The sequence below is a fragment of the Myotis myotis genome, unplaced genomic scaffold, assembly GCF_014108235.1.
Source record: "Myotis myotis isolate mMyoMyo1 unplaced genomic scaffold, mMyoMyo1.p scaffold_m19_p_19, whole genome shotgun sequence".
Lineage (NCBI taxonomy): Eukaryota > Metazoa > Chordata > Mammalia > Chiroptera > Vespertilionidae > Myotis > Myotis myotis.
This window is the reverse complement of record NW_023416323.1, coordinates 27,868,435-28,156,033: the sequence shown is the minus strand read 5'-3', so window position 1 is coordinate 28,156,033 and position 287,599 is coordinate 27,868,435. Positions and strand designations below refer to the sequence as shown.

The 287,599-nt window shown below is 48.3% G+C and overlaps 1 protein-coding gene across 2 annotated transcripts; it reads left to right on the top strand.

Annotated features, from left to right (window-relative positions):
- The first annotated feature begins 90,316 nt into the window (after positions 1–90,316).
- Positions 90,317–248,034, top strand: ZFHX3 (zinc finger homeobox 3). Of its 2 annotated transcripts, XM_036346029.1 has the most exons (10): positions 90,317–93,065; positions 98,089–98,585; positions 151,595–151,826; positions 203,369–203,476; positions 220,354–220,487; positions 220,631–220,831; positions 231,421–231,523; positions 232,678–238,086; positions 242,257–243,913; positions 245,967–248,034. In XM_036346029.1, exons 1-10 carry the CDS (start codon positions 90,359–90,361, stop codon positions 245,974–245,976), a joined length of 11,058 nt encoding a protein of 3,685 aa, XP_036201922.1. In that variant the 5' UTR covers positions 90,317–90,358; the 3' UTR covers positions 245,977–248,034. The 2 variants fall into 2 exon arrangements, with proteins under 2 accessions (XP_036201922.1, XP_036201924.1); XM_036346031.1 differs by having other exon boundaries at positions 242,257–248,034.
- Positions 248,035–287,599: the final 39,565 nt, after the last annotated feature.

Genomic DNA, 287,599 nt, shown 5'->3' with positions numbered 1-287,599 from the left:
GAACTGTTCGATTTGTCTGGGGGTCAGGAGGTGGACTGGAGGTTGGGGGTAGGGAACGGAGGGATGGAGCGCCAAGTGCCGCGCCTGGCTGCCTCTCTCTCCTGTTCCTCCCTCCCTACCTCATCTTCTGCCATTTCCAGAGGCAGCAGAAAGGTGATCTAGGACTTGACCCCTAAATCACAGCTGCTGGTGACTGCACCTCACTCCAGGATGAGCGCAGCCGCTTCCCCGGCTCGGGCAGCTTAACCCTTTCCTCCCCGCGCCCGCGCTCAGAGGCCGGCGGCGCCTCTGACCCCGGCACCGGCAGCAGCTGGCCTCCTCAGGGCGGCACCTTGGATCCCACGAGGGGACCACAAAAGGGCCAGACTGCGGGGCGCTGCGAGCCAGGGGCGCGGGTTGGACAGCCGGGAGCGCCGCCGGGGAGCCCGGGGAAGAGCCGGAGTTAGCGGAACGAAGAGGGATGTTTGGATCGTGTTAACTAGCCAGACAGATGCACTTGGGCATGTCTGCATTTATGGAATCCATACGTTGGCTTGGCAAATGAAAGGGCAGTCACACGTACATACAATAGACCGAGAATAGCAGTGCACATACATTTAAAAAGGCATCCGCACGCTCTCCACCGTGCAGCCCTGCTCTTGGCTCCAGCTTTAGGCTTGTTCCGAGAGGCGTCCTCTCACCCACCCCAGTCTCCACATAGGATTTCCTTTTTTCTCCACCGCCCCCCCCATTTACTTTTGTTTTTGTGTCTCCCAACCCCCAACCCCCAGCAGAAGAAAACCCAGGGCCCAGGGGCTTGGCTCTTTGGAAGGAAGATCTCCTAAGATCCTCTTCACCTCGCTTTCCCCTTAAGACTGCCCAGCGCACCTTGGACCAAATACTAGCTGCTAACATTGCAACCCCAGATTCTGAAAATCGCAGGGGAGCAAGTTCTTACTCAAATTCCCCATCCACATCTTCATCATGAAGCCAACACTTCTACGTTCCCCCGTTCCTTTCGTAAAAAAGTAACTTCAAACAGATTTGGAAACAAAAAACCCCCAGCGAGAGAGCACACAGAGAGAGCACTTGCTGCACCTGCATGTATGTACACCTTGTATATTTGTGTGCACACATATACATATTCACACACACAGATGCACAGACATCTAAAGTCATTCAAATGTATATGTACCCATTTATGCATATATCTTTGTGTTTATATATGTACATACCCACTCCTTTGAACAAGAGGCGGAGAGATAGACATATCAATGCAATATTTAGCCTACATTCCACTTTCTCTCCCAACTGTAAGTATCTTCACAACACATTGGTCTAAAATGTTCTGCCCTCTTCCCAACTAAATGAAGGATTTGGATTCTGAATTTCTTGGTTCCTTTTTTCTTCATTTTGTACATAAAATAATCCATATAGATGCTGGATTATCGACTAAGCATAATTCAATCATACAAGCTTGGTACCTCTCCCCCTTATAACAAATTCACTCAGTAAAATTAGCATAAGTATTTACCAGCTTAAACTGACATTTTTCTATATTGCAACATGAAGTACATTTATATCCAGAATTTCCCCCAAATAGCCTACACCAGGGGAGATACTGACTTCCTCCGCGCCGTTCTGTGTAAGAAACAAGCTACAAGTTCCCTTCTAGTGCTATTTACATTTTAAAAGGAAATTAAATACATAGCATTGAAGTGAGTTTTCAAGATCTACAAGGAGAAATTTAATTCTACTACATCTTAAAAAATAAACTAACAGATTTATGCAGATTCGTGAAGACAGAGAAATAGGAAGCAAATGCACTCTTGGGGATCTAAACAATTTTCCTTACCTGATGTGTTTGGGAAATTTTTCAGAATTTACCAGTCTTCCTTCAGTCAGCTACATTTTACACTGACCTGCACTTTGGACTGAAAGGGAAAAAAAAAAAAAAAAGATTAACTGTTGCCAATGAAAATTTTAAAATAATAATCAGAAACCGGACAAACTGAAGGTAAAAATATACAATGGCTACAATAAAGATAAATATTTATTTAATCAAAGTAGAAGTTGTGTTTGGACTGTAGGAATGTTTCATCCTTCCCTTAAAAAAAAAAATCAAGAAAGAAAAAAGCCAGAGTGCCTGCAGGCTCCTGGAGAGGTCCCATTGTCCAGGGCTATCTAGAGCCCAGAATGGCATTAACCTCACAAAAGACACATTGTGCAGGGGACAAAAAAAAGCCCCTTCTTCTACAATAACTTTTAGCTTTTTTTATTTTTAGAAAATGACAAAGGTTTTACAAGCACTGGCTGGTGAAACCTGTAGCAAGCCAGGCTGGACTTGGCTTTATTGATCAACTGTCCCGCATGGAGAAGCAGCCAGCAAAAGTTTGAATGGCAATCCAGGTTTGGCTTAGAGAGAGGAAACCCCCGATTTTTCTAAATGTATTTTCTCTCCCCCTTCTTAAATAAAACAGCATTATTCCCAGGGTGAATTCAGAAGGATTAGATGAGGTAACCCTGCAAAATCCTAACGCGGTCTTCTCCCCCTAAGTCTTGACTAAGAAGCTGCAATGCTGGAATCTCAAAATGAAGGATTCCTTTCCGATCAAACAGATTTCACAATGAATCCCCAAATTCCTTCTAAAAGAAGTAATCCATGCAGGCTGGGGCAATATTTTTTTTTCTAAGAAAAATAAGTTTTAGTGCACACGCTCTCTCTACCTGATGTTACAGGGTGCACTAATAGTACCTTCAAACACATAAATGTTTTCACGTTTGTTTGTAGATCACTTAAAGTGCAAATTGCATTTTATTTTATTCTAGATATTGTGATTTCAGTGGTACTAGTTCATATTTAGAACTTACATAAATACACACTCTGATTAAAAAATCTATTGCAGTAGCAGTGAAGCTAAAGCTAGGATTTGAAGGGGGAAGGGGGGAGAGAAGAGAGAGAGAGAGAGAGAGAGAGAGAGAGAGAGAGAGAGAGAGAGAGAGAGAGGGGCTCTTGTTCTTCCTGCGTTTGTTTGCTTGCTTTTTGGAGGTACCGTACACCCGCCTAAGTGATGGCTTTGATGTACTGGGAATCGGTACAGTAGCAGGGTCCCTGGCTGCTGTCTTTGATCCCAGGGATCTCCTTTGGGCTCTGGTGGGATGTACTGCTCCAAGTCTTTATCTGAAACCCATCCTCTCATTTCCAGCCCTTTGGCTTCCAGACTGCTCCAAACTCTTGGAGGTAGCTGTACGACTTTTTTTTTTTTTTTTTTTTTTTTTGGCATTAGGGAAGGGGTATGTAATTTCCCCCTTTTCTCCACTCTAGACCTTTCCTCGCTATTCAAATATATTGGCTTTCTTTCTTACGAATTTAGTCTGAAATTATTTTTCACTGCCTTTATTACATCCCTGCTTTTGATGGCAAAATAGCTTCCTGTATTTTGAAAACATCTGCTTTCCAGGTTTTACACGAGAAAATTGATTTTACGTTTCTCTTAAGTCCAGAAAGGTAGAAAGTTGGACTTGTTTCCAAGTGCAACTTTTCCTTTTCTTGTCTTTCCTCAAGTTACCCCCCCTTTCAATTCTGATTCACTTTCCCCCTTTTATTTCTTCTAATCATCACTCTCCTCTCCCCCCTCCTTCTAAAGAACCAGAGAAGATTGATTTCGTCTTATTTCAGAAGACAAAATTAACATATATATTTTTGTCTAGTCTATGGTACGTGTTAAAGTTTTCTCCATATTTTATTTGTTCTCTGATTCGAGGGAGGTAATATTCCTTCTTTTAAAAAAAAATCTCAGATTTGCAATTTAAAGTGGCCTCTATTCTAAGTCTTTGCTGCTTCTCTACTCTTTCACTTACATCTTTAAGCTGTCCCACTCCATTACTGCCCCCCCTTACTCCTCTCTTCTTTGAAGATGCTCTCTTCCTACTTAATTTAAACATTGTTGCATTTGCCCCCCCACCACCACTAAAAAAAAGAAAGAAAAAGAAAGGGAGAAAGAAAAACAAGAAAAGAGAAAGAAAAAAAGAAAAAATCTTAAAAAAAAATCTTAGCCAGGTTCCTATTGTTGCTTCTCTGCATTTCACTTCTCGGTGTGTGTGTGTGTGTGGTGTGTGTGTGTGTGTGTGTGTGTGTGGTGTGTGTGTGTGTGGTGTGTATGTGTTTTTAATACATGCATAAACTTTTGGTGCCTCTCTCCCTCTTCCTGGGTTCTTCTCCCATCCTCTCTTCCTGCTCTCCTCGCCCTGCTCATCACTTTCCCCTGTTTTTTTTTTTTTCCTCCCTTCCTCCCCTCTGCCTCCCTCCACCTCCCCCTTTTCTTTTTTGCTGAATCTTATTGATCCAGAAGGTGGCTAATTAGCCCTTCCCGTCGTGCCTGGGTAATGAAGCACATGCGCACTGAATTAATCACAGCCATTTTTTGCAGGAAACTAATTAGCAGAATAAAGATCCAAAGACTTTTTTTTCTTTTCACTCATCAGCTCCCACTTCCAGCGCGTCCCCTCCGACCGCTGCAGCCGCCGCCGCCGCCGCCTCCTCCTCCTCCTCCTCCCGGCCGCAGCCGCCGCCGCCACCGCCTGCTTTGCATCCCAATTACAGCCTAGAGCCGCTGCCGCCGCCGCCGCCGCTTCTCCTCCGTGGCCCCTGCCCGCTCCGGGGGCTGTAAACTCCCCGCCAACCATGCTGCTCGGCGGCAGCGGCGGCGGCGGCTCCGGCTCCCCGGCTGCGGCCGCCTCCCGCCCCGGGCTCCGCCGAGCGCGCTCCAGCTCCGCCGCCGCCGCCGCCGCCGCCAGCAGCGCGTCCTCCGCCGCCGCCGACCCCCGCCAGCCGCCGCTGCTGCCTTGATGGGCTCCGCGGCCCGAGCGCCTGTTTTCGGGATTAAAAGCGCCGCCAGCTCCCGCCGCCGTCGCTGCCGCCAGCAGCGCCGCTGCAGCCGCCGCCGCCGGAGAAGCAACCGCGTAAGTGGCAACTTTTCCCTCTTTTTTTTTTTTTTTTCCCGCCGCCGCCGCCGCCGCCTGCTCCTCCTCCTCCTCCCGCCGCCACCGCCCGGACGCGGGGCTCCTCGGGGCGCCCGGGCTGCTTTGCATGGGGCTCGTCCTGCCCCCTCCCGGCTCCCGCGCCCGGCCGCCGCCGCCGCCCGCGCTCCCCGCGCCCGCGCCCTGCTCGCTCGCCGCGTCCCGCTCTCCTTCCCCCTGCGCCAAACTTTCTCTTTCTCTTCTTCCTCCTCCTCCCGCCGCCGCCGCCGCGCCCGGGCCGCCCCCTCCTCCCCGGCCCCCGCGCCGCCGCCGCTGGCCGCCAGCGACCCCCGGGAGGGTGGAGGCGCCCGGGGCGAGGCCCGCGCCGCGAGTTTGGAGGCGCCGCGGGGCATGGCCGGCCAGCGCGCGGGCCGAGGGCGAGAGGGCGGCCGGGGTCCGGGCGCCGAGACAAAGGCGGCGGCCGGCGGGGGGGTCCGCGGTGCCGAGCGCCCCCGCCCCCGGCCCCCAACTTTGCCCCACCCCGAGAGGCGCCGGGGCCCCGGGCTGAGCCGCCGCACGGGGCGCGCACCCGGCCGGGAGCAGTAGCCGCCGCCGCGGCTGCTGCCGCTGCCGCCGCCGCCGCCGCCGCCGCCACCACCGCCACCGCTGGCCGGCCGGGCGCCTTCCACGCCAGGGCTAGAGTTGCCGGGGACGTGGGCGCCGGGCCGGAGCCTCGGGGTCCGAGAGGGGGCGAGGGGGCGCGGCGGCCGCCCGACCCTCTACCTGCGCGCTGTCCTCCCTGCCCCACTGGCAGCGCTGCGAGCGCCTGGAGGGGGCTCTGCCCCGGACACTAGGGGCTCCCGGGGGCTCGGGGCTGCGCCGCCGCCAGGACTAGACCTCGCCGGGCCGGCCTCTCTTCGGCCAGCTGAGTTGAGAGATGTAGGAGGATTCCTTTTTTCTTTCTTTCTTTCTTTTTGTTTATTTTTTTTCCTCACGAGAGTCTGGGATTGTTTACGTTCTGTTGCCCACTCTCACCCCTCGTCCTGCCCCTCTCCTCTTTTCCATGTATTTTTTCCATTAGAGGCGAAAACTGTGTTCCTGAATTTCACATTATTCATTGTCACGTACATCTCTGTACATCTTTTTGCATGTCTTTTGGGGACTAGATCTAAGTGTATTTTTTATGCAGGGAACTTAAATTGTGTATGACTCCATACTCGTAGGGTTTTTGTGGAGCTATTAAAATTTAAAAATACATTTTACTTTGCAAATTAATCTGTTGCTTAGAATCTGACTTTGGAAAATGTACAATCCCTTCGACTGTGGCAAATTCTTTGATTACAAGTGCTTTCAAAAATCACCCACTCTTTTACTCCTTGTTGCTTTGAAGCAGGGTAAATATGACAATTTTTATTGGTCTCAATTATTGAAACTTGATCTAAGGACTATATGGAAGAAGGAGGCTGACTGCCCTTTTCTGGCCTCCAGTTCTCCTGACTTTTAAAAGGGGGTTTGTTAAGTACCTTTAAAGAATATGACAGACGGTGATCGCTTGGCTGTAATGCAAATTACAGAACATAAATTCACTTTGGAATTAAAAAAAGACTCAAGTCCTTTCAGTGGGGACACTTGACGATTTATTATGTTTTTTAAAAAATTACTTTTTTCTCCCTACTTTGGGAGAATGGCCAGTTACAGACCAACTTATTTGGAGGTCTTCGGAGAGAGGCTTGGAAACTGGGCGAGGGGAGAAGATTGATCACAATCTGCATAATCAATAGGGCAGCGTGCTGCAATCGTGTACCTACATTTACTGTAAATTCCTACAATATCTGCAGCGTGGGTGCTCCAGTGGCTGGCTCGGCTTCTCAGAGAAGACTTGGAGGCAATATTACTGCCCACCCCTCCAGGACAATATAGGGGAAGTCCGCTCTGAAAGTGGCCTGTTTAAAAACCCCATTTTGCTGTCCAATTTTTTTAAATTTTTTTTGCAAATCTGTTTACATGTGGGGGTTTCAGGTATTGAATCCCCAACGTGCAGGTATCCTGTAGATAGAGGTGGAAAGTCTTGGAGGGTTTAGGGATGGGAATTCGCTTATTAAATTACCACCACTTCCAGGGCTCCCTGCAAATCTTCTAATGTTTGATATCTTCAACTGGTGCAAATAATTTAGAGATAGGAATATGAGAGAGTAACACACCAGATTGAAGCAATGTCAAAAGTAAGGATTGCTGTGTGTGTGTATGAGAGAGAGAGAGAGAGAGAGAGAGAGAGAGAGAGAGAGAGAGAGAGAGAGAGAGAGAGAGAGAGAGAATACAGACACTTATAGTCAGGCTTGAAAGCTTGGTGGTAGGTGAATCCATATTTGGAGATGATTTTGAAATAGTCTAGCAAATGGTGCACGAACAGGATTTTGCAAAAAGTGTACACGAAGTCAGTTTTGAAAGGATTGTGGTTTAGGGAGACGAGGTGTGGGCAGGAAAACCCACTCTTAGGCCAGCAGCCTTCCTCTGTCTGTGTGTCTCCTCCCTTCCCCCTCCCCGAGTTTTAGTTTTTAATTACTTAATGCTGAAACGCACAGGGCTTATGTAAATATTTGCAAATGCTCTTTCCTATTGATTTCTCTGAATAAACTGCCCTGCTCAGGTCCAGAGAGGAGGCAGTGTAGATCTGGGGAGTTTTTAAAGTCTCTGGAGGAGTGTTTGTCTGTGCATGCATGTGTTTATGGGTAGAGTTGTAGACATGAAGATTTGGGGGCCTCCTGCAATGAGAGTTCAGGCTCCGGGTAGTGTGTGCTGAGAAAGCTGGGCTGGAGTTGGCCCCAGGGCCTGGCGTCCTGACGTGTGTGTGTGTGTGTGTGTGTGTACACACGCTGTGTGGGTGTCTACACTGGGGAAGTCTGAATGCATGTGCACTTACACTCCCTCCAACCCCCCATTAAATACGGAGTTTTCCAGGGCTTGGTGACTGCCTTCTCTTGAGGGTCACATTGAGTTCGAATCTGACCCAAGGTGCAGGACTCCTGTGATAGGGAAATAAAAGAATATACGGAATTGGGGTCAGGTCAGCTGCTCAGAGGCCAAAACCCCTACAGCTGCTTTGATTTTATTTTTGTGTGTATATTTTAGGCTCCTCCTGCCACGTTACAAATGATGCCTCCCCCTCTCAGGTGTTTGTTCTATAGTTTAAAGGCACCAGAGCCTCTGCCTGGATAGCTGTCTGCTCCCAGCAAGAACAGAAACCCCACAATACAAATCCAAAACAAAACAAGGGAGGCGAGGAGGAAAAACCCCTATTGAGTTCAGGCAAATAAGGTTGGGTCTCCAGATCCGATTACAAAGCAGCTTTGAATATGCAAGACAGCACACAAGACCAGTTAGTCCAGTTACAACAAACTATTAAAGAGAGAGAGAGAGGGAAGGAGAGAGGGAGAGAGGGAGAGAGAAAAGAAAAGGCATGTTTAGGTCGTAATTTGTTAGTACAAGGAAAAGAATCCCACATAAAGCTGCCTCTCTCCCCCCCCCCCCCCCTTTCCTGGCTTCACATACAATTCACTCACCCTTTTCTGATTCGTTGAACTATATAGATTCTTTTATTAAAATCTTTTGGGTTTAGGAAGATCGCTGCGAGCAACACATTTTCAGTATTTTCCCCCCTTTATCTTAGAGGAGAGTTGGCAAGGGTTCTGTGGTTTGCAGTTACACAATATGTTATCATGTTTTTAATCACTAAATCATTGCAGTGGTTATAGATTTACAGTCTTGGGGCATTACAGAGAGGAGCAACAGCAGCGCTCTCTCTCTCTCTCTCTCTCTCTCTCTCTCTCTCTCTCTCTATATATATATATATATATATATATATGCTTTTAAATTACACCAATGTAAACTGAGTGCAGCAGCTGTGAATATGGCCGGCAGACTTCAATCCCTCCCACCCCCACCCCCACCCCCAGCATCTTAGTTCTTTTTCCCCCTCGGATTCCTTTTTTCCAAATCGTTCTGTTTGCTTAAAACCAGCTATTCTCCCTTCTCCTGCCTTCCTTGTCTCTTCAGCCCCAACACCAAAGAAAATGCTCATTTCAGACCTCTAACCCCAGAGCAGCTAGAATTCAAACTCTGGAAATATAACTTTGGCTTCGAGAGTATCATAACGAAGTGGATTTCCTAAGACATTCTCATGGTTTCCATACTGATCTCCTGTACAGGGATGGAAAGCTGACTGATTGCAGAGCCCGAGGAGGGGGAGGCAGGAGGAGGGGGAAGGCAGGCTTGTGGCGCTTGCCTGCCTGGAACCTCTAGTGTCCTGTCACCGCGAGCCCACTTTCAGCTTCTGTTTTTCATATTATTATGTAACAGAATCCTTGGCAGCATTAAAAATTCAGTATTACAAGCTGATTGTAATGCTGCCTCATTAGACAGCACTGTCTGGCCTTGTATTAAGGGAAACACAGAGCATGGCTTTTAGATTATAAACACCAATAAATATTAAGGATCAGCACAGGGGGCAATAGTCAGCTGGGTGTTTGGCCCCTTCTGGTTTTGTGTCTCCGCCCCCCGCCACCTTCTTTCCTTCGTCCCCCTTCCTCCCCCTTCCCTGCCGTGATGACTGTTATCTGTTTTCTTGGGATGCTGATGTGTTGACCCTGGTGACATTTTAGGAGGGCTTTTTATAGAGTTACCGTGTGTACACAAAAGGTTTGGAAGTTTGTTTTGTTTTGATCTGCAATAAACAGGTCCTTCACTTTGCTGATGTCATTTCCGTTCATATTTGAGTTGTTTATTGTGCTTCTTCGAAGGGCCCTCTCCCCCACCTCGCTTTTCAGCCAGAGCCTGTGGCTGCCTGGGGAATGGGGGGGGGGGGGCGGGGGAGGGGGGGGGCGGGGAGGGCACACTCCTAAGCTGCCAGGTCTGGGTTCAAAGGCTGAGAGTTGCATGTCACTGCCTTGTCGTCCTAGGGTTTGGCCGCTGGGGAAGATGTTTCTGGCTTCGAAGCTGGTTAAACACTCCGACATCCACTTGCCCTGGTATTTTCATGGCACGCAGTGATGCATCTCGGCTTCCTTTCTCTGAAGCCCCCCCCCCCACACACACACACCTTGTCTATGTTGTTAATACATCCTTGTTGTCCTTTTCTCCATTCAGCCCCACCCCCCAAAAAAAACAACCTCCAACCGTGTAAGGATGACTTTGATTCAGTTGCATATCTGAAGCTGGCATTAGCCACTTCATGCTGTGAAAAAAAAAAAGGAAATGTTTCCAGGCCTTGCCCACAGCCGCCCCGCCATCACCTCCCTTCCCTGTTCCTTTTTTTTTTTCTTCTGCTCTCTGCCTTTTTGTGGACATAAAGGCCGTTCTGGTGTTACTAAAAATGACCTCAGTGTCCAGCGTTTCTTATTTCCATGTGATCTACAATGGGAATCCCCCCTCCTCCAAAAATAAAAAGTAGGGTGGGGAGAGGAAGGAGGAAAAAAATGACCATAGGGCCTCAGGGCTTTCCCTCTAATAGGATGATGGGTTTTAGGTTTAAAAAAAATATTATTGTTTTGTTCTTTCAGGTTTAGAAATAATAGGGAGAGAGGGAAAAGCAGTCATTAGGAAGTTCACCGAGCTGCTTTCCAACTAAGACGGGTGAAAAATGAACCTGCATTGACACTTGGCTCCATGTGAAAGCCCCGGTAACCTCTCCCCCCTTCCGTGGCCCTGGCCTTTTGTTCCTGGAGAATGGAGCTAAGGTGCTTTTTCTCCCAGACCAAAGGCAGCAGGCAAGGAGTCCTCTTGTGCGCGCATCGCCTTTAGATGGCCCTCTCATGGTTATTGTCAATGCAGACTCCCCCAAACAATTGCCCCAGGCAGACACAAAAGCAAAAACATTTGTCCTATTTTTTTAACCTCTTTGTTTTAGGTTTTTTTTTTCTCCATCCATTCTTTAAATTTCACAGTTTCTATTTGTCTGCAGAGAGACAAACGGAACAGCATGAAGCACATTTTATCGTAGGCCTCACTGGCGATTGGAACAGCCTCAATAGAAATCCAAATTCTAAAACACTGGCTGGCTGACTTGGAGGATATGTGAGATTTCAGCTCGGAGCTCTTAAATCAGATTAGTGCAGATTTCCAACAAAAATGCAACTAAAATAAAAAGATGAGAAAATGGGATTCCAGGATAATTTGGGGGGGGGGGGAGTGTGAAAAGGGTCATCTTTTGTTTATCTCTTAGAATCCTGTCCCCAAAAGTGGTCACTTGATGGGAAAGAATTGCAAACCCAAATGAAATTCTTCATTAAAAAAAAAAAAATCTGATCTTGGTTATTGTGCTCCTGGTAGATCGTTTAATGGATTGTTTTAATGCATGTGTAGGGGAATTGTTGGCACATACTGTGGGGTTGATGCTGTGTTGAGAATTTAAAAAAAACCCCACACATACAAGATTTATATAAAGAAGCCATGCCCCCTCCCCCCTTTCTTTCCTCTCCAGTTTCCTTTTTCCTTTCTTCTGCCTCCAACCTGCTTCCCCTCCAAGAATTCAGTGGTGTCAGGCCGAGTGCACAGGGATGTGTCAGACAGCAGGGATGGAATCCACGTCTTTTTCCTGGCCCCAAACAAAGCGTCCCTCCTCTCCTGTAATGTATGGACCTTGATTGCGATGCTGTCCTTAAGCATCTGTCTGCCTTTTCATTAAAATTCTCAATTTCAAGGTTTAGAAACACAAATGTAAGAATCCCCCTGGGTATAAAAGTCTTGCATGACAAATTCTCCTTGCCCTTTCAGAAATAATATTTTTTGTTTAAGAAAAAAAAAAAGGAAAGAGCAAGCTTTTTACCTAACGTTTTTAAAGCTAGTTTAAGGCAAGTTATTTATTTCTGCTTTCTTAAACTGGGCTTTGTAACTTAACATTAATTTGGAAAAGCTCTTCCCAATCACAGTTTCTTTAAAAAATGTTTACTCATTTGTGTCTTTCTTATGTGTGTCATTGACAGATTTAGGGTCTGAGCTGGGGAGGGTGGGTTAGTAAGCTAGATAATGTTCCGTTCCACCTACGACTTGGGGGTAAAATTAATCCATGGAATTAGCATTGTAGCGATAGATGGAGGCCTTGAGGTTTTTGTCAGAGAAATGTGAATCAGAACATCTGTGTGTAGGCCTTGGCACAGCAGCCTGAGTGTGGGTTGTTCTCAGGAGAGCCTGCATTCTGTCCCATACCCAGGAGGTCCTGATCACCCAGCAGGTGCCAGGCCCGTAAATATAACTGCCTAGAAATGATGGGGTGATATCTAGGCATTCAGCTCCAAATGTTTCCTTGTTTATTTCAGGGACTATTCACGCCCACCCCCCCTTTTTTTCTTTGTTAAAGCCTCAAGGTTATTTAAGCACTAGTTTTAAAATCAATGTGTATGTATAATTTACTAAAAATAGAAGGATCTGGAAGAATACACAAATCCGCCTAAACCCAGTTGTGCTGTGAAATAGAGCCCAGCTTTAGCGAGAAGTCAGAATGCTGACTTTCACTGTATCTCAGCTCAGAGATCATATTTACCTTTGCTGAAGGGGAAGGAAGGATACATACAGCATTGGAGACCGAGTGTGTATGTGGGGAGAGAGAGCGCGAGAGCGGGAGAAGCCAGTTGGCTCTGTTCAGATCCTTGTAATTTACCAGCCAGCGAAGCCTTAGGGGGGCTGGCCTCTGGTTTGGAGAGCGAGTAAGGGGAGGAGTAGGGAAGGGGTTAGCATCCCCTGATTTAGTTTTAAATATTTATCCTTTTGGCTGTTGCCAGTTACGCTTTCCAGATGAGATGAGCCTAGTTATGGAGAACTGGAAGCAGGAATCCCCTTTCCTGAGAGTGGGTTTATTTGTCAACAGCGTTCAGGACAGGGCAGCGAGAGTGCAGGCAGGGCTGGCCCTGCTGGGCAGGCCGAGGGCTGATCGGCAGGCCGCTGCCCGCAGAAGAGCCAGGGCCTTGCAGAGTCAGTCACAGGACAGCATTTCAGAGAAACTGTGGATTCCATTTGTAAGCGCAAAAGTTGCAAATTCCCTCTGAAGAGGTATTCTTTTCTTTGGTGATGAAAATAAGTGTTAGTAGAGGTACCATCCCAGCTTTTGTGCAGGCCTTTATATTCATAATGGTAGAGGCCACTGATCACTTGCCTGTGGATTACCTGTTCATTTTCTGCCTGTAACAAAGGCAAGCTTGACCAGGCCTCACCCTGTGTGGCTGGTGCCAGATTAAGAGAGCAGAAAGGGATCTTGGTTGCTCTTCCTTCTATTTGTCAGGCCTCTAAGGGGCAGGAGGTCGGTTGCAGGCGGGACACTGGCAGTATCAGGGCAGATCCCCTCAGGGCCTTGTTTCCAGCACCTCCTCATCCTTCCAGAGTATTTTATAGCTGGTTCTTTGGGCTTTCTAGCTTTTATTTTATTGAAGATATTTATGTGTAGGCCCACAGGTTGATGATGTCACCAGATTACTAGGTTGCCCCCTGTTAATAAAAGTTCAAACAAAGCAGCAAAATTAGATTTCCTGGGAGTATAAACATGTTCTCACTCTCTTGAATTTAGCTGAGGGGCCCTGGGTTGCTGCTTCCAGGTAAGGAGTGGGGCCTGGAGCCTTCATTTTTCTCCGAGGAGATTTCCAGGGACCTGTCTGTGGGGCATGTGCCACGTTGCTTGCATTATTGCTAGCATCATCATCTTCATGTATTATTCATAGTCACTTTTTCAATTAAATTATTAATTGGTTTTCTTTAAGGTGTTCTCAACTCACGTGGCTAATATAAATAATAGTGTGTTTTGAAAACACCACCTGTTCTTGGGCCTGAAGTCAGGCGGTCTGAAAACAGCTCCGCGGTGATCAGACTCTGCTTTATGAAATCATCCTCTACTTTCCTTCCTCCCTCTTCACTCCCCCCCCCCCCCCCCCCTTACCCTCTCATGTGTGACAGAATTTGGCTTGTGCTTTCCTTTGTCCCTAATCGGACATGATTCCCTAGAGGCAGTCTTTTCTCCCAGAGACCTGGCTGAAAAAAATTAAAAAAAAAATTTTTTTTGGAGTCTCTTCTGGACTAAAACGGAAAGAGGGGTTGTCTGTCTCCAACAAGTTAGATATTTACATTAATTTGAACCCAAATTATATTGTGAAATATGCCCTGTACATGGTGACATGATAGTTTTCATCAGCCAGGCATCCCTCTGCCTCCTGCATCCATGTGTGCTTAATGCTAATACGATTCCATACATGCAGCTCTTCGCCTCGTGAGCTTATTATATTTCTAACACTTGCATGGTTCATTATTGTGCAGTCGGAAGGGACTCTTCGGGCTGTGGGGCCAGCCTGGGTGGGTGGCTTAGAGAAAGGGGGAAAGCAGGTGCCTTTGCTGTGCCGAGAGAATCCAGAGTAAATTCAGACTGAGCTTGGGGTTCTGGCAGGGGGGACAAGGGACTTCCGGTGAGACTTCGGGGGGTGCTCCCTTGGCACAGCAGAATGGGAAAGGCGAAGCTGGGGAGACAGAACAGTGTCCAGCGATCGCTCTGACCAACTGGGGTGGCCGCGTGAAATCTGACCCCCCAGTAGAATGTCCCCTCTGAAGGGCGTGATCTGTACCGATCGGAACCTGTGTGGCTTTATCAGGAGAGCCTTGTTAAAGAGACTTAATTGCAAACTGAGAAGCCTTTTCACTTCTTTTTCTTCCTCTCTTTTTCTTTCTTCTCATTAAAAACTCTGTCCTTAAACTCTCAATGGGGAGCAGGGGGTGTTTTTGTAAGTTTCTGCAGCTGAGAAACAGAAGTGCTCTGTAAAAACAGTTAATAGGATGGGTGTGTGTGTTTCAAATAAATTCCTGTCCGCGTTGGCTCATGCCCCCAGGCTCGAGGGGCCGGGCCGCGGAGTGGATGGGGCCGGGAGCCCGCTGGCTCCGGGCGGAGACCCCAGGCACCTTCTTGTGGCCCAGGGCGCGTCCCTGTCTCCTCGCCCGCCTCTAGGCCGCCTCCTGACTCTGGACGAGCGAGGGGTCAGCGCCGGGGGAGGTGCCCGCTTTGTCCCCACCTGGCGGGCTGCGGGGGAGGCTCACGCCGGGCCGCTCGGGGCTCCGGTCCCCCGGCGCGCAGCCCGGCCCGCCCGGAAGCCCGTGCCCGGAGCGCGGCCCAGAGGGGCTCGGGCCTGGGCGCCGGCGTGCGGCCCCGCTCCCCGCGGGCGCGGCCACTGCCCCTGCCGCCGCCCGGCACCCGGCCTGCGCCCGGCGCGACTGTAGATGTCAGGCTTTGCCCGGGGAGCAGAGCTGCGGCGGGGCTGTGAGTTTCAAATTAACCTTCCGCTTTGTTGCTGTGTAATGTGGATCCCCGAAGGCCCCCCGCCCCGCCCGCCCCCCTTCCGAGGGCGGTGAGCGCCGCCGCCGCGAGCGGAGCCTCATTTACATAAAGCGCTTCCAGGAGGGCGGCCGAGCCGGTGGGCAGGCCGGGCCGGGGCCGGGGACTCGGCGTCGCGCCCCTGGGGTGAATCTCCGCGGAGCCCGGGGACCCTCCCTCCCGGGGAGGGGCGACCGCCTGCCCCGCCGCCACCATGAGCCCCCCTCCCCCGCCTGCGGCCCCCCTCCACCTGGGCAGAGCCGCCTCGGGGCCCCGGGGGCAGCGGGAGGCAGCGAGAATGCCGCCGGGGGTGGGTAAGTTCGGGGCTCCAGTGCCGCTGGAATTTCCCATTGTCGCGCCTGCCCCGGCCCTCGGACCTGCCGGTGCCTCCTCCCGCCGGAGGTGTGCGGAGCCTTTGTGTGCCAGGTGAGTGGAGCCGCCTCCCCCGCCGGCCGGCCGGCCCGCCCGGTTCACGCAGCCGGTCTGGAGCTGCAGGCAGGTGCTGTGAGTCTTGGCTGAACTTCCCATTCTCTTGGGGCCTGTGGGGGAAGGGCCGGCTGGAGGCCCTGGAACTGCGAGATCCAATTGGAACCTACCCGGGACGAGAGCCTCTGTGTTCTGCTGGGCACAGAGGAAAGCCCTTCCTCCTCTGCGCTCTCCCATCTTCCTCCCCTCCCGCCTGTACTTCCTTGGCTTTTGGATTAGTCCCTGCCTTCTGAATACTTGCGGTGCTGGTGTCATTTCAAAGTTTGGGTCCCCCCCCCCCTCCCGCCTAGACATGCACCCTTTTCAGCCCCAAAGAAGTCACTGGTGCGTTCAAAACTGTGGAAAACGCGCTTGTTGTTGGAGTAGTTGGAGGGAGAGACATAGTTGGGGAGCTGGCAGGCGGAGCCACTGGACCACCCTCTAATTTTAGTTTGTTTGCACTCTGGGGGGGGGGGGGGACCAGAGCAGCGTTCATTTCTGAAGGGATGGGGGTGGTCGAGAGGGAAAGCTGAGATGTTTGTCCTGTTAAAGGAGCCGGAGGAATGTCCAAGTTAGGTCAGTAGCAGAAATAATAATAATAAAAAAAGTCATTGTAGGCTTAGAGGAAAGAGCTTTCTGGGAAATGGTCCTGTCTGCCTTAGACTTACCTGAGCTGTAATGATGGAGGGCAAAGGCCACCACTCACGCCTGGGGTAGTTGAGTGCGTGGCCTGGCGCAAGCACCGTCTATACACTGGCTTAAATGAAGCCCAGGCACAGGTGAATGCAGAAGGGTCAATCTCCCCCCCCCCCCCCCCCGTTTGTGTCGTTTAACTGGCCTGCAGACTCTGAAAGCCACCGACAGGTCACTCAGAGAGGACACACTTGGGCACAGGGAGAAGGCCTCTCCCCGCAGGCACACTGGGCCTGCTGGGCGGAATGCATCAAAGCACAGCAAGGAAAACAAACTTAAACCTTAAAGGTGGATAGAAAGTTACACGTCATCTTCTTTCATCCCTCGCTCTGAGATCTTTGGAGACAAGTCACTCAGTAAATAGAGTATAATTTAAAGCTCACACTAGCTGGGAACTTCGCTTCTTTGCCATCAAGCAGCAGGTGCGAGTTTGTAGAGCTGGCCCCTGGAGTCCCCCTCATTCCTAAATTCAGGAGGTGTCAAACCTTCATGTTCTTTTAATGGCTGTGGTTTCTGGATAGTTTTCAAGGGGAAACCCTAAAAATCACGAGTTCCAGGAGTTGGGCTGGAGAGGGAGGCCTGAGTGCTGGGGCTGAGACTGCCTTTGAGAGGAAAACATACACCTTCCAAGGTAACCTGATCGAGCAAGGCCCCGGCCAGGAGCGTGGGCCTGTTCCTTGTTATCAGAACTGCCACTGGCGGCCTGAGATTCCGAATCCTTCTCCTTACCCAACCCAAACACGAAAAGCAATTAGGGAACAGAGGTGGGGTGTGAGGGAAGTCAGGAGACCGCAATTCTAAATAATTTAAGGGTTTCAAGAATAGGGTCATTGGAGGAGAGGTACATACATACCTGGATGTTTGCACACCTGTATTTGTGTTCATTGTACTTTGCAGAGACCCCAACCCCCCCGCCCCCGCCCCTTTCAGAAGGTGTGTGGCCCTAAAGGCCAAGAGAAACTTTTCCTCCCTCCGTTTTTTAAATTACAGGACTAAGGAGATTGTCTGCATTTCGTTTCCAGCATGTTTTCAGGGAGCGTGTAAGTGCCTCTCAGAATGGGCGAGGGTCACACTTGGCTCTTTTATTTAATTACACAAGTGTTATTTAACAACATGGGGCAGATGCAGAAGCAAGCACTTTTCCGATTTAAAAATAGTCCTTTTAGAATCACAAGGAATTAAGTGGCTTGAAGACCTACTGTCTTTATGACATGGGTCACCTCCCTTTCCCAACTCTCTTTTGAAATGGCTGCACTTTCGGTGGGAAGGAGCTGCTGTTTTCCAGTTCTCCTGAAAACACTTTTGATTGACAGGGAACTATTGAGAAACCCTTGCTTATTCTTCCAAAAAAAAAAAAAAAAAAAATCTGTGCTGCTTCTCCAACCACCTGAAACTTTAATTTTGGTTTCTTCCCTTCCGTCTTTTATTTGCACAAATGAATACTCAGGCTGGGTGGAAAGGACCCAACTAAAACAGTGCTCCCAGCAGGCCTCTGTTTGGCTCCTCCCACCAGGACAGCGAAGTGCCTTCCTTCTTGATGCTTTCAGAACGGATTTGGAACGGGTTTAACTGCCTTGTAAACTTGGTGCCAGTTGGACTGCCCAGTGGCAAGGAGCTAAAATAAGCGAGATTTCAGTTTTCATTATTATTTTAAATGATGATTACTAGACACTTCCAGGACAGGCCTGGCTCACCTTGGATGACCCAGAGGTTGTTAGTTCATTAGAATAAATACTAGCAAAATATTATCTGGGGCTGGTGATGACTTAGCTCCGTCTCTTTACTTCTGGTCACAAGTGGTGTCCAGGGAGCATGTCCTTATTGTCACTGTTACTATTGAGGATTTTTTATTTATTTATTTATTTTTTGCTTCTGAAGTCTTAATGTGAAAATGCAAGGACCCAAAGCAGACCCTCACCTAAGAAGTTCTCTTTTTTTTTTTTTTTAAGAGTAACAACAGTTTTATGTTAAAAAGGAAATATGTAAGTGACCAAGCAGGGCTTTATGAAAGTGTCGGAAATTGGTGGGAATTACTTGAAGGGGAAGAGAGTGACTTGTCTTTACAACCACTTTGGAGAGTAGCTGGCTGGCTTCTTAACCCGAAGGGCTTGGCCTGGTCTTGTAGGGGAGGCAACTGTGATTCTGCCCGAACAACCTTGCAGGCTCCATCTCACACTCGCCAGTATTGCAGGGATAATGCACCTGACGTCCCCCATCAGTAACCTCAAGCAGCGCAGTATGTGCTGTGGTTTATACTTTTGCTTGTTATTAAAATGCTTGCTTGCTCTTAGCCTGGCCTATTTCTGTAGTGCTTGGGCTCCTTGGCCTACTCTGGTCCCCAAGATTGGAGTAATTAACCAGGATGGGGGCAGTACTTTAAAAACACAACAGGAAGGCAGATTCCCTGACGGTGAACTTCCTAGGGGTCTCCATAGGCTCTGGTAGGAGAATTGAATTGCAAGGGTGATTGTTGGAAATCCCAGCTCAGAATCCCAGGCCTCTGCCTGGGTTAGACACTGTGGTCAGGGAGAAAGGGGACCCAGTTTTACTAGCAGCCAGTCAAAGGAATTCCTCTGCAGGAGCTGATCTCAATCAAACACCGAGAGGTGCCTGTTCTGACCAAAGAGCGGTGTCCTGAGTCCTTAGGCTGCTCAGATTGAGAAACAGACACACAGAAGCTAAGATTGAGTCAAACTGCCCCGAGGGAGAGACCCAAGCAACAGTCTTGGCTCCTGGGCAAGGCGCTCTCAAAATCCAGATTGAGGGGGAGAACTACAACATCAACAACTGTCAGGTTTCTTTTCTATATGATTTAAAGTTGGCTGCCAGATTGTGCTCTTTGAACATGTGCGAAGCGACAGTCAGATGGGAGAGGGCTTTTTCTCTGCTAATGTGTAAATGCCTTCTGTGTGGATGGAAACTGGGGCATTGACTACAGCCTGTGCCAAAGCTTCAGAAGCACAGAGACAACGTGAGTGTTTTCTTCTGGTTTTCATTCTGTGGGGCAGGGGATGGGATGGTGAGGACAAGGTTTTGAGTGCTTCAGCCTTGATGGGTGCCTTTCTAGAGAGTTCTTTGCCCAAAGAAGGTGTCTTGACTTCTTATTGGTTACTTTTAAAGGTGATTCTCCCCTCGTCTGCTGTTTCTCCCCTTCTTTCACCCTTAATTCCTGGAGTTTCTTGCTTTTGCAGGAATAAGGGTGTGAATAAAAATGGGGTAAGAGATGTAGAAAGTTTGCTGGGTGGCAAATTTGGCTTCATTTCAGAGCAAGACTACTGTTTTGTGGGTTTTAACCCCAGACAGGGCCCCTTAGCAAAATGCCTGGGCTTAATCTGCCATTTGGGTGAGCCCTTCTCCCATCCCCGGCGGGGGGTTGGGGAGGTGGGAGGGTCGCCATGCAGCCTTGTCAACATGAGGATTAATGCACGGGGGTTTTGATGTGCACCCCTCCAGAGCGGCCTTAGCCAGCAGGCCTCCTGTGTGCTGGAGGAGCAGGGAGAGGGAGGGTCTAGGATGGTTCAGCTGCTCCTTCTTTGAATTTTGTGCCACCTCCAAGATTTTTCCCTCCTCTTCCCTCCCTGCAGTTGGTCTAAGGCGTCCGTGGAAGGATTGGGATGGGCAGTGTGGTCAGTGACTTCTCCTCCCATGCTTGTCCCTTCTGGCTGCTGCTGCTGGTTTGGGACTAACCACCGAACCCCCTGGCAGCCACTCTGCTTGTGAAGATGGGGAAGTACCTGATCCTGCTCCTCTTCCATTCTGCTAATCACATAATGGCCTGAAAGGCTTTCTCAAATGATTATCTCGTCTTTAATTCTAAGTGGGTCTTTTGGAGCAACAGTTGGGAGTGTGTGGAGTGTCTTTAGTCATCCGCAGGGAGACTGAACCAGGAAGACTGGCTCCGTTGGACTCTGTGAAAGGCCGGTGGAATTTTCATCTGCTGCCGATTTCACGCACTGTCCTGAGAGTGATTTCGGCCACAGACCTTTGATCTGGGAGTGAGACCTCCCCTACTCGGTTGCTTCTGGAGACCCGGCATTGATGACTGCTCCCTCCTCCCCTCCTCCTCCCTCTCCCACCTCCTCCTCCCTCCCTGCTCCCCCCTCCTCCCTTCCTCCCTCCCTCCCCCTTCCTCGTGTGTGTGTGTGTGTGTGTGTGTGTGTGTGTGTGTGTGTGTGTGTGTGATGTTACCTAAAGAGAAGGGCTGAGACTAAGGACTTGGGTGGTTAAGCATGATGGGGGCTTGCAGACTTCTTACTGAATTAGAAGCCTGAGTTCCTCGGGGCCCTTGGGGAGTGGGCTAGAGGACAGTCTTGTGTGTTTCTTGGTGGCGGTGCCCAGTTGACCCAGGAATGTGACTGGGGAAGAATTCTCCCGAGTCTGTTGTCTGAGCTAGATTCTGAATGAGGCCTGTGCCTGTGCACATTGCTGTCGAGGGCTCTGCGTTTCAGTCTTAAAATTCCAGCTCACAGGCGGCTGTCTTTTCGCTTGAAGCTCCTCAGTGGAGAGGCTGGAGGCAGATTAGCTGAGTGAAAAGACCAAGGGGCTTAATTTGATATTTCGTTTCAGCCCTGCAGCCCCCCCCCCCACTCTAAAGTCATATAAGTGCCTGTTCAAATATGGAAGTCTCCCTTCTGTGTATAAAAAGCTCTTTTCAAAAGAATTTAAACTCCTGTAAATCTATAAAAAGTACGTATGTGTAGACATGAACTTATTTGCTTCTCACACTTCTGGTCTCCTAGTGGCCTATTTTGAGCAACTCAACTTTTCTTTTCCTGACAACTTTGTCCAGCGAAAATATGCTAAAGACCATGTGTGTGCCTTTTTTCTCCTTCTCAGCAACTCCCCCCCTTTTTTTTAAAAAAAAATAACACACAACAACAACAAACTTTTTTAAAACAATTTTTCTTAACTGCTCAAGAAACAATGCAAGCCTCTTCCACCATTCCAGGCCCTGGTTTTTAAAATGCGCTTGGCGCAGGGCCGTGGTTGGCAATGTCCATTTGGCTCGGAGGGGGAGCGGTTTTTGCCTCGTATTTCTCCGTGGGCCATCTGCATGGTTGCCACTTTTGGACACTTAAGGAAGAGGCCCGTGGGTTCAGTGTGCGTGAGGAGGTTGATTGTCACGGCGACAGCAACTGCTTATCAATGGCCCCTCTATTCTGTCAGGCTCCTGAGTGGTGTCGCTTTTATACTCGGGCATTGAGGACTGTCGGTCTGTGTACCTGACAGTGTGAACACGTGCTGCTTGACTTACTTGTAAAATGCAGTTCCAGGTGAACCATGGCAGAAGTGAAAATAGTGGTCCCCCCACTTTTTCAAAGAGGAGGAAAGAAGCAGGGTTTCCTTCAGTAGGTATGGACCCAGGCAGAGGAGTCTTTGGGGGAAAGGAGAGAACTTCTACGCCAGCGGTTCTCAACCTGTGGGTCGTGACCCCTTTGGCGGTCGAACGACCCTTTCACAGGGGTCGCCTAAGACCATCCTGCATATCAGATATTTACATTACGATTCATAACAGTAGCAACATTACAGTTATGAAGTAGCAACGAAAAGAATTTGATGGTTGGGTCACAACAGGAGGAACTGTATTTAAAGGGCCAGAAGGTAGACCACTGTTCTACGCCTTTTGGGAAAGGACCGTTCATTTATTTTGTCCTTGTTGGGGAATCCATAACAACTGTCCAGACAGTGGAGCCACTGGCTGGGAGAGGAACTCCTGGTGCAGACTCTCCAGTGTCTGATTGGAGGGAGGTGCAATCCTCCTCATTGGCTGAAGGAGTGAGATAATTACAAAAGGTGGGGTCCCCGTCAGGACCAGAGTGGCACTCACGAATCAGCCCGTGAAGTGGGGGCCCCGCGGTTCACACTCAGTTCCTTGGTGGGAGCAGAGATGAATGAAACGGAGCCCGCTCTTTGGGAAGCCGGCTTCAAGCTCCAGCCGTCTGCTGGGGTCAGAGGCTTGAGGCCCAGCTCAACGCCGGCCTAGCTGTGTGGCTGTGCACCAATCATTGAAACTCTGAGCCTCCCTTCCATCATCTGTGAAATGGGCATAATAGACGCCCTGCATTTATAGAGGAAGTTAAATGAAATGGAAAACAGGGCTTTATTGTGCTTATAGCATATTGAGCAGCCTCTCCACAAAGGGTGGTTCCAACCCCATATCCTTTTCCTTTGTGTTTCTTTTGTTGCTGCTGATGCCCCCGCTACCTTTGTCTCCCCACACCCTGGAAGAAAGAAACTGAACGGTCAAGCATTTTTTCGCTCTTCCCTTATGGGCTTAGATGAAAGACAGTTCTTCTTGACATCCTTCATCTGAGTTCAGGAGTGAAAGAGTCTGAAATAGACAATGTCACTGTCCTCCCCAGCCCTCCCCTCCCCTCACATGCCCCCCCACCCGGCCCCCCAGCTGGCAGGCGGCCTTCTAAGTGAGCAGCCCCCTCAATGACCCACCTAGAGAGGCCTTCCCAGGCTGGCTTGTATATGCTAATAGGCCTGACTTGTCCTGGCTTGTTTGTAGTGATTTGTGGAGGCATTTATATGCAAATACTATCAACTTGCTGAGTTAATTATCATGTGCCCTCCCCGCCCCCCCCCCCCCACCTCCTTCCTGCAGTGCCTCCCAGCCTGGCTCTGAGAAGGGGCTGTTCCCATTCATCTCTGTGCTCTTCCTGTCTTTGCCGCCTCCTCCGTTGCCCTGTCCCCTTCCTGCCCCTGCAGGCCCAATCACAGTGTCTCCGCCGCTGCCCTGTCACCGGTCACAGGAACCTGTGTGGTCAGGGGTGGGGCCCTGGGCCGGCCCGTCGCTGCCCAATTGGAATCCTCCACGAGAGGCGGCACTTTGTGTGCAGGGGGCTCTGGCTGGCCCTGCCCTGAGCTTTAAACCCTGCTTCTCCCCTACTAGCTTGAAAAACAGACCAGGCCAGACCTATCAACCCTTGACACTCAGTCTGGTGAGAAACTGAATATAGTTTTAACCTTTTTATTGTTGTTATTTTTTTTTGCCCACATTGTTTATCACACTAAAACCTGTTACCAATGCTGAAATCTGCAGAGAAGCCATTTTGCAAAGCGATGCCCCTTCCAGCCCTGTGCCCCTGGAAGTCTGAGTATTAAAAGTGGGCTTGCTTGGGACTCACATCAAGTCCCTTCCTGGTTGTGTCTGGTTATGTCAGGGCACGGCTGACACGTGGGGCCTGACCATTCTCTGCTCAGGGTGACAGTCGTCTTGTGCACCATAGGATGTTTGTTTTTTTTAAATATATTTTATTGATTTTTTACAGAGAGGAAGGGAGAGAGATAGAGAGCTAGAAACATCGATGAGAGAGAAACATCGATCAGCCGCCCCCTGCACATCTCCCACCGAGGATGTGCCCACAACCCAGGTACATGCCCCTGACCGGAATCGAACCTGGGACCCCTCAGTCCGCAGGCCGATACTCTATCCACTGAGCCAAACTGGTTTTGGCATCATAGGATGTTTAACAGCATCCCATCTACTAGGTCATCTCCACTGGGTGCTGCTAGCACCCCACCTCCCATCATGACAATAAAAACAGTCTCCAGGAATTGCCCACTCTCTGCGGGGGAGGCAGAATTGCCCCAGTTGAGAATCCCTGCGGTAGAGGTTGCATTTGTTCCTCTTTGCTAAAAAGACACGCGCTTCCCCCCCTCTCCCAAGCTAGACATACTCGGTGAGCATGCTCCGAGTTCGTGATCCTGCCTAGCTGACACCAGATACTGCCATTTGCTTCATTTTAGGGCCTTGCCAGCATTTACAGATTAAGCACTTCCTGTTAGGGCATGGCCATGGGCTTGTGTTTGAGGCTGTAACATTTTCATCCTCTGGCGTGCTGGCCCATAGAAATAGAACTGGAGCCTCATGCGTAATTGTATTTTTTTTTTAGTAGTCCCTTTAATAAAATGCAAAGAGGAACAGGTGGAACGAAGTTTAACATATATTTTATGCCGCCCACAATATCGCCATGACATTCTTGTTTCAGCAGTTGGGAATGGCACTGTTGTCAGAGCCCAGGAACCCTGTGTTGCTGGTGGCTCCCCTATTGGACAGCTCAGTGGTACCTGGGATGATTTTGGCCCTTCCAGCCGTTTTCTACAGTTACTGGGCCTGGAAGAAAGTATTTTCCTTCTCTCTTTAAAAAAAAAGTCTTTGTGTTTATTTTCTGAAAAGTAGGGCCTTGGCTGCACAGCTGCAGTGCGGCTCGGAGGAGGCTCGGGGAGCTGGGCCTCTAATCTCTGGGGAAGCTCCCTGGCCTTGAGGGGGAGGCCGCGGGCGGCACCCTGGGCCGGGCCTGGCAGGAGGGTAAATCTCCTGAGGGCTCAGTGTACTCTCTCACCGCAAAGACTAATGGTTCGGGTTAATTTTGTGTACAAGGTCCCTTTTGTTGGAGAAGGGGGTGAAAGTCCACAGCTGCGACCGGAAGCAGGGGAAGGGCCTAGTGGGATGACCTTGTTTTGGGAAATCTAAATGGACCACTAATGGCAGAGATCTAAGGCGGGTGATGTATGTGTGTGTTCTGGCCTGAAGATAAGGGGAAGAGTATTTTAAAAGTTACTTTAGTGCCACCTCCCAGATAACCATAGGCCTGGGGCCAGTTACAATGTATGGCAAGCTGGTAGTCAGGCCTGCGTGCGTGCGTTGGCCCCATTTTATCTTTTGAGTCCAGGCTCCGGTAGTTTAACTGGTGGTGCTCCCTTTGTTTATTTTATCTTTTTTTTTTTTTTTGGAAGGGGGCAGTGAGGGCTGATCAGGTTTTGCAGTGACACATGGTGGCATTTTCTAATGCACAAAGAGCTGTTCATGTTACTGCTCCCGGGTGCTGTCCCTAATAACAGTGTGCCCTGGGGTGTTGCATTGTAGTTTCCAGGAGCCTGGAGTGCAGGCCCACAGCTCGCACAGTGCCACAGCCTGCCTGAGGTGGGAGCCAGGGAGGAGGTGTGCAGGCCTTAATATAGCTAGCTCCGAGCCCCAGGCTGCTTTCATCTCTGAGGTCAGCCTTTTCCTGTTGCCTCTTGAGTTACTGAAACTGCATTCAGCGCACCCAGCACATTCTCCTAGTGAACTGGTGGACAGTTTTGGGTGGCGAAGTCCTAGCTTTCCTTGGACAGCAGATGAGCAGTGATATCTTCCCTCACTCAGGGGATCTCTTCATCCCGACACTGAGCCGACCCCTGAATGCTGCTCGTCTTATAACTGAAAGACATCCCAGAGTTTACAGAGTCACCACGGATTTGATCCGCGCATTTGAACAGTGACTGGATGTGCCCCTTCCTACCTCAGTATTCCCAAGGAAGACCCTCGCACCACAAAATACTCCCAAGCTTTGTTCTTGGAAAAAATATGTTCTTGAGCTTGCGGGGGAGGGGGCGGCGGGGGGCTTCGCTTTTCATGATACATTTTATAATCTGGTGCCTCTTACATCTTGCACTGTTTCTTACTTGCACTTTGACAAGGTATAGTTTAAGGGACTCTTTTGTGTGTGGGGGGGTGGGCAATAAGATAGAACGTTCTTTTGGGCCTTAATTTATAAAATTACTTATTTATTGATAAACTATAGTAGATTTATCTCTTTTTTTTCTTGTGGGTTGAGGATGGGACCTAAGGTTCTTTCAGACTTTTCACTTTGCCTATCCCCTAAACCACTGCCATCTGCTTTAAAAAAATTATTTCATTTTAAATCCTCAAAGACAAAGGGACCTGGAAGCTCAGACCTGTCCTGCCACATTCCTGAGTAATTTGGTTTTGATTAACCCGAGGAGAAAAGTTGGTTTCTCCTAGCGACGACCATGGGGATCAAAGCACCAGGAGGGGCAGTTCCCCTAATTCACGCAGCCCCTCCCCTTCTCTCCCTCCCCTCCCCCCACTGCCCTCCTGGCCCCACTCCCCCTCCCTGGCCTCTTCAACCTCCCCCGCTTCAGAAAGCCCGAGCAGGAGTTATTTCCACTTTCGGACGCTCAGAGCAGTGGTGGTGTATCATAGAGCCTCGGATGGACAGACCAGGGAGAAACCCGCCCCCCCCTTCCTTTCTTCCTAAACTCCCTTTCCCCCCACAAAGCTGCAAAGCACATTCCTGTGCTAATCCTGCCGCGGGAGGAATGCAAATGGCTGTAATTGTGTGCCCCAGGATGGGCCTTCCGCATCTGTGCAGCTTTTCTTCTTCCCGGAGGTAGCTAAAAAGTTCATTTGCATGGAGAAATGAGTCTGGGCTGTGATCCCTAGGGTAGGGTAGGCCACTTTCTAATAGAAAAGGGGCCATTTCTGTGTTCTCTGCCCCTTTCTCTCCCTTCCCTTCCCACCCACCGTACAGTGTGTGCATGTGGGGGTCGGGTACCAGGCTCCTGCTGGTATATTTTATGGAAAGGGCAGTTGAAAGAGAGAACCCTGCTCTTGGTAGTAAGAAATCAAGCTGAACTATTTGACAAGTCGAGGAATAGGTAATCCTTGTATTAAACCACAATAAACAACTTGTTACTACCGTTACTATTTAAAGCAAAGGGTTGGTCTCAGACGTCATTGATAACATTTTGGAAGCGGTGGCACCTCTCCACTGACCCTAACGCCGACACTCATCTGACCTTCCACCTTTCATTTTTCTTAACTTACACATGCCATTTGGCATTAGGCTAGTTGAATACTAGCCTTTCCCAGCATAATTTAAAGTATCCCTTTGAGAGTTGGCACATTGTGGCCCTAGGGGGATGTTCAAGCTAGACAAGAAAATTCTGTCTCGGTCATATTCAAGAACACTTCACTCCTGGCTGAATCTGAAGTTGAAAGACAGGCCAGGGCTCTAGAACAGCACCGTCCAATCAACACAGTGTGAGCCGCACGCACATGTAACTTACAATGCTCTCGTAGCCACACTGAAAAAATTAACAAGAAACTGGTGAGATTAATTTTAAGGAGATATTTTATTTAGCCCAGTATACCCGAATGTTATTTTAATATGCAATCAATATAAAGAAAACTATTGAGACGTTTTAACATTCTTCCAGAATACGTGCTGTGTGTATTCTATACCGACAGCACCTCTCCATTTGGACTAGCCACATTATATCAGCTCAGTGGCCACAAGGGGCAGGTGGCGACCTACTGGACAGGGCAGGGGTGCCCTGGGCTCCTCCGAGACATTTGGTAGATGGAACTGAGTCACCCTTGCTCCTTGAGACCAGTTGCTTCAATTTACTGGGGTTCAGGGGGTACTGGCCTCATCTGGAGTTTGCTGTGTAAAAGCTACATGATTCCTCCGACATCCTCATGGGGTTGTTAGGAGGCAAAAATATGATGCTGGTGTGAAGATGTTTTGTAAACTGTCCCGTGGCACGCAGGTGGGGGAGGTGGAGATAGCTACCTGGCTTTGAAGGCCATTCCCAAGGGACAATACCAGCAGCAGCCCCAAGGTGGGCCAGGCCCCAGCAGAGGGCCCCAGCAGAGGGCCCCCCGTGAATGCAGGACCTTGGACACCTGGATAATCTGGGAACTGCCCTCTCTAGCGTCAAGCAGGCCTCCTGATTGGTTGGCCTGGCCAAAGTGGTGTGTTCCTGGGAGGGAGCTTTCCTTGGGAGGCTCCCGTCCTTGCCCAGATGTGAAGCTCAGGACCTGTGGACCAGACCACCAGTCCTAGCACGAAGCCACTCCTCTTCCCTGAGTGTTTATTAGCCTATCTGATTTCCCACATCATCTAATGGCACACAGTGAAATCGTTCCCTAGTCTAGGGCCTTGGGCATCTTTGGTTGGAGGAGGAAAAAAAGGGAGGGGCAGAGAGTGATAAGGAAAAATCGAAGCCACCTTGCGCCTGAGGATAAGGGATAGGATAGAGGCAAGAAGTTCCAGCCTAGACTTTTCTTTCTTTCTTTATTTTTTTTAAGGCTATTCATATGTTTCTGTGGTTCGCTCCTGACGTGACTTCTCAAAGCTGGGTGATTACGAGTCCCGCTCCCGTGACAGTTTTTATGGGTCCACAGCAAGGAGGCTGGCCCCTGGCTTCTGTTACCAAGAGAGCCCCACAGAGGATGCGCTTCTTTCAGAGCCGGATAAGTACCCGGCTTCTCGCTATTGATCTTCGCATCCTTAGTCGATGTCTGTGATGAGAACAGTTTTCCTTCCTCGGTGCTGGGCCCAGAGCGCCCCACCAGCCTCTGCCCATTCGAGGGCCTCCTCGGGGCGGACGGTGGGATCTGTGCCCCTGGTAAGCCGAGAGGCTGGTGTGGGTTTGGGGGTGTAGGGAGGGAGGTATCTGATTCCTTCAGCAGGCGGCCTCCTATGCCGGCAGGAAAAAAACTCAACGTGTGAGCTGCAGTGGCCCCGGCGCCGGCCTCTGCTGGGGATGGAGCAGCGCAGCTGTCTGACCCCGGGTGAAAAGTTCAAATCTGCATTTAAAAGGAGTGCCAGGACCCCCACCCCCCCTCTCCCCGTCAAGTTGAAACCTCTCACATTTTAGAGGATGTGATCAGGCCATGTGCTGGGACATCAGGCAGCCCTGGCCTGAAGATGCTGGGGGCTTCCTGGCAGCCAGGAAGGGGGTGGGGGTGCTCTTGTAATACTCAGTTCTCCAGCAAGGGAGGAGTTTCTTCCTTCAGCTCCCCCCCTCTTCCTCTGGAAGCTTCCATGGCCTCCAAGGGCCCAATCCAGATGGGCCGTGTGGGGCCCTGAAGGGCCCAGGCTTGGAGGGCAAAGCAGGGCTGGGCTGGGATGGGAGCCTGGCCTCCGTCCTCTGAGCTGGGAAGCCAGCCTCAGCCTTCTTCCTCTCCCCCAGGGGCCCAGCCCGGGCCCCTCCTCTCGGCCTCCGATTTGTTTACTTGAGCATTAGGTGAATGTAAACAGTTCAACCTCTCCGATTTTATACCCCTGAAGGGCCTGAGTGTGAATACAAATGGGTATTAGGCCCCTGTGGTTTCAATGACTCTCCCCACCCCTCCCGTTGCTAACGAGCAGGTCTCTAACCTGCTGGGCGGAGGACACGCCCCCTGCCAGCTCCGGGACTGGCCGCCTCCCTTTCTCTTTCTGGTTCTGAATGCTTTGCCGCAAAAGAGTGACGTTGTGGGGCCCCCATCTGCAGGACCGCATGTTTGAGAGCAGAGATCGAAGCTTCTATTAGGAGAAGCCTAGTTATTTTGATCGCTTGTCTGGGGAGGAAGAGAAGTTTCCTGTTACTCTGTCCGATGTGCACTTAGGGGTCTGGACTGTTCGGTGAGACGAACACTTGACCTGACCAGGTGGCGTCATGTGCCTTCAATGTGTCGTTCTGAGTCTCGTTTCTCATTTAAAGGGTAACTGGGAACTCACGCTTCGGACCCTCATCCCTGTAAGAAGTGTGGTCTCTAGAGAAGTATCTACTTGGTCAGTTTAATACACATACTTTTTTTTTTTTTCCTTCAGGGGAACGCAGGTACTCAGAGTATTGAGGGTCATGCCAGGCCACTCACCCACAAGGTTCCAGAACATGCATTCTGTTCAGGGATCTGGCATTCCCTCTGAAACCCCAGTGCCCTCACTCCCCCACTCCCAACTCCTCCTCCTCTCCCCCTGAGTCCCCAGTGAGGGGGTCCCTTTGCAGCCAGAGGGCCACGGTGTGTCCTCAGCACTGGGAAGCCACCTTGGCCTCCTTCCGCGCCCCCACACCCCCCCCCTCCTGTTTGTGTTCTGGTTTTTGCATTCAAGGCCCAGCCAGTTCTGTTCCCCGTGGTGGCTCCCGGTCCAGTCACGCCATCACAGGGACATTTTAATTAGCAGGGCCTTAGTCATTAGTGAGTTATTGTTTTTGTCTGGAAACACTTAAGTACTGTTTACTTGATGTCTCAACGAAATACAAAACAGCAATTAAGCAGAAATTTGTTGTATGAGGCAGGAACCAAAATGGATTGTCAAAACAGGTCACAGTTTCTCTAAACCAAGTTAAACCGCTCTTGCCTGCAGCCTCCAATACCTGGAGTGCCCAAGCCCTCTGTTTCTCCGTGACCTGCCCCCTAGAGTTACCTGATGGAAATGCCCAGGAACCAGTGTCTTCCTGAGTCCCTCCTTGTTAGGTTGGGTGATGTTTACTCTCTACCCCCTCCCCCATTTTGTTGTATTACCTGGGATAGTTCACACACCTTTCCCAATGAAGATCTCTTGCGAGTCCTGTGTGATGATTTCTGTATTTTCTTTATGCTGCTTGAGACCAGGTGCCACTGTGGCCTTGAGAGGGTTGGGGTGCTGGGACAGATACTCCTTTTACTTAAGGAGGTTGTTTTGTTTTGTTTTGTTTTGTTGTGTGTGTGTGTTTAATGGGTTGGTGGAAAGGAAGCTGAGACCTGGCAGAGGTGGAGCTGGAGAGGCACAAGAATGCAAAAGAGAAAAAAGGGGGTGGTGCCTGGGCCTTCCTGCAGCTTCAGCAGGAATCATTGGACCCACAGGGAGGAGCTGTCCTTGTGAAACAAACAGATAAATAAACAAACAGCTTCTGCTTTGGTGGGATTCCCCCCCACCCCCTCGAAGCCTAGGTTTGTGGAAGGAATCCCACGGGAGGTGGAGGGAGCCTGCCCTTGTGAGGCCGATGAACTCTGCGTTACATTGTACCGGTCTCCTTTCCTGGAGACACTTTGGTGTAAAACTCTGCAGTGAGTTCGTCACGGGGGAACCCCATTCCTCACTGCTCGGGCTCTTGTCTCACTCTCTCAGTCTCTCTTTTTTTTTTTTTCCCTTTTCCCTTCAAACAATATCTTCTGACTTCCAGATTTCTGATAAATTGATAAGAGGCATTGCGTGAGTCAATAGAGCTGTAGACACTTTGCCAATATAACCCCGGCTCTATTGATCTGCCAGTAAATTAAAGTCTTACTTAGAGCCTGCTGATATTTCTAATCTCCTGCCTCACCAATTACGTCCTCCCAGCTACCTGGGGAGGGGACTGGAGCCTCCCAACCTCTCCTTGCTGTTGTGAGCGAGCGAGCAGGCTGCGGGCCTTTGCAGGGCAGTGGGAAAGTCCCTTGCTTCTCTGATAGGAAAAGGAGGATCGCGGAGGGACAGGAACCAGCCTGACTCTGTGCACAGGAGCTGTTTCCATGCAAACTTCTAGGAGACAGCTTCATTCCGTCATGGTGGCCATGTGCGTTTTATAAACAGTCCTCAGGCCACTCTCACTGACCCTTGGGTTCGCCCAAGGTTGGAATAGAGAAAGTTGAGAGTGGCTGCTCTTAGAGGTAGTTACCCTGGCATATCTCATGGATGTGTCTCACTTAAAAAAAAAAAATGTCGACAGTCTTTCTCTTGCTCTGGGAGAGAATGGATGTTCGGATAAAAACTGGGTGATGAGTGCTTATCACTTTTTAAAAATGCCCGAGAGTTTGTAGACAAGAAAGCAGAGGAGGGGGTGCCCCAGGCAGGAATGCATCTTTGCCAGCTGATTTTTTGGATTTTGTCTTGTTGTTGTTTTGAGGTCTCATTAGAGAGGAATGAGGGAAAGAGAATTTGCTTCTTTGTCCATTGTAACTCTTGCCCACGGTATCCCCAGTCACTCCCCTCTCTGCCCTCACTCCCTTGTTTGAAGTTGAATAACAATGGCAACTGCTCGAAGAGGTCTGTGCAGGAACTTAGGGCTCACAGAGTCCCCGCTGGGCTGCCCCTCTCCACGAAGGCTGTCAGCAGATCTTTCCTCCCATAAGCTCCTTTCAAGGCCCGCTGATGTGGTCGGCTTTGGGAAGAAATCTCCAGATAAATGCTGTGTTCTCTCTAATACTCCAGAGTGAAAAATCAATGGGAGAGATAATTCCTTCCTTGTCCAACACACACATCTCATGTGTTTCTACCTTGAGCAGCACTCAAGAAAACCTTTTTTTAAAAAAACGAAAAATGCAGTCCTGGCGTCCCATCTCGTGTCCACATTCTGAGGGAGGAACCGGTAGGAGGTGCCTGTGCCCCCTTAGGACAGCTTAGGCCCTGTGGCCTTCCTCTTCATCCCCCTATGTCCTTCTGGCTCTCCTTGCCTTTCAGGTGGGAAAGGTGGGTGGTGAGCTGCGGTGGTCACATAAGGTGGGAAGCTTGCCAGTGAGGTTCATTGGCTGGCCGAGTTAGGGGGGGCGTGGGAGGTGCATGGGGGCCCAGGCCCAGGGGTGAGGTGTTGAAGGGTCTCCCTTCTTGGCCAAGGCTTTGCAGAACCGCCCCCCCGCCCCCCCCCCGGAGGTGGTGGCAGGGGCCCGCTCAGGCTTGGTGAGGTCTCTGTGCAGCTGGCTGGAGAGAGCTCCTCCACCTTCTCTTGGTTCCCTTGGGCTGAGTGAGTGAGGAAGATGTCAGACAAGGAGAAACCCCAGGAGGTTGGGATTGACTTTCCCTTTGTCTGGATGGCATTGTGTTGTAGGAGGTGTTTAAATCTTGTTCACACCTGTCGAGGCTGAGGCCTGGCTTTGAGAGCAGTTTGTAACAAGACTTCTGTTGTTGTTGCCCAAAAGGTTCCTCGCTCACAACAGAGGAACTTTATTGTAGCAACTTGTTAATGTTCAATTAGGCAAATTCTGGGCGCCTGGGGCAGTGGGAGGGGTGCTGCTTTCCCTGGTTGCCAGGGCCCCTTGCAGGCAGGGATGGGGCAGGGGAAGCAGCCATGCCCGCCGGCTCCTCCAGGGGGCAACCCGTGGGGTCTTGGCTGAGCTTGAGAGTCCCCCCTAGGTGTTTGGTGTTGGTGAGGGTGAAGGGAGCGTGCCTCATGCCAACTCTGCACCTTCTGTTGTAACAGTCTCCCCTGCGAGTTGGCACGGGCGGACCCTTGGGTGTGGCGCAGGCCCTGCGCCTTGCACAGTCTGTCTGTGGTTGGGAGGAGAGAGAGAGGACTGACACCAAGCCCAGTGTGGCGGCTTCCACGCCGCCCCCAGGCCTGGGTCCCTGCTGCCTTCAGGCAGCTGAGTAGACAGGCCGCACCTGGCATGTTCTCTGGCTTCCTCCCCGGCCTGGTTCTTCTGGAATGGCTGTCAGGTACCTCGAAGGGCAGTGTTCTCCACCTCCTGGTGGACCGAGGTCTTGAGACCTTGGGAAGGGGAAAACAGGACACTCCTTTCTCTGATGTGGCGGTGCTTGCCTTCTTCTGCCACATGAACGTGGGCGCTGGCAGTTGTCTTTTCATGGTAGAAAAAGAAAGGAGAACTCAGGGGGACTGGAGCTGAGCCTTAAGTAAAAGGAGAAGCTCAGAGGGGCCGTGCCCCGTCCTGCCCTCCCTGGCCCTCTGTCAAGGTGGCAGCCTGGCAGGAGCTGACGGTGGGTGTCCTCTCCGCAAGTCTCGGGGAGTCTTCTGTGGCCACAAGGCTGGGCTGTAAAATACGGCCCCCTGGCAGCCTCGCCCCGCGGCGGTGAGCGATGGGAGCGCAGGGCACCCGCAGTGTATTAAACACTAGTTGAGCTCAGGAGGGCCAGTATATCACAGGAGAGAGATAAGCAAAGTTCTCTGATGGTGGATCAATAAAGGTTAGTGACATCATATCTCAAAGTGAGGGAACCTGCTTTCTGCACAGCCATTTATCAGATCCTGGCCCTGGAAGGGCATTAACCTCTTTCTGGCCAGATTTCTTTTTACTGAACAGGGACCGAAACTCCTCCTTGCTTGGGGGGGGGGGAGGGGGGGCGGTGGTAAGGAGACCGTCGCCCCCCTACTATTGTGTTTCAGAGTTTGGAAATGCCTCCTGCAGTAGTACTTCCGGCTAGTGGTGGCCTGGGTATTCACCGTGAATTTATAGGAAGTTTCTTAACTTTGAAATTTGTGCAGAAATTCCCATAAAGAGGCAGCGTTTCCACTGAAGTCTTAAGGCTACACTGTCGTGTGATGGGCTGCAGCCGTGTGGCCATCCCACACGGGCTGGGCTGTATGTTAGGTGTTTGAGGGTCGAGCAGTGTGATTGGACGGGTAATTAAAATTAATAAGCCTGAGAACGATCTCGATTTGTCTTTTTTTGGCGCCGTGTGTTCTTAGACATTTACTAGCCTCCCCGTGGTCCCGGTAGGCAGACTACAGCCTGTGGGCCAACGGCTGTTTCTGTGTAAGCTGCGAGCTAAGAGTGGTTTTGACATTTTTATTTATTTATCTTTATTTTATTTTTATTGAGAGAGAGAGAGAGAGAGAGAGAGAGAGAGAGAGAGATTTGTTGTCTCTTGTACAGGCCCTGACTGGGGATGGAACCTGCAGTCTTGGTGTATGGTGTATGGGACAGCGCTCCAACTGAACTACCCAGCCAGGGCCAGCTTTTACATTTTTAAATTGGGGGGGAGGGGATCCAAGGAATAACGGTATTTTGTGACCCATGGAACTGTGTGCACGCCGTACTTGTGTCCATGGGCCTCTGGGCCAGGTGGGCCACGGGTCTCTGGCTGCTTTCCTGCTGCAGCGGCAGAGCTGAGTAGTTGCAGCAGAGATGGTGCGGCCCAGGAAGCCGGGGACGATTACTGGCTCTTAACGGGAAGAGCTTGCCAGCAGCCACTGTAGCCTCTGGTCTCAAATCTATTGCTAAGCAGCTGCATGGCCTTGGCTAAGTCACTTCCCTTCTCTGTTGTATTGGTTTCTGTAACACAGTGTTGTCCCTGGCCTACTCCAGGGTGTTCTGAACGTCAGGTGAACATGGATCAGAAATGGGTTGGGAAAGTGGCTTGTATTTGCACAGCGTTTATTAGCAAATGAGCAGACCCTTGTAAACCCACGTAGGACTGCTGAGCCCTGGGCCTTTTCCTGCCGAGTAGTTCGGGTTTGGCGGGGGTGGTGACTTTGTCTTATCCCTGGGTCTCGTTGGGCGGAGTTGGAGTCCCATCGCCTCCCTGGAAACTTGAAGGCATGCCGCCCCCCAGAGTGACCTCAGCATCCATTTTCTCAGCAACGGCCGAGATTTTTATCCTTGAAGAGTCGGGTCACTTTTCTTCCCTTCCCACCGGTGATTTATAGGCAGAGAGAGCAGCCTCTTCCTGTAGGTCTCCGACTGTTTATCTTTTTGGTCGGGGCCCTGACATTACACTGGCTGAGGTGTTCGCACTGGGCGTTTGGGGGCGAGATGCCAGTTCCGGGGCCCCGGGGGTGAGGGGGGGGGGGAGGCGGAGATTCCGGCCCCAAGCTAATGGGCTGATGTCCAAGTGGAAAGTGTGTTTTCATTGAGGAAGTGTAGGTATTAGTGGAGCCTGGATTACTGTGTGATTGTGCTGTCAATACTGCCGTATTGAGTCTGCGAGAGCCCGCACAATACGGGGAAACACTTAGCTCACTACTGCTGCTTATTGAGAAGCCAATAGCAATTTACTTGCTGACACTTGACATCAAATCCATTCCCGGGGTGGAGCTCCTGCAGCTCCCGGGGAGCCCGCTCCCTGCCCAGGCCCTCTCCTGCCCCGGTGGCGGCCTCCTGGCTGGGGGAGGAAGCCGCCTGGGGTAGCACTGGGGGAGATGTTCCTGCTTAACTTCCCGGGCTGACAAGACGTTTTCTTCTCTTCCTAATCGCTCTCGCACTCGTCTTCTTTCAACAAGTGCTCAATGACCCTCTCCCCGTTCCTCCCTGGGGTGTGGGCTTTCTGCATGTGGGAACTTTCTCCTCCTCTCCATAAAAGGGCCGTCCTCAGAATGGATACATGAGGGAATCACATGTGGGAGAGAGCTGAGGAGAGGGGTGGGAGTCTCCATGTGCTGTGTGGGGAGCAGAGAGCTCCCACGGTAGGGGAGCAGGGCCACCCCAAGCCCACGTTCTGGGGGGGAAGAGGGGTGTGTGACTCCAGGGCCGCGGGGATGGGGCTCAGGCGAACACTCTGTTCCTTCTGTAACTACTCATGTGGAGTCTGTCTGCAACGTGTCTGGCGGCCCGACTTACAGTGTTTTCACGTGGCCAAGTCGCTCAGATGCCTTCAGATCCCAGATTCTCCTCCAGATAATCAGCTGGCACATCAGAGAAACTCACTCTGGGAGGCGGAACCTAACACAGGGCGACTTGGGGGTGACCAGCCCATGGCTCCCACTGGCTCCCCTGTCCTCGCTGAGTGCCAGTGCCATCTGAGTTTCGTCTCTGCGCTTGGGACCCAGGCCAAACGTTCTTCGAGTGAGTCCTACGTGGGTTTCTCTGCAGCCACTGCTTGGAGGTTGGTGAATGGAGAATGCGGTTTGTGTTGTGAAGGTTGGACGGTCTCAAACTCAGTCACCAGGGTTGGTGCCCGTTGCCTGTCGGTGAGGGGAGGGTCTGGGGGGAGGGGGCCTTTGCCTGTGGGATATCATGAGGCTCCATGGAGGCCGGCCATCAGTTCTGTGGAGTCCAGAAGTTCCTCCCCAATGGGGAGCTTGTCCTGCCGCACTCCTTCCTTGCCCCCCACTTCGCCCCATTCACCCAACCTCCTCCTCCTCTTCCAAAGTCCCAGTTATTCGTGTCAAACAAAGCAGAGCTGCTTGGAAGGGAGCTTAGGGGGCTCCGACGGTTTTACCTTTTCCCCAGCGACCTTGATTGGACCCAGAATAGGATGCAGATGTGTGGGCAGCAGCCGGGTCTCTGCTGTTGATGGAGCACCGAGCAGGGGGCGATGCGACTTAATGATGATACTGCACAGGCTGTTTGTAGGATCCCTTTCTCCCGGAAGATGACAACACTCAGAGGAGGCCATTCTACCCAGTTTACAGATAGGAAGCAGAAGCTGGCGTCCCCCCAGCAAATCGGTCTCGAGATGGAGGTGTCACTCGGAACTTTGCCCCTTTCTGTCATGGCCCACAGAGAGGCCACATTGCCGTTGGACAGACACAGTGGAGCGTGTTGTCGGAGTGTCCTTCTCCTGGTTACTCCAGGCTCTGGGATTCATTGGTGCGGGTGGTGGCCAGACGACACGAGGTGTGCCTGGTGGATTTGAGGTTGAGGACCCGAGCCCTGGTTCCAGCAGGCTTCAAAGGCTCACGTTATCCCCTTTCCAGGCCCTGGTTTCCTTTAACACAAAGGGGCCGACTTGAAGGCTTCTGCTTCTGCTTACTCAGGGCGCTGCTGTCCGGAGCATCACGGGAGTGAGTCCAGGAGGCAGCTGGGCCTGCTGGGGGCAGTAGGAAGTGCTGTCCTTCACACGGTGACATTGCCCTGACTCCTCAGGGGGGTCGGCCACCATCTGGCTGTTCCTGGGCTGGTGGTTTGGGTGGGTCGAGTGGCAGGGAAGACCACCTGGGTGGCCAGGCTGGCTCCTGAGCAGCATCGAGATGAGGAGCCTTGGGCTCTGTCCAGGTTGGGTCCGGGCTCAGGGTCACGTAGGCGCAGGTTCTTCCACCTTCTCGAATTAAGGCTGGGACTCGCTGCATTTACTTTGATCTGCAAGAGACTCTCAAAGCCTGTGGCTGTTACTTGCACCCTTGTGGCCTACAGGCATGCGTTTAGCCATTTCGGGGAGCTTTCCCGGAGCACGTACCTTATTTCACCTGAGCTCCTGAGGCGCAGCCCTTTGCTTACACTCAGTCTCTCACAGGCCCCATCCCCTGGTGGCTGAATTGTAAGTTCCTCATGGATCTCCCGTCCCCCTGTCTCTTTCCACCCCCAGGTAGCCTCTATGCCAGAGGTTACAAAGTTGTGTCCTGTAGGCAAACCTGCATGCACACGCTGTGATCAGTATCTACTCTAGCTTTTAAATCGGCATATTTCAGTGTAAAAATCAGGACCGGACCCCTCTCTTAAGGGATTTGGCATTTCTGGGCCTCGAGGGCAGAAGCTGGCTGGCACAGGACAGTCACTGCCCCTCTTAAAGGGGCGTGCACTTCTCGGGTCATCAGGGTGGGTCCCTCCCACTCCCTGCAACCTTGTATGTGCTCAGCTTGCTCACAGCTGTTACCTGCCTGGCTCCTCTAGGCCTGTGCTTCCTGTGGTCACACTGTGTGCACTGTCACTGGATACTCTTTGAGTGCTTCTCAGTGGGGACTGATTGTGCCTTCCCCTCGCAGCACGGCATGTTTGGCCCTGTCTGGAGACGGTTGTGGTTGAGGGTTAGGGGGATGCTACTGACATCTGGTGGGTGGAGGCCAGGGATGCTGCAGGACCTCCTACAGGGCACAGGACAGAGCCCCCACCCCCTAGAACTGTGAGGCCAAATTGTCCCAGTGCCAAGGTCAGGACACCCTGCTGTGTTTTCTTCCTCTCATTCTCCTGGCCAGCGGCTTGCAGTGGCTCCTGGATGCCTAGCGTATCCACCTGCCCGCAAGGACTTGCAAGCCTGGCCTCCATGCGGGCTCCTTCCGCTGGCCCACAGTTGGAAGTGGCTCCCGGGACCTGTGCTCTCCCGCAGGCTGCATTCCCTGCTGCCACTTCCTCTGGGCCTCTGTCCACTCCTTCGCCACCTGTTCGAGAACCTCGGAGCTTCTTGTGTGCCAGGCACTGTTCTGGGCGCTCTAGGGGCTGGTGATGCAGCGATGGGGGGAGAAGGACACATCCTTGTCTTCAGGGTTCTTACCCTTCTGTCCTCCCCCAATATGCATAATTAGAACGTACAGAGCAGTATTTTAAAAGATGTTAAATGCTATGGAGAGAAGGCAAGTAAGGGATCAGGAAGTGCCCTGGAGGGCTGTGGACTGCAGGTTAAGTAGGGGGTGAAGAAGGCCTAGTGAGATGGCAGTGGCGGAGCACAGACTGGGAGAAGTGGTGAAGGAGTTCTGGATGGAGGGAGGCTCCTTCGGAAATCCTGCGTGGAGTGCCTGGTGGGCCTGAGGAGCAGGGGGAGCCCCGCATGGCTGAGTGGGTGTGTGAAGGGGAAGGGGCAGATCTGGGAGGATTGAGTGAGGGGACAGGGGGGGGACTCGTCCCCTGGAGTGACTGATCGGACTTGGGTTGGACAGGTTCCCTCTGGCAGCTGTGCTGGGGGGTGGGGGAGGGGGCCAGGGAGATGATTGCAGCCGGCCGGCAGAAGGTGGCTCCAGCCAGAGCCTCTTGGTGCAGGGGCCAGAGCGGTGTATTCCTTTCCCGGGGCTGCTGTGACAAAGTATTACATAACTGAGTGGCTTAAAATAACAGACATTTGATCTCTTACTGTTCTGGAGGCTAAAAGTCTGAGATCAAGGTGTTGGCAGGACCTTGCTGAAGGCTCTCTGGGCGAGGCTCCTTCCAGCTTGCAGTGGCTGCCAGCAGTCCTCGGCATTTCGTGGCTTGTGGCTGAATCCCTCCAATCTCAGTCTCCCTCTGTGTATGATGGGTGCCTCCTCTTCTCTTCTAAGGGCACCAGTCATTGGATTTAGAGTCCCCCAAACCAGGATGACCTCACAGAGACCCAGTTTCCAAATAAGGGCACATTCTGAGCTTCTGGGAGGACATATTTTGGGGGACACTCCAGCCTTCCCCAAATGGTCACCCTGTGTTTCTACTTTGAAGGTGGGGAGTGGGGTGGGAGGGAAAGAAGAGTCCAGGATGCCATCAGATATTGGAAGGACGGGTCCCTATGAGTTTGGCTGGATGGCCTCCTCAGCAGCCTCTTCTCCCCAGAGCTGCAAGCCCCGCCCCCCCTTCCTGTCTCTTCCCTCACTGCTCTGAGCCCATTGGTTTTTCCTTTTCTTGAGCTACTGCATGTCTACTCAATACCACTGTGTAGGCCTCTGAGTTTGCCATTCAGATGTTTGCGTGTTTAATTCTAAATAGCAGGGAGAGGTGCCATGTCTGTCGGAGGAAAATTGGAAAGGAATTTAAGAAGCTTCGTGTTTTCAAAGCCTCGGAGCCTGTGCCCTTTCAACTAATCCTCACAGTTGTTCTGTAAGGTATGCAGGGTGGACACGAGATTTCTTTTCAGATGAGAAAAGCTCAGAGGCGCCTTAAGAAATGTCTTAGGGGGATCACCTAGCAGTTGGTTCACATCTGAATTTGAACCTCATGGCACGGACTTGGAAGAGTGTTGGGGGGGGGGAGGGGGCAGATTATAGGGAGACATTCTCTACTCACCACCCCTACTGACCCACCACCCCTCTGACCACCACCCCTCTGACCACCACCCCAGACAGAGGGAGGCCACGGGACCACTTTGTGCATGTTGGGGACTCAACTTTTAAGGGCCTGTGGAAAGGAGGGAGTGGGCTACACTCCTCCTGAGATGAGCGTGCTTTTCCATAATAGTTTCAAGAATGTGTAGAGAAGGACAAATGGAGACGCGCTCCTTGGCAGGAGCTGCCGTGGATGCTCATGATTGCTTTGTGAGCTGGTATACGCACTGTCCTACCTAGAAGAATACCTACAGGTGCTTGTTTTCCCAAAGGCTCCGGCGTTAGAAAATCTAGGCACTGGATTCTTGCTCTGATGCTTCTTAGCTGTGTGACCTTGGGAAAGTTACTTGGTATCTCTGGGCTTTGATTTCCTTGTGGGCAAAATGGAATCGATGCTAGTGCCCACTTCACAGATTGTTAGGAGGATGAAACAAGGAGTACAGGTAGAATGTTTGTCATTGTTCCTGGCCCATAACTGAGCAGTTGTTAATTGTACAGTTGCACTTAGTGCTTTGCAGTGTTTTCCCCACTTTAGCTAGATTTGAATACAGTAAGACAGAGAAGGACCGAAGACCATGCCTATAATTTTCTGGCCTTACCCTTAAACTAGTAGATGTGTGAATGGAAAAATGTCAGGAACGTGTGGGGCATTGAAGAATCATTGAGTGGAACTCAGCATTGGCATCTAAACGGATCAGTTCCACTTGATTTCAGTTTCCATAACTTTACTGCAGAGTCGTGGTGGACAAGCCAGAGTCAATGTGGCAGGGCTGGCCTGGGCACCAGTCTCACAGGGTTCGTCCCACACGCCCGTTCTCTGTGTATCTCAGAAGCTCTCCCAGATGGCGAGGCCATTCTTGGCCCCCACAGGCTGTGTGGGGGATGTTTTTGTTTCAGAATTTAAGATGAAGATCTTTTATTTTGATATTTCTTGTAAGAAACCAGAACTGTATCCTTTTTATTATTATTTTAAATTTTTACTCCAGGATATTTCTTCCATTGATTTTTTTTAAAGAGAGTAGAAGGGAAGGGAAGATGGAGAGAGAGAGACACGCACACATTGATTGGTTGCCTCCTGCATGCCACCCCCCCCCCCCCCCCCCCGCCAACTGGGGACTGGGCTGGGGATCAAACCTGCAATCCAGGTACGTGCCCTTGACCAGGAACCATCCCTGCCACCCTTAGGGCTGATGCTCTAATCACCAGCCAGAGCTATAACCTTATTTTTTGATAGAATGCTACCAGTGCTAGCCTGCTCTAAGGTTTCCCTGGGCAATCTCCCTTTAATCTGGTCTGAGATTTGGTCATTATTGCTCAGGAAGTGGTTGGTCCTCCAATGTAAATTTTGTATGTGGTCCATCACATTTATGTTTAAAACTTTGAAATAGAGTGTTCTCTGGTTGGTGCCTCTTGTGCTGGTGACAGTGGCCTTTCCCGTGTTCCTGCTGCATCCTCGCCGTGTCTTACATGCTCCGCTCTCAGACCAGGAATGTGAAGGATCGATGTGGCAGTGTGGAGCGGATTTTGTCTTTCAGCAACGATAAGGAAGAGTGATAGTCAATCCCCATGGGATGTCCGAAGCTCTGTCGGCAGGTTAAAGGACTCAGTATAGGACTCAGGCGTAGTTGGAACACGCACATCTTTAAAAAACGTGTTTATGCCCTGCCAGGAATGGCAGACAGCTCGCTCATTTTGCTTATCTGTGGGGTAAACAAGTAAACAGTCCCAGCGGCGGGTAGATGGAAGAAGCTTGCAAAGGCTGTGGGGAAAGGGGCTGAGTAAGCCCAAGTGTGAGCTAAGTGACAAGGGGAGAGAGACCAGAGAAATCTCTAGGAACTGGCTCACGTTTTGGATGGAGACGTTGCTTCCTGTAGATAGTGATGAGTCACAGTACCCAGGTTCATGCCCTTTAGAACAGGAAGGTCTATACAAGGAAAAAGGCTACGCTGAGGGTGCAGATGCAGGCGGTGTGGAGCAGCTGCCCGGGGCCAGCCCAGGTTTGGACAGGAAAGTGCTGCTCCCGGATGATGTAGGGAGGCTGGGAGGGGCAGGGGCGGGGCCTCTGGTAGAAACCAGGTGAGGAAGTGATGGAAGAGTTCTAGGCCCCTCTGGGGCTCGTGTTGTGCCCAAGCATGTTTTCCTGGGCATGTAAAGATAAGGCCAGGGTGAGCTGTGAGAGAGACATTCTCTGGCTGCTGGCAACTTCGGCCGCATTGGGCCACTTTCTGAGATGAAATGGCCACAGGATCCTTGCCTCCTGGAATAACTTGTAAAGTCACAGCTGCTTTAATGCAGACACTTTGACTGGAGGCAGGATGAGAAGGTGCCAGGTGTATTGCTGTTATAGTTCCATGTCCAATGACGGCCGTTGGGAGTCTCACGTGAAGTGAAGCATCTAAGGAAATGGGATGAGATGATGGAGTGGAGGGCCAGGTCTCCGAGGCCCATGTTCTTAGAAAGCCAGGAGAAAGGCTTCGCCGGACCGCAAACTTTGGCGCCAGCACAAGGGCGTAAGCAAAGCTGGAAAGCGAGTTCTTTTGGGTTGGCTTGAGGAGGAGGCTTAACCTTTACATGAGAAGAATGGCAGCTTTGGGGATAGAGTCATGGAGGACGGGCAGTGGGGAGGTGGTTTGACAACTGAGCTCATCATTTAAGACTTACAGAGACTGGCTTCAGTCTTGAAGGGAAAGTGACACTTCCAAAACCTAAGATGAAGAGAGTATGACAACATGCACAAGATACGGGTCCGTTTATTAGAGGGGCCCTCCAAATGTCAATCAAAGAGAATTCTAGCCATTTATTGCCTAAAGTTAATTTTTTCCGAAGATGAAAACATAAGTCTTCCCTTCCCCCACTCCCTAAAGACCCCAGACATTTTCAGCAAAAATAAGGAAATCCTTCCCCCAAAAGAAGGGATTAAATTCAGGACAAGAGGAGGATCTGAAGTACTGGCAGCAGGGCAGGTGTCAGAGCCTGCAGGGCCTGAGCTCTGCGAAGACAGCGGGAGGTGTCTTGGTCTGTCTGGCTCACTGCTCATTCCTATCCAAGCCCGCAGGACAGCCCTGGGCGATTTTAGCGCTGAGTTTGAATGAGCGGATGGACCATTCCATGATAAGCTGGAAACGCCCTTTGTGTGGGACCTCGTTTTCTAGCACCCAGAGTTGGAGAAGTCAGCCGAGAGGTTGTGCTGCGGATCAGGAAGGCTTAGGTCGGCCGTGTGGAAGGGATGCAGGCAGCCAGTGCCTGGGAGGAGAGCCCACAGAAGTGCCTTAGAGATGGTATTGGCGAGCCTTTGATGGCTTGGCGAGGCGAACCATCAGGATGGGGCTGGAGAAAACTTGGAGCATTTTCAGATATTCCTTTTAAGTATTCTTCCTCCTATGATGGATGGAGTTTCTTGTCTGGGACATCTTCCCATACCCGCCTCCCTGAAGAAAAACAAAAACAAGACTCCCCCATTCCTCTTAATCTGAGTGTATAAGAAAACCCAAAAGATGGCTTGAAATCGTGTGCTGATTGCTGAGCCAGCCATTGGTATTCCTTGTCTATTTTCAAGGTGCTTTAAAGCATACGGAGTGTTCAACTCTCTAGGGATATACAGGCAGACCTGGGTAGGGTTCCAAGTGAATTTACACTGAGCGGAGGGTTGTGCTGGAGAGCCGCCTTGCTCTCACCAGGGTGCGATCCCACATCCGTGGGAGGCGCGGAGAACATTCTTGGTTCACACAGAGGTTACAGAGTGGCCGTAAATGGACGCTCATGTAGAAGAAGAGGAAATGACTGGAGTCAGAGCTCTGTGCAGGGCTTTAAAAGAAGGCCATAAATTAGTCATAAGAGCTAAGGAAGATGGGCTTCTATTTCTAGGGCTGGTTTATTTCAAGGGGGCATTGGAAGAAGCAAGGGGTAAAGAGAAACAGGTCAAGTAACATGAAGATTTTGGATCCTGGGCAAAACTATCTGCTAGTTTTGCCAGAATTCACCTTCTCTTGGACTTGGATTATTCCAGATTATATCTTCTTTAAAAAAAATACGTTTTTATTGATTTCAGAGAGGAAGGTAGAGGGACAGAGAGATAGAAACATCAACGATGAGAGAAAAATCATTGATCAGCTATCTCTTGCACGCCCCCTATTGGGGATTGAGCCCACAACCCGGGCATGTGCCCTTGACTGGAATCGAACCAAGGACCCTTCAGTCAGCAGGCTAATGCTCTATCCACTGAGCCAAACCAGCCAGGGCCCCGATTATATCTTCGTTAAGCAGGAGTCTGAGAATGCTTTGTGGGGGTGATTAATTTTTTTTTAAACGACTTTACCCTGTTTGAAGTAACGCCTCTATGTATGCACTGAAATTGCACGTTGAAACCCTGTAGAGCAGCGGTTCTCAACCTGTGGGTCGCGACCCCTTTGGCGGTCAAACGACCCTTTCACAGGGGTCGCCTGAGACCATCCTGCATATCAGATATTTACATTACGATTCATAACAGTAGCAACATTACAGTTATGAAGAAGTAGCAACGAAAATAATTTTATGGTGGGGTCACAACATGAGGAACTGTATTTAAAGGGCCAGAAGGTTGAGAACCACTGTGTAGAGCAATTCAAGTTACCCAGACCCTAAACATGTAACATAATTCCTCATGTCAGTTGTTAACGTGAAGAAAATGGGCTAGACTGGGAGCGTGTAAACAAGCTGCTGGCTTAGTGGAAATGGGAGAATTCAGGAGTATGCGGGTCTGGGGAACCAAGTGGATGGATGGTCTGATTGGTGACGGGAAGAAGGTGGGGCCGGCTGGAGTAGGAGGAAGACCCTGGTGGCACCTCCTTTGCATGGTAAGCAAGAAGAATATTCTTTGCAAACAGGCAGATGTGAAGCACAGATGCACCTTATTGCTCCGTATCAAGACCTCTTCCTCTGCCCACCTGGCCTGTCTTTGTGTAGGACGTCCTTCCAGGCTCCCTGCCTTGACCTGGTCCACCGTGGCCTGTACCTGTGAGGTGTGTAAAACCCAGTCCTGGAAAGCTGGCTCCGGCGGAGGTGTTGGGCAACTGGGGCCGGCTGTCAGCCAGCGTCTGATGTGGTTGGCTGCCTGGCTTGCACCTCTCAGGTGCTGGCAAGGTGGCCAGATCTATTGGCCCCAGGCTTCCACTGAGGTGGGCAAGACGCCACCACCTTCTAGAGCCTTCCTCCTCCCTTTGTCTTCAGGAGCCCAGCAGGCACGGCCCTGGGTTTCCAGTTCTCCAGGCTGGCAGTTGGCATCGTGCTGAGGCTTCCAGCTGTGGGGTCCACTGGGTGAGGTTGGCTTGGCATAGCTTCCTTGATAAAAGCAACTATGGAGCTGGGATTGTGCCTGTAGATGCTTTTTTCCACCCAAGATCTCCTGTTAGATAAAATCAAGATGTCATACACATATACACTTTGTTTAACTACTCTTTTTCTGTGGTTGACTTGGGATATTTGTGAGGTTCACATGTAGTTGGCTGGTATGGGAGGTTTTTTCTATCTTATGCTAAGATGCTCCACTAAATACTTACTACCTGTTACGACATAGCACTGGTTTATGGCACCAAAGGCCTGTGGTTCTAGTTTTTGGTGATGGAGAGAGGGTTTGGCTGGCTCTGGGAATCCAGAGAAGAGGAGGTTGTGTGAACCCTATGGGTCGACTCAGCCTGGGATGTAGGGCATTCCTGCTTCCGGGTGTTCATTGCTGCAGGCCCCCTTTCTCCAGAAGGGTCGTTTTAGTTCCCTGTTGATGCTGCAGCAAATCATTTGTTTCAGCAAATGACTACAAATTTGATGGCTTAAAACAACGTAAATTGATTGTCTTACTGTTCTGGAGCCCAGAAGTCCAAAATCAGTCACTAGGCCAGAGCCAGGGCGTTGGCAGGGTGGCTCTGGGAGGTTCGGGGGGAATCGGCTTTCCTTGGGTTCTCCGGGTTCTGCAGCCGCCCATGTCCCTTGGCCCATGACCCTTTTCTCAAATCAGACCATCCCTTCCTTCCATGCCACACCCACTTTGACTCTTAACTCTTAATTATATCAGACCTGTGGGGAGCCCATATAGGATTAAACCTCAGACTGACCTGTTGGCAAAGTCACAAACAAGTCCAAGCTTAGAGGGCACAGTCCTCTTAAGCATAATTAGGCTTGACCTTATGATGCTCCCTAGATCTTACCTGGGAAGCTAATGGGCTGAGGGAAGTGCAGCAAGAACAAAAACAAGTGAAACTCATAAGAACAGTGTAAACAAGTGAAACTCACAAGAACAGTGTAACTTTGGTAACCAAAGTTTACCTCTGACTATAAAATAAAGGCTCAGTTTGCCTCGGGATCTTTCTCTGTGGCCTCAGCCAGGCACAGGAAGATCCACGGAGACTAAAGAGAGCTAGAGAGTTCTGAACGCTGCCTCCGTGTAAAACATTCTTCGCCGACTCCGTCCACACCTTTGGGAACCCCTGGACCCCCGGGGCTGGACCTGGGTAATCTTGTCTCAAAACCTTCCCTTGATCCCATCTGCAAAGTCTCCTGGCCATATAAGTTAACACATTCACAGGTTCTAGATAGTAGGATGTGGACGTGTTGGGGGGCTGTTACGCAGCCCACTACAGGGGCCTGTGGAGAAACTGGTGCCGTGGACAGCGAAGGAGAGCCCTGAGCCCCACGGGGACCTGGAGGCCGGTGGCCCGGGAGCGGGGAAGCTAAACCAGACAGCGTCCTCAAAGCTGGTCTGGCAAGGAGGGTTTTCTTGGGAATGAGGGGTGTTGCAAGGTGACATTTGGTAGCTTCTCTCCTTCCAAAATCATGTGATTTGAGTTCTTGGTCAGCAGCGGCTTCATGGTGTAGTTGAGAAGACTGCTTCTTCAGGTGCCTGCAGTTACGAGTGGCTCTCACATAATGCTGGGAATACTCAGCTTGAATGTGCTGTGTGCTTGACGACCTAATAGCGTGCCTGCCTCTAAAGATAGTGTTTCAGTGGTGGGGGAGGACGTGTGCCTCTTTAGGCCTGGATGGCAGCAGTTGGCTTCTCATACTTGATAGAAACTCACCTGGCACCCCAAATTGAATTGAAGGGTATCTGAATTTTCCCTGCATTATCACCACCTCACTTGAGAGGGATTACCTTAAAACTTAAGTCCTTCAGGGGATTTGTGACATTAAAATGTTCCCTGTTGGCCTAGCTGGTGTGGCTCAACGGTTGAGTGATGACCTATGAACCAGGAGGTCACGGTTTGATTCCTGGTCAGGGCACATGCCCTGGTTGCGGGCTCAGTTGCCAGTAGGGGGTGTGCATGAGGCAGCTGATCAGTGATTCTCTCTCATCATTGATGTTTCTATCCCTCTCCTTTCCTCTCTCTGAAATTAATTTAAAATTTTTTTTTTTTTTTTTTTTTTGATGTTCAGCATTAGCCAGACAGTAGGACTTGAGTTGAACGCCGCCTCATTCTGAGTGGAGCCCCTATGCTGATGGCCTGGCCGTGCATGGCGTGGCTTCTGAAGATGGACATGGAGCCTGTCAGCCAGTGGAGGCTGCTGGCTGCCAGCCCAGTCCTTTTATGAGGTGTCCAGAGTCAGCTCCCCAGAGAGGAGGGGGCTGAGATGAGGTAACCTGGTCCTGCAGGTCAGCAGGGGAGGATGTGCCTTGGGGCGATGTGCCCAGCGCTCTGATAATGCAGCTTTTGCTTTAATGCATCTGAAATGTGGATCATGCTATTAATTACTGCTGGACAAAAAGGGACCCGTGCAGCCGGCCTGCTTTCCCTCTGCACTTTTACACTTCCCCTTTGCTAGGCAGTGGCCAAAGGGCAGTGGGTTTTCCTGTCATCTGTCTTTTGTTTCAGCAGCAGTGGCTGCTCAGCCTCCTGTGCTCATCAGGACAGAGGGGAGGGCATGGGGCCGGGTGCAGAGTCCTGAACTCTGTGTGGCATGTGGGTGTGGGACGGAGGTGGGGCGGCTTCCTTCCCCAGAGCTGGGCATTCTTCACCGGCCGCTGAGGCTGTCTGTCTGGATGGCTCCTCTCAGCTACTGAGGGGCCTGTGAAGTGCTCCCTTCCCATGGGGCTGCACCTCTGTGGCTGCTGTAAATGGAAGTCCCAAGATGCCATGTCCGTTTATGAGTTTCTTAAATGGGTGGCTCTGATTTCTGCTGCTGGCCCACTCCAGCCCCGGTGCCAGGGCGGAGAGTTTAGTAGCCAGATGTGAGCTAATACCTTGTCCTTTGAGACATTCTGAATCTCTAAGCTTTGGTACTACCACCTTCCCTTGCATAAAACGGTATAGATCTTAAGCCATAAACGACTACATTTTATGTTTTTCCCATATTCAGGCTAGTATACTCATCCTTCATCCATATGGAATGACATTTTAAGAAATAGATGCGGCATTAAGTAACATCGTACTTGTATTCCCAGGAGTATGTAACTTGGTCGTGTTTGCAACTACACGGTGTGATCTGTGGTGTGTGCAGCTGTCTGTGTCCTGGCACCCTTCATAACAGCACACAGACCTTCCCAGGGGCAGAAGTTAGCAAGTGGGAAACGGGTTTCTCCAGAATGAAGGGTGGGGCAGAAAGAGGTTTGCAGTTAGGAATATGCAAAACACAGTGTTCATTCTCGGATCGTTATTTATTGATTATTGTACTATTTTCCATATGAACAACTGTAACCCCCCACCCCCACCCCCACAAGTTGGAAAACTGATGAATGGAGTTGGTGTTTTCTTTTTTTCTTGATATTGCGAAGTTTGTGGGGAAGATGGAAGTGGACAGTGGCATAACGCTTAAAAATGACAAGTTAATTGACTTAATTTTGGATTGAAATTCATTTTAAGGAATAATGAGGAAGTCAGTCTGCAGCAACCCAGATGCACATTACGGAGCTTTCCGAAGCCAGGAAAGGCTCGGTGCAGAGGTGGGGGAGGCAGAATCCTATCATCTCCTCAGCTGCACATTCATGCCTTTTGGGTTTCAACATGGTGGCCTGATAGGAACCGAACTCAACTTTTTTTACTCCTTCCTTTCCCTTGAAACTTTATTTCTCCTGAGCTTGGCGGTTACAGAATTAGAGTTTACTTTTTCCTCCTCCCTTCTCTAGCCACAGATGTTCATCAGTTTGGAGCCAAGTCTTGCTTAATGAAACCAAACTCAAGAAAGTATGGAAATTTACTCGGTTATATACTTAGACTATCTGGGATGATTTGATTCCATTTATCAAGAGATGGCTTTGCTTTTTAAATTAATTTTTAAAGAGGCAATACATGCCTGTAATGAAATTTTCAGAAGGTGCAGCAGAGACTTCCTCCACCTCTCATCCTGCGCTGCTTGCCCCGCAGCCTCTCCGGCCCCCGGATCGCCTGCCGCTGGGTGCTCCTCTAAGGCACATGCTTGCATAGCACCACAGCATTCTATAAGCAGGTGTCTTTTTACAACTTAAACATGAAGTAGTGTTTTCTGCTTAAGTTTTTTCCCTTCGCCAGAGTTTCTTTATCTTCTTTCTGAGATGTCTTTAATATTAAACATATTAATGAAATCCACTTACTTGAACATTAAAAATATCCTCCTGAATCACTGGAGTCAAAGAGGAAATGAAATTGCTGCTACAGAATCATTGGGAAATAGTGAGAACTCTGCCCATCTCAGTGTATGGGTCACTGCCAAAGTTATGTTCAGGGGCACATTCATAGCTTTTAAATCCTCTTCTTATTAAATAGGAAAAAATGAAAATAAATGAGTTAAGTGTTCAACTCAAAGTTGGAAATTATGAAACAAGCCTTATAAGATACAAGTGACATGAGTTAGAAAACAGACAAAAAATACTGAACTGATAAATGTAAGAGCTACTTACTTATTTTTCTTCTGCATTTTATTTTATTTTTCTATCATTTATCCCCTCTGTGCCCTCCTCCACCTCCATCACCCAACAATCACCACACTGTTTTCCATGTCCATGAGTTTTCTCTTTTTTTCTTTATTGTTTAATTCCTTCACTATCCCCCACCCTCCCCCCTGCCCCCACCCAGAGCTGTCTGCCTGTACTGAGAGCTATTTATTTAGGGGGCGGGGGGAAATCATAGAAATAGACCAGACCACTATCATGGAAAAGAGAAAATCCAACTGCATAAAACTAAAAATGAGTTTATGTGATTAAAAAAGAGTAACAAATTCTAAATTATATTTGAAATAATTGTTTTATAATATAAAAATAAAATATAATAACTTAAAACACCAAACTTTGAAAATCTGTGTGGATAAAGCTGTTTTAGGGAAATGACTCAGAAGTCTGAAACTTTAAATCAGGAACTAGAGATGAAACGGAACATTGAAAAAAATAACATTTCAACAAAGGGATCTGGATACACACAGTTTAATGGATGATTTCTTTTAAACTTTGAGGGATAAAATAATTGCCTGCTAAATAAACTATTTCAGAACTTAGAAAAAGACATAAAGCAATTCAGTTGCTCTTACAAAGCTAGTACCAACTCTGGGATCCAACATCTTGACAAAAGATTACACAAAAAGAAGACGGAAGACTGAGCTCAGGCATGAGTACAGATGCAAAAATGCCAAGTAAAACAGTCGCAGGTTGAATTTAGCATTATTTTTTATTTTTTAAGAGCGAGACAGAGACAGAGATAGACATTGATTTGTTTCTCCACTTGCTTATGCATTTATTGGTTGATTCTTGTATGTGCCCTGACCGGGGATTGAACCTGCAACCTTGGTGTATCGGGATGACACTCCAACCACCTGAGCTACCCGGCCAGGGCCTCAGCAACATTTTAAAAAGAATCATGACCACAGAGGGTTTATCTCAGAAATGTTAAGAAAGGCTTAACATGAGAATGCCTGTTCCTCAAATACTTCACATAAGTAGAACAAAGAAGCAAAACATAATATATAACACATAAGGATGTGGTAATTTTCTCCTCTTATTTCTAGTTTGCTTATAATTTTTGAAAACCAAGCTACAAAGTGATTGCATTACTTTGACAAAGAAACCAGCAGCCTCAACAGCTGGCGACTTAATGATGAACCTTGAGAGACAGAATAATGAACTTGGGAACGAAACAAAGATTGCCAGTGTACTCATTTCTTTTTCCTGTCTTATTGAATTGTCTGGAATGTACAAACCAAAGTCAAATAATGGTTAAAAAGGAACAGCAATAATTATTTGCAGATGTTATTGTCTTCCTAGAAGACCCAAGGCACAGTTAAATTGAATTAAGTACACAGTTCAGTTACAAAGTAAAATTTCAAAAATCATTAGCTTTCTCATATACTAGAACAGCTTGGTTAGAAACTATTATAGAGACCACTCAATGGAATGGAACCAAATAGAAATGTGTCTGGTGAAAGTAGCATTTCAAATAAGTGAGAGGAATTAAAATGATAACAGCTCACATTTTTCGGTCCTTCTAAGTGCCAGGCATTATGCTAAACACTTATATATGAACTTATTTAATCCTCACAAGAACTGTATGAGGTGTACGCTATGAGTAATTCCATGTAGTGATGTTCAGAGAGTTTAAGTATTTGCTCAGAGTCACCCAGACTTGAACACCGATCCAGTTGCCAGCAAAACCAGTGGTCTGTGTCATTGTGCTTTCCTGCCTGTAGTATTATACAACATTGTGTATTATGCAATCATATAGTAAATGGTTGTAGGATAGTTAGATGACTAAGTAGGGAAAAAATGAAGTTAGAGCCATTTCTCATAGTATATATTACCATAAGATGAATTAGAGAGGTAAAACTAAAACTGAAATCACAGAGGAACTAGAACTAGAAGAAGGTATAGGTTAATAATAATGTGACTAGGGAGCAGAAAGATGCCTAATTTTTCTAATGAAGAAATCATAACTGAAAATACTGATTTTACTACATTAAAAAAAATTCAGTATGCTGGGCACTAATAGCAAACTTTAAACACACATGACAAACTTGGAAAATATGTTGCCAACACATGTAATTGACAGAGATTGTCCTAAGTATCCTTAGTATATAAAGAGTTCTTAAAATCAATGATAAACGTAGCAGAAAAATGAGCCAGGAATACAAATGAGCAACTCATATGAAGAATAAATTCAGACTGCCCATTTGAAGAGCCAGGTGATAAATAGCTGTTTGTTGAGCTTCTTTTTTTTTGTTTTTGTTTTCAACGAATGTGCAAGTATGTGTGTGTGTGTGTGTGTGTGTGTGTGTGTATACATACCCTGTTATGGTGAGGAAGTAGAAAAATTGGTGAGCCCTTTCTAGAGAGTAGTTTATCAGTGTGTATCAAAAAGCTTTAAAATAAGGTTTATTTAAATTTGTAGCTTGTCCCACCATAAATTTCATAAATTACTCTGTTCTGCCTTTTCCTTTTTTTACCATAGTCTATGCCACCTAATAAAACACTATAATTTTAAAATTTATTTTCCTTGCTTGTCTCTCATACTAGAATATAAGCTTCGCAAGGGCAGGGATCTTTGTATTTTTCACTAATTTATCCTTAATATCTTCAACAGGACTGGGGATCCAGTATCTTCATTTATAATAAAGATATTATCAATTGTGTATAAGACATGTATGAATATTTTCATTACAGACATTTGTATTAGTGAAAAATGGCAACAGTATAAATATCTCACAGGGGATTGATTTAAACTGTGGTGCATCCATATGGCAGGTTCTTGTGTGGCTTTTCCAAACTCCCATCTCATGGTTATGGATGTGGGGAAGCAGTGATGTTAAATTCAATGAAAGGAGGTTGTGTGTATTATAGGACTGCAGTTTATTTTTAAAAACATGCATTGACCGGCTTGTGTGGCACAATGGTTGAGCACCAGCCTATGAGCCAGGAGGTCATGGTTCAGTCCCCTGTCAAGGCACATGACTGGGTTGTGAGCTTGATCCCTGTTGGGGGGATGAGGGGGGGGAGGGGCTTGTGCAGGAGGCAGCCAATCGATGTTTCTCTCTCGTAATTGATATTTCTATCTATCTCTCCCTTGTCTCTGAAATCAATTAAAAATATTTTAAAAACCATCCGTCCATAAAGTGAGAGAGGCTAAAGGATTCCTATGACAGAATATTATCTGAGTGGTTATTTGCAGGTGGTGGAAGTGCGGGCGACATTAATACTTTGTTTTCTGAACTCTGAGTAGGAAGTAGCTATTTCCATCATAATATAAAGTACAAGTGTCCAACAGTGAGAGTGTAGAGTCACTTGAATAGCACTTGTCTGTGGCTACTTCTGGAAGACTTTTGGAGATTATTCAATCTTGTGAATTAGCGAGAGCCTAATTAAAAAAAAAAAATCAGCAAGAATGCTTCACAGAATGTCCTCAGGCTACTTAGTCTTAATTATTCATGATCTTTACTGTAAGTGTCTAGAGTCTGTGTTTGTAAAAATAATAGAACTCTTAGGGATGTGCAAGCTTGTGGAACCCTCTAGGAGATGCAAGAACACCTCTGCCCACTTAGCTTTCTTGATGGAAATGTATTGTAAACTTAGGTTTCATAGAATCTAAAGTAAACTTAGGTTGGACCTCAACATAAGCCAAGGATGAGGGTTTTCAGCTCTCACGTTAACCAAGGGGCAGAGTATTTACCTGTGGTGCCCCATGGCTGTGAGGAGGGACTTTGGGGGACAGACGTAGGAGAAGCTGCCAACTTAGAGGGGAGATAGATGTCAAGGTGGGGGGTGGCCACCACAGAATATCACAGCAGAGTGCCATGGGGGCAGGTTGGAGTCACTGATGGAATTTTCGCGGCCAGCAAATCAGAAGTAATTTTAACACATTGGGGCTGAACTTCCCCAGATCCCTAAGGAGTCCTGTGTGATGTTGGCTAGCATTTGAGCTCCCTCTCTGCTATTTTGACTGTACCAAGGTAAGTCTCAATTTCTTTTCCTGTAGAAGGAGAAGGGTAAACTAGACCGTCACCATCTCTTCACTCTTCCTTCAGCTCTGACATTCTGAATGAATCCAGTTTCTTTTTGTTGGAAGCCATGTTTTTGAGGTTCTCGTGTGAATCTGTGGTGAGGGACAGGTCCAGTGTGTATTGTCACCACATAGCTCCACGGACCAAAATGTGAGCTGGGTTACTCAAGTCACAAGGGGAGGGGAAGCAGCCATGAAGGACCAGTCTGGCCTGAGAATCCCAGCTCTGCCATTTAATGGCCCAAATCTTGTTTTCGTTTGTAAGATAGAAGGATGCTTTAGTTACCTATTGCTGCATAACAAATTAAACCCTAGACGTAGTGGCTTAAAACAGCAGACCTTTAGTTAGTTTCTGTGGATCAGGAATCTGAGTGTGGCGTGTAACTGTCCTCTGGCCTGGGCTGCGGTCTCATCCAAAGGCTCCACCGGGCAAGGGCAGGAGCCTGAGCTCACCCACGTAATTGCTGGCACGATTCACTTCCTCGAGGGCTGTTGGATCAGGGGCCTCTGTTCCTTGCTGGCTGGCGGCTGTAGTCAGTTGCTTGCCATGGGGGCTTCTCCGTAGAGCAACGCCCGACATGGCTCTTGGCTTCCACTGGGGAGAGTGAGGGTTGTGCAGAAGGCTGAGACTACAGTCTCTTTGTAACCAGTGACCTGTTCTATTTGTGGACTGCTGGTTAGAAGTGAGTCACTGTGCACAGCCCACTCTGAAGGGAGGGGATTGCACAGGGATGGGAGTGCCAGGAGGTGGGATGAGAGGGGACTGCCCACCCGGGGTTCTGAGGACTGAGAGAGGTGGTGGCTTGTTCAAGTTCGGGAACGTCTTAGATGATCAGTGTTAGTCCCTACCCCCAGGCCTACTCCTGGTTTAAAAACTGCTTTTCTTAAGGACACTCTGTGGGTTTGAACCGGTTGGAATGTGGGGGAGGTGGGGTCTCCCTGCACAATTTAATATCCATTGTTTTCTTACACTTATGCCTTGAAGTGTCTGTGGACCAGTCTCTTAGACCCTCGACTCCTCGCGATGCGGGCTGGGTGTGGCACCTCTAGCGTAATTCGAGAGGGAAATGGGTGTTTGGCCGGAGAAAACGTCCAGCGAATGTTTCCATGGGTTAGGCAGCTATTCAAGGAAGCGCCCCGGAGCTCCTAGGAGCCCATGGGCCAACACACGGCAGCCCCTGATGCTGCCCCGTTGTGTTCCTGAATGCCCACCACCTATGAAGTCGCAGAGGCCTGCCTGGCACGGCTCTGGTTGGGGACACTCCAGTGGGCTGAGCTGGGTGCCAGACATTGCCACAGCCCTCGGAAATGAGTAAGAAAAAATTTTAAAGCAAAGCCCTCCCCCTAGAACAAGCTGAGCTTTGTGCAGGACGGGCTCCAAATATGAAAAGACCATTGTTCCCCGATGGCTTTTTAATTAATGCTCACCACTCACACCCATCAGCTCGCCAAGAAGAGCCGCCTCCTTCCTTCCTCTCCCCGAATGCTCTTCAGCCCGCTCCTCTCCCCATCGCCTGGGGACAGGTCAAGGGACCCTCGGATGGGAGGATGCTACGAACAGTGTGGGCAGAGAGTGGCTCCTCTTCCTTGCTCCTGCCTGGCTTAGTGGGGAGCCCTCCACCTGTTGGAGGGCAGCCCTCTGCACTTCCATGTTCAGGAGCCAGGCCTGTCCCCTGGGGGCTCCTGGGACAGATCCCGGCCTCAGCCTGTTCCAGTCCTTTCTCCCAAGCTCTGTGCGCACCTTCTCTTGCCCGGAGCCGGAGCAGTGAGCAAGAAGTGAGCTGTTTTCTGTGTGTTTTGGATTCCCCAGGTTCTGCTGCTCTTAGGGCTGAAGCTCTTTAACTTTCCAGTGTCACTCTCCAGATCAAATCCTCTACGCTTCAGGATAGGGATAGGGCCCCTGTAAATGCAGGGACAGGGGCTGACTTAGGAGGTGCCTCTGGGATGATGAGTCTGGTGGGCTCCGCGGGACCCCGTGCTGTGCTGCCCTGACATTGGCAGGCTTGCTGTCCCAGAGCCGTGCTCACTGTCCTTGCAGAATGGGGTGGGGAGGCATGTGGGGCTCCGTGCTTTGGACAGATGCGTCACCTCTGGGGTATGTATGGTACTTAGAGTGACTTTGTGCCACTCCTGCACAGACCTAGGCTGAGCCTGCAGTTTTCTGGGTAACGGTTGCTGAGAACACGGTCTCAACATTTTGTCTTTCTTGAAAAAAACTTTTTCTGTTCTCAGCAACTCCCAGATCTGTGGATTTGTCCTGCGTCCATTTGTGTGAGACCAGGGCAGAAATACTTCAGGGTGAGTTTTGAGTTTGAAATGGAGTCTGTCCCAGAACACACCAACCCGGAGACACTGGATGTGGCCACCACAGAGTTAACACCGCGTCATTGTGAGTATGAGAATTTTAAGTGACAGGGTTGTGAGGGTTTTAAATTAAGAAACCCTGTGGGTCTAGTTGAATGGTGGGCGAGCCCTGGAAAGAATATCCGATGGACCAGATAAGTTGTCCATGATTGCTTGAATATCTGTTCGCTCCAGGCCCAGCCAGCTTAACTTCTTGACATGTCACCCAAATATAATTGCAAGTGCCGTGGGAAAGAATCTTGAGTAGGGGCGAGTTGTGTGAAGCCCGGGAGTGGGAAAAACAAGCATGAACTGTTACAGCGAGGCCGGGTTAGAGTCGTGTTTTAGGTTCTCATCGGCAGAGGAAGTCAGCCACTCAGATGGCTGGAGTTTGGTAGCCACCAGCCCCACGTGGCTCCTGAACACTGGAGATGCGGCCGGTCTGCATTGAGCTGTGCTGCGAGTGGAAGACACACTGGCTTCCCAAGGCTAAGGAAACTTAAAATTACATACATGGCTCCCCTTAAAGAGGAAGGATGTAGATCCAGGAGCTACACAAGGGGGACCCAAAGATGTGCTGGTTATGGTTCTTGGACAGTGGACTTTGTGGAAAGTCAAACTTGGCTGCAGTAGGGAGTGTGGTGAATAACGCCACGGGGGACAGTCTGTGTTTGCTTTTTGGATTAACCCAGAAATGCGTCCAATGGTGTCCCTCTGGCTGTGCTCTGGCTGTGAAGTGGCCAGGAGAATGAGTGGCCGCACATAGTGGGGGACCCGAGTGCCATGAGATGATGCACAGAGGCCACGGGGCCTCACCCTGGCGAGCCCCCGGGGGAAGGAGGATTTCTCAAGAGCTGGAGCAGCCCTCCAGGGTGAAGTCCTCTTGCTCAATGGCCAGACCTCTTAGGGAAGATGGCTGTTGCTCAAATGGACCTCTGGACCCTCTGAATCCAATCATTCCAGTTACACAGGCCCACGGGCAAGACAGCACTGTTTAATTCTTCAGTGGTATGAAGATTTTACCCCACGGTCATCGGCGGGAACGATAGGGCAGTTCCACACAGAACCTGTTTGGGAAGGCGTGCCTCTACGTAAAGCAGAGTTAGTTTTCTGATTCTGATTTCCTTTCTCAGGTGGGTTTAGGGGGGCGTCTCTTTGTGAGGGACCCAATGTTTCTCCTCCAAGAACACTAGGTCTCCCGCCCAGGGAGAGGCTGGGAGGCAACGTAGAATGCCCGGCCTCACTATTGGCTTGTATCAGCTTAGGGGTCAGGAGCTCACTACACTAGTTGTAAGTAGCACTAAGAGAGCTAGCAAGACAAGATTGATCTTAAGCTGGGTTTAAGTTTGTCTTGTGATTCTACATCCAGAGTACTGGTCAAACCAGTCTGTATCTGGATGATCCTTATCAATAAAATAAACTTAACTCTGCCCAGAAACAGCCTCTAGCATCTGGCAGCTTAGGTTTACCAGGTGAAACTGCCTTGCGACTGTGGTTTGCATCTCACGGAGGGCAGCACCTGTAGATGTGAGACGTCCGGCCATTTCTGCACAGAGAAAGAGCCACAGGCCTTATCTGTAAGGAAGCCATGTCTAGTTGGACTAATAATTGTCCACATTTAGGGGCTTAGCTATAGAACAGCCTATGAAGAAGTATTCACAGTTACGAGGCAGGCAGGGAGAGAGCACAGTGCCTCTTGTACAGAAAATGTAGAAATTTCCGAGCCTAAGGGCTTTGGCTGCCGGAATAATCCCCACGTTTATTTGTGTTTTCAGTTTGCACTGTTCTCATCGGACCCTCTTAACAGTCTCAGAGGTCGCTCGGTCAGACCACGTGGTGCCTGTGTTGATGGTGAGCTGTCAGCCCTGTGAAGTTATGTGATTCACCCCAGGTCATGCAGCCGGCGAGTGCGGGGCTCAGTGTGGGGTTTGGGGGCCGCTGCACACCACGCCACATGTTTCTGCAGAAGCCTGGAGAGCTCTGAAGACTGACTGATAGCCGCAGTGTGTTTCCTATTAGAGGAATTTGGGGGCTGGCCTTGGGGAGAGGACTAGGAAAGCTGTAGTTGTGGATATGATTGGAGGGACAGAGAAGGTGTCCATCAGAGGGGTTTGTGCCAACAGTTTAATTTCCTTTATTTCGGGACTGGAAGTTATTTAAATTACTTTATAGACTTCCTGTTTCCTTGCAAGAGCTCATTAAGCCCAGGCTGAATAGCCGCATGGCCATAATGGAGAGCTGGCCCCGCAGTTCCCATTCCACCCTCTAGGGCACGCCGATTGGAGCCGTCCTTGCTGAGGATGGAGGAGAGTTTGGGGTGCCTGTGGATGGTGACCCTTTTCATGGATGTCCCAGTGTGACTTGGCATTTATGGTCTTCCTCAAGGATAAAGAGTTACCTAGTGCTCTCGATTCTGTAGACTGTGGACTTTCGGGGACTCATTAATTTCACCGTTATGTAATGGGGAAGAGGCAGCCACATTTCATCTGGCCACCAGACCAGGAACCCTGCCTACCTTTTTGGTGATTGGAGTGCAGCCTTGGACTAGCTGTAGCCCGAGAAGCCAACGCCTATCCAGTGATGGCGAACCTTTTGAGCTCGGCGTGTCAGCATTTTGAAAAACCCTAACTTAACTCTGGTGCCGTGTCACATATAGAAATTTTTTGATCTTTGCAACGATAGTAAAACAAAGATTTATATTTTTGATATTTATTTTATATATTTAAATGCCATTTAACAAAGAAAAATCAACCAAAAAAAATGAGTTTGCGTGTCACCTCTGACACGCGTGTCATAGGTTCGCCACCACTGGCCTATGCCATGAAGTCTGAGGGCTTCCCAGGGATTAGGACCCGTGTTGGTGTAACTGTGGATGACCTCAGCGCTCTCTTTTACTGGGTGGGAAGGTTTTGAGACGGGGGTTCCGGAAGTGCACTGCAGCTGTGAACCCCGCCCAAAGGCAGTTCTGAAAGAGGTGTGCATTTGACTAGTTTACCTTTCAACTTGCCAAGAAAGTCGTTTTGGGTGACCAGGAAACACTCCCTTTTGCATCTGTAATTGCTCCATCAGGGGGGTGGCTGCCTGGCAGTCAGGGCTGAGTTTGTTGCAGATGCTGATTAGAAATCAGAGCACCAACAAGCAGGTGCTGGGAGGGAACAGGGATGGTGCCAACGTGGAGAAGCTGTCGCCGGCTCCCTGGGGATTGGGAGACCCACGCAGCTGTGTACCGCCACCTGGGGAGAGGAGAGGCAGGAGAGATTGGATAAGTGAGGCTGCCAGGGCCAGGCCCCCTGGCCTTTTATTCCCTGCTTTGAGGTTCTGGTCCGCACTCTCTTTCCCTTCGTGCTCAGTGCATACTCAGTTCCAGCTGGTCCAGAAGGTCTTGGGGAGCCCCACACCTGGGAGCTGGGGAGCGGCTTCATTCATCACTCTAATAGGCAGACGAGAATCTTTCTAGAGATGGAGGTCATGCAGCAACTTAAACGTAACCTGCGTCAGACTCGCATGTTTTGGTGAACGCTGAGTCTTAAATATTCATTTACAACGTTCAAGTCTGTAATTTCTTCATAAAGAATTCTAAAATAATAAAGATGACCTGGTAGGCGAAATTCACTTGTGTTTTCTAAAAGCTTTTGATAAGGTCCCTCATAAAAGATTGAGAGAACAAAACCGCAGTGTGGCGTAAAGTCCTTGTTGTGGATTAAAAAGTGATTAAGTGATAGGGAGCAGCAGAATTCTGGTGGAGACCCACTGCTTGTCTCAGGGAGAGGTTAATAGAAAGGGGTGTCTGAGGACTCTCTCGTCGGGGCCGGAGTTATTAAGTCTATTAATTGTTTGGAGAAGGAAATGGAGGGTGAATTAGTGCAGTCGGCTGCCACTGCCCTCCTTTTTGCCATGGATTCTCTGCAGCCTTGCAGGTGCGCTGGCGGAGGAAGTGACGTCTGGGGAGGCTGACGGTGCAGCTCAGATCGCCGGAACGTCGACTCCACGTGGGGAAGATACAGTGGCCCCTGAGCTTGCTGCTCTGTTGAGGAAAGAGATTCAGGGGTTACCATGGGCGACTGCAGTTCACTGAAGTGGTCTTTCTGAGGACACAGCAGACAGCAGAAATTGGGGTGGGGCGGAGCGGAAAAATAAAGGGTTCCTTAGGAAGGACGAATGGTGCCTCTGTGCTCTCAGCTGTCCCCCAGACCTGCACAGGAAGGAGGGACAGTTCTTAGTCTTTCTGACCCTGTTCTCTACTTTCACAGTCATGACGAAGGCAGTCTGCTGTACATGTTACAGACGTGTGTGGGCAGCTAGTAAAGGTGGCCTGTCGGACGGATCTGTTTGAATGACCAAAGAGGTCCTTCAGGGTCCACCACATCGCATCTTGAAGTTTCTAAGTTCAAGGTGGGGTGTCTACCCTGTTTGGGGAGAGGAGTGGTTTAAGGTGAGCAGACCAGAGTGGTGTCCTTGTGCGTGTGGCGGAGGGGAGAGTGGGAAGGGAGGGGCAGCAGCAGTGGAGCCCTCACTGCCCACCCTCCTGGTCTGCATTTCTCTTGGCTGCCTCTAATTCTCCTTGCCTTGTGCCTCCAGTGGCTGAAATGCAAGTTTCCTGCGCATGGCCATTCGCCTCAAGGGCCTGTACCTTCCTGAATGGGCTCTGGCCGGCAAGCCACGGATTTCTTTCTTGGCCCCTCTCCTTTATTTACTAATTTCCTTTTGTAGCTGTCTGTCTCCTTACCCGGGTCCCATTTTAATTAAGACCTGGAAAAGTGCTGGCCTCCCTCAGAAATGTTGCTGAGTCCCTCCTTTTGGCCTGGAGCAGATGCCTCTGTGTGGGTTGGGGTCCCCCCCTCCCCCAGGGCCCCCCTGGGGAATTTTTGCAATCTTGGTCCAGCATAGTTAGAAGCGGCAATTACTACTTGGTCGCTAATTACCCGGCCTAACATTAGATCAGTTTACAGAGGGAGCTTGGAGCCTGTCAGCAAAGGTCAGCCTGAGGTCCTCTCACTAAACAGCCCTCTTGTGATAGCTGCACCAGGAAAAAGGCATTAACGGGGGAGGCTGGGGAGCCGGCTCAGCGGCAGGGTCCTTGTGGGGGATGGGAGAGGGAGAAGTGCTGTTGATGACTAAAGGGGTCATGGAAGCTGATAACCCTCCTCACAGCCTTTCTCAGAAAGTCTGGAGGAAGGGGCGGCCCTTCATTGTGAGGCCTTGCTTAGAGAGGGCGAGAGAGACACAGAAAGGAAACCAGGCCCTGTGCGTTGGCGACTTTTAATGGTTGACTGTGTTAGAAAGATCGTTCAGCCACAGGCTCTGAGAGGGGGTGCAGGGTCTAAGGGAGACCCCCCCCCCGAACGTGGGGTGCCCTTTTTGTTGTATCTTTTTTACCACCAGTACTATACTCGCTTAATTTTTTTTTTCTTTTCCTGGGCTTCCGTGTTAAAACCATAAATACCTGCTCTAACATCGCCCCAAGCAGTGTTATCTGAGGAATCTCAGGTTTGGGCTGGTTGTATTGGCTCAAATAAACATTAAATAGGTAAAGATTTGACTTTAAAATGTTCACCTGTCACCTAAATCATCCAGCCTGTGGCCAGTGCTGCTTGCAGGATGTGCTGGAAAATTATGGTGGAAAAGACACTAAACTGGAAGTGTGAGTCCCTGTCTTCAAGTCCAGCCTGGTTCTCTCATGCCAGGTGTGACTGCGGGTGAGTCTCCCGCTTCTCTGAGCCCTAAAACGAGGATGCGATCTTTTGTTAGATATATGCACGAAAAAATGAGCATGTTCTCTCTCTCTCTCTTTCTCTCTCTCTCTCTCACACACACACAATATTAACAGCGGACACTTATTAAGCATCTACTGTGCTAAATACTTCACTATCTTACAAATCCTTACAACCATATGGGGCAAATATAATCGCTTTCTACACCCATTACCTGTCTAGTGAAACCAAAGTAGGTTAGCACAACCTGCAGCTTTTAAATGGCGTCCGTGCTGGGATGCTAGCCCAGGGCTACGCGTGTAGGTTTTCATTACTGACCCACTTCAAGTGTTGGGTTAGTGCCTCTCCGCTCTCTGCCCGTTGGGTGCAGCGCTAGAAAAAATCCTCTGACGTGGGGAGGCCTGGAAAGAAAAGGGTGTCCTGCTCCTCGCGGGTGGGTCTCTGAATTCCCTCAGCAGCCCAGCACGGTCCTCAGTGCTCAGTGCTCAATTCCCGCCGTCCATGGGGCCCCTCACTGGTTGGGACAGGCCTGGACTTCACCATAGCTCTCCCCTCCCACCCTTTCCAATCGGTAAGATCAGTATGCGGTTGATGGGGGCCTGGAAGGCAGGGGTACGATGTGTAACATTGATAAAGTTCCTGCAGCCTGAGCTTCGGAGCAGTTTCAGAACTCCCTGTTCGATCTTCTAACTGATATACCTCGTCTCACTGGCATCTGAAGCTCTGACATTGCAGGACCCAGGAGGACACGGAGTCATCCTGACCCTCCGGAGTGGCCGGGGGACGGCGCTGGGAGGTTTCGTGTGTGCCCCGCCGCCACCTGAAATTGGCACACTCTGGTGGTGGTGGTGGGGCGGGGGGGTTCGCTCCTTGGACTGGCTGAGTCTGACACGGGCCCAGACCTAGCACTTTTGGATTTGTGTAACAAATGTACAGCAAGGAAAACACTGTTATTTTATTTTTTTTAAAATATATTTTATTGATTTTTTTTATAGAGAGGCAGGGAGAGGGATAGAGAGTTAGAAACATTGATGAGAGAGAAACATCCATCAGCTGCCTCCTGCACACCTCCTACTAAGGATGTGCCCACAACCAAGGTACATGCCCTTGATCGGAATCAAACCTGGGACCTTTCAACCTTTCAGTCTGCAGGCCGTGACGCTCTATCCCCTGAGCCAAACCGGCTAGGGCAGTGGTCAGCAAACTCATTAGTCAAAAGAGCCAAATACCAGCAGTACAACGATTGAAATTTCTTTTGAGAGCCAAATTTTTTAAATTTAAACTATATAGGTAGGTACGTACATTGTTATTAATTAGGGTACTCCTAAGGCTTAGGAAGAGCCACACTCAAGGGGCCAAAGAGCCGCATGTGGCTCGAGAGCTGCAGTTTGCCAACCACTGGGTTAGGGCAACACTGTTATTTTATAAGTCAGGGAAGTTTGGCTGAGCAGCCCGGTGAATAGAAGAGGAAGGTTTTTGGCGATAAACTCCCGATTCCTCTTCTGTTCCCCCCTGAGCCAGAGAATCTTGTGCGTGAAACACGCTCTCCAAAACGATTTTACTTAACTTCCACCCCCTGGGTGCTGACTAACACGACTTCCCCTCATATAACTTCACGTTCTTGTAATTAACATATAATTTGATACCTGGAAATCCATGCTGGGTGGAGCTGGAAAGAATTACTCAGCTCCTAGCAATTCAGACTCTTGGGTTATAGAACTCCGTGTGCCGAGTCCTGTTCTCCTGTTACTGCTAACTCGTTTTGCCAGTATCCCCGCTGCTACTTCTTCCTTCTGTCCTGCGAGGATGCGTGAAATCATGACACAGTAGGTTCTTATCACTCAGGCAGCTGAAGGGGTGTTGGCTTCTGCACGTGGACTGCCTGCTTCTCTGGTACTTGCGTTCTTTGCTTTCTTCTCCTATGGCTGGAGGGGTTGGATGGTGTCATAGTTTATTTCACTTCCTGCTTCTTCGTCAAAGCGAGGCCACCAGTATTTTTTTAAAATGCAGTAATTATCAGGGCAGAATAAAAACGAAAAACTAGGGCAATTCTTCCATTGAAATTTGGAGTGTATGCCAGTGGTTATAAGTTTAGTTAAGGAAATTATCCATTGTGTCGGCACATGTATTAAGGTGGGGTGACCATAGTTCTTATCCTATGTGATACCTGCTCATTTAAAGATGTGAAGGCTGGGCGAACTCTGACCCAGAGCTGAGAATCAGCAGAGTTAAAAGCCAATCAGGATATCTTGAAAGTAAATCGGAATGTCCACATGTTTTGAAAGAGGACGTGAAGAGCAGTTCAGATGGAAAACTGTATGTGATGTGAACTCAGAGGAAGGAGAAGAGTGACTGACTCCCTTAAGCAGCGACGGCAGGTGGGTTCTGGCTTGCACACCGACTCTCCGCAGTCACAGCTTCCTGACCCAGTGGACAGAGACGGAGCCCAGTCCCGCCCAGGCCGAGCATGCCGTCCTCAGTGGGCTGCGGAGAAGGTAGGCGTGCGCAAGAGGAGCGCGGACGCTGGGCACGTGTTCCCAGCCATGGCTCGTGCTTGCGCTTTCAGGGTTTGAGAACTTGACTTTGGAAAGCTTCTAAATTTGTTCCTGGCGGGTTGATTTATTTTGTTGAGGTCAGATTAGAGCTAATGGCCCTAATGGTTTACAATGCTCCTAAATGGTTCTTAGCACTTAGGCAGGCTTGCCCGGCCAGTGTGGGCGGGCTTCCAAGTGTGGACCATGTCATTCTGAGGGTATATGTTTGGTTGAAGTTATTGTTGAGAGTACAGCATGTATGTCTAGGTCGGTTAAAAGGTACCAGCAGAATTAGTCACACTTAATATTCAACTCTGTCTTGGTACCAGGTCCAGGGGTGTGTTTGGGAACGTGGACCCTGTGGGCATGCAGCTCGCAGTTTTGCTGCTGGTGATCGTATGTCGCCTGCCACTTCGCCAAGGCGTGTGCTGCTGGTGAGATGCAGCAGCGGGGAAGCCTCAGCTTTCCTCTGGCTGTTCCTGGTTGCCAGGTAGCTCCTGTGAGAGCAGGTACCCAGGTTAAACGAATCTCAGCGCATGCCTTCCAGCCACGCTGTGGTGTCTGGGAGTTCATGGCAAGGTCTTTGGCAAGGGGATCCCACTCCATAAAAAACTGGCTCCAGTCTCCTGATTTCTGAGCGATTGGGAGTAGGCAGAGCAGACAGGTGTCTGCAGAGGAGCTGCGTGTCTCTACCGGTCCACAGAATTAACCCACGTGTACAGGCGGGCTCTGTGGGCAGTGACCTCCAGGGCTGCTGGGTGCAGCTGAAAGGGGGGAGCGGCGGGGGGACAGGAACTCTGCTCCCTAAACTGAGGTGGTGGTGCAAGGGGCATTGGTTAACGATTTCTCCATGCTTTGAGGGGGGCGGAGTGGGGGAGAAGCTGTCTCCAAAGCGTCTTCCTTTGGCCCACCAATTTTCAGAGTAGCACCCCCGAAGTTGCAAATGTGGTTTTGAAGGCCAAGTCCGGTCAAATTCTATTATGGGTAAAATTCTGTTGGTCGCCATGGATTGAGCCAGAGCTATGGAGGGTTGCGTGAGGGATGGGGGCTTTGCCTTCTGATTGCTAATGGAATGGCTACTTGGCTCTCAGAACTTGGGTTCCCTTTTCCCCTCCTTGTATATTCTGAAAACACGCTTTCAGTATGTTTGCATGCTTTGCAGTCCCGAAGCTACTGTACTTATCATTCTCAGACCCAATGGATTTTCCCTTGAGCGGTTTGAAGAACATAACGCTACCTAAGTGATGCCTACCTCTTATTGAGAAAAATCTACATTCATCCGGTTCATCTTGAAAATATCACAGTTGTCGTTAACAGTGCTGTTCATTCAAAGACTTGGGTCTCAAGGCAGATAGATGGCTGTATTGGTGACCAGGAAGGAGTTATTTCCCACTGTTAACAAAATTGAGCTGGTGCATTGGGCATGATAGAACGCAAGACATGAGCCCAGTGTAGCAGCCAAAGTCGCCATGGAGCGGTGTCGGTGGAAATGCTTGACTACGTTCAGTCCATGGCCACCAAGTTCTCCAGAGAAGTTTTAATTACAAACCATGGTGGTGTGGTTTTTCAAATGTGTTACAACAAATGGATGTCAGCCCAAGTAGCCCTCAGCCCCCTCCATCAATAAAACCCCATAATTATCACATGGTGGGCTCCAAGGAGGAAGTCTCAACGCCCTGAGTGTCTAGTCGGCTGCGCTTCCGGCCTCCCTTTCCTGGAGTGGGAGGCAGGGAGAGGGTGTTGAAGGACAGCCCTTTCCTCAGAGGTCCTGGGAGTGATGATGCACCCTGGACGGGCGCTGTTGCTGTCCCAGGGAGGGACATGTCAGTAGCCTGGAGGGTCAGGTCTGCTTTTCGGTGGGGGGCCAGGGGTGGGAGTTTGGGGGTGGGAGGATGGTTGAAATGGAAGACCTTGAAATGGCAAATCTTTATTAGTTTTGTAAACAGCTTTAGGAAGCGCTGGGAGCATCTTGCAGGGACCCTGCAATTATCATAATAAACAGTTTTATCATCTGCTTGGCAATCAATATTGCGGCTTATGCTGCTTTAGTATCTCAGTGGTATTGATTACCTTAACAACTGTGCTGCGGTCAGCTTCCATTAACCCCTGCTCTGCTGCGGGCTCGAGTCTCCCATGGTTGGATGGGAGACTGTTCTGGTCCCAGCCCAGGCAAGCGCTGGGATTTGATGGCTGGCCAGAGAGTCAAGCACAGCTTTTATCTCAAGACACCCAGCAGAAGAAAGGGTTTTAAACAGGGAATCTGGAAGCTAATGCAACTTTTTAAAGGCTTTTTTTTCCCCCCCTTTGTGGAGACAGTGTATAAAACAATTACAGCAGCGGGGTTTCAACTGTGACTCAGGAATTTGAATGTTAAGAGGGAAAATTCTGATTCTTGTCTGGGCTCTGTCCAGTGTTCTTCTCAGCTCCACCTCCACCCTCCCCGGGGGAAACGGACATGTGTGGAGTTGAGTGGTGGATGCCGTGCTGAACGCCCTTATGCAACAGGCATTCCTGGGACTCTTCAAGCATTAGTTTTACGATCCACATTTTACTTTTAGAGAGAAACCACTTATTCAGGGACATCTAGTTCCCGGATTCAGGTTCTTCTGGCCCAGCCAGTGCCTGAAGTGAAATGGCCCATCCTGAGAGGAGGGAATGCTGGAGATAGATGGTGGTGCGCTGTAGATTCTATCACTCTCACTGGCTGCCCTGTCTCTGGTCTGGTTGCTGTTTACATTCCCCTTTTCTCCCGATGAAACAAAGGCAACGAGGGCACTCTGCTCTAGGAAGCACTGATGGACTCCCCAGACCAACCAGTAGTCAGGGATGAGATAGTAGTGACAGTCATTCAGAAACTTGCAGGATGAGATCTTGCCAGCAGTAGGGGTGGTGGTGGTGGTGGTGTGTTGACTTTCCTTTTTTTTTTCCTCTTTTAACTGCCTTCTTTTGTTTTGTTTTAAATGAGAAATATAGGTGTGTATGCACATGAATATGTGAAGTTGGGGGAGGGGTGAGGTTGCACACATATCCAGTGGCTTAAACCCCTGGCGCCCTTTTAGTGAAGACTGTCATGGGGTCTTCAACATTGTACACCCAACAGCACAGATGCTGTTGAACCTGAGTGGCAAGGACCTCTAATGGGAAGCCAGCTACCATGGTCTACAGTTCGTTTTTAACTGTTGATGAGTTTTATGGAGTCACTGGGGAGTGGAGGAAAGGAAAAGGAGGAGGGGGGTGGTGGAAAGGGAGAAGGAGACAGTAGCTGGACTAGAAGGAGAGTGAGTTGTGCTGGCAGCTGCCACTTTCCTATCCTTCTTGCCAGGCTGCAGCCTGTGGCCTCCTGGTCCCTCGTGGCTGCCCCAGAGGAGCCAGGAGCAGAAGTCTATCAGAGAGGGAGGAGGCTGGTAGGTACGTGATGAAGGCAAGTGCCACAGACTGAGCTTGGAGAAGTGCAAGGGGTCGCAGGTGTATGGGATTCCTGGCCATGGGATACGAGCCCCAACAGGGTAAGAGTCTATAGATGAGAGGGTCAAGAAGCCAGGCCATAGAGTCTGGACAGCAAGGTGTAAGGCTGTAGGCTCCATCTGGTGAGGCCTAGGCTAGTAAGAGCAAGACTTGGCCTTGTATTGAGTCACAGGCTTGATGAGCAGGGCTGAGCCTGCAGGTACCAGTGAGTAGACAGACCTGCATGGGTTCGGGGAGGGCCCCAGGGAGTGATGGTGGGTCTCTACTTCCGAAGGGAAAGCCGATGGGAGTGTCCTCTCCTCAGGGTTGGAGAGTCTGCACAGGGCCATGCGTCAGCAAGCCTTCCCTCCTGACTGACCCCATCCTCCTCGGTCACCCTCCCTCCACCTGGGATGTCAAGGGGTCCCCGTCACTGTCTTGTATTCTGGTCCCACCCACTTCTGTCCTCTTTCTCCCTCTGCCCAAACCAGCTTGGTTCCACAGATTGGAAAGTTTTAGACAGAACGTTCTTCCTAAAAACATCACTTAGATAAATTAATTAGACTCAGAGTGTGGGCGGTAGTTCTTAAGTTGACCAAAGTTCCATTGATTTCCATCATGACGGGGACTGGAGCTCACAGGGTTCCACTGTGATGGGAGAGTGTAGACTGGACTGCTCAGACCCATGGAATAAGTAACATTCATAATGGGAGTGAAGCCAGTTCCCCAGTTTTTGGTTTTATTTAGATTGGTGCACGTTGAGTCATGATGCACTAATGCTGTGGCCAAAATCACCCTTCGCTTTACCCCACTGGTCTTAACTTGAGCTCTGTGTTGGTATTAACTCTTCAAAGTGTGACCTCATTCATGTGGAGCTCCTAGACCTTGACAGTGTTTTACTTTCGTCTTTTCGCAAACAGCTTTTGAGCTGTGTTCAAACCAGTGTGAGTGGCAGCATCCTCTGCACAGTAGAGGACACTTCGAGGGCGTTTTACCCTGCCTGCTCATGTCTTACATTGTGTTATGGCCAGAGGGTTTTGCTTTAGCAATAGGTGCCTTACTATGTGCTTTTCCTGCCACACTGTGCTCTATGTAAAACTTTCAGACTTAACTGTCTTCCGTCAAGTTCTTAGTATTTGGTGTTATTTATAACTATGCTTTTAAGTGTGAGCAGTGAAACATATTTTTGGGGTCTTTGGCATACTCAGATTTTTTTCATACGTATTTAGAAGCTGAAGTGTGATTTTGAAGGGTTCGCAAAGGTAGATTGTCTTTAGGAAGAGATGCCTTTGTAGAGAGAAGAACACTGGAGTGGAAGCCCAGAGTCCCCTTCCTGGTCCCTGAGGAGCTGCTAACCAGCTGGCGACGCTGGGAAAGAGTGACTCATAGTAGTCACTCTTATGTTTGATGAATCTTTTTAAACCTGTAAAATCTGAATTATGAGTCCTGTTCTGCCTATTAATACAAGTGTTTGAAACGTGTAAACCACTGTGTACATTGAAGGACCTTCGTTATTTGTTCCTGGGAAGGCGGGCGTTGAGTGGGACCTTTCCTTGGGTCAAACACTGAGGCCACTATGAAAATGTTTATTGCAAAGAGAGTTTTCCAGGAGCCACAGCGTGCTGATGGGCGTGTGTGGGCCCACATGTGGCAAGAAGCCCTCTTACCATTGGGCCGTCCCACTTGCAGATGAGCACAAGAGAACCGGCCCAGTTCCGACTTTTCAAAGCAATCCCCGTCACTTAGGAAACATTCCTACTGAGCTGAACGACAATCAGCTCAAAAACAATGATTGGGAAACACCGCCTTATTTTGTAAAAATCACTAAAAGTGTTTTAAATTATTGTTTGACCCATTAAATCAACAAGTGGAGGATTTTGACTTATCAGTGGGTGTGTTTTTCTTAACCAGGGTTTGGCTCCCAGCTCTGTATCAAGCTGTTATATAATCTTAGGTTGCTACATTGGGCTCATTTTTGCGCAGTAATGGTAGTGATAGTTCCCAGTATAAATGTGCCAAGAGCATGATTCTTCTTGGTGCTGGCAGTGTGGTACTGCTCGGTACCTCCTAAGGGTAGGAGTGAGGGGTGGAGTCAGCAGATGGTGCGTTTTAAAGAGGTAGCTGGAACCTAAAGGCTCGTAGGAAGCCCTTCAGCTCTAGACAAAGGAGAATGTGTAGTTCTATGTAAAAAGGGGTAACTTGTCACAAGTATGTCAACCCAAGGCTGAGAAGTGTGACTCTGACCAGTGCTGGTCTCTTTTCAGAAAATTCTTCTGAACTGGGTAAAGGCAAGGCTTTCATTTTTTTTTTAAAGAAACATTTATTATGTAAAAATAGGATAATATGAGAGACCCCATCACCTAGACGTTAACAATTCACTTTTTGTCAGATTTATTTAATCTTTCTGTTCATTGGCTTTGATTTAAAGCCAATCAAGGACATCATGATACTTCATCATTTTCCTATGTGATAAAATTATCTTTATATAAGAAAATTAACAAATTCTTAACATCACTGAATCCCAAATTGCCATTCAGACTTATCTGATTGTCCCCAGAATGGCTTTTGACGGTTGGTTTGTTAGGTCTGGTATCCAGATGAGGACTACATAGTGCATTTAGTTGTTTGGTCTCTAGGCTCTTAGTCTAGAACAGCCATGGGCAAACTACGGCCCGTGGGCCAGATCCGGCCCGTTTGAAATGAATAAAACTAAAAAAACAAAAGACCATACCGTTTTATGTAATGATGTTTACTTTGAATTTATATTAGTTCACACAAACACTCCATCCATGCTTTTGTTCCGGCCCTCCGGTCCAGTTTAAGAACCCCTTGTGGCCCTCGAGTCAAAAAGTTTGCCCACCCCTGGTCTAGAACAACCCCTTGCCTCCCCATTTCAGCTTCCATGTGTGCTTCCCCCACCCCTCCCGGTCGCCCCCATCCCCCACCTCCGGCCCAACCAGCCCATGGATTATGAAGGCTATTGGGGAGTAGCTACAGGTGGTAGAAAAAGCACTGTTAGTGTGGTGTGAAGATACCCATGTCCTCTTGCTAGCTCTGCCCCTGACCAGCTGTCTGACCTTGGGCAGACCATCAGCATCCTCTGGGGTCATTATTCTTGTCCAGCAAGAGAGGCAGTGAGACTGGAGGGCTTCAAACCCATGCATTCTCACTGTGACCTCCCCAAAGGGGTCAGCGACACCGGGTTGCAGACACCGCTTGCTTTCAGTCCTTATCCCAATTTTTACAATTGAGACTTTACTGGAACGACATAACCCTGAGCCATTGGCTTGTTCTTTTTCTCTTGGACACTGTGAATCGTGTGCTTAAAACGAAGTTATTATTTTTTCCTTCTGGACTCTAAGCTTAGAATCTAATTTATGGCTCAATATATAGGTTATTATTGTATGCATTTTTGGCTCAAGTTTTTCTCTACTCTTTACTTTTCTTTCTTCTTTTGCCCTGGCCTCAATTCATGCTCTGATGTAGTATTTTATTCTTGTAAGGAATATAAATAAATGGCTGTGTGCTGGGTATTCTTAGGTGACCCAGTCTGTAAGCTCATGGAGACCAGGCATCCTCTGCTGTGTTTGCGCCACAGATTAGATGCTCAATAAAAGCTTCCGGGTAGACTTTGGTTTGACATATTTTCCATTCGAGCGGTGAAGAGCTGTGTTTGTGGCACTATTCATTTTGTGCCCGAGGCCTGGTTCTTCCCTGATTTGCCTTTTATGTGGCAAAGCAGCCAGAGGAAGTATGGTGAGCCACCTGCCTGGTGATGTTTTCATTTTTATTTTTGTAGAATTTGTCATTTTGTGTAGCTCCTGGCTGTTTTGTCTCCACCCCACCCCCTCTGCCTAGGCCTTTGGTGAATGAAGCAATATTTGCTGGGCAAACAGTTGTGAAAGGATGGGGTGGGGTGGGGGAACCTTAACTGTTAAACCAATAGCCATTCTACCCATTTCGAAGAGCTCCCCTTTGATTCCAGCCTCGGGCACAAGGAGCGCTGTTGTTGGGCTGTTTAGGATGATGGAGGGTGGATAAATCAGAATCTGTCATTTGCTCTATCTGTAAAAAAGTGGGTGTCTTCATCTTCTCTCACGACTCTGTGAGGGAACAGGTCTCTCCTTGACTTTCACTCAGTCTCCCTTTGCTGTTTCTGAGAGACTTGCTAGTCCTCGGTAAGGCGTGGGTCCCAGCTGGCTCCCTCCCCGCTTCCCAGGACCTCTGCCTCCTCTACTGTGGGGGAGAGGGAGGGGTAGTCATCCTGGCACATTAGGGAGAATCAGAGTTCATGCCTGGCACATAGTAGGCACTCAGAAAACGGTGCCCTAAGGATCCTCTCTAAGAGTGGTTGGAGGCCAGGCTGGTGTGGCTCAGGGGATGAGCATCGACCCATGAACCAGGAGTCATGGGTTCGATTCCCGGTCAGGACACATGCCCAGGTTGCAGCTCGATCCCCGGTGTGGGGTGTGCAGGAAGCAGCCAATCAGCGATTCTCTCTCATCGTTTCTCTTTCCCTCCTCCTGCCTCTCTGAAATCAATAAAATATATTTTAAGAAAAAGAGTGGTTGGGGAACATTTGAGACTATTGCTTATCGGCTTCCTCTTTTCCTGTTTGCTGACACTTGAAAAGGGATCCTTTAAGCATTGGTTTTGAGGGGCTTGGTTTTCAGGCCTCCCATTCTGAGTCCCCGGAAAACCTCTCTGTAATCCATGGAGAAGAGGTGAGGTGCCCTTGTGGGGTGAGGGGCCCTGTTGGAGTTCCTCTCCTGCTTAGATCCCCTCCCGGCCGGCCGGCATTCATCCTCCCATGAGCTTCCCATCCTCTGCGCTCCTTGCAGACTCAGTCCCGAGGAAGGCCAGGCTCCTAGGTGAGGTGGGAGGGTCTGGGTGTGGCAAGGAAGTTGAGGCTCACGGCTGGCAAGTTTTCTTCTAATGGAATTTCCCATCACTTACTGCCCTGCTGATTTCTGATCAATGAAAATGAAATTGCATCACCTCCTCAGAGGCTCCACGTATGCCTGCTGCTTCCAGCTGTGTCAGTTCCGGTAAAATAATCTCATCAGGCGTGCGAGAGGGTAATAGGAAATAAAAATAAAAACCCACAATTAGCAAGAGGCCTTGCAGCTGAGTAACACTTTCCATCCCGGAGACAGAAAGGGCTGGGCAGTGAATGCTTAGGAAAGATTCTCTTAAAAAAAAAAAAAAAGGGCAAGAAAATCTCCAGTCCTTTTCTTCCCCATTTCCCCCCCCCCCCTTCCCCTGAACTCCCACCAGCCCTGTGTGTGGATGGTTTAAAATTGTGCACGGGTTTCTCTCCTGCCCTACTTTTGGGGTCAGTAGAAGTACTGTGTGATAGGCACACGTTGGGTGGCATTTGTTTTTCTTCCAGTCCCTGAAGGTAGACACCAAATGAATGATAGGAATTCCAGCTTCTCCCACTGACCTGTGACAAAGAGCCAGATGGTTGGAGGTAGGAGGGCCGGGGAGGGGGGATCACGCAAAGCCAAGTTAAGTTTGGTGAATAGACTTCTCAGAGCTGGTTTGTTTTAATTCTTAGACTTTATGCTGCAACTATCAGTCCATTAACAACAGGACCGCCCCCCCCCCCCCCCCCGCCCTCCTGCCGCATTATTCCCCGTAACTCCCAGTACCGTGTGTGTCGTAAGTGTGAGGCTCTGAGAAAGGGCATTGTTTGGGCTGAGCCACCTCCCTGTGGAGTGCAGCGAAGGTGGCCACACGCCAACCCCGGCACCTCCTTGGTAAGACTTGGGGAGGTTGGACACTGCTTCCAGAACATTCTGCCGCTATGTGTGTGAGCCTGTCACATCACTGGGTCCAGCCTGAAGAGGACCTGAGTCCCAAGACACCAGGATGGGGAGTACACAGGGCAGGGGAGGCTGTGGGAAAGCTGTTGGACCACCTGAGAGGAGCCAGTGGAAAGCAAATCCGATGGTCTCCCGGCAGCATCGCACCAGGAGACGTGCTGTGTGTAGGCCCGCGCTTCCGTGGCCTGGCAGTTCCTCGTAGGCCATTAGAGGGACAGCCCGCCCCGTGTCCCAGGGGTGAAAATCCTGAGCTGTCGGGAAATGGTCAGTCTCAAACAACCCTAATGTTCCTTTAATTGGTGACTCCCATGTGGATTGAGGCCGAGACTCTGAGAGGGATTAGCACGGCTAGAGGATATGGTAGGATGATCCCAACTGTGGGGGCCACTGTGTCCTCAGTGCTATAGGGTTTCAGGGCAATTGCTCAACCTGCCAGACCATGTGTCGCAATAGCTGAACTGTTTCTAAATGCAGTGGACGTCAGAGGTCATCACTGACCATATCTGGTTGATAGAAGGACAGATTCTGGCAGGAGAGAATAAGACTGGAATGAGGGGAGCAGTAGCCTGGATAATTCAGTGGCCACGTGAAGTGTGGTCTGTTCTACCAGCGCCCTGAGCGTTGCCATCCAGCTCTTATTATGCCTGTCTGGGCTCTGACGAGACCAAGCTAGCAGGAGTCTGTGTTGGTAGAGGGGTACAGTGTAGGCCTTCAATAAATACTGGGGTGAGTGAACATCATTAGAGCAACCAGTGACTTTGGGCTAAGCATGATGCACAGGAGCTTAAAACCAAGTCCAGTGGGGCCAGGACCCCGATAGCCTCTTTATTATTGTGGCCTAAGGAGTTGGCCCCATTGACTGGCCAGGTTGGAGTCCCCCAGTCTTTAGTGTGGCTTAGCGTGGGAACCGCTTGGAGCCGCGGGAACAGTTCCCACCTCGTTCTCTTGCCCAGGCGCTGTCCAGGATTAGGACTGCTGGACGAAAGTTTTAGTGGGGTGCACAGAGCTCGGGGTGGCGGGGGGGAGGGGCAGAAGGAGTGAGAGGGCCCCTTGGGAAGGGAAGCTGAAGTTCTTTAGGTTAACATGCATTTTTCATAGGTTTGTGTGTTTGCACAAGTACGTTTCTCCTCTCTCATCTCAGACACTTAGCACAGGGTCTTGATCTACATTGATCACATTTTATGACTTGAACTGGCAATTCCCCCCCAGGGATCACTCCTAACCAGGGTGTTCAGGAAGCCATTAAGGAAAAATATGTAACCACACTCGTTCCCAAACTCAATTGTTCTGTCTTAGCAGTGCTTGGAGAAGAGACTTGCAGGCGTAATTAATCCGAGTACTATTTAACGTGGCCCTGGTGATTCTCCGCAGTAGCTATTGACCCCAAAGCAGCAAGAAGAGAAAGACCATCTGAGCCGTTTTTGCTGGGTTCCTGGGGGTGTAATTATTGCCCACAGTCACTCGGTTCTCCGGGTGGCTTCCGGAAGGTTAAAGGAGTGCCAAGTCTTGGATCCTTCTACTGGAAGAAGAACATTTCCTCTGTTGTTTTGCCGAATTCCTAGGGCCACTCTTTGAAGTGGCCAGTAGTAAATATGTCTCGATCTGTTTTTCTTGATTAAAAGTAACAGTGCAAGTAATGGGCGCCCTAATTACCATGTGGGATGGAGAAGGGGCTGCGAAGAACAGGACACATGATTAAGTTTTACTTAGCCCACCACCCACCCACCACCCACCCACCACCCAGCTGGGTGTTAGGTTTGGAATTTGAAAGGGGCAGAGCCTGCACCCTCTCCAGTCTGTCTCGAAGGCCTCCAAGGTCCTGATGGCTGTCTTGGCCCACGTTACCGTGAGGAAGGGAGTTGAAGTTTGCAGTAGCTCCTTAGGCCACTAGGATTTGAGGACCGCCCCACATGAAATAGGTTCTCAATCTTCAGCTTTGTCAAATGAAGCTGATGAGGAGGCCGGGTGATGGAATCATCGTCTAGTGTGCCCTCCAAATAGGAAGTTGGGGAGACCCTTGGTAAACCACCTGGAGGGGTCCCTGGGGGCACCCGGCCAGGCATGCCCCTCCTGAGGCACAGGGGAAACCTGTGGGGGTGGTTTGGCCTCTGCAGGGTGATCCCCTCTTCCGGCCCTTGCCAGGGGCTGGGCCTTACAGCTCCGGGTCCTGCTTAGCTTAGTGGTGCCTCTGGCCCGCTGCTGCGTGAAGAGCTGTTGATGCTAACGAGGCGGGGAAGATCTGAGGAACTTGCTGTGAGAGGCCCTGTGTGTGTGTTGCCCCGTTTATGAGCCTTCCAAGGGCAGCCCTTGTTTGTTTTGTCCCGGTGCCAATTCCGGAGCCCTGTGCCAGCACTGCCCATGGCGAGCCCCTGTGTGGCGTTCTTCCTGCTGGGAGGAAAAGACACTCCTTTTTCAAAGAGTCACTTTGGAGGTGCCGGTTGAAGGAGACTTTCCTTCCCCAAGGCCACCTGTCACCTGGCCTGTGAACCGCAGGTGGTGGGGCTGGTTATCGGGGAGCACCGGTTTTTCTCTCTCCGGGAAAGTTAGATGGGGTCCCACATGCTGCCCCAGGACCAGGAGAAAAACAGCTGTAAGAGGTTATTCATTGGTGCTCAGGTGGGTCAGATCTGTGTGCAGGAAAGCTTAAGGCCCACGGCTGCGTCTACCTGCATTTCAGAAACAAGTGCAAATAAATTTAAGTAAAATTTCCCCAGTTCAGTCTCTCTTGGGTGTGTGCAGCCTTGAACGATAACACTTACTCGTACTATTCAAATTTTAAGTTCTGCTAAGAACGGCCTAAAAATAAGAATCCAGGAAGCCTCATAAACTCATTGGCCTATTCAGCCAACGCGTATGGCTTCATAGTCCTTTCCATGAGGCAGAACCCCCGAGGTCCACTTGTATATGGTCTGGGACCTGATTCCCTCTTTCCCCCTCAACAGAATGGTATGTTAGGATTTGCGTGGCTTCCTGGGTTTTTGTGTCATTGACCAGCTATTTAGGATGGCTGAACAGGGGTCAATATTGTAGACTTCAGGCCCTCCGTAATTTTGGAGCAGGGAATAATACAACTAATGCAGTAAACCACAAAATACTGACATACTCTGGAATCATACCCAAGCCTCCAAATTAGGATGGTTGGGTCTTTGGTGATCGATTGTATGTAACGTTGAGATCAGCACACTCCCAGGAACGTGATGGAAGACGTCTGGTAGACAGAGAAAGTGTGCCGTTCGTCGAGTCTTTTATCCATGCTGCACGCTCAGCATGTGCTAGGAGATGAACAGAAATACAAGCTGACTTTTGCCCTCTGGTAGCTTCCAGTCACGTTGTGGAGATAAAAACAAAGGAAGTGAAACAAGGAGAGATTGTTCTAGTGACGGTGAGGTGACCATTCCTGTAGGAGTGCAGAGAGGAGAAAGGTGTGGGGGGCTTGAGTGATAGCAGGGATATTACTGCCTACACCAGGGGTCCTCAAACTTTTTAAACAGGGGGCCAGTTCACTGTCCCTCAGACCTTTGGAGGGCCGGACTATAGTTTAAAAAAAAACTATGAACAAATTCCTATGCATACTGCACGTATCTTATTTTGAAGTAAAAAAACAAAACGGGAACAAATACAGTATTTGTATTTGCATGTGGCCCGCGGGCCGTAGTTTGAGGACCCCTGGCCTATGTGGAACTTGAGCTTGCACTTCTTAAAGGATGTCCAAGGCTTGGATAAATGTCGAGGAAGAGAAAGAAAGGGCCTGGGGCTGCAGGAACCAAGACAGGAGTGTGTAAGAACGTGGAGATGATTTGGGGGGGGGGGGGGGCTCGATCCTCCTGCTTGAGAGAGAAGTGATTGAGGAGTAGTGTGTGCAGGGGGGTAGCTTTTAGTGTCAAACCTTCCGAAGAGTATAGGTTGGACTGTTTCAGCAGTTGGTTCTTGCCTGGGAAAGGCGCCTGCAGAACATGGCGTTGGGAATCTTGACTGACCTTCCCTTTCTGTTTTCTGAAATCAAAGATGGTACCAAGAGTTCCAACTGGAGAGACCAGGCGGTCAGCGAGGGGCAGTTCCATTTGGACGAGCTGAGCCATGCTGAGTGTTGAGAGATGGAGAGCTATAGCCACTTACAGATATCTTGTGGTCTATGGAAAGTATGAGACACATACTCAGGCGATAAGTCAGGAATGGAACATTTTGTGTTGGGAGTCAACTCATAATTTCAGTAATTGAAACCACAGAAGTAGTTAAGGTAGTCGATGGACAGAGATAAGAGCAGAGAGCCGGGGGTTGGGGGCGGGGGGAAGTATGATGATAGGAGAACGGAGAGGAGGAATTTCTGGGGGTTAAAGTAACATGGAATGCTATCAAACAAGTGGGAAAGCGCATCCATAGAGAGCTGTAGGATCAGGGAGAGGGCAGACAGTATAAATTTCAGAGAGATGGAAAGAGAGCCAGGAAGTCAGGTCAGAGCAGTGAAGGGGGAAAGAGATGCCAAGGTGTTAGGGTCAGCAGTTCAGACTGTGGGGACATTGATGAAGATGACAGAGTGGGAAAGCCAGGGGCCGCAATGGGCCTCAGTGACCTCGGAGACGTAGGGCCTTCAGCAGTGTCCAGCCCTTTCCTCTGGCGACCCGATCCTGGAGTCTAGGGCAGAGCCTGGCAACTTCATACCTTGACTAAGCCCCACAGTCGGCTCCACTGCACAGCAAGCATGAGAACTGTTGGTGCAGGATAGCTCTGTAAACAGAGAGGAGGGTAAATTCACCTGGCTTCGGGAGAGAGGTGTGGAGGAAGCGTCCACGTGGTTAAATGAGTGGGATCTGAGGGCAGGACAAGAGATGTGGTCCGAACCAGCAACGTTAGCAGGTCAGACTGTCCTCTCTGAGCTCGTGGGTTTGTGGAGGACGGTAGAGAATCGGGTGAGAGATCACCAGTGAAATCCTGTAAAGCCCTCTTATTAATCCTCAAGGCAAGGACAGCACTCCCCCGCTGTAGAAGTAGCAGGGAATTCACAAAAGAAATATCAGTTGCCAACCACTATTTGCAGATGGATTCTCTCTTACGAGCAAAACATGAGTTAAAATGAGATGTGATTTCTTGCCTGCCAAATAGACACTTTAAAAAACAAAAACAAAATAATACCCACTATTGATGAAGATGCAGGAAAATTGCTGCTCATGTGCCAGTGCGAGCATGAGTTGGAAGGGCTTTCCTAGAGGACTGTTTGGCATATGCTAGAGCCCTTAAGTGTTTCTCGCTTCTGGGCCAGCAATTCTACTGGCTCAAAAGCTAGGAACATCACCGTAAGAGCCTAGGTTTTAGTAGCAAGGCTTACTGGTTGAAAAGGCTGACTTGGCTAGTATGTGACTTGTATAAGATACTTAACCCTTTAAGCCTCAACTTCCTCATCTGTAAAATGGGCTGTTTTGAGGGTCAAATGAAATAATGTATATTTAAAAGTGCTTAGAAGCATGCCTGGCCCGAATAAGTGGGTAGTAATGGAATTGCTACTTACATTTTATTAGTTATTTTGTTAATTATATACTTACAAAGACTTATGAGGGTTTATTGCAGCTTTCACTGCAAAATATTAGGAATCGCCTAAATCCACTAATATAATTTACTGGAGGAATTATGCTGTGTCCATAGGATGCAGTATCTATGCAGCCATTAATTCTAACTTGTAAAGAATATTGAACATCAAGGGAAAACTTTCTTGCTAAATTAAGTTAAAAGGGCAGTCCACATAAGAAGCAGTGTGATCTGAGGTTGGTGAAGAAGATCTGTAACTATAGACAACAGGCAGAGGAAAAAAAATTCTAAATCTACCTACCTATCAGTGGCTTCCTGGCTGGTGGAATTATAGATGATTTTTATTTTAGCTGTTGAATTTTCTGCACATATCCATTTTAAAAAATGAGTTCATAGTACTTTAATTAGGAGAAATTGTTTAAAGTAAATTTAACATCATGAGATGCCAGATTGAAACTGTAAGGGGCCAGATGGCACGTGTTCCCACCATCTAGCGTGGGCTCTGCCACCCAATGGCATGAATGGAGAGATCAGAAGTGAGAGGGATGTCGAGGAAATTGGAGGACATGAGAGCTGTGGGTGCTGGCAAAGGAAGCACTGAAGTAGTCAGTTACAGTTAGTGTGGGCAGGTGTTCAGCCAGGGAAGCACCAAGTGATGAACGCAGGGGGGTTGACTGAGCTATGCACCTGCCAGCCAGGAGGGGCGGGGTTGGTGCAGCAGGGAAGTTAGAGGTACTGTGTTTGGTGAAAGGAGGTGCTGTGTCACATCTGGGAGGGGGACCAGTGCTTTATGGTGATTAAATCCAGCTCAGGAGAGAGCCATTCAGGCCATGGATGGATGAAGGATGCTGGTCTTCTGTCTTCAGCATGAAGGCCTCAGAGTGGATGCTTAAATAAGTACCTAAGTGTTGGGATACAAACACTCGAATAGCTGGTTCAGTTGCCCCAGATCCTTTTTTAGAACAAGGCAGAGTATAAGGAAAAGTGTGTTGTTTTGCTTTTTATTATCGTATCCCTGGCTTTGGTCGTTGTGGAACTGTGGCTGTACCTGCGTAGATAGTAAAACATCCGATTCCCCTAAATACCAGCTCCTCTCCTCCAACACCCACAGCCCGGGTTCCAGGGCCTCTCCTCCTGGCCTCACCTCCCTTCTCTGCCCCTCACAGCTCCACTGCAGCCAGAGCATTGCGGTGCTGGTGGATTCCCGCAGAAGGGACTGAGCTAGCACTTTCCGCTTCCAGGTTGATTTATGGTCACGCTGGAAAGAGCACAGATGCACTTATTAGCAAACACGGAGCCCAGGGCCTGACGATTCTCTGGGCCTTCCGGGCAGCAGGCCTCCTGCAGCACCAGGGGCCCGTTCACGCACGCGTGTGCTCTCCGGCCTTGCCGTCGTTACGGGATGAATCCTCAGGCTCCTGGGAAATTGCTACCAAGGGGGGTGGAATCTCACCTGCTTATGATTTAACACTTATTGACTAGTACGCAGCAGTCAATACACAAATACAGTCATTGTACAGAGCCCAGAACGGAATTGGACATGGTTCTTCAGTGGATTCCAGGCTAACAGATGAGGGCATTCTTTCTCTGCCCCTTGAATTAGGTATCTGCTTATCTGAGAATCTGGGTTGCCCCCCCCCCCTTTTTTTTTTTTGGAGGTAGGCATGGTTTAGTCATTGTTGTGGGTTTTCTCTCAAATGCTTTAGCCCAGAGTGAGCAATGCTCACCCTCTGTGGGCTGTTGGGGTTCCACTTTTCTATGGTGGCTGAACTTGTCCTTACATTTAGAAGTGCTTTCACCAGGTTAGGGAAATCTGAGTCAGATTATGGGTGACTTGGGTGACTGCCTTTCAGTGTTGTGTTACTTGAAATTCTACTCAAATCAGAAAGGCCATCTCGAACTCTGTGTAGAACCTCTTGGCTGGAAGAAGGAAGACCAGTTTTCTGCTCTTGTCTGTGCCTCCCTGGCCAGCCTCCCTCCTTTCATGAAGCTGGGCCAGCCATGGATTTCATGTGAAGACAGGACATGGGAGCCAGATGGGCTGGCTGGTCATATGCCTTTGAAGGCTCAATATGTAGAGTTCTTAACACGGGACAATTTATTTTGCTGTACAGAAAAATTATAAGAGAATAAAGAATTCTCATATACCCTTTGTCAAGACCCCTCCCATGTTAACATATTTTCATATTTTTAGCTGTCTGTTATATGTAACACACACACACACATACACACACACACACAGTTTTTCCCTAAACCAGTTGAAAATAGAGATGTCATGCCCCTTCACCTCTAAATATACCAGTGTGGATTTCTTAAAAACAAGGACTCTTTTTGTATAACCACACTGCAGTTATCAAAATTAGGACATTAACATTCACAGACTACGATTTTCAGACCTAAGGACCTGACTGGGAGTCTGCTGGTTCCTTGGTCGCACCTCTTCAGCCTCCTGCACTCTGAGGCAGCCCTGTTTCCCGACACTCGCCTTCCTGAAGAGCGTAGGGCACTCTGTGGGCTGTCCTCGCTGGGATTTGCGTAATGTTCCCTCGGATCAGATCCAGGGTTTGCATTTCTGGCGGGAATATCGGGGAGGGGATGTCGTGTTCCTCTCCGAAGGCACAGAATGTCTGCCTGTCTCACTCCGGGTGATGAGAACTCGATCATGTGTGTAAGGTGCCAGGTTTCTCTGCTGCACACTTACTGTTGTCCCTTCCGTGATTAGTGCGTGTTTGGTGGAGATGCTTTGAGACTTTGTAAATACCCTCAAACTTTTATCCATCCGTTTTGGTATCCCTCAGTTTTTTCCTAAATGGGTTATAATAGGTGGTTACCAAGTGGTGATTTTCTAACTCCATAATTCCATCTGCATTTGTTACTTGGATTTATCCCCTAAGAGAACTTATAAAAGTATGGAGATACGGGTTTTTATTTTGGGCATTGTGTTGTGATCCTTTACTCTCATTTTATTTTCTTGCTCCAATTGCACCACCTTCCAGCAGTGGGAGCCCCAGTTAACCTGTTCCCGTGTTCTTTCGACACGTTCTGATCGTCCTTAGAGCGCATCCTTGTGTTCTGTCTCAAGAAGACGCTCCAGCCCTGGCCGGGGTGGCTCGGTTGGTTGGGTGTCGTCCTGTGCACCAAAGGGTTGCCAGTTCGATTCCCAATGTGGGCACACGCCTGGGATGTGGGCTCGATCCCTGGTGGGGGACATGCAGGAAACAGCTGGTCAGTGTTTTGCTCTCACATGGATATTTCTCGCTCCCTCTCCCTTCCATTCTCTGAAAAATCAATAAAAACCTTTAAAAGAAAAAAGGAAGGTGCCCCAGGCTCATCTTGCACTCTGTCTGCCCCAACCCAAGAATTGTCCGTTTCTCCAAGGAGCCTGATTCCATTTGGCTCCAGAGGGTCACACCAGGCATTTCTTCAACTAAGAGAAAAAGAAACAGATCGCGTTCGGGGATCCTAATTTTTCTTCTCAACGTGTTACCGCTTCTCCCAGTGCGGTAAGCTCCTTCCGAGTTTCAGGAAGCACCTAGTCCATCTTGGCTGTGGAGGACACAGAGATGACTGAGACATCACGGTCCAGCGGCAGAGACCGGTCAGCGGTAGTCACGGGAGTGTGATAACCCCAGGACGGCAGTGTGTCGCCCGGTGCCACATTACTGTGCGATCGCAGGGGAGGAGGTTAAAGCTGATTGAGTCACCGGACTGATAACCCAGGAATGAGAAGAATCTTCACCTTTTCGAGGACCTGAGAGGCTGCCTGATGGCACTTCCTGGCCACAGCCAAAGCCCCCCGCCCTCCCCCACCCCCGCTTCCCGAAATCCACGAAACCCAGGGATTGCGGTCTTTCACCAGAGGCAGCCTTCCATTGGGGGACTTTGATAATCTTGAGAAAGAGTCTCACTTCCATTGAACTGAATGAACTCTCATTCCTAATAAATTTCCCTCATCACCCCTAGCTAAACCCTGAAGCTAGGTAGAAGACCAGTAACCAGTCCTCCTTGTAGGTGGCAGGCAGGCCTTCATAGGGTCGAGCAGAGTTGTCTTACGGGGCAATGGGACCTCTCTTTCCCACACTCCTGCGCTGTTCATGGTCGGCCGTCCTGACCACACTCAGGTTCGTTTGTCGGGACCCTTCTTACCAGATCCCCCCCGAGTGGATCACCACGTCCTTCGTGCAGACAGAGACAATGACGGGGCTGCGGGCCTGTGGAGTTTCGGCAGGAATAGTGTACTCCCGTGGCCAGAGGTTGCATTTGCCTCTGACTGCCATGTCAGCTTTGGGCGGTCACAGGATTTATAGTAAAGCACGGGTCCTCAAACTTTTTAAACAGGGGGCCAGTTCACTGTCCCTCAGACCGTTGGAGGGCCGGACTATAGTTTAAAAAAAACTATGAACAAATTCCTATGCACACCGCACATATCTTATTTTGAAGTGAAAAAACAAAAAGGGAACAAATACAATATTTGTATTTGCATGTGGCCCGCGGGCCGTAGTTTGAGGACCCGTGTAGTAAAGTGACGCTGCCAGGCCGTTTTAGCACGAATTCCTGTTCATCGAAGCCTTTCCGTCCTCTGTTGGTCTCACTGACTGCCTGAATGTACTACGGGGCTTCCTACCTAGCCTTTCAAAATTTCGTCCTGTTCCTTTGAGCCTTGTCCCAACTTGTTGAGCTCTTTTTTTTGGTTTTTGTTTTTAATCTTAATTCCACCATTTATCATATTAGTTAGTCCTCTTAGCTTTATGGACTTGGCAGATGGGCGGGTTTGCTTGCTCTTGCCCCTCAATTTGTTGATTTACATGAAGGGAACCAAGGACAAGACAGAAGCTTGAGGCCGGTCACTAGCCCACTGACCTCGGGTAATGGCACCCACTAGCTATCACGTTCAGCTAGAGTTTTGTTTTTTTCTGAAAGACATTTTGCTATCCTGGATACAAAGAAATGATAAACTCTGGAATAGCTTATTAAAATCAAACAGTACTCTCTGCTGCATTTCTCAGATCATTGAGTCCGAGCGAAGCTATATTTCAGTTTAATTGCTAATTCCTCAGGACTATCTTCTTTTTTTTCTAGATTCTATTCAGCAACTCTTGAATCTGTTCTCAAACTATGAGGAGCTTGCAATATATAATCTACAACATACCTTTTAGATCTAATATTATTACTTTATCCAAAATGATGTACACACACATCCCTCTTCCCCTTTTTCTTGCTTTATATTATTCTGAGTGTTTTTCAGTACTTAATGTTAGATTTGTTTGTTGACCATCTCTCCCCCACAAGAATGTAGATTGTGACCTGTTTAACTTTGATTCCCTAGCATCGGACACATGGCAGGTGCACCGTAAATATTGAGTGAATGTGTGAATGAATGAATGCTTTTTTGTTTGTTTTGTTAATCCTCACTTGAGGAGATTTTTCCATTGACTTTTAGACAGAGTGGAAGGGAGGGGGAGAGACAGAGAGAGAGAAACATCAACGTGAGAGAGCCACATTGATCGGTTGCCTCCTGCATGCATCCCGACCAGGGCTGGGGATTGAGCCTGGAATCGAGGTGCGTGCCCTTAACGGGAATCGAACCTGGGACCCTTCAATCTCAGGGCCGATGCTCTATCCACTGAGTCAAACAGGCTCGGGCCCAATGCACTTTTTGATTTATGGTGTCTGGAATCTATCCCCCCCCTTTTTTTTTTCTTATAAAAAGTGAGGATAATGGGCCTACCATATAGTTTGTTACAGCAGCTTGACCCTCTCTCTCCTGTGTGAAGATATCCAAGTACAGAAGCCATTTTGAACTCTCCTCCCCTCAGCATTATCAAGCAAGAAGGGTTCTGTATGAGTTGGCAATGTCCTTTTACATAGCCATCCTGCTATCCTGTGCTCTCAGAGCAGTCCCTGGGTCCATAAAGACTGGGTGTGAATGTCAGATGCAAGGACATTCTGGAGTTCTCTTTGAGAAATAGACATTAAAGAAGAACATGGTACAGTGACCAAGAACACAGACTCCACGCAACCAGACTGTGTACGGTTTTGTTATTCAGGCTGCGTAACTTGGGCAACCTCAGTTTTCCCATCTTAAAAATGGGGATAAAAATAGAATTTGTCTCACGGAGTGGTTCTGAGCATCAAGGTGGTGCTGTACCTTCAGGCCCGGCCTTTACATGATCCCTAACTCAAGAAGGGATGGCTTCCCTTATGATGGTTTTGATTTCAAAAATCTTTGGGAAATAAAGACACTAAAGAAGAAATGAAGTCGCCTATTACCTCATCCCCTAGTTTTTGATATAAATCTCATGTATTTCCATATGCAGCCCTATATATGCTTTGTTCACTTAGCATCCCGGGTGATCATTTTCCCACACCGTTAAATAATTTCTTCAAAAAATTATATTATATATATATATATATATATATATGCCTAAGCAACCATTATGACCAGTCAACCAAACAACCGGTTGCTATTGACAAGCACTGACCACCAGGGGGCAGATGCTCTATACAGGAACTGCCCCCTGGTGGTCAGTCAGTGCACTCCCACAGCCAACCTTCTGCAGCCATCCAACCTCCCACGGTCCCCCGCCCCCCTTCCCCGGCCAGCCAGCCCCAATCGATCCCAATCCCGGCCAGGCCGAGGGACCCCACCCGTGCATGAATTTGTGCACCAGGCCTCTAGAATTTATATCATCCTATGGAGCTCTATGCACTGTAATTTAGAGAGTCCCTCATTTCACCAGATTTCTTTTATGTTATAAATGTTGTGATGAATAATCTGTCTCTCTGGTATCTTGGGTTGCTTCCTAGAACGGGGGAGTTGCTGAGTCAAAGGGCATGTGCATTCTTGAGACTTTTGGTATCTCCTGCGAAGTCACCTCCAGGAAGGCAGCCAGCGGAGGCCGCTCCAGCTGAGCTCAGGGAAGTGGCATCCTTGCCCGCTGGCTTCCTTCTCTCTGGCGAAGCTGCTGGGTTATTCACTGAGGCAACAGTTTCTCGCTGTCTCACTTCTCTCTTTTCCTTTTGGTCCCCTTTGTTTCCTTTCTTGGTTTTCTGCCAAACAACCTCTTGTGAAAGGACCGCCTAATTAACCCTGTGCTAATTAACAATTTAAAATTGCACAGTGCGACGTTCATGTTTAATTCTCTGAGAGCAACAGCGGGAGTCCCCTCCCCTTCCTCAACCCCCCCCCCCCCCCCCCCAGCTTCCCTGTAACTGTTGCATCGGCCTCAGCCCTGCCTCCTTAAAGGAATGTGATAAGACTGTCACGCCACATCTTCCCAGTTGAAAGAAGGAGATGGATGACTTTGTTAATGGGGGGCCTCGGGGTGACATGGTGGAGTTTTTAACATTTTAAACAACGTCTTCCAAACAAAGAGTGATATTTGGGAAGACGCAGGGAGCTTTACTGGTAGGTTCCAAGGACACTAATTGTAAGAGGCACAAGTGTCCGGGGGCCTTGCTAAGGGCGTCGAAGCTTTCCTTACAGGGCGACTTCTCAAACGGCAGGTTAGCTCAGCAGAGCGAGTCCAGCACCCTCGACCACACCTCTCGTTCCCCCGAACCCCTGCTGGAGAGATGCGCTCTTCTGAAGAGTAACTGAATTCTTAAAACCACACACACACACCACCCACGTGGAGCACGCTAGGTGGGCATGAGTAGAACACGTCTGTATTTGAGGGGAGTTTGGGGGTGTAGGTGGCTGAAGAGAAGCAGGCTGCAGGAAGGGCTGAGGGTCTGTGATGTGTGAGCTGGCCCTGGAGAGTGAAGGATGAGGAAGGGGGCGCAGAGCCGGGGCAGGGCCTGAACAGAGGCTGCTGCAGGGCTGCCTGTGAGCGCGGGGACCCGCCAGGTTCCCAGGCCGCCCTCTGTAACTGAAGATCATTGATTTTACGGGAAACCGTGTTTACAGACAGAGTGCTGATCGACCTGCCGAGTTGACTTCTGCCTCCTTAAGTAAGAACTACCTTTTTCTTATTGACTGGCTGATAAACAGAGCGAGAGGGACGGGCGGGAGAGTGGTGGACGGCCCGAGGCCCTTGAGCTGAAGGACTGGGGAGCATAAGCGGTTTCTTCATCTCTGCCTTCTGGTCCCCTCTTGTCCACCCGTACCCTCATTCCCAGGGACCGGTGGGGAAGTCCAGGCCTGACCCTGCCTGGCCCGCTGGCCGTACAGGGACAGAGAGGGGAGTTGGCAGTCTGGTGGAGCAGAGGGTGAATCAGACTTGAATGATGTGCACCCTCCAAGGACCATGTGCAACGTGCGGACTCTGGCCTGTGGCAGGGCTGAGACTGTGCTCCTCCCAGTGCCCTGGTGAAGGCGATTCTGTTGTTCCCTGATCCACACTTTGCTCAGTGAAGCTGTGAAAGGTCCTGCCTGCCATGGCCGGCGTGCATGGACAGCAAGCCCAGGGCAGGCAGCTTCGACCTCAGAGTGGGATCCTTCTCTCCCGTGGATGCCTGGCTGGGCTGTCGGTCCCTGCGCATAAGTGGTCTCCCACGTGTCCCTCCAGGGGCCAGTGTCACCACCCAGGGGTTCGTCTGTCTTTCAGGGGTGGCCACAGTGTCATTCTTGACATTTGCTTGGAAATAGAAAACAAAGTTAGGTGAGTTTTCAAAAGTCCCAACCCTGTAAGTGGGTGAGTTGGGGAGGAGGAGAAGGAGGAGGAGGAGGAAGAGAACAGCAAGAAAAGCCCACCAATTAATTGGTAAACGCTGGCAGGTTTCGCTGGCCCAGCCCCGGCTGGAGAGGAGATTGGCTTTGCTGTCGATACACAAGTCCCTGGTGAAGCATCAAAGCTGTTCTCCTTTATCAATCGTGGCCTCCCCTTCCCGCATGTTCCTGTAACTTACCAAGCATTTATGACATCGATTTTACAATCGGGCTGTTAACCCTCCCGCCCCTTCAGGCCTGCCAACCTTTCTGGCCTGAGCTGTCAATCAGGCGCATCTTAAGAAGAGCCACCCGGATTCTCACCTGTGTGCCAGCTAAGCCTGGCGGGGAAGTCCCATCCATCTGCCGTTCGGTTTGGTTCAGTGCAGTTATCTTAGCTTGGAATCAATGTGTCTGTTCTCAGGTGCACAGAGCTTCGTCATCGCGGAGTTTGAGGTTATAAACGGAGAGGTGGGGAATGTGTGTGCATGTGTGCTTTAAACAAAACATGGCACATTCTTCCAAAAAGTTATTTCTCCCAAGGCTTCTGGTAAACCTGCCTTCCCCATCTTTTCCCGAGGGGGAGCTGTTGGCTCACTGTGCAGTCAAGAATCAAGAAATGAAGAGAGAATGGGAAGATGAGGGTTTGGGGGGTGGGGTGGGACCAAACCCAGCCAAAACCTTCATCTGCTGGGTATGAATGAGATGGTGGGTGGAGAAGCAGCCAAGTGTTCTCCAGGCAGGAGGTGCAGGGCGGGGGAGGGGAGGCTTGCCTGGGATTTGCAGACGGGGCTCTGAGTTGCTGTAGGAGCAGCACTGGGTGGAAGCAATGCTCTGTGGTGTCCTTGCCACAGGAGCAGAGCAGCAGCGGGTGATCCGATGCCCCCCTCTCCAGGGACGTGTGGTCTCAGAGGGCAAATTCAGCTCAGTGGCACTTTGGAGTCGGAAACGGAAAAGCCCCAGGGCTGAAGGACAGCTGCTCGGGTAGCAACTAATAACGGAGAGGCAGGTGGGAACGGGGGCTGGCCGAGCCCAGCTGCCGTCTCGGTTTGCTGCTAAGATCCTTGACAGCAGGCAGCACCCAGCCAGTGGTGACGGGGCTCCCTCCAGACGGGGTGACATCCATGCTGCCGGAGGGGGCGTCGGCCCACTGCGCCCGGGAGGCTCTTCCTAGAAACATCACGCGCTTGTTCGCACCTACACGTTCTCCGTCTGGAGCCAGCTGAGTCACAAGCAAGGCTGCTGTAGGGGTGGGGGCGGAGAAGGGAACTCGGGATCCGCCTCTGTCTCACAGTGTCGTGTCTCACAGTGTCGGGCGGCAGGGGCGCGTTTTAAGGATTTGCCCCTTGGTTTTCCTGCTTGTAAAATGGGACAGTGCTCCCCAGACCTCAGGGGCTTGTCTCTGAACTTTGCAAACTAGAACCATGGTCAGTAAAAGCAACAGCAGCAACTTCTCCTCCAAGTCAATGAGCATGTCCTTGCACAGTTGGCCTTTCCTGTTCTGGGGGTGCAAAACCTCCCTCCTCTCGTCTGTCCCTCCCCTGCTCCCCGGCCCACAGGCAGCTGGGACAGCCGGGGGTGGCTTGGTGCTGGCTGACTGTGTGTGGTAGGGCCGCCCTCCTGTGTCCTCGGTGGGGCCCTCCTCCGCTGTGGCCGGCGCTCAGTCCTGGTGCTAACAATGTGCTTGCAAAGAACGGAAATCCAGACTGGTCTCCAGGGTAGAGCAGCCGACAAGCTGAAGACTCAGAGGGATTCTCCTGATGCCCCTGCCTGTGCTCCTGCTCCTGCCACGTCCCCCAGCCGTGACCCCAGCCATGACGCCTGGGGGCCACTGGCCCTCTGCGTGTCGGACAGCACGGGGCCAGTGCTGGGGTCCCGGCCTCCCCCGCGGTCTCCGTTGTGGGTGTGGACAGAAGCTGTTAGAGTGCTCTGTGCGGGACCTTAGCCTCGGCCCTCCTAACCTCTTTCCTTTCTCTCTCTCTTCCCCCTCTCCCTCTTCCCCCCTTGCCTCCGCCCTTCAGGTCCGATCCGTACTGGGTGCAATGAAAGCTCCACGCAGGCCTTACCATGGAAGGCTGTGACTCGCCCGTCGTCTCGGGGAAGGACAATGGGTGCGGGATCCCTCAGCACCAGCAATGGACTGAACTCAACAGCACCCACCTCCCCGACCAACCCAGTAGCATGGAGCAGCCCACAAGCGAGAACCACGGGCCCCTGGACAGCCTGAGGGCCCCCTTCAGTGAGCGCCTGGCGGAGAGCACCTCGGCCGGGCCCCCCGCCGAGCCCGCGGGCAAGGAGGTCAGCTGCAACGCGTGCGCGGCCTCCTTCGCCAGCCTGCAGACCTACATGGAGCACCACTGCCCCAGCGCGCGCCCCCCGCGGCCCCTGAGGGAGGAGAGCGGGAGCGACAGCAGCGAGGAGGGGGACGAGGAGAGCGACGTGGAGAACCTGGCTGGGGAGATCGTCTACCAGCCCGACGGCTCGGCCTACATCGTGGAGAGCCTGAGCCAGCTGACCCAGAGCGGGGGCGCCTGCGGCAGCGGCAGCGGGCCCCTCCCCTCGCTCTTTCTGAACTCCCTCCCCGGGGCGGGGGGCAAGCAGGGGGACCCTTCCTGTGCGGCGCCCGTCTACCCGCAGATCATCAACACTTTCCACATAGCCTCATCCTTCGGGAAGTGGTTCGAGGGCCCAGACCCGGCTTTCCCGAATACCTCAGCCCTGGCGGGGCTCAGCCCCGTCCTGCACAGCTTCCGCGTGTTTGACGTGCGACACAAAAGCAACAAGGATTACCTGAACAGCGACGGCTCTGCCAAAAGCTCCTGCGTATCCAAAGATGTTCCCAACAATGTGGACCTGTCCAAGTTCGATGGCTTCGTGCTCTACGGCAAGCGGAAGCCCATCCTGATGTGTTTCCTGTGCAAGCTCTCCTTCGGCTACGTCCGCTCCTTCGTGACCCACGCGGTGCACGACCATCGAATGACCCTGAGCGAAGACGAGCGGAAGATTCTTAGCAATAAGAACATCTCCGCTATCATCCAAGGGATCGGCAAAGACAAGGAACCCCTTGTAAGTTTCCTGGAACCAAAAAACAAAACCTTTCAGCACCCTTTAGTTTCCACAGCTAACCTCATAGGTCCCGGACACAGTTTTTATGGTAAATTTAGTGGCATTCGGATGGAAGGGGAGGAGGCGCTCCCAGCCGGCTCTGCCGCCGGCCCCGAGCAGCCCCCGGCTGGCATCTTGACCCCCAGCACCCTCTTGAACCTTGGCGGGCTCACCAGCTCGGTCCTGAAGACCCCCATTACCTCAGTCCCCCTGGGGCCTCTGGCCTCCAGTCCGACCAAATCCCCGGAGGGCAAGGACTCCGGGGCGGCAGAAGGAGAGAAGCAGGAAGGGGGCGACCCGGACTGCTTCTCCGAGAAGGCAGGGCCAGCCGAGGAGGAGGTGGAGGAGGAAGAGGAGGAGGAAGAGGCGGAAGAGGAGGAGGACGAGGAAGAGGAGGAAGAGGAGGAGGAGGAAGACGAGGGTTGCAAAGAACTCTTTCCCAGCGAGTTGGACGAGGAACTGGAGGACAGGCCCCATGACGAGTCCGGGGCCGCGGCAGGTAGCAGCAAAAAGGACCTGGCTCTCTCAAACCAAAGCATTTCTAACTCCCCCTTAATGCCTAATGTGCTCCAGACACTGTCGAGGGGCGCAGCTTCTACTAGTTCTAATTCCGCTTCTTCCTTTGTTGTCTTTGATGGTGCGAACAGGAGGAATCGTTTAAGCTTTAACAGTGAGGGCGTCAGGGCCAGTGTGGCAGAGGGCGGCAGGAGGCTGGACTTCGCCGACGAAAGTGCCAATAAAGACAATGCCACAGCACCAGAACCAAATGAAAGCCCCGAGGGGGACGACGGGGGCTTCGTCCCCCATCACCAGCACGCGGGCTCCCTCTGCGAGCTTGGGGTGGGGGAGTGCCCCTCGGGGAGCGGCGTGGAGTGCCCCAAGTGCGACACGGTCCTGGGCTCCTCCCGCTCGCTGGGCGGCCACATGACCATGATGCATTCTCGTAACTCGTGCAAGACCCTCAAGTGCCCCAAGTGCAACTGGCACTACAAGTACCAGCAGACGCTGGAGGCGCACATGAAGGAGAAGCACCCGGAGCCGGGGGGCTCCTGCGTCTACTGCAAAAGCGGGCAGCCCCACCCCCGGTTGGCACGAGGCGAGAGCTACACGTGTGGTTACAAGCCTTTCCGCTGCGAGGTGTGTAACTACTCCACCACGACCAAAGGCAACCTCAGCATTCACATGCAGTCCGACAAGCATCTCAACAACATGCAGAACCTGCAGAACGGCGGGGGCGAGCAGGTCTTCAGCCACTCGGCCGGGGCCGCGGCGGCGGCGGCGGCAGCAGCGGCCGCGGCGGCCAACATCAGCAGCTCCTGCGGGGCCCCCTCGCCCACAAAACCAAAAACCAAACCCACCTGGCGGTGCGAGGTGTGTGACTACGAGACCAACGTGGCCAGGAACCTGCGCATCCACATGACCAGCGAGAAGCACATGCACAACATGATGCTGCTGCAGCAGAACATGACGCAGGTCCAGCACAGCCGCCACCTGGGCCTGGGCAGCCTGCCCTCGCCCGCCGAGGCCGAGCTGTACCAGTACTACCTGGCCCAGAACATGAGCCTGCCCAACCTGAAGATGGACAGCGCCGCCTCGGACGCCCCCTTCATGATGAGCGGGTTCCCGCTGGACCCCTCCGCGCCCATGGCCGCCGTGACGCCGGCTCTAGGTGAGGCTGACTCCGTGTTTGTCTGTTCTGTGCTGTGACTGGAACGGGGGGAGACACTGAGAATAAGTCCAGGTCCCGTGGATTCGGTCGATTATTTTTTTTTCTTTGGTATCAGCTTGAGAGTCTAACAGTCAATGCTTTTTCTCAAGAATCCCTTGAACCCTGTGTGCATAGGGAAAGTCGTATGCACTGAACAGAGACGTGACCCCACTCCAGTTCCGCAGGCCAGGATTAAAATTTAAGTGTTTCCTCTGCTTTTTTGGCTTCTGGTCAACCTTCCTTTCTGTTCCCATTCTCTCTTTCTCTGTCTCCATTTGAAAAATTACCACAATTATCCAAAACTTTTGGATTCCATTAAATATTTATTGAAACTTACAGGAAACTGTAGCTGGAGTTTTAAATAGGAACAGCCATCTCCATAAGAGGAACGCGGGACGGGGGTGTACGTTACTCAGATAACCAGAGGCTGGCTCTGAGCCGAGCGCGAGCCGCCCAGATAGGGCTCCGCCAGTTCCCCCGTGTGTTCCCTCAGGTCTCAGGGAGAGAGGTGTGTTCCTCTCCTTCCTTATTTTGCATGTGTTTTTGGCAGTTAGTATACTTGTGAATTAAATGGCCCCGGGGCACACTAAGGAATGGTGTGATGGATGAAAATGAACGAATTCTGAAACTACATCAAAGAAAGCTAAGTTTTAACGTCAGGGAGATCCTGGTTGATGGAGCCTTTGTTGCCATGAAGAACAACCCAGGTCTTCCTGGCTTCATGGGTTGAGCGTGGGACCCGAGGGTAGTACTTGGTGCCAGAAACCACGACTCGTTACGTACAGAGAAACATGACCGCTTTTGGGGAGAGCTTCTTCCAGCAAGAAAATGTACGAATCAGTTTCATGAGGAGTGGTTGGGCCACTCCTGCCCCTGCCACCGGTGCCCCGGGCAGGCAGGACCTGGTCTCCATCCCCTGACCGCTAACCACTCGGGACCAGTGGCAATGGCCCGAATTAGGCAGCATCCCCTCCCCGGCGCTGGGATAAGTTGTTCTTGGCACCAGAATGTCAGCAAGTACCTTTATCCTGGCATGGTTTAGGTCAGTGCCAGGGGCCAAACCTCACCCCGGAATACCTTTATGTGCATGGTGTTTTCGTGCTAATTGCTGCTGATGAGTTACATTTCATAACAGTTAATTTGTTTTTCCGGCTATGCATTTAAATCTGAGACCTTGCTGCTTTGATCTCGTTTTCTATTTTGGAACATTGACCTGTTGATCCTTTATTACCAAGTGGTTGGAAGAAGTCTCCCTGGCTGGTTCATCGGGGATGCGGAGGGATAAGCTGTCTTATTGGTCCCCAGAGTGAACCACAGGGATGCACATCAAGGGATGGCATCAGCACTCTAAGACTTCTTTTTTTTTTAAGCCTGTGGGAATTGGGGTTTTCTAGTCTGGAGATTTAAAATCTTGAGGAGGCAGATCTTGGAGTAAATCAAATATAATGTAGGTGGAATGAAGACACAGAAAATGGATGGGTTCATACTGAGCCGAAGTGAGATCTTTTTAATTACCTTGAAAACCAGTAATTCTGACATAGGCTTACATGGAGAGGCAGAGAAATGTTTTGCTTTTACACCAAGTGTCTGAGTCCCTGGGGGCATTCATGCATTGTGGGCATATGGCAGATGCCAAAGAAATAGAAGAATGAATCTCTATGCTCTGGACATCCATTGATGATCTGCATTTTATTTCTTAAAGAGAAGAGAGCTCTCCCTTTTAAGGACCTAAGCCCGGCCAGCCAAGAAGGGCCCCCGAATTTCCAGTGGCTCTGCTTGTCAGCTGAGGTGTGTCTCTGCAACCTCCTGCGTCTGCCTTCGGGCCACAGCAGCTGGTCAAGATCAGACAAGAGCCACAGATGCTTTGTGCTAACACCTGAGTGGGTGCAGGTACCACAGGGCATGTCCAGAGGACTTGCAGTTTAAGTTTGGGGACCTCAGTAGACACGGATATATACAAATGAGAAGAGCCCTCTCTTTTGGTTCTCTCTGAAGCTCCACTGACGTTTCTGTAGGCCATTCGAGGGAAGGCCGTAGGTTATTAGATATTCCTGGGCTCTGCAGGGGGCAGTTGTTTTTGGTGAAACCCACTCCGGCTTGCAAAGTTATTCTCATACTTCCTTTGCCAGAACCTTCTCTGTGGTGATTTCAAACATGCTGATCTGGGATGCTTGCTCTCTAGGGGCCTTTAAGGAAAGGGTCGGCACCGTTGGTCTGGGCTGGTGCGATTTGCCACCGTTTGCAGACAAGGTATAGAACTGAGGCCATCTCAATATCCTTCCAAACAGCCCCTTCCATTCTAAAGTTGAGCACAGCACTGGGAAGCCGGGAGCTCGTGGCGGGTCCCTGTGCTCCCCAAGTAGCCAGCCAGCCAGCCACAGGCCGCCTGCATGGGGTTTCCAGGTTCTCTGCTGCTGCCTTTGAGTCTAGACCAGGGGTGGGCAAACTTTTTGACTCGAGGGCCACAATGGGTTCTTAAACTGGACCGGAGGGCCGGAACAAAAGCATGGATGGAGTGTTTGTGTGAACTAATAAAAATTCAAAGTAAGCATCATTACATAAAAGGGTACGGTCTTTTTTTTCAGTAGTTTTATTCATTTCAAACGGGCCAGATCCGGCCCACGGGCTGTAGTTTGCCCACGGCTGGTAGAAGGTATCTTTTCCCACAATGTGCCTCTGATGATGTGCTGATGGGCAGGCTCTTGTGCCTGGATTTAAATTTCCATGTTGAAGTCAGGTGCATGTGGGGAGGGGGCAGCCATTCCTTTCCAAGACCATCTATCCAGCGTGGTTCAAAAGTCAGCGCCTGCTAAGTTCTCCCTTACTGGGGCTCTCCTCCTAATCCCTGTGAATTCGGGCAGGTTCTACTTTTCGGGCCTGAATTAGTTCCTGCCAGTGCTGTGGATGAGTAGGATTCTGAGCCGTGGTTTTGTTTCTCCAAGGTTTGGTGCTCCAGTCAGTCCCCCTCAGCTCATGGCTTCTCTGCTTCTGTCTTGGATTTGCATTTTGTTTTAAGAGCTTGGAGTGGGAATAGGGACTTTCTCCTCCGTGTGTCCGAGGACTTCTCATTTTCACGCAAGCATCCAAGTGACAGTCGAATTCCTCCTTAGAGCGATGTTGATAAGCCGAGGTTACATTTAAAAAGTGGAGAAGGTTTGGTGCTTCGGGTGGTTGGCATCAGAAACAAATATGTGCTTGCTCCTCACCTCCCCCTCCGGCAGTTTCCGCTTCCACTGAACACCGCGTACATTTCATGGATGCTGCTTGGTCACGGTCCCCAGGAGGGGGCAGAGCTTTTAGGCTTTTTTCCTCCTCTTTTTCTCTCTCGTCCTAAAAAGAATGTCTTCATGATGGCTCCTCTCACCAGGGGAGATGGCAAGAGAGGAGACAAGCAGAAAGCTCCCCGTGCAGACTTTGGTGGCTTGCGAGGCTGTCCACGAACTTCAAACGCAGCCGGGCTGCTGCTTATAGCCCGCACTGATCTTCTGCTGGAGGTGCCCCGAGTAGTGTACATTTAAAAAATCATTTAAAAATATATGTAACTTCTTTTCTTGGATTAACCACTAGCTTGGGTTCTAATCGGTCATTAAAAGAAAAATAACCTCAGCCCGACCACATGTAAAAGGTCAAGTTTAAATATCAGTTGGGGAGAGGCAGGGGCGACCATAGCTCAAGTGTGCACGTGTTCAGGGCAGAGGCAGAAAATAGAAGCCCGGTGCCCAGCATCATGCTTGACTGTACACTTCTGAGGAACGGAGGGAAGGCTGCTCTTCGCCAGCCTTTCTCGTGATACGAATAAGAGCGTGCAGCATTAATTTGCTGCTGGTAAGTGAGAGCCGCTCCCTGGTTTATGCAGGGCAGTGAGGGACCAAAACATCACAGGGGTGGGGAGGAAATTGCTGAGCTTTCTCAGGCCCCCCCCCCTTTTTTTTGGAGGCGGAGTGGATGGAGACTGTGAACTGACCTTTGCATTTCACTGCTGATCCCACATCCACTTTCCAGTTCACTTCTCAGACCTTCTCACCCTTGCCTGGCACAGCGGACGTGTGGGCATCTGTGGAGGGACTTGCTGGAGGCTCAGCGAGGAGAAGGCTGGCCCTGCCCTAAAGAGGAAGCCCCCTGTAGGGACACTGGCCAGCATGTGGCTCTGTCCGAGGCTGACTTATGGCCAAGGAGAATGTGCCATTAGACCTCCGTTTCACGCAGCATGGGGCTCAGAAAGGGAAAAGATGGCACTTCCGGGGGGTGTGGGAGGAGCTGGCACCATTGACGGGCAGATGGGACATTGGTCAGTGGGACGTGATAAGGAGATCTTTCCCGAAATCTCAGATTTAGACCTGCACTGACCAATACTAGCCACGTGTGGCCACTTAAATTTAAACGAATTAAGGGTAAATAAAATTTCAGTTTCTTGGTTGCACGTTAGCCATATTTCAAGTGTTCAGTAGCTACCTGTGGTCATGATGGCCATGTTGGAGGATGCAGATACAGACGTTTCCATCTTCGCCCAAAGTTCTCCTGGATGGCGCTGCGTTAGATGAGATCTGATTCGCCATAAAGACTTGGTGTTACAGATTGCAGCTGTAACTCATTTCCAACTTTTCAGGTTCTGAAGTTTCAGATCCTATTATGTCCAGTGAATGATGCTTATATCTATCTTTCCTTGCATCTAAGCGAGGGGCTAAATGGAAATATTCCAGAGATTATGGTTCCTGCCTCTTTCTAGGTGTTCTTCTCCAAAGGAACACAAAAGCACCCATAAAGCCTTTCACAGATTTTAGAAAGATCCGAATGCATGAAGGTGATTTGTGTGTGTGTGTGTGTGTGTGTGGTTTTTCCAGTTAGTAGCACCTTGCAGCACTTGAAATGTGATCTTTTTTCTGCTTGAACCCAGGTGGTGGGGAGCGGAGGGCAGGGAGGTGCCCGGGTATGGCTGCAGCTGTGAGCCTGGCCGCTCATTCTCCTCTCCTCTCCTTCCCCACAGTGGGCGGTGAGATCCCCCTCGACATGCGGCTCGGGGGCGGGCAGCTGGTGTCAGAGGAGCTGATGAACCTGGGCGAGAGCTTCATCCAGACCAACGACCCGTCGCTGAAGCTCTTCCAGTGCGCCGTGTGCAACAAGTTCACCACGGACAACCTGGACCTGCTGGGGCTGCACATGAACGTGGAGCGCAGCCTCCCCGAGGACGAGTGGAAAGCCGTGATGGGGGACTCGTACCAGTGCAAGCTCTGCCGCTACAACACGCAGCTCAAGGCCAACTTCCAGCTGCACTGTAAGACGGACAAGCATGTGCAGAAGTACCAGCTGGTGGCCCACATCAAGGAGGGCGGCAAAGCCAACGAGTGGCGGCTCAAGTGCGTGGCCATCGGCAACCCCGTCCACCTCAAGTGCAACGCCTGCGACTACTACACCAACAGCCTGGAGAAGCTGCGGCTGCACACGGTCAACTCCAGGCACGAGGCCAGCCTGAAGCTGTACAAGGTAAGGCCCGGGCTGTCTCGGGGAGCAGTGGGTCGGGTCGGCTCCCTGGGAGATGGGCGAGGGTGGGTGACCGGTGCGGGAAGGGGCGCTAACATCCGCTTCCTCGCGCAGCTGCAGTGGGTGGCAGGCTTCGGCTGGTACATGAGGGTTCTCTCCGTGGGGTGCCCCGTTTTAGAGGGGTAGGTGTTTTTGGCGGGAGCCCAGTCCTATCACTTTGTTCCCCTTACCCTTCGACTGTCTCTACAGTTGACTTTCCTTCTGTCCTCACAGTTACCGTTTCCCAAGTCCTGCCTTTTGTGCGCCTGGGTTTCCCCCTCCCCCAGGAGCTTTCGCTCCCCTTGTCCATCCCATCTCATCGCTCCCTTTAAAAAAAAAAAAAAAAAATCTCTCCTGGATATTCTTTGGGTGCTGTGTACGTTTGTTCATTCATTTGTTTGTTCACTCAGCATATACACACCTACTGTATACCAGGCACTGTTCTGGGTACGTGCCTGCATCCATGCACAAAACAGACAAAAATCCCTGCCCTCCCCCAGGAAATGTGTGCTACACACCATGGATAAGTTAGACAGGAGGCTAGACGGGGAAATGCTACGGGGGAAGCAGGGGTCAGGCAAGGGGGCTCCTTTGTTCTTTCCCTCGGTCTCCCCCAATCCTCCTTTCTCTTCCATGTATTTTTATTCCCTTTTCCAGGCTTCTCCCATCTTCCTCCTCTTGTTCTGTCCTCTCTCCCCTTCCTTCATTCCTCCTTCCTGCTCCTTTAACCCCTCCCTGACCCCTCCCGGCTCTCTCTCCGCCCATAGACTGTAAGGAGGAGCTGGTGTTCAGATACTGTAAATAGTCCTCTCACTCTCACGGCAGAATTGCTCCAGACACTTCTATTGATTTTCACTGGACTTAAAGCCTCACCTTTTTCTCTAATCATCCCGTAATGGCTTTAGTATGAACAGTCAGGTACAAATCGCCATAAATCTGCCCAGCCTCCCTCCGCATACCATCCACGCCCTCACTGCCTCTTCCCCTTTCCTCCCTGTATTGTCAGTCTCTCCTTGTTCCTTTCACATGGGGTCTCAGGTCTTTGGGCCAAGGAGGGTCGAGTTTCTGCTGATCCTGAGCTGCCGTCATCCCCTTGCGATTTTCAGTAGAGACTCTGATGGGGAAGACTTCCGACCCTCCCCACGTGGTCTCTGGGACGTTGATGCCTGGAACGCGTTTTACAGTTGCTCGTTCTCAGGCTGGCGAGAGGCCTGTGTAGCATTGGATGAGAACCCATTTTAGGGAGAGGAGGAGAAAGCAGGAACGAGGCAGTGGGAATAGAGTGTTCTGGAGTGACAGCTGACTCCGGCATGGAGGGGCTCGACTGGTGCCATGGGGAAGGCCTGGACACCATGTTGCCAGCCCCCTTGTCCTAAGTGATCAAGAACCTTGCTGGGTGGCTTACTGCTGTGCTGCCTTGGAAATAAAAGGCTCTTTGTGGTGAGTTGAAATTGGAGGTCTTAACTGGCCACAGGGTGGTGCCGATGTGGTCAAGAAAACCTGATGGAAAAACCAGTGGAAAAAAGTTTCCAAAGGACCCCACTGAGCAAAATCAGTACAAAGGACTCGGTGTGGCCACGGAAGGTTGTGTGCAACTTTGATGAAGTTCGTTTAGAGGTGGCATGAAGCCAGTCTCCTCCATCCAAGGGAAAAATTGCTCTTCAAATTATAAAATGTGCACAGTGGTGATTAACTCCACGCTCCGTCCTCCAGTAAGAGTATACCAGGCCCTCGGCTTTGCTTCCAGAGGGCCGGGGGCCAGGAGGATTTGCTGAGAATATCCCCTCTTGGGACCCGAACCACTTCCACGAGTCACACCGAGAGTGGGGTTTGAGGCGGTTTGCCGGATGGATGTGAGGGAAACTGTGTGTGTGTCTCCATCCTCCTCCCTGGCCTTATTTTTTCATTAAACATTTTTTTAATATATTTTTATTGATTCCAGAGAGGAAGAGAGAAAGAGAGAAACATCAGTGATCGAGAATCATCATCGATCAGCTGCCTCCTGTACACTTATACTGGGAATCGAGCCTGCAACCTGGGCATGTGCCCTGACTGGGAATCGAACTGTGACCTCCTGGTTCATAGGTCGATGCTCAACCACTGAGCCATGCCAGCTGGGCCATCTTTTTTTTTCTTTTTTTTAAAGGGCGCTCAAAAAGGGCGGTGCAGGTGGAAGGGCCATAGGTTTTGGGATGCAGGATGGCACATGGGAACCAGTGCCTGAAAGAGAGGTGCCCCAACAGTGCGTTTGGCTGGCACACCCTGGGCGCGACCAGCCCCTACACTCGGGGCAGAATTCCCTGTGTCATCAGTCCGGTGTCGTTTGTCCTTGCTTGCAGGGCTCTGCGGAGGGGGTAGGGCGCTCTCTCGCCCACTTGGGGCTGCCACAGGGACAGGCCTGTCATTGCAGCGTCCTCACCTGGCCGTTCCGTCCCCCAGTGAGACGAAGACAAACTTCCCCTGCCCCCGAGGGGCTCCCTCTCCCAGGGTCCCGGGGCTTCGGGGTGGGACTGGAGGTGGTTTGAGAGCGAGTTTTTCTCTCGGCCCTGGTGTGGCCTGTAGTAAATGGAGATTGATTGCATGTTATTTTTCCTCTTGCTAATGTAATCCATTAGCCCAGCACATGCATAATCAGTTTAGTGCACAGTTAACTGGATGTAATCGAGTTCTTTACTGTCTGCTAGAGAAACAGCTCCAGATGCTCCTGACCGGGGAGGGCGCCCCGCTTCTCGCGCAGCCCTCCTGGTTCACCCCTTCCCAGTCCCCACCCCACCCCAGCCCACCCCACTTGCCTGGCAAATTATTCATTATCGGTCAGGGAGACTCCCTGGCTTGCTTTCTGCTGCACCTACTCAAGTGGCCATGATGGATGGGACTTCCTGATAGGCCTCCCACCCTCTCTTTCAACTGAGGCTTTTATTCCCTCCTCTTCCTTTTTCATGTTGGAGGAGAGAGCAGCGGCCTCGGGAGATGCAAGCGGAGGCGTGGCTTTCCGGCTTGTCATTTGACCTCACTCCGGTCCAGAGTCACTTCTCCGGGTGTCATAAACGCCAGAACACAGGTTGCTGTTCTGGGACTGAACTGCCTGAAAATGTGAGAGACTTTCTAATCCAGGCACGAGAGAGAGTTGGACTCATCTGCAAAAACACCAACAAACCAACAAAAAACCCAGAACCGAGTGACATGATCTCTGTTGCCTGGAATTGTCTAGTTTTGATTATTGTGTGAGAGCAGTTTTTAAATGGAGGTTGATGTTCCATGAGTTCTCCCTCCCTGCCTCCTGGGAGTGTAAGGGTGTGGGGCTGGGAGTGTAGGGGCCCAGACAGCGGACAGACAATGTGCCCTTTTCTCTGAACTGCAAGCTCACTTTTGTGGAGAGCTCACGATTGAGTGCCTGGTGTGAGTTTTGTGTGACACTGGCCCAGCCCCTAGTGGTCACCTTTCCGGATCCTCACACCGGAACATGGGACATCGCGATGGATCAGAACAGCAGGCAGGCCATCCAGCTTAGCGGCTGGCTCTTGGTTTCTCTCCACAGCGACTCAGCTGAGCCCGAGTGGAAGGGTGCTATGGAAAAGGTGCTGGTCTCTCAGTAGGGCTGCAGTTCTAGAGCACGAAGCATGCACCTTTCTGCTGCTTCACCCTGTGCGTGTGGGACCTGCACCCTCCCTGCCACGGAGGTGTGGGTGCCCTCACTTATCTGAAATAGGGGAGCGGCAGATATATCAGCCTCCCCATTCCCTCCGTATTCACTGGGATGCTCGTTCCAAGACCCCCAGTGGTTGCCCGAATACACGAAGTTTTTTCCTATACATACATACCTAGAATGCAGTTTAACTTAATAAATTAGGCATAATAAGAGATTAACAACAACTAATACTAAAAGAGAGCAATTAAAACAATATGCTGTGATAGGAGATGGATGTGGCACTAAGTAAGGGTCACTCGAACACAAGCCCTGTGATGCCAAAGCGGCTGATCTGATGGCCAAGCCGAAGTGACTAACGGGTGGGGAGCGTGTACAGCGAGGATGTGCTGGACAGAGGGATGATTCACATCCCAGACCGGCTGGAGGAGATGATGGGGGATTTCATCACCCTACTCAGCACAGCGTGCAATTTAGAACTTATGGATTATTTCTGGAATTGTTCATTTAATAATTTTGGACTATGGTGGGCTGTAGGAAACTGAAACTGCGGACAAGGGGGGACCGCCGTGCTGACAGACACCTGCCCCTTGCGCCATGCTTAGCCGAGACCCCGAGTCCAGTGTGCGGCTCCGGGGCTAGTGTGAGCTCTCCCGTGCTCATCTGGACGGCGCTGCTGCGCGGCGTCCCTGGCGAGCTGTCTGAAACATGCCGTGTTTTCTGCTGGGGGAGGAGGGTGCAGAAAGGGCAGGTGGCGATCAGTGCACACCTGCCAACTATTAGAATCTGGTTTCCACTTTGATGTTTTTCTTCACCTGAGAGTCATTGGAATGGAAATCCATCAACTTGAGCAGATAGATTAAGACCCCACCAGAATCTATTACTCAAACAGTTCCCAGCTGAAGTTCCTTTGATTGGGCCAAGCCCGAAGGTTTCATATTAATCTTAAATTAGACACAAAGACGGTTGTCTACCACCGAGTTGGGTCTGGGCCCCATGTGGGCTGCCTTGGGCCAGCGAGGCGAACAGACAGCGAGATGCCAACTCGACTTGGCTTAAAAGTAGGAGTTCGGCACTGACTGACGGAAAAACACACCCAGACTTTCACTTCTGCCATCCCGTTAGGGTGACGCAAGGCCAGGGAAGGCAGGAAGAGCCCCTTGGTCAGACTCTGCATTACTCTAGAATCTGTCTTCTCCGTTCTTTCCCTGACGGGTAAGAAACTTGTTGGCATTCACACCCCAAGCAGGGCCGTAGACTCACTATAGGCTGCATGGACATATTGCAGAATATAGACGTCAGATATTTGGTTTGCAGTCTGCATCCCTCATGCGCCTGTCTGGGTGCAGGGAGGCTGGGTTGGGGTTTTAGGAAGACAGCTGCGTGGTTCATGCCCAGAGGTTGTGACTGGTGGCCTTTGTTTGGTTTGGAAAGAAAGTGTATAAATCCTCCGGCGAGCCCCCCGCCCTCCTGGTCCTCTCCGCCCTGGCGTGGCCAGTGTTGGAAGCGCTGGTGTGAGTGTCATCTGGTTCATATCGTCATTCTGGAACCAGTTTCCTCAGTCCTTGTTTTCTCATTAGGATGACTTTTTTTTTTTTTTTTAAGTGCATACTTCTGCCTTCTTCTCCTCATACCTTGATGCCTTCAACCAAAAATGAAAGGAAGGGAATGTTTTCGTGTGGTTGATTTAGAAGGTGTGAAAGGCCAGATGTTTGGGTAAATTTCAGCACATTTAGCCTTCATGCCCTCCGTCTCCTGGAGCAGCTGTGGGTCTGAAGTTCATTTCCCCCACTTAATGGCTGGCCTTACGGAGGTGGGGCTCCTGCAGCTGGGCTGGGAGGCTGCACATGGGTCCCCGGGTCATGGCCGGGGAGCCCCGGTTAGCTCAGGCAGGGTTTCTGGCCACAGTTAACGTCAGGGGGACTCTGGGGAGATGAAAAGATATTTTTTTTAGAGAGAGCGCCCCTGTCCTGAACAAGTTCATCCGTTACTGCTATGGTGACGATGGCCATCCTGTCGTCAGTGTGTGCAGTGCAAGGCTGGCTCCACACTGCAGAGATGCCCTGTCCTCACCTCCATCCAGAACCATCCCACCCACCTTCATCTGCATCCCCCCCAATGGGTACTGTTTTTGTCAACACATTCATTCTGCCCATTGGCTTTAAGCACAAGCTTTTGGCTCTACATTTCTGACACCACATAATGGAATTGAAACCTTACTCGATGTGCCTGTTTTTTAAAAGTCCAGTGCTGTATATGCCACCTGTGGAAAAATTAGTTTTACAACCATTAACCATAACACTTTTCTCATTTTTCTAAAAGCTTTTGGTATTTTTGTTTACTCTCTTGTTTTTGTGAATTTCTCTTTTTTGTGGATGGTAAAGGTAAGCCCCTGTGAAAACACTATGTTCTTATTTATCTCTTATGAGACTAGCATAATACGGTACCGCAAATGTAAGCTAATAATAAAATGTGTTTTTCTTATTTTTATGGTAAAAATAATTAGTATGTGTAAATATGTTCACTGGAGAACATTTGAACAATTCAGGAAGAGAAAATAAATATTAGCCTAATCTTAGGATACATATATTTTTTAAAAATATGTTTTTATTAGATTGAGAGAGAGAGAGAGAGAGAGAGAGAGAGAGAGAGAGAAGGAGACAGAAAAACATCGATGTGAGAGAGAAACATGGATTAGCTGCCCCCCCCCACCTGCCCAGACCCAGGGATTGAACCCAGAATCTGGGCATGTGCCCTGATGGGGAATCAAACTGGCAACCTCCTGGTGCATGGGATGACATCCAACCAACTGAGCCACACCAGCCAGAACATACAACATATTTTTATTTCCTTCTTTTCGTATAACTTAGGCATTTTACAAAATTGAACCTGAGCCCTTTCTGATATCTTTAAAAGTATTTTTCAATAATTTTTTAAATGGAATTTTTTTTCTACTCTCCTACTCTATTTTCCAGAAGCAAATCACTGTTCTATTTAAATTGTATCCTTCTTTTTCTGTGTTTATACTGATGTACATGATTATGTACATATACACACTGTTCACTTAAAAACCTTTATAGACACACTAGAGGCCCGGTGCACTTGGGGGGATGGCGTCCCTCAGCCCTGCCTGCACACTCTCACAGTCCAGGAGCCCTCGGGGGATGTCCGACTGACGGCTTAGGAGGCGACTAGTGGGCCGATCAGGCACCGGCAGCGAGCAGCCGCCCCGCTGCTGATGGTCGCCGCCGCCCCCTGGTTGCTGTCCCCTCCTTCTGCCTGCTGGCACCCGCCTTGGCTGGCCTGGTGCCGCCTACTCACTGCCCCACCCCCCACTGACCTGTCGTTCTGCCATTTGGTTGATTTGCATATTAGGCTTTTATTATACAGGATGCTCTTGGCTTGTTCTTTTCATATAACTTTTAATCATGAACATCATTTCAGGTCAGCACGTATAGATCTAGTTCACTTTTTTGTGGTTACATACTATTCCATTTATTAACTGTCCTGAAAACTTAGCAGAAATCTTCATTCCTCTGCTACAGGTTTACCAAACATTGCCAGGTCTCCAGTTTAGAACTTTCTTTAAATGAATAGTATTTTAGAAAAAATGAAGTTGATCCCATTAAAAAACAAGAAGAAACAAACAGTACAAGACAAACTAGCCTTTGATGTGTTTAGGCTGTTTCCAGTGTTTTGCTGTAGGGACCAAGTGTACACATGCATCTCTCCACCTGGGCTGTCCCGAGAAGTGGGCTCACTGGGCTCCAGGTGCAGTAGCAGTAGTTACTCTACTTCTTACTGGCTCTTCAGAAAGAAGGTAACCACCCCTCTCCCACCATCCCCATTAGATAACCCTCGAACCCGCACAGGTGCCCAACACGATGTTATTTTTCTGTTTTCTTCATCCCAGAACAGCTGGTCTAACTTGGGTCTCTAGAGATTAGGTTCGGTGAACATTTTTTCTTGTGTTTATTGGCCATTTGTGTTTCTGTAGCGGCTCTCCTGCTCGTGGCCTTTGCCCTTTATTTTTCTTGGTTTGTCCCTTTGTCCCTTTACTTGGTTGATTTCCGAGGGCTCTTGGTTCCTCGCGGCCACCCATCCCCATTGTGCTGCATCTGTCACTCAGCTTATGGTGCATCTTAATATACAGAAACTTTTCACTTGTGTGACGTCCAATCTGTTATGCTTCTAACTTTTCTCTTTTCTCGGGGAAGCTTTTTTTCTTCTTCTAAATTATAAAATAATAAAAGTGACAGCTAACACCTAGGCAGTGTTTATTACAAGCCAGATACTGTTATCCCGGCTTCCCATGTATTAATTTGATTTCATCTTCTGTTAATATGCCTATATTCAGATGGGGAAACCGAGGCATAAGCTAGTGAGTGTTGTTGGAGTCAGGGCTCAAAACTAGGCGATGGGCATTACTTGATCAATATCTTCCTCAGTATCGCCCACAGCCCCAGCTGTGTCTTTAACCCACGAGGAATGGCCATTGTGGGGGTGCTATAGGGCTCCTGTTTTGAGTATTGTGTGACTTAGAGCTGCATTCTCTTTCAAATTGGATGGTTGATTGTCCAATAATTCCTTCAGAAGCCATCCTCTCTCGCTGATGTGAAAAGCCACGTTTATGGTACCCGGTTCTCTAAATCTAGTGGGGCGCCTCTTGAACAGTCCAGGTACACCGCGGTGTTTGCCGAAAGCACCCAGGAGCAAGAAGAGGGGACAGAGAGACAGTTCTCCTTCCCAGGCGTGTGAAGTCTTGGGGATGACATGTCCTCCTCTCACCTTTCCCTGTTCCTCTCCAGCGTGCTCCCCAGGGCCGGATTTCTAGGATTAATTACCCTCCTCCAATTCACTGGGACGAAGGCGGCTCTAGGAGAGACGGGCTTGGGAAAGGGACCGAGTTTCGAGTTTCTTATTGTCCCTTAATGGAGACTGCGGGTCTCATTCATATTCTCTCTCTCTCTCTCTCTCTCTCTCTCTCTCTCTCTCTCTCAAAGGCCAGGGAACAAATACTAAAAGTCCTAAATGTTCCCTTTTCTGAAGTTCTTACTAGGGTAGCGTGAGATGACTGTGTATTTTCATTGTGAGTGGTTTGCAGGCCCAGGTGGTAGGTCGGCTCCTCTGGATGCCAAAGAAGCTGTTTCGCGGCCCTGACTCAGGCGGAGGAGCAAGGAAGTCTAATCTCAGAAATTCTAAGAACTGCCGCTTTGTCCAAGTCCTTGAAAGCCTCCCCAACCCCAAATCCTCACGCTAAAAGCCCTAGATCTTCTGGTGACAGAAAAATCTCAAACTGTCAGTCGCCTGCAGCCCACCCCCACACAGAGGATAAGCCACACAGTGGAATTCCCTGCACGGATGCCACCTGCTGTCTCAGGGGTGGTCCGCCACCCTCGGCAGAGTTTCACCGCCATCACTCCGACGCCCCCACATTCCAGAGGAACGCCATGTGTCACAGTTGTGCCAGGCAAGCCCGAGCTGGCAGCAAAAGGGTGCCATAGAGCAGGGCCAGGACGGGAACCCCGTGCCCAGCCCTTCGAATGTGCCCAGGACTCAGACTGAAAGGACTTGATAGAAAGGGGTGTATTTGCTGAGATGGAGTCCCAATAGGTGTTTCTGGTGTTCTGTTTTGAAAGGGAAATTGGGAGGGAATAATTAAGCAGAAACCTTGTCAGGAAAAGGCACACTTTTTACATAATTACATAACACACCTGAACCATGCTCTTTATTCTGTTTTCAACAACTTGAAAGTATAAACACTATTGAAAGGTAGGGTGGGAAAAGCTGTTACTATGAAACCATTTTGGTGGTACGAACTGGGCCTTTTATACTTTGACATTTGATAATGTCAGGTTTCTAGCACTTAAAAAAAACAAACAAATAATCAGGATATAGCACAAAAGTTAAAGACAGCCCGGCTGGCATAACACAGTGGTTGAGCATGAACCAGGGGGTCACAGTTTGATTTCCGGTCAGGGCACATGCCCAGGTTGCAGGCTCCTAGTAGGGGGGCTTGCAGGAGGTAGCCGATCAATGATTCTCTCTCATCATTGATGTTTCTATCTCCCTCTTCCTTCCTCTCTGAAATCAATAAAAAATATTTTTAAAAAATCTTTAAGGACAAGAAAACCTACTCCTCACAGACATGCCGGAGGTTATTAACACCAGCCACCCCGGGCAGTGATCCCAAGGGCACTAGAAACACCCAGTGGAGGCCTCTGGGCAGGGTCAGCAAATTCAGCAAATAAAAACATGGAATATCCAATTAAATGTAAATTTCAGATCAACAACAAACTGTTTTTTATTATAAGCATGTCCCTTAAAATATCATTACGGTATCTCCTTGTCTGGAATCCATATTTAACCAGGATCCTGTCATTGTGCCTGGCATGACCCCACCCCTGGACGGGGAAGAAGTCTCTTGCGGTGTCCCGCCAGCAGCCTCCAGAGACAGGTGGCTTCCTAGTTGGTAAAACTTCCTTTTTTTCCCAGTGGTTCCCAACAAAAGAGGAAAATTACAAACGCCTCCAATGATGATTTCCAATTTTTGTTATTTATAGAAAACTGTCGTATCAGATTTTCACATTTTCTACATTAAATAAAGTGCTTTTCCTGTAATGAAATCTGAAATTTTCTCCAGAGCTATTTGCTAAAATTTCTTTTTCAGTAATTTCCCCCGCTATTTCCTTTGGCTGAAGTGCCTTGGAGCCACACGGTTCAGGACGCCCCGTGGAGCCGAGTGCCACTTCGCCAGGTGTGTCCCCGCTCACACGCGGCTCCTGGGCTCCGCCTGTAGCTCCCGCTTACGTGCAGGTGACGGAAATCACAGCACTTGAGCTGGCTGTTGTGCAGGGAAGGCCCCAAGTGTCCACCACCTGCAGGACACTAGTGGGAACGTGGAGGGAAGATTCGAATTGGACTAATCATCAGGAATGATCAGGGAACTTCCTCTAGGACCTGCGTCCTCATCCTGTAAATAGCAAACTAGTGAGAAGGTCGGAAATGTTTATCTACTGCGAGTGTTTGATTTGTAACCTGTTAATTGGCAGGGCAGGCTCCCAGGCCCCGGATGGCGGCCTCCAAAGCATATCCATGCTCTTAGGTCAACAGTTGTAACCACCATTTATCCGCCGGGACGGCCCGTGGATGGGATTTGTGGACGGAGTTTCACATCCACGTGCCGGCCTGTTGCGTCTCTCTCCCTCTCGGCTCTTTCTGGTGACCGGCTGGTTCCTGAGGGTTGTTGGGCCTTTGTAACCACTTTTGGGCTGACGTCTGGATTTCCTGATGGCCTGTTACACTAGGTCGTCCTTGTTTTCCCGTCTCTCGGAACGAGGCAGAGGTATGGCCCCAGGGACCGGCAGGTCTGTGCTGGGCAGCGTCCCTGCACCTGTCCCCTCACCCGCTGTCCTGCTGCTGGTTTGGACCCCAGCATGTAGGAGGTGTTCCCTGGCGTGGTCTCTGGGACACACATTCCTGGGAGAGGAAGGGATTTCTCCCCCTGGGTCGGCACCACTCTCTGGGTGCTGACTCCATGTAGACATGGGCTCATGCGTCCGTAACGTGTCATTTGAATAGCTGGTCTGCGTGGGGAGCCCCTGGCTCGCCTCCAGCGCAGGAGTCGCCGAGCCGAGGTGGATCCAGAGTCATCTCCCCCCTTCGTGGTGCTTCACGTTTCCGTTTTCCCCTCCTGCCACCCCCTCTCTTGTTTTCGAAAATCATTAAAGACGAAGGAGCTTGGGGAGCATTCCTAGCCCTTCCCGTCAGCCAGGCCCAGAGGCGCGGGTCCCGGGGCTGTTCCGTGTCCGAGACGTGAGTCAGCGCGAGGCTCCGCAGCCAGCTGTGGCGTGGAAGCGCCGTGGGAGCGATTTGGCTGGAGGCGTCTGCTTGTGTGTGTTTGTTCGCTTTCTGGTTCTCAGATTAGGATCTGACCATTTTTACTATTTTTCTTTTGCTCAGACTGGGTTCCCATTAGTGGTGGCCACAGCTGCCAGCGTAGAAGAGCAAACAGTTTCTCCAGGGACCAGAATTCTGTGCTTCGTCCAGTCTTTCTGTGTCCAGCATTGAATCCGCCTCTCGTTCTCCATCTCTGTTCTCTCGCGGTAATTCCTGCCTCTGAGCCTTCGGTGCCTGAGTTCATCGGAGGCCCAGACTTGGGCATCTGCCGGTTTGTTCTGAGCCGGCGGGTTCTCCAGTCAAGCTTCTGGGGATGACTTTTCCTTTCCGATGCTCTGGGTCCCAGAGGACCCCCCAAAGTCCTGCTTCTGCATTCTGACCGTCTCCTACAAACACTGCCACAGGCCTCCCTTCTCTGCCTGGCCTGGCCTCTTTTCCTCTTGGAGCGTGGCACTTGGAATAAAGTCTCACCTGGGGAAGTCTCAGACAGCGGCGACAAAGCCCCGCTCCGCCGGGGAGCCTAATTACACAGCTAATTAATCCAACAGATGTCATTGTAAGTGCTCATTTCTCTGTAATTTGGATGCATGCATCCCACATTGCTGAGAGAGGCTTTGGGCCTATTGCATAACGTCTTTTTTGTCGGACTTTAAAGACTAGCATGTTTCCTGGTCAGTCTTCTCATGCTCTAGCGAGACGTGTCTTCCAGTTTTCCAGAAAGATCTCCTGCTCCAGCAGCTGCAGATGGCATCGCTGTCCTGGGTGCTTGTCACACCCCTTGCACCGAGCTGGTCTCTGTGTCGTGCGTTAGTTTGTTGCTCCAACTGGTTTGTGAGCCTCTTCAGAACATGGGCTGCCGTAGCCTCGGAGGGATCGCTCAGGAGTTCAGCGCCAGACAGGTGGACGCCAGCACAGGGTCACCAGCTTTCCCCTTCACCTTCTCTTTTCCTGAAGCAGGTTTGTTTGTGACGAAAGTAGCTGAAGAGTGTCGGAAAGGTGCCATTTTGATATGAGAGGGTAAAAGCATAGAGCCTGTATGGTTTGGTTAGTGAAATGGAACAACTCCTGGGTGGGACAGAGAAGGGTCCTGGGAGGTGGAGGAGGGGTGTCTGGAAGCAGGGGGAGGGGAGGTGGGGTGGGAATGGAGCAGGCAGGAGGGCAGGTGCTGTTGTCTGCAGGTGGGCGATGGGGTATTGCTTGTGGCCCTGGACCTCAGGCCTCTGGCTAGAGCCTGTGCTCAAGGAAGTAGACTGGTTCCTAGTGAGGGGGCACCTGCCCGAGGCCACACTGACTGACTTCTCTCTTGTGCCAGTCATGTGAGTGAACTCAAGATACGTCCTCCTAATTAATCACTGGATCCAGAAATCACACATTTCACCACGGATGTGATGGGACCCCAGTGTCCTCCTTGTCACCAAATCCATCGGCCATGTCCTAACCCCACGTGATCTCTCACAGCCTTTGCCACCTGTCCCCCGCCCCTTCTCTTCCTCCTCCCTTGGCTTCTGTGACACCATCTCCCAGTTCCTCCAGGCCGCCTCTGGCCCTCTTCCTTGGTCTTCTTGCTGGCTTCTCTTCTGTTACTTAATAGTAAATGTTGGACTCCCCAGGGCTTGGCCCAGGCCCCTTCTTTCTGTTTATAACTTTCCCTAAGTGCCTAATTCACTCCAGTGGTTTTAAACATCTGCCTTCTGCTGACACTCAAATCTGTATCTCCAGCCGTTACTGGACATTTTCATTCAAATGTGTGGTGATGGATTCCTCAGACTTAATGTGGTCTGGAGAGAAGTCTTGGTGACTTCCCTACCCCCTCTCTCCTCTGGGCTCCTGCCTCTTGGTCAGGGCCACCACTGGTCTACCATTTGCCAAAAGACAGGGAGTTGTTTGTGAGCCGCTCTTTCTCTCACTCACCTATTCCCAAGCTCGCAATAAGCCCCACAATATGTCCCCAGCACCCAACCATTGTCTGTAACTGTGCAAACTCTCTCCATGCTTCTGTTCTCGTCCCGTACAATGCACTCTCCATACGGTGATTCTGTGACAAGGTACGTCAGGCCCTATCATTTGCTGCCAAGAGCCAACCACGACTTTCCGTCCCATGTAATATAAAAGCTGAGTTCTGTCCTATGGCTGGCAAACCTCCTTGTGGTCTGGACTGCACCCACCCTGCCAGCCTCATCGTGTAACATCCTCCCCGTTGCCCTCTGCACCTCACCTCACTGCCCTTCTTCCTGTTCCTTCAGCATGCCAGGCGCGCACCTGCCTCAGGGCGTCTGCACTTGCCGTCCCACTGCCGGGAACGCACTTCCCTGGCTTTGACCATCATCTGTCTCTCATGAGATGTCTGGTCCTCAGAGGGGCTCTCCCTGACCGCCTACCCTCAAGTAGCAACAGCGTCATTTCACCCAAGTTCACTGCTCTGTGTTGACAGTTATCTCTTTTTCTTGTTTGTTGTTTGTTGTTTGTTGTTTGTTGTTTGTTGTTATTTATTTGTCTCACAAAAGATCAAGGGCCTTGGTTGTCTTCTTAATGGCTGTACCCCTGGTGTTTAGAACAGTGTCTGACACCAGCCCCGTAAATATTTACTGAATGACAAGCGTACTAGCAGAATGTGCCCGTGATTTTCCTCCTGCCATCGAATCTGGTGCAGTGGCTCTGCCTGAACCTTTTCATGAGTTAGAGTCCAAATTCATATGTTCAAGTAAAATGAACGTCCCGCGAGGACCAGAGCATCCCAGAGCTGCTCACAGCCGTGTCACTTACCATCAGCTTTGCACAGAGCTTATTTCTGCATCGACCCGCGGAGAAAAAGTCCTGGTACAATGGTGAGCTTGTGCCCAAGTACTTTGAAAAGTCCCCCGTGCAGCTGGCCTGGGCTCTGTATCCCAACATTCTGCTGACCCCAATCACAACACTTTGTATTCAACAGTCCTAGAGACTGATGATGTTGGAGACAAATTAATGGCGCTTTCCCCCTTTTACTTAGCATTGAAATGCGTCTTATGGTGGCCCTTCTCCTCTACTCCGTTATAAGATCCTTCATAGCAGTATCTGCTTCTTCTCATCCAGCTATGCGTCCTTCCCAGGGCCTTGCAGACACTTGAGTGCCAGTAGGATTTGATATCCAAGCATGGATCTTAAATATGGAAATATAAATATTGGGCTCAGCCCTGAAAAGCCTACTCCTTCTGTTCACTCTCCAACTCCCTGTCCGTGTCTAAATGATGCTAATTAGTCCCAGATCTGGTTGTTCCCAGGAGAACCATGTTCCTGATGGCAGAACACAGCCTCAGTAAGAGAGGAACTCCAGTGTCCTCCTCTCCTCCTGCCCATGTTCAAGCCACACCTCTTCCAGCACCTGCCATGTGCAGGGCAATGTACTAACATAAGGGCTGTGGCCCTTAACTTCATAAACTTTGTTGACTGTGACCCAAAAAAGAGATACATTTTACATCAGTGAGTCAGCACATATAAATAGGTATTCTGCATGTGTAAGTTTTATTAAATAATTTTATCCTTACTGCGTGGCTACATTCTGATGCTTTCTGTTTTATCCTTTCTGTTGTCTTACACAAATGCTGGTGGTGGTGATCAAGGCATTGACTTCATATTCCACTAATGGCCGGACCCCACCCATGTACGAATTTGTGCACCAGGCCTCTAGTAAAAGTACTAAAAACCCCATAAACATAGTTAATACTATATATACATGCTGAAATATTTGTGGGGGACAGTGCACTGGTGTCTGAAACATTTTCTGAAATGCATCAGAAACATTGGCTACATTGATAGGTGTATCAGTGGATGGATAGGCATACAGCCAAGTATTAGTTTAGCAGCTAGGATCAGGGGTGGGCAAACTTTTTGACTTGAGGGCCACAATGGGTTCATAAACTGGACCGGAGGGCCGGAACAAAAGCATGGATGGAGTGTTTGTGTGAACTAATATAAATTCAAAGTAAACATCATTACATAAAAGGGTACGGTCTTTTTTTTCAGTAGTTTTATTCATTTCAAACGGGCCGGATCCGGCCCACTGGCCGTAGTTTGCCCACGGCTGGGCTAGATGGTAGGTATATAGGTGTCTACTATATGATTACCGCCCCCCCAGCTCTTCTCTGTGATTGAGAACTTCCATAATGCAATGAGGGGGTGCAGTACTAAAAGCCAGTGGTTAGATGTACTTGCCACCCTGACCTCCACCGCACAGAGAGAGGCTGTGTGTTTGACGTGAGGGCTCTTCTCCCCTCTCCTCTGCCTTCCCACGACATGGAGAGAGCGGTATTGATGTGCTGCTGTGTCTGTGAAGACAGGGCTCAGGTGAGTTCTGCTTTTTACCGACGGGCATATGTTTCACTAGCAGCAGAAACATCGCCCAGTCAAGAGCTCTCAGACCCTGCAGGAGGGGCTGGGGAGTCCAGTAGGCTCTTGGTCGTTCCAGAAGTCTTGTTTCACTTACTCATGCATCCATTGGTTGATTCTTGAATGTGCCCTGACTGGGGATTGAACTCGCAACCTTGGCATTTCAGGACAACGCTCTAACCAACTGAGCTACCCGGCCAGGGCCTCATTCCAGGTGTTGTGAATGCCAACTATATGCCAGGCCCTAGAAAACTTCGACGTAGGGCACCTAAGTGTCTTAGGGGACAGACACCTAGGTAGCTCTTCAGATTTTAAAGGAGGAGAGGCTCCCCGATGTCAGGCTGCCTGGGCGCGAATCCCAGCTCCTGTCCTTTGCGGCTGCATGGTGTTGGCCACGTAACTTAATCCCTCTCTATTCGTCAGCTGTAAAATGGGCCACGGAATGACCTGCCTCATGGGACTGTGAGCGAGTTGAATGAGGTAACAACATGGGGTGTGCCCACCATGCAGTCAGCATAATGCACAAAGCAACGCGTGGCTCTGTGAGAATACCACGTGTTTGCGTCAGTTTTTCCATTAATGAAGACCACGTGATTGAATTTGGTTTTCATTAGCTTTGGGCTTGTCACACTTTTGGTTTGGGGGACAGAAAGGATGGTGTTTCTTGGTTTGTTTGGTGTGGAGGAGGGAGAAAGAATTTTCCTTAAGAGAAATTTGACTAATGTGTAGTGAATTGACTTTGGGCAAATAATTTAACCTTGGCCAGCCAGTCCCAGTTCTATCTGAAAAACGGGGGTGGGGGAGATGGCCAGCCAGTCAGAGTCCTGTCTGAAAAATGGGGGGCTTGATGAGATCCCCAAATTCCCCCCAGGCACTAAGAGTGTGTGCTCACAGGACTGTATTTTTTAAGGCACATGTCTGTCTCCTCCCAATAATGGAGCAAGAAGGGACCTAGTGAGGGTCTTCTGAAAATTAAGAAAGGACTCCAGCTTTATTTTTGCTACAAATTGTTGGACCCCTTCTCTGAGAAGTGGCTAAGGTCCTCAGTTGTCAGAGGAGTGAGCAGTGAGGTTACTTTTATTAACATCCTTTTATAATTTTGTTCTGCATAACCTGGAGGATCTCAGTATTTGATTACTTTTTTAAAGGACAAAACCCCCACAGGACTTCCCACGCACGCCAGCACGCCGACATTTCCCTTCTGTGACCAGAAGTAGGTGTCAGTAAGAATTGTCTTAGAAACCGATTTAGCGTACACAGCATGCTCAGAACTGGATGCTCCTCCTTTTTTCCATTCCCATGTATATTGTGATTAAAGCTAATGCATATTTGCTCTAAAGAAACAAAAACAAAATTAGAATCCAGAAATGTGCAGTGTGTGTTTGGGGTGGGGGCAGAGAGAGATTGTGAAGTGGAAGCTGCATTCCTGTTACACTAGAATGCATTTGGCTTTGGTGTCTCTTTATGTTTCATATTTGTACTGTTTATGTTCCGTAACCTTGGCAATACCACAGAATATCATAAAGGGGAACGGCCTCTGAGCAGAGAGGGAGTTACTGGCTGGCGCTGCAGAGCCGCCATGTCCACCTTGCCGAAGCGTCCATTTATAAGGAAAACCGCAGGGCTGGGGGCGTGGATGACTTCACCTTGCCGGAGGAGTCTTCCTCCAGGGTTTACATTTCTGTCCCTGACTGTGGCTGTCCCATCCCAGTCTCCATTCACTGGAGGGAACACCTGCGGGTCAAGTGTGTAAAACCGTTTCCATGGCAACTCTTTGTTATCCATTAATTTAAAAGATTTCCAACATTTTTCTTCAGGGGAAACTTTTTTTTTTTTTAAAGACGCGCATTCCTCCTCTTCCCTTATTTGTACATTGGAAGTTAGTCTCCCTGGCCTCTCAAGTTATGGATGTTTCTTCCCTACCCCACCTCTTTTGAAAGATGACTGTTTTTGCTGTTTAATGAAATTAAGGCTACACCTGGCATTTCTGGTAACAGCTCTAAGTCAGTGTGGTGGAGATGCCTCTCTCCTGCTCCTGGATTTGAAAGAACAATGCTGTAATAATCTTGAACGTCAAACAATGTGCAAAGTGCGGGCCATGGCGAAAAGCTCACAAGCTCATCGCCTCGACGATTGGGTCAGTGTGAGCAGATCTGGAAGGTGTACTTGAGCAACAGGGCTGCTCTTGCCCTTCAGAGGGTGCTGTGAGGCAGCCTCGGTTTCACGCTGGTGTCAAGAAGTGTGTTTGGAAACACCCATGACATGAAATGCAAATCGATGGCAACAACACGATAAGGCTGCAAATGTGAACACAAATGAGGAAATGCAAAGGGAAGGTTTGCATCGCAACACTCATTTCACATGTGGCAATAATTATTACTATCAAATATGACACATTCTAACGTCCAGGATGTGGGACCTTGTTATGTCCCTTGATGATGGCTCCTTGGGTGAAGTTTTACATTTATAACTGTCGTATGCGCATCTTTCGCATTCCTCCCGCACGTGGGTATAGGTAATGACTCTGCCGTCTGTCGTCAGGATAACCCCAATCTTCCTTATGTTAGAAATGTACAGACATTGTCTTTTGTTGTCTTCCCCCCCGGGTTTAATGGGTATTTCTAAACCTATTGATTCTGAAGTGGTATTCATGTTGGGCCGTGGCAGGCGAAGGCAAATGCTATTTTTGTTTTGCTCCTGTAGAGCTTGAATTACTGTTGTCTTGTTCAATATTTAATTTTTGAAACGCTCTGGTCATGCCACCCGCAGTTGTGTCTGGTCATTTTGAGGGTTAGGACTTAGGACTTTTGTTGGCCTCAGAGACTGTGAACTTTGAAAACTGTCTACAAGAGAAGCTGGCACAGAATTAATATTCTCTCCCCCACCACCATGTTTAAATAAGTGTACTTTCATTTTCCTATTAGCCTCTAATTCCAGTTTGGCAAAGACTTTTATGTGCGGAAGCATCTTCAAAGAGTGTGTTTCATCAGAGGCCACTCCTTCCCTGGGGGTGGAATAGAAAATGGGCGGGCAGCTCTGCGTGTTTGGCGAGCATGTGTGAAGTGTGTTATATGCACGTGTTTATCAAAGTAAAGGTTCCTTTTCCTCTTTGCTCCCTTCTCCTGCCAGGGACCCGGGAGCCCGGGAGCCCAGGAGCCCAGCGCATCCCCATGACTGCCGTTGGCTCAGCATAATTGATGCGGTCTCATTTCCCACAGCTGATGAGGATTATATCAGCTTGGTTTAACAGTCCCATTTTCTGCTCCCAGTGCACACTTGTTTTAATGTGTTTCAGTTAATGAGGTAGAAGAGAGAACGAGGTGTTACTGTTTATACACAGACAGTGAGCTTGTGCAGCGAGCCCTGCCCCAGCCCATGTGGCCCTGGGTGTCCTTGGGGGGCACGTCCCACCGAGCGCAGCCACCTTTTTGGAACACGGCTAATGCAGAGAATGATTATTATCCATGAGCTTCACCAAACAGCCTTATTAATACCATTTCTCTTTTCACGATGTCTTTTACATGTCACGCTACAAAGATTATAACTTGGCTCTGAGCTTGGGGTGCAGCCCAGGGCCTTCCCCGAACCTGCCACTCAAAGCTTTCTCAAACTCTGTGTTCCATTCACCAGGCCTGTACCCCTACAGGGTCCTCTCCCCCAGTAAGGGTCAGTGCATTTGAAGGAACACAAGTAAAACCAATTTCAGAAGCCCCAGGGGAACCAGACCCGTGTGGGGAATGCTTCGAGTCCTAGCCAGGCGTAAGAATTTGGACTTGTGGTGCCGTGGGGTCAGAAAGCGCTGCGGGCAGGGTTGGCAGAGGAGGTGGGAGGAACTGCCAGGGGTCATTTTATGTGGGTGGAGGTCTGGGTTGGATCATGAGTTTGCTCTTCCTTCTTTGGAGAGTTGGGGCCCTCAAGGTGAGAGGCTGTTCATTTGGGTGCAAATAACGCTGCCCCCTTCTTTGAGCTCCTTGGGGAGCAGGCTGCTGCCCCAGGGCAGGCAGGAAACCAAGTCCGGGCGGCCCTTTTGCATGTATTCAAATCTCCAGCTCTGGACGCATGGAAAAGAAAGGGTGTGGCAGGGGCGCAACAAAGGAGACCATTTTGTCAGCCACACGCACACTGGTGGAAGGACCCACTCTTGTACCTGCCACCCCTCTCCTTCCATTTTCCACGAAAGCCCTCTCCGTTTCTCCTCCTCTCTGTCAGCGGAGCACCCTAAATGGTTAAACCTGTTGCCTGGCCTTGGCGTGGTGCCAGCCCCGTGGGGCGCTGAGCAGGCTGGAGGCCCCCAGCTCATCCAGCTTCCCGAAGGCGCAGCGGCCCAGGGGTTTCAGCAGGAATTAAACAATTACCGAGTCTCCGTCCTCCCCACCTTACGTGGATTGACTCTATAAATTGTCAGCCTGTTGACATTTTAATGCGAATTATGTCATGTGGTATCCCCTTTGATTTCGACATGCCTCAGTTTGTAAATACATGAGCCACTCAAAGGCTTGTGGTTAGTGTACACTCCGGAGGCCTCGGGGTTTTTGGTGGGGGAGAGAGCGCTGGAGAGCGCACAGCGCTGGGAGTGTGCCTGGCGCGGCAGGCCTTTCACAGTTCCAGGGCGGCTCCCTCCCAGGGGCCTGCTGCCAGCCCAGCGCCCTGCCCTCCGCCCCCCGCCCCGCAGCCCCTCCAGGGCATGGGGAAGGCCACACCTTTGGGACCAAGTCACAGGATATTTTTATTGGATGTGTCCGTGGCCCAGCATTTCCCCAGTCACTGTGCAGCTCTGTCTCCTGTTGTCAAGTGAGCACCTTCCCCGGCACCAGCACCAGGAAGAAGGGACTTCCTCTAGATCCCATGGCAGACCCGTGGGCCAAGGGAGTCCTTCCTGGAGCAGGTGTTTCACTCCGAAGGGCTGGACCGTCCCACGTCCCAGGGGGAAGCTGCTTCTGGAAGGATTTTTAAGGAAATGATGGATGGAGGTTGAGATGTTGAGGAAGAAAGAAGAAAGGTAAATAGTAAGGATTGTGAGATGGATAGAGGAAAAAGGAAGAATCATCATTTGTGTGGGAGACGAAGAAAGAGTGGAACCTTGAAGATTCTGTATGTTCAGACTCTAAAACTCATGGGGGGGAATTTTGAAATAGATTTAGAGACACAATCTTCCAGTGAGAAACCCCCGTGCTTGGACTTGGCTCCATATCTACTGCCCTAACACCCCATTTTTTAGCTTCAGATCCCCCTCGTTGAGACTTTCCATTAAAATTAACCCTGGAGGAGCTGGCTTCCTGGCCATCCTTTGTGTGAGGAATGTCCATGCTCAGCCAAGTTGGAAGTAGCCGTCTCGAGATTGGATGTGTTGTTCCGGAGGAGGTTGGCCAGGATGACATCATCGATGGGCCCTCAGCGTGGACCAGGAGTGGGGAAGTCGGTTTCTGCTTTGCATGAGGCATGTCGGGACCTTCCCTCCGAAGACAGCAACCGCCGGGCCTGCTGTCTGTGTGGTTGGAACGTGGCCGACTCAGAAATGTCATGGGATCCTTCGTGGCCATGGGTGGTCGGGACCGATTTCCCACGTGCTGAGTAATTCCAGCTTCATGTGTGAATAAGGGCCATCTTAAAACAATTAGAGCTACGCACAGTCTGGAAACAAAGAGGGGACCCCGTTCCTGTCTATCAGAGACACTTCCAGCTCACTGACTCCTCTGCTAACTTCCACGAGCGCTCAGAAAAGTTATTTGAGGGATTCTCAGTCTTAATTCATTTTTTATAAGTTGTAGTAAAAGCAGATTGACAGATAGGTAGGAGGAGAGGAGAAAGGAATGCGTTCTTCAGGAGCGCTGTTTACTTGGTTACCATGAGAAATCATCCTCGGTCCCTCTCCACCATCGAAAGTTTAGCTGTAAAAGTGTCTGTGAAATAAAGCGGCAGGATATGGTAATAATCATCGCCCAGGAGAATGTTAGCCTTTGCTAATTAAACCAAATTCCAGTTGATGTTTTTCCAAATTAAAACAAAGAGTGACTTCCAAGGTATAAAATGAGCCCCGTGCTCAGTTAAAAGATCATAAAGTGTGGTTTGCAACATGTACCTTGGTCTCTCCGTTACCTACTTCCTCTTTGTTATGGTGAACGTAAGTTAGCTATTGGAAACACGCTTTCAGAGACAAACCCAGGGTCTTTTCAATAAATTGGTTTGTTTGCTGTAACTTGCTAAGGAGAGGGGCATGGCAGCCCGGGCCTCCTACACAGGTGTGAAACCTGTGCTCACCGGCCGCCCTGGGCTGGCGCCCACTCCAGCCCCCTGGACATTGGCCCGTCAGTGAAGGGAGGAGGCTGCAAGCTGACGCTTGGCTTCTTAGGCCTGTGAAGTAAAAGGGGTTCTGGATGGTTGTAGGGGCCGAGGTGAGGGGAAAGAGGAATTTGCTTACACTACTTTCTTCCTTTGTCTTCATCATATTTCTGCAAAAAAAAAAAAAAATGCGGGGGGAGGGGGGACAACTGAGGGTGTAATGGCGGGTAATGGAAAGACACAGGAATGTGGTAAGTGGATACGGGTCTCGGCTGGGCTTTAGCTCAGCATGTCCAGAATCCCCGTTCCTGACCAGTGGCCTGTGAGCTCGACAGCGGTGCTGTGGTTGGGAGCTGCTAATCTGACTGCAGCGTGCGTAGCCCCCGACACTCGGGGACACTAGCATTATCTTGTCCTCCATAGAGGTATGGGCCTCGAGTTTCTTTTTATTGACTTCATTTGTGTGTGTGTGTGTGTGTGTGTGTGTGTGTGTGTGTGTGTGTAATAATCGACAGGTTAAAAGTGCACAGGACTCACGATGACCGAGCTGAACCTGGAGCTGCGCTCATGTGGCTGAGGCTTATTCCGAGGGAAGCAGCCGGCCAGCCCCTGGGCAGCAGGGCAGGTGGGCAGCAGCGGACCCGTTCCTAGAGCACAGCCCTGGCTGTGTTAGCCCCGCATTCCAGCGCGCTCCGCCCACAGCTATTTGCATGGCACACAAACAGCGGATTGTACAATGCATCCAGGTATCCCAGGGCCGGTGGAGATGAATGGGACCTGTGTGTCCCTGTTGTCAGACCTTCCCAAACCAGCCCCACTGCTGCCTGGGCAGAGCTCAGACTTGCCCGTGGAGAGGGGGGTGCCTGACCTATCCACATTCTCGCTTCCAGGGTCTGAGAATGCATTTGTCTGAAGGGGAGGAAGAAATGGGATTAAAAACCCATAGGAAAGAAGTGCCCTGAGGAAGGAAGCCCGGGAGGTTAGTTTAATAAGAGAAAAACAAGGGGAAGTTAGAGGGAGGCGGGTGGGGGAATGAGAGAGCGAGCAAGAAGGGTTTCTGACAATTAACTAATTCTCCTTGCTCTAACCCGTGACAGAATTAATCACACATTAACACACTGACAGCAAAATTAATGTCATATGCAAATTAATAGGCAGGCTTGGCATTCAACAGCCTGTTGGCTTTTTAAGGCGGGTGTTGTAGTTACACCCCCAGCCCCAGCCCATAGGCTGCTGTGTCGCACCCACATTCTGCCCGCGAACTCCCACGCAGCGTCAGCTTCGGAACTAAAGCGACATCCCCCTGACTGGCACCCGTGAGTGGTGCCGCTGTTTTGTTTTCATCGCGGGAGCGGGCTCAGGAGTCGGACAGGTGTTGCTTAGGAGCCCTTTGGCGCTGCTCCTTCATACCCTCCGCCATGGTTTCGCCATCCGTGACGATCTGGGTAGGAAAGCAGGGTTTTCCTCTTGAAACCTTCCGAGGAAGCTACTGCAGCGTTGCCCTCCCCCCTCCCCCCCGCCATCATCAGGAAACACGCTGGTTTGGACAGAAGGCGTGTTAAGAGTACAGTCGCCCCCTCACCTGGAGTTTCGCTTTCCACAGTTACAGTTGCGCACAGTCAACCATAGTTCAAAAACATTAAATGGAAAATTCCAGACATTTTGAGAGAGACCACATTCATATAACTTTTGAATAGCGTATTGTTATAATTGTTCTATTTTATTATTAGTTACTGTTACTCTCTTACTGTGCCTAATTTATAAATTAAGTTTTATCATAGGTATGTGTGTATAGCAAATAACATAGTATATATAGTTGAGCTTTGAATAACACAGGGGTTAGGGGCACCAATCCCCTACACCAGTGATGGCGAACCTTTTGAGCTCGGCGTGTCAGCATTTTGAAAAACCCTAACTTAACTCTGGTGCCATGTCACATACAGAAATTTTTTGATATTTTCAACCATAGTAAAACAAAGACTTATGTTTTTGATATTTACTTTATATATTTAAATGCCATTTAACAAAGAAAAATCAACCAAAAAAAATGAGTTCACGTGTCACCTCTGACACGCGTGTCATAGGTGCACCATCACTGCCCTACACAGTTGAAAATCTGTGTATGACTTTTGACTACCCCCAAATTAACTACTAGTAGCCTACTATTGACCCAAAGCCTTATTGATAATGACAAACAGAAGTTGATTAACGTATTTTATATGTTACACGTATTGTGTATTCTTAAAATATTCTAGAGAAAGGAAAATGGTAAGAAAATCATAGAGAGGAGAAAATACATTTAAGGTTATTTATTGGAAAAAACGTGTGTCTGTGTGGACCCAAGCAGTTCAAACCCGTGTTGGTCAAGGGCCCAGTGCACTGTGCAGCTCGGCACCCGCTGGGGGTCTTGGAACGCAGTGCCTGCGGACAAGAGGGGCTACTGTTTGTAACACAAACCTAAAGTCATTCTAGTGATCGGGCTGAACTACAAAGTGCAAATTGTCTTATGTGGTTTCCAGGAGGCTTAACCTATTGAAACCAACTCCAAGAAAGAAAATGTGCGCCTCTCCTTGATGTTGAAAAATAAATAACCCAAAGAAAGAACAGTCTGTCTCAGAACATTCTGAGGGCTGAACTTCAGCGCCTGGGGCCAGCGCGAGCCAGCCGGTTACGGCGATGACTAACCCACTGTGAATGTGCCATCTGGGATCATGATGATTGTGACACTTAGTGAGTAATAGCACGGCGAAGCGGGCGTTACACAGAGCGAGGAAGACGGATCCTGCCCGGGAGGCCATTCACAGCGGGCCAGGAACCGTCGGCTGTTGATGTTGGTTTGGAATGAGTATTGGCATGTTCTTCATGGTACGGATGTCCTCGCTTTCCCATCAGCCCCCGCGTCATCTATGACCAGGGAGGAGACTTGATGGATGAGTCAGGGCAGAGGTCTGGGAGCCACAGTACTGGTGGTGGAAGAGTTTAGTCCCTGGTGCTCCTTTCCATTGTGTGTGAAACAGCCCTGAGGACTCACTGCCTCGACTATGTGGGGCCATAGAAATTGGGACCCTGGAAAGTCATTCATGCAGACTTTGGTTTTTTCAATAAAGTGAGGGGTTTGAGTGTATCAAGGATATAAGTTATGTGTGTAGGTGTGTGTGTGTGTGTATGTGTATATGTCCTTCCTTGTATCTGGATGGATGGTTGGATTTATGATGGATGCAGCTCAGGTATATGTATGTAACATCTATAATAATAAAAGCATAATATGCAAATCGACCAAACGGCCAAACAGCAGAATGACTGGAGGACCACGCTATGACACCCACTGGCGCCAGGCCAGCCAAGGCGGGTGCGATGCGATTGGTTGGGGACCCGACCATCGCCCCCTGATCACCCAGCAGAGGGAGGCCCAGGCCACTGGCTGGCAGGATGATCAATCAGGGGGGTCTGCGATCGCCCCAAAGAGGGAGGCCCAGGCCACCCTCTGTGGGGCAATTGATTGGCGGGGGGGGGGGGGGGGGCTCTGTGGAACTGGGGAACCAGGGGAGGGTGGCGGCAGATGCAGGCAGCACCAGGCCAAGGTGGGTGCATTGGGGGGGGGGGGGGGGTCCACGCCGCAAGGCAGCCAGGGCCACGAAGGCCTACCCTTGCATGAATTTTGTGCGTCGGGCCTCTAGTATACATATAAATATACATTTGCTATAGTATTTACCTGCGATACTGCTAATTCCATCAGTCTGCTCAGTGACTTTACACTCTGTCTAGGAACCTTGTGTGGATAGATCAGGAAGCTGGATTGGGGTTTGGGGTTGTGTTCTGTTGCTGGCTCTGACATGCTCGCGCCCCTAACATCATCTGTAAAGTGGCACTGATGCCTCCCAGAGTCAGGAGGATTGGATATCCTGAGAGACGTGAAGGAGTTCTACAGACTGTACAGCACGTCATCTGAGGAAGATTCCTTACGATTGATATCCGGTCACACAAGACAACTTCAGAGGCAAAACCAGGCAATGCAGTGGGATTGGCCATTCCTGGGGGGGTCCACTCTCACTTGCACTCCAGCTCCTGTTGAAGGTGGCAGCCAGATGGCTCTCCCGGCCGTGACTCCCGGCTGGCCAAGATGTAGGCCCTTTACTGCAGGTGCTGTCGGGTATGCAGAGGTCCTCATCTCCATCGTCCCACCTCCCACTTGGCATTTGCTGTCAGAGTGGCTTGAATAGAACGTGAACAGGTGACAGTGGCCAAAGGGCGGGGCAATTGTCTGGAACAGGTGGGCCTGAACTGGTGACACGGGCCGGGCCTCACAGTCCTTGTAGAGTGGCTGGGAGATGATGGGGAGCTAAAGCCCGTTCACAGAGGGTGACACCAAACCGAAGGGGGCTCGTCGAGGTAACTGAGAGGGAGGAACTTGGGTGCCATGGCCTGAGAGTCAAGTTCTCAGAAGGACAGTCAGGTGTGCGCTTTCTGGTTCTGGCACCATGGAATGCGGAAATGGATCTGCCATTTCTGGTAGTTGGTGGATGTTCGCAGGTGTGGCTGTGGTCTGCGAATGCGGGGGACTGAGGGGACGACGTGAGAGTGCCTCCAGTAGTGCCCAAAGACGCTTTGCAGGGGAGCTTACACCTGGAGCTGGCAGAGGCTCCTGCAAACCTGCGTGCCCAACTGGGAGCTGGACCTGCTCTAGTTTTGCATCTGTGCCTGTGGCTGTTTAATTTTTCCCTGGATGGCCTTGCCTAGGATTCTGCCTGCTGCATGCAAGGGTTGCTAGGAAACCGGCAAAGGCCTGTCTCCTCCTGCTCAGGACAAGGCCCAGGCCGGCTTCCCGGGGCCTGAAACCAGCAAGCATCACAGGAACGCTGGCACTGAGCCAAAGGCACTCGTCACCTTCTTCTCGCCCCGACGGGCCCCGTCCCCCCAGGCACCTGGACTTCCTGCACTCTCAGTGGCCATTTGCCACATAGAACCATCCGGGCGAGGCCGGACGTGCCTCGTCCGCTGTCACGTTGGTGTTCAGATGCCTTTATCAGGGGATGAGGAGAGCCCCAAATCCAGGTGACGGTGAGCTTCCTGTAATTCGTTTTCCAGGGCCTTTCTCGGGTCACCCTACCTGAGCCGGCCAGATCCCCAGCAGTTCCCGTCCCTCTGCTGCCTGCATGGTCCCCTGGCGCAGCCCGCCTCTCCCCTGCGTCCCCAGCGTGCCTCGCGCCTTTCCAAGACGAGGAGAGCCGTGAAGTCACGGCAGGAAGTAGCCACAGTGTCCTTTCTGTGAGGAACTGCACGAGTTCGTAGAAACTGCATGTCCTGAAAGCTTTGTTGATCTGTCGCCCTGGTACCTGCCTGCTTTCTGAGCACAGCGGAGCGGGAAGGAGGGAGCAGGATCTAAAATCGGAATTGGGCTCTGGAGAGCTAAGAGGCAAATGAATGCGTGCTCATTCTTTTTTGGGGGGTGGATTTATTGGCAATATCACCAAATTATTTTTTTATTTTATTTCATTTTCAGCATTTTTTGTATTAATTTCAGGTGTACAGCATAGTGGGTAGACAATCATATACTTTACAAAGTGTCCCCCTCTCCCCCGTTTCCACAATGTTCCCAGTACCCACCTGGCTCCGTGCCTAGTTATCACAATATCATTGACTATATTTTCTGTGTTGTACTTCACACCCTCGGACTATTCTCTAATGACTGCTTTCCCCTCGTTTCAATTTTGTTTGTTGGTTTATTTTTTTATTTAGATTCCACGGATAAGGGAAATCATGGTACTTTGTCTTTCTCTGAGTGACTTATTTCACTTAGCATAATACCCTCTAGGTCTGTCCACACAGTCACAAATGGCAAGATTTTGTTCTTTTTTTTATGGCCCCGTAATATTCCATCGTATACTAGTGTATGTACCACAAGTTTTTTTATCCACTTGTCTATTGATGAGTAGATACAAATGTGGATGTATAGCTTGGCTATTAGAAATAGCACTGCAGTGGACATAGGATGCATACTGTATATTCTTTCGAATTGGTGTTTTGGGTTTCCTTGGATATATACCCAGAAGTGGAATCTCTGGGTCATAAGGCAGTTTCACTTTTAATTTTTTGAGCACCCTCCATCCTGTTCTTCACAGTGAAGAATGCTCGGTCCTCAGGATATTCCTTCTGACTGTTGTTGGGTTTGCTTCCAAACCTAAGGAAGTTGTCTTCTCCCACTTGGAGAAACCGCAAGTTGGTTATATTCCTGATCATGAGAGAACCCTGGGGCTGGTGTGTCCTGTTGGTGAGCATGTGGGTTAGTATGATTTTTGTGATATCTGTCCCGACGTAAAGTGGGCTTATTCCTTCACGGGGTGCCCTGCCTTCTGTGCATTGTATCTGAAGTGCTTCTCACCACGGTATTGTTTATTTCAGTTCTTTTTTAGTTGGTAAACTGGTCACTTGGACTTAAAATCATTATATCGTGTCTTTGCTGTGAATTACTATGCAGCTGTTAAAAATGACGGTGCATATGTATTTTGTAGTTATGAAGATGGCCTCAACATTGTATAAAAATGTTACGTAGGCCCTCCTAGCCGGTTTGGCTCAGTGGATAGAACATCAGCCTGCGGACTGAAGGATCCAGGGTTTGATTCCGGCCAAGGGCACATGCCCAGGTTGTGGGCTCAATCCCCAGTAGGGGGCATGCAGGAGGCAGCCAATCAGTGATTCTCTCATCATTGATGTTTCTATCTCTCTCTCCCTCCCTGATATCAATTATACACACACACACACACACACACACACACACACACACACACATATATATGTTTTTTAAAAAATGTTACGTAGAATATTTTATGTATATAAAATTGCAATATATTGTATGTGTCGATTAGAGATGTCAAGATGGATACTGGCCAGAAATGTTCATAGGTGATAGAATGAGGTGATGTATACTCTTTTTGTTACTTTCTATATTACCTTTAAAAAATATAACCAGAGCCAGGCTGGTATGGCTCAGTGATTGTCAACCCATGAACCTGGAGGTCATGGCTCGATTCCTAGTCAGGGCACATGCCCAGGTTGTGGGCTCGATCCCCAGTGGGGGGCATGATCAGTAATTCTCTCTCATCATTGATGTTTCTGTCTCTCTCTTCTTCTCCATTCCTCTCTCTGAATCAAACTTTTTATATTAATAAAAAATAACCAGATATCAGTTCTTAAATTTTATTAAAGATGTCACCTTTCTAGGGGTTCCCGAACCTGACTGTACATAGGAATCACCTGATGAGCCCGTTCAAGTCCAGATTCACGGGTTCTGCCCTTGAGTTTGATTCTGTGAATGGGGGCTCCTGATGCCCTTGTCCTTGTAGGGCACTTGGGAAGTACTGACCCTGACAAAGGAATTTCCTGTGGATACAGTATCTTGGAAAATGTCCTTGAGTTGCTCTGACGTTCCCTCTTTCTTTACATGTATGAGTCTAGGGGCACCTCTAATGGGTGGAACGCTTTCTGCTGCCTTACTGCCTACTTCATTGCCTGCAAGCATAGACACGAGGGGAGAAGAAGTTCTTTCCTGTTCCCCTCCCATAGCACAGTCTTCCTTGTGATATTATTTTGTGGAACTTAAGTGCTACTGTGCATATTCTGAAACTGGCTTTTTAGAACTTTGCCATGCGTACTTTTTTAATGTGACTGAATATTTCTCCACCACATGGTTTTTAACAGCTGCACAGGGCTCCCTGGGATGAAGGTGTCATCGCTTATTGAGCTAAGCGGGCCCTCCTGCCTCTGTCATTTGGTCCTGTGCATGCACTTCCTGCACTCAGCTGAGTACACATGTCTGTCGTTTTAAACTCGTTCTCCGTGTTGTAGTGGTTTCGAAGCTCCCTCCCATCCTGTCACCTGCCTCATGTGTGTGCGTGTTGCTGTTCCTCTGGTGACGATGTGCTTTATGGCATGTGGTGCTCTTGGTGAGACCTCACTGGTTGATCACAGGGAGTCTCTCTCCTTCCCCGATGTAGGCACCACATCAGTAACTGTCTGTTCTCTGATTAAGCAGCCACATGAACCCTTGGCTCCTGTGAAACTTGTGGTTCCCCTGAAAGGGTCAGGGGTGTGTTGCTACCTTCATGGGACAGACAATCCTACCAGGTCTCCCTGTCCCTAAACCTGAGGACAGGGCGCGACCTTCATTGCTGTTCTCCTTCATCCTGTTGCTTCCGCTGCTTCAGCATGGTAGCTGGCTGCCCTCTCAAATGCACGGCAGCTGGGACAAGGACAGTAAAATGGCCATCTTTACTTTTCATTTTTGAACTCAAAAGCATTTCTTGCCTCTTTAAAAAACAACAACACACAAAACTTTGGAAGTGCAGAGAAACACGGAAAAGAAAACCATTCCTAAAATCACCACCCCAGGGTGGCTTGGATTTTAAACATTTTGGCATATATGACTTTAGCCTTTTCTGTAAAGATAGGACATTATTATTCTGTAGAATTTATCTTGTTTTATTTTTTAAATTTATTGGGGTGACATTGGTCAAGTAATATCACAGGTGTCGGAGAGGTTGTGGACAAAAAGGAACCCTTATTCTGTAGCATTTCAATAATGCTGGGTGTATTTTATAACTGGCTTTTTAAAACTTTCCAATGTTTCATTCTTTTGATGCCACAAAATGTTTTCCCACCACCCCAATTTTATAATAGCTACACAGTGCACCACCGTGTGCAGGTGCCACAGTTCCCGTAGCTACCCTTCCATGTGCCATTCAGATTGTTGCCAGTTTTTCACTATCATAAAAAATTTTTGAATGAATACATAATATCGTTAAACAAATTAAAAAGGGCTCTTTCAGTACCCGCAATACTGTATTTGCTTGCTGTTAGCTTCAGCCCCTTCCCAATTCGTCACCATCTTTCACTGTTCAAGATGTTTGGAGATTCCAAAGTTTAACATTTTTATACAGCGAGGCCTTTTTAGTCTCATGTTCTTTCCCTTGGTTAAGCTTAAGAGCCCTTTCCTCAGCCAGGATCACGCTCAGTTAGATCCCCTCTCAGTTCTTTTATGGCTTCATGTTTTGACACTGAACTTCGTGATCCATCTGATGTTTATTTTGGTGTAAGTTGTGAGGCAAGGTCTCCCGGTTTTTGTTTTTGTCCTCAGTTAGCTGTCCGTCCCGGCCCCATTCACTGAGCAACCCACTCCTCCTCCCGCAGGCCGAGCAGTGCCTCGGGCAGTGCCACCAACCCACACGCTGAACTGCTGTTCGGATCTGGTCCTAGACTTTTTCTTATTTCACTAATTTGCCTTGACTTGTTCCTATACAGAACTGTTTAAATTATTCTAGACGTGTATTGCGTTTTTTTACATAAATACTGCTCAACAGTCATCTTCTTAAAATGATTTCAGTTTTATCTGTTTATTTCTCTCTAGATTTTTTTTTTTTTTTTTTTTGCATCGTTGGGAATGAATCCTATCTCTATTAAAATCTTACTAGGAATGTTGGGCAGGAGAGATGCAATTAGATATTCATGATCTTCTATAGACAGTTCTCTACAGCAGTGGTTCTCAACCTTCTGGCCCTTTAAATACAGTTCCTCATGTTGTGACCCAACCATAAAATTATTTTCGTTGCTACTTCATAACTGTAATGTTGCTACTGTTATGAATCATAATGTAAATATCTGATATGCAGGATGGTCTTAGGCGACCCCTGTGAAAGGGTCCTTCGACTGCCAAAGGGGTCGCGACCCACAGGTTGAGAACCGCTGGTCCTCAGGGTGACTTTGATCATGATCAGTGTTCTTTGGGCCCAATTCTTCAGCAGGAAGACCCCTCACTGAACGAGAATCAGCTCCTCCTCTTCGAAGTTTGCTCTTGAGGATGCCACTCATAGGAGACAAAGTCAAATGTCACTTAGTCCCTCGAAGAGTCCCCTGATCTGCCCCTGATCTGCCAGTTCAATATTATTGGTAATAACAGCAGTCGAAACATCGTTGGGGCGGCGGGGAGGGGAATGAGAGGAGAATTAAGGAAAGAAAGAAGTTAGGCTCTTGATCTTACTTGTGAACTTATGTTTATTTCTGGCGATTCATCTGCTTAAAGGATTTTAGATTTTTGCCACATATAATGCCTCAGTCCACAGTTTTCAAGTTCTGGAGCCATTCAAAATTGGGAAATATCCCCCTGTGAATGCTGTTTTACTTTTCCTGACTGAAGTAAGACATGGAAAGGCACGGGAAAGAATACATTGAAATGTGAAGCTGCTATTTGGTGCTGTATCTGTTTTGTTTTAGAAACAGCCCTTGATGGAACTGTGCCTGGCACGTTGTAAGCTCTCACTTACAACACTCCCCTCCACTTCATAAAACAAGTGTATGCTGTGTCTGTTATTAAAATTCACACCGAGATTCTGTCTTGAGAGGAGGCACTTCTGTTTTCCCCTTAAAGATGGATGAAAATGGGGTAGGGTGAATGCCAAATGCTTGGAGAAGACAGTGTGGGGTGGGCTCCAGGAAGTAGCATTCGCTGCTTCCTGCTCACCTTTTCTCTATGGCAAAGGATAACCGTGAAAGGTCAGGGTGGGGATTAAATAATGAGGGTGACTTGGGGGAACTTCTTATCCAAACTTTCCTGGTTCCTTTCTTGGTTTTCTAGAAACATCTCATTTCCTTGTGTGTGTATGGATTTTTTTAATCGTCAAAATATCCACAATGTAATGCCCATTAGGATTATTACCGGCGCACATTTAGATTTCTGCAGGTGGTTGTCACGGGCCAGCGTGGCCCCCTTCGTCTGGGCTGTTGGTCCCTTTCGGTCTTGGCATTCCCCTTCCCCACCGCCAGAGACTTGCTCTAGCCCTGGTCTCTGCTTCATGACTCTCTGGCACTGGGAGCTCTCAGAATGGTAGGAAAAGTAAAGGTTATTGGGGTTGGGGGGGGGGGCACAATTCCAGGCTGTGAGCTCTGGGACAGATGGGAGCTGGGATATCAGTGAGCATCCTGAATTTTCCAAAATCCATGGGACAGGATGCTCACTGATATCCTGGTCAAAGGACCTCTCCACCTGTTGATAGAGGTCCTTTGACCAGCTCAGGGGGCCTGTTTCCTTGCCACACTGCACTGTAAGGTAAGCAAGGCCTGTCTTCCCTTGGGTTGGGAGTCCTTGGACCTGCACCATTGACCACAGACAAGTGCCACAGTGGGTCCGCTCCTCTCCAGAGAAGCCTCCGTCCCGTGGTGTCTCATGACATCCTGCTCCAAGTCACTCTGCTTTCTGAATTACATGTTGCTGCTCCACGTGGCTGTCTTGAACTTTCGGAGTCATTTTCAAGACTCAAGGTAACAGCTCTCCAGCAGCGTGGCCTCTCAAGCCAGGCAGCCTGAGTCTGAATCCTGCCCGACACCTATTGACTCTGTTGCCTGGAGCAAGTGACGTCCCCTCTTTGTGCCGCGTTTTCCCCGTATGTAATTTTGAGTTGATTGTTGTAACGTTGGGGGCATCGCCTTCCTCAGGCTGCTGTGAGGACTGAGTGAGTTATAAGCAAGCGTGCAGGACCCTACTTTAACAAAGAGGACATCTCTCTGACTTCCCATGTAGACATTTTCTTTTTTTAAAAATATTTTTAATTGATTTCAGAGAGGAAGGCGGGGGGGAGAGAGAGAGAGAGAGAGAGAGAGAGAGGCAGGCATCAATGATGAGAGAGAATCATTGATCGGCTGCGTCACGCCCCCTACCGGCATCTGAGCCTGCAACCTGGGCATGACCAGGAACCGACCCGTGACCTCCTGGTTCATAGGTCAACGCTAAACCACTGAGCCATGCCAGCCGGGCCCCCATATAGACATTTCATTAGATACTTCTCTTTGCATGAAGAGAAGCTTATCTCTTTTACAAGATGTTTTATTTAATGACATAATAAGCAGAAAGTGGAGCTTTATCCCCCACCCCTTGCCTGTGGGCTGAACTTAATGACTCACTCCTAATGACAAAGTGTGGACAGGGCAGAGGGAACTCGCCAGTGTGGACAGAGCCTGGCGGCACCACCTTCCGGAAGTGACCACGATAATGTGACCACTGAAAGCCGTGTCTATGTCATGTACCCCTGATTTGACACAGTGGGAGGGGGGGCTTTCCGAGACTCCATAGCCTCAGTCTAGTTGTGAGAAAACATCAGGTAAACTCAGATTGAGGGGTACTCTCCAGATAGCTGACCCGCAGTCTTCCTTCCTACGTGTCAAGGTCACGCAGGATGAGAAAACTCAGAGGAACTGTCTCCCGTTAGGAGACGGAACAATTCAGTCCTGCCCGGGAGCCTGGTTTGGGTCCTGGGACAGAAGAAGGATGTGAGTGGGAAAAGGGATGCAATGGGAACACAGTCTGTTCATCAGGAATAGCCCTGGACCAGGGCCACTTTCTTGGTTGTGACAAGTGTCCCAGATGTTAAGACCTAAGATGTTAATATTCAGAGGAACTGAGCGAAGGGCATATGGACACTCCGTGTACTGTCTTTGCTGCTCTCCCGTCCATATATTTCAAACCAAACAAAAACATCCCCCACAATACGTACTTGTTCAGAATAAAGGTTTTGTCTCTTTAGAAGATGATGAAGTAAAAAGTGGAGGCCCGCCTGCCTCCTGTTTTCTGTGATTATACCCCTCAAGGGCCGTGACCTTTCATGTTTGGTGTTCCTTCCGGCCCTTTTTCTAAACGCACGTAAACATTTTCATTCAAAACCTTTAAAAGGTTTGTTTTTGGTTTTGTTTTTTTACTCCCATTCTGATTATAGGCCTTAGACACTGCAAATCTTTTCACTTTAGCACAACTGTTTTCCAAACAGATTCCTTTTCGGTTGTACTTTGGCTCTTCTGTGAGACCTCTTTAAAGTGGTGTTTGTTTAGCCGGCGCTTAATTTTATTTTCCACTCATACTTCTAACCCATCCAGGTCCCGTTTATATTGCCTCTGCCCTGGCCAGTCTTTCTAAAGCCCCCAAATTAGCATCATCTGAGAATTTAATTAACTTGCTGTTTACCAAGCCTCTCCTTTCAAGATAATTAATGAGGATGTGAAGTGACACGGGGCTGACACAGCTCCCAGTGGCACCTGAGCAGGCACCTACCCGCCTGGCCCTCCTGGCTCGTGGCTCCCATTAGTCCCACGCCCCAGGCGGCGTGGCCACACTAAGCGCAGGTACCTGTGGCACATGTTTGCATAAAATCAGGCTCTTCTGCCTCACTTTTTATCCACTCGTTCTCTACTTTATTAATTAAAAAGCCTCATTTTACTTAGGATGGAATGGTTATTTTCTGTTATTCCCTAGACAGTCTCCATTACCGGGCCTGAAATTAAACATGCCGGGAGAGTCGGGTGTTACAGTTAATTCCCTTTGTTTCTGCACAAGTGGCAGCATCGCATCTCCTGCATTTCCCACCCCCCTCCCGCCCCCCACCCCCCCCGGCTCTCCCAGCGTTCCACTAAATCCAGGAACCCGGAGGTGGTCATTGACCGAGGATTTGGTGCCGTCCACTGAACCTCCTGCCATGAGGCGAAGGTTCTGGACCTGCCTGGCCAGCATGGCCGCTCCCGGCCACAGGGGCTCCTGATCCCCCAAGGCGTGGCTGTGTGACTGAGAAACTGAACTTTTATGTAAGTGTTTTAAATAGTCACACGGGGCACAGGGCTGTCATGCTGACGGGACTTAGCCATCCTCTGTCTGCTGGGGGTTACCTGGGGCAGGTCTGGAACCTCCAGCAGCGCCCCTGCACTCCGATGGCCCGCACAGTCGGCAAGCAGTAATCGGGAAGTAAGTTTTCCGAAGGAAAAAGATGTTACTTTCTAAATCCAGATGTAAATGACTTGGATTATCCGTGTCACTGAGCGCTTCATTCATGCAGATAATTGAGAATTGACAGTGTCCTCTTCCCTCAATTACGTCCTGATGGTTCCTGTGTGTGACAATGGGAGAAACAGGACGCTGTTTTTAAATAGCTGTGTTAATGTCCTCATTAATTTTACCTTTTCCTACCAATTAACAAATATTAACTCCTGTGGCAGAATTGAGTTGGCCTCCCTACGAAGCCACATCCGTCCAGAGCTCTCCCGAGCCCGGGGAGCCCAGCGTTTCCCTCCTGTTCCATGGCGTGCTGCTCAAATGGAGGTGCTGGTTTTTTTGTTGTTGTTTTTTGTTTGTTTGTTTGTTCTGGGTTTTTGGGGGGGTGTGTCTTTGTACTGGGTTATTCACAGTGCAGCCAGAGTGTCATGAGGAATCCTGACTCAGAACGAGAAGATCTGGGGTTGACCTCCAGGGCCCCCACTCACATGCCACGTCCTCTCCCACATGACACTGCGCAGGGGTGACAAACCCGAGTGTCCACAGGCTGTGGGGTATCACACACAGTGCTGGTGCTGGGCTGGGGGGCACCTGCCCCATCTCCCCTGCATTTATTTTGACATGAGGGAATGTGCAGCCAGGACAGCCAAATAGCCTCCTTAAAAAGAACACGTTAGAAAATCTCAGTTGCATGAAAACTTTACAGATTTTAGTGTTAATTACTAATTAAGAATTTTTAAAACTCCGAGAGTTACACAGCTCGTACGCTCAGGCTGGTCAGTTGCTGCCAGTTGACACTGTCCTCTGTCCATGAGACTCTGGTCCACTGGGATCTGTCCACCAGTGTCCACAGGGCTAGATCCACGCCGATGGTGTTACGGAGGGAATGTTTAAATACCTTATTTTCTGAATACACACGTCCTGACCATTCACTGCTGGGTGTCAAGATCATTTCCAGCCAGCATGCTCCTTCTAAGTGACGCTGAGGACGTAGGAGCGTGGTGTGTGGGCAGGTCCACAGGGCGATAGCCACACCTAGCTTTTCGCCTTTTGTTTTACTCCCTCGCTATTTAAACCTGGGTTACTTCCAGCTGCTAGAGGGGATGGAAGAAGCCTACCTTTCCTTGTTGGAAATTCCACTATCAGGTCAGGTAAAACTTGGATCACTTACAGGTCTAGTTTACTTCTGAATAAATATATAACCTCAATTCTCCCTCGTGCGGTGTTCCTCCCTGTGGGATGGAAAACACAGAACCCAAGTTCCTATGTTCAAAGGCCTGAAAACAGGGGGTGGAGCCTAATTGTTTTGGGGTCATGTCATCAGTCAAAGTTAAATGGCACTTGAATGACTGTTGATCTTCAGTTTGAAGCAATTTTTATATCAGGTTTGCAAGCCCGCTCTGACTGAGTTTATTTATTAATTTTATTGATTTCAGAGAGGAAGGGAGAGGGAGACAGAAACATCAATGATGAGAGAGAATCACTGATCGGCTGCCTCCTGCACGCCCCACACTGGGGATCGAGCCCACAACCCAGGCATGTGCCCTTGACTGGAATTGAACCCGGGACCTTTCAGGTCTCGGGCTGATGCTCTATCCACTGAGCCAAATGGCTAGGGCCTGACTGAGTTTGACAAGTTGGAAAAACTTTATTTTAACAAAGTAGGGGTGGGTGTGTGTGTGTGTGTTTGATATTCTGAATAGGCAAATTATTTTTCAGTTTTTTTTTAAATGGGTTAGCGCATCACTGCCAAAGCAGAGGATCCATCCAGTCACTTGTTTTTATAAATAAAATTTTATTTATAAATAAACATGCTCTTTTATGTATTGTCCCTCACTGCTTTGTGCTATGACGGCAGGATCGAGCAGTTGGGGCAGAGACCGTCGTGGATGTGTTCAGCCTTCGGTTTAGCTAAAATCGGAATGCTTCCTCAACCCCCAACAGTGAGTGTTATTCTCAGTGCTGAGTAACGTAGTTATGGGGAGGGGCCACAATATTAGTAACAAAGAAACAGAATTTCCGGAGGAGGAGGCCCAGAAATCAGGATTTTAAAGATTCCCAGGTGCTTCTAATGTGCAGCCAAGGCTGAGAACCACTGACTTTGAGTCTTCAAGTGCCCCTTCCAACTGATTCTCATACCTGACAACTTTTTTTTTTAAATTTTGCTTGACGGTTTATGAAGTGTGTTCACACCGACTGACCTGCAGGAGCCTCCTGGCCCCCGGTTGTGTGCTGGTCTTACTCCGTTTTATAATTGAGCCTCCTCTGCAGGCTCCTGACCCCACACACATGTCCTTGCTGGGGAACGACCTGACTGCTGTGTGTCCAGTGGGAGAGCCCGGGGTTCCTGCCTTCTGGAACCTTCCAGTCTCCTTGGGAAATAGTCCACATCCATGAAGCGGTAACCAGCGCTCAGGGCATCGATGGGAAGAGGTGCTGAGAGATTGGGCTCTGAGTGCAGAGCAGAACTAGAGTGGAGATGGGACACTCAGAGGCGGAGCAGAATCTGGCTGACCTGGACTGGAAGTAGTCAAGGGAGGACATGGCACAACCCCCCGCCACACACACACCCCACCCACTGAGGTGCCCAGAGTCAGTACACAAGGTTCAGACAAGGTCGGTGCAGGGGAAGTAGTGGGTGCTGAGATGGCCTAGTGGACGACCTTCCCCTTGTACAGACAATGATGGAAGTGATATTTAGTTAGAAGATTAATCAGCCCTTCATTGGTCGTATGAGGAAGCAAGAAGCAGGACAGACAGGCGGGAGTGAGTGAATCTAAAGCCGGAAGGAAGACCTCTATAAAAAAGTGGTGTTACCTCAAGAGGGGACTAGTATGTCATTGCTCCCTCCAGCCTTATGTTATTGTAGAATAATCTGGAAAGGTCATTGAGAGTTTTGTATTTTAAGATGTAAAGCCTTTAAAACACCTGGTAAAAATGTATCTAGAGTCTATATTCATACAGAGCAGGCTCCTGGACTTGAGATTCCAGAAAAGATTTAAAAAAGACGTCACCTGCCGATCGGTGTGGGGTGAGCGATTGGCTGCATCCAGCACTGTAGCCGCAGCGCGCGAGTCCACGTGACCACGCACCAGTGACATTGTAGCACTGATACCACAGTTCCTGTGGGCACCCCAGGGCCCTGGATGGCAGGACCTGAGTCATCTCTGTCTAGCCAACCCCGATCTTTCCCCAGACGCCTCTCAACCCGCCCTTTTGCTCAGAGACACTTTCCTAGTGGGCGTTTTTAGGGGCAGTTTTCCAGAACTCAGATTTCACCGAAAAAGTGCCACATGGTTCTCGGCACCAGGGGGAACCCCCAGCAGATCTGCTGAGGATGCTTCCCACCCCGTCGCCGCCCGGGCCTGCTGGAGCAGAGGGGTCTTGTTGGACACAAGGAGAGGATGCCTTGGTCGATGTGAACTAGCTGATGAGAAACCTCCCAGGAATTTACCATTTAAAAATAGGTTTTAGAAAAAAGTCTCCCTGACTGGCCTTGCAGCCACATTCCACGGGGAGTCCCTGGGGAGGGGCTGGCCCTCCAGTCACAGGGCTGGAGTTTGGGCATAAACTGGAAAGGGTGACACCGCTAAGCATCTGTCTTCTGAGCCCATTCGGGGAATGGCCCCTTCCTCGCAGATCCCAGAATTTGAAAATTGATGAAAGAGATAGAACCAGTTCCGTAGACGCAGCGGTTCTCAGCAGCATCGGTCTTACAGGCCGACAGGAAGTGTGGGAAGAAAATACAGAGAGAGAGTGTGTGTGTGTGTGTGTGTGTGTGTGAGAGAGAGAGAGAGAGAGAGAGAGACACCTCATCCTCACTGAGACACCTGGGAGAGTCCAGCTGCTGGCCCTGTGTTCCGTGAGCGCTGTTTAGCCACCGCCTTTCCCCTTGTGAGCACCGTCACACCACTCCATGACTCTGGTAGACATTTTACGTTTAGAACTGAAATACGGGCTAAATCGTTGTTTCCTGTAAAGAGGGGTGGAGTTCTGACAGCAGGAGCTACTCCACCCGAGAGGCACCTGTGGCATTGATTTTCTGTCCCAGTCTTTTGTGATCTTCTGTTCTAGGCCAGGGATGGGGAACCTTTTTCCTGCCAAGGGCCCTTTGGATATTTATAACATCGTTCTCCAGCCATATAAGAAGATTAGCTTAGAAGTTAGCCTGCTGTATTTGGTCAAACATTTAATCAACTTACCCCTAATGCCTTGGCAGGGCCAGACCAAATGATTTTACGGGCCTTATATGGCCCGTGGGCTGGACGTCCCCCACCCTGTTCTAGATGTTCTCAGCAGACCTGAGTCTTGCAGTTTAAATTTGTCAGTTTAATAGTAAAAGAGCATAGCGACATTAAACCTACATAAATACGTCTAGGATATGGTCGAAATGGGAAGGCGGAATGACAGTGACCGGCTGAGCTCCCCTCTGCCTGGGGGCATATTTTGGCGGATTCAGAGGGGAAGGGGCAAGTCCTTTGGGGACCCGGAGACTAAAAAAGTTAAGTCACTAAGTACACTCACTTATGGTAATTATATCCTGCCATAAAGTTTCACTTAAACAAGCATACATATTAGCAAACAGTTTTATTTTCTCAGTCCCAAACTCCTCTCTCCGTCGTCAAGGCATGCAGAGCCCCGTGTGGGAGTCACGTGCTGCATGTGCTCAGAAGAATGGCTTGTGGTGGGCACGGGGGATCCCCTGGCGCCGTGGACCCCAGAGGCGAGGAGACAGAGTCCTGGCTCAGGCATGATGGGGAAAGGTCATTGAGGTGTGGCGGTGCCATTAGTCTGCCCTGAGATTGTGCAGCAAGCATGGCAGCAGGTGGAGAGAGTGCCCGTGAGGGTTTCCACGCAGGACAGACACCTAGACTAAGGCGGTTGGTGGGTAAGGCGGGCAATGCCAGGAGTCTGACTCTGTGTGGCCCGTGGACTGGACTGGAGGGCTGGAACCTCAGCCAGAGGAAGGGGAGTTAGACCAGATGGGTCTCGCACAGCAAGTTAAAGACCAGGAGTGACAATGGAGCACCACAGGGTTTTCATCGTTTATCCAGACTTTGGCCAGTGATGTTGAGGCACCTGTTATTGAGCAGGAGGGAGAGACAGCGCGGCCGCCCGCCTGTGAGATGCTGCTCACGGTGTGGCTTGTGACTCAGTGAGAAGAGCAGTAAGGAAGCCACCGGGCGGGCGGGCGGGCTCTGGGCCCACAGGAGCGAATTGTGGGGAAGGAGTGGCCGAGGGCTGGGCTTGTGCACAGAGGAGAACCCTGATCCCTCTGGCTGTGTGTTTATCTTCTGCTCATCGTGGAATCTCTAAAAAAGACCCGGCTCTTCTCGTATTACTTCATTCACAATGTTTAAAATTCAGTCGTGTGACCCACTCCCTGAGCTTTGGCAACGAGTGACATGCAGTTTCCACACAGGCCTCCGCCTCCGGTTCACTGTTCCCAGAGGCCTCGCGTTCTGGAGCAGGTGGTGGCAGGCTTTGATCCAAACCTCAGCAACTATCGAGGTTTCTAGATATTTCTCGGGCACTGAACTGTTTCTGACCCAGAAAGGACCAGCTGGCCAACTTGCCGCCTGAGACAGTGGCCGTCACAGGAGCTCGCACCAGAATTGCTGGCGAACTTGTTAAAACCCTAGCATTTCTGTAGGGCCGGGTGGGTGTGAAGGGGACCCTCGGAGTGCTGATGCCGTCGGCCCAGGAGGGGCCACACTTTGAGCACCCCTGCTCTGAGCCATGCACCCTGGGAAAAGGAACTGCTGTGCTTGTGGGACGTTCCTTTGGCGTGGCCCTCTCTCAAAGGCTTCCACAGTGGGTGCCCATGCCCACTTTCACAGCAGGAACAGATGTGAAGCTGCGCAGCGGCCTCTGAGCAAGGGGACCGGGCTCCCCAGAGGCCCCGTGGAGCCAGCCCTCAGGTGGCTCTTGTGAGCACTCACACTCCTGCAGTGCCCTGCGGCCTGCGAAGGTGGATTCCAGACCCTTCCCTTTCCATCCCCTCATCTGGGAGGGAGCCTTCTTCCCGAGGCCACGACTGACCTCAAACAGCCTCGCCCCTGGGGAGTGGCCTGTTCGGTCCTTGGCCCCCGGCGTGGCTGTGGACGTCTAGATTGAGCCTGGTCTCCATCCTCTCCTGCTGGCTGGTGCTGGGACCCTTCGGATCCTCCCCTCGTGATCTGGAAATGGTGTTGAGATGAGGGTGCTCATATTAAGTGACAACCCTAGGGAGGCCAGCAGACGCCCAGAGACCCTCAGCCCAACCCTGCTCCCTCCGGTCTTGGAGCGCCTGCCCGCCGGAATGATTAATTGATGTTCTCCACTCTGCTGGACAATTAAGGGAAGCAGGAGAAGGAGGGGACAGTCTTCAGTGCGACCTAAATTGGCACCACATTGTTTTCTGTTAATCTATTTTGTTTTCTGTCCGTCTGTCCCCAGGGACGGGTGCCTTGCTGCTTGCTGAAGCATGCATAACTAATGTCCTCATTAAGGGCTGATCTGTTTATCAGGGCCCTGCGAGGAGGCCGGCCTGCCAACCCCAGGCGCGAGCTGGGGGCTGCGCCCTCCCTCCGGGCCGGAGCCCCACCTCATTAAGCCGGTCCGGGCTATTGATTGGGAGCCTGTGTTTGGAAGAGTCTTACTTACTCCATGCATTACCTTGACAGATTGATCAGATCTGATTGAGAACCTCTTAAAGGAACGAACAGCTGTAATGGGAAAGTTGGACTCTGTCATCTGTTAGGATGATTCTGGGAGCAAGAAGAACACGGCTGACATCTTGGAGCAATTGTATTTACAATTAACATGGCTGAAAACGATTGCCGCTATTGATCCCCCCTTCCTGCAATTACAGCCCCATTGTTTACATTCCAGCACTTCAGTTATAAAAAGGAAATTCAATAATTATTGCATTATTTAAAGTTAAAGTGCCACAGAGTTTGCTGGCTACGCTTGCTGGTTGATTTAACGTTCAGTAAAATCCATGCTGAGCTCTCCATCTTGAGGCCGAACAATATCGGCTTTTAATGAGACTTAAAAAGGGGGGCGGGGGGCGGGGGTTGGAAGGAGAGCAAAACCCAGAGCCCAGGGTGTTTGGGTTATTTATGGGGGAGCCCGAAAGCCGTGTCATCCTTCCCAAAACTGCACGCCCTGTCGCCACGTGGCTGTCCGCTCTGGAGCCGGCCACCTCCTGGCCTGGACTCAGGCTCAGCTGTCTGTCCTCAAAGAGGCGTTTTTCTCTGTTCACTCTCCTGGTCCCTGGTCCGAGTCCCACCGGGATCGCTCTCTCCTTCAACTTTCAACAAAACCCATGAATGTAAGAAGCGGTCCAGCGTCTTAGTGGCCAGGACGCGCGCACGGTCAGAGGCGTTTGTTCCAGGGAATTTTCCTCTCCTGCCTCGTCACTGCCCCATTTCCTCTCTTACGGGAAAAGTGAAATCAAAATGAAGCCCCTCTTCTCGGGAAGGAGTCAGCCTGTGTGCTCGCTGCTCCCCACCGTCTCAGGCCTGTGACTCCTACGGCAGGTGGCAAGGGCATTGCTCAGCAGACCGTGGGAGCCAGGAAAGCCTCCGGGTTTGAGCACCACAGTCATGCTCTCGGCAGCCGCAGCCCGGACGTCCCGTTCGGGGCGTGGGAGGAATTGTAAAGACCATTTCTATTTTTCTCATATTTGGTTTACATTCTGCCACGGGCCTGGGTCCAGCAAGACATCTGGACAGGTGCACTCAGCAGGATGCGAGCTCACAGGAGAAAGGGGTGCCTCATGCCCCAGTACTGAGAGTCGCACCTTCAGCGACAGCCCGGGGAATTCTGGACCGCAGGTGTGAGGGGGCGGGAAGGTGAATAGAGCCAGCCTGACTTTTAGGATGTATCTGGTGCAGCCAGGAGCAGGCAGCTGCTTCCGTGCAGCGTTTTCGTTAAGCAGGTGAATTTGTGTGCGCAGGCGCCGCATGACTTCTCTGGTGCCGTTTGGGATCGAGTCTGAAATGCTCTGTGGGAAAAGGTGGGTGCAGAGGTGGCAGGCCCTGAAAGAGTCCTCCTTATCGGGGACTGTCTCCGTGTGTTCTGAGTCGGGTCTGTTCTGTGGAGTTGCTGTCCCAGCCAGAGCAGCGTTTCTCAGAGTGTGGCCCCCACCACAGCATTAGCGTCACCTGAAGGGTGTGAGGAATGCATGTTGCGGGCCCCACCGCCAGCCCGACAGGAGGCAGAAACCCTGGGGGTGGGCCCGACGCCTGTGGCCCAGCAAACCCGCCAGGGGCCCTGATGCATCACCGGCCAAGCCTGTGGTGCCGCACCTGCCGAGCAGAGGTCAGCAGGCAAAGCCTGGGCTCACGGCAGGAAGCCGCTGCCTGCGCAGGCATTTGGGCAATTCTTCAATCTTCCCAAGTTCTTCGCACGTTTTCTCACGCGGTGTTTGACACCTCCTCTGAGGGAGACGGGGCAAGGACAAACATCTCCATCTGGCAGATGAAGTCGCGCCCTGTTCTGACCACCAGGCACGTATTTTCTCTGCTGGGGTGACTGTCATGGGATTAGAGATACAAATAAGCAAGATTCGGGGGATCAGGTGTCTGCCACCCACCCAGCTGAGTTTCCTTTTCTTCCTGGTCCTCACCCAGGATGCTGGCAGACATGACGAAGAACACGGGCCTAGATTTTCATTGCATGGCGCCCTGATGGGCAAAGAGAAAGCAGATACGGTTTTGTGGGAAGGACACGGGCTTGTGGTGTGGATCCAGGCTCTGCTTGCACCAGTGGTGTGACCTTAGGCAAGTGACTTAAAATTGAAGCAGGAAAGAAGTCGGCCGCGTGGGTGCTCAGTATCCTAACCATGTCACAGTTTCTATAGATCACAGTTCCTGTCAACCGGGAACTAACGCCTCTTGGGGCTGGGGGTGGGAGAGCAGTTATCAAGGAAGGAAGTGGGTAAGTTCAGTAGATATTCCTTTCCATCCCTCATCCCAGAGCTTAACTGATTTGGACAATAATGATAGTAATACTCACCTTATTCGTTATAAAGACTCACAGTGCACCCGGCACCAGAATAAGCACTTGATGGGAATGACCTTGTTGAATCTTCCCAGTGGTGCCACGGGGAGGCTCTGCTGTTGCCCAGGATTGCAGACAAGGAAACGGAGGCCCGGCAGTGTAGTAACTTGTCGGGGTGGCACAGTGAGTGAGCGCCAGAGGGGAGGGCTTCCACCGGCTCTCGGAATCCCGGCTGCGCCTAAACCACCGTTGTTGGCAGCGGTTGGACACGGAGTTGAACGAGGACGAGCTAGAGTAGCACGTGTGCATACGTGGCCTTCACTTCTCTACGGGCCTTAAATCTGGGGGAGCTGGGAAGTGCTGGGGAAGGAGTGTGTCGTGTCTTCACGGGTGAAGAGAGTGGCGTCCTAGCGCAGGGGAGCTTTCAGGTCCTGGGAGCTTGAGGTCTTTTCTGGAGGCCAGTCAGGGCGGTGCTAGCTGGTGGGACCCACTTGGTTGTCTTATGCACCCACATCCCTCCCTCGGCCTCCGAGCCCCACATCTAGATGCTTAACTTACCGTCATGGGAATCAGCTGTTGTTTGGCCTGTGACCCCAGGCTCCGATGGGCCTTCCTGAGGGAGGACGTCTGCTCACCCGCTGGACGCCCGCTGCCTCTGGAGTTTCCCTGCTTAGGGAGATGGAATCTGTGAAGTGAAGGCATCAGCATTCTGCAAGGGTCCACACTCCGAGTGTTCAGACACGCCCTGTGGGCAGGTACAGATGTATGCCCTCACTTCTCCTTCTAGAACTTACACCCCTTCTCGCAAGGGAGGATCATATTGAGACTTTGGAATCAGGAAATGTCATCCACAGGAGGGAAGAGACCAGGGCTGGGCCGTCTCGACTTCGGCCCTGGAGCTCGGGTACCAAGAGCTAGCATGATGCCCTGATCCGGGGACAAGGAGCCTGGCCTAGAAACCGGAAAATAGGTCAGAAAATGGACTGATCTAAGGGAACGTTTTTATTTCCTTTCACTTTCTCTTGTAAATTGGGGTTGGGGCTTACATCTTTTGGCATCGGCAGGGCTCCTGCGGTGAAGTAGGACTAAATTAGCATGTGCCAAGGATGAGGGCATGTGTGGGTGAAAAGCCAGCATTAAACAGAAAATACACATATATATTTAGGTTGACCTTCCGGAAGCCTTCCTAAGAAATGTGATTTTAAATTTAGAACTGTAACACAACCTCTGATTAAAAAATTAAAAAAGAACTGTAACCCAGCCGCTGATTACAAAAGCCACCGCCCCATGCCTGGTTGAGCCACACCTGAAACCGTCCCTTTCTTGTGCATTCAAGGTGAACAGCTGGATCTGGGGAGTCCTGTGCTCCCGACACCCCTGCGGCCAGTGCAGCACAGCTGGACAGCTGTGGACTTGGCCTCAAGCCCCAAGTCCCAATCCTGAGGCCTTGGGGGAGTCATGTGACCTCTGTGAGCTTTGGGTTCCTCCAAGGACAGGAGCTGACAGGCACTCACCTTGTGGGGCCATAATGAGAAGATTAGGGGTGAGAAGTGAACGCTGTGCTTGGAAACACTGTCCATTAAACTTCCTTCCTTCCTTCATCGTATGCTGTGGGGAATTAGCCAACTTGCTCTGCACCCGCGCCTTCCCGTTCCTCCTCACTGAGTGCCAGCGGGGTTTTCACCGTCCTTGGCCTGAGGGGAGGACCTGAGTCCCTGGCATGCCAGGGGTGGCGGGTTTGCCTCCTGAGGCATCCTGATCTGGGACCTTCCTTTTATGGGTTGAGAGGCCCTTCCATCTGCCCTTGCCTGGGTTCCAGTCAGAGCCCAACAGGTATCTCCCGGAGCCTTGCTGGCTGCCCATGGGGCGGGAGCGGGTGCTTCTCTGCTCTGAAAGAGATGTCCGGCATCCTTTGGGGTAGCCCACTGGCTCAGAGAGATGCGTGGGAGCAGCGTTACCCCATCAGAGAGCTTCCTCCTTCCATTTGCTCTTGGGATAGACGTTCGCTGTGTGCACAGAAGAGTGTGGGTGTGCGGTGTTCCTGTGAACAGGTGCTATTCCCCAAGAAGTTCCATTTGTCAGTCTTGTGAGTGTCAGAATGTACTTTGGCCATTTCTGCTTTCAAAGGAGGCTTTGACAAACCCTGATCGATACTTTACATTCCATGCATGAAGAGCCAGATGTTAGAAGTTTCCTGTTGGGGAGAGGGAGGGAGCTGGCCCCTCCAGATTTATAGAAATCAATGTCCTCTGACAGAAGTTGGTTAGTTTTCCTGGGAAACAAGTAGCAGGAACACATTTTTTTGATTTTCACGATGAATTATTTTTCTAACAAGAGCCCTCTTCTCGTCCCTTTGACTTTCAGGCACTGGCCAGGGTGAACGAGGGTAACATATTAATGGGGTGTCGAGTCCCACAAAGTAACATGGCTGCCTTTTTTTCTTTCCTTTCTTTCTTAATCATTCATTTGCTTTTTGTTGCCGCCTTTACGTGCCAGGCTAATTATTGGTGGTGCCTGTTACTGCAGAAAGGGCGTTTCTCTCCTGAGTTCTTGGATGCAGGCCCAGAGGGAAGGTGCGAGGTGTCCAGGTCAGGAGCACAGGGGTGTCACCTTCAGCTAAACCGAGACGGGACCAGCATTTTCCAAAATAAAGAGCTCCTCAGGGTCAGAGGGGGGCAGGAAAAGGCCCCGGCCACTGCCAGCGCAGGGCCGCCCTCCTGTGTGTGTCACACTCCTCGCTGCTGCCGCGAGGACCCAGGATCGGCTGCTCTCAGCTGGATGGGAGCAACTTGGAGAAGCTGAGATTCCTGGCTCTCTCCTGCTTCCATTTCTGAGCCAGACGGGATGCTTGCTTCTCATTGGCCGTTGCACTCCTTAGATTTCCGAACATAGATCCTGTTGCCACGTGTAGATGTTTCTTTCAGTAGAAAGGACTGTCCTTTGCAGTTGGCAAACAGCGCTTGGCAGGCACCTTTTAAACCAGCCAGTGAGACCGGGGGTGGGGGGGTGGGGGGTTGTCACAGAGACCTCAGGCGATGGGAGGCTGGGGACTGTGTGAGCCCGGGTGGGCCTCGCTGCCACTCCCCTTCACCCAGGTGGCTCTTCCCGTCTCCATTGACTAGTTGTCCCAGCTTCCTGATGACTTTGCGGGTAGATGCTAACCTTTAAAAACATTATTGCATTTATTAGGGTGACATTGGTTAATACAATTATATAGGCTACAGGTGTATAATTCTGTAACACATCATCGGTATATTGGATTGTGTGTTCACCACCCCTAGTCCCGTCCCCTCCATCACCACTGATCCCCCTTTACCTCATCTACCTTCCCCCTTCCCCCTTTCCCTCTGGTCATCACCATACTGTTGTTGGTGCCTGTGGATTTTTTTATTCCTGCGTTTAATCTCTTCACCCTTTCACCCAGCCCCCCCCAAACCCCCTCCGCTCTGACAGCTCTGTACCTATGAGTCTGTTTCTACATTATTTGTTAGTTTATTTTGTTCATTAGTTTCCACATATAAGTGAAATCACATGTTCCTGTCTTCTCGGAGAAGAGTGGCTTATTTCACTTACACAGTACTGTCCAGGTCCATCGTGTGGCTGCAAAGGGAAGAGTTCCTTCTTTTTTTCATGGCCGAGTAGTATTGCATGGTGTACGTGTACCACAGCCTTTCTGTGGCCTTCTTGATGTAATGCCCCTTCTGAGTGAGCCAGTGATTCTCCCTGGCCCAGCGGGTGGTACAGTCTCACATTGGCATTCCAGCCGAAGAAGTGCCCCCTCATGTCCCTGAGAATGAGAATGGCCTCCCAGTCCCCGCTGCCACTGCTTTCATCATCGGCAGGTTAAGCACCTGGGGTGGGACAGTTCTCTCTCGCGCGCTCTCTCTCTCTCTCTCTCTCTCTCGCTCTCGCTCTCGCTCTCCCTCTATAGTATCTAATATGCTGTAGACACTTAGAATCAACCAAAAACCAGACCCTGCCCAATGGGCTCAGCAGCCGTTTTCTTTGGGTCTAAAGCAGCACCATACCGTATAGCACACAGACCACAGTTGATGTCCTTGTGTTGTTTTTTTTTTTAAACTATACACCCGCCCTGACAGAGGTGAGTAGATGGGAATCTTGAGCACAGAGTAAAAGAAATGGAGAAAGCTCAGCAAAACCTGGGTCCCCCGCCCAGGATGGAGGGGCTCTGTGATCGGGGGCGAGAGGACGGGGCGGGGGGTGGAGGGTGTGCATGGGGGAACCATTCCCATCGTAGTGAGGAGAGCAGGAACTCCAAAAGCAGGCAGTGCCTTCATGGATGCTCCACTGGGGTTTGGGCCGTGGTGGATTCTTCATATATTACAGTGACTTTAATTAAATACATTGTGATCCCAACTGAGGGTATTCTAATTAGCTGGGTCAGGAACAAATTATTCTCCCTCCTCCTCCAAATGAAAACATCTACTCGCTTCTGCAGGCAGAGCATGTCCTTGGCTGACTAGCTTGCCCAGTGGAGTCCTCCTGGGCCTCTCCAGCCCCACCCCCTCCTGCTGCTTCTTATTAAGCTGCTTCCAAAGGTGGGATTCTGGGGATGGGGCCAGGGCTGCCCGGGAGGGGGAGGGCATCTGGCCAACAGGGCCAGGCGGTGACCCCCTCACGGCCTGGGAAATGACCAGACGGTGTGGAGAAGGTTACAGAGGTCAGGCCCCGGCTGCGAGCTTTGGGTCCCTGTTTGCACCAGGCTGGACAGCCTTTGAAATAGCGAGTGAGAACTTACAGAATGTGGTGAGAACAGGATCTGTCACATGCAGGTCAGCATCAGGAGACTCGGGTGGTGAGTGCAAGTTTGGGTTGGGATGTCACCTTGAAAAGCAGGTGTTTCCTGACAACTAAGCAGTAGTTTGTTCTGTGTGTGTGTGTGTGTGTGTGTGTGTGTGTGTCTTGGAGAATGAACTTGAAGTGCAAACACAAGCTTAGAATTTTGAACGAGGCTTTTGTGCAAGTGAGAGAGGACCCTAGAGGCTCCCCAGACCAGGATCCGTGGGAGAGGCCATGGCCGTCTACCCTCCTTCCTTCTGTTCCTCCCCATTGCAGGGATGCCCGTTTCCCTTCCCAAGGGGCTCTCGGTGGCAGAACAGAGCCCGGGGCCGCACAGAGAGCGCCGATTGCCACCATGAGCTGGAGTGTAGACTGGCTCTGGAACATCTTCCTCCTACCAGTTGTTAAAGCAGAGTCCACCGTACGATGTTGATTTCATTAGGATTTACAAGTGCTGTCCCCCAGGAGCCCGGGAGCATCCGGACAAAAGACATTTGATATCTTGACTTCCACCCAGTTCTCTTTGACCCTGGTATCCTTTCTTCTGCTCTGAGGTCAGAAACCCCAGCCATTTCTAAAGGAACCCTCGTGTCCATATTAAACGTGATGTTTACGAATCAGTGCCTTACTGGGAGGAAGTCCTGTTTCTTGGGAAGGTGATGGGACATGGGGGTCAGGCTTTACTGATTCCTGCTGTGATTGCAGACTATATGGTGTTACCACAGTCCCTGGATTCAATGGAACTTGGTGCTTTGGATTCCGTGGTTATTTCTCCAGTTGTCTTGCATTCAGGCAGTTTTTGTTGAGGCTTTAATAAGTGTTCTTCTTGGTGACCAGGACCGCAGTCCCTGGCGCCTGCACCTCAGTCCCACACTCATCGCGTTCCTTATGTCCTCCACCAGGCCCTCTCCTGGGAGACAGGGCGGTAGCCTTGGGAACACGATGCTTCGGTGCGGCTCATCCCCCTGAAGTTCTCGGTGAGGAGCCTTGTCCCAGAGGAGGCAAATGGAAGATAAACCGTGAAAAGATAAAACAGCTCAAATTTAATGTTTTTTATTTCTTTTTACTTTTATTGATTTCAGAGCGGAAGGGGGAGAGAGAGAGAAACATCAATGATGAGAGAGAATCATGGATTGGCTGCCCCCTGCACACCCCATACTAGGGATGGAGCCTGCTACCCGGGCATGTGCCTTGACCAAGAATCGAATTGTGAACTCCTGGTTCACAGTCGACACTCAACCCCTGAGCCCCGCTGGCCTGGCAAAACAGCTCAAATCTATTTCAAGAAAAGTAGCTTTTTATTTTAAGTTGTTGCAATTTCTTGAAGAGTTAACATTGAGCTCACTCCTTCTTTAAACTCCTGGTTGGGCCATGGCACTTGAGTAGCTGTTACTGTGGAGACATTAGCAAGTTCCAGGGCTCTGCACTCAATGTGTTCACTCACCCACTCTGTGGGGAAGGGGATACTGGTACCTGGAGAGCCCTCCACGTTCCTCCCTGCGGACTAGCTGCGCCAGTTCACGTGATTGAGGGCCTTGGCCTCCCCCGTTCCCCCCTCCCCTCCAGTGAGTTTTCTGTAATACGTACTTGGTGTATTCATGGTGCCTCTTCCGATAAGGCGCAAGCATGCTCTGGAACTTGCACACTCTTTTGCTGAATGTTGGACATGTGCCTGTGCGTAGATGAGCCTCAGAGCCACGCCATTCGATAGGAAGTGCTGGTGGGGCCTGGGGTCAGTATTGGGCCCCGTGCCGGGCATTTCAGCTGCTCTGCGTTCTCGGGGCCTCATTATCACCTGGACCAGCCACAGTTGTCAGGGTGTGGGCATCGAAAGGGACGGGCGCGGCAGACGGGGGAGCAGCAAGTTGACTTGCGAGGCACCTGCTGTGTGCTCTGTGCAGCCACTGGGACCGGCTCCCGGGACGGGGGGTGGGGCTGTGCGCGAGGAGGGAGAGGGACAGGTGGTGACATGAACACAGACGCTTCCGTCATCTGAACTTCCTCCCCCACAGGGATGCGAGAGTCGGGGTCTGGTTCTGTCCTTTGCACGACGAGCTGGCTAGCCTGGGTCAGGCACTTACGCTTTTCGGAATTGCTTCCCGTGCTCTCGGTGGACCAGCAGGAGGACTCCTGTCTCCCCTCCCGCGGGTCATGGGGAATGAAGGGATGGCCTTTCTGTGTACCCAGAGCCAGCGTGTCCATTCCCTCACTGTTCCCAGAAAGGGCCCGTAGCTTTTTTCATTCTCAAAGAGGCATGAAAATGTGGTCAGTGTCGTCCTTGGAAAATCTTTGTCTCCTCTGAGGCACGGACGTCGTCAGGGCATCAGCAACTTCAACCCTGTGTGAGCCCGCCTCCCGCCGGCGCGTGGGCTCCCAGGTCCTGGGTCAGTGCTGTGCCCACACAGACCCCACACAGAGTGCAGTTTTGACCGTCTATGCATGAAGCCAGGTGACCTTGAGATGTTGGCGGGGAACTCGCCGGAGAAATTTATTTTTCTGTCTTTTTTAATCCAGGAGAAAACCTAATTTTGAGTTCTCCCAATAGACTGTGGTTCTTAACACAAACGCTTGAGCCTTCTTTCTTGGCCCGTGTTACTGAACTAGGCGGGCATCTGTACAGGCCCGGGGACCTTACGGACTGCCACTTAGACCAGCTTTTGCTGCAAAGGGCCAGGTAGCTGGATTTTAGGCTTTGCAGGACCTCCAGTCTCTGTTGCAGCAGTTCAGCTGTGGTGTTTTGAAAGCAGCCTTGGATGATTCGTGTCACATCGGGGGCTGTGTTCCCTTAAAACTTTATTTACAAAAGTAGTCAGCAGGTAGGATTGGCCTGCGGGCTGCAGTTGGCTGACCCCTGACCTCCATAATGCAGGCCGCTTTGGAGAATGGAAGGGGAACCTTTCATTACTGAGCCAGGAACACCGATAGGATGAGAAAGGTCCAATCCATCTGCATTTTCAGCCCGTGAAAAGCCACGGGAGAGGACGCTGGGGACACAGGAATGCGAGTCAGCTTGCTGCTTGTCCTCGGGGAACTGCTGGAGAAGGCACAGTGGAGCGGGGAGAGACGGGCACAGAACAAACCCTCTAAGGAATCATATCGGGCTGCAGCCAGGACGGCGGTGGGCACACGGTGGCGGGCTCAGGGCGGCGATGGGCTCTGAGTGGCTAACCCCAGGCTTGTCCGTGTTCTTTGCCCCGGCAGCACCTGCAGCAGCACGAGAGCAGCGTGGAGGGCGAGAGCTGCTACTACCACTGCGTCCTGTGCAGCTACTCCACCAAGGCCAAGCTGAACCTCATCCAGCACGTGCGCTCCATGAAGCACCAGCGCAGCGAGAGCCTGCGCAAGCTGCAGCGGCTGCAGAAGGGCCTTCCCGAGGAGGACGAGGACCTGGGGCAGATCTTCACCATCCGCAGGTGCCCCTCCACCGACCCAGGTGAGTGGTCTGCAGGCCCGGAGGCCTGGGTGGGCCGGAGGCCGACTGTGTGCGGCCTCCGTCGGTGGGTGCAGCTGTCCCTCGCATCCACGGCTGACCGCACAGGCGGCCCTTGTATTCTGGAAGGAACATGCATGGATTGTTGCATTTTTTAAAAAGGGTCTTAGGGCCACTTTGATTCTGCTATCACAAGCCACTGCCCCGGAAGCCGGCCAGCAGTTGTCCTGTCCCCAGCCCCTAACGGTCTAGTACACTGTGGATGCAGCATGTTGCTTCACATTGTACATAACCAAGTGCCAAGTTGTGTCGTGTTCGATATTAAGGACAGTCCGTTGGTGGCCTCACGTCTGGTCTGTGAGGAGTAGCTTCAGGTAGGGTCAAAGCAAAGACTGGTTGCAAACATCGTTACTGTATTTGAAAGCGACCCCAGTTGCCCCGTGACTCAGTGCCGCCTGTTACTTCACGGAGCCAAGACCTCCACCCCCTGTCCTATCAGCTCGCCCGCAGTCACCTTCCCCGCACCCCAGCCTCCCCTTTGTGACGCACGCCCCCTGCGGCCTCGCTCGCTGGAATCGCCCCTCTGCTGTTTCCAGGCTTCCCATCCCTTTCTCTCCACGTGGAAGCACAGGACAGCGTGGCTCTGGAGAAACAGTAAAACAAAGGCCCTCCCTTAGCCCCCGTCCCTCCCAGGAGCTGCAGGACTCTTGAGGGACTGTCCTCGCGGCTTCTCTCCAGCTGCGCCTCATGCCGCCTCTGCCTGTGTCCTCCTGTTATCACACCGCCCTGGAGAGGGCCCTGGGCCTTGGGCTGACCCCCCCAGTGGCGCCCTGCTGGCCCGACCCCCCCCCTTTCTGTGGTCTTGGAAGTTGTTGCCCGGCCCCTTCTCGAAGCGAAGCTCCCTCTGTTCTCAGGCGCTCAGGTGTGTTCCTTCCTCGTCCTCTGGCTCCCCGTGGCCGACCTCCGGCTGCCCCACGTGCCGGCGTCCCCGGGGTTAGGCCCCGGCCCTTGGCTCCGGCCTCAGGAAGCTTTAAGCAGCTCCTGGGGTTCCCACTGGTGCCACCTTGCAGGCTGAGCTCACGCTGTCCTGTCCACACTTTCCTCCCAATGGCTCGCTGCTGAACGACCTGGTCCAGGTGGGGACTCGGGGCTGCCCTTCTCCCTCCACCACCTGCGGCTCCCTCTCCGCCTGGAGCCATCGGGGCTGAGTGGGTTTCCAATCTTAACGTTATCAAATTGCACATTTGTAGAGCTTTTAAAGGCAAAAGTTACGTAGCCCTTATGAAAAATGGCGTGACCCTCCCTCATCCCGTTCCCCTGAGCAATGGCTTTCAAGTTTTAGTTGGATTTTTGTTACTTATTTCCGTGTTGATGGACATGCTTCTATTACTATTTTTGATCTCCCCCCTCCCCCCCCCCACCCCGCAAGTTTAAGGCATCTCTTGGCTTTTTACTCTGGAAGATGGCGATTTCACTAGCATGCCGTTCTATAAATCCACTCACTTGTACCCGCTCACCCACTCCCCATCTGCAAACCCACACACACACACACACACACACACACACCCCCATGCTCCGCATACACTCACACACGCACACTCTGCACCTACACTTCCCTGCTCCCCGCCCCCCGCACTAGTCTCCCCCCCCCACTCCCCAGCCCCCTACACGCTCAGTCCCCTCCTCCCTCTGTCTTCCAGTGTGATTAAATAATAATTTGGGGTTTTATTAATATTCAGTGTTTTCATTATTCTAACTCTATAAATATTAATCACAGCTGAGCCGTGTAGAGTTTTATAATTTCATTTACCTACTTGTACCACTTTTTGTTTTCCCTGGTTTTCTAGGTACCTATGATTAATTCATGGCTCAGCCTCCCCAGAATGACAGTTCCCAATCTCTGGAGGCCCTGCTGTTATCAGTTGTGCTGGGGGCCGTGTTTCCTCCTTGAGGCACCCCTACTCCTGGCCCCGGCACCCCGCTCTCCACATAAGGGGGACTGGATTTCCCGCGTGATAGGCTGTACCCGCCTTTGAGGGTGTGTCCCCACCCCCTCACTGGAGTGGCTCAGGTTTCCTATCACAGTGGAAAGGCCAGTCGCCCTGAGTCAGGGTGAGTCATTGTGTCAGGAAAGGGCTGTTGGGCACCAGGATAATCTGTCATCTCCAGGTCCCTGCGAGACTGTCTCCTCCCTCGTGTTTTTCAAATTCCTGTTTTGGTTGAAGTCCCGCTGCCTTAACCCACGGGGTCAACTTCGCTTCTTGTCTGACCCCATCGCTCTGTGGAGCAAGGGATGGGGTCCGGTACCCAAGGACACGTCTGTGCCCGAAGACTGAGACCATTGTGCCATCTGGCTGTGGGGTCCCCAGTCCCCACTGGGGCATCTGCCTCTGTCTGCCCCTGCCACCCCCCATTATTCCACTGCCCAGTCACTTCCTGGGAGTCTTCCTCCACCTCTTTATTTCAGGGCTGGGGTTTTCTTTTTCATGTCCTTTTGCCAGCTCTGCCTACGTCATTGTTTTAACCTTCTGTTAAAAGCTGGTCCCTCCCCCCTCAATTCTTTCTTTCACTCTGCTCAGAATTCCCTTTTTATTAATGAGGTGCCCCAAACTAAATAGTGTACAGCTGCCATTTCACCCGGGGTCTGTGGGCTGGAACAAACAGTGCCCTGTTTCATAATGTAATCCTCCTGTTTATGCAGGCCGAGCCGGAATGGCTTTCTTACACCATTGCCTTCTGGGTTGCTCTCGTGTAATGCGTATTAGGGTTTCTTTTCCCCCTGAAGTGTATGAGCAACGTTAGTCTAGATGATAGACTTCCTCTCTGTATTTCAAAATCCTTTTGTATTGCCTTTGGCCTGCAGCATGTTTTTGATCTCTACCCACCCTGCACCCCCTTTTAACCTCCCTCCCCCCAGCTAAATTCATCCTCCTTACCAATGACAAAGAGGCAGATTATTAGGTGATGTTCCTGTTGACATTAACAGTAACCGATGCTGTTTTGGAAACTCCGTTAAGAAAACTCACCTTAAAATATATCATCTCCATCTCTCCTCCCAAGGGATTGTCTCTTCACAACTTCTTGAAAAAATGTCTTCAGTGCCCTGGCCGGTGTGGCTCTATTGGCTGAGCGTGTCCAGTGCCCTTCAGGTTTGCTGATTTGATTCCTGGTCAGGGCACACGCCCGCCCGGGTTGCAGGCTCATTCCCCAGGGGGCGTGCAGGAGGCAGCCCATCAGTGTTTTGCTCTCATGTCGATGTTTCTTTCTCTCCCTTTCTCTCTCTCTAAAAATCAAAATGTTAAAAAAAACGTCTTGAAGAAAAAGGAAGTTGTGACATGGAATTAAGGAGAAGGTCATCAACTTCAGATTTTGTCCATAGACTTTATAAAACATCCCGTTTTCTCCTCAAACATAAAAATGAGAACCTTACTCTTCAGCTAGAGAAGTCACTCCTGTAGCGTGAGGGAGCCTTGCGAGCCCTGCCTGCTCTGGCTCTAAGCTGCATGTGTGTTCAAGGTTGCCTGTCTAGACCAGGGGTCCTCAAACTTTTTAAACGGGGCCAGTTCACTGTCCCTCAGACCGCTGGAGGGCCGGACTATAGTTTAAAAAAAAAAAAAAAACTGAACAAATTCCTATGCACACTGCACATATCTTATTTTGAAGTAAAAAAACAAAACGGGAACAAATACAATATTTGTATTTGCATGTGGCCCTCGGGCCGCAGTTTGAGGACCCCTGGTCTAGAGCAGCCGTGGGCAAACTACGGCCCGCGGGCCGGATCCGGCCCGTTTGAAATGAATAAAACTAAAAAAAAAAAAAAAAGACCGTACCCTTTTATGTAATGATGTTTACTTTGAATTTATATTAGTTCACACAAACACTCCATCCATGCTTCTGTTCCGGCCCTCCGGTCCAGTTTAAGAACCCACTGTGGCCCTCGAGTCAAAAAGTTTGCCCACCCCTGGTCTAGAGTGTTCGATTCTGCTGTTCCGATGCTACCTAATTAAATGAGAGTGTTCTCTCTCCCTTCCTTCCCCTGTTGTCCACGTACCAGGAAGGAACTCCCTTTCCTTTTCTGAGCTCAGGACCTTACGCCCGGGCTCCTGGCGCCGTCCGTGGAGCGAACTCTCGGATAGGTCCTTCCCCGTGATGACAAAAGTGTCGTCTTCTCACATTTTACTTGTTAACATAAGCCAACACGTTTTCCAGTCAGGCAAGTTCACCATCTAGCCTGTCAGGCGCCATGGACATGTCAATGTGAAGGAGGAGGAATTGCGACGATCTCCTGCGCCCTTCACCGCTGGTCCTGGCCGGGATTTCCGCCTGCCGCTGTCCATCGCCCCCAGACATGCAGCATCTCGTCCTGGCCTGCACCACAGGGCCCAGCATCGGCTGCCAGCAGGGTGCTCACCAGTAGGCCATCCTCCCCTATGTGGCCCTGCCTGTGGGCGAGCTTCACCCTTCCCTCCGTGGGCAGGCCGGCCGCACTGTGTTGTCTTTACCTAGTGTGACGGTGTTTGTGGTTGTGCTTCACATGCACACGCACACGCACACACGTACACGCACGCACGTACACACACACACACACACGCACGTACACACACGCACGTACACACACACGCACATATGCATGTACACACACACACAGCATGGCCTTCTCATTGTAGACATCACTTGGAAGTACTCATCTCAGAGAACAGAGTAACCTAACCCGATGAGATTTCCTCACCCCAACGTTATTATTATTGTTTTGCATCCCGATCTTTAGATTATTGGCTTGCATGTATTTTTTCCAAGACCAAGTCGTGACCCTGTACTGTGTTAGGAGTTGGTCTTGTCACTCCATTTGCACACACAGGTGAAGGCAGAGGAAGCCCGTGTTGAAAGACGAAAAGCTCTCATAGGTGGGTGCTGGGGAGGATCAGCTTCCCTGTGTGCCTGTTAAAGAGGTGTTTCTGCCGGGGGGGTGGGGGGGTTAGTTAATTTCATCCTATCATTGCCCCAGGCACAAGAGGCCCTTTGTCTTTCTGTCCTCAGCCTTCCTTCTCCCCCCTCCTCCTGTTTTCTCGCTCACCCTTGCCTTCACATCTTTCTTTCATGTAGACATAAATTTCAAAACTTTGCACAGATGTAATTAGTGATTCTTGACTGAGCACCTACTGTGTACAAGACTCTTGAGTTCTTGGCGTGGATACAGTGGTTAAGGCACCAGCTCGGGCATTCGCAGCCAATGGCGGTGACTCGGTTTACGGAAGGTGCGCTCGTTCAGAGTGCAGGAGACGCTTGCTTGGCGCAGAAGACGGAACCCCCTTTCTGGCACAGCTGTGGTGCTCCAGGTAGTGAACTCCTGGGTCAGGGAGGCAGGGGCAGCTTGCCAGGTGCCGACGTGGTTTTGGTGACAACTTGTCCTGAAACAGTCACTGGCGTTGCTCCATGGATCACTTCTTTGAACCAACTTTCAGGGAGTTCTGTTTAGCTTGGAAGCTTAAGGGGATAAGAACATGTACTGTTTTTAAATTTCTCATTTGACTTTGTTTTTATTTTTCCAAATGGGCCTAAGACTGCCCTCTAAACATGAACTACGTTACATTTTTTTTTTGGTACATAGCTAAATTATAAGCAATTTCAGTGTGATTTTTCTCATAGCACTAAAATATGTTGTGGGCAGTTCTGTAATTCTGAAGCATTGTTTTTATAAAACCAAAGCTATGCTCTTTTTTTTTTCCTTCCCTTTTTACTGAACATCTTGTTCATGGGGCTTAGGGAAGGCATGGGGGTGATGGATTTCTAACCAGAGAAGTTACATGTAAAAGCGCATCCGAGTAGATTGGGGTGCCTGGGATTTTAAGCCCTTATGGGGGAATGAAGGAAATACGGCGTTATCTGTAATAAATACGTTCCCCACTGAAGGGCTGTCTGGCCAAGGGTTGCAAGCATCAGTGTGTTTTTTAGAAAGGTGCTTTACAATGCAAGAATAAAGAGAGACCATTGTGCATCAGATGAAAGAGAATATATTGTTAAATGAAAAGGGGAATTTGCAGAATAATGTAGAGGTTGATTCCATTTTTTAAAAGTATTTTCTTAAAGCTTTAAAAATAACCATTCTAAGCAAAGTCAGTAATTGGCATATCTGGCTGGTTCGTGGGTGGCATCGGTTCACGTGTATGGAGCCTCATAGAGCTCAAGCGCTGGCGAACCTTACAGGTAGAGACCTCGGCAAAGTCGCTGCTGATACACAGGGAGTGCACCTGTTTTCTTTTGTTCATGGAGGTAGTTTTCTGCCCGTCAGTGCCCGGCACACATAGTTTGATTGCTGTCTGATTCGCTTGCGTTTTGCATCTCCATGAAGAGGACAGAGTGGTTCTCCGGGTGTACACTGTCTTGTTTTTCTGTTGGATAGAGTCCCTGATTTGCCTTAATTAGTCCTCTAACAGTCTACAAAGGTCAGTGCCAATTGCCTGTTCATTTGCATTTGTAATTGCGATGTCTTCTGATTACATATTCCTTGGCTTAGTCCTTCCTCTAAGTATGTGCTAGTGTGTCCTCTTCTCCTCCGCCTCCCACACCCCACACCCCTCACCCACCCGTGTACCAGCCTGTGTGGGAGCCGGGGCCTGACTCTTCATATAAGAAACCTCTGTAGGGATGGCCCAGCCTTCCTTGGCACCTTGCAGAAGCTGTTGCCTCCAAGTCAGGGACATAATGAAGTCAGAGTCGGGGAAATGACGTGGATGCCAGGCAAGAAATCTGAGAGCCATTATCTAGCAGCCTTCTTGAACTGGGTAATTAAGGGCAATTAAACTTTACTGCCGACTCTCTGCAGAATATGCTAATGACCTGGCCTGTGGGAAGGTGGACATGTGCAGGGTGCCGTTCCCCTGTGGTCCTGTGCTCCTGGGCTGAGGGTCCCCCAGAGCACCTGTGACATCACCAGGCTGGTGACTTGGCGATGGGACCCGAGTCCACACCTGATCTCCTTCCTCTCCATCTCCTCAAGGGGACACGAGCATCGGCACGGAGACTTGCACCTTCTAGAGATTGTCCGAGATGCGGCTGCCGCAGCTCGAGTCGCAGTGGTTCTCACCCACCCACCCTGTCGTGTTCTAGCTCCGCCCTTCACTAGTTGCTTTATTGTTATGGATGATCAGAGCCACCTGGGTTTCCTGTTTTATTTCAGTGGGTGAAACTGGAGGGTACGCTGCCCCATGTGTTGGGCATGTGTATGGGATACAGTGCCGGGCCAGTTAGCCTTTTTCTTGGTGGAGGCTTTAGATCATCTCCCACACCCACCCCTCAGGTAGCGACTACTGTGTGCCCTCACGGCCACCCAGCGCTGCCCACTCCCTTCTAGCGAGGGTGATACCAAGTGACACAACAAAAAAGAAAAGAAAGGCACCTGCTGGCAGCTACTGGAATTAGAGAGACTGCGTGTGTGTGGGGGGGGAATGGTGAGCCTTGGGGGTCCCCTGTTTAGGGTATGAGCATGCCAAAGAGCCCAGAAACACAGGGGTCCTCAAGGGAGACATAGAATGTCAAGTCACACCGAGTGCTGTTTTAGTGACACCTTTATGCCAAGTCCCCTTGGGAAGGGGTCTCCAGGGAACCTGAAAGTCTGAAACTTGACTCTCACGTGAGCGTGAATTACTGGCCAGTGAGTGGGTGTGTTTCCTGGGTTGGAGTTTGGGGTTCTGTGCCTGGATTTCACCCAAGGGGAGGGGCCTGGTGGTGATGACAATGGCAGTGAGACACAGTGGCCATCACCTGCTGTCCTCGGCCCTGTGTGCAGGCCCCTCCTCCCCCCTCTGCGCTTAACCCCCCCTTGGTTGTCCGGATGTATCTCTTAAGAGAAACAGTGACTTTTGGACTGTGCACAGCATCCACTTCTCGGGCTGCGTGCATCCTCTACCGAACCTGTTCCTGACCTTGGTGAGGGCAGGGCGGGGAATAGAACGTGCATCTCTTTGCTACAGAAATAGCTCAAAGGCTGCTGCTCAGCCTCACAGATGGGAAGGAGCCCCCTTCAGACTGTGACCCAATTACGACACTCACAGCCCTGCATGGTTTTTCCAAGCGTTGACGAGTGGTGGAGAGTGTGTGGCCTCGCCGGTCTGTGGGAGCACGCCCGCGGGTCCCCGGTGCCTGGGTTCCCAGGTCCCCAGAGCAGCAGGGAAGTTTCTGCCGGTTCCCCACCTGCTAGGCAGCCAGAGCTGCACGTGGCTATTTAGGTTTAATCAAAACACACAACACCCAGTGTCTCTGTCACAGGAGCCACATTTCAAGTAGTTGATCGTGACCTGTGGCTGTGGCTCCTCGGTGGGCAGTGCAGGCTTATGGAACCGCCAGCACGTTCCACTGCGCACACCCGTTCCCCACAGGCCCGATTTCCAGCCCGCCACCCGGTGTGGGCGGCCTCCCCAGAGGGGCCTCAGCTTCCATTGTAAAGGCGGTGGTGCCTGCCGGCCGCCTGCTCTCTGCCAGCCCACACCAGGGGTTGCCTTCCTGTCTTCCTTTCCCTCTACGTCCTTTTCTCGGGATGGATTCATTTTGGCTTTGCCACCCCGGCCTGTCCCATGAGTGGTGGTGAGCGCGTTGGAAAGGACTCTGTAAAGCTGTTTCTTGCAGAGTGGATGCTAAAGGGCTTTTTATAGTTTTATACCTCAAGACCATCTTGAGACCTTTTGTGTATATGTTAATAAAAGGAGCTCTTTATTGCTTTTAAAAGATCCTGACCTCTGCTTTAATTAGAATATTAAAAATTGGACAGTAAGTGATTTTTCTTGGAACAGGCCTGTCGTTTTAACTCGAAATTTCTTCCGAAATTATCATCTTCTCACAAAGAACCCCTGCGCGTTGCTCTCACCGTTTTCACTGGTGTAAAGTTCTGCACTTAGGGCAGATTCTCTCTCCTCGCGGACTGCCCTCATTTGCTGGGGCTGCCATCACGGAAGACCACAGACCGGGCGGCTGGAACCACAGGAGCTGATTCGCTCACAGTCCGGAGGCTGGGAGCTCGGAGCCATGGGCCAGGCAGGGCTCGGCTCCTCCTGGGGCCGCTCCCCTCGGCTCGCCCGGGGCCACCCTCGCTGGTTCTCAGCGGCTTCTCCCGTGTGACCCTCTGCACGTCAAACTCTCCTCTTCCCGTGAGGACACCAGGCAGATGGAGTCAGGGCCTCGTTTCCACTTAATCGCAGCCTCAAAGGCCGTCTCTCCAAGCCCAGTCACATCTGAGGTGTGGGTGTTAGAACTTCAACACGTGGATTTGGGGAACCCATTTCCTCCACCGCCTGCACTCTGACACCTGAGGCCAGCACCTGTGAAGGAGGCTGGGATGGCTGTGTTGGTGGACACAGAGGAGAAGGGAGGCGGGAGGGACGGGTGAAGCCTCTGGCTGCGGGGTTAGTGCCCGCCAGTCCCCGCTGGGCTTTGGTGAGGGTCTTGGCCAGTGAAGAATCAGAGCGAAACTCACTGGATTTGTGGGTGGGGATTGACAGCCCCCCGTTTGTTTCTTTCTGTGTTTGGGGTACAAGCTCTCCAGAGCTGAGCGCTGACACAGCCTGCACTGGCTCTGGGACAGAATTCTATAGGAGGAAGTGGGGGGGCTCCTTCCAGAGGATCTGCTTGCTGAGGGTTTGTTTCTCGGTTTACCTTACTCTGCCGGCTGCTGCAGGCTTGCCGTTATTTAAAGGTCCTCGTAGGTACGTTTCCCCCACAGCGTTCACGGAGGACCCCTGCTTCCCCCGTGTCCGCACGCCCAGCCCTGATCTTTCCCTCGGCCGTTCTCCGGAAGGGCTTTCCTTGACCGCAAGAGCAGAAAGTGAAGGCGCTGTCACCCCTCACAGGTCCTGGTCACTGGGTCCCACTGTTCCGGACCGTTGTGCTCGCGCCACCGGCGGGCAGTGGCCACCGTATTGGGCAGGGCAGGCGGAGGCCACTTCCTTCCCTGCGGGAGGTGCGCACGGCTGCGACTCGGGGCAGAGCTGGGCCTGGTGCAGAGGTGCCCTGCCTCCCTGCTGGGGTGATGGGCTAATCCTGGACTGCAGCGCTTTGCCCGGGACAGAGTCTTCATGTCCAGAAAGGAAGGCGACCCATTGCTGATCCTCTCCGGACAGAGATGAAGAGCTCCATAGGCCGGGGAGGGTGACTCCTTGTCCTGCACACATGGACATGTCCTAGGATGGCCGGGCACCTCACACAGACGTGTCCTAGGATGGCTGGGCACCTCACACGGACATGTCCTAGGATGGCCGGCACTTCACACAGACGTGTCCTAGGATGGCTGGGCACCTCACACGGACATGTCCTAGGATGGCCGGCACTTCACACAGACGTGTCCTAGGATGGCCGGGCACCTCACACAGACGTGTCCTAGGATGGCCGGGCACCTCACACAGACGTGTCCTAGGATGGCCGGGCACCTCACACAGACGTGTCCTAGGATGGCCGGGCACCTCACACAGACGTGTCCTAGGATGGCTGGGCACCTCACACGGACATGTCCTAGGATGGCCGGCACTTCACACAGACGTGTTCTAGGATGGCTGGGCACCTCACATGGACGTGTCCTAGGATGGCCGGGCACCTCACCTGGACATGTCCTAGGATGGCCGGGCACCTCACCTGGACGTGTCCTAGGATGGCCGGGCACCTCACCTGGACGTGTCCTAGGATGGCCGGGCACCTCACTGGCTCTGAGAAACCTGCCAGCAGGGAGAAGACAGTCTGGGCTTTTCCCTCCTTTAGCGGGCACAGATACCCAGTAAGCAGTGCAGAGTTAGGTGTGCAAGGCGCGATAAAAATAGACCAGGTGGGGCAGGTGAGCTGGGCGCTGCTTTTTATAAGGTGCTCCTCCGAGAAAGTCTCTCTCCGGAGGTGACATTGGACCCGAGAGGGTGACGGTGAGCGGGAGCATCCAGACAGAGGACCAGCACGTGCAGCCCGTGTAGCCCCGTGGCTGGTTGGAAGCGCAGGAAGGCGGACAGAGGCCTGGAGAGGAGGCGCGTGCTGGGAGGTGTGGTCTGAGCGGGGCATGGGGATTAGGATTTGCCCCCATCAGGAAGGGAACGGTGTGAGCAGGGGAGGTGGCAGTGTGAACTCCACTATTCAGGTTCCTGTGGAAACTTGACTTGCATGTCCACCGTGGTTCAGGAGTGAGTTATCTCGCTCTCCCTCACCCCATCATCCCCCCAGTAAAGCCCCCACCCACCCAGGCAGGAGGAGAGGGGGTGCCGCAGCCTCCCTAGGAACCTTGGGAGCAGCAACCACTGCAAGTAGAAGGGGCCCTGTTGACCCTGAACTGGGTAGGAGCCGCACCCTGGGATCCCCATAGCTTGGGACCTCTCTGCTTCAACCCAGGGTCAGCAGCTTTCACCCCCCTTCCCCGCAAAAAAACAAACAAACCCAAATCCTTTCCTGATGATCATTGCCTAAGTGAGAAGCACAGGGGAGACTGTTGTCCTTTTGACTTGAGGATGACTTGTCTATACTACAGTGCCAACCCCAAACTCAAGAATGAGGAGCTGGCTCTGGCCGGGGTATGTGTTAGGATGACGAAAGCAAAGTCAGACCCCTCATCGCCCCCTGCCCTGCGCCTTCCGAGGGGCACCCACATTCCCCGGAACATCTACAAGATGGCCATGTGTGGTTCCAGGACAAGCACTGCATTTCTCTGCTTCTGTTGTAATCCCAAAGGAGCCCAGTGCCCTGACAGCTTTGTTCCCTGGGTGTCCCCAGGGCTGCGTGTCCAGAGGTCATTGTCCCACTGGGGAAGGCCTCATGACCCAGCTCTGACTTGCGTGTCTAGCCAGCTTTCAACAGACAGGCCTGGTGGAGCTCTGCAGCCATTTATTCTCCGTGGACCTGTGTCCAGGCCCCGGGTGCATCTGAAGACTCCCTCAGAACACTTAGACCATGGAGATGTGTCCACACGGTTCTGTTTTCTCTGGGCTTCCCTTTCATGAGGAATGTAGATGCGTGTGTGTGTGTGTGTGTGTAGATGGTTTGCAGGCACAGGGCTTCCGGTCCCTCCTGCAAGGCAGTATTGCACAGCTAATTGGGAAATAGTGGTTCCTTTTCAAGAACTATTTTGACACCACTCCTCTCCCCCTTCAGCGCCCTGTCCCCTCGGGATTGTCAGGCTCATGTTGAAAGATCCCTGGAGGGAAAGAGGTTGGTATATATCATGGGTATTTGGAAAGAATGTTTTAGCCACACCTGGCTGCTGTGTGTGAGGACAGATTTAATTTATTTTAAAAATCTGGCCACAGGCAGTCTCTTCTGTTTGTTTCCTTCGGGGAGCAAAATGGAAGAGCAGCAGCAAGCTGTGGTTTGCATTTGTTTCCTTCCAGATAGACCAGCCAGCAGAAGAGAGATTATCTCTAAAGGATATGAAAGGTTTAATCATTTTAATTTTGTTTTTATTAAAGTTTGTCATAACTTTTTTCCCCCATCGTGCCCTCGTAGAACAGAAGGGAGAGAAGAGGAGGTAATATAAATACACAAACCCCAAGCGTTTGGTTAATAAAACTCCCTAAGGGGCGGTGCCAGGGCAGGAAGAGGTGGGAGGGTTGGGGACAGCAGGCCGACCAGGGCAGCACTGAGACATGGCCAGCATCTCGCAAGCTTCCTGTCCACCCGCGCACGCGTGCCGTGGGGGCTCCGGGCTTCCCTTAAACGGAGACAGAGGAGCCCCAGCTGCTGGCGCATCCTGTCACGGTTCTCTAGTGGCCTGCGTCCCCACGCCGTTTCCAGCCCAAAACATCCAAGTTCACGGAGAACAAAAGAATGGACATCCATTAGATCCTCTTACCCTTGATCATAACAGTGAAATATTTGGACCCAGATATTCTGAAGACTTGTTGCAGACCAAAACCTCTAAGGTTGTATGTATGTGTTGTATGAAACAGCCAAGTTGGGGTGAAATTAGTCTTTGGTTTTTTAATAGAAACACTGTCCTATAATTTATGGCGAATCAGTAGATAGGACCCTAGATTATTAGGCCTTTGGCTCATTTTCCTTTTGGGGCAGTAAAGAAGCTCGTCTCCGAGTGAATTCAGGTGTCCCCAGTCTCCTGGGTGTGGGCTGCGTCCCCCGGGCGCGGCCGGCCTCCCCTCCGACGTGGCTGTGCGGCCTGGGAAGCGCGACTGGAACCCCAGCTGCAGGCCAGACAGGAGCTTGCGTCACCTGAGGATGACGAAACTGTGCGCCCCCTTCTGTCGTCAGGAAGGCTGGAAATGTGGCCTGTGCCCTTTAGCCATGTTTAAAGCAGTAGGATTAGAGCGCTGTCAGGTGGTCACCCAGGTGGTTCACATATTGCTAGCACTGACCTGTGCCAGTCTTGAAGTTTGGGGCTCCATGAGGGCTTCGTGGTACGTTGTCCACTGTTTCTGTGGGGAGTGGGGTACTCATCAGTGGAGAAGCTGTTCATTGAATCAAGCAGAATCCGCATATGGAGGCGCCCCCAGCTGCTTTTGTGCAGTGACCTGTCCCCTGCAAGCTGTGTGGGCAGCCCTGTAACCTGCAAAGCTCTCTTGGGCTCTGGGGCCTCCCTGGGATGCTGGGCTGTGCCTGGAAGAGCCAGCGGCTTCCATGACGAGGGTGTTGGCTGGAAGGCTTCCCTGCAGGGCTGGGTTCAAACCAAACCAGGCCTTCCTCCTGAGAAAGACCCCAGAGGCTAACCCAAGCTTGCAGGGGGCAGCCCAGCAGCCTGTGACTTGGGAATTCTTATGTGAGAGGTACTTGCACCAGGGAGGGGAGCTTTCCCGGTCACCCTCAGCTGGAGCTGTGTGCACAGCAGTAACGAGCCAACGCAGGCCCGTCTCTTTCCCTGCAGGCTGCTACCCCCAGGGGAGGCCACCCTCAGGGAGAGGCGAGACCAGCGACTGCCCTATGCCAGTCTCTCAGGTTGGACTGATGGCCTCAGACAGTCTGCTTTGTATATGAGGTCTTGGTCCCATATTTTGAAGCTGTAGAGGCAAGAAGATAGTAGAAGGTGGGGAAACAACAAAACCATTCTTTTCTCTCACAGCACTCAGCTGGGAGGTACAGGCAGCCGGGAGTGGGTGAAGGGATTGGGGTGTCATTCTTTCTCTCCTAAGCAGACGTGGGAGGAGGGCTGCCAAGTACAGAATGAAGGCCCCACGGGGCCAGCAGGGACCCAGCTTCTCCCCACCCGGCCACCTTGTGGTTTCAAGCAGGCGGCCCCACTGTGCTCCAGGCGGGAGGTGGGGGGGCCCGAAGCATGGGGACACCTCTCTAAAGAGATTTCCCCCAAACCTCACCCCATTATTATTTCTTGTATCTCATTGGCTGGAGCTCAGTCATATGACTCTCCCTGGATACACAGAGACTGGGAGATGCAGTTCTAACGGGGGTGTTGCGGCCCCGAAGAGAGTGAGTGTTCTCACCAGGAAGCACGGTTGTTAGGAAGGCCATTCGGTATCTCTGCCACACATCTTCCACAAGATAAGGAGGGATCGAGTCACCTGGCTGTGGTTCTGTGGTAGAAACCTGGGCAGCCATTAGGAATTATGTTCCTGATTAATATTTAAGGATATGGAAGAAAGGTCAGTAGACAGGGGAGCAAGACACAAAATCATATGTAACTGTCCTAGTTTCTTTTACATGTAAATAAATATACTGAGATGTCAGCACTGACAATGGGTGACTTATTTCATTCATACTTTTTTGTGTTTTCAAGACTTTCAGCAACAGGCACTTACTGCTTTTATGATGAGGAAACAAAGGGCAGACTTTACGTGTAAGGAGTAGAGAACTTGGTGATCGCTACCTCGTATATGACATATACTTGATGGAAAAAACACACTGAGTAACAAAGGGGGAAACTATAAGCATCAGTGACAATGGAATGGCGACGAGGAGCCTACCGTAGTGCCCTGGATTCATCACGAACAAGTCCCATGGAGTGTGGGTTCCCACTGCAAAGGGTCGTTGTGCTGTACAAATGCGAACTTATGCTCACTGTTCTTTCCAGCCATTGTTTCAAGGTTGCTTGGTGGCAGTCCTTGCATTGGGAACACGGCATGTTAAGGTTTGCAGCTTTTTGTTAAGGATTTATTAGTATAAATGCTAGTTTCCGTGAGAGTATAGAAAAGAGTAGAAGAAATGACCCCTGTCTGTCATATTTTGCGCTCTCTCTCTCTCTCTCTCTCTCTCTCTCTCTCTCACACACACACACACACACACACACACACACACACGATTAAAAGGATCTAAGATGATTGCCAGTTATTACTAGGTAGTGGAGCAGGACAGTACACATCCTGGACCTTCTGAGGTGTGAGGAATTCCTGGGTTGGATGGCTGGGAAAGCTCCAAGAGTGGGCTAACCTGTTCCCAGAAGATGATGGGTAGAAGCAGGTGCAGTAAGATCCCAGGGGTGTTGGGAAGTTCAGGAGTGGGGTAAGGGGCCAGTGAACGGCCATTCCAGCTAGGGAAAGGATGGTGGGCAAGGACCACATTCTGATCCCATTTTCTTCCATCTTTTGTATCTCTCTCCTCCCCTGTCCCCCCACCACACCCATCTGCCCTTTTGAAAGCAAATAGGATTGCAAGTGTGAACATCATAGATGTATTAAAAACAAATACCTAAAAGCTCCTATCTTTCCTATAATGTCCCAATCAAATTCAGCGCCTAAAGAGAAATTTTTACATATTGGACCCTGACTAAAAGAAAGACTAATAAATAGAAACAATATATTGATTTCTGGACTATTTGTGTTGAGGGGAACTGCAAGGGCTGGTGAGAGTTCTGTTTCTATTTAACATTTTCATTAATAGCTTCAAAACAGTAAACAGCAAATGAAATGTGCATACAATCTAAAATATTTATGCAGGAATATGTATAATTGCATATATTTAAGAATAGAAAATACATAATTGGACTACAGATGTTAGAATCGTACTGTATTTTATGTATTTCTTTGAAAATTGTTTAATTTCAATACAATTTTAGACTTACAGAAAAGTAAAGAGTTAAAAGAATTCTTTAGCCAGATTCCTGAAATGTTAACCTTTTACCGCATGTTTTATCAACCTCTCTCTCTTTTCTTTCTCTCTCTCACACACTTTCACTCTCTATACGTGCATGTGTAGAACACACACACACACACACACACATTTACATTGTGTTTTCTGAATCATTTCCTAGTAAATATCAGACATGGTGCCATTTGATCTCTAAGCTGGTGAATGTGTCCTTCCTAAGAACAAGGGCATTATCTTTCATAGCCACAGAAAAGTTATCAAAACCAGAAAATTAACATTGACACAAATCTACTAGGTAATCTGCAGATATTGTTTAAGTTTTCCCCATAATGCCATTTATATGAAAAGAAAACTGCAGGTCACAAGTTGTATTCAGAGCTCCATCTCTTTAAGTCCTTCAACCTAGAACAGTTCCCCAGTCTTTCCTATGTCTACAGTGTCAACATATTTGATGAGTGCAAGTTAGTTATTTTGTGTCCTTCAATATGGGGTTGCCTGACGTTTCCTTATAATGAGAGCCAGGCAATGCATTTTGACAGAAATTATAGATGTTCTTCTTATGCATTGTATCAGGAGTGACATGATATTAATTTATCTGTTTATTGATAAGGTCAGCTTTGAGCACGTAGTGATGGTGACAGTGATTACTTATGTGATGAGTTAGTAATCACGATGACTAGTACGTTATCTATTGTAAAGTTACTATTTTCCACTTTGTAATTAATGATATCTAGTGGAGAGATAACATTGTGTCTGTTTAGTAAGGAATTGATCTTTACATGGGATTATTTGGGAAAATATATGCTAATAAAATCAATAGGTAGAGCTATTTGGCAAAAAGGGGGTAATATGGTTACTGAAGGTGAGTTTTCAAGCTTATATATGATTTAACAGTTTCTAGATGATTAGGCAATTCAGCAGAACAGAATACTAAAAGAAAGGAGAGAATTTTCAAAATGCCCTTGGCCGCTGATAGCGGAAATGAGTGAAGAGTAGTGAACTTTGAAAACAGCCAAAGAAATGATTACAGAATAAGAAGGAAGAAAAAGCATTAGCTTGGCCAGAGCCTGAGTAGCAGCGTCTTAGGGATGTGGACGTTGGGACGTGCTGAGTCTGACTTCATCCCTGATTCCCTTAGTGAAGGAACAGGAGCGCCTCTGGTTGCCCTCGGTGCGCTTTGTGTGAAGTGGGCCCCTGGCCCGCCCGGCCTGGAGGGCTTGGCCTGTGTGGAGGGGTTGGTGTCTGGGCGCTGGGCACAGAGGGAAAGGTGAGAGTTTGGAGTGCTGCTTGCTGTTCTGTGTTTTTAGTTCCTGCCAGACTCGCAGTATTTTTTAATGTAAGAGCATTTGATTAGCTTTTCATTTTTCTCTGCTAAAGCCAGGACAAAGTCTGGGTCCTTGTTCCCTTCCTTTCCACCTGCTCCCCCTCCTCCAAGAGCACAGATGAGAAGGCCGATCTTTGTCCTGGGCTGGCTCAGAAGGCACCGCCTCTTCATCTTCCACTCTTTTCTCTGACTTGCTTTGGTGGAAATGCAGTCTTCTGATTTTTCTTCTTGCATCAAATCATTGTCAGCTTTCTCTCCTGTCCATTCTTAGAATTCCTGCCAAGCCCCATTCTTACCTTTCTTCCTTTCTGGAGGTAATTATTCCTGCTTTCATCTTCAAGGCCGCACATACAATAGGGCCTATCTCCTGCCTCCTTAGGTGAACAGAGGTCTTTTGTGCCCGGAGGCGGGACATGCTCTGTGCCCTGGGGAGCTGGCTGTCTAGCAGGAGAGGATTCCTAAAGAGACCACTGGCAGGGCTGGGAACGCCGGGATGTGCTGATGTGCTCGTGCGTGAAGGGCGCAGTGCAGAGTGTGAGCAGGTGGGGGACAGACGTGAGGTCCGAGGGAGAGGAGATGGAGCACGTTCTCCGTGGGAAGGGGAGCCCGGACCTTCCTCTTGGGAACAGGGAACCGCCAGACGCTTGTACGGGCACGGGGTGTGACCTCACCCTGTTTCAGGCAGGCAGGGCTGGCTCTCCGTGGAAGAGGGGGGATTTGAGGGTGGGCGAGTGGCATGAGAGTGGCGGTAAGAGTGAGGCCCTTAGTGCTGTTTCGGGGCTCCCTCTGGGAAAAACGGGGGGAAGCAGCTAAGCTGATGGTGAGGCATCGGCGGGGCCCCTCGGTGGGTGCGGATGCTGAGTGGAGAGAGCAAGGCAAGGAGCAGGATGGGCCAGAAAGGAGCACGAAAACCATGTTATCGTTGAACCCACACATCCCTCCCTCATCCCCTCTTTTCCAAATGATATAACGCTTAATGCGTACCACAGTCATCCACATGATTGTGTACTGTTATCTCGGATTGTTCCAGAAAGATGCGATATTTAGTTCTGCTTACTGTGCATTGCTAACGTTGTACCTCTGCGGAGCAGGGGCCGTGTCCCAGCTCCTGTGTGGCCCTGGTCCCGGGTCTGCCCGGCAGTGCCGTGCTCCCGTGGGCGCCGTCTGCGGGTTCCTGCGGGTCCCTCAGTGGGCCTGGGTCCCGTCCCACACACTGATTCTCCTGTGCCCCCCACCCCTGCTGTTGCCTTCTTCCTGTCCCTGTAGACATCACCCCCTTTTTGAGGATTAACGAGAACTGAACAGGTCAGTGAGTGTGGGCCAGGAGTACAGGAAGTCCTCTCTCCGCGCCATCGGTGGGTTTGGGGACTAAGCAAAACAACATATAATGAAACCAGTTTTACCTAAGCCACTGGATACACGCAGGAGTCGAGTTCCGATGATGACGACGGCATCTTGTCAACGTTCTAACAGAACTGTCCATCGAGGACCTGCTGTTTCATCAGAGGAAAACGGCACCGTGAGAAAAAAGTGCCTGGTCGCATCCGGTGCCACTTCTCCTTTGTTTCTGCAAAAGCTCACACTCTCCCCGGATTCCCTACTGCTCACTTTGGCCAGAAATCTGACAGGAAATGACTACATGAGCAGAAACAGATGACTCAACTAAAATAAACGAGGATCACAGGTGTGAACTGGCGTCATCCATCAGTGGAGGAAGAGCTGAGCTGCACGGGGAGGGCAGGGACCGCAGGATCCGGCGTTGCTCCTGTGGCCTTCGATGGGGGCATGTCTGGTCCCTGAACGGCGTGTGTGTGTCCTCGGGGGAAGGGGACACGCTGAGAAACAGTGCCGTCCTCCTGGGGATGACACCGAGTGCCCCTCCAGGGCCCAGGGGCCTGTGCCCTGTCACCGAGCGATGCCGTCTGGACTTCCCCGCCTGCTTCCAAAGTGCTGGCTTTTCTAACGTTCGTGCCACCTCCCCCTCCGGGTTCTCACACCATCTGCTCCCTGCCAGCCTTCACTTTGTGGAGTGGAATGAAGGGTGTGCTTCTCTTGGCCGGTCACAGATGACAGGTTTCTGGGGCACTGGGGCTGGGGCTAAAGGTGCCGATGGGACAGTCTCTTGCTGGGCTAGTGAGACTGGAAGCTGGACCCTCGGCCTGTACCTGGGAAGCATTCATGTCAGCGAAATGCATTCTAAGTGCATAAGCAGCTCCCCTTCCAAAATAAGAAAAGCAATACCTACCTGTTTAAGAATTGCGAAGTGTGTGTGAGGGGTTGGGAAATCCCACAGCCCATGAGGATGAGGCTTTCCCCTCCCAAAGAGAATGCCTCTTCATATTTAGCAGAACTTTCTTCCAGAAGCACTGTAATCTGGGGAATCTGCATGTTCACAGCTGGTCCTGTCATTCCCGGGTCACTTCTAAGTTCAGGTGAAGCGGGACTGCAGGTTGGTGGGTTCCTGCCCATGTCAGTGATGGAGAGAGGGAGTGGGGTGGGGTTCTGTGCAGAGAGGTCACTCGTGGAATTGCTTTGCAGAGCCCCTGGGATGGAGTGAAAGGTCCCGTGAATGTCCTCAGACATTCTGCTGGGACCCAGCGCCCTATCACTTCCTCCTGCACCTCTTTAACTCTGAGGACCCCTCTGCCATTCCCTGCCTTTCTCACACATCGGGACTTCCAGTCAGGCCTGCTTGCAAGGGCTTTTGAAAGTCACATGGGAGTTTGGGTCCCAGATTTCTGAGCTGGCTGACTTTGGTCATATTACATAATTCAGGGATTTTTTTCCCCCTTTTCAGGTAATGTGATGAATGAAATGATTCCTCCAGAAAAATGCATGTATACAACAAATGTTGCACATTTGATTCAGGGGTCCCCAGCTGCACACCTCTAAGGTGTCCATTCTTTTATCTGTAAAAGGGGACACGTGTACATTTTGAAGGTTTGTTTCATTGATTCTCATGACAGATAAATAAGAGAGGAAGGGAAAGGGAGAGAGAGAAACATCAATAGTGAATGAGAGAATCATTGATCAGCCACCTCCTGCACGCCCCTTATCGGGAATCGAGCCTGCAACCTGGGCATGTGCCCTGACCAGGAATCAAACTGTGACCTCTTAGTTCATAGGTCAACGCTCAATCACTGAGCCACACTGGCCGGGCATCCCCTCTCTCTTCCAAACACCTGTGCCTTGGCCTACGGCACATTTGCCCAGGGAGAAAAGTTAGTCTCGTTTCATTTTTGGATCAGCGTTAGGCTAGATCCCTGCCGGATTTCCATTTTATCCGTCCACAATGACCTCTTTGTTCCTTCGTTTCTCCCTCCGCTTTGGGCATCTCTCGGCCGGAAGCATCACGGTATCTTTCTGGTCTGCAGCTTTCTGTGGAGTGGGCGGGACGGGTACTGGTTGAGCTCAGAGAGGCCAGGTCTTTCTCTCCCAGCATGGCTGTCTGGCGTCGTGCAGCATCTTCAAGGTGGCGTTTCCTCTGCTCTCAAGGCCAAGGGAAGCCCTGCTCCAGAGTCCATGCTCCAAACAGACACCAGTGGCAGAACCATGTCCTAGGCCCTCAGGACACATGGCTTCACTGGGACGGAGACATCGGGCAGATACCAGGGCCTTGGTCAGAGGTGGGGCTGGGAAGAGCCAGCCCTGAGGGTGGAAACACTCATTTGTTACGGGTTGAGGTGCCCTGACCACAGGGTGGCCTGTCTCCTTGGCCAGTGATGGGTCACAGGAGGCCCCTTCATCTCAGCAGCCAGTGCCTGGCCTCTCTTCCTGTTTCCCGTTCCTGTTCCGCCAGCTGGGCCTTGCCTCCTGCCCTTGTGTTGGCACATTGGGTGGGGACGGCGTTCACTAGCGAGCAAGCCGCGCACTGTGCTCACAGGAGGCTGTCATGGCCCAGGTGTCAGGCGTGGACAAGCACAGAGCCACCTGCGAGAGGGGAGGCTTATCGGAGGCTCGGACAGCCTCACTCAGGGCTGAGGGCTTGTTTGTAAAGTGAGAACTCACCCGGATTCCGGGATGGGACCTCGAATGCCACAGACGCCTTCTCCATGGGCCCCTTCCCCTCCCAGCCTGCCTGGTCCCCGTCTTGTCATTTGATCGCAGCTCTGCCTGCACACCTGGCAGTCTCCCATGGAGGCCTCGTGGTGGGACTCCTTCAGGTCCCGGGTCCATTTCAAAAAGGTAAAGCTCTCGTAGGTTCTAACGCTCACGTCCCAGCTTCCATTCAAAATAGCTGATGAAGGTTCAGCTGGTCGTCCCTCTCCGGAGGGTAGGAAGGAACAGGCTGGACTCTTTAAGGCAGCCCAGTGGATAGGCCAGTGTCTGCCTCACCTGCGCCTGCTCGGGCCGTCCCGGCGTAAACGCACTCATCCCGTCTCCATCCACAGCTCCAGGGGTCTGGGGGAGCCTGCCACTGCTCAGGCAGCATCATCGCAACTTACAAACCAAACCCCACTTCCACTGGATTGCCCCAGGACCCGTCTCCAAACGGCAACATCTGCATGTTTCCAAGCTGCTTGCCCATGGGTGACAGATGGCTGTCACTCTTGGCTCGGATCCTGCTTATGCCACAGTGGTTGTGACTGGAGTTGGCAGTCCTACTCTGCGCCACCAACCTGACTCAGTAACATGGGTGGCCACGCGGGGAGGCCCAGGGGAACACGGGCCATTTGAGAGGTCAGCTCCCTGTCGGCCAACATCATGTGGCGCTTCATTCCCAGGTTTAGAGAAATGTTTCTACGTTCTATGTATGTCCTGATGCATGACAATCTGTTGCTGAGATCTAACGCTTGAAGTACTGGAGTGGCGCAGGAGGACTTCTCATCCTCTCAGGACGTGGGGAACACCCCTCCCAACTACAAGCAAGTGCGTGGAGCACAGCACTTTGAGCTGCCACGTGATTGAGGCAGCCGTGTTGGCACATGTGCCTTTGTGTATTTAATGAAGCTTCCTCTGTGTCAGGCATCTGTGAAGCCCTGGGGACATGTTGGTGGGCACGGGTGGCAGGCTGAGGGCCCAGCTGTGCAAAGGAGCTGGGACAGAGGTGAGGCCCTGCAGTGCAGACGGTGTGTCCTGGGGAGGGAGAGGCAGGTGGCATGGATCACCAGGCTCCCCTTGTAACAGGCCCTGAGTCTGGGGTTTGAATGCTGTGGGGAGGCGTTCCCCAGGGCCTGTTGTGGCTGGACCTGCATGTAGGTCACAGTGTCCCATTTGCCACACATCCCGGTCCTCACAGAGCCGACCGTCTCCGTGGGGGAGGACACAGGATACAGTCACGTCTGTTCTTGTGTGAAATTGTAAAACCAGATGGACTTTCACTTTCACATTCTTTGATCTTCTGCATCTCGGAGGTCTCCTTTTCCAGGTATAACTGTCTGTGATGGCGCCCAGTCCTGGACTGGGTTTGCAGGGGAGCACTTGGGGCTTCCTTCAAGGGTGTCTGCCTCGGCGTTGTCGTCTGTCCTCGTCCTGGGGGTTAGGTTCCCTTTGCACTGTGACAAATGTCAGGGTTTCCACCAAGTGTGTAGAGGAAAGATCTAACGCCCTTTCGCCGTGGCTGACGGTCTTCACGTAGAGATTTGACTGTGAGGACGGGGACTTGCCGTGTGACAGACAGCCTGCCTGCAGCAGCACAGCCCTGTGGCCGTGGGGAACGTTAGGTGCCACGGCGCTTTCAGAAGAGAGGCGTGGGCACAGCACAGAGGACCCGGGTGTCTGCCAGCCGCCGGGCACTGAGCCACTCGTCCAAATGGGAAAGGAAGGTGCAGGAGAAAGGCACAGCCTGGCAGGTTGCTGTTGACCAGGTAAGAGAGGAGATGAGCAAAGTGGTCAAAGTGCTGTCTGTGACAGGGAAACCCTGAGGCGCTGTGAAGCCGACCTTGTGCTCTGATGCAGAGATGTCCGTTTTTTGTTGTTAGGGTGAAGCTTTGAGAGACGTCAGAGGAACAGCCAAGCTTGGGCCGAGATCTGGTGGGGAGGGCAGTTGAGGATTCGGCCACATCTGCCTGCTTGTGGGGGCGTCACAGGGCGGCTGCTCCCGGTGACTCAGAGGCTGTACATATTGAAGGAGGTGGAGAGGGACACCTTTGGTGTTTGTGAAATGATGACAGGAAAGGGGGAAAGGGAACCTGGGGAGGTTTTTTATTGTTGAAATAGGTGGCTTTGCACCCTCCCGTGGGAACTTGGGAACGAAACCTGCAGGCCATCCAGGAATGACAGCTGGAAACAGGAAGGGGAGGGCCCTCCCAGACCCGCCCCTGTCAACCAGCCTGAACTCTCCATGCCCCTTCCGCTCTGCACAGAAAGTTGTCTTTCTGGCTGGGAATCTGAATCTGTTAAAGATAATCGGCGACGAGACTTATTTACGTGGGGAATGTGGAGAGGGAGGCCGGGGGGAGAGCAGGGCATGAAGTGCAGCAGCTGCTGGAGAATGTGGCCCTCCCAGGCCACGGGAGGAGTCACAGCGTCCTCAAGGCGGAGAGGCGTGGAGAGGAGAACGCCCACCCCTTCAGAGACACCCTGTCTCCTTTAAAACAAGCTGCTCTCCTTGGGTTTAGTTAGTTACCACCTGTGTCTGTCAACCGGCCTCTGAGGGCCTGGCTTCAGTCAGGAACACTGCGGGAGCTGGCCTCTCCCTAAGTAAACTGTGTGACTTCAGGAATAGGAACCACCAGCAGCCAGACAGCTGGTTCATGTGTCCAGAACCAGAAGTGGCCACAGCCAACTGTTCCGTGTTCTCTAACCGGCGTCCTGACACGTCCTCGCACAGCCGGGCGGCCCCATGTGGACGGAAAACTGGTGCAGGTGAAACGTGTTCCTGCCCTGGAAGGCCTGAGTCGAGTGAGGACAGCGAGCTGGAGCCTGTGTTCTCCTGTTGAACCTCACATGAAGCTAAGGCTACATTTAAACGCCCTCTCTGTCTGCATTTCCCTCCACGGGAGACAGAAGAAAGTGGGGGTTTGTAAATGGACCAACAGATTTCCAGAAAAATTTTTTTTGCCACCACCGTAAAAGGGAAGTTGGGAAGAGAAAGCCCATTTCCTCTTTTGCCCCCATGTGGTCTCCCTGAGGTGATCATGGTTGTCATGGAGATCCACGCCCACGGACAGCCCTCTGCTCCACTTCCACCCACAGAGGATGGAATCCAGACAACTGCCTGCTTCTGAGTGTGCGGAGCATGGCTGAGCTGGGGACAGGGAAACATGAGGAGTATCGGCCCAAGGGTCGCTAATCTGAACAGAGTATTTCTGAGGAAAGGAAGTCACCGTCATGTTTTTGGTAGAAATGCCTTTCTGTGGCTTGCTTAAAAAAAGAAAAATCACTGACAGCTGAGAGCTCGGTTCTCATTTTGGAAACGTGAGTCATGCTGCCTCGTTGGAGGGTCCGTCAAGGTGGGGAGGGCTTTCCGAGCACAGAGAGAGCCAGCAGGAGAGGATGCGAGGTCGCTGGGCCTCGCCCCTGCAGTGCCAGCCCAGCCCTGTCTGCCAGCTCGGGGGACTCAGGAGCTGCGTGGGGGGTGCAGGCCTCGGCTGACGTAGACCTCGCTTGCTTTTCTAGGTTAGCTCCCGAATCGGCCCCGTGTGGATGGGCCTGAAGCTGGCCAGGAGGCGCGGCTAGCTTTCGGGAGGGAACCGGCCCTGGTAGTCGGGCAGAAGCATGGCCGCCAGTGGCTATGCCCTCTCCCTCGCCCGGGCTGCGGCAGCTCGTGCATAAATGGGGCAGCGTGTCCACATCTCTCCTTCCCTCTGCACAAATTGGAAACGACTAACCTTGCCATATTTAGTGCAGCGCTAACGGCCACTCGCCTCTGAGGGGTAATCATGCAGGCATAAATTCGGAAAGTTGCTAAGCTATGAGCAGTCTTATGAGCATTAAAAGTGTCCTCTTTGCCAGAAAGGTCATTCATAACTTGGCTACCCTGCTGATGTACAGCCAGCGATATTGATTGATTAATGTATAAAAGCACCAGGTCCATTTGCTTCTGTGAAAGAGAATAAAGTGCAGTCGACTCTCTCTTTATTTTCACCTCATCCTTTTGTCTGAAGGACATTTTCCCCCCTTCTTTTTGTTTTGCCGGCTAGGTTTAAGGGGGTTACAAAAAGCCAGTTTCTGCCAAGTAATGTGTTCACAAAGGGAACATTGATTCACATCAGTGTCGCTTGAATTACCCTTAAAGGTTTGCCAAGGAGTTGCTCTTATTTAACCTTCCGTTCGCGAAGGAAGAAATAAATAAATAAATCATAAAGTCAGACTCGTGGCTTTGCATTCAGTTTTGGACTGGATCTAAAAATCATTTCTTCCGTGGCCGACGGTGGTGAGAGGTATTGTGCAGAAAGTCCCTCGTAGGTTTTGGGGGTGCTGGGCGGGGGCACCAAGGGAAGTGAGCCTACCCCCTGCCGCCCGCCGGAGCCGCCTGGGTACCAGACCCTGGAACGGCCTGGATTTACTTCCAGTGCAGAGATTAGTTCTGATTGGCCGCCTCGCATTCAGGCTGAGGCACTCTGGTCCTCTCTCCCTAGGCAGTTCCAGTAGGCAGTTCGCACAGTCAGGTGGTGCGAACAGCAAGAGGAAAACCTTCCTTTGTCTGGAAGATGACAGATTCTGGTGGGGAAGGCAGCTTTGCCTTTTAGCTCCGATGGAATGAATTAGTTATACAGTGTTCAGAGCCATCCTCAGATTTCCCAGTTCTTTACAGACCTAGCAGGGCAGTTGCCGGTGCGGGGGTGGGGTGGGGGGGGGGGGTAACTCCTCTCTCTCTTTTTTGTTACTAAAATCCAGTTTGTTTAGTTCTTGTTTTAATTTTTCCATTATCCAGGCAATCTAAGGAATTTCCTAATCTTGAAAAACCCAAATGGTGTTGGTGATCTGTAAACCTAAAGCGTATTGATTGCCTTGTGACTTGGTGAGCCTCGGCTAGTAGGTGGATAGAGCATTTTGCCAGCTAATGAGCTTTGTTACTAAGCTTTCTTTCGGTGTCTTGATTAGAAATGCCCAGGAAGGTAGCTCTGTGCTGGGCAGGTATGAGCTGTCCGTCGCCATTACCTGACTGGCCATCTTGGCTTCTTCAGCATTTGACATGGCCATTTCCAGAGTTGGAAGCTCTTTAACACAGTGTTTCAAGGAGGCTGAGAAGCCCAGAAACGTGGCATTAATGGAACATGAGGCTGCAGGGAGCTCCTGGGGCGGTGCATTCTGAAGCTTCGCCTGCAGGTGTCAGTGTGGAGTTCTCCGTATTGGTGCCCGAGATGGAATGGACTAGGAAGCCTCGGGGTGGAATCTGGTCAGTCTGTTCCTGTAAGAAAGGCCCCATTCACTTGGCGAAATCTGCTTTACCAGGCCCAGCAGAAGGTGGCCCCTCCTTTCTCTCCAGGCCAATGCAGATGCTGGAAGAACCAGTTTCACAGCCGTTTGCAGCTCTCGGACATGGTGAGTGGTGATGGCTGAGAGCCACAGAGGCGTTTTCTCTGTGCTTGGGAAGCATCAACACCTCAGTCTTCCCTAGAAATCTGAGCCCTTGGACCCATGTCCACTTTCTGTCTGCCCTGGGCAGCCACCACCCAGGTAGTATTAAAAAAAAGTGATAAAGTCGATTGCCTTTTTCCCCTCCCAGCAGTGGTTTGGGAGTTTGAAGGTATCCAGCTCCCGTGAATCCTCCTTGTTAAAAGGGGCTCAGTGAGCCAACTGCGCCTGTCCTGTGGTTGCTAGAGAAGCAGTTCTTCACCCCCGGCCGTCGGAAGCGCCACACCACCCCCCCAAAATCATCCCCATTTTCACCGGTTTGACATGACATGTGGCATAATCTCCTCTATTTAGCCTCGAGTACAGTGTTACCAATGCCTCATGGTCTGACCACAGTGCAAGTGTGCATGTCAGTCTCGCTGGCTTCTCCTTCATTCTGGACCGGGGCCAGGGAACCACAGACAGGTCGTGTCTGGCTTTATATTTCCATGGATTCTGTGTCGTCAGCTTCTTTCCCTTTGTAACAGCCGGAGCTCTAAATGCTCACGGCCACACTAACCCCAGGTTAGTGAAGTGGTGGCCCATATGGGGAGCCAAACTAACTTCATGTACTTGTTTAATTAGAACCTGGGTTTTCTAATTGCAATCTAAACACAAGCGCCTTTTGTTCATGAAAGGCCACCACTGTGCCTGTGTGCTTGTGCACCCTGTTTCTTTTCTATTTTTCCCAACCCGGAAATCGACGTTTAAGTTCCCACCGTGGGGAAGGTGGCGGTGGCGTTTCTTGCCATTGGGAGAGATGCTCCATAATCCCCATTGTCAGTCCTCGTCAGCATCTTCTCGGGGCTGCTGTCACCCTTCTGATTTCATATTGCACGCCTCCATTCATAGCCCTTTGCCTGCTGGGGCAATCAGAAGGCTAGAGAAAAACCCCCAAGTTTCTCGGGGGTCAGCATTATTTTCCTATTCCTGGTGCAGGAGTTGACATATATTTTAATGTTTGCTTTTTAAAGGTGAGACCTTCCCTCGATTTCCAGACGAATCTTGGCACCTTTCCCCCTCCTCTGTCTGCCGAGGTGATGGGAGCTGGCTCAGAGGATACCCTGAGAATAAATCCATTTTCTCCCCCTCTCTCTGCAGAATACATTAGACTTTGCCTGACTTAATAAAATGGCTCCATCTCCCTGGTTCCCATCTCCAGAGCGTTCCTCCCGTAGGGGCCTGCCCTTCCATAATGGGGCTCAGCGCCGTATCTCCTTGTCACAGGCCGGTGGTTTCACATGTAACGCGCTCACTCACGCTCTCACGCACACGCTGTTTCACACATGTGCATGCATGCTAGCTTTGGGGGTTCCTGATGGCTGAAGGTGTAGAAATTTGTCACCAGATCTCATTCTCCCCATTGTCAGGCGGGATGGTTATAATTAATGTAGAGGTCGGTGCAATTTGCCGGCCGTCTGCCATTAACCCAGGCTCCTGGGGTTGATGTGACCACAATGTAGAATATATTTTTGGGGGAAGGGGGAGAGGTTGAAGACAGGGAATTGCAGCATAAATCTTCTCACTCTGCCCCAGCCCTTTCTCTATTTAATTGGAACAGATTTGTCTCTGGGTCTGGTGGTCTAGTTTGCTCTCTCCCCATTGCTCTCAGATGGACTGATGGGTGCTTGCTGTTTGAATTTGGAATGGTTTTTCCATTTGAACCCCCCCCCCTTAAATTTGTGTTTTAATTTCTATTTCCTAGGTTGATTTTTTTCTCCCCTTCCCATCCTGACACTAATTATGCCAGGCGCATTGGGAGCCCTCACTGCTGGGAGGTACCCAGCTAAGTGTTAAGAAGGGTTTTAAAAACAGGCTGAACTCTTTCTTAATGAGGCTCAATCGGGCTCTCCTCCGGGTGGTTTTGTTTTGCTGATCTGTCAGTTTTTCAAGGATTTAATTGCACTTTTTTCGTATTAGTCTTTGAAATTGGCCTATACAATCCTGCTATAAAATAACATTTAAAAAATACAGCAAAAAGTTAGTAGCTTTTGTACCCCCACCCCCCTTTATTGTTTGTGGATTTTATTTCTCACGTGTATCTCTCCAGAGCCATCTTCTGCCAGTCACTCTTGGAGCTGGCGATAGTGAAAACCCAGAACGGGGGTGACAGGAGGGGCCATGGAGAGCCGGGACCTCCAGGCCTCACAGGCAGTTCCCCATTCCTTCAGCCTCTGGGGCTTCAGGAACGCAGCTCACTCGTGCCTCCTACCCGGGCTTGCTGTGGGCCAGGGGCAAGGAGAGGCTCTCACAGACAACCGTGTCTCTTCAGGCGTGGCCGTGGCCAATTCCATCACGTGGCACCAGGCCAGCTACCCGGCCTCTTGAGCCCTCACCCATGTGGAGGTGAAGAGAAGAAAGAGTCCACGAGACGGGAGGTAGACGTGGCCAGGCAGGGGCGGGGGAGGAAGGCCACATCCTTCATGCTATTATCTTTATGGCATAGAGAAGCATGCTTGAAGCAATCAGCATGAAATTCTTAATTGCTTCTCTTCCTTCTGCCCTCCTCATGGGACGGACTGCGCAGATGCGGGCTGCCAGGACCCTCGTGTTAGCACACTGTCCCTGCTGCACACACTATTTTTAACTAGTGCTTTGTTTTGCAAAGATGCACAAAGCTTTTTCTTTCTTTTTTTTCTTTTCTTTTCTTCCCGAGGATGCTAATAAACAGCAGAGGCAATAAGGAGCTGCGCTCACCGCCCTGACAGCAGCTACACGTTAGTCGGCTGTGTGCCCAGCTCTCCCCAGCCACCCGCCACCCTGCCTCTTGCTTCCTCGCTTTGGGTTTCTTCATTTCTTCCCCTTCCCCACGAGTTTTGACTTAAAAAGTTTGTGTGTGTGTGTGTGTGTGTGTCTTTTTCTTTTGTTACTTTTGCCTCTGAATTTCCCTGTGAACAAACCCCCTTCCCTTCCCCCTTTCCCCTCTTCTGGGTCTGAGTTACGCCCTCCAGGCCTCTCTGTTCTGATGCTTAGCTTCCTCTTTGAGATTCCCAGTCCCCCCCACAAGGATGTAAAATCCAAGAACCAGATCTCGGAGATTTCAAAATAAAATAAAAGTAAACTCTGCTTAAAAAACACTTTAGCAGGAAAGCCAGGCTAATTGTAAATCAATGGGTCTTAAAATGCAGCATCGATCTCCAGTTAGAAGTTTGAAGGGGAAAGCAGTAATTACTGCACCAGAAGGTAGTTTTTCCTCTTAGTAAGTTCTGGGCAGAAAGAAGGCTCATTAGGGCAGCACTTCGGAATCTGAGTAATTAGTTTAAAAAGTACTTTTGTGGTGTTATTCCCTTAGCTAGAAATTATTGGAGTCTTCACGGATTTATAGCTCAATTCTGATAAGATGGGATTTATTGTTATGTTTGGGGTAGAAGAACCTTGATACATAATCGCCCAGGTGAAGAGGCAGAGAAGCATGGACCAGTCTTGGGGATAAAGAGTCCGTCTGGAGTGGGTGGGGCTTGGTTCTTACATGATTCCTACTGTTCGCTGACAGTGTTGGACGTGGCCAACTTAGAACCTGGTGGGCAGCCCTGTTAGACCACCCAAGTCCAGCCTTGTCATCCCTCAGCTGAACAGGCATACACCTGGAGCTAAAGAGGTGATTTTCTTGGCCGAGTGCATGCCGACATGACAGGGTTGGCTGTAACACCGTCATCTTATGTCACCTAGGTGGGTCTGCTGAGGGTGAGTTCCGTGAGGGCAGGAATGTGTCCCTCTTGTCTGGGACCTGGCAGATTCACAGGTTTTGGTTTCATGACTTGGCAAATAAATAAATGAGCACATAGGCAGCTCCTCTTTCCTGCCTTAGGGAGAGAGCTCTAAGCTCTTGTCTCAGCAAAGAAAACCGCCCCGGAAGCTCTCTGTCCGGTTAGATGACTGGAGCAAGGACAGCTGCCATTCTGCGCATTCGCCATTGCAGACGAAGCCAGAAGCACCGTCCTAAAGGGACTGGTTTTTGCTTCCATAGGAAGCAAAACGAGGCCATTCTCCTTCATTTTTCACTGTGAAGAAAATACACAATGTAAAACAACACTTCTAAGTCAACCATAATCTTCCTGCCGTGGCACAGTTCTCTCTGTCCTGGCACATGACCGTCCATGCCAGGGTAGTGCTCATGGCAGCCAGGTGTGTGCAGGAATGCTCTGTTAGCAGAGCTGGGGTTCTGATCCTCACTGGAAACCCAAGGTTATCCGTGCTCTTGTCAAGAGAGGCTCTTTGGGGCGCGCAGGCCACGTTAATCTAGAGCCAGACATCGGGCAGAGCAGTGGTTTGTAGCCTTTTATCAGTGGGGCCCTGATTTCTGAAAAATGAAAGGGAACTTACACCTAATATACAAACGATTTTTTTAAAGATATTTATAACTGTAGTTATTTTTTAAAAACGAGAATATGACAGAGTTGACCAGCATTTTGGTCAGGGTTGCGTCATGGAAGGTAGTGCAGTGGTACAGACTGAGCCTTTGTAAGTTTAGGTTTGGTTCTGTTTACACAAATCATCACTCACATGGAAGCAGTCCTGAATGGCAAGGGTGTTTAGCAGGAGGCCTTGAACTCCCAGAAGAATCTTCAATGAAGCAGAAATGGCCAAAGTTGTTTTACTCAGGGGTCCACACAAAAACTAGTGAACTTGGCCATTCACGTTAATGCCGTGGCCTCCGGGGTGTTAACTTTGGGCATGCATCACATTTGAGTTTGCTTTATTAGTGTAGCATTTAATAATAACCAGCCACCTAATAACCAATTTAAAATGAAATTGGAATTAAAAATCTGTGGCACCCCCGCAGCATTACGGGGCTCCCTGGAGAGCAGGCAGACCCGTGGCTGCACAGGAAGGCTGCCCGCGAAGTGCACTGGGACCCTGGCCATTGGCTGCTCTTGTGGGAAACATCACCGTGGTGTCGAGTGGCTGAAGGGCCCCTTGTCTGGGTATCTCCTTGTCACCCACGTCGGGTGACCACTGCGTAGAATGGGCAGCCCTTTTTGTTCCATGTGCATAGTGACTGTAAGTTGGGAAGGTCTTGGCCTCCCCTCGGAACCTCTTGCCTTCCCTCTGCTGTCTGTCCGTCACCTGCCTTGGTTTCTTCAGGACTTGCCTCTGTCCTGTGAATATGGAAGCTCTAAAGGTCCATGTGGGAAAAAATGTCACTTTCTATTTATAAATGAGAGGAAATATTTCTACTGTTTATCCTAGGAGCCCGGAGCGGTGCTTTTGAGCAGGGAGAATGCTGTCCCTGGGCCATGGCCTCCCCAGCTCCAGGGCCCTGTCACTGCTCTCCCCAGAGCCGCTACGTCCCCACCCTCCATCTGCCTTTCACCAACTCCCCTTGCCTGTTCCCTCTCTCCTTCAGTTAGATGTTCACACTTGCAAAGTCTGTTACTAGCACTAGCACCGCTGAGGGGAGTAGTGATTTTCTTCCCTTTTTAAATTTAATTTATTTTTGGCTTTTAGAAACAAATCTGGAATAATATTTCAAGTTGCTTCCTTTCGGGGCAAATTCCAGTGAATGCTTCTAAGCATGTCTTGGGGGTCAGGCATGCCCTCCGGACCCTCACGAAGCCATCAGCGTGCCCCCTCTTTGTAAGGTGACGGGCCTGGTGCTCACTCCTCATTGGTGGGGCGCAGCTCTGAATTCACGGCTCGTGGCTCCCCCACAGCCTGTCGCTGAACCTTTTCTGAAACAACCTGCCTGGAGACACGTTGCTGCCCAGAGCAACATTTTCCCTACTTGGACTTGACAGTGATCGAAATGCTCTTGAAACGACTTATTGTAGGCATTTCAACAAATGTCCGAGGGCCACACGTGTGCGTCAGGGAGCCGGTGGTGACAGTGGGGTAGGGACTACTTTTCCGTGCTGGAGCGGGGGGTTTCAGATGGGCAGGCAGGTTTCCACACAGGCCCGTTGGCTGCAGGTGGTGAGCGAGGTGTGATCAGAAGTGCAGGCGGGACTGTGGATCGGGAGGCGCGGGGTTCTGGGGAGGACCCCAGGCAGGCAGAAGGCTCCCGACTGTGGTTTGTGTTTTCTGGAGTACAGTCCGGAGTCGAGGCTGGACACCATATCATTCTTGTCCATCCCGAATCTAGTGGCTCTGTCTCCTACCCCTGAACACCCAGGGAAGCGAATGGCAGCCGCTGGCCAGGAATTGATTGCATTAATTGATATGCCAATAAGAGAGCTTGTTACATCCGCCATTGGTTAGGAGGCCAGCTAACAAGTTCGCTGATCAATGGCACCAATAAAGATTTCATCCATTAATGAGCAACATGGTAATTAATGTTATCCACGAGCCAATTAGCCTGGTTGGCTAGTGCCCGGTTCGCAGTGCCGAAAGTGGGCAGCAGCCGCCCTGCCGGTGTGGAGGCGGCTCCTCAGCAGCATCCTGGGATGCGAGAGAGCCTGAGACTCCGCAGGGCCATTCCAGGTGGAGAAAGGGAAGAGGACGCGGGACATTCCAGGCCCTGGCACAGAGTTAGGCGTGGTCCCGCCGGGCCCCACGCTGGAGGGCAGCCGTGCCCTGCGTGTCCCCACATCTGCTTGGAGCAGAGCGGGACACATTTCCTGTTCCTTTGCCTGCACAGCTTTCCCACACGGGTCTCCCAGGGGCTGTTAGGGCCGTAATGGAATGACTGAGTTCCCGGGTCACTCCGTCCCAGCTGGGCACACTGTCCCCAGAGACAGCCCCGTCCGTGGCTCACACGCATTGCCCTGAGCTCCTGGAGGGCGGGCCTCGGCCTCTTCTGGGAACCATGAACGAGTGGTAAAGTAATTAACATCCCCCCCAGCCCCCCACCCTTGTATTTCATTAGGAAGTCAAAGCTTGCTAGGATGGAGAAGGAGAAACAGATGATTTGAAGCTCTGCCTGCCCCCCCCCCCCCAGGTTTTTTTGCAATGACATCAGTGGGTTGTTTGCCAAGCATAACCTGGCAGCCGGCGGCTCTGCCTGACGCCTGAGATTTCTGGGGACCGTGCAGCTCGCCAGCTCCAGCCGTGGCAGCGTGCCAAGGTGACGTTCTGTGACTAAGCAGAAACGAGGGAGAGAGAGAGAGGGAGGAAGAAGGTATGTGTGGCTGGGGAGCTGGGGGAAAGAGTGGTCCCGGGTCTGGGTGTGGCATGGGGAGACACGGAGGCGTGGCCTAGGGCACTGCTCTAGAGGGTGGGGGTCAGTGGAACGCACCCGCAGGCCAGGAGGGCTCCTGTGGCACTGGGTTGGGGTGGGTGGAGGGGGAGTCCCATGGCCACAGCCATAGATGCAGCCTGCGAGGTGGCTGCAGGGTCTGACTTCAGAGGGACCCGCATGAGCCAAAGTGAAGGTGACAGCCCCGAGGGCCTGAACTACGGAGAAGGAGGCTTTATCAGCATCTGGCCCACACTCCTTAGCCGGGCTTCCTTTGCATTGTTAGGTATTGACCCTCAGAGACCCCTTGTGGATTCCCTAATTGAAAATTAATACTAGATCAATGCCATGGGCAATTTGCATATTGATCATAAACAACTCTGAAGGCACCGAGTGTGCTGCAGATCAATAGGGCTCCTGAGCAGGCTGCAGAGGGAGCACCTCCCAGTACAATGCGCCGGGAGAAAGGTTAATGATTTGGGAAGTTTCTGACTGCTCAGTGCAGGCCCGCCCGCCCCGCATAGCGTCCACAGGAGCCGTCAACAGGGCTGGGCAGCCTCCCGCCCCCGTGCAGGGAGGATGGCTGTGCTGGTGTGAGGGAGGGGCTGGCCACGAGTGTTTTCACAGTTGCCTTTTTTGGTGATGGATGAAGTCTTGGGGCAGTTTATTCTGGGACGTGTACTGTGAAAGGCAGCAGCCAAGTTCTGGCTCCAATACTGGTTCTGGCCCCTTCCCCCAAACACAGTTTTGATGAATGGATGGGAAGGAAGTGGGGAGGGAGACACAGCCCCTGCCCACCGCCTCCTCAGGCTTCCCACTGCTGTGGACACAGCAACGGCAGCGTCACTTGAAGCAGCGATGGGCTTGGCCCGTTTTGCATCCTGTTCCATTCAGCTCTGAATTTCTGGCTTTTGTCTCCTTGCCCATCACCTAAGCTTCTCTGCTGCGCGCCTTCTTGTTTCAGCTCTGGCTTTTGTCCTTGCCTTTCTGGGCTAGTGCCGGGTGCCCCCTTGGATCCCCTGCAAGCCTGGAAGGGTGCCTCTAGGTGCCCCTCACCTGCTCCCCTTCACTGCCTTCCCTTTCTGCCTTCAGGCCCAGTTCTTGTCCACAGGCCATAGATACAGTGTATGGACCAGCTGCCTGTGGGCGCTCTGGTTTTAACACAAAACCCCGCACACTCACACTCGAGGGCTCTCTCGGAGCTCCCAGGTGCTGGGACAGCTGGTCTGAGGATGGGGCCACAGGCAGCATGAAGAGAGCCGCAATGCCTGTCCCCTGGCACCTCGGTACCTGCTCCAGCCCCGGGACGAGGAGGCATGCGTGTCACTGGTGGGGAGACACCTCAGCCCGTTTAAGAGAAATAAAGCCCCACCTCCAAATCCACTCTCACAGTAGGAAGAGGTAGCATCAAATAGCAGCCCTGTGAGGCCACGTGACTGTACATGGTAAGTCAGCGAAACGCGATGAAGTCATTGAGGTGGAAGGCAGTGCAGTTTCGGGGCAGGGACATGCACTGTTCGGTCACAGACTCCTCTGTTGGAGCTGCAGCCCCCGGAGCCCCACACCCTCCCCCCGAGCCGGGTGCTGTCTCCAGCGTCTCAGGAGGTGCTTTGGGCCCCTGGGCAGGGGGCACTTGGGTTCAGGCTGTCAGAAGGCCTCTCGAGCAGCCACAGGCTGTGGCAGAGGGTGGTCAGGGCCCCCCACCTTCCTCAGGGCCAGCCCTCGCCCAGGAGAGGCAGAGCTCAGGGAGGTTTGCTGTGTCTGCATGTGCATGTCAGACAGCAGCCTTTCCCGGGAAGCCCTCCAGGGCCGCCGTGGAGAGCGGGGCGGCTGCTCCTCACACACGCACCGCTCTGCTAAGGGGCGGGAGGACCACAGTCCACCCCAGATCCCATTCCCAAGGAGGGTGGGGATCCCGGAGGAAGGGGTGCTGAAGAGGACGCCTCATTCGACTTTCCATGGGGCTCCCTTCTGTGTTGGCATTGCCTCTGGCCTGACAGTGGCCTGTAAGGCCTATAGGACGTGCTCCCCAAGACCTGTCCGTGCTGTCTCTGAGCCCTTCCCTTCCCTCTCCGCTCGCTGTTCCTCCAGCCCCCCTCCTCCCACCTGGGCCTGCGCGCTTGCTGTTCCTCTGCCCGGCAGCCTCAGTGGCTCCCACCTCGCCCTGCAGGTCTGTTCCCGTGTCACTCTCCCGAGCTCCCCACATGAAGTACCCCCTGGGCTTCCTTTTGTCCCCTGCCCTGCTTACCCCTCCCTCTCCACAGCTGGCTTAAGTCGGTTCACTTGTCTGCCTTACACTCACACCCTCCTTCCTATCCCCGTCACATCCCTGGGAAGCAGGGACTCTTCTTGTTCACAGCTGTGTCACCAGTGCTTAGAAGGGAGCTGCATGAGTACATGATGGGTGGGTGGGTGAGTGGGTGGGTAGATGGGTGGGTGAGTGGATGAGTGGATGGGTGGGTGAGTAGATGGGTGGATGGATCGGTGGGTGGGTGATGAGTGGGTGGGTGGGTGGATGGATGGATACGGTAGCCATTAAAAGCATGGGCCTGACAACAGTTGTTACTTGAGAGCCAGGGGACCTTTGCCAGTCATTGAACCTCCCTGAGGCTCAGTGTCCTCATCTGTGAAATGGGAGTTCTAATAGTATCCTCTTCAGTTGAGTGGCAGGTGCATACTACCATGGCTATATTATTACTACTATTTATTATCATTAGATACTAATGTCTCAGGCAAATGGAGGCTTTCTTGGTGCATGACACTGGTTTTCCAGGCCAGGGTCTTTGCCAGGAAGGATCACCCCGGCAGGAGGAAAGGAGAGTGGCCAGCATTTGGTACTGATCAGTCCCACTGTGCTAGTCCCTTTCTATGCCTTTTTGCAATCAGGGCATTTGAGATGGAGTCGGAGAAAATGACGCCCAGGCTGTAGGCTCCTGGGGCAGGAGGGGTGACCTGGCATGGAGCATGGGGAGGGAGGTTTGGAAAGCGCATGTCAGCTTGAGCGGGGCGGGTGTGGCCGCAGCCTGGCAGCCCCTCGGACAGTGCTGGGCATCCCCGTGCATGGGATCGCATCATTACAGAGCCTTTCATTGACTTGGCTGCACTGTGCTGATGAACTGAGGTTGGGACAAGAGCACATAATTGAGGGAAATAAATTCCCATCACAGGCCTGGCTGCTGCCAGGAGGAAGCGCCCACCTCCTCTCGGGATGGGTGGTGCGGTGACTATTTGTAGTTCTCTTTCCCCTCCAGAACCTCAGGCACTGGCTGCAGGCCAGTGAGTGGCACCTCTCCAGACCTGCCTCTGTACCCCTCCCCGCACTCCCTACCCCCACCCCCCACCCCCCCACCCCCCGCTCTTCCGGAAGCAGGCCTCTTGCATTGGCACCTTGCCCTCTTCCTCCCCCTGAGGGCTAGGAACCCGCGGGGCCTCCTGCACACACCTGTCCTTCTCATTCAGCCGCTCCCTTTGCCCATCTGCTTGTTCACCTTCAGTCCTGCCCGCGCTCTCCACATAGATCTCCGTGAAGACGGAGAAGGGCAAGCACTGGTGCTGCCTTTCTTAATTGAAACTGCATTTCATTCATCTGGGAAATGAGGTAGGGAGGCTGGGGCAGACTTTTCCCAGCAGCCCACGATTCCACCCCAGGCCGGGCTCCACGGCCCAGCGCCATGAATGCATAGCAGCATCTTAGTGGGGAGGAGGGGCCGATGGGGGAAAAGAGGACCTGTCATACTTTCAATAAAGTGTTGTTGTGTCTGTAATACAACAATAAAGATAAATCTAAAAAATATCTTAAGGAAAGAATTTAGGAACCAAAGTTGTTTGCATACAACCACTCAACCAGCGACATGGTTTAACCACCATACAACAAATAAAAATAAAGATGTCCTGCTGCAATGCATTTTCTCAAAACAAGGAAATTCGTGGCTCAGGTCACCAGAGCATCTGAAGCTCATCCTTACTCATCAGTTGTTTATAGCAAAGAGATATTTTTTTTTCTCCCCCAGTGTTTTCTGGGCCTTAAAAGCCGTTTCCTGGAATCCCGACAGGTCGGCGTGCAGCGCGGACTGGCCGGGCTGGGAGGCAGGCTGCCTCGGTTACAAAGAAGCCTGGCGGCCTGAAGCAGAGTAGAAAAGAAATGGAGAGCCCTCACTTGACACCCTCTGACCCCAGCCGGGGGGCTGAATGCTGGAGAGCCAGGGCTGAAATTGCAGTCGCTTTAGATTATTTGGAGCGAAGAGAGGCAGGGAAAAAGGGTCTGTTGACTACAGGAAGCTGAATTCTTCCTCTGCGGAAAAGCTTGTTAGTGGAAGGGGAAAAGCAATTACTTGCTTTTGCTGTTCTCTGCGGCGGGGACTCGGGGCTGCCACAGCCCCTTGGCCCTCACCCTGGATCCAGACTGTCTGACAGGCAACGCCCCAGCCACTGGGAGCAGCACTCCTGGGGTCTCCCCTTCCAGAAAGCACAGGAGGAGGAGGAGGAGGAGGAAAAGGAGGGAGAGGAGGAGGGTGTAGAATGAGAAGGGGGTAGGAGCGAGCCAGCTGTGGCTTTTCCTTGTCTTTAAATGTGTCAAGATTTTGGGTGCCATGTTGGCACTGGGCAGGAAGTCAACAGTACTCTTCGCCTGGGAGCATGGCTGTCGGGGTTCTTGGGGGCTGGTGTGTGACTTGGTTGGTTTTGGTGAGCCCCTTTTTATCCCTGTTACGCCTTTTGTCTCAGAATAAAGGAAAAGTAAATATTGCTTTGAACAACCATGGTGCCACTGTTAGAATCCATTTGCCTCGATATCCCAGCTCTAAAGGAGGAAGATTCTAGAGGAGCTAGCTTCTGGGGGGCAGGGCGCCAGGCTTCACCCTTCAGACTGCCCATGGCTTCTTTCTTTGCTTGTCTGATTGCGGAAGCCCCACGACAGCCTCTCCTTCCCTCCACAGCAGCAGTTCTCAACCTGTGGGTCGCCACCCCTTTGGCGGTCGAAGGACCCTTTCACAGGGGTCGCCTAAGACCATCCTGCATATCAGATATTTACATTATGACTCATAACAGTAGCAGCATTACAGTTATGAAGTAGCAACGAAAATAATTTTATGGTTGGGTCACAACATGAGGAACTGTATTTAAAGGGCCAGCAGGTTGAGAACCACTGCTCCACGGCCAGTGCCGCTCGCCGCCCTCCTCTGGGTCACCTCGCTGTCGGCTGAGAGCCCTGCCCTTCTCCAGGCCTCTCTTAGTCTGTAACACTGAGGACTAGTGGTCAGCTCCCCAACCCCTCAAACAGAGGCCGGTCCCCTGGTGACCAGGTTTCGGCAGCCGTCCCTACTCCTTCCTAAGTCCATCTTGCTCAGGGTGATGCTCTCATGCCATATTCTTGCTTGGACTCTGCTGCCTACTTTATAGTTTTTATATTATGTATATCCTTTTTATTTCTCTAAAACACAGGAATGTCTGATTTTGCTACCGTAATTGTATTAAGCTAAACGTTACACAGCTAGATTTTCAGCACGTTGACCCATTCATCTTTCCTTGCATATGTCTCCATTCTCAAATTATTTCTCTTTAAGGCTCGGTTTCTGTCACTTACTTTTTCTTGGAACATTTCCTGTTCTCCCCAACCTTTCACCAAAGCTTTGAGTAGTTGGGTCAGTTCACAGACGCCTTCAGACAGAAATTGATCTGTTGTTTTTTTCCCTGCCAAATATATATTTAATTTTAAGATACACTCTGTTTTACAGTTTCCTGTTGGTTATTGTCTAAATCAGGGGTCCTCAAACTTTTTAAACAGGGGGCCAGTTCACTGTCCCTCAGACCGTTGGGGGGCCGGACTGTAGTTTTAAAAAAAACTATGAACAAATTCCTACGCACACTGCACATATCTTATTTTGAAGTAAAAAAAACGGGAACAAATAGAATATTTGTATTTGCATGTGGCCCGCGGGCTGTAGTTTGAGGACCCCTGGTCTAAATCCTCCCTCCACCCCTGCCCCCTTCATAGATAAAGATGTTGCTTGGTAAGTGAGGAATCATTCTTTTTTTATTTTTCTCCGTAATCATTGGGGGAGCTCATCTTTCAGGTCGCACTTTCTAGCTACTTCTCATTCACACCTTTGGCTTGTTTTACTCGCTTCCTCAAAGTGAAGCAAAATGGCTACTTGGTGCAGGTTCCTCTCCTTATTCTCTCTGCTCAGAGTCCATATTCACTTAGAAAGAGTGTTCCCTTTTGGAAGTCTGTGGAGGATTCTGACTTACGAGCTCCCTGTCGGGGGTTTCCAGTATTTTCTTCAGTTGCAATATGCACACAGAAGCATTTAAACATCCAGAATTACTTTTTAATATAACCGTGTGCTACAGATTTCAAAGGATCTCTATTCCTACTGTCCTGAGTGCCAATTCCACGTCACTGAATTGCACTTTCTGTCCAGACAGATCCTTGATGACTTTCTCATCTTGTGGCAACATTCTCTTTCTCCTTGGTTCATGGATCCGTTTTTTCAAATGTTCCCACCATAAAAGAGTATGGGTATGAGTCTAGAATTTAAGTTATTTTATTGTGTCGTTTGCCTTGATGACCATGACTGTGCGTGTTGTACTGTGAGATGTAATACAGTATAAGTTTGGGGGTTGGGGGGTGTAATGGGATATATTGCTTTTAAAGGGATACCGGCCTGTTCTTAGGTCTAAGAAACCTCTTACAGGAAAAAGAGCTGAATAGATACCCACAGAGGCCTAAAGATGAGTCTGAAATACAGTTAGCAGTCGCGGGGGGTTGGAGGAGGGGCCACTGCAGCTAAAATCGCTGAGGAGGAGCAGGCGTGGTGGTGGCGGCGTTTTGTTAAACCCTAGAGAAGAACATTTCATAGTGCAGAATCCAGCTTTTACAAATACAGATGCATTGTAGTCAACGACTGGCATAACTTGGGAAGTTTCTGAAAAGGAGGAAGGACATCCAAGAAATGTCTTTCTCTCTTTGGGTGCAGAACAGCGGTCCAAGGTGCATGACAATGACAGCAGCTCAGCGAGTCCACCTGCTCTGCCTCCCATTCCTGCAGGAGAGCGTGAACATAAACCTTGGATTTCTCTGTGCCTCAGCTTCCTGCTCCACTTTCTTTGCAATTTCCTAGGAAACGTCAACTAAAACATGCTGCTTCTGCTGCCTGGTTGTTTCAGACCGAAGTGCTTTTGAGGACTTGATGGTTTTGGAGAGGGGCCCAGTTTTTGACATTCCACACGTAGACACATCCTTACCCGCCTCAGGTGTGACCGTGAATGCTCTTGGCAGCCGCATGCTCTTCACCAGGCAGTGAATTCACAGTGGGCACCTCATGGCTCCCAGCATGCTTGCAGGTGGCATGTTCTAGGCCACCTCCAAAACAGAGTGCGTTACTATTGTTTCTAAATATGTTTCTATTGATTTTTAGAGAGAGAGGGAGAAGGATAGAAATGTTGATGAGAGAGAAACATCATCCATCGGCTGCCTCCTGCACGCCCCCTACTGGGGATCAAGCCCTCAACCCAGGACATGTGCCCTGACTGGGAATCGAACTGGTGACCTCTTGGTTCATAGGTCGCTGCTCAACCACAACCACTGAGCCACACCAGCCGGGCCGGAGTGCATTTCTGTCCTCGCGGTCCGGAATGTGCAACACCATTACTTGCACAGTGATCCTTGTGCACGCCTGTGTCTGCCCAGCGAGCACAGCTGAACCGGTGCTTTTCTGCACGCAGTGTGGCCTGCAGTTGGCCCAATGTCTGTTTCCCAGATTTGGTTTGGAAAGTGTAAGCCTTTGTTTGTGCTTTGTTTTTATGAATCAGCTTGTTTTGCCAGCTGTGCATGTAAGTGGCTTATGATCATAGAAAATGAAGCTCATTGACAGTCAGCGCCTCACTCTGCGTCCACTGGTGGGAGTAGACTAACATTTCCGCATGCGTTCTGTGCTTCCCGGGGGCCAAGCTGTTTTCTTAGCAGGCTAGAGACCCTTCAGGCTCTGGGGGTACAAGAGTGAGGCCACAAACCGGCTGGGAATTCAAGTCTCTCGTTGGTGTGGCCATGTGACTCAGGCCTCTGGAGTCATGGCTTATTTTTCTCTGTTGTGTGCTGTTTGTTTTGATGGCAAGAAACAAAATGTTCACCTTTTTCTCTCTCCGTTTGCTTTTTGGCATATACTCACCCCAAATATTCCATCATTGCCTTTGACATTGTCAAAGCGTGTCATGCCGGGTCTGCTCGGCCGCCCCCCACCTCTCCTCCCCTCACTATCATTCCCGTATAGATTGCATCCATCAACCTTGACGTTCCCGTTACAAGAACCATCCCACAAGGTTTCACTTATACCCATTAGGTTCTAATCACCATAATCTAATATCATTTCTGATACATCCTGTTCATTTCCCATACACCTTCATTTGTAGACAGATGCTTAAGTACACTTACAGTCCTGCCTGCACTTTTTTCATCCATATGTTTCCAATGCTTTCCAATTAAAAAAAAATAAATTAGGAAACAGCATAGATTTTTTTTTTCTTTAAGCATAAGATTTCTCTCTGACAAACCAAGTCGGTTTTGACTCCGAAGGAGATACCAGTCTTCTTTAATGGAAACTGTTAATTTGTTTTCTTACAGCCTTTCTATCACTCACGGGTGTTCATCTGTCTTGTCTTCTCCCCCCGCCGCGGAAGCCGGGCAGTGTTTATTTCAAGCAGGGTCTTATTGAAAGACAGATGTTTGTAGGGATTGCTCAGGCCTCACACCTGGAATGCTAAAAAGCTTTCAAGCAGATCTGTTCGATTGAAAAATGTCCTTTTCTCTAATGGAGGGGGGCTAGGAGGGAAGTGGTACCCTATCGGAGAGCCTTCCCGTCTTCACTGCCCACCTGGTCATGAACCCTCAAGTCTGACAGCACATCCAGACTCCTTAGATGATGCTGCCGACTCCACAGAACGGTCTGCTCTGATGAGCGGGCATGCAGGCCCTCCATTGGAGACCCTCCTCCTCAGCCTGCTCTTTTCCCCTTTGCCTCTCAGATGTTCTGTGGCTACAGGCATGGCCGTTTACTGTTCCCTCCTCCCCTCTCTCAGTAGCATACTGAGTTATAGGCATTATTGTCCCCCACTACTTTGTTTTTAATGGGGGGGGGGTGAGGGGGAACCACCCTTCTTGGTTTCAAGGTCCTTCTATTTTGCATGCCTCTTCTTTCCAGAATGTTCCAGTTTGGTGTGAGGTTAGGCTGTGCAAAATACAGCTTGAAAGAAAGGAGAAAAAGAGAAAGGGGCTTGTCAAAATGCATTTGTTAGATCACGTTTTAAATGAAGTACAATTGAAGGTAGTTTTTGTCCAAAGAAAGGAAAAACCCCTGCAAATCCGCTGAGCTCCCCGAGAGCGCGCCTCCTTTGTCGTCGCCCTGACATTGAAGTGTAATTTTTCATGGTTATTTGGACTGGAAAATGGGGGCGGGGGGAGGGGAGAGATGGGCCTGCGATTATTTCCCATAAATGACAACACAATCACATCACGCTCCGCTACAAACATGCTCGGGGAATTTGCCTTTTTCACATTTCATGTGTGAAAGTAACAGCAACCATCCTGGCTCGGTGCAAACGCAAGGGGCCTAATCCCTCTGAATTCTGTTTCCTTCAGCGCTGGGACCAAGCTGCGCTCCTTGTTCAGTGTGGATTGCGACAGCGTGGCAAGGTCCAGTCTGTATTTTACAAACTGGAACGCACATCTTTCAGTTCCTGAAAAAAAATCCTGTGAACAGCCACCAGGCGAGTCAGCGACGTCTCCGCTCCCTTGTGCTTTGTTGCCTCACGTTTGCTTTTATCCTTTCTGCGGTTCTGCAGGGGGCAGCCCAGGTGCTTTGCTAAGAACACAGATAAATGGAACTTGTTGCAACGCTGGCTCGAGGCATCTCCGCCCTTTTTCTCCTCTCTTGACCCCCACCCACCCCCTTAATTCTAGCTCCATTTTGACAAACTGTTCAAATGACCAAGTGGCCTTGCCCGGAAGAGGAAAAATGGCAGGACCGGTCCCTCGCCACACAAGGGCAGCACTTTTCACTCCGGGCTCCCTGCTCCGGCCGCTGTGCTGCGCGCACCGAGCACTCACGGCCCAAGGAGACTTCTCTCCCGGAGGCCTACCCAGGCCGCTGTGGAGCCAGAAAACACTCTCTCTGCTGTCAGTGCTCAAGTTAGAGGTGAAGTCCCGCCAAAAGCAAACGGAGAGGCTCTCCCGGGAGTGTGTTCCTGTCCAGCCTCCGGGCTTTGCAGCAGGGGCTGGGCGCGCGGCTGCAGCCTTCCCAGGCTCCCCTTGCCACACAATCCCCATTTTTCTTGTTTCTATAAACAGTGGCAAGATCTTCAAATATACAAAAGCATAAATGGTCTCTATTCTCCAATTAGTCATTTTAATAATACCCGGAGTTGCCTTCAGAATGTTGATTCTTTTAGCCTGGTGCCAATGCCAGGGCTGGGGGACGGAAAGAAGGTGGGGGTGGGGGTGAGGGTGGGGGTGGGGGTGGGGGGCGGCCAGGAGGCCAGTTCCTTCAGTGTCGGGTTTTCCTGCAGCCTTGCTCGGCAGCCCCGTGGGAAGCTGGCAGGCCGCCACCGCCCTTCCGGCCGGGTCCAGAGGCTCCAGGCGCCGCTGCCCAGGTGTAGTTGGTAAAGGAACACCTAGTGGTGAAAGGAATTCTTGTGGTAAGACGATCACTTAAAGAATCCACGTGAAAAAAACTCACCATTGGAGGAAGGGAGTGTCTGATCGCCTACTGTCCTCCTCTTCCTCTCCTGCTCTCGACCTCTGACCTCTCAGAGGACTGACAACCATTTTTTATAAATGCCATCTTAAAACAAGCGGGGAGCAGTTTGGCCATATTTATTATTATTTTTTACAGAAGACCGCCCGGATGGGAGCATTCCCTGCAGAGCCCCCAGCAGAGCCTGACCTCGCGCCAGCTGGTGGAGAGGGTCCTACAGGACGGCCAGCCTGGCAGTGCGCGCAGATGGCCGAGAAAATGGAAAATGCCCAAGACAAGGGGGACATGGAAGGGCGACCCCCTCTGCCCTGCCCTGGTCTCTGTCCCTTAGACCCAGAGCCAGGGGTCCCACTGGAGAGGGATTAGAGCGAGGCCTGGGCAAGCGGGTGCAGGAGGCCAGTGTGCCGGCATCCACGGGAGGGCGTGCTTTTCCTGGAATGCCTTGGGCTCTGCTGGTGCAACGCACTCCAAGGCCCGCGCGGGGGGAGGTGGGAATAAATGAGTGCGCCTGCTCCTCCTCCCCCCGACCCCTACCCTCATCCTTCACCCCTTTAAGGTTTCCTGCCTAGACTATAATAAGTTGTATCACAGAATGTCCACTCACCAGTGTGGATTTGGATCTGGGCTCTTTGTCTTGGGATTTGTCATTAATCTATACCTTATTAAGATGTAGAAAACAGAGTTTGCCAGCAACTAAAAATAATATTCAGATGATTACCCACAGAGAAGTTCCAGATAGATCTGTAAGTTCCTAATGCCACATACATGCACGAAAACATGTAGGCCCCTTTTAGCATGCTAAGCGTAAGGTGTGTGAAGAGAATAATTTACATCTGAAGTAAGCAAAACCGCCTTGATTTTTTTAAGTGAGAATTTCTGGGGCTGGATGTTGTCCATCCAGAAAACTGAATCTCTTCAAGCCACCTCTCAGGCAGCTGCCGGCCACACTATCGGCTGGAAAGACACCCACCCTCACCAACCCCCCGCCGCCAGTTGAAAAAACCATGGAGTGAACATTTGTGAAAGTGTGCAGAGGAGGTCATTGCACCCTCGCCTGGCTGTCACTGTGCAGTTGGGACGTAGCCCAAGGCAGAGGGAGAGCACCTGTGGGTACAGCCACAGCATCGCCACCCTTCACCCCTTCCTCCCGGGCCGGAGAGTGCAGACAAGACTAGGGCCGAGGAGTGGGAGCAGCAGGGCTGCTGTTCATCGTGTCCTGTTACAAGTTTCTATTGGAGCAGAATTTTAACGCCCTGGACCTTAAACTAAGTGCATTTAGCAGCCATCTTTCATAACGTGGGTTTGATTTGACCTGTATTTACAAAATAGAGCATGTGGATTCTGTAGCATATTCTAAGCATCAGAGGTCTCCTAAGGGTAACAAAGTCCGCGAGGGTTGGGCATGCTGGAGTTCTGGCCCCATTTTCCAGTTGTGCCAGCCAATGCCTCAGGACAACCGATTGGCCAAGGGGTGCCCTTCCCGGAGGCTGTAGCCACAGAGCCCAGCGCCTGCACAGGAGTTACGGAAACAAGGGGCAAGACACTCGCGGAGTTCGTCCTGCTGCCCACCGCAGAGACCCTGAGCAGAGCGGCCGCTGCCCTCCGTGTCGCCCCTGCTGGTCACAGTGTGCCCGGCCTTTCCCGCCTGCTTGGGGGGTTGTCCTTAGTTAATTAGGTTGGAAATGGAGAAAGGAAAAGCTTTAACCCTATCTTAAAAGTAAGCCGGTTGGTTATTTTTTTTTTCAAAGAAGAGGTCCTATATACAATTAAAACTTGTTTCTGGTAAACCTCATTCCAGGAAAGATGAGCTTTTAACAAAAGGCTTTTGACAGCTGCAGGCTATTTCTTTTTTTTTAATGCCGAATGAAAAATCAATACATTTTTCTGGGTTATACATATTCAGAACAGGCCTGATATTTCCATTATAATGGAAAGTGGGTGTCTGTGCACATCTCGCCTGTCAGAGCTGCGCCACGCATTTTCCAAGCCACTGCTAAATATTTCAAACCTGATTTGATTGTGGTTCATGACAGCTAATGTTTCTCAGCTCTTGAGCCTGCCGACAGGCAAACGCACTTTATTTCAACCCCACCCCCAACCTCGCTCCCCCCCCAAAGAAAAAGGAAAGAACAATTTCATTCTTCAGGGATCCAGACTGGTGTATTATTTAAGAAATGCGATCGCCTGAGAGCTTTGGGTACAGACACCCTGATAGAAGAATTTCCAAATTTCTTTCACATCGAGGCATTAAGGGGCTTTGTCAGGTTTGGGGGAAGGTTTGAATTAATCTACATTATCCTGTTAAGAGTTCGGAACAGAGGGACTAGTCTTAGTCATTGATTGACTCCCCCTCCTTCAAGTCTGTAAGCGATTTGTAAATACACCCAGAGGACATGGCACTCGGCCCCACTATTGGATGAATGGTATCATTTTCTTAGCAACTGGCGAGTTTTCTTGGGTAACACATTCAGGGAGCGTGCGCAGTGGGGCGTGCTGGCTTTCTGGCTTCCTGATGATGCCACCGCTATTTTTGCTTCTGCCTGGTGCTCCTTCCCCAAACCGCTTTCCAGGTTGTTCAAGAAATGCTTGCACATCTCTATGGGGTCGCAGTCGGCACACCCACCTCCTTTGGGAGCAGAGAGAATTCACCACCAATCGGAAATCACGCACTCATCTTCAACGGCATGCCAGGGTTGTTAAGAGAACAGTTCGCATTTGTGGTCAGCAAAACCTTGAGTGAAGGGAAATTTTCTGGACCTGTGGTATCATCACCCCAACACCTTTGCTGCCCTAGCAACCCTCCCCTTTTAGAATGTATTTTACCTGCTGAGATTCATACACCTGAGGGCTCTGCCTTAACCGGGGGACATGAGTGACATGAGTAGGTTGGGTTTGGCTCGAGTGCTGTCTGGGAGAAGCAGTTGTAAAAAGGAGGTGGTGATGGAAATAGATTTTTTAAAGGCCTTCAGCCAGTTTTGCATGTAAGTTGAAGGGACACCAGGAAGACCTCTCAGTTATTCAAGATTTGTTTCTATTTCCCCAGCCCTTCAGCATAAAAATACATCCAAGTAGGGGGGTGGAGGGGGCTAGTTTGAGGGCTACTGTCGGGTGTAGCCATCCAAGCAGCTTCTGTGGGGGTCTTAAAGGAACCTCCTCTGTCTGGAATGCACTGCCTGCTGCCTCCTGCCAAGAGCAGGCCGGGCAGAGGGAGCCGAGATGACCGTCTCACCCTGGGCCTGGCTGACCCCTCGGAGAGCATTCCTGCTGCCTTCTGCTTGGGTTCTGAATATTATTAAACTCTTCAGGAGAAGATGGTTTTGACTTGTCTATTTCAGTGTAAAAATGGCTTGGTGACTGTTGTATGGGTTGGTGAAGAAACAACTTTGTCTTCTGAAGGAACGACAGGATTTTCCAGATAAAACCAGATTGTCGGTCCATCAGGTCTTTACTTGTTCCCACCATCTGTCAGTAGCTGATATTATAGAAACAGTATTGACTTCTGTCATGACCCTGGCCATTTGCCACTGACTTCATGGGGGGAAAATGCAATCTTGATCTGTGGGGAGAAACCTCCTCTGGGCTTGGCTGTGCCAGCATGGGTATCAGATACGCATTCCTGAAAGGAACAGGCCAGATAAGCAGCCTGGGAGCTCTGAGTGTGGCCACAGCTCTCTGTGTCAGAGCCAGATGCCATCACATTTCTGGTTCCCACATGTTTCCAGAGCAGGGAGACCAGGCCCCTCCCAGGGTGCCCGAGGCCTGGGTCTTAGTGAGGTTGCCTTAGGCTTTTGAGGGCAATAAAACATACCCTGTCTGCAAAGCATTGTGAGCCCAAGCTGTCCAGACAAATTCATAGTTTGCATCACTGTTTTTTAATCATTTCTCTACCTTTATTGGTATTCAGAGCTCTCAGTTTTCTGGTTACTGACAGCCTGGGCTTTCATCCATTTTAAAGAGCTATTTTTCCTCTTGCTGTTGATGATGATGGTATAAAGACAGATGGTGTAACTGCTTATGAATGTCCTATTTTATTTCCCCAGGACCAGACAGTTCACTCGTATATTACTTCCACATGCTCAGGTTAGGCGGCCCAGACAGTAGTGTCTGCCTCCTGCAGCTAGCTGCCCTTCTAGGCCTGGCCATGCAGAGGGCGACACCTGTAGGGCACAGGTGGAACTGCAAGGAGCTCCTGCCTGGCTGACTGGGACCTGGTTTTTTGGCTGGAGCTGAGGACACTGCTCCCTTGTAAGGGCAGATGGCTTGTCCAGGAGTCCCTTAGGCATTTCTTCTTCCACCAAGCATATAATAGTCTTTTAGTGAATGACACACAGATGATATTAAATCTAGGAACTCGAAAAGAAGACTTGATCTTTAAATCTTAAAAAGGAGGGGGAAGAAAGAGAAGCAAATCAGCACCTGGATTAGCCTCATTGAGACTCAGCTGCCGTCACATTTCTGCTTGGAGTAGGGCGGGGAGGGAAGAAAACAAAAGCCCAAGTAGCTCAGAGAGCAGGGACTCCAGGAATAGTCACAGAGCACCGTGTGGTTCCCTGCTCACTGCATCAGTGATGTGCTTGTTCTTCAGTCTGTCTTTTGAATAGATATGGTCACTCTGGCACTGACCCCAGTTCTTTGGGCCTTTCTAAACATGAGTTCTTAACTCTGCTCAGTGGCCCAGGAGAGAGGTGCTGGCCTTGGACATGGCACCCCTGTGGGCAGATTCCTTTTCTCTTCCGCAAAGCAGCACCTTCAAACACTGTTCACACCACATCAGGGCGCTCTCCACTTCGGTGGTGTCAGACTGTCCCCATCTAAGGTGATTGTGTGTGTGTCTAGAGAGCAGAGGCCATCGAGCCATCTCTTTGCATAATCTAATTAATCAAATGTACCAGTACCACAGATATTTTGTGTCACCGGATGTAAGGGCAAATGAGTAGATTTTAAGAGACCTAGTGCGTTGGGTAGACCCAGCTTAGTAATATCAATGGGCTAAATGCTAGCATCACCATTCAGAGATGGATTTTACCATTATAGTGCCGAACAATTTTATCAAATGCCTAAAAATATGCATTGAACAGCTGCCTGAAGATAATTAAGATGGTAAATATATTATAGCATGTAACCTGCTTGTTTTTGCTCTACTAGCACGTGTGTGTGTGTGTGTGTGTGTGTGAGAGAGAGAGAGAGAGAGAGAGAGAGAGAGAGAGAGAGTTTCTCTACTTAATGAAGCATAGTGTTAACGTGGCTCTGTATATCTGATTGACTTCAAACCATGCTTGCTTGATTTTTCTCTATTTGAACTAAGTGTAGGTATGGGGAGAAGATGTTAACTTTATGATACAGTAAGGAAAAAGGACATGTAGAAATTATACATGGAGTCCTCTTAGTTGGAGATGAAAACCATCAGTATCTTATTTCATCCGCGTTCCCTGTGACTGCCTCATAAATCCACTATTGGAAGTAATGAAGAAAGAATGTTCCTTGACCCTAGTTCAGTTTCCAGTCCTTAGACTTCCGTTGTCTCTTCAGGAAGAATTAGGAAAATCTGACTCCAAATAGATACTTCTTCCCTCAAGTGTTTGATAAACTCTCTGAGGTCAGTTTACTCTGAACGCCTTTGACTTCCATCGTGAGATAAAATTTAGAAGCTATTTTCTGGAGGGTTGGAGAGTATGACACCTTGCAATATTGAAAAGTGGAGTTGCAGTTGGAGGGATGGACCTAGGGTGACACTGGACAGAGCCCCAAATCCACGATCCTAGATTGGACCCTAATACCATGTCCCTGTGGGTGTGGTCTGGTACCGAGCTCAGGTGATGGACATGGGCAGCCAGGAGCTTACGGGCTGGTACCCAGGCAGTTGTGCTCTTCAAAGTGCCCTACGTGTCAGCATTACCCGCCGTGGTTTGCCAGCCTCATTCGTTCACTAGCCCATTCCCAGTGAGTATGTTGGATAACAATCCAAAGGGCCAGGAGAATGAGAGGGACATATCTCTCCCCTCCCCCCACCCCCCACCCCCAGCACCTGGACTGTCTTATCCTCTTCCCCACATGGGCAAGTGGCATTTTACTTTGATTAACCTGCTATTGGAAATGACCATTCCTCTACCTTCACTAAAGCATTATGTGTTGAGCTGAAGAAAATTCCCTTGGTTAGTTTTAAACCAGCAGTGGGTAATGAATGGAATAACTTCAAAAGGAAAGTATATGATTCTATTAGTTTTTTCTCCTCCTTGCCACTGACACCTGATGTGCCCACAGATGTCATTTTCTAGAACTCTTCACATTGATGAAATCATATGACTGATATTTTATGACTCTTCAGAGTATGAATGACTATTTTTTAAAAAAACAACCTCCTGCTACGATCTGGCACGTGTGCAGGTACCTTGAGGCCTATGAGGGGCCAATGCTTGAGTCGAGTCGCATGCAGTGCCAGGACGCACTGGGGTTGGAGCCAGGCAAGAAGCTCCTCTTTTGCACCTTCAAGTGTAAAATTTTGCATTTTCAAGTGTAAAAGACTTGCATGCAACTTCAGGAATTTGGATGGAGTTATTTCTTCAACAGGATTGGCTTTTCAATAAGAAACACTTAAACGAGGCATTCAGAACCCTCTGGAAAAACCTGTCCATATGTCCAGGGTGAGTCCCACTCGCATGCCAGGTGGCAGGAAGGACAGCCCCACTGCTTGCCCAGGCCTCAGCGTAGCCATTGCAGCCGGCCTCGGCCCACGGGGAGGCGAGCAGGCACATCATCGTGTCTGTGTCTTGTAGTTGGTAATTCTTTGGAGTAGGAGCCAGGAGTCCTTCATCTTCTGTCGAGTTTTAATCGTTGACATATTTTTTTCCTTCTGTTTCAGAAGAAGCCATTGAAGATGTTGAAGGGCCCAGCGAAGCAGCTGCTGACCCAGAGGAGGTTGCCAAAGACCCGGAGAGTGGAGGCGAGAAGGACCAGGGCAAGTGGACAGGTAGTGTGCACGGCTGGAGCCCCGTGCTCCTCCCGGGATGGGGGAGGCTGCCTGGCAGGGAGCAGATGCATCCTTCAATCCCCCCGGAAACCTTGGCTCCGCGCACGTTGGAGAATTCTGTTTTTGCTTTTTTGCGTGGTCACCTTCCTTCTCCTTCTATTCTGTTCTATTAAGGAACTTGTAAAGGTTTTATAATTGGCCCCCAAACCATCTCGTTTACTAGCATCCAGGGGCCTGGCTGTGTTGGGGGCTTCCGTGTTTGTGAAGTCACATTTTTCAGCAGCCCCTCCCTGTTGTTGGCGCTGGATGTGGTTCTTTCTCTGGTTAAGATCGAGGCCCCTACCCCACCTGCTCCATGCCCAGCAGAGGGATTTGCCATGTGGAACTTGATCAGGGTCACCCCAGTCTCGTAAGGAGTCTGTGGTGAAGGGTGGGCTTCGCCCTGCATTTGGGGCCTGGGTAGGATTCATGTACCCTTCCCCGTTCCCCAGCGTGAGCACCCACACCTGGAAATGCACCCAGAGGGGAGACAGGCAGTGCAGCCAGGCAAAAGGCCATCTTACCAAGAGCAAAAGAAATGGAAGAAGTCAGGAAAGGAAGTGCTATTTCTGGAAAAGCTGGCGTTGAGAAAAGGGAACTGGCCATCTCTCATGATGACCGGATTCCTGTACTAAGAGCAGAGACTAAGAAGAAAAGCTTAGGGTTTCTGAGGAGCAAAATCATTGCTGAGAAGACTTATCGGGACAGATAAGTCTCCCAGAAACCACCACAATAATTAGAGGAAATGATATGACAAGCGGCAGAAATTATTGTGCTAAGTCTTACTGCCCCCCATTATTAATACTGTAATATTCAGGATTTTTTTTTTTTTTTTTAGAAAATATTTACCTTCTGGAGTCTGTATTGGTTGGGCCTTTGTTACTTTTCCAGGCATGACTGTTCTTAAATCATGTTCAGTGTTGGCCTCCACTCTTTAAACAAGATACAGAATCCTGGAGAGAGGCCAGAGGACAGCAATGAAAATGACTGAAGGCTGAGAAATACTGCCTCTGGGAAGAGGCTGAAGAAATCAGGGCTATTCCGCCTGGAAGAGAGAAACTCGAGAGGGAGATAACAGCTTCCAAAGACAGGGAGGGATGCTGAGAGCGTGGACGGTGCACTAGGTGGACTTTACGTCCACGCTGCTTGTTGTCCCCTTGGAACTGGGCTCTGGGGTGTCCAGGGCCGGAGCTCAAGATAGCGCTGAGGGCCAAGCATCAGCACCTTGGGGAGGTTTGCAAGAACAGGAAGTAGGGTATGGACGTCTGTGCTCAGAGGCCCTGAGTGTCGGGGAAGGATCATCCTGTGTGGCTTCGCATGGACCCAGACCCCAGTTTTTGCTGTACTATTAAAGCATGATCTAGACCAGCGGTTCTCAACCTGTGGGTCGCAACCCCTTTGGCGGTCGAACGACCCTTTCACAGGGGTCCCTAAGACCATCCTGCATATCAGATATTTACATTACGATTCATAACAGTAGCAACATTACAGTAGCAACAAAAATAATTTTATGGTTGGGTCACAACATGAGGAACTGTATTTAAAGGGCCAGAAGGTTGAGAACCACTGATCTAGAGACAGACTTTGCAAACAGATAGCAGTTAAACATATCTGCCCGGGGAAGAGGATTTTACAAACTCAGTTTGAAGACTGAGTAACCTTTCAGATGATCTGTCCTTTGTTTTTATGACTTGGGCGCCTGGTTTCAGATCCTGGCTCTGCCACTTACTAGCTCTGTGGCTTTGCTCCAGGTCCCTTACCCTTTCCAGGCCTCAGTTTCCTCATGTGAGATGGTGATTAAAAGCGGGACTCATTTCCACAGGAAGGCTGTGTAGATTATTTGAATATGGGAGTCTCAGAGCAGTGCCTCACATATAGTAAGCTCTATAATAGGAAGGTTTTTGGTGTTGTTTTTAAGTTCAATTAAATAAGACTGGGAGAACTAGTCGCAGTTTCTCTTCCAGGTCTCCCATAGGAACGTGAAAGGCGCCAGGCAGCATGTGGCTTCTGGGGATGTTGAGAAGCTGGGAACAGTATATAAGGATGTAGTGAGATCATGCAAATGATCTTTGGTGAATAGTTTCCTGCATTCTGTATGCTAAGGACACTAAGAAAACAACAAGAAGTAATTGCCACTTACAAAGCACCTACTGTGTGCCAGACCCTTTGCAGAGTTCTTTGTATATGTTTCTCTAATCCAGGGGTGGGGAACCTTTTTTCTGCCAAGGGCCATTTGGATATTTATAACATCATTCAAGGGCCATACAAAATTATCAACTTAAAAATTAGCCCGCTATAATTGATCAAACATTTAATTAACTCTTCCCTAATGCCTTGGCAGGGTGAGACCAAATGATTTTACAGGCCTTATACGACCCACAGGCTGGACATTCCCCCCCTGCTTACACCAGTTCAGGGCAAGCTTGATTGAGGGTGGTTCATTTGAACCACGTTCAGGGTGTTTGTGATGCAGTGGAAGTGTGCCTTCACAGTGTTATGGACACGCTAGGGAGCCCAGAGCCTCCTAGAAGACTCAAAACGAGCACCGTAAAAATGAACGTCTTTAATAAGACTCCATTTTCTTGTTCGTTCATTCATTCTTACAACAGGCCACCCTTTACCTCCAAAAGATGGAGACGATCCAGGCAAACAGAATGAATGAGTAACTCAGAGGTGCTCCTTGTCAGTTGCACAGCAGTAAAGAGAGAAGGGAAAATTTTGTCCCAACTCCCCCCAAAAATGATCCTCTTTTGACCTGGAGCATAATTTTGTCTCTGTTGTCCGAGTGTGTAATGACAGGCTTTATTAAAGGACTTGGTCGAGCTGATCTTGGGATCGATGTGGGGGCCAGCCACCTCTTCTGAGCTTGCTTTGGGATCTTCAGCATTTTATGAAAAATGTCTGCGTTTGTTCCATTTACTCCCTAAATTGAGCTGTTCCTATCTGATTAACTGTGATGGGGAGTGCTTCCTCCTGGCAAATAAATAAATAGTGATTTCACAATCTGTACTGCTGATTAGTGGCTGCTCATGATGCAGATTAATAATATTTCAAATGGGCCTGGCTAATTGGCATTTTCTCAGCTACTGATTATGTAGTTTGGGGGGTTTGTGCAGGAATTGGTAATCTTTACTAACATTTTTTAGTTGGCTAGTTTCACATTGCAATGGGACTCCTCGTTTCCTTTTTGGTGTCTCTTAGTGGCCCTCTCTGGGCTCCTTGTATTTAGCAGGCAGGTCTTTTTTCTTGAGTGGCAGGAAGACAAGCAAGGTAGTGGTTTGAATCGCGGCAGCGTCAGTCCCCCATGGTCAGTGGCTGGGTCTCTCCCCACATGCCGGACACTGGGTAGAGTTCCACTGATCCACATTCTGTGAGGTTAGAGGCCTCGCCTCCAGGACTGGAACACTCCAGGGGGATTTTGGGACCACCCACCGCCATGAGAATGCTCTTACTGAGACCAGTGCTGCCCATGGAACTTTCTGTGCTGGCAGGAATGCCCTGCGTCTACACTGGACAGTACAGTAGCCACTAGCCACGGATGGCTGCTGAGCACTTGGAAGGTGGCTAGTACCCATGAGAAACTGAATTTTAAAATTTTATTTAAATTTAATGAAATTAAATGTAAATAGCCGTGTGCGGCTGGTGGTAAGTCCAGCTATAGATGACAACCCCGAAAGAGTGCAGGCAGGTGTGACTTTCGGGTTATCATGAGGCTACATTAGCTCTAACCCTGCCAGGCACCGCTGGAGTGTTCACACCTGTCGTTCCCCACAGGCCTGCCCTGAATGGCTCACAAGGACACAGGTGTGCTGTCCCCACAGCCCTTGGTTGGCCGGGTGGGGCGGGGGCTGCTGGGGCTGCATCAGTTGCAACTTTATCTGTTTTGCCACCCTTTTCTGTGTGTGCCATGACGTGAGAAAGAGTTGGGAAGCATTACTTGATATAGATTCTATACATTATGTCATTGATTCTCACCCCCCACTCCATGAGGCAGATACAGTAAGTAACCAGCCCCCTCTACCCACCATTTCGCAGATGAGTAAACTGAGTCCTGGAGCTCAAACAAGTGGCCCAAGGGCATGCGGACAGGCCCAGATCTGCACACTGGCTCTGCCCCTTACTCTGCCTTGGGTGCAGCCCACCCCCTCCCCGCTGTGCGCAGCACCTCCGAGAATGGCACAGCTGATCATTTGGTCTAGTCTTCACTTCCTCCGAAGCATGAGGAAGGAGCAGCTCTCTCCTCAGTTGTACAGAGGCAGCAGGGTCCCCACAGCCCCTGCGCATTCCAGTTGAGTGAGCCTCGTATAAATCAGAGCTGTGCTCATTCTGAGAGCACAGGCCAAGGGGCGGAACTCTCTAGATTTGGAGCCATGAGGAGAACAACCTTGGTCAAGGGGCTTGGCCTCCTGGAGCCTTGGGTGCCTCACCTGTAAAATGTGGACGAGAGGCACCCACCAGCACCAGCCTGGCTTCCATGGTGGCGAGTGCTGGCACATGGACACGCCCTTGTGAACACTCAGGGTCACATCTCCTCAGGGCTTGTGGGCCGGCAGAGGGTGGGCACAGGAAGGTCCCGAGAAACAAAGCCTCTCCCCTAATGCACAGTCGTTTCCACCGTCCAACTCTGTGGTTTTGTTGTGAAATGTGAGAGTGGTCCCTTGTTCTCTTTAGCATGTGGATTTGAATGTGTCTTCTAGATTGAAGAGCCCCCAGTGTCAGCCACTGAACAATAATTAATGCAGTGACTGTTCAGTCAATCATTAATTGCTATAAATTAAGTGATATACAATTAATGTGATGCTTTATCACCAATAATTAGGGGAAAAATTGAACTCTTGGCAAAGAATCACAGCAAGATGGTTATTTAAATCCTGAGCCGCTATGGTTTCCGGCAACAGAGCACTAAGTCGGGTCTAGTTAAGCTAATTTGAGACAAAATGAGTAGGGGTGTTGGCGCTTTAAAACCAAACAAAATGGGGGGAACAGCCCAACTTACACTAACACCGCGATAATGCTTCAGAAACCCCTAAATGATGCCCCGGCTTATATTTTTGTAGCATTTTGAGTTAGAATTGTGGTTGGAGTGCTGTTTTTCTAGGAGAATGCCTCGAAGGGTTTTTAAACCCATGATGCTCACCTAACACAGAGCAATTAGTGCAGCGGAGCGTCCCTGATTGGAATCTGTGGAAGGTTGCTATTAAAGGAGGTATTAATGGGCTGGCAAGGTCTGGGCGACTGTTGGGAGAAGTGTGTTTATGGAAGATGGTGCTGGCAGGCATGATTTCAATTGGATTTGACATGTTTAACATAAATGTATAGTGTACCGCTCTCACTGTATCTGAGTAATTCCTGCAGACCCAATGCCTTTCTAATTACTGAAGTTGAAAAAAAGCAGGTCAGGCACATCCTGATGCAAATCTGTTCCCAGCCCTGCCCCTGTTCTCCCTGTGTTCGCAGCTTTGTGTAAAAGGGATGCCATTGTATGGGGAACAGTGCCTGAAAGGTAATCTGTGACAGAATGGAAAGGGACTAAAAAATATACTTAAGAAATTGAATCCATACGGACAAAAGAAGGTATGTACTGAGAGGAAGTGTTATGTGTTAGCAAAACCGCTGGACTACAAGTCAAAAGCCCAGGGCTCGGGCTCTACCACGAAGATTTGCTGCATGACCTTAGATCTCTGGCCTCAGTTTCCAAATCTGGAAAATGTAGGTTGGGCTAAATCAGCCGTGGGCAAACTACGGCCCGCGGGTGGCGGAAATGAATAAAACTAAAAAAAAAAAAAAAAAGACCGTACCCTTTTATGTAATGATGTTTACTTTGAATTTATATTAGTTCACACAAACACTCCATCCATGCTTTTGTTCCAGCCCTCCGGTCCAGTTTAAGAACCCATTGTGGCCCTCGAGTCAAAAAGTTTGCCCACCCCTGGGCTAAATGGTTTCTTGCCGTTCTGGAGCTCCTTAAAAGTATAATTAGAGGAGAGACGGTGAACAGTAGTGTGGAATCTTAGAGAATATTAATGTGTAAAGTCAGGGTGCTGGTAGCTTGGAAGGATTTCCCTACCTGGCTGGTTGAGAGCTTGTGGCTCAGGAGGCTGGGGAGAGTCCAGACCGGCCCCTGAGGCTCTTTCCATGGAGGCCAGATAGTTCCACGCCGCCCTTCTTGGTGGACCTCAGAGCTCCACATTCTGTCACCTGGCCTGCATTACTGGGACCCATCAGGCTGTTTTCAGAGCTGAGTGTGATGAGAATGTCACTGGAGACATCCTTGGAGACGCATGTCGGGGCCTTTGAGTGGCTTCCATATCCCAGCCCAGTGTTTGCTGGAAACCAGGCCGTTTACCACCATCAGCCTCCACAGAAGTCCTTCTGGCCTCACTGCATCCTTGGGACACTTGGTCCCGTTTCTCCGCCTCACCCGGAAGTAAACGTGCCTCCGCAGGAGCGTGCGTGCGAGGGAATGCTGGGGGCCTGCCTGCATGGCCCCTTGGCGGTTCATGCTCTTGCCAACGGAAACTGTTTTTGGTTTTACATTTTTGCACACAGACTGGAATTGTGCGGCTATGTCAGCTTTTCCAGAGTCCACTTGTCCCCTCCCCGCCCTCTTTTTTATTTTCCAGGCCACTTTCAGTATAACTTGGATGCTTAAAGTCACTGTAGGCAGAATTCTCTCACAATTGAAAACAAACCATTTGAACTATTTTTATGTTGGGAAGCAAAAATAGACCTAGGGTGTGGTGCATATCTGGACTCGCCTGAATTCCAGTAATTCAGAGGTCCTGGCTCGGAGGATTTATGTGCTAAGTCACGAGAGATAAGGGACTCCATCTACTGCACAGATGTTATTGTGCAGATATCTAAGGCAGATACAGGGTGTACCAAAGTAAGGAACGCACTTTCTAGAAGGGGCATCGTATGTAATTACATAGCTATGCTGCAGTGTCGAGAATTAGCATCATGGTATAAATAAAAGGCTGTGAAACTGTAGATTAGGGAGCAAATAATTTTTCATCACTATAGAAAATACCTTACAGATTTGCATATTGTTCTTGCAAAGGGGCCATGTTAATCTCTCTCACTTTGTTTCAGTTTGAGCTTTGGTGCTGATGGGGGAGGCGCCTCTATTATTAGAATCATGGTCATGATTTTTTAAAAAATACCATGGTGCCTTTCTCACGGAATATCAGCGCACCTGTGTGAGACCTGCACATTCTTCCTGGTCCAACAGGACCTTTCTCTTGAGGCTGGAGAACCAAGGCTCAGATATGGGAACTCCTGGGTGTCGGATTTGTGATCAAATCCCCATTTACCTTCTGGGTCAGCCATATATTCCCCAGTTATAAAGCGAAAGAACACATAACATAGTCGTTTTCTCTTATTGTAGGAAGATTGGAGAACACATGGAAGTCCTGTTTCTCTAGTTGTCAGACAGAATTGTAGCTCTTAAGATAGGGGCTATGTGGCATTAATCTTTTTTAAAAAAAAATAAGACTTTAATTTTTTTAGAGCAGTTTTAGGTTTACAACGAAATTAAGGGAGGTGGAGATATCCCGTTACCCTTTCTTCCCCCACACATGCACAGCCTCCCCCATTATCACCTTCACCCACCAGATGGTGCATTTTTATAAATGGTGACCCTACAGTGACACATCGTAATCCCCCTAAGTCCATAGTTTACCTCAGAGCTCACTCTTGGGGGGTACACATGTGGGTTGGGACACATGTATGATGTCATTATAGCATCTTACAGTGTATTTTCACTGCTCTGCCTGTTCACCTCTACCCAGCCCTGCATTTGTTCATTTTTGTTCTCTCCAGCACCTAGAAAGTGCTTCGTACTGTTTGAATGTTTCATTAACATTCGGTGGGTAAACACTTTCAAGTCCAAGTTATTCTACTTTTTGCTTTCTAGACTTCAAACCCATGGGATAGTAGGATTATTCCATGTTGATATACAGAAAAGGCAAACCTAGGTGTCTGCTTTCTTTTAAAACCAGGCCTCTCCCCTCGTTCTATCGTTATATGGCCACATGTGGACCCATATTACTTCCCATAAATACTTCTAAGAGTGAAACCATAGCAACCAGCGTGTGAGCTCTCCCCACGTGCTAGACTCTGTGGTAGGCTTCGTGTGCCTGATCTCTCCAGCTAGTCTCACAGAAACCCTGTGAGTAGACACTGACATCCCATTGACAGAGGAGGAAAGTGAGAGCTTAGTGTAGTCAAGTGAAATGCTCGAGGTCACACAGCCGGGGTCTGATGAGGTTGTGGCCAGCACTGCAAACCCCTGTGCGTTGTAACTGAGCCAGGGGACTGATGCCTCTGTGTGCAGAGAACGTGACCATGGGAGAACAGCACATGAACGCGTCCATTCTTGAGGAGTCCCTGCAGGTACACCTGTGCCCGAATAGTCTCACTCCTGTCGAACCTGGACTAGCAAGAAGTCCTTGGCGGATCATGGGGAAGTTGGTTTGTTAGGGACACTGAAAACTTAAGGTCAGAGCTCTTTGTGTCTCATCACCACGCTGGACCCAGATTTTATGTGTTTATGTTCACAAGTTCAGTTTCACTCTTAATATTTAGTAAGTTAGGAAGATAGGTTTACAGAATGGAGAAAAAACTGAAGAGTATTATTACATTCCAGTCTCTGGAAATCTGCCCTGTGTTAGGGCTCAGAGACCCCAGTGAACTTAATTAGTGTTTGATTCGATGGCGACTGGGTGAGCTTCTGTAATTAACTTTGGCCTGGCCCCAGAATGGCCCACACTGCCCCTTGTTTTGACCTACATCTTGTACCTCTGGACTTCTTCTTCTGTCCGTTCACGTGCCTCTTGGAGAAAAGTCCACGGTCGTCACAAACCTGTAATTAAGCCCGAGGGCAGTGTGATCCTGCAGACCCTGTCCGCCACGCTCACAGGACACGACCACAGCCGCCAGTGGCATCTGTGCACAGCCCACGAGGCCCTGCCAGGGGAGGACAGGCTGCTTGGGGGGAGCTGACAAGAGGCCAAAGGCAAGCAGGCTGATACCTCAGAGTGAGACATCAGATCTTGCCCCTTTGGTCCCCAGCTCCTGGCACAAGCCGGGCTCATGGTGGCAGCCCAATGTAGACCTTATTAAATAGACCATCAGCCGATGTTGGTCTCAATGAGGTGGTGGCTGGTGGCTCTGTTTTGCCTGGTGGTTCATTCAGAAACCTGACACAGAGGGAGCAAGGTATCTTGAAATTGAATTGTGGGATGGCCTTTTGGGAGTTCAAATCAGTGTAGTTAAGCAGCTTTATGCATATTTCAACAAGGAATTAGTGCAACAGATTGATGCCTCTGATGTAAGGCTTAGCACTATTTTCTCCCCAAAGATGCAGAGCAGGCAGCTGGAGCCACCAGTCAGCCTGGGCCCGCCACTCCACCTGGGGCCGCTGACTGGGGCCACAGTGGGCCCCCAGCCTGGCACGATCCCCCACGCCCAGCCTGCTGACTGTGGGCACAGGGCCTGGTGTGGCTCCCTGCATCTTCCCCAGGGCGGAAGCACAGGCTGGTGTGGCCTGCAGGTACCAAGACCTGGGAAGCCCAGTGGGATGTGCCCTCTTTTCACAGATTCCCGTGGACACATGGAAAAACCAAGACTTCCCTAAGCCAGGCAGTTGGTCATTGCTCTGGATCACACTGCAGACGGGCCCGTGGAGGTTATTCCTTCTGGATTTCTTTGAAAGTGTCTGTGTGTTTTAGAGTGGGCAGGTTCGTGGGGGACAGCCATCTTTAATCTTCCACCACTGGCCCGAGGGAAGACGGACTCGATGCCTCGCTGGGAAGGGAGAAGCCCAGCCTCGTGTTGGTCAGGGCGTGAAGGTCACCCTACTGGGCGGGCAGTGCGTGCCTCTCTGTTTCCCACAAGTTCCCCGAGTCCTCTCGGAAACATCGCTAAGTGCTTGGTTGGAGGCAGAATGAGACCCTGCATGTTTAAGGCCAAGTTGGCAGCAGCTTGTTCTCTGTGTTCGGGGAGGAAGAGAATTTAGCCAGCACGCTGGCCGCTTATCAAGTGCAGTAGCTCCGCGGGAGATGCAAAGAGGAAATCCTGGCCTCTCCTCTGGGGAGGGCCTTGTGCGCGAATGCCAAGAGCAGCTCCACTTTCAAGGACAGTATGAAGACCACGAAGTCCAACAGCACAGACGGCCTTAGGAAAAGCAGGCATTTCTGCTATGTAGGTTAGTCCGAGGCTCCGAGGAGCTGAGGGGGGCGGCTGTGGAAGGCGCACTCAGCACCTTTCATTTCCTGTTATGAGCTAAAGGACCATTTTCAGATCTAGCGAGGCTTCCGTGTCTCATGTGCTGGGGTAGTTGTCCCAACACAAACACTGAGGATGGAGCTGTAGGAGTTTTTTCCTCTTTGGTCAATGGTGATAGATCAAAGATTGCTGTAAATTTCTGGGGCAGGTGGCAAGCTGGTTTACGGAACACAAGGCGATGAGAACCTCTGGCTTACGGAAAGTAGCATGAATTAATAATCATTTAATTGGCTCCTCCATTATGTTGCTGGTTTGGGAGATGGAAGTTTAGATGGAGGGGCTGTCAGTGGTACTTTAGCTAAGAGTCTGATGGTTGAGAAGTGGGGGTGGTGGCTGCCCTTGGCCTCTCTACAAGGATGAAATGTCAGGCAGTATCCCGGGCCCTCAGTGGGCTCACCTCAGGGCCCCCAAAAGGCAGAGGGCCAGCACTTTGGTGAATACCAGCTCCAAGTACCACATCACCATGAAGACAGGAAATGCAGAAGGCATTTCCCAGCAGCTTGGATAGCTCCCTGCGTCCCAGGGTCTCCCCAAGGGAGGTCTCTGGCCAAAGGGAGGCTGGCCTGCAGCGGAGAACGCCCACCATGCCAGCAGCCTGTGGTGTGTTTCGTAATGAGATCTGCTCATGAAATAGAAATGAATTCTACGAGTACTTGTGGTTTTCTTGGAGGGCAAGTCAGTGTCTTGGCTAATGATTAGAAAAAGCTAAAAACTGGGTACCTTAAGGTCCCATTTCTACTTTGTTTCAGTTTTTCTTCAGGTTTCTTTTTCATGAGGCAGCAGCCCCACGCCTTACCTGGCTTCAGAGTTACACAGACGAGGCGAGTGTTGGCATGCAGTCACTAGCTGGCTGTGGTATTGTGCGTCTAACTCTGAAGTTTTCTGTTGCCAAAATTTCAGTGACTCAGATGTCAATTTGTTAGTGAAGATTTGAATTGGATGAGAAGTCATTCTAGGAAGAGTGGTTTTATCAGGTGAAGTTACAGTGGCTGTGTTTCTACCACCCTTGGCACTTTATAAGACCTCTGAATTATACTATTCTTACCTATTCTTTAGAGTAAGTCAGGCTTTGCTAAGCTTGTTTTAATTATGCTAGGTGCTTAGAGCACAATAAAGCCCTATCTTGAAAATTGCAAACAAAACCTGCATGAATTTGGATTGACTCTCTTCCCTTCCCTACTCCCTCTAATTAGTATGTGAGGAGGAGTAGCTTTTGAAAATAAATATTTTAGAGGTTAAATACTTCCCAAACAAATGTGTTAAAAACAAAGGATATCTGGAACTTGATGTTTCTGTGCATACATGACTTTCCCTCAGGAGGCCATGCATTGATTACTGTTTCCCTTTGAAATGAAATTCTTTGGCCTAGAATATAGAGGAGTCTAAGAGAATAAAATGGAGAGCCAGGACTCAGGTCTGCCTCCCAGTATTTGTCAGGTGTAGTGGCTGACCCATCACAGTTTAAGGGAAAGTGGTTGGTGGCTCTCGGCCTAAAAAGCCAACTTTGAATTTTCTGCCCTCCGTAACAAGGACATGCCAGTCTCTTTTGTGCCTCACCAGCCAGTTGGGTAAGGCAGCCATGACTCCTAACAAGCTAAGCAAGTGTTTTTTCACTCCTTGTAAAGTTTGCCTGGTGGAACCCACAGCTCACATCCTATCAGGTTTCAGCCGGGGTTTGACCCAGCATTCCGTTGTCACAAATACCCCGTTTGCCTGGCTTTATTGAGTATGTGATCTATGGTGCATGCACTCACATGGGTCCTCACCACATTTTTATCCCCTTTGAAGTGCCAGGAACCCAGCATGTTGTCTGTGGAAGGTTCATTGGGATTTAACAACATACTTTCGTATGACATAGCTGCCAAAATGGAAAAATTGCTTCAACCAGCAAAGTGAAAAAATACCACCTGATGTTTTTCACAGTATGGATCCAAGTATCAACTTTTGCATGGACAGTTGAACAAAAATGGTAAAATATGTAATTATAATATTTTAGAATAGAACTACATGACAAACTTAGGAAATAGGAAAGTAGTCCATCATGCCATTACCCAAATGCTACATTTTCTTCTCTTATTTTTTAATGTAGCTATATCATGGAATAATGCAAATTTTACCTTATTTTTTTCCCAATGAACATTCTCAGGGACACTTCCATATTGCTTCATAGCTGTCACTTTTAATATCTTCTGTTACCCACTAGAGTGGATATAGCATTATTTACTTAATCACATTAAAAAATCTGCATTGTTCCTGGTTTATTTTGTCATTATTGGGAAACCAGCACAGGTCATCATCCTTCAGGTCGTTTGCATTTTTGTTGCCAGTAGAAACCCAAGTTTCCAGGTACTGTTTAAACCATGGCTGCCTCAGGGGCATCTGTTTCCATTTCGCTAATGTGATGTCATAGTGGCCTTAAAGTGACCAGTCATTGATTTTTTTAAATAATGTTTTTGAGACCGTGACATCTCTCCTAGAATTTAAGTCAAAGTTTAGAAAAGTCTCCAGAGCAGAAAACCACACCACCTCATTTACTTATGCCTACAGTGTGCACTGGTGACAGAACTGAAGGAGACATTGATTTTGAGAGACTGGCCCTTTTGAAGTTGCTCAGAGAGAAGCAGCTTGAGGAAACCATAGATTGCCCGTGGCCTCGAGCAAACCCTCACCCAGCACGCTCAGGGAGAACTTGTACAATAGTTTGCCTGTCTACAGAACTATATAAAGACTTAGGTGCCACATCATTTTTTAAAAATATATTTTTATTGTTTTCAGAGAGGAGGGGAGAGGGATAGAGAGGTAGAAACATCAATGATGTGGGAGAATCATTGATCGGCTGCCATCCTGTATGTCCCACACTGTGGGTGGAGCTTGCATCTCGGGCATGTGCCCTGATGAGTCAAACCATGTCCTACTGTTTCATAGGTCGACGCTCAACCACTGAGCCATGCTGGCTGGGCAGTGCCACGTCTGGATGGGGACTGATATTTTAATGTCTGAGGTCAAGCTACAAGGGGGGCTGTCAGCCTAGTTAGGTCTTAGGAGCAGTCCCCACATCACCCAGGGAAATACAATGGGATTGTAAGTGGGTGTAAATAGAATCTGTTGTAAGAATGGCATGACTTTCTCTTTAAAGAAGGAACTAGTGAGCTGCAGGTGGCTAATGTCCACTTCTAGACAGATCTGATCTAAGATGAATTCAGGTTGTCTGGGGCAGAAATTTTTATACCAGTAGATGCAGCATTTCGTATTGTGGCAGGGCTGTTTTGTTACTGGTGAGGAAGAGAAATGAGTGAGCGGTTTCATTTCTTAAAACACTTCACAAGAACTCCTTAGCTTGAGCTCACAAAGGAAGCTTTAGAATTCCAGAGCAGTGTGAGAGTTTGGAAAAAAAAAAAAAGTAATGAAAGTTCCCCTCTCCATGCCGGGGGAAAGAATAGTGGATTTTGAAACCAGAATTGTCACCTCTGCAACCTCCTCACAATTCATCTCGCGCTCAGCACTGAAAGAGGAGGATGGACTCTTTGGTCCTATGAGGAAGGGAAAGCTGCACTGGGTTACACTGGGTTTGCCTTTCAGCTCCGAGCGAGGAGATGAGTTGGGTGGTGTCAGCCTCGGTGCCCATTCATTCACTCTGCCAAGCAACTGCACAACTGACAGTCGTTCTAAAGGGAGGGAGGGTGCAGGCAGGTTGAGGGCATTTATAAGGTAGTGTCATGGTCCCGTAAAAGCAAGTGTTGTTTCAGGTCAGGCAGACTAACAAAAAGGCGGGTGGGTATTTGGAAGAGTATCTGTATCTCAATTTGCTTCTATTAGAAAAGCAGTAGGTAGTGGCTCTTTCCTCACTACGTGCTCTGGCCCTGACCCAATGCCTACAGGTCAGGGATAGAAACAGGGAAGATGAGCAGATGACTAACAAGCATCTAAAGTGCCACGTACCGAATGCCTCCACCTGCCCCATCTTTAGGGTGCACTTGAAGAGCTAATACATAGAGGGATAACCAGTAAGCGAGAATGAGAAAACGATGGAGAATAAGGAACCTTCTGGGGGTAGGGAACTTCAGTCCCCGAAATGTTAAAGATTCCGATTGTGGGAGTGTTGAGGCAGGGGCCCCATACACTGTGAGGTCTAAACCCTGAGACAAGGCTCCGCAGAATCAGGTCTGCGGGGGGCAGGAGATGGGAAGTGGGCCATGGGGGACCCTGTCTAGAATGTTACAGCACCTAGTTAATCGGCAGCCAGTCCATCACATTAAATATCCAGTCGTCATGTATTACCTTTCAAGTGAAAATGAATAACTCCCATTAAGAGCAAAATGGGTTTGAAGTCGATTCGAGACAGATTAAAGTACTGTTATGAATGTGTGTGTGGGGAGGAGGAAAGGTCTGTGTGTAATATGCTTGTCCTTGTACTTTTTAAATAATAGATGTCCTACAAACTTACGTAGACCAGGTTACCAAGATACTGGGGTTAAAGGTCACAAGATGTGCATTCAGGGAAGAGTATCAACTTCCTGGAATATTTCCTGCATTTAGCAATTTTTTTTTTTCAAAATTATCTTGTGGCCTTATGATTTTAATGAATAAAATTGATTTATAAAATTGTTTATTAAAGCACATGTCTGTAATGACAGCATCTTGGTATCCATGTCCAAAAAGAATCTCAAAGCTGAGCAGTGTTTCCACGTGCCGGGTCCCTAGGCTGGGGGAGACAGAGGCCATCAATTAGGCTTTCCAAACCAGTGACTTCAGTGCTGAGTCAAATTATTTTCCAATGGAGGGCAGTGGGGATGCATTTTCTCACTACCATCTTCAGGATATTTTTTCCTTGTTGCTTTTAGCAAAATTATAAAAAATGGAGTTCCACATCCAAAACTAGTGAGAGAGCCAACCCCAGCTCCAGGCCAGGTTTCATAACGACAGATCCAGCCGCATCTTGTGACCACACTCAGGGAGCCCTGCTTTCTCCTGGTTAAACTCTGAGCCACCTGTCTTCTCACTGAGTCTTCCCGACCCCTTTCCACACCTCAGAGAACTCGTTCCGTCAACACTTCATTCCCGCTGTTTGCTGCGGAAGCCTCACGGGACTCTCCTTGTTAATTAGTGTTGTGGTCTTTGGGTGGAGTGGGGTTCGCAGGACATGGTCTGGACAAACTGATAGGTAACGTCCCACCTTACCACTCACTCTGAATTACTTTTGTGTCTGGAGCACTGGCTAGATTGGAAGTTAGATTCACCCCTTGCCTCATTCCACTCTTCAGTTACTTCTTCCCCGGAAGCAAGTTGCTAAATTCAGACTAGATTTCCCATCCCCCAGCACCCCACATACAGGGCAGGGCAAAAGTAGGTTTACAGTTGTGAGTATGCATAACACAGAGCTTATTCTTGCATTATTATTCATTAACTAGAGGCGGTAGGGTCCCTCAGCATGACCTGCGGGGATCGAGCCAAAACTGGCACTCCGACATCCCCCGAGGGGTCCGGCCGGGAGTGCGAGAGGGCACAGGCCAGGCCGAGGGACCCCACTGGTGCACAAATCCATGCACCGGGCCTCTAGTATGCATATAAGATCTTTGGTTCATCTCTTCCTTCCCTCCTCCCTTCCCTCTGAGATTCATTAGTTTGTTCCATGTTTCCATGCCTGTGGTTTCTGCTCCTGCGTTGAGAGCCTGCCCCCTGGTGGTCAGTGCATGTCATAGCTACCAGCCGGTCTGCTGGTCACTTAGGCTTTTGTATAGAGAGATTATGTATTACTTCCCATACAGACACCTGTAAGCCTACTTTTGCCTGCCCTGCACTTGTGTGCAGACGTCCATGTGAATGTTCCTCAGGTCACACTGATCGTGTCCTTCGTGATTCCAGGAGCTGGGACAGTAAAGTTTGGGGCATGAGTTTATTACCTTTGTGAAACAGTGTCTGGTACTCAGGTTGATGAGTGGTTCTGGTGAAGCAGTTGGTGAGATTCTTGCACCCACCCTGTGCCCACAAGCCAGCAGATTGTGTCCTTTTAAAAATATATATATTTTATTGATTTTTTACAGAGAGGAAGGGAGAGGGATAGAGAGTTAGAAACATCGATGAGAAGGAAACATCCATTAGCTGCCTCCTGCACGCCCCCCACTGGGGATGTGCCCGCAACCAAGGCACATGCCCTTGACCAGAATCAAACCTTGGGACCCTTGCGTCCGCAGGCCGACGCTCTATCCACTGAGCCAAACGTCAGGGCGGCAGATTGTGTCTTGATTGGAGGAGGTCAGAATAGACTGAATGAACTGAGCTTTATCCAACTCAGCTTGTCATCCGTTCCTTTACCATTTTTCCTTAGTGTTCAGCTGTTAAAGAAGTAACAGAAAATTCATGGGGCGGGGGAAGAAACGCTTGCTTCTTTTCCAGCGTGCTTGATAAGTCAGTCTGGATGCTCATCCTGCTTGGATTTTGGTGTTTCAAGAAAATCCTGTGCTATAAATGAATGTTGATTTTCACCCAACACAAAGCCTCCAGGAGCTGGCCTGGTCTGGCTGCTGTATTGCATCTTCTGCTTTTTCTTCCAGCATCGTCCAGCCAAGCAGAAAAGGAGCTGACAGACTCTCCTGTAACCTCCAAGCGCATCTCCTTCCCAGGTAGCTCGGAGTCTCCTCTCTCTTCGAAGCGACCAAAAACATCGGAGGAGACCAAAGCGGAGCAGGTGAGGCGGGAAGGGGCTCTGCTGGTGGGGGTAGTGTTTCAGACACAGGTGGAAAGGAACTCTTGGGTGGGAGGGCTTGGGGCTGACTTGGTTGCCGGTGGGAACTGAAGACTCAGCCAGAGGAATGGGTGTGTTCCCCACAGATATACCAGTGTCCCTACTGCAAGTACAGCAACGCAGACGTCAACCGGCTCCGGGTGCATGCCATGACGCAGCACTCAGTGCAGCCCATGCTTCGCTGCCCCCTGTGCCAGGACATGCTCAACAATAAGATCCACCTCCAGCTGCACCTCACCCACCTCCACAGCGTGGCTCCCGACTGCGTGGAGAAGCTCATTATGACGGTAAGACAGCCAGGAGCAGGATCCTGTGGCTCTCCTTTTCCCAGGGGTCAAAGGTGATGTAATAGCATGGACAAGATACTGTGTTGATGGATGAGAAAGTCAGTGTAGAGTTGGAAATGTCAAAAATGATCCTAGCCCTGGCCAGTTTTGTTAAGTGGTTAGAGCAACAGCCAGTGGACCGAAGAGTTACAAGTTCGATTCCTGGTCAAGAGCATGTACCTCAGTTGCAGGTTCCCCAGCCCTGGTAGGGGCGGGTGTGAGAGGCAACCAATTGATGTGTGTCTCTCTCATGTCGATGTTTCTTTTTCTCTCTCTACCCCTTCCACTCTCTCTAGAAATCAATGGGAAAAATATCCTCTAGTGAAGAAAAAATAATTTTTTTTAATGGTCTATTTCTGTGCTACACTGTCTGCCTTAGATTTGGCATGACCGTGGCCCAAAGAGCTGAATACACATGTGTTTCTCAACCTTTCCTTTTCATCATCCTCTCCCTGAGGGATGCAGAGGCCTAGAGCAGTTAGTCATTTATGTGAAGAAATTGTTATTCAGATTCTCCAAACCTTTATTGAGCAGGTCATGGTCTATGTTGCTCTTATATTCATTACTAGAGGCCCGGTGTGGGGTCCCTTGGCCTAGCCTGCGGGGATTGGGCCAAAACCAGCTCTCCAACATCCCCAAGGGGTCCTGGATTTCGAGAGGGTGGTTCTCAGGTGACACACCCTGGAATCGGGCTCCCTGCGCTTTCTGGTTCCAGGTGCATCACCTGAGAACCGCAGCTGCCAAGTCACAGCCGCTCCTGCGGTTGAGCGTCTGCCCTCTGGTGGTCAGGAAAGGGCTTTCCTGACGATGGTCAGTGAGCATCATAGCTACCTGTCGGAGCATCTGCCCCCCTGGTGGTCACTGCGCGTCAAAGCGAATGGTCGCTTAGGCTTTTATATATATGGATGCTCATTGCATCTTCACAAAAGAGTCTGACACATTTGCTTTAACAGCTGAGGAAACGGAGGCTCAGAGGAGTTAACTGACTTGATGTCCCTTGTAAGTGGCAGAGTTGCGAGGTGAACTCGCATTTTCCGACTCTAGGAGGGTAGCCCCTGAAACATGGGCATTTCTCAAGTGGACACTTTTATTCTCAAAGCAGGAAAACGGTCAGCTGAATAGCACATGTTGATTCATGCATGAGGGCTTGGCATTTTGAACATGATGTTGCTACGCCTGCAGATTTTGAAAACATGGCTTTAAGTTGCCTCTATAAACACAGCCCAAAAAGGTTAGTATAAAGATTTAAATCTAATTCTGATGTGAAGACTTTTCAAAGTACAACAGGTGACATGAATGTCTTACTTTCTATCTGTGTTGGGACTGCTGAGAAAGCCCTTTCCTGATCACTAGAGGAAAAACCACGGAGGAGAATCAGTCCCACCTCTAACTATTTCAGCCGTGGAGTAATGGGAAATTAGTTTGCCTTTTCGTATGAAGAATCCCAGAGAGGTAGTCTGTTCAGAATTCCATCATGTAAAGTGCAAGTCCCAGACATGTAACCTCTAGGCCTTTCCCATTCCATTTGGTTATGCAAGATTAACGAATAATGTTGAAAGTGATGTAACGCTCATTGGTGATGCATCAGAGGACGTTAGCAGCCAATGGGAAACTCAAAGGTGACCTAGCATGTATTTCATTTCAGAGTTCTTTCAAGTAGAAATTCACTCGCCATGGGTATTATCAAATAGAACAGTGAACGTTGTCGAAAGTTTCTCTGTAAGTGAAAACCTCTCTGTGGATGGTGGGTTTCTGTAGATGTAACAGGTTTCCTTGGCATTCTTACCAGCCTTGCAAATAACTCCCCAAGGGGGATTTTCTCAGGCCTCATTACATTTGCCACCGATGGCCCGGAACCGTGAGAGCCCAAAGGAACAGAGATATATGGGGAGGAAAGCATTTTTTAAAAAAATATTTTTATTGATTTCAAAAAGGAAGGGAGAGGGAGAGAGGGATAGAAACATCAATGAGAATCACTGATCGGCTGCTTCCTCCACGCCCCACACTGGGGACCAAGCCCACAACCTGGGCATGTGCCCTGACTGAGAGTCAAACTATGACCTCCGGGTTCATAGGTCGACACTTAACCACTGAGCCATGCTGGGCAGGTGAGAGGGAAGCATTTTCAATACTTAAATTTTCCTTTTGCTCAGGCGGTTATTTTTTCTGTTTAATATAAATCTGGTCTAAGGTTTGCGGGTCGATAGTAATCTGTATGACAGTAAGTTTCTTTTATATGCAGTTAAGGAATAGAATGTACATTATTTTTCAAACATCCATTTTTTTGTCATATTTTTATAATAGCAATAATAAGGTACACTTCAGGTAGCAAGTCTGGTGGTCATTATGAATCTTCTTAATTTACCAACAGTCTTCAAGGGCAGGATGTTACTGTTGTGTTTGCTTGGGTACCAATCCCTAAGATATTTCTGGGTATTATCCACTAGCTGGCACCTTCTCAAGCAGTGATTCTCAATCTTTCCGGAGACTGGTGAAAACAATTCAGTAGCCTTACTTGGTTACTCTATGCATACTAAAGTTTGACAACCACTATTAAAACCTCCATCAAGTATTATGCTTATACACAATTGTCTGTACAATGTCAGGAAGCATAGGGATGCCCTAAAACTCATCCATGGAACCAAGTTAATAAATACTGTTCTGGAAGAATCTCTGACAACATAATTATGTAGGAGAAACATGGTCCCTAGAGGGGCTGCACTTGGCACCTTGCACAGAAATCCCTGTGCACCTACCTCATCTTCCCACAGCAGGTGATGGAGATGTTTTCTAGACATTTCTGAAAAGTGTGCATATTGTGGGAAATGGGCTGATTATAGGATGTTAATTTGCTGGGAACAAGAAAAAGTGAATGGATTCAGAAGTAAAGTTGAAAGTTGTGGGAAAGGTAATCATACAAGGGTTTTCCTCTGTGCTTGGAGGTATAAGGATGGCTTAAAGGTTCTCTTTGCATGAGAAGATGGAGTCATTGCATGGCTGTCAGTACTGAATTGGTTTTTCAAGTTACGAGGCTGGTTTTATATGAAGTGTTTCCACCTTGATCCTTTAGCTCAGTAGGAAAAGATGAGCAGCCAGGGCTGGAGGGGAATTTGTGGCTGGACCTCACTGGGAACTCAGACTCCAGCTTGAGGACTGGATCTTGGTCTCTGCCCTGATGAATCAAAGCAGATACCACTCTCCTTCCTCTGGAAAGTTTGGTGTTAAAACGTAATTTGCATTTGTTAAAACTAAATGATTATAATGAACTTGTGGTTAAAATCCTGCCCCTGGAGGGTATTTTACTGTAATTTCATGAGAAAACTGGCCATGGGGAAGTATTGGTGAGGCTTTCTGACCGTATGTCTCTATGTTCCTGGCCAAGTGGAGGAGGGAGTCTGAAAACAGCATGATGAGGAATGCCCCTCAAATCAGAGCTCCATTTTTTTTAACCATATTATCAAGGAATGGCCAATGCACAGCCATTCATCCTCCAAGGGGAGAAAGTCGTGTCTGCTTTGTCCCTGAGTGGTTGCGATGAATGGCAGGAAGAGGAGTGAATCTTCCTTCTTGCCAAGTGGCTTGACTAAGGTAGCCGCCTTTGGCTGCTGAATAGGAAAAGCTGGCAAAATTCACTAAATAGACAGTTCCTGGCAGACATGGGGTGTGTCCAGGGTATCGAAAGCTATAAATTCTGGTAAATATTTTTTGCTGTCTGGGTCCAAGGTCTCAGGATATGGTTTGAATTGGGTTGTAGTCCCTCTAACAGTAAATTCCACCCTGATAAATGGAAATAGATTACTTTCTACACAATGTCTTTCCGTTCAGTTGTAAATGGAGAGTGTTTTGAGGAGGCTTCATTTAATAATACCTTATCAGACAGCTTTCAGGAACCTGCAGTGTCTAATATGTCTGTTGCTATGGTAACAGCTGCTTGCTTATGCTCTGCATCTCATATCTGTGTCTTCCATGGGTCCCCTTCCTTTTACTGATGAAGGGGCTTGAAAAATATTCTCCATTGGGAACAACTGCAGCTCTGGCCCTGCGCTATGGAAACTACACACCCACGGCACTCCATTCTGCTCGGCCCATTGGAAACCGAGCTCCAAAGGGTGTCATTAGACATGTCACATGAAAGAAAAATCTATAAAGCTTAAAAGGCAATGAGACAAGTGCCCCTCCAGACCTGACTGAGCAGCCTGCCCCCAAACTCCGTTCCACAGACCTGGCACCCACTTACAGAAAACTCGGATTTCAAACCCATGTGGGGACTTGGAGCTACTGGACTGTGTTCTTACTTCCTCACTGACTTGGGAAAGGAGTATTGAGGACGTGGGGGGGGAGGGGGGCATGTTTTTGGCTGGAAAAGAGAATGGGAAAGACCACCTACCATGCATTTCAATACTCTTAAATTATTCTAATTGATCACTATCGCTGTAAGTGACAGGCCACACCACTGGTATCCTGGAACATTAATGTCAGGAAATTGTCTTTGTTCCTTGATCACTTAACAAAATACAGCCTCGCGGTGGACATGGGGGTTGGCCCCTGAGCATCCCAGGAACACCTTTTTCACTAACCCTTCATCTTCTCTCTCTTTGCTGATTTTTAATTCACTATTTTTTGTACATGCATAGGTTTCCCTTCACTGCCTGCAGCTCTCTCTCTCTCTCTTGTGGGAGCAATAGTTTTTCTCCTGTGATTTTTTTTCCAGTCAGTATCTATGTTTCTCTGGGCTTGTTGTATGCCTGTGCTTTTGTGAATCTCTGGGATAGGCTGGTCTACCCCACCTCCCACCCCCCCACTGGGGCTATTGGGTGGCCACTGCCCTGGGGCTGTCGCATCCGCCTGGGTACCAGCTTTCTTACTTTGTCTCCATCTCAGAGGAAAGTAATGAAAATAATCGGGCTTCATTAATTCCAAGCCCTGTGAGATGATAGCCATTTGGAGCCTGTTTGCCAATTAGATGGTCTAAATTAGAAGTGACCTTGGTGTACTGCCACTGCTTGCCTCTCTCAGTCTAATGAAGCTCTTCTCCAATTCATTCTCCTTCTCGGCTCTCTTTTCTGTCTGTGTTTCCTCTCTCTCTCTCCTCCCATTCACCTCCATTTTCAGTCTTTGTCATTCTTAGTTTTTAAGTTCTGGTTCATGGCCATGTTTGAGTCTGTCCCACATGAAAACTAACGTGGCCCTGCAGTTTTTCCTCATGGGTTTTATGTTTTTTAAAAAGGGAAAGACAACCACATACAAGACATTTTAGAAAGGAAACAAGTCCGAGAGAGAAACCCCTCTGGACTCCATGGTCAGTGCCAGCCTGGAACATTGGGAAGGTAGTGAGGGAAGGAAAAAACCTCTGAAGTTGTGCTGCCAAGAGGTGCCCTGGTTTGCTGGCTGCATTAGTGCAGAGACCAGCTGGCAGGCCCCATAGGCCCTCAAGGTGCAGGAAAGGAGTGAGCAACAGGCCTCTCCCTGGAGCAGTCGGCTTGAGCTGCACCACTAGCTGGAATGCTCAGCTTTGGAAGCAGGTGGGTTTTAACTTCATGCGTGAATGTTTCTAATAGAATCAGTACCTCATTCATAGAGACTGGCCAGGTCTGTGCCAGGAAGGCCTGGGTCCAAGGCGCGCCCCCCCCCCCCCCCCCCCCCCCCCCGTCTGAGGTTCTTCTATTGATTTTCACTGACAAGTGAAGGATCTGAGGCTTCTTCGGGAGTCTAGGTTTTGGCAAGTCTATAGTTTCACTTGGAAAAGTGAGCCTTTCAGAAAGAAGCCCCATTTAGGCGAGCAGTGCTAAGGCAGTAGGGATGGGTGTCTCAGAGAAACCAGGTTCAAGACTTTCTCTAAGAAAATAGATCTGCTTTCCAACTGTGGAACTTGTTGGTTGCACTGATCTAACCTCACACAATGGCTTTGAGAGGTGAATTTGCATGAACAGTTCTATAAGAACTTAGCAAAGTAGACCGCATGGCTGCTCAGGGTGTTGTATTTGGCTGCTCCACATCCGTGACCTGGAGAAAGCAAGGAGGGTGGAGGGCTCCTTATAATTCCCAGCTGCTTCTATCAAGAATGAAGAAACACTGGTGACCTCTTCCTAATGTCATAGTGGGGACCAGACCCACATCTAACCCTCTGGGTTTTATAAGGGTGTCCTTGGGGCTTTAGGGTCCACTGAGCTCATAGAAATTTGAAAGGCATTAAATCATAATAATGGTGAAATGAACAGAACTAGGTATTTATGAACCCATGACACCTCTCCTTGTATTTAAGAGCAGTTAACTTGAGTTCATGGATTTCCCTCTAAGGAGCCTGAGATTTCCTGAAATTATCTGCACTAGTCTGTGTGTGAAAGTGTTTTTCTAGGAGTCTACAAGTTTCATCAAATTCTCTAAAAGGTTAATTATTCTGGATTGTGAGCTATTTGGGCACAGGGACCCTGTGCAGTGTTTAGTGAACGATGGTCAGATTGAAAAGATGAGCAGAGTCACATGAGGCCCTTCCTTTTCAACAACTAAGCTGCTTTGGCATTGCTTAAGCTTGGAGACTTTCAGTGTGGAACTCTTCTGTTGCTGTTGTTAGATATGAGAATTGCTTAAGCTTGAAGAATTTCAGCATCAGAGCAAACTCCACATTTCTGGTTATACATGAGACCTGTTTACTGGTCAGGAAGATTAGAGCCGCTGTTTGTTTTTGAACTTTCAGCACCTGAGCTCAGCTTTTATACTACATTCCCATCAACTCTACATACTCTGGAAGGAATGTAGTGGACTTGGCTCAAAAGAGTGGGAGGAACACATGTGGTATCTGGGCCTTCAAACCTGTAAGTCTTGCCCCATGTGTGTTTAGGTAACTACTTTTATCTACCTGTATCTTTAGGGGTATTAGAATAATTTCAGTTCACCTCTTCTAATAGGTTAATAAGATCACCATGGAACTGCCTTTAGATGGCCAAGGCCAATCTTGAGTGACCCAAATTCTGAGGAAATAATGTGTCCAATTAATTGAATTTTCATACCAGAAAAACTTTGTTTTACTTTTGGTTAAAAGTCTGTTTTAATAGTCTCGGGTACCCTCTATACATTAATGGGTAGAATATGGGGACATACTTGAACACGTTTATTAGTATACAGATTATTAGAAAAATCAATCTATGTGGATGGTAGTGTCACTGTAAAAAGTGTAGGTGTTTGGACTTATTGGTACTGGTATCTGGCCAAACCTAAAACGTTTTGTTTGGCTTTGAGTCTGGAGTAGGAGAGAGGGCAGAGGGAGACAGGGAAGAGGGAGAGAGTGTGTGTGCATGTGTGCATGCATGTGCAGTGGAGCTGGTGGTGGGATTCAGTTAGTGGAAGGCGAGGTTTGGGCACCTTTGGGATGGCTTTGGTTATATTGTAGCCAGGTTTTGTTGTCTCAGAAACCTACACTCCGCAATGCTCCTCTAAAGGGAAGGTCTTTACAGAAGAACTGTGCTCAGCAGTTAAATGATTGTCTTTCCAACTGACTTTCAGCTCTCCATCGGATACTGTGGCTCGGATAGTCTGAACCTTGCACACAGTTCAAAAAACGGGGGCGGGGTGTGCCAAGGCAAGTTTTGAAGGAACTGTGCCTTTGGCCAACTCTCCTTTCCTTAGAACTCCTCAGAAAGCTGTTGGCAGGACTAAATTTATGGCTTTATGCAGAAGCATGCAAACTTTTGAGTGGAAAGCTCTGGGAGCTGGTAGGAGAGGGAGGAATGGACACAAGCATGGGAGGGGTCATTAGTGTCTGAGAGCTGACACGGGGCCCTCCATCACCTGTGTAGCAAGGAGGCTTCTCTTCTCAACCTCTCTGTTCAGACACAGGCGCAGAGAGGCCTTACCAGAACTTCTAAATCCGTAGGATTCCCTTTAGGGCTACTCCTTTTTGCCTCCTGAGAATTTCTTGCTCGTTAAAATTTTATGTACCCAGGCTTTTTTTCTTCTGAGGGATATGCTATAGATGAGAAGATGCAGGTAGATAAAAGTAATTACTTAAACACATATGGGGCAAGACTTACAGGTTTGGAGGCCCAGATTAAGATGCAGAGGAGCATGTGAGGTTGATGATTATATTTCGGGGAGAGTTAATTGATGGAAGGTGAAGGCAGACAAAGAACCGCTGCTTACTGCCTTCTTGAATCCCAATCAGGAATTATGATTAAAGTCGCAGCGAGACAACAGAGGGCTGATGAATTGGTGTCTTTTTTTTTCTTTTTTGCCGTCATTCACACTTGATTGACTTCAACCTTTCAAGTGCAAAAGTCTCTCTTTTCCATTATTATTCATAGCCATCTGAGTTTTTCTAATTAAAGTGTATGAAAACAATTACTGATCCGTCGTACTGAGTCTGTTAGAGGGGATGTCTGCCTTACTGTAATGCGTATAAAAAGCCCCCAGTTTTCTATAATGATGTGCAGCTGAGGTGTTAGATAATTTTATTCTTTTTTACTCTGTAGGGCTTTTTTTTATTTCTCATGATTCATTTTTCATAATTCCAAAAGATCCCAGGAAAGGACTGATCCTGCCGCTACAACTGAGAAAGGAGGTGGGGGGGTCTTTTTTCCTTTCCCTTTCTCCGCCCTCTAGCCCCCAACCTTGTGCTCCCCCTCAGCTGAGGACTATAAATCAATCGGTGACCTTTCACTTCTTGGTCTCCTGCTGGACTCCCTAACCACACTGGTCAGAAATGCTTTCTATTAAAAAAAGAAAATAGATGGAATGAGTTTGGCAATCTCTGCTCCACTCCTAACGATTCATCAACAGCTAGCCTTATCCAGCTGCCACCAGTTTTGTGTGGAGGTGGAGGTGCAGGTGTCTGTGAGAGCAGGGATTCTGTCACAAGTGCACCTGCTATGCACCTGGTCTTATAAACATGGTTTCTCAGAACCCCTCTCCATAGTGCCTGTTGCTTAATCTTGCACCTGTTAGCATCTGGGGTTGCTGAAATTATTCTAACACCCATAAATGTGTTGGGGAGTTACCTTTCTGGTGTTAGACAGTTGAGCCCATCACTGATGATTCTAGTAACATGTCAGGAGCTATTTTGAGCAAGGCCAAGATCTTCAAATGATTAGAAATAGGAATTTACTTAAGATATTTCATTTTGAACAGTAATCTAGTGGTTCCAATCATTGCAACAGCAAGTGAAGATATTATCATGGTATTTGTGTTGTTGATGGGAAAATAGTGCTTCCAAATGGGCTAGGTGCCGTGTAGAAAGGTTAGTGGTGACTGTAGTTTCTGTAACCTTGAGGTTAGATCATTTCTTTGGCTGTCATCAAACAGGAAACAATTTCTGATTCATTTGGGAATATCTTCACCAACTATCTTCCCACCCTATAGCAGGCAAAGGGACATTGTTTCTTTTTAAACAAAGAACCTTTTATCCTTACTTTGGATATTGAGGGCTGTTTATCACATTAATGTGGGGCAAATGATAAGTTGTTTGGACAGGCTTCTGGCCAGATGGCAGGGAAGCCTAGAGAAATGTCTGAAAATCTGACCTAAAATTGCAGCTCTTTTAATCCAGGCTAATTCTGGAATTGCTCTATTGCAGTGGTTCTCAACCTTCTGGCCCTTTAAATACAGTTCCTCATGTTGTGACCCAACCATAAAATTATTTTCGTTGCTACTTCGTAACTGTAATGTTGCTGCTGTTATGAATAGTAATGTAAATATCTGATATGCAGGATGGTCTTAGGCGACCCCTGTGAAAGGGTCGTTCAACCGCCAAAGGGGTCGCGACTCACAGGTTGAGAACCACTGCTCTATTGGGAAACGGTGGCCAAAGTGGGGCCACCCTGCTGAAGGATGCTTTGTGGGGCACCCTGTGTAGCTGGGACACTGGCCAGAGGTTCCCCTCTGATGCTGTGTACCTGGAGCAGAAACTCCACAAGAAATCCTGGCTTAAGTGAGTCAAAAGAAATGCTTATTTGCACTTGATCTGAGCTTGTAAAGGGTTACAAAATGTTGTTTCCTGGAAAAACCGCCAATGTGCCTGCGTAGCCTCAGCCTTCCTTTGTTCTCTTCTCTTCTTCTTACCCTTTCCTTTGCTCTTATTCCCCTCCTCTTCTTGCCTGAATACATTTTGAAAACAGTACTACAATGCTCCCTGCTTCAAGATTACAGTGTACTTTACTAGGTATGATTTAATTAGGGCCCTTATTATGGTTTCAGCAGCTTAAGGTGGGCCTTTCAACTTATCTACCTAATTGGTTGCACAAGAAGTTTCACAGCCCATGACAAAACATTGTCAGTGATCAAAGTCAAAATTCTGCATAAAGGAAAAATATTAATAATAAGATTATTCTTCAAGTGTGCACTGCTAATTATGTCCAGAATGTAACCGTAGAAACACTTTTGACTGATGTGAGCTTTGTCTAATAAACATGAATCTTCAGTGAGCTATGAAAAGTGACACCTCCAGCTTTACACTGGTGAAGGCTAATTTTGCTTATTAAATAATTGTTACACATTTCCCTATTCTGTGTCTCTTCCCTCTCCATTTGACTCTCTGTGTTTCTCTGCCTCTTGTTCCTCAGGTGACCACCCCTGAGATGGTGATGCCCAGCAGCATGTTTCTCCCAGCGGCTGTTCCAGATCGAGACGGGAACCCCAATGTTGAGGAGGCAGGCAAGCAGCCTGGTTAGTGTCACTATCCTTGACCCCTGCAAATGGGAACAGAATGAAATGTCGGGTCGGGATTTTTCCCAGGGCAAGGGTGCCGAGTCCTTTACGGTACTCCTAAGCTGACTGCTAAGCTGACTGTAACTGATCAGAAGATGGGGGGCACTGTTGGCAGCTACTTTGTACTCTGGTTCGTGGCATATTTTTATGTACTACGCATATGGTTTAAAGTGATAAAATCAGGTGAGAACAAGTAGGATTTTGGTGGGCACATCCCCTTCAGGAGTGAATAACCTGAGACTCAATGAACAGACCCATAACTCACCATCCTAAGCTGTTAAACACTCCATCTCTGAGAACTTTATTAGGAACTTATAGAGCACATGGGGGATTTCAGGGCTCTGGGTTAGTTATCTTTCTCGGAGCTGCCTCCACTCCAAGTTCTGAGTCTTCTAGGATTGCCTCAGGATACAGTATAGGAGTACCTTGTCGTAGACAGGGATGATGGTGGTGCCCCACGATGGTTTGTACCTCGATAGATCAGACCTCCATTTATGAGGCTCCTCTACATCGTTCACCTCCTGTCAGCATATCAGGCCATGGACAGCTGATCTGGGTCAGAATATTTACGGGTACGCTCATTATAGGGAAAAATGTACTGTATTTTAATAATTGGCCACTTGAAGTTTCATTGCTTATTGAATAGAGATAACAGTCAAAATGCCTAAAAATATATTCTAAAATTTCTTAAATTACAATGGACCACAGTTCTCAAATACGCCCCATAACTCAGGACAGCATTAATTCACATATTCTATAATACTGATCCATGTAAAAGGTGAACCCACTTAAAACCAGTAACCTTCAAACCAGTTCTGGAGAAATTGAGGATTCTGAGCCAAGCAATTTTAAATATTGTTTAAAAGATAGATATGTGATAGGATACAGGCTTATTAGGAGGCAACACTTTTTGTATTTCCTTTCAGTCCTCTCCGTTCATGTGGACCTGCTCCTAATATGTGTGCTCTATTAGAGGGAAGGAAAGCAGGAGGCTGTGTGTTTCCCTCATAGTCAGATTCTGTGTTTCTGAGGCCTTGCTAGGTAGACAGCTCTTGGTGCCATCCTTGAAACAAAGCCCTCTTTATCATTGGGCTTGATGTGTTTTTTTACAGAAACCTCAGAGGATCCTGGAAAGAACATCTTGCCCTCCGTGAGCACAGAGCACAGTGGGGATCTGAAACCCTCTTCTGCTGACCCAGGCTCTATGAGAGAAGACTCGGGCTTCCTGTGCTGGAAGAAAGGGTGCAACCAGGTTTTCAAAACTTCTGCGGCTCTTCAGACTCACTTCAATGAGGTTCACACCAAGAGGCCTCAGCTGCCTGTGTCAGATCGCCACGTGTACAAGTACCGCTGTAATCAGTGCAGCCTGGCTTTCAAGACCATTGAAAAGCTGCAGCTGCATTCTCAGTACCATGTGATCAGAGCCGCCACCATGTGCTGTCTTTGTCAGCGCAGTTTCCGAACTTTCCAGGCTCTGAAAAAACATCTTGAGACGAGCCACCTGGAGTTGAGTGAGGCCGACATCCAGCAGCTTTATGGCGGCCTTCTGGCCAATGGGGACCTTCTGGCAATGGGAGACCCCACCCTGGCCGAGGACCACACCATAATTGTTGAGGAAGATAAGGAGGAAGAGAGTGACTTGGAAGAGAAGCAGAGCCCCACAGGCAGTGACTCTGGGTCAGTACAAGAAGACTCAGGCTCAGAGCCGAAGAGAGCTCTGCCTTTCAGAAAAGGCCCCAACTTCACCATGGAGAAATTTCTAGACCCTTCTCGCCCTTACAAGTGTACCGTCTGCAAGGAATCTTTCACGCAAAAGAACATCCTGCTGGTGCACTATAACTCTGTCTCCCACCTGCATAAGTTAAAGAGAGCCCTTCAAGAATCGGCAACTGGTCAGCCAGAGCCCACCAGCAGCCCAGACAACAAGCCTTTTAAGTGTAACACTTGTAACGTGGCCTACAGCCAGAGCTCCACTTTGGAGATCCACATGAGGTCTGTGTTACATCAAACCAAGGCCCGGGCAGCCAAGCTGGAGGCCGCAGGTGGCAGCAGCAATGGGAACAGCAGCAGTGTCTCCCTGAGCTCCTCTACCCCAAGTCCTGTGAGCACCACTGGCAGTAACACCTTTACCACCACCAACCCAAGCAGTGCTGGCATTGCTCCAAGCTCCAGCTTACTGAGCCAAGTGCCCACTGAAAGTGTAGGAATGCCGCCCCTGGGGAATCCCATCAGTGCCAACATCACTTCCCCTTCAGAGCCCAAGGAGGCCAATCGGAAGAAACTGGCAGATATGATTGCATCGAGGCAGCAGCAGCAACAGCAGCAGCAGCAACAAGCACAGACACTGGCCCAGGCCCAAGCTCAAGTTCAAGCTCACTTGCAACAGGAGCTGCAGCAGCAGGCTGCCCTGATCCAGTCTCAGCTGTTTAACCCCACCCTCCTTCCTCACTTTCCCATGACCACTGAGACCCTGCTACAGCTGCAGCAACAGCAGCACCTCCTCTTCCCCTTCTACATCCCCAGCGCTGAGTTCCAGCTCAACCCTGAGGTGAGCTTGCCAGTGACCAGTGGGGCGCTGACGCTGACTGGGACGGGCCCAGGCCTGCTGGAAGATCTGAAGGCTCAGGTTCAGATCCCACAGCAGAGCCACCAGCAGATCCTGCAGCAAAGCCAGCTTTCTCTATCCCAGAGTCACTCTACCCTCCTACAGCCAAGCCAGCACCCTGAAAAGAAAAACAAATTGGTCATCAAAGAAAAGGAAAAAGAAAGCCAGAGAGAGAGGGATGGTGCTGAAGGGGGAGAAGGCAACGCAGGACCAAAGGAGTCTCTGCCAGATGCCTTGAAGGCCAAAGAGAAGAAAGAGCTGGCACCAGGGGGTAGTTCTGAGCCTTCCATGCTTCCTCCACGCATCGCCTCAGATGCCAGAGGGAACGCTACCAAGGCCTTGCTGGAGAACTTTGGCTTTGAGCTGGTCATTCAGTACAACGAGAATAAGCAGAAGGTGCAGAAAAAGAATGGGAAGACCGAGCACGGAGAGAATCTGGAAAAGCTCGAGTGCGACTCCTGTGGCAAGTTATTTTCCAACATCCTGATTTTAAAGAGTCATCAAGAGCATGTTCACCAAAATTACTTTCCCTTTAAACAGCTGGAGAGGTTTGCCAAACAGTACAGAGAGCACTACGATAAACTGTACCCCCTGAGGCCCCAGACCCCAGAGCCGCCGCCACCTCCTCCTCCGCCCCCTCCACCTCCGCTTCCTGCAGCACCACCTCAGCCTGCTTCCACGCCCGCCATCCCTGTGTCCGCACCACCCATCACGTCACCTACAATTGCACCGGCCCAGCCATCCGTTCCGCTCACTCAGCTCTCCATGCCCATGGAGCTGCCCATCTTCTCACCACTGATGATGCAGACGATGCCACTTCAGACCTTGCCAGCCCAGCTGCCTCCTCAGCTTGGACCTGTGGAGCCTCTGCCTGCAGACCTGGCCCAGCTGTACCAGCATCAGCTCAATCCAAGTCTGCTCCAGCAGCAGAACAAGAGGCCTCGCACCAGGATCACGGATGACCAGCTCCGAGTCCTGCGGCAATATTTTGATATTAACAACTCCCCCAGTGAAGAGCAGATCAAAGAGATGGCCGACAAGTCTGGGTTGCCCCAGAAAGTGATCAAGCACTGGTTCAGAAACACTCTCTTCAAAGAGCGGCAGCGTAATAAGGACTCCCCTTACAACTTCAGCAACCCTCCTATCACCAGCCTGGAGGAGCTGAAGATTGACTCCCGGCCCCCTTCGCCGGAACCTCAGAAGCAAGAGTACTGGGGAAGCAAGAGGTCTTCAAGAACACGGTTTACTGACTACCAGCTGAGGGTGCTACAGGACTTCTTTGATGCCAACGCCTACCCAAAGGATGATGAATTTGAGCAACTCTCTAATTTACTGAACCTTCCAACCCGAGTCATAGTGGTGTGGTTTCAAAATGCCCGACAGAAGGCCAGGAAAAATTATGAGAATCAGGGAGAAGGCAAAGATGGAGAGCGGCGTGAGCTTACGAATGATAGGTATATTCGAACAAGCAACCTGAACTACCAGTGCAAAAAGTGTAGCCTGGTGTTTCAGCGCATCTTTGATCTCATCAAGCACCAGAAGAAGCTGTGTTACAAAGATGAGGATGAGGAGGGGCAGGATGACAGCCAAAATGAGGATTCCATGGATGCCATGGAAATCCTGACACCCACCAGCTCCTCCTGCAGTACCCCAATGCCCTCACAGGCTTACAGCACCCCAGCACCATCAGCCAATACAGCTTCCTCCGCTTTCTTGCAGCTTACAGCAGAAGCTGACGAACTGGCCACCTTCGGTTCAAAAACAGAGGCGAGTGATGAGAAACCAAAGCAGGCTGAACCTCCCAGTGCACAGCCAAACCAAACCCAAGAAAAGCAAGTACAACCAAAGGCAGAGCTGCAGCAAGACCAGCCTGAGCAGAAGACAAACGCAGCCCAGCCAAAGCTTCCACAGCTGACTGCCCCCACTTCATTACCACAGCCTCCTCCACAAGCACCGCCGCCTCAGTGCCCCTTACCCCAGTCGAGCCCCAGTCCTTCTCAGCTGTCCCACCTGCCCCTCAAGCCCCTCCACACATCAACTCCTCAACAGTTGGCAAACCTACCTCCTCAGCTAATTCCCTACCAGTGTGACCAGTGTAAGCTGGCGTTTCCATCGTTTGAACATTGGCAGGAGCATCAGCAGCTTCACTTCCTGAGTGCGCAGAATCAGTTCATCCACCCCCAGTTTTTAGATAGGTCACTGGATATGCCTTTCATGCTGTTTGACCCTAGTAACCCTCTCCTGGCAAGCCAGCTGCTCTCTGGGGCCATACCTCAGATTCCAGCAAGCTCGGCCACTTCTCCTTCAACTCCAACCTCCACTATGAACACTCTGAAGAGGAAGCTGGAGGAAAAGGCCAGCGCAAGCCCTGGCGAAAATGACAGTGGGACAGGAGAAGAACCTCAGAGAGACAAACGCTTGAGGACAACTATTACACCAGAACAGCTAGAAATTCTCTACCAAAAGTACCTATTGGACTCCAATCCAACTCGAAAGATGTTGGATCACATTGCGCATGAGGTAGGCTTGAAGAAACGTGTGGTACAAGTCTGGTTTCAGAACACACGTGCCAGGGAAAGGAAAGGACAATTCCGGGCTGTGGGCCCAGCCCAGGCCCACAGGAGATGCCCTTTTTGCAGAGCCCTCTTCAAGGCCAAGACTGCTCTCGAGGCTCATATCCGGTCCCGTCATTGGCATGAAGCCAAGAGAGCTGGCTACAACCTAACTCTGTCTGCAATGCTCTTAGACTGCGATGGGGGACTCCAGATGAAAGGAGATATTTTTGATGGAACTAGCTTTTCCCACCTACCCCCAAGCAGTAGTGATGGCCAAGGTGTTCCCCTCTCACCTGTGAGTAAAACCATGGAGTTATCTCCAAGAACTCTTCTTAGCCCTTCTTCCATCAAGGTGGAAGGGATTGAAGACTTTGAAAGCCCCTCCATGTCTGCAGTTAATCTAAACTTTGACCAGACTAAGCTGGACAATGATGACTGTTCCTCTGTCAACACAGCAATCACAGATACCACTACTGGAGATGAGGGCAACGCAGATAACGACAGTGCGACGGGAATAGCAACTGAAACCAAATCCTCATCTGCGCCCAATGACGGGTTGACCAAAGCGGCCATGATGGCAATGTCCGAGTATGAAGACAGGTTGTCATCAGGTCTGGTCAGCCCAGCCCCGAGCTTTTACAGCAAAGAATATGACAATGAAGGTACAGTGGACTACAGTGAAACCTCAAGTCTTGCAGACCCCTGCTCCCCAAGTCCTGGTGCAAGTGGGTCAGCAGGCAAATCTGGAGACAATGGGGACCGGCCTGGGCAGAAACGCTTTCGCACTCAAATGACTAATTTGCAGCTGAAGGTCCTCAAGTCATGCTTTAATGACTACAGGACACCCACCATGCTGGAGTGTGAGGTCCTAGGCAATGACATTGGACTGCCAAAGAGAGTTGTTCAGGTCTGGTTCCAGAATGCCCGGGCAAAAGAAAAGAAGTCTAAGTTAAGCATGGCCAAGCATTTTGGTATAAACCAAACAAGTTACGAGGGACCCAAAACAGAGTGCACTTTGTGTGGCATCAAGTACAGCGCTCGGCTGTCTGTACGTGACCATATCTTTTCCCAACAGCATATCTCCAAAGTTAAAGACACCATTGGAAGCCAGTTGGACAAGGAGAAAGAATACTTTGACCCAGCCACTGTACGTCAGCTGATGGCTCAACAAGAGTTGGACCGGATTAAAAAAGCCAATGAGGTCCTCGGACTGGCAGCTCAGCAGCAAGGGATGTTTGATAATGCCCCTCTACAGGCTCTTAACCTTCCTACAGCATATCCGTCACTCCAGGGCATTCCTCCTGTGTTGCTCCCTGGCCTCAACAGCCCCTCCTTGCCGGGCTTTACTCCATCTAACACAGGTGGGTTCTGCTCTAGGTGATTCCATTAGCATTCAGTAGCTGCCCATTTAGCCCTTTGTTCTGTGACTACCATCCATACCCTCTGAGTGCTGGGCAGATAGGAAGCTTCAACAAAACTTCAGGTGCCTTCCATTGAGTCTCCCTGGAGCTGTGCTCATGTTGTACATCTTTCTTTGACTTCCCAGTTCAGGGACGGCATCTCCTGGTTGGATTGGTCTCCTCTGAAACCATTCTTGTGCCCCGTGTTCAACAGCACAATCGGGGCGAGTGGGAGAGGTGTTATTTTCAAGAAAGGAGCTTCTATTGGAGACCCTTCCATTTGGTGCTTCTGGAAATCCTGATCCCTTCTAGATATTTGTTGAAAATATAAGACCCTTTAATATCTAGCTAGTTCTGGATCATGCCCTATGGAAACTTGTTCAAGAGAATTTAAACCAATCTTTGCCCTTACCTGTGTGGTCCCTGCACCCTTCTTTAGAGAGCTACTCTGGCATAATTGCTGTCAGGTGTCCTCTTACTACTAAGATTCTCTTCTAGCCAGAATAACAGTGGCTGTGTCAGTTTGTGCTCGAATGCACTGACTAGGAATCTTGTATTGGGCAATGTGGTTTTGAATTTTGACATGTTTGTGTTAGTACTCCAGACAGACAAATAATGTTAATGGTCAATTTTTAGGGGTATTCAATCTGCATCGTTTCCTTTTGCCCATCTCCCCTTTTGCTTCTCTCCCCTATTCAGAATCATATACTTGGTACTCTCATTTTTCCATTTAATGGGGAGTCTCACAGTTCTTCCTGTGTACCTCTCTTGTTTGTCCTTACCCATCTTCCCTGGATCCACCTGTCTTTCCTAAATTGGACTTCTACAATCCTCTAAGTCTTAGACACAAATCATCAAGCTGCCTTCATGGCCTGCATTGGCCAGTGCACATTCACCAAAGGAGAGCCCCTCAAAGGGCCTCCTTGCCTTCAAAACATGTCCTTGTTCCCAGGAGATGAAGAGGGTCTTCTACTTCACAGAGCAGTCCTGGTTGAGTGAAATCCAAGTTTTACAATTTTGGCAGGGATTTACAGACCATAAGGCTACCTCATTCCTGGTCCCAGTTTCTTAGCCAAAGAGAGGAACAAGAAAAGGAAGCATTAAGATATAAAAGTCCTTGCTTATGTGTGTTGGCAAGTTAGTGTCACAGAATGATGCTCAAGCCAGCTAGACATAAGCCAAGAAACAAGCTATGGAAAGTGGCCAGACACTGAATTATCCTTGCAGCCCAGGACTTTGGCAGAGGGGCTTGGGAAGGCCCAACATTTCATAATAATGTGAAAAAAATTAGAATCAGAATGTCTGATCTATTCCCCTTGTTTTACAGATGAGAAAACTGAGGCCCAGAGAGGTCGAGACCCTTCAGCAAGCTAGGGTAGGAGCCAGAGCTCCCACCCAGGCCTCCGGGCTCCCAGTGCTATGTGCTCCTTCCACAACACCCAATATGAGCCAGTCAGTCAACAGGTATATGTTTAGTGCTACTCAGGTTCTGACCACTTAAAGTGGACTTAAGATGGAAAGATATGCTCTTAATTATTCAAGGCAGCCAGCCAGATGTGCCCCCCGTAACCACCTCCTGACTGCACCAAAGCTCACAGGAGCACTGGATCTGGAATGGGAGGGAAGAAACCTATGTTTAATATGTCAGGCCCAATGGTAACCTTTACCGTGTAAATCCCCACAACAATTTACTGTGGAAAACTAAGCAGTCAGCGAACGGGTCCAAGATCACACATGGCAAATGTGTGTCAATCATAATCCATATCCTATCAGTCTGACTCCAGAGGTGCATGCCTAGGTCTCGGGGATGAAGTGCCTTGCTTGGTTCTGATCTTACAGATGAGAAAAACCAAGGGCACAGAATTATTGAGAATATATTGAGCTACTGTATCAAATGTGGCTAGTGCAGAGCTTGTAACTAGCACAGATTCAGTAACCATTTCTTAAAATTTTGAATCTTTTATGTAGACTGTCAGTTCAAGATATAGAAAGTCAGTCTAAAGCCTTCTGACGTGGCTCTTTCTCCTGAAAACCTGATGTCATAGAGATGGGGAAATATCTAGACGTTCCTTCCTTACCCTTCCTTTTGGCTCTGGTTACAACCTAAAACTTGGAGTAGGCCTGTTGTCTAGAGGGAGGCGGAAAGAGCCATGTCGCAAATTTAGAATTCATAATCCATTCTGTTTCAGCCTCGTTTGTGCCAGTTTGTCCAATGAGCCTTTACTGAGTTTTTCTTAGTCGGATTTATCTTCTCCTCTGGTTTCAGCCCCTTATGAGCGTTGAGGAAATTGGATGTGTTAATTTCAGAAGAGTACATAAATGATGCTATGTGGTGCTGAGGGAAGCATCCTCCTTGTCTATCCAAACATTAACGGATGTTTTTCTGCGATTGGCAACTTGAGACAACTTTGTTCTCTTATCTGAAATTTGAGTGTTTTCAAATGCAGTGTGATAGCCCAGTAAACACTGAAGTCAACATTGTCTTCACCCACGTCTGGGCTTCAGAGTTTTTTACTTTTTCTCATGAGGACAGTGTCACATTATGGAACCCACTACCACAGCTTTCTGGCTGTGATCCAGATAAGTGGTGAGGGGCCATAGGGTTTGCTTTTAAATTCTGGTGCTCACAGAAGTGAAGGGGCTATACACTGTCTAGTTTCTTGGGTGTAGCAAATGTAAAGATAATCTGAAGGCTGCTGCCTATGAACTCTTCTCAATTCTTGTCTTTTTTCAGCATCTCATCACCCAGCACATCCTTTCTCCCCACCACCTTACTAGTATTTATAAACCTATAGTTTGGTGTACCCAATTTTCTCACTATCTGAAAGTAGAGTGTTCCTATGAAACCTTTCCTAAGTCAAAATGGCATGAAGTGAAGAAGCAGTCATCTTAGGACACATCTTGCTACCAAATGCACACATAGATCAAGATAAAGCACAGACACTCATAGAAACAGCTCAAAGCTATGATGCTGAGTGTAGTTCCTGGGGAAGGAGCTTGGCAGTCCCACTCTCCCTGTTCAGGGTGCGCGATGCCTCTACTACAGCTCACTGCAAAGCAAACACTGAATGCTATTTTCACTTTTTGTATTTCTTTGTTAGCAAAAATAGGTATTAATGTAGGTTTTTCCTAAAAGCAAAGTGGCACAAAGTGAACTTTTGAAGAGCAGGGATATCTACCAGCAGCAACAATATCATTTCCATGACTCCGGAACAAAAGCCTCAAACCAGAAGATAGGTCTGAGGGTACGTTAGGCTCTGGGCTGGATGGAAGCTTTACAAGTAGTGGTAGGTTAGGTCTGCGTGTGATTGAGGATGGGGCTGTACTCCATGTGCGTCTAGTGAGTGACATGGTCAAAGACCTCTGCCACCCATAAGCAATGCTACCTGATGTAGGACGCAATCTTAGGAATTGATGGTGGCAGCACTTTGGGCAGTTCCATTTCTGACATGTTTTTCTCCTCTTCCTATGGCTAGTTTTTCCACCGTCTACAGCCCTAGCCCTGCTGTATGTCATTCAAACAGGGGCAAGAGTAGAAAGTGTTCCCTGAATAGACTGTTTTGATTTCTTCCTATTCCTCCTCCTGTGTCTTTCCTCTTAACGGATCCATTCAGCTGCAGAGGTGCATGTATATAGCCTATTTGTTCACATTGTCTTGAGGCTTGGCTAGGTTTCTTGCTTTCCTTCCCTCTCCTTTCCTGTCACCTGTCTCCTCCAGACAACTTCTGGTGAGACCTCTTGGCTGTAGTATTTTTGTGACACTTTGATGAAGGCTCTTGGTCCCAGCTGGTTTAGGGGCCTCCAGACTAATTGCCTTGGGTAGAATGAATGGTAGCAAGGAGCTTGGCAAGAAAATATGAACTAGTGGGGTGAGCATGACACATTGGCCAGAAGGTGCTTGGCTGGAAAGGGAAGTATGGGAGCGGAGCTGATCCAGAACTCGGGCTTGATTAGAATACAAGGCTCTCCAACCCTAAGCCTGGCTGACACCTCTGTTGAAAATGTCGGTGTAAACCTTCAAGTATAAACCTTGAGACCTCAAACTCTGTGCCAGTGACACAGGTCAAAACATCTTGAACTTCAGCCTCACCACCCAGACTGACGTGATTTCTCTGTGTCCGTTCTTTTCAGCTTTAACGTCTCCAAAACCGAACTTGATGGGTCTGCCCAGCACAACAGTTCCTTCCCCTGGTCTCCCCACATCTGGATTACCAAATAAACCGTCCTCAGCGACACTGAACTCCCCAACCCCAGCACAAGCCACCATGGCGATGGCCCCTCAGCAACACCCCCAACCCCAGCAGCAGCAGCCACAGGTGCAGCCACCGCCAGCAACCCAGCCTCCACCTGTGCCACAGCTCCCGCCACAACAGCAGCAACAGCAACGCAAGGACAAAGACAGTGAGAAGGTAAAGGAGAAGGAAAAGGCACACAAAGGGAAAGGGGAGCCCCTGCCTGTCCCCAAGAAGGAGAAAGGAGAAGCCCCCACGGCAGCCGCAGCCACCATCTCAGCCCCACTGCCCACCATGGAGTATGCAGTGGACCCTGCACAGTTGCAGGCCCTGCAGGCAGCCTTGACTTCAGACCCCACAGCGTTGCTCACGAGCCAGTTCCTTCCTTACTTTGTACCAGGCTTCTCTCCTTATTATGCCCCCCAGATCCCTGGCGCCCTGCAGAGCGGGTACCTGCAGCCAATGTATGGCATGGAAGGCCTGTTCCCCTACAGCCCTGCGCTGTCGCAGGCCCTGATGGGGCTGTCCCCGGGCTCCCTACTGCAGCAGTACCAGCAATACCAGCAGAGTCTGCAGGAGGCGATCCAGCAGCAGCAGCGGCAAATACAGCAGCAGCAGCAGCAAAAAGTGCAGCAGCAGCCCAAAGCAAGCCAAACCCCAGTCCCCCCTGGGGCTGCTTCCCCAGACAAAGACCCTGCCAAAGAATCCCCCAAACCAGAAGAGCAGAAAAACGCACCCCGTGAGGTGTCCCCCCTCCTGCTGAAACCCCCCGAAGAGCCAGAAGCAGAAAGCAAAAGTGCGGACTCCCTCTATGACCCCTTCATTGTTCCAAAGGTGCAGTACAAGTTGGTCTGCCGCAAGTGCCAGGCGGGCTTCGGTGACGAGGAGGCGGCGAGGAGCCACCTGAAGTCCCTCTGCTTCTTCGGCCAGTCTGTGGTGAACCTGCAAGAGATGGTGCTTCACGTCCCCACGGGCGGCGGTGGCGGTGGCGGTGGCAGCGGCGGTGGCAGCAGTGGCGGCGGCTCGTACCACTGCCTGGCGTGCGAGAGCACGCTCTGTGGGGAGGAAGCTCTGAGTCAACATCTCGAGTCGGCCTTGCACAAACACAGAACAATCACGAGAGCAGCAAGAAACGCCAAAGAGCACCCTAGTTTATTACCTCACTCTGCCTGCTTCCCCGATCCTAGCACCGCATCTACCTCGCAGTCTGCCGCTCACTCAAACGACAGCCCCCCTCCCCAGTCGGCCGCCGCCCCCTCCTCGTCCTCCGCTTCCCCCCACGCCTCCAGGAAGTCTTGGCCGCAAGTGGTCTCCCGGGCTTCGGCCCCGAAGCCTCCTTCTTTTCCTCCTCTCTCCTCATCTTCAACGGTTACCTCAAGTTCATGCAGCACCTCAGGGGTTCAGCCCTCGATGCCAACAGACGACTATTCGGAGGAGTCTGACACGGATCTCAGCCAAAAGTCCGACGGACCGGCGAGCCCGGTGGAGGGTCCCAAAGACCCCAGCTGCCCCAAGGACAGTGGTCTGACCAGTGTAGGAACGGACACCTTCAGATTGTAAGCTTTGAAGATGAACAATACAAACAAATGAATTTAAATAAAAAATTAATAACAAACCAATTTCAAAAATAGACTAACTGCAATTCCAAAGCTTCTAACCAAAAAAAGAAAAAAGAAAAAAAAAGGAAAAAAAAGAAAAAGCGTGGGTTGTTTTCCCATATACCTATCTATGCCGGTGATTTTACATTCTTGTGTTTTCTTTTTTCTAATATATATATAAAACACACCCCTTAACCCTGTTACATTGTGTCCTTTTGAAGGTACTATTGGTCTGGGAAACAGAAGTCCACAGGGCCTCCCTAATGTCTTTGGAGCTTAAACCCCTTGTATATTTGCCCCTTTTCAATACACGCCCCCACGCTGATAGCACAGAGGAGCCCGGCATGCACTGTATGGGAAAGCAGTCCACCTTGTTCCAGTTTTAAATTTCTTGCTATCTTAGCATTCAGATACCAATGGCTTGCTAAAAGAAAAAGAGAAATGTAATGTCTTTTTATTCTCAGGTCAATCGCTCACACTTTGTTCTGTTTTCAGAATCATTGTTTTATATATATATATATTTTTTTTTTCCAGTTTCCTTTTTTCGTTTTTGTTCCAGAAAAATTTTTTGTTTCTTAATTTAAAAACGGGCAGAAAGTATTTGAGAAAAAAACAATGTGAACTGCTTTAGCTTTCTGGGGATTTTAAGGATAGCTTTTCTGCTGAAGCCAATTTTAAGGTGAAAAGTTAAGCACTCCCACTTTCAGAAGAAAAAAAAAAATAAACCCACACACAAAGAGTGTTGAGGACTCGTAGCTTAAAAAAATAAGTTTTAAAAACTGACTTTCTGTATTTATGATAGATATGACCATTTTGGTGTTGAGTAGATTGTTGCATTGGAAATGAACTGAAGCAGTATGGTAGATTTAAAAGGAAAATAAAAAGAAAAACCTTTTGTGTACATTTAGCTTTTTGTATGGTCCAGCTGACAGCTCCTCATTTGATGTTGTCTTGTTCATTCCTAGCAGATAGATTGCAATCCGTTGATTCACCTAAGCTTTTCTCCCCTTTGTCCCTTAATTCCACTTTCTCTTTCCTCCTCCCACCTCCCATCCTATAACCTCCCACGTAATGTAGCTGCCTTCATTTCTTAGAGGGTAGCTGCAGAATTATTTTATAAAACTAAAGAAAGAATTTCAAAGGGTCCTAGGGGTCATTAGGATCCTCACAGATTATTTTTGGTTGGGGAGTTGAAACTTTTTAAAGGCATATAATTCTAGTTACCTATGTCTGTTAGCCTTGTGCATTTATTTTTTATTTATCCTTCCTTTGGCTTTTCACCCTTTTTTTCCCCACTCCTTGTTTAGTAGATGCTTCAAATATTCTTTTCCTAAGCTAAAGCATTTGTTTCCATTTGTGTAATTGGATTGTGTGCTTTTCTTTTCTAAAAAAGTTTTGGTTAGGCGTTTGGTTTTTGTTTTGTTTTCTTTTCTCTCAGAAAAAGAAATTTCATGCTTTAAATAAAATCCAAAGACACACCCTTTCACTGCTGGTGCAGAAAAAAGGGAAAGGGTTCTTGTTACTTGAGAATTTGTTTCTAATTTAAACAAGACTTAGTTTAATAAAAGAAAGAATAAAACAAAAGATTCCCAGGTGGTTATTTGCTTCTTCTGCAAGCAGAGAGGCAATTGTTAATTCCATATACCAAAAGACACATTTTTTTACTTCAAAGTTTTGTCCTTGTGTTAGGCAGTCTGAGCGGCGAGTGATCCAGAGTGCAGCCAACAAAGAAGCAGATAGCAATGAACTAAGAGAAAGAATGAGACACTTGTGTTTACGTTAATATCCATATTCCTGTGACACACAACACAACACACCATACCCCCTTTCTCATCTAAAAAAAAAGGTCTGAACTTTGAAAGGAAAACTTTGTGCTGCTATAATGTAGACTTTGGAGACAAATAGATGCTTTGCTGTTTCACTTTCATAGCTAAACAACAGAAACAATCTCCCATGGCCCCTAACGTGTGAAATCCTTCTCCCCTTCATTCTCTTCCTTATGTTTCAAAAGGGAACTTTGAAGACTGTGAATGCAGGTTCCATTGGTCACCTTCCGGGCTTCTTTCCCCAGTGCTGAAGCCACTCATCAACTTTGCAAAAGACTGGAGCATTCCAACATCTAAAAGTGGATTTCTTTTTTTCTTTTTTCTCTTTTCTTTTTTAGCCGGGACTATTTTATTTTTATGAATTTATTTTCAGTTTAATGAAAGAGTAGATCCTGAACTGTTGTACATATTTCTAACTAGGCTGATGCACAGTGCAAATTCCTTTTATAATTTTTTAAAGTAGAAATGCTAAAGAATACCATCTAACTATTCATACCAGTATCCAGTTGTAGCATAAGGTGTCAAAAACAAGTACGCAAAAACACTTGCTGTTTTAACAAGCTATTTTCTTTTAACAAGAATTCTTGTATTTCTCCCTGTGTTTGAGATGAACATTTTTAAATTTTAAAGTTGTACAGTTTTTTGTTTTCCATTATTTTATCTTGTTTGTAACTCTATAAAAAATATATTTTTGCCATTTAACTGTTGTATGTTACTCTGTGTCTGTATCATATAGAAAAAATTGTTTGTTTTTTGGTTCTCTATGTGATGATACCAATTAACAATTTAACACTAGCTTTACCTGTCAAATTCTGCTAGGTCTTTTCTGTAAACTTTGTTTTTAAAAATGATATTGCTTGGTAATAGTGCAATTTCTATCCCTTTCCCACCCCCCTCAACTTTAGGTTCATTTCCTAATAATTTTGCCACCTCCTCCCCAATGGTTCTTTTCCATTTTCTCCCTCTCCCCACCCCTCTCTTTTAGCTACTATGCCATCCTCCCTCTGTGCAGCAGAGTGACTGTCAGTGTTTTGTTATGTCATGCCTTGACCTGTGGGTGTATTTGGCGACTGCAAGATGGTTGGTGGAGTAGACTGGCTAAGTAAGCATGCATCCACCGACCAGTGTTCCTCAGAGGGGTTATGTGATTGTTTCAACCTGGAGTGGGTTGCACACTAATGTTTTCCTCCACAAACTCTACTGCCCACATATATGTTCCTTCAAAAAAGAAAACAATTCTCAGCATTAACCCAGAAGTATCAAAGCAGTCAGTGATAGTGAAAATTAGGGGTCAAACATAGCTTAAAATGTTTGTGGGCTAACCATCCGCCCTGGCTGGGACCGGTATCGTTTATAAAGCATGAATTTACTACAATGCCCAACTGTTTAGGCTGGTCTCCCTCGGAGAATTTACTCCTGTCTGTTGCATAGTAGATAAATGAATAGGATCTCTCTACTCACTTTTTAAATTAATTCTTCACATTCATTCACACTTCATATTTTGGTTGGTTGGTTGTTTTTTCCCCAAATACTCCACAGTGTGGGCTGGTGCTAGACATTCAGTCTCATAGCACCACTGACCCACAGGATGGGAGTTACCATCCATCCAAAAAGAAACGTAAGAAGGAAACACACACACGGAAAAGTGTAAATCTAGAAAGGTTTTTTTTTTTTTTTTTTTAATTTAAAAGCGATTTAAAGAGATGAATGTGGCCAAAGTTTTGAAAACAAAGTAAAACAGACGGCATGTGTTTAACCCTGAGTTTATCAGTCATGGGCAGGAAGTTGCAGGAGAGAGAGGCAGTGACCCAAGCCAGTGCACTTGATGTTCATGGACATATATTTTTTTTAAATAATAAATTAAAACATTTTAAATAGAAGCATAAATTGAGTTGGTTGGTTGTTGGCGCTGAGATACTGCCCACTGTGAAACAAAGCTTTGACTAGTTTTTTGTTTGTTTACTTTCTCTGGGGGGAGGGGGGCAAGTTTGGGTAGGAAAGAAAGCATAAATGAACGTGACCCTGAGGTGAAGAGGTATATGAACAGCCTTTGCAATGTACAAAAAAAAACAAAAAACAAAAAACAAAAAAAAAATAGAGCAAGTGAAACCAAAAATGATGTTCTTGGTGTTTTTCTATAATGTAGTCTTGTTAGCTTTTTTGTTACTGTAATAATGCTGATCTCGAACTGTACCAAAATACATGGAGACTAACAAACAGAACCACATGGAACTTTCAAACTGAAAAAAAAAATTTGTCACAAAAACTTTGTTGTCATAGTTAAGTTGATTGTAGATGGTAATTGAATATACTCCTTTGAAAATATTTCATCAAGTATGTTTCCTGCTCATTGTGATACATTAAAAAAAATATGAGCAAAAGTTCTTGTCTCTGTAGGCAGATTTTGTGTGTATGTGTGCATGTGTGAGAAAGAAAAAGGTTGATTGAAGAAGTGTAAATTTGAACAGTATCTTGAGGTTGGGTGTGCAGGAATAATTGCATTATTCCAAGGTACACAAGCTCTTGGGAAATGGGGCCTTGTATTTCCCATCTTCTGGCACTCATTAAAGCAGCAGTCGCCAACTGGTGGTCCGTGGACCACTGGTGGTCCGTGAAGTCCGAAAGGTTGGTTACTGCTGCATTGAAGTACCAGAGGTTTTGGCCATGACACTGACTAGCTTATTTCATTGAGAAGAGTAAGCATGACAGCTTAGACAATATTTGGCCCTAGAGAACCCTAATAGCACGTAAACATTTTAAATTCAAATATTTACGTAAGAATGTTAGACACTTGACACAACCATGAGCAAAAGTTTTTTCTGATGGCTAGGAGAGAGGTAAGTTCAACTTCTCTGAATTGGGAATTGGACCCAGTGTTTATGACAGGAAGATATGAAATATAAGTTGAATTAAGTGGGTTATTGACTAAATTTACCTTTCCTAGGAAAGGATTTTTCCAAACTCCCTGTTAGAGCAGAATTTGAGATAAGAACAGTCTGCAAAATCTTAGTAGCATTAGTAATTCCTACATACAAGAGAATACTCAGTCCTCTTACGCCTGAAAATCATTAATAAGGAGTACGTCCAAGATCAGGCCTAAAGGCCTCCCTTCATCTCTAATTTATAGCCACAGCTGATAAATAATTTACAAAACTTTTGCAGCTGGGCTTGGATGGCATTGAAGGCTGTCCTTGCAAGGTCTGCAGCATCTACCCTTGGCCAACAGGGTTCTTCCTACCCAAGATGAACTATGGAACACTTCTGTTGGCTCTGACAGCCACTGTACACCAAGTCCTTTTTCTTAGTTCCTGCAGCAGACATTTCAAGAAGCAGTGACCCTATTAATTCAAAATCTCAAAGAAAGCTACAGTTCACACAGGCATCACTAAATGCTCAGAAATAAATAGTTGGTTCCCTTGCCAGTGCTGGAATCTCTATGCCAAAAAAGTAGTGTCACTGTCCTTAATGAAACCATGATCTTTCCCCAGGCATTGCACCTTTCTTTTGGGTGTTCCTGCAGAACCAGATGGCTCCAATCTCGGTATGTTTTCTTGGCACACAGTTAATCACTGATCTTTCTTCCAATCCCACAAAAAGGTACAGAATGATAAAAATTGTTCAAACCCAAAGCCACATCTGCCTTTCTAAGCTATAATTATTTTAGGGTCTGGCAGATTCACACTGAAACATTTTAAACGGAACTAGTTTTGCAGAGAGGTTTCGCCACCTCAGCTCTTTGGAGGAAGGTGACAACAACTCAAATTTTTCTAACAAGAAAATAAGACAAAACCTTCGTAATGGTTGAGCCTTTGGTATCAGAAAATCTCTAAGCACCTAAATTACACTGAGAAAGGTTTAGTAAGGGATACTTTCTGTTCCTGCAAAAGCTTTTTTCTTAAGGGACAAGAAGTCTTCCAATCTGGCTTCAATATCATGCTCATGTGGATATTAATCACCTCAGAATTAATAGTATTTCCCCCTTGGAAAATGTGAAATGGTAACATCTTAAAATGGCTGATGTGTGTTAGGTAGCTGTTTCTAATTTTGCTTTAAATAAATGTCTGCAGAGCCCAGCTCCTGTTATAGACTAATGACCTTCAAAATCTCACTTTTAACAAGTTTAGATTTTAAGTTACAAGAGCACAAGCAGTTTAAGAGTCAAGTTGAAGGATGAGAAGTTTGCACCTGCTGCTCTGCAGCCTTAATTACATGAGGACAGATGTGCACACTCAGTCTCTACATTACTGCTGGGGGTGGACCAGCCAAGGCCATGGCAAAACTTGCAAAGAAATTAGTGCTCTCAGGGCCATTAAAGTAGAAGCAGCTTTCCATTCCTTTTTTACTTCATAGCAAAGTGTGTATTTCCCTCCCTCCCTCATTCTTTTTTAAACTAGAGGCATATGTTTTAACAACGTCTTAGCCAATTAGTATTGACTCCTCTCTACTCCAGTTTTTTTAATTACAGGTGCAAAAATAAATGTGTTTTTTATCCTTTATGACTTTCACTTCTTATCCTATGTGGGACTAAAAGACTATTTAATGCAACTTATGAATCTTCTATTTATATGGAAATGAAAACTTTTAGATGAATTGTTTTACTCTTGGGCCAAGATCCCTTGCTTGAGAAGTGAGTGCTAAGAAACAACTAAGACTAGCAAGAGAGAAAGGCATCAGTAGATACTCTGAAATACCAAAGCTTCTTTTGGACACTAGCTATTCCTTGCCTTGCTACTCTCAATACACTCCTCTTCCCAAGGCCCCTTTATGCATTGTTCCAGTCTTTTAGACTGTCGAATGCCTTATATCTGCATAACATTTGAAAAATATTTTATAGAATTACCGTATTTTTCCGTGTATAAGACACTGTTGTTTTTTCTAAAATTGTTAGACTGAAAATCGAGGGGTATCTTATACACCGAAGTCAGCCGAGGAGTGCATAGCTGCCCATACCTGTCAAACAGGCTTCCTCCAATCATAAGCCTTATTGTTACTGCCGTCAGCTGATGCCGTAATTAGAGGTGGAGGTGGAGAGTGCACAGATGCAACAGGGGCCGGAGTGTTCTGAGCCCATAAAGATGTCAAAAAATAAAAAGATAAATACTGGTAAGCAATTATCTTACTCTGCAAAATTCAAACTGAATGTAATCAGCTCTGTAAAAGAGCATGGAAATAGAGCTACAGAGAGACAATTTGGACCTCCTCCCACTAAGTGTGTGATCAGACAGTGGAGAAAACAGGAAGAACAACTCCTTAAGATGCCAAAAAAGAGAAAGGCCTTAAGAGAAAAACCAGAAAAGTGTTTAAAATATTGATTTCTTAACTTGGGTTTGGAAAACGGGGGGGCGTCTTATACACGGAAAAATACGGTACTTCTTGCTTGTTTCTCAAAATCATCTAGAAGGTAAGCAAAGTGGTTGACATCTATCCCAGGTGTTCAGGGTAGTGAGGTAATGAGTGAGAGGAAAAGGCACTAACCATGTGTTTAGCCTCTGTCCAGTGTGCCTTCTTCCAGTACACTATGTCCTGAGAGACACTGAAGAAAAGTGGTTGAGAGTATGGGCTCAGGAGTCAGACTCACAGGCTCCAAATTCTGCCTCCACCACTGTGACTATACTTGCATAACTTATTCTCACTGTAAAATGAGGATAATGGTACCTGCATCATAGGGTTGTTGGGACTGACTTATAAAATTGCACTCTCCAAACCCTCTGTAAAATCATTAGAAAGCTACAATCACAGCGAACCTACGAGGAGAAGAGGAGAGTTAATACCATAATAGTAACAACAGATATTTAAGCACTGAGTAGGTGCAATGGAAACATTTTGCATATTACTTATTTAATCTTCACATCAAGCCATTGCCATACATTTATATCGGATGCTTCTCTGTCTGTACATATCTCAGAGGGCCCAACGATCCTTCAGGGAGCTTCTGCTCAGGACTTGTATAGAAGTCTGCATTTCAGTCATTCAATGCCCAATTTCTAGTTATTAATTTGGTCAGAGGAAAGGATGACTTATAGCTTGCTTTTGTTTGCAAGTCTAGACATACTCCTGCTTCATCATGCCTTGATGGGTGTGGGGCTTATGTCTGAGGTTACAGAATAGATAAAATGGAGCAGGTTATGACAATTTGCCCACTGCCAGTTTTGAAGTGGTTCAGATACTCAGGTCAAGAGTTGTGCCATCTAAACTGAGACTGTGAGAGTGAATGAATTGTACGTGACACAAAACTGAAAGAGGACTACACACAAAGGATTGCTGCAACAGGATCTCTATCACTAGTTTTATCACATTGTGTTTTGATTATGATGTGCCTTGGAGTAGTTGTATTTGTGTGTGTGTGTGTGTGTGTTGAGCTTCTTGGATTTGTGGGGTATTACTTTTCATCATAATTGAAAACTCTTCAGCCATATTTCTTCAAAAATATTTTTTCTGTGTCTCCAATGCTTTTCAACCTCCTGCCTCAGGGACACCAATTATATATGTACTAGAGGCCCAGTGCACAAAAATTTGTGCACTCGGGGGGGTCCCTCAGCCCAGTCTATGCCCTCTTGCAGTCTGGGACCCCTTGGAGGATGTCCACCTGCTGGCTTAGGCCTGCTCCCTGGGGGATTGGGCCCAAGCTGGCAGTCAGACATCCCTCTGGCAGCCCAGCAGCCCTCGGGGGATGTCCACTTGCCAGCGGGGAGCAGACCTAAGCTGCAGTCTGACATCCTTAGTGCTGCTGAGGAGGCGGGAGAGGCTCCCACCACCACTGCCAGTACTACTGTACTGGCAGCCATCAGCCTGGCTTGTGGCTGAGCAGAGCTCCCCCTGTGGGAGCGCACTGACCACCAGGGGGCAGCTCCTGCATTGAGCGTCTGCCCCCTGGTGGTCAGTGTGTGTCATAGTGACCAGTCATTCCCAGTCTTTCTGCTGTTAGGGTCAGTTTGCATATTACCCTTTTATTATATAGGATAGAGGCCTGGTTTACGGGTGGGGGCTGGCTGGTTTGCCCTGAAGGGTGTCCTGGATCAGGGTGGGGGTCCCCACTGGGGTGCCTGGCCAGCCTGGGCGAGGGGCTGATGGGTGTTTGCAGGCTGGTCAAGCCCCCCCCCCCCCAGTGGGGACCTTCACCCCATGGAGGTTTGGCCAGACTGGATGAGGGGCTGATGGCTGTTTTCAGGCTGGCCACACCTCCTTTAGAGGGGGGTCCCCACTGGGGTGCCTGGCCAGTCTGGGTGAGGGGCTGAGGGCCATTTTCAGGCTGGCCAAGCCTCCCCCCCTCCCCCCCCCCCAGTGAGGGAAGCTCCCAGCCTCTCATTTTTTTTCTTCTTTTTTTTATTCTGGGATTTATTTACCTTCTATAATTGAAACTTTGTAGCCTTGAGAGGATCTCAGAGCCGGGCCAGGGCAGGCGGGAGAGAAGCTTGGCTTCCTCCATCGCCAGGGGCAACCCACTCCTGCTCGCTCTAGCTCCATGGCCACGCCGGCTGAAAGCAGGTATCTGGGGCTTATTTACCTTCTATAATTGAAACATTGTTGCTTTGAGTGGAGCTCAGAGCCGGCCATGGCAGGCAGGCAGGAAGCTTGGCTTCCTCCATCATTGGGGCAACCAAGCCTCCTGCTTTCTCCAGCTCCATGGCTGCCAGCCGCCATCTTGGTTGGATTAATTTGCATGTCATCGCTCTGATTGGCTGGTGGGCATGGCTTAAGGTGTGGCGAAGGTACGGTCAATTTGCATGTTTGTATTTTATTAGTGTAGATTAGGCCATTTGAAGTTAACCTGTAGCTTACTGATGCTCTGGTTTTGTGTGTGTGGTGTATTACTCTTCTCTGTGTGCTTCAGTTTTAATAGTTCCCAATGCTTTGTCTTCAAGTCCACTAATCTTTTCTTATTTTTTTAAAAATATATTTTATTGATTTTTTACAGAGAGGAAGGGAGAGGGATAGAAACATCAATGGGAGAGAAACATCAATCAGCTGCCTTCTTCACACTCCCTACTGGGGTTGTGCCTGCAACCAAGGTACAAGCCCTTAACCAGAATTGAACCTGGGACCCTTCAGTCCTCAGGCTGACACTCTATCCACTGAGCCAAACCAGTTAGGGCATAATCTTTTCTTCTTATATGCCATTAATCCAAACCAGTACATTTTTCATCTCAGAATTATAGTTTATATATCCAAAAGTTTGATTTGGTCTTTCTTTACCTTTTGCATCTCTACTTAGCTTTTGAACATACAAAATACAGTTATAATGACTGCTTGATTATCATCATCTGCTAACGTCTACATGAATTCTGAGTTGGTTTTAGTTGATTATTCTCCTCAATTATGAGTTATGCTTTCCTGCATCTTTGCATGTTTGGTAATCTTTTATTAGGTTCCAATCATTGATGGGTGGTGGATATTTTTGCACTCCTATAAACTTCCAGTTTGTTCTGGGATGCACTAAAACTACTTTAAACAGCTTGATTTCTTCAGGTCTTGTTTTTAAGTTTTTTGGGGCAGGACCAGAACACTGTTTAGTCGAGAGCTAATTACCCCCCTCTAGGCCCTGCTCTGAGCCTGACCAGGGGCTGCACCTAGGGATTGGGCCTGCCCTCTGCTACCCGGGAGCAGGCCTAAGCCAGCAGGTCATTATCTCCCAAGGGGTCCCAGACTGCCTGCGAGAGGGCACAGGCCGGGCTGAGGGACCCCCCCCCCCCCAAGTGCACAAATTTTTGTGCACCAGGCCTCTAGTGTGTGTGTGTGTGTGTGTGTGTGTGTGTGTGTGTGTGTGTGTGTATATATATATATATATATATATATATATATATATATATATATATATAATTTATATATGCGTGACCGTTTGACCATTAGCTATGACATACACTGACCACCAGGGGGCAGACGCTCAACACACAGGCATGGAAATATGGAACAGACTGATGAATCTCAGAGCGAACTGGGGAGGAGGGAGAGCAGGAAGAGATTAATCAAAGATCTTATATGCATACTAGAGGCCTGGTACATGGATTTGTGCGCCAGTGGGGTCCCTCCCCCTGGCTTGCGGGGATCAGGCTGAAACCGGCCCAGTGCACAGATTCATGCATTGGTGGGGTTCCTTAGCCTGGCCTGCGGGGATCAGGCCAAAACTGGTAGTCCGACATCCCTTGAGGGGTCCCGGATGCAAGAGGGCGCAGGCCAGGCTGAAGGACCCCACTGGTGCACGAATCTGTGCACCGGGCCTCTAGTAATCACATAAAAAAGAATAAAATGCCTAATAATAAATTTTACCAAGGAGATGAAATACCTATACACTAAAAACTATAAGACATTGATAAAAAAAAAAACAAAACTGAAGATATATGTGGAAGGATATACCATGCTTATGGGTTGGAAAAAGTAATACCATTAAAATGTCTATCCTACCAAAAGCAAACTATATTCCTATCAAAATTCCAATGGTATTTTTCATAGAAATAGAATAAATAATCCTAACATTTGTATAGAACAACACACACACACACACACACACACACACAAATACAAATAGGCAAAGCAATCTTGAGGAAAAAAAGGAAAGCTAGAGGCAACATGCTTCCTAATTTTAAACTATATTACAAAAATCTATATATATAAAAAAGGCTAATATGCTAAGTGTCTGACAGTCCGACTGGTTGCTCTGATGCGCACTGACCACCAGGGGGAAGACACTCAATGCAGGAGCTGCCATGACGCACACAGAGTAACGGCACCGTGGACCTGGCGCCCACAAAGCAACACTTGGTTTCCCACAAGTGGGACACAGGTCCCACCACCACCAGAAACAGTGGCTATGGGCGCCAGGTAATGATGTCACATAGCAAAGCCTGGCTTCCTCTCCCTAGCGACAGGCCATTTAACAATAAATGGCACGTTGGACCTGGCATCCACAAAGCAACACTCAGCTTCCCCCAAGTGGGACACAAGCCCCGCCTCCACCCTGGAGCAACACCCCACCAAATTGCAGCTGACACTGAGACCCCATGGCGCAAAATGCAGCCCACAGCCCAGTCAGGAAACGGTGGCTATGGGCGCCAGGTAATGACATCACATAGCAATGCCCAGCTTCCTCTCCCTAGCGACTAGCTCCTTCTTCAGCCAAGGAACACGACTTGCTATATTGCCAGGTGCATTCATTTCACACTTTAACCAAATGTCTGCAAAGCATTTTCCCTGTGCCTCATCTCATTTGATCCTCACAGAAGTCCTGGAGTAGGTAGATAGGAGACTTGGTGGAATCCTATTTTTTTTTTACAGCCAGAAAACAGAGATTTAGAAAGCTTAGAAACTTGACCCAACTGAAAAGAAGTAAGAAATGGTGGACCTTGAAAATGACTTCAGGCCGAAACCGGTTTGGCTCAGTGGATAGAGCGTCGGCCTGCAGACTGAAAGGTCCCAGGTTCGATTCCGGTCAAGGGCATGTACCTGGGTTGCGGGCATATCCCCAGTAGGAGATGTGCAGGAGGCAGCTGATCGATGATTCTCTCTCATCAATGTTTCTAACTCTCTAACTCTCTATCTCTCTCCCTTCCTCTCTGTAAAAAATCAATAAAATATATTTAAAAAAAAAAAAAGAAAAAGAAAAAGAAAATGACTTCAGGTCTTCTCACTACACAGAACATAGTCAAACACTGCTGCAGTTAAATATTTTACCCTTTGTTCTCCCTATGTGATCTACAATAATAATCTGTTTCATGTTGATATTTACTGCTGTGTTGCTGACAATTACCTGAAAGAGAAGTTGGGGTGCTTCACTGGGCTGGAAAAAGTTTAGGTACATCAGAAAGCAGGTCTAGCCGAAACCGGTTTGGCTCAGTGGATAGAGCGTCGGCCTGCGGACTGAGGGGTCCTGGGTTCGATTCCGGTCAGGGGCATGTACCTGGGTTGCGGGCATATCCCCTGTGGGAGATGTGCAGGAGGCAGCTGATCGATGTTTCTCTCTCATCGATGTTTCTAACTCTCTATCTCTCTCCCTTCCTCTCTGTAAAAAATCAATAAAATATATTAAAAAAAAAAAGAAAAAAAAGAAAGAAAGCAGGTCTAATTAAGCAAGTTTATTCTACATATATAAAAGGCTAAGCTGACTCGCGCATGCTCCATACATATAAAGCTCTCTTTGGCACCAAATCGCATGTGTATGTTTCGATCTGTCATTGTCGATTGTGTCAATTTGGTTGACACTGCTATTATAGAGAAAGGGCAAATAGCAATATTAAAATATGTCTTCTAATTAATTTCCTTTCAATGTGCACAAATTTGTGCACCAGGCCACTAGTACAATAATAAAAACATTATGATATTGGCATAACAATAGACAAATTAAACAATGGTACCAAAATAAACCCATATATTAGTCAATTAATATAAAAAAAGAAACCAATGGGAAAGAATAGTTTCTTCAATAAATTGTGTTGTGAAAACTGAACAGCCACATACAAAAGGATGAAACTGGACCATTATCTAATATCATACTAAGAATAAACTGAAAATGGATTCAAGACTTGAATGTAAGACATGGAAACATGAGTCTCCTATAAGAAAAAATAGGAAATAAAATCTCTCTTTGACATCAGTCTTGGTAATGATTTTTTGGATTCAACATGAAAAGCAAAGGCAACAAAAGCAAAAATAAACTAGTGGGACTGCATCAAACTAAAAAGTTTTTGTATAGCAAATGAAACCATCAACAAAATGAATAGGTAATCTACAAATGGGAGAAAATATTTGTAAATTATATATCTGACAACAGTTAGTATGATATCTATCTATCTATAGCAAGGTCATTCAGAAGTAAGGTCAAGATGGCACAGAAAGTAGATGCTGAACTCACCTCCTCCAATGAACATATCAAAATGGAACAACTACTACTGAGAACCACCTGAAGAGGAGCTGAACAGAAATCTTATAACTAAGAATATAAAGAAGCCAAGTTGAGATAGGTAGGAAGGGTGGAGATGTGGTCTGGTCAAGTCCCACAATCGGTGCGGCGATTCACAAATGGGAGGGATATCACAGGTACATAGAAACAAATACAGAGTGTCACCTCAAATTAGAAGACAGAGTTTTTCATGTTCCAAATGAAAAAGCAGAAAAAAAAAAACACAGAAAAATAACTAAATGAAAAAAGATAAGCAATCTATAAGATAAAGAGTTCAAAACAATGATTATAAAGATTCTCTATAAACTCAAGAGAAAAATAAACGAACTCAGTGTGAATTTCAACAGAAACAGAAAATATTAAAAAGAACCAATCAGAACTGAAGAATACAGTAACTGAAATGAAAATACACTAGAGGGTATCAACAGCAGATTAGATGATACAAAAGGAAGAATCAGTGATGTGGAAAATACGGTAGTGGGAATCACTCAAAGGGAATAGAAAAATAATAGTAATAACTGAAGTGAGGATAATTTAAGGAACCTTGGGGACAACAGCAAGTATACCAATATCAGAATCATAGGGGTCCAAAAGGATGAAATTTTGCTATTTGTGACAACATGAATGGATCTTGAAAGTATATGCTAAGTGAAATAAGTTGGATGGCAAAGGACAAAACCATATCATTTTATTCAGATGTGGAATATAAAACAAAAAGTAACAAATGAACTAACAAAATAACAAAAACAAATTCATAGACACAGACAACAGCATGGTGGTTACCAGAGGGGAAGAGGAAAATGTGAGTAAAGGAGATCAAATGTGTGGTAACAAAAGGAAACTAGATTTGGGTGGTGAGCACATGAGCATGAAATGGAGTCAACAGGTATCTAACTATAGCTGAAATTTATATAATGTTATTAACCAATTTACCTCAATAAATTTTTTAAAAAGTAAGGTGACAATCATATTCAATCTCTCATTGACTGGTCCTCTATTTGGACAACTGCGTAACATCTAGAATTTTAATATCCTGTCTGGACACAATTTTGTCAGCTGTGCAGAAACCACGTTATCCAGAATTACAGTGAAGTAAACTATAAAACATTTCTGTTTATTAGGCAAAGCAAAATGATACTGCTTCCTTTAAATCTGATTTGTTTCCCATTTTTCTTTCCTACCCAGCTCTTCACCTAATTCTCCAACCTGAGGCTGGAACTGATTGGGACTATATTATTGCTTGTTCTTTTTGCTAAAAAAAAACAACAAAAAAAACAAGCACAATGGTTTACCCCCTTTTGAGGCAGTGGCCCTGTATAATGAGTCAATGCTTCTGTTAACTCTAAGAACCCTTAATTATTTCTACCATTTTCTCCATGTGTTTCCTTCACTGACTGTGAGTCAGAGGCAGGCTGCTGTCTGTCAGAGACTGGAAAACTCACTGGCCTTCCTTGTTGGCAAGGAACTGAATTCTGCAGCATCTGCATTCATGGACAGAGTATCCTATCTCATAGTTTGTGCAGCACCTTCTGGTTTTAGTTTACTGGTGAGCGGGGCACATCACAAGAGCTTGGACTGCAGCTAAAGCCAAATCAGACTTGACAGAAAATTATTAGCAGGGTACAGAAGGAAAAAAGATCCTCCTTCCTTTCTGTAATCAGGTTAATATGTGCATGGAATGTTTCACTTAAAAAGGTAGTGTGTTTTGGCAAAGCTGGATTCTTAAGTAGAATTTCAGTTCCCATTATGTGAGGCTATCCATTGCTGCTCTGGCAGGGCCTTTGATCAGTGAACTCAGTAGGGGAGAAGGGCATAGGCATATTAATAACTTCAACATGTGGCCCTTCGGCCCAGCTGTACCCTTGCCTTGGAAAAAGGCCAACTGCAAAGGGTTTTCTTAACACGACCTATGTATGCATATTTTGGAAAGGGTTAAAGAGAAGATAGGGGTTCAAAGAGGGGGGAAATCTGATTTTATGGTAGTTCTTTCTCTTGTCCCTGTTCCCTATTTGGAGCATTCTGCTACTATATATTTGGATCCTATGGATTCTGGCTCCTGCCTCAACTTTTACTATCTTTGTGCCTTCTACTGTGATGCTATAAAGATTAAAGTTGCTGGTTTAATTTACATACCAGCTCAGAACAAGGTTAGGAAAAGGCAAGAGGCTCTCTAAGAATCTATAGGGATGATAGATTAATGGGAACCAGGTGCCCAAAATAGGAGTCCAGGATCCATTTTGCCAGGACTGTATCTTTTGCCCTTTCCCTCCTGCATTGGTATTTTTGACTGTTTTATATAGTTTTAAAATATATTTTTATTTCAGAGAGGAAGAGAGAGGGAGGGAGAGAGAGATAGAAACGTCAATGATGAGAGAGAATCATTGATTGGCTGCTTCCTGCATGCCCCCTACTGGGGATCGAGCCCGCAACCCCGGCATGTGCCCTTGACCAGAATCGAACCTGGGACCCTTCAGTCCGCAGGCCAACACTCTATCCACTGAGCCAAACCATCTAGGGCAACTGTTTTATTTTAAGAATCATGGTTCTTTGGCCATGACTATTAAATTACTGCCACAGACTAGAGCCCAGACTGTTCTTTTAGTGTATATTTTCTTGTGTTATTTCATACAATTCTTTCATTTCTTCTTCTGGATGTCCATTTGCCATGTATCCCTCTCTGGTCCTGAAAAGGTTCCTGAGTGACTCTGGAGAGCAGACTTAGTTCATCACAAGTGGCTTCTCAACAATGGCCTCAGCTAACATCCATTCATCTCTCATTTCTTCTCTCTCCTTCCTACTTCCTCTTCCTCCTTCAATTTCATGATATTATCATTTCCTTGACCCAAACCTTCTATCCTTCTAATTCCCTAACTGACTGATGCTGACTTGTCACAAAGGAATGATCCCACCGGGTGGGATATGATACCTAAGAACTCTATATTAGTTAGAAAACAGATTTTACTTCTGTAACAGAGGCCAAAAAATAATGTCTTAAACAAGATGGCAGCTGACGTTTGTGTCATGTAACAGAACAAGCACGCGCAGTGTGGGGCCAAAAAGGTGGCTCCATCGTCTCAGGTACCCTCACTCCTTCTATCCTGTTTGCTTTCTGATTCTCAATACACAGCTTCCACCTTAGAGTCTAGGATTGCTTCTCCACCTCCTGTCCCCAGATTCCCATTCCTGCCAGCAGCAAAAGGGAAAAGTGAGAGGACGGTATGCTCCTTCCAGCTTAAAGGTGTTAAGTTATACTTATTACTTCTCATATTCCATAAACCAATCCTTAGTCCAGAAACGAATCACCTTTCCACGCTGAGCTGCCAGGGAAACTGGGACACGACTTCTTTAGCTACTGATCTTCTTTGCCACAGAAACCTGCTTAGCATTTTGGTTTTTTTTACCACTATGTGCACTGTGAAATTTTGAGAGCTATAAACTGAACTAGCACAGTTATGTTGTCTTCTTGGAAAAGGTGAGAATTAGAAGAAAAGTACAGGTAACAGTGTGATGGTCATATTGTTTTGTTTGTTTAAATACTGTTCTTTGATCACCTTGCTCATTTACTCATTCAACAAAGTAAGAATTCCAGGTACTATAGAAGGCTTTGGACCTACAGAAGCATCTCCAACATGGGCCCTGACTTTATGCATCTTCCCATAGGTATGTGAAGGAATCAGCGAGCAATGGTGATATGCATGAACATGGGACTTCAGTTGAACTCTCTCATAAGGAGTTTGTTCAGCAGATGAGAGGAAAAGAGCTAAGTCAGAATGAGATAATAAAAAGCCTTATATGTCAGCATAAGAAGATTCAAATTTATCTTTTAAAAAATGGTAGTGAGATACCAAAGATAATTTAGCAAGAAATAACATGAATAATTTTTAAAGGTATGATTCCTCTACAAAAAAAGATAATTGATCAATTTAACTACATGAAAAATTTTAAATTTACCTGGCTCAAACATCATGAACAAAATCAAAAGATAAATAACAAATTCAGAAAATTATTAGCCACATGTATGACAGAAAAGGGGTTAATTTCCTCATATATTTTAAAAATTCTAAAGACCAGTAATATAAGAGAAAAGAAATACATGGACAGTTTCTTCACAGAAAAGATCAATTACTAGTGACTTTAAAATATAGAAAATGTGCTCAACCACTCTTTAAAAAATTAAAATAAAAACCTGACATATTGCCCTAACCGGTTTGGCTCAGTGGATAGAGCGTCGGCCTGTGGACTCAAGGGTCCCAGGTTCGATTCCGGTCAAGGGCATGTACCTTGGTTGCGGGCACATCCCCAGTGGGGGTGTGCAGGAGGCAGCTGGTCGATGTTTCTCTCTCATCGATGTTTCTAACTCTCTTTCCCTCTCCCTTCCTCTCTGTAAAAAATCAATAAAATATATATATTTTTAAAAACCTGACATATTATGTCTAAAGTTTGCTAAAACACTGTATGGGTGGAGATGGTGGGAAAAGGGCACTTGGGGCCAAAAGGATTCGCCCAAAGTAAAAGGAATACTCTATAATGAAAACAGTATAACCCCCTATAACAAACATCCTCTAAAATAGCTCCCAATGATCCCTACTTCCTGGCATTGATGCCCTTGTGTAATCTCCCCTCAAGTGTGGACTGGACCTAGTAACTCTCTTCTAACCAAATAATATGGCACAAATGATGAGACATCATTTCCAACATTGAGTTACAAAAGGACTCTGGCTTCCATTTTGCTCTCTCATGCTCTCTACCTCACACTGAGGGATACCAACTACCACATTCTAAGCTGCTCTTTGCAGAGGCCCATTTGGCAAGAAGCTGATATCTCTGGCCATTAGCCAGTAAGGACCTGAGGCCTGCCAACAACAAGTGAATCTGCTTGGAGCAAATGAGCCTTACGACAACTGCAGTCCGAGCCAGCATTAGATTGCAGCCCTATGAGGGTCTCTGAGCCTGAAAACGTACCTCAGCCACACCTGATTCCTAACCCACAGAAAGTATGAAATAATAAATGTTTGTTTTTTGAAGCCACTAAGTTTTCGGACATTCTGTTACACAGCAACAGGTAACATACAGATTTTCATACCTAGAAGTGAGGGGCTGCCCTACTTTGGAACCAGGCTGTGGAAGGATTTTGAATAGCATGTTAGAGAAAATTTAACACATTAAGCGCCCAGCCTGTTTTGTCTTCCGGACAGAAAGTATAGTGTCAATCACCGGTGACTGGGCGCTTAATGTGTTAAATTGCTTTGAACAGACTGTTAGTAGAAATTTGGACTTTGAGGATGCTACCATTAAGAGCACAAAAGAGGTGAAGAATATATTATTAGAAAATGGAGGAAGAGGAATCCTTGTCATGTACCTGGTAGTGGCAGAAAACTTAGCAATACCTGCCTTCGATAACATGGAAAGCAGGATTATGTGTTGAATGAAATGGGTGATCCAGTTGAGATTCCAAAACTGTTAAAGCTGCTACTGAATCTTTTCTTTCTGTTGAGAGACAGAGACAGAGACAGAGAGACAGAGAGAGAGAGAGAGAGAGAGAGAGAGAGAGAGAGAGAGAGAGAGAGCGAGCGAGCTAAACTGAAGGGAAAATGGCTAAACAGGAATCAGAACTGAAGAATTATGGTAAAATGGCAGAGTAGGAAGGAAGAACCAGGAATTCATCTCCCTAATTAGACATTTGTCCTGGCAGAATCTGTCTGATAAAACTGTTCTGGAACTCTGGAGTCTATTCAAAGGCTTGCAACTTCCAGGGAAGACATGGACAATAAATTAATTTAGGTCAATTCCAGTTCTTAGTTCAGTACCTATTGGCCACCCCACAGACCAGTGACAGGCAGCCATGTACATTCCTGGAATAGTTTGCATGCAACTTGCAGAGCCAGGGTAGACAATAAGGACCCTGTCTTACAAACATCAGGGATCTATGCTCTGATCACTGATTGCTGCTTCTGATTGCAGAAGTATAAAGGCAAAGATAGGCAGCCATTGGTGCAAACCTCTCTGCCACTGCTGCAAGCCCATCCTCTCCAGTTGAAGTGATTTCTAGGAGATTTAAAATGGGGGTATATTTCCCCCCCTATCATTTTTCTCTTTTCCCGTTGTGTGAGCTAGATATTAAGTCACTGCACAGACCCACGGCAGATGCAGGCTCTGCAAAAACGTGAGAAGTGTACACCTCAGTCTAATTGCTGGCACAGAGAGAGTCTATAACTGGGGGGAGGGAGAACCAAACCCTGGGAAAACCTGTTTAATTCAGATTTAATAGAACTATCCATTAAATCAACAGAAACTATTTCTGACAAAGATCAAATAGCACACTAACCAAAGATTTTAAAACATTTGTCTTAAGATGCCCAACAATCTATAGGAAGATGTTGAGAAAAATAAGAAAACAATATACAAACAAAGTGGAAATATAAATAAAAAGTTAGAAGCAAAGAAGAAAGAAAGAAAGGAAGGAAGGAAGAAAGGAAGAAAGAAAGAGTCTGGGCTGAAAAGTACAACTGAAATGACAATATCCAGCAGAGAGATTTGAAGGATTTGAACAGGCAGAACAAAGAATCAGCAAACCTGGAGACAGGACAATTGAAATGATCAAGCTGGAGGAACAGAAAGCGTATAAGAAAATCAAACAGGACATAAAGGACATGTGAAACACCACTAAGTGGAGAAACTTATGCATCATGGAGAAGGAGAAAAGGCAGAGAAAACGACAGAGACATTATTTTAAAAAACTATAGTTGAAAACATGCCAAATTTGATAAAATACAAGAATATAAACATTGAAAAAGCTCAACTCCAAGTAGGATGAACTGAAGAGACCCACACCAAGACACATTGTAATCACACTGCCAAAATCCAAAGACAAAAAGAAAATCTTGAAAGCAGCAAGAGAGAAGCAACTCATCACACATAGGGATCCTCAATCTATAATAATAAAAGCATAATATGCTAATTAGACCAAACATCCTTTCGGACGTCCTTCCATCCTTCCAGATGAAGCCAGGTCTGCGAGGGAAGCCTGGGTCCCAGCCGGTGGCCAGAGGGAAGCCGGTGCCAGCAGCAGGGAAGAAGGAAGACCTACTATTGCACAAATTTCATGCATCGGGCCTCTAGTAAGATTATAAACAGATTTCTCATCAGAAACTTTGAAAACCAGAGGACTGATATATTCGAAGTGCTGAATCCTATTTCCAGCAATACTGTTCTTCAAAACCAAGGATCCTATTCCCAGTAAAACTGTTCTTCAAAGGTGAGAGAGAAATTAAGACATTCTCAGATAAACAAAAGGCAGTCATTACTAGTAGATCTGCTCTTCAAGAAATGTTAAAGGGAGTCTTTCAGGTTGAAATGAAAGGACACTAAACAGAAATATGAAACAGTACGAAGATCACTATAAAGATGAATATGTGGGCAATTATAAAAGCTAGTATTATTTTATCTTTGGTTTAGAATTCCACTTTTTGTTTTCTACATAATTTAAGAGACTAATACATTTTTAAAAGACAGTTCTTGTCTAAAAGTTAGTATTATTATAATTTCAGGTTGTAACTCCACTTTTTGTTTGCTACATGACCTAAGAAACTAATGAATAAAAAGAATAATTATTAGGCCATGTTTTCGGCAGACTGTATAAAGACATACTGTGACATCAGTAACTAAAAAGGGGTGGGGAGAAAGCTCTAGGAGCAGTTTCTGTATGGTATTGAAGTTAAGTTGGCATAAATTCAAATCAGAGTGTTATAATGTTAGAAAGTTAAATAGCATTCCCATGGTAACCACAAAGAAAATAGCTATAGAATATACACAAAAAGAAATGAGAAGTGAATTTAAACATTTCACTACAAAAAACAAATACCAAACAGCAATTAACTAAACGAGGGACAACAGAGCTATAAAACATATTGATAACAAAATGACTTTACTGAAATGGATTAAATATTCCAACCAAAATACATATTAGCAGAGTGGGGGAAAAAAAGGATCCAACTACATACTAAAACATACTCACTTTAGATCCAAAGACAAATGTATGTTGAAAGTGAAAAGATGGAAAAGATATCCCATGCCTACAGTAATCAAAATAGACCAGAGAACAATGCTAATATCAGACAAAATAGATTTTAGATAAAAAAGTTTAGAAAGGACATTATATATTAACAAAGGTTCTAAAGAGTGAGAAAATATAACAAATATTTATGCAGCAAATAACAGACCATCAAAATATATTAAGCAAAATTGAAGTGAGTAATAGTCAGTACTACAATAGCTGGAAATTATTACACTGCTCTCAACAGTAGATAAAACAACCAGACAGAAGATAAGAAAATAGAGGACTTGAACAACACAATAAATCAACCACATCTAGTAGACATACACAGAAGATTTTACCTAATAATAGAGTACACATTCTTCTCAAGTGCATATGGGACATTCCTGGGGACAAACTATATGTTAGGCCACAAATTAAGTATCAATAGATTTTAAAAGCCAGATATCATACAAAGTATCTTCACCAGCACAACGAGATGATGTTAGAAATCAATAAAAGGAAGACAACCGGAAAATTCACAAATTTCTAGAAATTAAACAACATACTCTTAACCAATGGATCAAAGAAGGAAGTACAAGGGAAATTAGAAAATACTTAAAGATAAATGGAAACACAAACAAAACATACTGAAATTTATGTTGCACAGCAAAAAGAAAAAAAAAGGCAATACCCAGTGTGAGAAATGCTCACCTGTCCAAATTCAAATAATGGACTCGGAGATAGAAGTATGGTGAAAACAAGACTTTTAATATGCTCTTGAGAGCGGGTATTCATCTCCTTGTACGGGCACACTTAGGGCAGCAAACACAGCCCATTTATTCACCCCTTCCTCCAGTTCCTCATTGGCTGAGTACTATGGGGTCACTTGTTTCCTCATACGTTGTCTAGGTCTTGCTGTTTCCCATTGGGCCATTTAAAAAAATTGGGCTGAGACCTTCTCTAATTGCCTCCACCTCTCCCTGTTTAGCTGAAGCAGGTGCCTCAGGAGTTTCCACCAAGATGCTGGCCTATGTGCACAGTTCTTTGTTCTTACATCCTCTTCCTTCTCCCTACATTCTGTTTGCCCTGGGGAAATTCAGCAAATCCCATCAAAAGCCAACCATGCTGGAGATGGATCACAGAGGTCCATTTCCTACACCTGGGCAATGACTAAGCAAAGCAGTGGTAGTTGAAGGCATATTCTTCTCAGGGTAGACCCAGCAATGACTGAATTAGGTGATAGTACCAAGGGCCATCTAATACCAGAAAAATGCAGGACTTCTCCAATAAGAAATCTTGGCTCTGGAGTTCCTCATTGGGCTGACAGAGATTAGGCCAGGCAAGTATCCTATATAATAAAAGGCTACTATGCAAATTGTCCACTCGACCAGGAGTTTGACCAGGGGGTGGGGCCGGTTGGCCAACTGTCTGCGGCCCCTCCCCCCAGCCAGCCCCCCAACCCCAATCGGGGGTGGGGTTGGCCAGCCAACCACCCATGTATGAATTTGTCCATAGGGCCTCTAGCTGTAGACTAATTCCTTTCCCTGTCTAATTGAGCTTCTTTCTTTTCCTTTCAAAAGTATTATTCATACTCCTAACTCCATCTCAGCAACTACTTCTCAGAGAACTCAAACCATGTCACTTATATTTTTTCTCCTTATTAGTGACTTAATCTTTTTGCCTGACTACCTGAAGAATTATTATTTTGGGGGGAATCTAGTAACTTTGCTAGTATAAATTTTGTTTTGACTATTTGGGGTCAATTTTGTTCAACATACATACAGCATATGTATGTGGCCCTTTCAATATGTAATAGATGCATAACTTTCATTTTGGGAATGGTTCTTGAATTATGTATCTTAATATTTTTTCTGCTCTCTTCTTCTGAGACTACAGTTATGCATATGTTAGATCTCCTTTGTCTTATAATCTTTTTCTCCCTCAAACTCTTTTAAACTAATTTTCATTTTTATTTAATGTTGTCCAATTTTATCATTTCTAGTCTGTTTGCTTTTATGAATGTTAACTCGCTCTGCATTCAATGTTATATTCATCCATTTTTTTCAACTTCTTCCTAGAGTAATTATAGCCAATGTTTTATTTCCTGCTGCAATTTCACCATCACTTCAAAGTATTTGCAAACTAAGCCTTGTGTTCTTCATTGTAGACGTGATTTATTCATCCTTCATGTTTTTTGTTTGTTTTCATTGAAATTATTTTTTATTTATTTCCTTGAGTAAACACATTTACTTTAAAATTCCACAACATCAATTTATCTGGAGTGAATTCATATTCTGATTGTTAATTTGGTTGGCTTCTTTCAGGTGAGTAAACTTGTTTTTCTGTTCTGAAACTTTGACGTATTTTGAGGCTTTTTTCACCTCCCTCTTCCAGTGTTCAACCCAATCCCTAGTCAGGTAGTTTTATGTTTACTTGAAGCCAAATCCTGTTTCCCCAAACCAAAATAAGATTTTATTATAGCATATTAGGATTCCTGTCCCAAGATGATATTGGGTATATACCCGATCCTGTCACAAAACTCATAGGCAGCTTGGTTCTATTCTGGTTGGGAGGATGTATTATTTTCCTTCAGATGGAGTTTTCTGAAAGTCACAGACCAATATAGTAACTAAAAACTCCCCCCCGCCCCCTACCCAGGCTTCTTTCATGAGAAAATCATCCCTTACCCCAACCTCTGGATTCATGAGGTAAACAGGATTCAAACGCTTGGCTCATATGGAGCATTTTAAATACTCCTTATCACACAGGAACTAAACTTCTGGCAATACTGGGCCCCCATTCCCCATTTTTAAAAAACCCACAACACAAAAGGACATTGATCGGCTCTACTCATTGTTTTGCTTTTCTGTTCTATATTAAGGCCACAGAGACATTTTTCTGAGTTTACCTGTGATTTTGGTGTTTTAATACTTTGGGACATTGCTAGGTATTAGTTTCATATCATAAACTTATGGAGTCACTGTGATTGGAAATTCCCTAAAGGCGGCATTTAAAATGTGATTTAAGAAATGTTTTTGGACTACTACAAGAGCATTTGGAAAAAATATAAAATTGGATCCCTGCTTCATATCTCTTACTAAAATAAATCACTGATGGATTAAAGATCTAAACTTTAAAATGGAGCCACTAAGCTATTAGAATACACCTTTGGATAGACAAAGATTTCTTAAACAACACAGAAAGTGCTAAAGAAAAAATTAATAAATTTGACTACATTAAAATTAAGAAATTTTGCTCATCAAGGACATCATCAAGAGAGTGAAATGGCAAGTCACAAAGTGGGAGAAGATACGTGCAATACATAGTATATTCAACAAATGACTGATATCCAGAACATACTTTTTAAAACTACAGGTCAATAAGAAAAAGGCAACAACAACAACAACAACCAAAAAACTCTTTAAAAAATGGGCAAGAGCCCTGACCAGGTGTTTCAATTGGTTGGAGCATCATCCCATATACCAAAACGTTGCGGGTTCGATTCCCAGTCAGGGCATATAACTAGGCTGCAGGTTCCATCCTCAGTCAGGGTATGTACGGTAGGCAACTAACTGATGTTTCTTTCTCTTTCTCTCCCCCCGCCCCTTTTCTCTCTCTCTAAAATCAATAAGCACATATCCTTGGGTGAGCATTTTAAAAAAATGAGTAAAAATAATTAAATAAATAAATAAATAAATAAATAGGCAAGAGATTAGAGCAAGCACTTCACAAAATAGGATATCCAAGAGTTATCTAATAAACTTACAAAAAAAAGTGCTGGTAAATATCGTCATTAGAGAAATGCAAACAAAAACCTTACACTCACCAAATTGTTGGTGAGAATAGGAAGAAACTGAACTCTAAAACACTGCTGATGGGGGTGTAAATTAGAAAACTGGCAATATCTAGGAAGGCTAACTGTAGGCCTATCAAAGGTCATATAAGTTAAATCAAAGGCCCACCTAAAATCACACAGAAAGGAAGTGAAGGAAATAATGTCAATCTGATGGCAGAGCCTTTTTTCTTTATTGCTACCCTGCTCTTCTATCATAAGCCAGGTCTTCTACAAGCACATTAATACCTTAAATTGAGTTTATTTCTTTTTCTGGTTCAATATTATTTGGATTTGTTTAAAATGGAAACCCTTAACATAGCCTGGCCCTTGGTTGACTGTAGAGGTTTACAAAGCATATTAATAGACATATAGAACTGAAGTACTGGATCAGAATCAGGAGAAGCAATACATATAATATTAGAGGGTATTATTTTTCTGATTTCAACAAAACACCTTCTAATATATATTAGAATTATTTTTTAAACTGCTTTGCCCAACTACTGTTTCTCTTGGCTGAAATCTTCTGGGTTCAGAATCCTCAGTCCTCACTTCTTGCCCATTCTCAAAATTCAAGGCCATGGTCTTCCCTAGTATTTACTTTGTTTCTGACGTCATCTGCCTATTATCTTAAGAGTCTATACAGCCTCATGTTTATGGGTCTACTAAACCTGCTGGTATTTTATTACCTAGGAATCTCATCTAAAATCAGTTTCCTGAAATTCATCACAGGCTTCTTCGTTTAAAAAACGTTTTTCATTCCTGTTGCTTACCAGAATCTAGTCAATCTGCATCAGACTAAAATTTGCAATCCATGTGGTCAAGACTTTTGAAAGCTTTTCCAAGTCTGTGTCTTTTGGACAATGTTAAACTGCTGCTTTCATTGTCAGTCTTTGGGTGTCCAATCATACAGAAAAACCAAACCTGGACATCTAGGTATTCTTGTGATAATATTTGCCATATTCTTCTGTTAACATGTCTTACTAATACTGTATTAGAGCCTGGAAGGCATGCATAAAATGTAGCAGCTTAGCAACTATAGAAATTTAGTTTGTGTTATTTAATAATTGTAATATCCACCTTGGAGATCCTTCAACTAATTAGGAAACCTTTTAAAAACATTTTAGGAATCGTTTTTTAAAACACTGAAAATGTTTGGACAGTACCTAAAAGAGAGAAAGAAGACTCTCAAATTTCAGTAAAAAGCCTGATTTCAAACGGTTTGTTGGAACAAAGTGAAACAAAAAAAATCTCCCAGATGTCAACCTTTCCCCTAGAGATCAAGAGACTTGGACATGGACAGGAGCAAGGAGGAGTGTACTTCTGAGCTCTGAATCTGCAGGAGAGCTTTTTCTTGATTGGTTAAAGAAGAAAAAGAGGCTAAGAATTAAAGCAATCTGATCAAATGAGAGAACAGGTTCATAATGACTTTTTCCTCTTCTTTAAGACATTTCATGATGATTCTGCACATGTGGGAATGTATAAGCTTCTTTAGCACAATTTTCATTTCTGACTAGGAAACTGTGAAAAGTTCTTCCATATGAACAAAGAGCAATGAAGACTAAGCATTTTAAACAGAAGTTAATGTTGTATTAAATGTCACAAACAATTTCAAATATTTAATAATAAATATATATATATATATAATGACAGACTGCTTTTAATCAAAGTTTGGTTTATATTGTGCTATATACCCTACTGCTCATATTTATTCTAAAAACCTATGGCCCACTTTCCCTTATTCCTCTTTATAGTTGTCTTAGTTTCCACATTGCTATAACAAAATACCATGGGTGGCTTATAAACATCCAATATTTATTTCTCAAAATTCTGGAGACTGACAAATCCAAGAACACTGTTGGATTCAGTGTCCTGTGAGACCCTGCTTCCTAACTCACAGACAGACATATTTTCTTTCTCTTTCTTTCTCTCTCTCTCTCTCTCTCTCTCTCTCTCTCTCTCTCTCTCTCTCTCTCTCTCCTTTCTTTCTTGTTGCTGCTGCTGCTGCTGTTTTCACAGAGTAGGGACAAGGAATCTCTCATGACCACAGGCCTCAGCTCCAAATACTACTATCACACTGGGGGTTAGGTTTCAACATATGAATTTTGGAGGAAACAAACCTTTAGTCTGTGGCAGTTTTGTTTTGTTTTGTTTTGAATTCTCCTGAGGCTCAAATTTCTTGCATTTCTCTATGTTTCTGAGACTTCTCTGCCTCACCTGAGGGTTCTACTTCTGTTTCTAAACCTGGGTGTTAAAGGGTTCTCAACAACAACAAAAAATTAGAACAATATAAAAATTGTGAATCAGGAGCTGTAGGATAGAAGCAGCCAGAAGAGTTTGAGTGAGGGCAGTGGTACCAGATTGTGAGTTAGGATGGCAGTAGCCAGAGATATTCCAGAACTCAGCTGCTTCTCTATCTTTGGTCACTTTGAAGAAGAAACTTCCAGCTGGACCATTACTGATTTCTGTCCTCATTCGTTCTTACAGAATAACAGACATTAGATCTATTTTATTCTACAAATGGAAGAAAGAAGTGTTTGAATATTATTCCTATTTTTTCTTGATCCTCATCACAGTCATAACTCACTTCCAGGCTTCCATAACCGACCAACTTCCTGCTGAACCTTCTCATACCTCCCTGGAATTCTATTTGCCCCAAAAGGTGATTTGGACACCTCTTTTTATAAACAACTACTATAGTGAATGCCAAATATTCATAAGAACCACTAGGATAATTATTAAAAGTATAAAATACCAGTTTCCAACTCTAACCTACTGAATTAGATTCCATGGGTAGGACACAGGAATCTTTACTTTTAGTAAGAACCCTAAGTGATATTTTCATTAGGTAACTTTAGGATACACTGCAGAAAATCATAGTACTTATGGCTATATAAGGACACTTTTGAAAGTAAAAGCATGGCTATTAATAATTCATTAGCCCAAATAGCAAAAACTGGGACAACTGTGGGCAAATATGGATATATATATACATATATATATATATAGCTTTAGTCATCCTAGTAATGTGTTATCATCTTCATTTCCACCTAAGCATTTTATTTATTTTTGTAACAGTTGTATGGAGATATAATTCAGATATTATGCAGTTTATACATTTAAAATATCCAATTCAAAGTTTTAATATATTCAGAAAGTTTTGCCACCATCACCACAATCAATTATACATTTTCATCATCCCCAAAGAAATCCTGTACCCTTTAGCAGTCACCTCAGTTCTCCATACCCCTTCCTAAGTCCTAAGCAATGACTCATCTATTTTCTGCCTCTGTTGATATGCTTATTGAAATCATACAATATGTGACCTTTTATGACTCACTTCTTTAACTTAGCATAATGTTTTCAAGGTTTATCTATGTTGTAACATGTGTCAGTAAATTCACTTTTTATTGCCAAATAATGTTCTATTGAATAGATATACCACATTATATTTATCCTTTTATCAGTTATGGATATTTATTTCCACCTTTTAACTATTATAAATAATGCTGCTATGAACATTTGTATATAAGTTTTTGTGTGGACATATGTTTTCTTTCCTCTTGGATTATACCTATGCTACCCCACTTTTTTTACCCCTACCTTAGGAGACTCTAATAAAGAATTTTCACAAGTCTTGTGGGAAAGCAAGAAATCAATGAAAAGAACTGAAAGGCAGAAAATTACGTTACTTAGATTAGGTGAAACAGCTATTTTGTTTTTAAAATACATTTATGCCCTTTCAAGCAATAACCCAAATACTTCTTAAAAAATTAGAGTGGCTGAGAAAGAGACACTGGTAAGGTAGAAACCAACCATAAGTATCAGCAAAAATCTCTGCTGGGCTACCAAGGGTCCTTCTTTCAGAGTTTAGTCACCTAAGAGCAGATTAACTAATAAATACATCAAAACTCCTGGGTCTTTGTTTTCTGGCCAAATATTTAAATCCTGTATCTTGAATCAAAACTTTTAATTTCTAGGGTTTATGGTTTTCTCATTGATGACTTTTTAATTTGGTCTTTTTCTTTAAAATACATGACACAGGTAGGCTAAGTTTTCAGGAAATATGTTTAACCTTATAAAGATCTATACATAGGTTTTTGTGAGACACAGTAAAGTTAGTTGTGTTAAAGTAAAATCAATATATACAGAAGAGAAATTAGAAAAGAAACTGATTTTCTTTCCCTCTTTCTTTTCTTTTTTTCCTGTCACTAGTTTGCACAAGTTTGGAACTCTAGGAATCATTAAATTATAAAAGTCTCCAGGTTTCCAGTCTAATAGGTTCCAGGTTTTCTTGCTATGGGGATGAAACTAGCAGATTTTAGTAAATTCTTATTTATTTGTCCCAAAGGCCAGGCAGTCTTCTTTCTTCTCTGGTGCTGGTTTATATTCATTTACTGCCTCTTCTCAGGTTCTTCTGCTGCCCATCATTAATCTTTCAAGCTACAGCTGGGTGGGTTCAGAACAAAACCATCAGAGAAACTGAGAAATGAAATATTTACCTGTACCAATAGGGAAAAAGAGGCCAATCAACCTTGTCCTTTCAAAGCAATCTCATTTTTAATTTTATTTTATTTACTTTCTAGATAGGAGACAAGATACATATATATACTCACATATATATTTTTCTCTGTTAATATAATATTATAGTTTTTTACTATCTATCCTCATTTGTAATGAGGTGTAATATATAAAGCTCAGTTAGTTACCATGGAGACACTGGTCCTCTGTTTCTTATCACAGAGCCACACTATCTTCTGGTGTCAGCCAAGAAGGGATGACAAAGGCCTTCCCAAGAGCCTGGCTCTGCAATTACTGAGCAATCAAGCGCCTCTTTTAATAGAGCACATTCAGGTATACATGGCTCCTCACTCAGCACGGTCTTCTTCCTTTTTAAACTTGCATAGGAGGATGCAGATACCAAGTATAGATATCTTACTCCATTATAGGGCCTGTCTATTCAGGATTTCAATAATATTTTTTGGGTTATATAACAGAGCTCACTAGCTCCCTTCCTCTTTATTATCTCCCGTATTTTTTTTTAACTTCAATAGTGTTATTTTCTTCTGAGGATAGATAGTGATCTTTCCTTTATGCATTAATCAGTTTCTATGGGTTGTCATTAACAAACAAACTAAAGGAGTGGATGAATGAAAATCACAGTTTCTAAATTTCCCCTTAGTCGACTTTCCCCTAATGTCTCTAACCAAATTTCTAAAGCTATCAACAAAAAAACTTTAAACTTGAATGACTGCCATTCATTAATTCTTTTTCTTCTGGTGGTAATATAAAATGAAAAGCTATATAAATCAAAGGGATATGAGAAACAAAAAGCTTCATTTTTCCAGAAATTCTTACCTTACTTGATATAACTCAGATTTGACTTAGATACTCAGACTCAGATGTTCTAAACTCACTTGGAAATTTGGGGTGAAATAGGGTATGTCCTGAGACATTCAAACTGGTCTGGATCTATTATTATAGACTAGAGGCCTGGTGCATGAAATTTGTGCATGGGGTGGGGGTCCTCTTTGCCCAGCCTGTACCCTCTCCAATCTGGAACCCCTCGGGGATGTCCAACATCCCTCTCACAATCCAGGACCACTGGTCCCTAAATGCTCACCTGCCTGCCTGCCTGATTGTCCCTAACTGGCCCCCCTGCCAGCCTGATCATCCCTAACCGCCTCTGCCTGCCGATCTGATTGCCCCCAACTGCCCCCCTGCCAGCCTGGTCGCCCCCAACTGCACCCCCGCTGGCCTAGTCAGCCCCAACTGCCCCCCTGCCAGCCTGGTCACCCATAACTGCCCCCCTTCCAACCTTGTCACCCCCAACTGCCCCCCCCCCCGGCCAGCCTGGTCACCTCTCACTGCCACCCTGCCAGCCTGGTCACCCCCAACTGCCCCCCCCCTGCTGACCTGGTTGCCCCACACAGCCTGCTGCTCAGTCATTTGGTTGTCCCTCACTAACCCACCTTCCGGCCTGGTTGCCCCACGCAGCCTGGTGTTCAGTCATTTGGTCGTCCCTCACTAACCCTCCAGCTGGCCTGGTCACCCCATGCAGTCTGTTCAGTCGTCCGTTCAGTTGTTTCGGATGCAATGGCCCCTGGCTCTTTATATATATATAGATAAGCATTTTATAATAATAGCTAAGTTTTCCCTGGATAGTGTCTATAATGTTATAAAATATACAGTTGTCTTTGATTTAGATAAAAAGTTCTAGAACTTTGCTAACATGCCCTTTTCCCAAAGAAGGAGTAATGATCATGGTTGAAGTAGGGAGAGATGGAAATAGTGAGGAACCAAAAATGTATATGACATGATCACTGCTTTGAAAAAAAAAAACACCAAAATCTAATTGGGAAAACAAGCCTTTAAACATATGTATAAGGCTCAATAATATGAATTAAACAGCAAAAAGCTACAACAACATAGTGGGGGGGGGGGTAAATTAAGTCCAGAGTTAGTAAGATTTACTGGAAGAGGTAAGATTTAAGATTGGTCTTAAAGGATAGAAGAGAGAAAAAAAAACTTGGGGTAAGAAAAATAGCAGATGCTAAAATGTGGCCATGGGAATGGTCATAGTCTTGTTAGAAGACGCATGATTATGTTAGCATTACTGAAGCAAACCATTCTTGAGTTTCAAGAAAACTTTAGAATCAATCAGTTCAGGTGATGATGTTAGTTTCCCCCTATTATAACCCTCCTTCCCAAGGTGTTTCCTTCCTCCCTTCATGAGAAATAAAAGGATGAGAAGGAGGCAAGAAGGGAGGCTAGAAGAAAGAATAAAGGAAGGAGGGAGGGAGAGAGGAGGAAAGGGGAAAGGGATTTGGGGGAGAAAATAGGTGGGAAAGGGGGGAAAAAGGACAGGAAGAGCAGGAGGGAAGGGAGAGGGAGGGTGAACAATTGCATTCAAAATGACACAATAAATAAATGAGAAACAGAGGTTGTCCTTTTATTTTTTTGCAGGTGGAGAACAAAGTGGGTTTTTGCAGGCAGAGTATGAACACATTCTATGTTATATGATCCCCACATGCCAGGAATGTCATTAATGAGATAGAAATGAATGACTGGAGACTTGCCAAATGTAGCTCAGGAGATCAAGGGCTATATACTCACACGGTTTCACCTATGCTCTGGAATTTTTGGTATAGCTACACAGTATGCATAGGCTTTGTCAGAAGCCTGACAGGAGCCTGAATTAATACTGGGTTTTTAATATAACACTGGTTCCTGGCATTTTTGTTACCAGAGGACGGTCTCTAAATATACAGGTATGTGGTTTTTTTTTCAGTTGGACACTGGAGAAAAAGATATTTGATCAGTGGCATAAGCTGAGGGAAAAGCTAACATACAAGTTATTGTGGCTACTCAAAAAAGATTGCACAAAAGGTTTACTGGGAGGTGATGAGAAGCAATGAAGGTTTTCATGATAACAGTAAATGCACCTTAAACATTATCTATTCTATGTGCCAAGCACTGTTAAACACTTCATGTGCATGATCTCATGTAATCCTCACAATCCTGTTAAATAAATAGCAGTCACTTCCACATATAATAGATGAGGAAACTGAGAGGTTCAAGAAAGGTTAAACAACCTACCCTAAGTCACAGTAAGTGGCATGGACCTGATGAAACACAATAACTGGAATCTATTAGAACAAAGACAGAATTTGCTTCAAAAAGCATAATTACTGTAATGCACATTTCTTCAGCATTTTCCTCTTTTCCATTTTCTTTGATAAGGTTATGATGAAAAAGCATAAAAGAAAAAGCTGTGTTTCCTTTGGAAATTTTGTCAAAAAGGAAATAATAATTGGAAAGGATGTTTCTGATTAGTCAAAGAAGAGAAACGGAGACATGGTATTCAAAGGTAAAGACTTCTTAGGAAACAAGGGAAAAGTAGTAAAAACAGTGAAGATAATATTGTTCTTTAAAATGGTTCATCTTGCCCTTTTAGCTACGAAGGGACTTGTATAAAAAAATGTACAAATACAGAGATTTTAGCGTTCTTCCTTCATTCACTTGCCAATGTAAGGCTATAAGATTACAAGACCAAATGAGCTTTACTTACTTCATGACCTTGCTTTCCTGTCATTCCTTGAATAAGCCAAGTTTGTTCCTATCACAGGGTCATTGCAATGGCTGACTTTTTTCTGCACATCTATGGCTCTGTTCAGCCGTCAGATCCTCAGATTGACTTTCCTGACTAACCTACAATTTTCTCCTTCCCTCCCCACAACCACTCACTTTCTCATAATCTGTCTCAATAGCCTGCTTTTTTCTCTTCACAGCACTTACCACTATCTGAAATTCTTTATTTGTTTGCTTTATGTTTTTTATTTATTTATATGTTTAATTCATGTATAAAATGTTATGTTTTATTAACATTTTTCATATACTTTGAAGAATAGTTGGCACATAGTATGCACTTGATAAATATTTGCTGAATGAATGAATGACCACTTAACTAGCCAATGGAAAGAGGATAATCCTAAAAGAGATACATTTAGTAATGCTTCATAATTTAGAAGTGCTTACATATACTACAATAGTCAATATCCCCCTGGAGGTTAATCTACATATCAACTAGTTATATCAAAACACAAATAAAGAAATACTATTTGTTATCAGGAGTCTTATTTGCATGAAGGCTCATTTTAAATTCTTAGATAGCTGCATGCTCAGTTATTGTTAAAACTCCTACTAAAGTATTGGTAAAAAGGACATTCAGTAGAACGCAGAATAATAACAAAAAGTATGTTATTTCAATGAGTTTTGAAGTTTTTTTTGCCATTTCCACTAGACAATAAAGTTCTTGCTTTCATTGGCCAGAAATGTCCCTGTAAACACTGGGTTTTTATTTCTGTTTTTCTGACTAGTACAAGTTTTACTGCTTTGAACAGCTAATAGATAACATCATGTGCTATAGACTGAATATCTGTGTCACCTCAAAATTCATATGTTGAAACCTATTCCTCCAATGTGGTGGTATTTGAAGGTGGAACCTTTGGGATGTGATTAGGTTATAAGGTTGGATCCCTCGCGAATGGGATGACTGTCTTTATAAAAGAAACTCCAGAGAGATCCCTCACCCCTCCTGCCATGTAAAGACAGAAAAGATAGCCATCTATGATCCAGGAAGCAGGCTATTACCAGACACAGAATTTGTCAGTACCTTGGTCTTGGACTTTCCAGCCTTCAGGTCTTGGACTTTTGAGCCTTCAGAATTGCGAGAAATAAATTTGTTGTTTATAAGCTAACTAGTAGCCTGAACAAATTAAGACATCATAGTAATAAATGAAAAACAGTCGGAACAGATGACTATTAGCTTATAAACCAGAGATAGTTTGAAATGTACTAGATATTTGAGGCGAGAATAGCACCCAGGGCTGAGAATTCAATCCCACACTCTTGAATGTTCATACATTTTCTTTGCTGATTTATCTAGGAATTAGGAACATCCCCTTCATGGGTTCCATCCCATCCCAGCTTCACTGACCTGATGTTATACCAAAGAACTAGTAACCTGGATCTATCTCCCGCTCCTAAATATCCCAAACAGAGCTTGGCAAGAATCAACATATTTGGATTTGGTAGAAGATACCGGTAGCAAACAGTTAATCCTAAAACTGAGAAGCAATTACAAAAACACCCGAATTATTGGCATTCTCAGTGCCAAATTATTTTTGTGTGCTTTCAAAATAAGGCTTGGGTAACAAATATAATAGAAAATCCTATGTTGAAATTGACAAAGGGACCCCAGTTCCTTCCTATATCTCCAATAGGAGTCCACTTTTTTTTTTTTTTTTTTTTGCTAAACTGATGCCTGAAACTGAAGGTTTTGCCTACTGAATCTTTTCAACAAGAAGCAGAAACTGCAGGTCACAATGACTTCCATCCATGTTTCTGCTCTTAATTCATCAAGGAGTTCTGTTTCATTTTTAGAATATCACACATTGTTTCAAACCTTCTTTCACTATAGGAAGTGAAAACAGATGTCTAGTTCCTTGAATATATCTGGTGGAAATGAACCCTACTCCTGGTGTAGTCTCAAGTCACAAGAGCCCTTCCTAACTGACTGAAAATTACTAACCATTCTCTTCTTGTGGTGTTACTATTGTGCAAATGTATATTCCATTATGTATTCATTAATTGATCATTTTTAAAGATTTATATCTATAAGTAGTATGTTTTTCTTAGAAACATTGCCGGTAATTTTACCTTAAAAGTTTGCATTGTGCATTTGCCTGAAAAGAATGTTTTAAGTAAAACACAATGTTTAATGCATCATATGAAATTCTTTTCATTTACTATCACCACCAAAGAAGGTACAAGGTGATAAGAGAAAACTGACTGGATCAACTATAGAGAAATATTTAGTGAACTAACATAGGTAAATAATATGTTAAGGAAACCCTTAATATATCCAATAATGATATCAGGATTACAACAGAATATAGAAAATGATAGTGCAAGAAGGCATTTTTGAATACTATGCAAAGCCTTTCAGGTTACCAAATGTAATAGAAGTCCCCTTCCTAGCTTTATTAGTATGTAAAATTAACAAATACTGGCTTTTCCAAACTCCCTTCCTTTTTAATCTTAATAAGCTCATTTTTAAAATAGAATATAGAAATGAATAGTAACAGAAAGAAAGAAAATCAATAAGATGTGGCAGCTAGGAGGTACATATATCAATTAGCAGTAATTGGTAAGGAAAATGAATGAAAGGCCAAATCCTGGTCCTTATCCTTCAAATATTTTGTATCCCCTGTTTATAAGAATGTATTCAAGAAATTATAGTTATAAATTATAATATTTTAAAACTTTATTACTTTTTCATTAAAAAGGTAGTATATGCCCTATTACTGATGATTAAATAAGCATTCTAACGTTCATAAAATCGAATGAATATTTTCCTTTATAGTGATAACCTGGGGAAATTGTATATCTATTCCACTGATAGATGTACTATATATTTTTTGTTTACTAGCAAGTCTCTTTTGGAATGGTCTTTAGTATCAGTTTAAAAAGCCATAGAACAAAATCCATCTCATTACTTTTAAATCCATCTCTTTTTTTCTGTTTGTTTGGTTTTTAAACCAAAAGTGTCCTACCTTGGTCACAAAACTTATTTCCAAATGACTTTTGATTGTTTCAAAAACAAAGATACTCTCCATTTGAAAACTTGAAAAGTTAGCACAGGCATGATGACATGTGGACCTCACAATATCTGTTGCATCCATCTTTTCCTTTTGATTCCAACAGCTAATGCCCCAGTCTAAGCCCTCATTTCCTCTTCCCAAATCTTCGCCTTTTAACTTATAATGTCTCTGTGAACATTAATTATGCCCAGTACCACCAGGATCATACTCTCAAAGCATAACTCTTATCCTTTTCCCTCATGATCAGAAATTTTCAGTGGCTTTCCAGGAAAGATTCTCCATTCTCTTACCGTCTAACAATAGCTTTTGCTGTGTGCCTGGCATTGTTCAAGGTACATCTTATCCTATATAATAAAAGCCCAGCGACCGAACGGCGGAAGGACCAGAATGACCAGTCGACCAGTCACTATGATGCGCACTGACCACCAGGGGGCAGACACTCAACGCAGGAGCTATCCCGTGGTGTCAGTGCACTACCACAGTGGGAGTGCTGGTCGGCTGACCAGGATGAGCATCTGCTCCTGCTGTGAACCCCGGGCCGATGGGCAGGAACCCGAGCTACAAGTGTCGCCTCCTCGCCCCAGGCTTCTCCTCCTCCTCATTCCCTGCTGCCTCCTCCAGACACCCACAGGCCGCACAGCACTGCTGCCGGGATCACAGAGTTGAACCCAGAGGCTGGGAGGCGGGTTCATGGCTGCCGCAGGATTGAGGCCTACTCCACCGCCTCTCAGTGCTACTGTGTCTGGGCCTGTCCCGACCGGGTCCCCTGGAGAGGAGAGTGCTCTGGCACCACAGAATATGCCAAACCAGGGAGCAATCGTTCAGAGGGCGGGTCCACAGCCGCTCAGCAGACCAGGATGTGCGGTGCTCTCACAGTAGGCCAATCCCCGCAGGCCACGCCCCCCCACCAGTGCATGAATCCCATGCACCAGGCCGCTAGTTTTATAAATTATTCTTCACATCAACCCTGTGAGTTAGGTAAAAGTACTATATTTATTTCACAGGTGAGGAAACAGTTAATATGTTTCAGTACTGAGATTTGTACCCAGGGACTCTGGCTCCAGAGTTCTACCTCCCTGCTTCTTTTCCTATGTTACCTAATATATCAACATTTTCTAACCTAACCAAGTGCTTTTCTGCTTTTGAGTCTTTGCTTACAATTTTATTTGCTGGCTGCTATTTCCTTCTCCCATATTTTCCTATCCATATCCTTTAAAATCCATTTGAAATGCTACCTTTTCCATGAAGCTAACCCACATACCTCCTCACTGTGTAATTCTCTTATAACTATTATAACACTGTATTTTGTACTATATTAATTTGTACATACGTTTCTAAATTATAACTCTTGAAGGAGTAGAAACATTTTTTATCCCATGTCCCCTCTCCTCATCAGCATTTAGTTATTGTTACTGACAAGCTGGATTGGCAGACAAGTGCTATAATTGAAAATATATGAACTTCTGATGGGTGAAATCATGATATTAAAATATATATACTACAGATACTTGGTAAATGTTAACTGCAATGAAAAGATTAGTATATTTAAAAGATTGTACCCAAGCTCTGAAGGTAATTCCAGAATTGCTTTGGACATTGATGTAATAAAGATATAGCATCAAAAAAGAATAACTTTTAAAAATGACAATAGATTTTTATGAATTCACACAACTATTCTTATTGAGTACCTACTATATGCCTAGCACAAGAAATAATACAAAAAATAAAAATTCTAGTCTCTCTCTCCTTATCTCCCTTCATATTTTTGAAAGAAGATGTCTTAATGGAAAAATTCGGAATTCTCCTATGCTATATGTCTCTAAAATCATACCAACAGGGCACAGGCCTTCCTTCAGCAGGGATACTCAGGAAGAACCCAAAGAAAAAGTTCTCACAACAATGAGATATAATTCATACACTGCCATGGACTTGCAGGAAGAAACAGTTTTATGTTTTATATACTTCATGTGTGATAACTACTATGTACAGAATTTGTGGGAATTTCAGATTCCTAGATAGAAGATGCTACAGTAATTCAAAGTATGAACAAAGATGACAGCTTTGTTGGCTATCAAAAATGTAGATTTAATATATCTATTAAGGGGTATGTTTGAAGCTGTGCTATTGCCTAGATCTCTATATGATAACTAGGAGCCCAGCGCGCAATTCAAAATCGCGCGGTGCCACCCACCCACCTGCAGCCCTGCCCTGACACCCAAACCTGTCCATGCAGAGCTCCAGCGCACCTGGCCCAGCCCCCAAACCCTCTGGCCTTTTCCGGCGGTTTCAAGCCCTGCCCTCAGTCCCTCAGGTGCCTGGGGCTGGCCCTGCCTTCTCTGGGTGCTTCCCCGCTTCCACCCCTTCCCTGGAGCAACACAGGGCACGGAGAGTGCAAGCGGTGGGTGGTGGGTGGTGAAGGACTGGTGAGGGGGCTCTATGGACTCTCCCCCCTCTCACCTGCCTCTCCCACAAGGGATGGTCCCTCCTCCTCTGGGCGCCTCCCCGCTTCCGCCCTGTCTCGGAGCAACGCCCCAGCTAATATGCTAATGACCTGGTCATTACCGTTACAGCATATCGACCATTAGCATATTAGCTCTTTATTAGTAATATATCCTCAAAAGAGGAATCTGGGTTTTTAAGAATTGCAGATTCTTCTCCTTTATTTCCACAGATGTCTGCTTCTATTCTGAGCCAATCTTCCTCGTATTCGTATTGAATAAACCCAATAAAATGTTCATTTTCCTTCAGTTTCTGTTTATTTAATTAAGATCATTTTCTACATTACTGATTATAAAAGCCGTAATTATACTATCAAATACCTATCAAACTAACAATTTAATGTAAAACGTTAACACTTGGCAGTGTTTAACTCTAAAACAATATAAAAACCCTGTGTGTATAAATAAGGGAAATTTATTCAGGCTATTTATTTCCTCTGGAGTACAAAAGAAAGCTTTGGCTGCTGTTATTATTAATCATTATATACTATTGTAAAGAGAAGTCATTTATAAGTCGTTATAAGTAGCAGATGGATGTGCTAAACTAAGATCATTTTCTGATGAGTTTATGAAGGGCACCAGTCTTTATGAAAACAGGAAAGATAATATGACAACAGAAGAACATAGCATAAGCAAAGTATACACTGGAAGGTAATACTTATATTTTGGGATAAAAGAATCAGAGAATCATGGGGCTAGAAGAGTATTCATCAGAATTTTCTCTTTCCTTTGGTTGGGAACACATGCATACACCTATTCTAGATAAATCAATAATATTTTTTGTTTTTAGCCTCTCTTAGAGTTGGAGATTCTATCATCCTCTTTGGTCATCCATGCTTGTTTATATTACATTTAAGTCTATTTCTCTTCTTCTATACTGAAGATGGAAAAGAACTGGCAACCCCCTTTCTGAAGCAAGACACTTTCTGCACTTGAAGATAACATTTAATCATTAGTCAGCCTTCTTATTCCAGAAGAAAGAAAGAAAATAAAGAGTTTTGAAAAGGATGTTAGAGGATATGGCTTAATGTTGACCCACATATAACATTCAAAACCTTAAACAATTGAGGGAAGAGGATAGGAATAATCAAAAATAAAGAAACAGCAAGCCAAATGAAGTAGGAAATTAAGGCTCAAAGGAGAGAAAAAAGAAAACAGATCCATGATTCAAAAATAAGATTTGAGAGGCCCTGGCCAGGTGGCTCAGTTGGTTGGTACATTGTCCCTTGCACCAAAAGGTTTCAGGTTTAATTCCTGGCCAAGGCACACAGCTAGGTTGTGGGTTTGATCCCTAGTAGAGGTGTGTATGGGAAGCAACCAATCAATGTTTCTCTCTCACACTGATATGTCTCTCTCTCTCTCTCTCTCTCTCTCTCTCTCTCTCTCCCTTCCTCTCTAAAATCAACAAAAGCATATCCTTGGATGAGGATTAATAAAATAATAAGATTCGAGTGTTTATTATATGCAAGGCCCTGTGCAGAGTGCTTTATATAGTTGTCCTTGTCATTGTCATCATCATCACCAGATAATCATCATCACCAGATAATCATCACATAATGATCATATAATCATCATCACATAATTACTGTCACCATATAATCACCACCATATAATCATACTATCAATAATTATATAATTATATAACCATCAAATAATCATAATTACCATATAATCATCACCATATAACCATCATCATCATTGAATCATCATTACCATTATAGAATCATTACCATCTATACATCATCATATAATTATAGTCATATTATCATCATATAATCCTCAATAATCATTATCATAATATAGTCATCATCATCATATAATCATCAAAAAATCCTCATCAATAATCATGACTATCATCCTATAATAACAATCATCATCATATAACCCTATATAATAAAAGCCTAATACACTAAGTGTTCGACCGTCCATTCAACCGTTCGACCAGTCGCTATGACACACACTGACCACCAGGGGGCAGACGCTCCGACCAGTAGGTTAGCTTGTTGCTGGGGTCTGGCTGATTACAGCTGGGCAAGACTGGCCAGTCATGCCCTGGAGCCAACCTCCTGCAGTCCCTCCTGGCCTCTAAAATATTTATTCTAATTAATTTCCTTTCAATGTGCACAAATCTGTGCACTGGTCCTCTAGTTATCATATAATCCTCATCCTCAATAACCATGATCATTATATAATCCACATCATCAATGATCATGATCCTCATCCTATAATAACAGTCATCATCTTCATCATTATATAATCCTCATCATCAATAATCATGATAATCACCAAGTAATAATCACCATGCAATCATCATCATCACCATCATCATCATCACATAATCATTCTCCACATAACATCATAAATCTTCACCATCATCATCATATATCATCATATAATCATTATCACCATTGTATAATCATTATTACCATGATAGAATTACCTTTGCTATCATATATTCACATCATATAATCATGATCATTATCATATAATCATCATCACCATGTAATCGTCATATAATCATCATCATATAATTATAATCATTAATAATCGTCACCATATAATCACCATGTAATCATATAATAATCAATAATCATATAATCATTATTATGTGATCATATACTTATCATCATCAATAATCACCATATAATCATCATTAATAATCATTATCAATCATCATCATCATATAATCATCACCCTATCATCATCATCATCAAGAATCATCATTACCATATAATCATCAGATAATGATCATCATATAATTATCTATCACATAATCATCATATAGTTGTCATTATCAATAATCATTTAATCATCATCATATTAGCTAACACTTCACTGAATATGTACTTTGTGTCAGGCATCATTCTACATACTTTTCATACATGAACTCATGTAATCTTCACAATACCCTAAGGGTAGGATTATTCCATATCAGAAAAGGAACTAAAACATAGGTTCGCAATACCTTGATATTCCTGGAGCATCATTATTTCTATTTTACAGATGAGAAAACTGATTATCACAGGTTAAATAACATGCTTATGCTCAAAATAGCTGGTAGTGACAAGAGGTAGGATTTAAACCAAGCATTCTCTGATTACAAAGTAGTTTTTGACTACATGTTTAACTTGAATAAAGAAAGTTATTAATAGCGATAAGCACCAGCACTTACCTTGAGAAGGAAGTAACAATAATAAGCACAATAAGAGAGCATCATCACTGTTCAAATTATTAAATATTAACATTTAACCCTCATGACAACCCTATGAAAGTAGGTGCTACTCTTACTCCTATTTCACAAATAAAGAAACTGAGTCACAGGATCCTAATGTAACTGGGGTTATTCAGCTGCTAACTGCAGAACTGGGACTCAAACTCACAAAATCCAGTCCCATAGCTATGCTCTTACTACAACATCATATTTCCTCTTATATTTATATATATAACAGAAGCAATTATTTGGTATACTGAAAAATGAGAATTATTTCATGGGTAAACACTGGTACTGCTATAGAGCTAATATTTATTGAGCACTTAGTAAACACTTCTGCTGGACACTGTGATGTGCCACCCAGATCCCACTTCAGGAATGGAGGACTTACCTCACCAGCTGATGTGAATCCTAAGGAAGATGGCGCTCAACTGTCAGGTCTCACTTGAAAAAACTTACCTTTGGGGTTGGCTGAGGTCTTTGGTGGGATTGCACTACTGCTCATCTTCCATAGGTGCTGAGCCCAAGAGTACTCCCTAATAAATAAGTAAACATTCTGAATGTTAATTTCCACTTTAGAGTCTCTTCCTTAGGAACTTAACCTGCAATGCTTTACATAATCTCCTTTAACTCTGACCATCCTATGAATTAGGTGCTATATCCTCTTACACTGATTTTACAAATGAAGACACTAAGGCAGTGGTTCTCAGCCTTGGCTGCACATTAGAATCACCTGGGAATCTTAAAATCCTGATTTCTGGGCCTCATCCTCCGGAAATTCTGTTCCTTTGTTACTAATGTTGTGGCCCCACCCCATAATAAAGAAACAGAATTTCCGGAGGATGAGGCCCAGAAATCAGGATTTTAAAAAGATTCCCAGGTGGTTCTAATGTGCAGCCAAGGTTGAGAACCACTGCACTAAGATTTAACTTGCCCAACGTCATAGACCTGGTCAATGATAAAAACAGAATTTGAACTGAGATCGTCTAATTCCGGAGGCTGCACTCTCAATCTCTATATGATTGTGTAGAGAGAGAAAGGCTTCAGTAACTGAAACTTATCATTAGTTCAACATGTATTTAGTGCTGGCAAGGGGTGGGGAGGGGTACTCAGAGTGAATCTCAGATCTTGAGAAAAAAGAAATTTAACATTTATTTTTAAACCATAAGTAAGAATAATGATAGTAG

Bases quoted from the DNA above. Each gene is read 5' to 3' on its own strand.
- ZFHX3 (XM_036346029.1), top strand. From the start codon at position 90,359: ATGGAAGGCTGTGACTCGCCCGTCGTCTCGGGGAAGGACAATGGGTGC. The intron at 93,066-98,088 runs GTGAGGCTGACT...CCTTCCCCACAG, and splicing joins CGCCGTGACGCCGGCTCTAG to TGGGCGGTGAGATCCCCCTC. The intron at 98,586-151,594 runs GTAAGGCCCGGG...TTGCCCCGGCAG, and splicing joins CCAGCCTGAAGCTGTACAAG to CACCTGCAGCAGCACGAGAG.